We start from the raw sequence: 288,358 nt of genomic DNA, 5'->3' as shown, positions 1-288,358 counted from the left end.
TAAGCACCTTGCTCAAGGTCCCCCAGCATTAAGGAGCCAGTCCAAGAGGTCAACTCCGGGTTCCCTGACCCCAACGTCATCACCAACTGTTTCCATCCTCGCGCAAGCCACCCACTCGCCGCCCCCTACCCTGCCCCGGCCTCCATATCCTCACAGCCACAGTGACTCCTGGGGCTGGGGGGTGGCATTGTCAGGAGAGAAGCCAATGAAATACTGCTTATCAGGGACCTTCCCCAGCCAGAGAGCCTACATGCCCTGAAGCCCCCATCCCCTTGACCCTCCCCCAGGGTCCCTGGCACCAAAGACCAGGCCTGGCCCCTCTGGCCCAGCAGGGAGTCAGGTGAACTGGGGCCACTCCAGGGGCCCTGGGGAGGGCAGGGATTGGACAGCCAGGGGAACACAGGCCCACTTCATCCCCTGCTCAGCCATGTGGCCCCTCCCTGTCCCCCTGGACCCACTGGGGACTTGGGGTTTGCATACATCTGATTAGCATAAATTAGCAGCTGCCAGCAGGAGGGAGGAATGTTGCATTCCAGGGGGGCCCAGTCTTGTTTTTGGAAACTTATGGAGTTCTGCTGAGGGCTCCCCTTGTTCAGAGGCCGCTGGATGGTGGACTGGTGTTTGTGTACCCAGCGGAGGCCCATCCCAGCCCCTGGTGAGCCCACGGCCCACAGGCTCCAAGGATAACACAGACGGGGAGAGCGTGATGCCCAGGAGAGTACACGAGGCCTCAGGGAACAGGGTGTCTGCACACTCCAGACCCTCGCGCAGGGCTCCCAACACACTGAGAGAGACCTCTGTCCAGGGTAGCGGGTCTGCAGGGGGAGTGACCCAATGGCCACCTCCGGTTCGCCCAGCCGGTGAGCAGGCCAGGGCTACACCCACAGAGCCCATTCCACTGCAGGCACCGACCCGGGTCCTTGAGGGTGAAGCTGGTCCTCCCCGAATTTCCAAGAAAAAGGAGGGGGAGCTTCCATCCCAAAAGGCCCACAGTGTGCCAAGCCCACGGCTGGGTGCCTTCTGGGTCGTGAAAGGACCCCGTGGCTGACAGAAAGGCACAAGTAGCCTTTGTCTGCCAAACAGCCCTGCACTCTGCCTCCCATAACTCGGCAACCTTTAGAGTCATTCCTTAGGTAAACTGAGAGCATGAGCCATGGAACGAGACGAGGTTCAAATCCCCGCCGCACCATTTACCAGCTGTGTGCCTCTCTGCCTCAGTGCCTGTCCCTGTAAAATGGGGTCACTGTCATGAGCATTTCGTGAAGTCCAAGATCAAGGCTCCTGCAGGTCCAGTGTCTGCTGAGCACCTGCTTCCCGGTTCATAGGTGGCGGTCTTCTCGAAGGTCCTCGCGTGGCAGAGGACAAGGGAGTTCTCAGCGTTCTGCACTCCCGACCTGACCATCTTCAGAAGGCCCCACCTCCTAACACCATCGCCCTGGGGGTGAGGTTTCAACATATAAATTGGGGGGGAGGGGGCGCAAACATTCCTCCTAGAATGCCTGGGGGCGGAGCTGCTCCAGCGGTGATGGGGCCAAAAGCCACAGCCTAGTCCCAGGGTCCAAGGAGGACTTTTCCTCCTCGTCTCCCCTGTCCCTCCTGGCACGATACGTTGGCCCTCTGTTGGGTGGCTGGGGAAGAAGAGAGAGAGCCTGGGTTTGAGATCCGGAACAGCTCACTTCTCTGAACCCGGTTTCCTCACGTGTAAACCAGGGATCGTAGTCCTTCCTCCACTACGCTGGCATGTAACAGGCTGTCACAACGAGAGCACCCAGCCCCCATTCAGCACTCTGCCAATGTCCATTTTTCCATTCCCCCAGACACAGCACCGATCGCCTCAACCCTCCAGGAAGCCAGAGTGCCTCAGACATGAAGGAACTTTCATGTTCTCAAGGGATGCCTGGGGCAGGGATGGTAACTGCCGTTTTAGAAATGGGGAAACTGAGGCCCGGAATGGTTCAGCAACATACGGCTTGTTAATGGGACCTCTCAAGCTTTGACCCAGTTGCCCCAAGTCCCTGCCTCAGGGTGCTTTACGGTCAGGGCCAAGAGCCCACATGGGAGACGTGAGAGTCAGGCAGGTGGTGTGGGTCTAATGGGAGGTGAGCCCTGAGGGTTCTGCCCAGCTTCCAGAGGTTTCCAAGCTCTGCCCTCCCCACTGCCTCCAAGCCTAGACTCTGGGTCCTGGGTCGAGGGCTCCCCCTGCTGGTCAGGAAGGGAATGTGTCCCCAGCTCATGGAAAGCCCAGGGAAGGCAGCCGTGGAGCTTGACCTCAGACGCTGCATGACTTCCGTGAGGTACCCCACCTCTCCGAGCCCTGGTTTCTCCTCTGCCAGGTAGGGATAAAAACGGTGTAATAAATGAAATAATTCTGCAAAGTGCCTGGCACCACGCCCACATCGGGAGTTCTCAAACCTGAGTGTGCCTGAGAATTACCCAGAACGTTGGTTAAAACCCAGATAGCTGGGAGTTTCCCATTCCGTCGATCCCTGATGGGGACTGAGAATTTGCACTTCTCACAAGTTTTCAGATGATGCTTAGGCTGCCGGTCTGGGGGAAACAGTGTTCCTTTAAAAAAAAATAATAAAAGACTGGGGCGCCTGGGTGGTGCAGGGGTTAAGCTTCTGACTCTTGCTTTCGGCTCAGTTCGTGATCTCAGGGTCCGAGTGTCCAGCTCCGTGCTCAGCGGGGAGTCTGCTTGAATTTCTCTCTCCCTCTGCTCCTCCCTCCGGCTTGAGTGCACTCTCGCTCTCTCTCTGAAATAAAGAAGTAAACCTCTAAAAAAAATAATAAAAGACCGATAGGCACATAAAAAGATGCTCAACAGCATTAATCATTAGAAAACTGCAAATCAAAACGACAAAATAGCACTTCATACCCGGGAGGACGGCTACTGTAGAAAACAAAACAGAAATAATGAGCGTTCGTAAGGATAAGAAGAACGCTCGGCACAGCCGATGGGAATGTGACATGGGGCGGCCGCTGCGGAAAAGGGCTGGCAATTCCCAAAGAGAAATCAAGCCTAGAATTGCCGTGTGTTCCAGCAATTTCCCCTCGGGGCATACACCCAAAAGAACTGAAGGGGGGGTCTCAAACAGACCCCCGCACACCCACGTTCACAGCAGCATCATCCACGATGGCACAGAGGGAGAAGCAGCCCGAGGGTCCATCCGTGGATGAAGGGACAGACAACGTGTGGGTCACACGTACAATGGAATATCGCTCAGCCTTTAAAAGGAAGGGAATTCGGACACCTGCTACGACGTGGATAAACCTTGGGGACATTATGCAAAGTGAAATAAGCCAGGGACAAATGGGCAAGTATGGTAAGATTCTGCTTGATATGAGGCTCGTTGAGTCGGCAAAGTCATAGAGGCAGAAAGTAGCCTGGGGGCTGCCGGGGGCTGGGGGAGGGGGAAACGGGGAGTGAGTGTTTGATGGGCATGGAGTTTGAGTTTGGCATGATGAAAAAGTTCTGGAGACAGATGGTGGGGATGGTCGCACCACAGTGGGAGTGCTTAATGCCACTGAGCTGGGCACTTACAAATGCTCAAAGTGGTAAATGGGATTATGTATATTTTACCATAAATAAAAGCACTTGAGCGAGACCCAAAGGATGGGCATTCATTCCTCCAAAGAAAGGGAGAGCCTCCAAGCAGAGGGAACAGCAAGTCCAGCCTGAGAGTCCAGAGTTCCCAGGGCATCCCAGGGCCGGAGAGGCCAGCAGCGAACTTGATCACTGAGACCCCTGAGTCCCTATCTCCTCTTCCAAAATATGGGCATGATCCACCCACCTCACAGAGACAAGGAACCCCGTCAGCTCCCCGGAAACAAGGCGGGGAAAGCCCAACCAGGACCTTGGTTTCTCTGAAGCAGGGTTACATTTTGCGGCCAAAAGCTTCCCAGGAACTATAGCAAACCCCACTTCCACTCATCCTCCCAAAAGGAAAGAAAGTTGTTTCCCCTACAGCTGGGCCCCCCCAACCCCCGCCCCGCCCCAAGATCTGGAGACTGGGGCCTGGACGAACAGAGTTCTGAGGGGCCACCAGGGGGCGCACTGCACCAGCAAACGCAGCACGTCTCCAGCTCTGGACCGAGGCAGGGAGGATGACTGTCCTGGGGCACCTTCCCCGGCAGGGGGCTCCAAGGTCTGTTGAAAGCTGTCCCTGGGTGGGGGTCACCCTGAGTCATGGACTCACAGCCACAGAGTTGGAAGGGGCTTAGAATGGGGACATTTTTACAGAGGTGATGAGCCTTGCTCACATGGCAGGGCAGGGCAGAACAGGACTGGAACGCCAGCCACTTGCATCCCCCAGCACACACACCTGCTCTTCTCCAGGCCCCTGGGGAGCTCGGTCCAGACAGACCAGGGACAAAATGGAATTGTGGGCAGGATGCTAAAACATTCCTGCCATCCCCAGAACACTGAGTCACAGGGAAACTGAGGCACAGAGAGGCAGAGATTATCTGCATCCCTCCCTAGTAAGTCAGGGCCCCAACATGGGTCCCAGTGAGCCTTCTCTGCTCCTCCAAGGGGCATATTAGGGGACAGTGCTGTGACTGGCCAGGCAGGCCAGGCCACTGTAGTCACTGGCTCCAAGCCCAGCAGAGAGCCATTGATTGGACCTGGGGCGGGGGATGCACTGGGGTCAGTGCACTAGGGGCCCATGGAGGACAGACCATCTGATGGGTCCCTGGGGCCCTCTCTGCAGATAGCAGGACCTGGAAGGGAGATGTCGGGAGTTCCACTGGCCTCTGCAGGGCCTTCCTTCCCTCGGCCAGCTCCTGGTCCCACCTCCCTCCTCAAATGTCTGCTGAAAACAGCCTCCTCCCCGTGGTACAAGAACCTCCAAAGGCCCTCACCCTTCCAGCTCATCCCCATTTTCCTGCCGTGGAACCTGATGCCTGCATGACGTCGGGGAATTGCTCAGAGGAACCCCAGGAACGCCACAGGCCGCCTCCACCCCTCAGCCACCAGGGCCCAGGCACTCGGCACACGCTGTCTCTTATAGTCCTCCAGGCCCCCCTGCCAGGCAGGTGGCTGAAGGCCCCGTCTCACAGAGGAGGAACAGGAGGCCCAGAAAACAAACTGGCCTGACATGGAAGCTCTCCGTGCTTCCCGTCACGGCCCAGACTTCAGATGGCAGAGGCACCCACGTAGTCCCTCCGCGCCCCGGGTCAGAAGTGAGCCTCTGCAGGGCACGCTGAGCGGGTGAAGAGACCTGCGTGGAAAGACCACAGCTGAAGGCCAAGCAGGAACACAGGGTGGCCTCCAATGCCTTTCCCGGCCACCTCTCCATTGCCATCTGAAACTCTAGAGGCTGGAAGGCTCAAGTCTCATTTTCCTGACTACCTGCCAGCCAAGGGTAGCTGGGGGCATCTCCTGGCCCAGATCTAGGTAGGAGTCTGCTAGAAGGGCTTCACTTCCTAAATAAAAAGACAAAGTCTCCCAAATTGAAGACCTTTGGCCTTTCCACTGCCTTTCTGGCTGGAATGCATATTAGAGTGCTGGAGGTATGGCAGCCACTTTGGAACTACAAGGGCAAAAAAAACACAAGTTAGGGACAATAGAGTGGAGAGAGCCTGTTCTCTGACAGTGTTGCTGGGCTGCTGTACCAGCCCTAGATTTCTAATCTGTGAGAATGGTAAACCCCGAGTTCTTTCAACAGTTCTAACCAAGCTTCCTGTTGGTCGCAGCCTGTCCAGGTTGGCATCCCCATCTGATAGAGAGCAGCACTGAGTAGGGGTTAGGAGTGTTCTCTTAAAATCTTAACCTACCGGTTAGCAGCTGTAGGACGTTGGGTAAGTGGTTTTGTGGTCTAAGAACCCTGAGTTCCTCATCTATTAAAGGAGCTCAACAAGTGTACCTACCGCATAGTGGTGCTGGGAGGATTACGTCAGATGCTGAGCGGCTTCAGCCCAGGACAGCACACGCGTACAGGTCAGCTGTCATCAGAAGGGAGAAAAGACCTGAGAAGAAACAAAGACTCGAAAGCCCTCCCCTCAGGAAAGGATGTTTGAAAATGAGGTTTGATTGGGGAAAATTGAACAGCAACTCCTGACAGATCAGCAGCTTCCTGAGCCCCAGACCACTGACTCCCTTCCCTTTTAATTAAGTGCAAAGCTTAGCAGACTCAATCTGCTGGCCCACCAGACAAGGCGGCTGCTTCTCCATCAGGGTGGGCTGAATCCACTGGGGATGTGGGAAGGACCCTCCCACCCCCACCCAACTTCCGCCTACCAAGTCTCTCCTCTACCACCTATCACAGTCAGGCATTCCACTATTAGGGATTCACTCCTTTGGATATAACAGCCTATAGGAGCTTGGTTCAGAATCCAGGGTGGGACTCAGGGCATGGGTCTTTGTACAGTTTCCCAGGTGATTCAGGTTGGTACCCTGATAAGAAGCCATGGTTTTAGGGGATGTTCCAGAGGCCGCTATTGAGGTGTCTTGTCATGTCACCTTCTAAGCTGTGGTGAACAATGGCACCTGGGAGCAGGGAAGGGAAGGCAAGGCACTCACACCTCGCAGCCTCATGCTGCGCCACAGGCCACCGAGCAAACGCATCCCTCACCTCTGGTAGTCAGCACAGCAATGCCAGGAAGTTGTCCCCAAAATGAGACAGAAGCCTCTGAAGACATAAGGGACTTGCCCAAGGTCACACAAGTAACACCAAGGAGCCCCGCACTCCATGGCACAGCCCTAGGTGCCATGCGCGGCTCTGTCTCTCGCTGGCTGTGACTTAGACAATCCCCTCCCCCTCCGGATGGTGAAAAGGTGAAAAGTCACCAGCTCCTCTGATCTCAGGAAGCCAGACCAGCCTGGGGCCAAACCCCAGCCCCCACCCCTCGCACACAGCACGAACCTGGGCCTGTCGTTGAACCCTGCTGTGCCTTCCGTGCTCATCTGTGAAGTGGGGGGATAGTCTGGCCTGCCTAGGGTTGTCGCGGGGATCAGCGATCAGCGAGGGAGCAGCCCCAGGGAAGCACCTAGAGGACGCCTACCTGGGCACAGAGGGAGTGCTCTGACACACCAGTCACCCCCGGGGACGGTGCCCTGGAGGGGTGAGGCCGGAGGAGAAGGGAGGGGTGAGCAATGACAGGGAGGGCAGCCTCCCCAACAGTAAGAACAATATCGATGACATAATAGTAACAAAGGTCCACCAGAGCTCCAGGCTCCCCACTCTTTGGCCCTCTGATGGTCCCACGAAACTGGGAGGGAAGATAAAGCCCAGCTCCCCACTTCCTGGCCTCTCATAGAGACCCTTTGTCTGGCGGCATCAGAGGCCAGTTCCGCCCGTGAGGGCCTGACCAGGCTGCAGGGCCGGCCCGGGACAAAGGGCCCTCACAGGGCTCTGCCCAGGACACGCCCACTGCACCCCAACTTCCGCAGCACTGGGGCGCCGAACCGGGCCCACGCATGCACGCACTCACACAGCCTGGCCAAGATCAGAGGCAGCGGGGACAGAGGCCAGGACCCGCGGGCGGGGGGCCGGGATGAGCGGCAGCAGGAAGGGGCTCAGCAGGCCACGCTCAGAATCAAAGGCGCCTGAAGTTCCCCCTCTGAGAGCCAGAGAGCAATTTTTTAAATAAATAAAGCAATCAAAGTCCTCTAGAAGCTTCCGCCACCCTCCAGACCACACACACACCCCCACGAAGCTCTGCCCATCCCCCCGCCACGGCCTGCCGGTAGAACATTCCTCGGCAACGTCCCATCCACAGCTCCCTCCTTCCACTCAGGCTCTGCTCAAAGGCACAGTTCCTGACCCCTGAACGCTGACTGCTGACTTCTGACCCCAGCCCTTCTCTGGCACTGTTGCCAATCCCTCCAGCCCCTTTCGCTCTGGAGCCTGCTCCACTGTCCCCACCGCTCTCGTCAAGGTCATCAACGACCTGCCTGGTGCTGAGGCCAGAGACCAAGTCCCAGGCTTCAGTTCATGTGACCAGCCCCCGCAGGGAACACGTCTCTCTCCTCTTGACTCCTGGGGCAGACTCTCTCTCCCCAGCCTTCCTTCTGCGTCCTGGCAGCTCCTCCAAAAGTCAGGACTCTGCTCGCTCCACACCCTCGCCCCTTCCCCTAGCAATCCACGCAGCCTCTGGTCTAACCACCCTTCTGCTCAAACTCACGCCTCCGGCCTCAACCTCTCCCCATGGCTCCAATTCCCGTGTCCATCCCCCTCTCCAGCAGGAGTCCAGTGACTGAGTCAAGCCACCAGGCAGCCCTGCCCCCACCTGCTGTCTGCAGACTCCCAGCCCGTGCACAACACCCCTCCGCGGCCCCCCCGCCCCGCTCATCCTCGTCACCCCCACACCCATCTCCTGCCCCCTGCAGGGAGATCCCGCCCCTCCACCCTCAACACAGACCCCAGATCTGACCACTGCTCCCGTTGCCATCACCCTGGAGTTTTGCCGGAGCCTCCCACCCCTCTCCCTGCTCTCTGCCCCCCTCTCGCTCTGGCCTACACCACCCTGCACAGCTGCCCTCCCTCCCCTCTGCTGTTACCCTCTGACCTCTGCCCACCCCCGTCACCCCCTCACTCCAGCACAGGGGGCATCTCACCATTTCGCAAACATACTGAGCTTCCTCCTCGCCCAGGACCTTTGACTTGCTGTTCCCTCCACCTGCATCACCCTTCCAGCAGATCTGCATGACGAACTCCCTCATTTACTTCAGGTGTCAGTGTAAACGTCACCGGATCAAAGTAGCTTCTGGGCCACCGTTTATTAAACACAAAAGCAACCATGTCTCCCAGCCACTCTCCCCCGCCAGGGGAATCTTCTCCATAGCTTTTCTCACCCACTGACATCCTCTGTGTTTGCTGCCCCCCGCCCCCCAGGAACAGGCTCCATGAGAACAGGGACTTCACCCGGTCCATGCCAGCACCTAGAAGACTGCCCATGCAGGGTAAGGGGTCTCCGGAAACATTGGCTGAATCAGCGAATGAGCTGAGCTGAGGGTTGAAGGAGGGTGTGTCTGCCAGCCGGGGGGCCCGAAGAGAGGCCAGGCAGAGGGAACCGTGTGTACCAGATTGAGGTGTGTTCAAGGAGGCAGTGAGCGGAGGTGTGCAGGGTAGAAGGTGAGTGTCTGAGTTTAGGGCTGGGGCGTTAGGCAAGACCCTGGTCATGAAGGGCATTTGTTTATTGAATTGTTCATCTAATATTTATTAAGCCCTACGTGGAGCCTGGCCTTCTGCCCATCTAAGGGGATGGGACTTAATCCCAAGGGTACTTGGGAGTCATTGAGAGACACAGAGCAGGGGCAGCCCATCTCGCTGTTGGTCACAATGTTCCATGAAACCCCAGTATGCCCCTGGACCTTCCCCCCACCCCCGGGGGAGCGCTCTGCCACTGCCATGCCCCAGTGCAGCCCTTGGGGGGTCTGGGGAGAATGTGCCCACCGGGGTTGCACAGCAGATGACTCTTCACACGAGCCAGCCCTGCCACCTGTCACCCTCCCGATGTGTGGGTCGCCACAACTCAGATGGGGAACTTGAACCTCCCAGGCTTGGGGAGAACCTCAAAGAATCCAACTCTTTCATTTCCCAGCTGGAGCAACTGAGACCACCAAAGGAAAAGGATGTATTCAAGGTCACACGGTGTATCAGTCTCAGCTCTTTTGTCTATAAGTAGCAAGCACTCAATTCAGATGGACTTGAAGGAGGAGGAGGGGGAGGAGGAGAGGAAGAGGAGGAAGAAGAAGATGGAGAAGAAGAAAAGGAAGAAGAAGGAGGAGGAGGAAGAGGAGGAGGGGGAGGGGAAGGCGCGGAGGAAGAGAGATTTGGCTCACATAACCAGGATGCTGAAGAGCGAACTTCAGGTACAGTTGGATCCAGGCCTCAGAAAATGGTTGGCTCCACTTCAGACTCCGTGCTGCCCCTTGAACCAATTATTGAGAGGTCTGCTGAACTCTCAATGGCCAAGCCTGGGTATAGTATGCCTACCTCTGAAGTGGGGTCTGGGGGGGGTCTGACGAGTGTCAGCCTGACGTGACACCCCAGGACTGAGAAAGGGGCAGGTGGGGACTGCCAAGGAAAATAGGAGTACAGGTCTGAGGAAAGGGGGAAACAGAAGCAGATGGGGAGCTCAGTGACAGAACCGAGACGAGAACCCCGGGCACCTGACCCCAAGCCCCTCACGCATCCCACGTCCCCGAACCACGTCAGCAGGGTTAACTCGACCTCGGGGTGGGGGACCGATTGGGCCAGGGCGGGGGCCGCAGGAGCTGGCTGCAGGCAGGGGGCCAGTTAGGAGGTCGATAAGGCCAGAGGTAATGAGCCCCTTGACGGAAACCAATCAATCTCCTAACTCCCTAACCCACTTCAGCATTTTGTTGAGGGAAACATCTGTCACTTCCCCAAGATGAATGATACACCAACACCATTATTAATGTATCTTTAAGTGTTGTTTAGAATCTACTTCATTTGAAATCAGAGAACGACATAGATCTTCCCTGACTTGTACAGCCCCTAGAGGTGCTGGCACAACACAGCAGCCACTCCACGGCAGGATGCATGGACACGCCCCCCAGCAGGTGCCCTGTCCCAGGCCCGCAGGTGCATGCCGCCCCAGGGAGGGAAACCCGGGGCTAGGGACGGAAGAGAGATGAACAATGTCCCCTACTGCTGTGGGACTCAGGGCTGTTTTTCCGGAAGGACATTTCACGGGATGTTTTTGTTGCTTAAAGAGGCTCGTATCCTTTGGCCCAGTCATCCCCACTTCTGGGAACACCTCTTGAAGATAACATTGAAGATGTGAAAAAGGCTTCAAGTGCCGAAGATGTTCGTCACGGCATTATTTATAACAGAAGGAAACTGGAAATCACCTAGATGTCCAAGCAGAGGCCAGTGGTGATACCAACTGAGACCGGTTCGCTCAGCGGAACATTTTACGTCCGTCCAAAAATGCCGCCAACAAAGATGATTGATGTAAGATGATATGATTGGAAAAGCAGAAACTCAAAGCAGCTCAAATCACAAGGGGGATCATTTCAAGGGCCAGAGGAATTCCCCACCATTCGGCTGCCAGGAGCACAAGTGGGAGACACCGAACCTGCCAGGTCCCAGGGCAGCATGTGTCCCCCACACGCCCGGGTCTCTCTCCGTCCCTGGCTTCTCTCTGACTTCAGTGCTGGCTCTCTATAGACCGGCTAGGCAGCCCACCCCCAGCGCTTACTTACTATTCCAGCGCACGCAGAGCCGTCTGCAATCTCTCCTCCTGCAGAAAGAAGAAGAGAAGTGGGGGGGGGGGGAGAAGAGAGAAATAAAAAATAAAAGAATTTCTAGAAGGAGTCAGGCTGCATCAGTGGCTCCCCTGGTCCAGTCAGCAGTGCTGGACCAGGAGGACGGCCCACACTCTATCAGGATTCCATTTCGGTTGTTTGGGTGGGACCAGGCGGGGGGACGGGGTCAGAGGATGAATGTGTTATCTACTGCTGCATAGCAGATGACCCTCCACACTGGTGGCTTCAAGCAGCCCTTATGAGCTCCGTCTCTGAGGGTCAGGGATGGAGAAGGGGCTTCGCTGGGTGGTCCTGACTCACGGTGTCTCGTGAGGTTGAAGTCAGGTGTCAGCCTGGGCTCTGTTTTCTGAAGGCCTGATGGGGCTGGAGGACCCACTTGCAAGCTCACCCACGTGGCCATCGGTAGGGGGCTGCGGCTCCTTGTGGCCGCTGGTGGGAGGGGGCAGTCCTCCCCACCCGGGCCTCCGCCGGGCTGCCCACAGCAGGACAGCTGGCCTGCCCCAGAGCAAATGATCTAAGGGAGGTGACCCGGACTGACGCCGCACGGTCTCCCCCACCCCGATCTCAGAAACGATGCTCCAGAAGCTCGTCCATACCTTATTGGTTACCAAGACCAGCCCTGGTACAACGTGAAGGGAGGGCACTGCTCAAGGGTGTGGACACCAGGAGGACCGATCGTGGAGGAACTCATTCTGTAACGATGGGTTCAAAAGTGCATGTGCTGGCTCGTTTTCAATACACAAATCAAGTGAGGTGAACCTCAACCAAAGGAAAGCCTTTTTTTAAAAAAATGACTTGGCTTTGATTACTTCTAGGGGGTCACAGGGGCGCTGACGGAGCCAGAACTGAGAGTGGACACACGTGGGGTACGGGGCTGAGATGCTTGGCGTCCAGTCATCCATGCACAACCGCTAGGTCACAACACGCTGGCAGGTCCAAGATCGCTTTGGGTCCAGACTCACGGGAGACAAGACTGGAGGACCAGAGGCAGGTCCGAATAGGAGCCAGGAAGGACTCTCAGGAGCCAAAGGAGAAACCCTTCATCAGAGGAAGCAGAGAGGCAGGTGGCAAATCAGACTCAAGAGAAGGGGCCTCAGGATAGAGAGAGTCTCGGGTCTGGGGACATCCTGCCAGCTGGTTCTTGGACCTGGTGCAGCCCGGTCACCAACCCCAGGAGGAGGACGCTGAGTGTGAGATGGGGAGCTGCTCTGTAGGTGGGCCCAGGCAGCCCTGCTGGGGGGACCCATCCTCCAGAAGCATCCATCGCCTTATTTGCCAATAAGCAGTGAGCTCCTGCGTGACCTCAAGGACGAGGCAGGCGGGACCTGGTGGGACGGGACCCTTGGGGACAGACCGAAGGCAGCAGTGGAAGTGGTGGTGGATGGGGACAGAGAACAGCGCAGGTGGCCGTCCTCTGATTCAGGAGCACACAGGATTCACCCACGGCCTTGAGAGGACTCACACAGAACGAGGCTTCCTGCAGGGGAAGGTGGAGGTCGGAGCCAGCAAGATGCGGGTATTAATAATAACGCTACCAGGGAGACTTCCACCATTCAAGATGCTTAGAACCACAAGGCTGGAGGGAGCTCAGGAAAATCGAGTTCAAACCCACCTGAGGCTGGAATCCTTCGTTCACACATCTCAACCAGCTCCTCATGGTCCTGAGCACTCCCGGGAATGGTGGGCTCACGACTCCGCCAGGAAGTGCATTCCATCATCGGACCACTCTGACACATGGAGAGTTCTTTCCGAAACTTGAGACAGTCTGTCTTCCGACGGGTGGCTTCCTAGGACCCCCCTACACACGCATCAGGGTGGCTAACGCTGGTCAGACGGGCCAGACCAAGCGCTGGTGAGGACGCAGAGCACCTGGGCCGCTCCCACACCACTGGTGTGGATGGAACGTGGTTCGGCCACCTTGGAACGGTCCACATGACCCAGCCCTTCCATCACTAGGTATTTACCCAGAGAAACGAAAGTATATGTCCACACAAAGACTGGGACCCAGATGTTCCTAAGAGCTTTATTTATAACGGCCAAAAGCTGGGGGGACAAAACCAAACGTCCCTGCAAAGGTGAATGGAAAGACTACTGGCACAGCCATATGCTAGACTAGCACTTAGCAATTCAAAGGGACGTGACTATATGGATGAATCTCGAAAAGACTATGCCAGGAAAGGAAGCCAGACACAGAAGCCTACACAGGGTATGGGTTCATTTATAGAAACTTCTAGAAAAGGCAAAGCGACCTGTAGTGAAGGAAGACAGATCACTGTGTGCCTGAGAATGGGCGTGGAGGGAGGGACGGGTGGCTAAGGGGAACGAGAGGACTTTGAGAAGTGCCGGCGATGTTAGGTATAGTGACCGTGGTGGTGTTCTCACCAGTGTCTACACCTGTCGAAACCAGACTGAAAACTTTAAACATGATCCAGTTGCACACCTTAATTATGGACAGTGTTGGGGGGCCTGGGTGGCTCAGTCAGTTAAGCGTCCGACTCTTGACTTCAGCTCAGGTCAAGATCTCAGGTCATGAGATCGAGCCCCATGTCAGGTTCTGCACTCAGCAGGGGGCCTGCTTGAGATTCTCGGATTCTCTCTCTCCCTCTGCCCCTCCTCACCACATGCTCTCTCTCTCTCTCTCTCAAATAAATAAATAAGTAAATCTTTTTTAAAAAATATGTACAAGGTATTTTAAGTTGTGCTTTAAAAACTAACATGCAAATCCCTTGATTGAGTGATATAACACACTGGGGCCAAGCTGAGGGCCTCCCGGGTCTGTTTTGACAAACCCTGTGTAATTAGCCCAGGAACGAGCCTGAACAACGCTCATGGAGCACCTGCTAAACTCAGCAGATTTCCACCTAGTTAATCTCCGCTTCCGGAAACTGTCTTCCAGGACTCACCAAAGGTCATTCGTCAGAGCCAGGAGTTCAGCCCAGGTCTCCTGATTCACCGGCCTCTTCCCCCCAGCATAAGAAGAAATAGAATCCAGTGCTACGGAGTGCTTTGAGGTTCCCCAAGCTGCTTGACATCTGTAATCTCATTTCCTGGATTAATCCCATTTACCGCAGTCGAGTGTGTAATGGATAAGACGGGACTGGAGAACATAGAGCTTGTTTATTTATGGCAGGACATCTATTCTGATGGCTTGGGGCCCGGGCCAGGCCAATTGTTGAATATCTTGAATAACCCTCCCGGGGTAAGTATTCAGGGCTTTGGAGTCAGACAGACCCGGGCTGGAATCCAGGCACTCCTGCTTACACGTGGAGCCAACCATTTAACCCCTCTGTGCCTCAGTTTCCCTCGCTTGTCAAGAGGGGATTCTAGCAGTAACTGCCTCATAATGCCTCAGGGAAGATTACGTGGGACGGCAGCATCCGGCACAGAGTAAACACCCACAGTGCGGCAGCCACCACTGGCACCATTATTACTAGGAAGCTTTACAATACCCTTATGAAGTAGGGCCTATTATTATCCCCATTTTACAGATAAAGAAACCAAGGCTCAGAGAGGCAAAGTGATTTGCCCGAGATGACATAGCAAGTCCCCTGTATGACTCCAAAGCCCACTGTGGCTCCGGGGCGCCACATCGCCACCTGCTCAGGCAGCGACAGGTGCAGCAAGGACTGTAAGACGGGAAGGAGCGATCAATTCCCCTCAAAGCCTGCTGGTTCCAGCTAGAGCTGAAGGAAGCCGAGGCCTGGCCAGACTGGCACAAGGTGAGGTCAGACAGGAGCCCCCGACTGCACCCTGAGCTCTGCCACTTTGAAAACCAGGACAGCACAGAGAAGAGAGACTGCAAGGAAAGGCAGGCTCTCCAACTCCAGCTCTCCCCGAGGGTGACCAGGCCTGCTCCTTCCTCCAGTGTCCAACCAACAAGGTCCTCAGAGTCTGTGCTCAAAACTGCCGTAGGGTCAATGTGTGACCCTGGGCAGGTCCCCACCAACTTAGAGCCCTACATCTAGCCATTAGCTAAGGGCACGGGACCAGATGACCTACAATCGCCTGTCCAGCTCAGACCGTCCTAGTTTCCAAAGCAACCGCGATGCCTGGGATGCAGGTGGTAACTTAACTCCATGTGGGATGGGGCCTTTGAGAGTCCAAATGGTGGTGTCCCAAGGAGAGCACACTGGAGTGCAGTCCTGGCCCCAGCAAGGGGTCACTGATCGTCCAAAGAGGTCGCGTGGGGAAGGAAAATGACAGCTTTGGAGACAAGAGATCAGGATTCAAATTCATCTCTGCCGTTCACCAGCTCTGTGAGCCTGGCCATTTCCTTGCCCGTCTCTGAGCCTTATCCACAAAATAGGGACGATCACACCAACTTTATGAGGCTATGTGGCACTTAAATAAAATCCTTTCTCTACAGCACTTGTAAAAACTCAAAAACTAACAGCTGTTTTAACTGCTGTTTCCCACCCCCGCCACTGGAGCCAACAGTCATGCAGCTTCCCGGAGGGCCTGAGCCCCCAGATTCCAGGGAAGTTCACCTGGAAGTTCTTCCAAATATCAGGCCATCGTCCCTGCTGCTGCTGCAGCTGCTTGAATTCACAGACCCACTGAGCAGCTAGAACAGGATCAAGAGCAAAATCCAAAGAGAGCTCGAGTCCTGACGTATGTGAGACAGGCTAGAATAGTGGACACCAGGGCAAGTATCAACCTGGAGGGGCACTAGGGAGCCCCCGGGCCTAGGCGATGGTCACTCGGCTGGACATATGTAAAAATCCACTGGGCTCTACACCTAAGATGTGTGCACCTTACTGTCTGTAAATTACACCTCAATAAAAAAAACTTTTAAGAAAACCCTCAGCTTTCCCCCAAAGGTCCAGGAGCACACACGTGCACACCTGTGCACTCCCAGGCAGGGCCTGCCCAGACAGCGGAGCCCACAGATGGGCACCCCCACGATGGACACCACAGCCTGCCATACGGGCGTGTCTCCTTGTGCCCAGCCCCACGTGGAGCCCCGTGCCCCCCTGAGCAGACACACATGCGCATTCGTACGCACAGCCTCTGCAGCAGGAGTTGCTGGAAAAATATGGAAAGTCGTCAGCAGCTCTGCTGACACAGGGACTAGCCAGCTCCCCACCACGGTTTCCAAAAGGGAGGGGACATTCCTCCTTGTGTCTGTGGCTGGGCTGTTGGAGGCAGGAGTCTCATCAAATCAGCAGGTGTCTACACAGCCTGCAGCACCAGGGTGTGGGGGGGTGGTCTGCAGAGAGGAGAAGCCGGGGTCCCGGGAGGAAGAGAAGCCCCCTCCCTGGCTCACCCTGCTTCCAGGCCAAGACTGCCAGACCAGCCTTGGGGTCAGCCAGCAAGTGCGTGAGTCCCCAGGAGGCCAGGGTGGGGGAGTCCTGGTGGGCAGAAGGCTGGACAGAGAGAACGGGGGTCATTGTGGCACGATGGTGCAATGGTTCCACAGGAAGTCTGGGAGCAGGAGAGCTCTCCTTTGTCCCCTGGCTCTGCCGTTTATTAGCTGTGTGACCCTGGACAAGTTACTTAACCTCTCTGGACCTCAGTTGGCCCCTCCCCATTAGATAGAGATAATAATACTACCTAATGGGATAATGTTACATGGTGGGAATGCCAGGGAGAAGTGGGATGGGGGGAGTCAATTGACATCACACGTGCCCCTGGACATAGAAAGTACTCAACAGCGTGAGTCACTTTTATCAAGGGCCCAAGGACAGGAAGGGGCCACTAGATAACAAGGATCCCATGGATTGCAAAGTGACAGCCCACGAGCCCAGATGCAGCCCGCACATGGAGTCTGGCCCACACAGTGTGTTTCTTTTCCCTTTTTAAATTGTTATCGACACCTAAAAATCAAATTTCCTATCAAAAGCCAAACTTTCTGCTTCTCTTGAAGAGTTCAAACATTTGGCAATCCTGGTCGGCTTCCCTACCTGGTGACTCTGGGCCAGAGCCACTTCCAACTGGCTGCCCCGGCCCCGCCCAGCCCCGTGGCAGCAGAGATGGCATTTCGGGGTTGGGGGCACTGGGGGGACAGGGACCCCCCACCCCTGGGGTCACACAGCAAATCAGCAGTAGAGCTGGAAGTAGAGTGCAGGTGGCCAGATTCCTGGTCCTCCCCGAGCACTGATGAGATGCCAGGGAGAGAACCTGGCTGTGTTCCAAAAGTTCCTGCACCTGCGGTCCTTATCTGAGAGCCACGGTCATCATCACGAGGCACAGGACTTACTTCTCTGAGCCTCAGTTCTTTCATCTGTAAAACGGGATACTAATAGTCCCTTTCTCAGGGTGACGGTGAGGACGAAATGAAGTAAGGAAGCAGGGAATCACAGAGCAGCACCCGGCACACATCAGCGCTCCTGGCATGCTCCATGCACACGTGATCTCGTGGCTTCCTTGAAGCAGCTGTGACGTCACTCTACTTAGCCGCACCTGACAGAGGAGCAAACTGAGGCCAGTGGGCTGGTGAGATTCACGTAGCCAGTGAGTGATGGAGCCAGGATTTGGAATTTTTTTTTTTCTTAAGATCTTATTGATTTATTTGAGAGAGAGAGAGCACACAAGTGGGGGGGAGGGGAGAGGGAGAAGCAGACTCCCCACTAAGCAGGGAGCCCAATGTGGAGCTCGATCCCAGGACCCTGAGATCATGACCTGAGCCAAAGGCAGATGTTTAACTGGCTGAGCCACCCAGGCGCCCCCAGGACTTGGAATTCTAGCTCAAGTTCAAGGTAGGACTGTCTGGCTCTCCATGCATCCAGAAGCCTCTGCGGAGTCCGCAGATCATTCCTGAGGGCCTCCTGCACGCTGAGCAACGTGGGAGACACAGGCATTTGGCTCACAACGGACAAGGTGGCCGGCTCAGTCTGAGAGGCAGGAGCGGGACAGCACACAATGAACCAATCACGCAGGCCCTGGCCGCGGTAGGTGCCAGGGAGAAAAAGCAGGACGGCACTGTGGCGTGCCTGGAGGGGGCACAGTGGGAACCTCAGCTGGGGCAGTCAGGCAGGCTCCCCCAGGGAGGTGACCTTAAATGGGAACCGGAAGGCTGGGAAGGACCAGCCACACCAACAACGGAGTGTTTGCAAAGGCTCCCAACTGGACGAAGGCTGGTGATTTCCAGACATGGGAGGAAGGCCAATGAGGCTGCGGCAGAGTAAGGAGAAAGGCAGAGAGGAAGTGAAGTCAGAAAGGTAGGTGGGGGCCCAATGACCAAGCAGCAGAGCACCCAGTTTAAAAATAATAGTGCCCTCCACTCTTGGCCAGGGCGTGCCCCCAGACCCCCACCTGCGATAGCTCCGTGCATCCCCTGCACGCACGGTGACCTACAGCTCGTTGACCCTATTTGTCAGCGGACAACACTGAGGTTCCAAGAGAGGCGGGGACTTGCCTGAGGCCACCCTCCTGGGGAAGATGGGTGCAGGCCTGGAACTCCCATCTGAACCCTACACCAGGCTAGGCCAGCCTGTCACCAGGCACCTTTTATCAGGGGACAGACCACAGACCCTCAGTCTTTGTGTGATCAGAACAGGAAAGGGACCAAAGGGTCACTTTCCAGCCCAGGCAAGCCTCTTCCTGGGGCCATGAGGTTCTAATGGCCCCTGTCCCTGGTAACACCGGGCTTTCAGTCCACGGGCATGGACGTGCACAGCCCACACACACACACGCACACAGCAGCCCAGCCAGGAAGAAGGCCAGGGGAGCATATGAGGACGAAGTCAGAAGGAAACGGTTCTCCATATGTCATGAGCTTCCAGACACCAGGTGGCTGTGGGCAGGTCCCCCCAAGCTCCTCACCTCATTGAGGGGTGCAACCCCTAGCCAGGCCAGAAGCCTGGCAGCATCCTCACCTCTCTTCTCTCCTAGGCTCCCCACTTCTGATCTACTGCCCAGCCCATCCTAGCTGCCACATCCATCCCTATCCCTGACCCTGGCTCTAAGGGCAAGAATCTTTCCTGCTTTTGTGTCCCCTCCCCCCACCCCACCCCCCAACCACCTGATGCTGGAGAACCAAGGGCAAGACAGCGGTGGCAGCTCCTGGGGGATTGGGGTCGGGAAAACCAGTTTAAAAGAAGACCAGAGCTTTAGTATGGTGATGTCACCAGCCCAGGGCACCTGCTGAGGGACACCAACGTCACCCTTTCTCTCTCTCTCTCTCTTTCTCTCTCTCACACACACACACACACACACATATTTCATAACTCTCAGGTTGCAGTGACTCTGCTGTCCCGAAACAAAACAAAAATTCAACGACTGAGTCAGCCAGATGGGTGAGGGGCTGAGACTAGGAACCCCCCCCCCCCGCCGCTCTCCACCGGGGATCGCCCCCCAGTCCCCACCCACACGCCAGAGCTCAGCTCACAGGACCCTCCCTGGGGAGGAGCTCACCTCCCAGCCCCAGGCATTGACAGAGCCCCGCCTCGGATCCAGGGCCCCGAATTACTGCGCTGTGCAAGTTCCCCGCCCCACACAGGGCCTCCTGTCTCATCGGTCAGGCACGGGTGGATGATCTCGGAGGGTCCTCCCAGTTTGGATACTCCACCTTTTATGGACATTTGGTCACCAGCTCCAGCGGCTGGGAGTCTCGGAAGCACAAGGGGCAGTGCCAGGGGACGGCCAGCAGGGGGCGCGCAAGCCTCGTTGACAAGAGGTCTGTTCCCGGAGACGGAGGAGGTGGGGTTTAGGAGGACCCTGGAAGCTGAGAGCTGACTAGTGCCCCCTCCCCACTGAGTTTTCTCAGAGCTCTGTCCTCACTCCTCTGAACAATCGCCTCTCCCAGCTGCCTCAGTGGCTCTGCGGTGCCGGTTCCAGGTCTGGCCCTGAACAGGGACCCACACGTCGGGAGATGGATGGGGACAGAGCCCCTCCAAGCAGCGCACGCCCATCTCCAAAAGCAAATAACATGGCGAGGAAAACCTCTGGGGAGGAAAGCGTTTTAAAAACTAAAGCACTATTGACACTTGAGTAGACACTTGTACCCAGTGTAATGATCTTATTAAACTGACCAAACTCTTTGGGGGCGGGTAACAATGCCCCCATTTTACAGAAGGGGAGACCGAAGTTTCAAGACAGCAAGGACCTCGCCCAAGTCACCCAGCAAATAAATGGAAGAAGGAGAATTTGAACTCAAACCTGTTTACTCTTCATCCTGCTATTACTCAAATGTCACGAGCTCACCCCCCTCCTGACCGTCCAGCAGGGTCCTCTGTGTGGTCCCTAGAAGCAGACAAGCCTCCCTACCCGAGCGGGCCAGCAGCCCTGGTCCTAGTTTTGCACGAATTCTATCCTGACTCTCAACCTGACCCAAATTCTGGAGAACCTAATTCTGACCCCCCCCTTAATAACAGCTAAATTTACAAAGTGCTGACCACGTGCCAAGCACTTCGGATACAACATTTGTGATCCTCACCGAAACCCAACAGGAAGCATGGCATCCCCATCTTACAGAAGAGCGAAGAGATCCAGGAAGGTTCAAGGATCGTCCGAGGACGCACAGCTAAGAGGTAGCAGAGGGTGGGATTCCAGCCCCAGGCTGTCTTGTTTCCACTCCCGAGCTCTCACTTGAAGTTACTTGAAGTCACTTTCTCCCATCCTCCCCATGGCTGCTCCGGACAAGCCTCAGCTCCTCTCTCATCCTGCAGGTGTGATGACCCTGCTTATGCCCCCCGACACCCAGAGTCAAGGCCACGGCCCCAAGCCCTGGCTTCAGTTTGATTTTCTGGGATTCTCTTCCAAGGGTGGGAGCCTTGATGAAGCTGAAATGAGTGCCTTCCCCCCTCCAGAAGCATAGGGGTCCCCAGACCCTTGTCCTAAACACGCTCTAAACACCACCCCCTCTGGGCTTGGGAGGGCCCTTGAAGAGCTCTGTTTTTTCACCTATAAAATGACCTAATAGTATCAGGGGCCCAGAGCAGCTAGGGGCACTCCTGGCACACTCAGGGCTGCATCCATGCCAGCTCCCGTCCCTTGGACCTCCTAAGGCTGATCTGAAGACCTAGCCCTGAGAAACCTCCCATTTATTCATTCCCACATTCAGCAAACCTCTGTGCATGGCTGATCCACACCTGGCTCTGTGCTGGAAAGAAGGAGGCTGCAGAGAGGTTAAGACCCTAACTCTGCAGAGAGACTGGCCGTACCGCTTAAGTGCGTATGACCTTGGGCAAGTCACTTCACCGGGCTGTGTTTCCACTTATCATCTATAAAATGGGGATGTATGTGGCCCCTGCCTCCAGGGCTGTTGGGAGAACTGGAAATCATGCAGGGAAAGTCTTAGCACAGTGCCTGGCACACAGTAAGAGCCTGGTGGTGGCAGCTGTTTGGATATTATTGGGGAGTTTTCAAAGTCTAGTGGGGGGAGGGGACGGCTAATCAACTAATTGTCAAATACGGGATCACTTCTAATCCCGGGCCGGACAAGGTGATGGGGGCACACAGGGAAAGGAGCAACTAGTCCTGCCTGTGGAAGTCAGGGAAGACTGCCCAGAGGAGGTGCCGTTTGAAGGCTAAGTAGTATTTCACTATGAGGATAAAAGAGGAAGGGTATTTCTGGCAGAGAGAACAGCAGTTACAGAGGCTCAGAGGCTCTTGGAGGCACAAGGAGATGGTCACTGAAAAGCTGGTTGTGTCTGGGGAAGTTTGGGGACACGGAGCTGGAAAGGGGGTGGGAGGTGCTGGGAATAGGCTTGTTGGCGTGTCTGGGGAATTGGGACCCTGTCCTGGGACAACAGCGGGCGGGAGAGAGACTGGATCCAACTGCTCTTTGAGAAGAATGATCCAGATGGCAGCAGGGTCTGAGAGGCTGGTGCAGGGGCAGGACAGGAGGCCAAGTGTGAGGGGGCTGCACCTGAGGGGGGACCGAGGGAATGACCGAGGGGAGGGGAGGCCCTAGGGGACGGAGCAGCAGTGCTCACACTCTAAGGCCCCAAAACCCCTTTCGGGAAGTAGGGGCTGAGACAGGGCAAGGGGGTGGGGTGACCCTGACCTCCCTCCGCCAGGACCATAGTTGAGGCTGGGGATGGGGAGGGGGGGCGCCAGCACACTGACTCACTCACTGGCTTATTGGATTTCTGAGAAACTGCTCTCCTCCCCCACAGCCCGGCAGCCAAGGTCCCTCCATTAAAGCTGCACTGTCCGTCAGCCTAGGTGGCAGAGCCCTGGTCCCGAGCAGGGATGGGCCCGCACAGAGCGGAGAGATACACGACCCCGGGCATTGTCAGGGTCAGCCCTGGAAGGGCTGGTGCTCAGAGCTGATCCCGCAGGGAGGCCGGAAGGGAGGTGGTTAGGGGCTTGGATGCTGGAGCCCGCCAGCTTCAAGTCTTAGCTTGGCCTTTCGTGGCTGTGTGACCTGGGGCCACTTCCTTAACCTCTCTGTGCCTCCAATGGGGAACATCATAGGACCTACTTGAGACAGAGGGTTGTCCTGGGGTTCTTAAAACCTGTCATGTGCCGAGCACGCCACAGTCTTGGCGAGGGTTGGCTGAGAGCACCACTGACCCTGTCTCAGACCCCAGCTTTCCAAGGCTCCCCAAGGCAAAATCCACGCTTGGCATCAAGGCCGTTCCCCGTGTGCGCTGTTCCCCTCACCAGCCTGTCCCTGCTCCTACCATTCTGAAGCTCCTACAATGCTTCCTACAACCTATGATGGGTCCCACCTCTGTACCTTTGCCCGAGCTGGCCCTCCTGCCAGGACTCCCTCACCGGGTCCCCTTGTCTCTCATTATCTTTGCTGTTCCTCCCGTGGGCCTCAGTTAAGAAACCCTGACCTCCAGGGGTGCCTGGGGGGCACAGCCGGTTAAGCATCCAACTCTTGGTTTCAGCTCAGGTCGGGGTCTCGGGGTCGTGGAATCGGGATCAGGGCGTGGGGGTCCCGGGATCGGTGGGCTATCGGGCTCCGTGCTCTGTGGGGAGTCTGCTTGGGATTCTCTCTCTCCCACTCCCTCTGCCCCTCTGCACGTGCTCTCTCTCTCTCTCAAATAAATAAATCTTAAAAAAAAAAAAGACATCCTATCCTCTATTTTGGGGTGCCCTTCCTGCCCCTCCATGCCCACCTTCCAGAGTGCTTGCGTTCTCTAACCGCCCTCTCCGAGCACTGGGCTAACACGGGCCATTTATGGTTTCCGCGTACGCCCCCTTACAGGATCACCGACCCCTGAGAGTGGGAATTGTGTCCAAGCTCCAGGGCACAACGCATCTATGGGCATCAGCTGGCAGTGGGCAACTGTGTGAGCAGGTGAGCCCCAGCAAGGCCAGACAGAAGCCACCGGTTAGTAAGCACCTCGGCACCAGGCACCCCAATCGGTCCTCACAACGGCCTGGTGGCGCAGGGATGCCGGCTCGCCCACCTTACAGTCGAGGAAGTCCACGTTCAACACCCAGTGACCATCCAAGGCCACCCCGGCAAGAAGGGGCCGAGCACAGATGAGAATTCGGGTCCCACCTGCCCTCTGCCAAGTTCCTACCCACTGGCCTGCCCTGCCCTGCTGCAGGGGTGACCTTGGGCTCTCCTACACCTCCCCAGACCTTGGGCTCTCCTACACCTCCCCAGACTGCGACACCCCTGCAGCAGGACCAAACCCGCTGACAGGCACTGCGTCCTCGGCTGGGAGAAGCCGCAGAGAACCAGAGAGACCTCACCCCCAGCCCAGGGTGCCCATTTCCTGGCCGCGGGGCAGCTGGACGGCAGGTTGTGGGGTGAGAGAGAGACAAGTCCTGCTCGCCTGGGAGCACTGTGGGGATCACGTATGGCGCGCCCAGCAGCGGACTCCACACTTGGCTCCCCAAGGGGGACCTGATGTTTAAATGAGAATCTGCATAATCATCATCTAGATGGACATCTCCCCCTTTTACAGATGAGAAAGCTGAGGCTCCAAAAGCTGAAAGGCCCTGCCCAGGCTCGCGTGTGCAGTAAATGGCGGAGCAGGGGCTCAAGTTGCTGTTTTCAGCACTGAACCGAGTACCTTCGCCAGATCACTCCCCAAATAGCTCTTACCTTTAAGGTAACCTGAATGCCTCAAGAGGCCACTCCAAGTGACAATGGCCAGCACTCACTGAGCACTCGCTGTGCACATGCTCTGAGCTGTACTTGTACTGACCCTAACGTGGGTGTTATGATTATCCCCGGGGGGAAACTGAGGCACGGGTAGTTCAGGCGCCCTCCCCAAGGTCACCCTGCTCATAAGAGGCTGGGCCGGAATTAGAACCCGGGGGTGGGGGGGTTGACCCCAGACCCAGGTCAGGCGGGGAGTGAGGTCGGGCCCCAAAGCCAACCGGGTTCTGGAGCACGGAAACCGGTAATCCAAGCCTGGGCGCCTCCCTCTTCCCCTCACGCTGGTTGATCCGGGGACTCGGCGGTGGGCGGGGCAGGGGGCGCACCTCCCACCCCCTCCCACCCTGAGGGCCGCCCCCACCCGGGTGAAGCCCTTGCCTGACCGGTTCCTAGGGCTCCCCGAGGAGCGTGATTCATTAGTGCCTCTGGCCGCCTCTGGCCACCACCGGCGCGGGGCCTGGAGCTCTGGCCTCCCCGCTGGCCTCGGGCCTGTCCTGGCTCCTGCGCTCAGGTGTCACCTCCCCGTGACACGTCCCCACCATTCCTCCGGCAGGGGTGGTGCGCAGCGGGCTGCCTTCGCGGCCCGGTGCCCTGACCACCAGCACGGCGTGTGGACGCCCTTCGGTAATGAGATTAATGAAGACGACAGCTCACGTTTGTGCCACACTTTCCCCAGGCGCTGCGAGCAAGCTTCACACGCATTAACTCGTGCAGTCCCCCGCAGCCCCTGCAAGACCCTCAGCTACTATCAGCTCCCCTTGACAGGCGAGGAAACTGAGGCCCAAGGTCATGCACTATTAAATGGCCAGCATCCATTTTCTGGAAATTTCCTGCACATTGAAGGAGAGCAGCTGTCATTTTAAACCTCACCACCCTCACTGAGTAACAAAGAAAGTTAATGAGGGGCGCCTGGGTAGCGCAGTGGCGTGATGCCGGCGTTGCGCGATTGAGTCCCGAATCCGGCTCCTCTGCTGGGAGCCTGCTTCTTCCTCTCCCACTCCCCCTGCTTGTGTTCCCTCTCTCGCTGGCTGTCTCTCTGTCACATAAATAAATAAAATCTTAAAAAAAAAAAAAAAGAAAGAAAAGAAAAAGAAAGTTAATGAGCTATCCTATTACTTGCCTATTAAATCGGGGAGGTGGAGACCACCAGGATATGGCTACCTGATCTTCTCTGATAGAAGTGGGCTTAGAACCTTGAACTTGATACCAAAGCCCCATTCTTGCCACCCTGGGCTGAAGCCTGCGCAGGGAGCCATGGGAGCACAAGCAGAGGTATCAGGAGGGGCCCCCTAGACTAAGTGCTATCTGGACTGGGTCTTGAAGGGTGAGTATGAGTTCGCAAAAGGGAAGGGAGAGAGACAACAGCCAGTGCAAAGGTCAGAATCCCCGAGGACCCGTCCTGACTATCCCTCTGAATTGCTGGGTGACTGTGTCAGTCTGTTCACCTCTCCCAATCTCAGTTTCTTCATCTGCAAAATGGGAATGATAGTCTTGAAGTCGTCAGGACTGAGTGAGATCTTGGAAATGTAAGGGTTTCATCAACTGTCCCCAGAGGGGTGAGAGGATACTCTGAGGGGCTGAGCACCTGCTGGCTCAGTAGGGAATGTCTGGAGGCCTTATCAGCTCCTCCTGGAAATGACTCTTCTCCGCTTATGAAAAAAAAAAAAAGCAGACAGATGAAATCCCTCTTCTATCAATGAGCAAACTGAGGCCCAGCGAGGTTAAAGAACTGACCCGAGGTCACACAGCAGTAACTGGCAGCTTCAGGATCTGAACCGAGATTCACCTGACAACAGAGACCGTTCCTGTCTCTCTGCATCGGCTCCGATGGCTGCCCCACATCCGACGCGGTGACCTTCACCGTAACCTTTGTTCCGACACCCCGAAACCGCGCGGGGAGCTTTACGTTCTTAGAAACAGCGTTTAGCTGAACATCTTCGTGCAGAAACCTTGGCCCCACTTGCCGCTATTTCCCAAGACGGATCCTCAAAGAAGATTATTGGCTCTAGAGGTAGGAACATTATTCTGGCTTTTGATAAATATTTTCAAGTTGCTTTCAAAAGGGTTGTCATTTTGCTGTCCCACTTGCAACATATAAGGCATGTGTTTGCTGGATCCCTACCAGTTTTTTTAAAAATTTTATTTATTTGAGAGAGCTCTAGAGGGAGAGGGAGAGGGAGAGCACTGAGGGAGAGGGAGAGGGAGAAGCCGACTCCCCGCTGAGCAGAGAGCCTGCTGCGGGACTCGATCCCAGGACCCTGAGATCATGACCTGAGCCAAAGGCAGACGCTTAACCGACTGAGCCATCCGGGTGCCCCCCACCAGCTGTTTTTTTTTTTTTTAATTTCCCAAGTGTCCAAGATGAAAAATGGTATCTCCTCGTTGTGTCGGCATTAGGAGTAGTACCAATGAAGTTTTTAAGGGCTGGAAATTAAACAGGATAAATATCGGAAGTCACAGGCCCTTGGGAGGGATTGGAGTCAGGTGGGTAGGCAGGCACCCCGGGCAGAGAATGCTCGTTTCTGGTTAAATGGTGGAGAAAAAGAATGCTTGGCCAGGGCAGGCAGCGGTTTCTGGAGCCCGGGGACAGCCTTTGCTCTTTCTTCTTTCTGGAACATTCTTTCCTGACTCCTCAGCAGCTGACCCCTCATTCTTCGGCTCTCAGCTCCAGCATCAGCTCCTCAGAGAGATGCCCCCCGCCCCCCTCCATTATAGGTGCCCCCCTCCCAGTGTCTGATTTACTTTCTTCACTGCCCTCAGCGTACCCAAAGTGCTTGTTCATTTATTTCCGGGACTGTTCTTGCCTCTGCCTCTAGAATGTGAGCCCCTTGGGAACCGGACTCTTGCTTCTTCATCTGGGGCCTGTATCCCGTGCCTAGAACAATGCTTTTAATGGATTAATTGCTTCCACTTGTGGGTCATCCTACCACCCAGCAGGGCTGTTCCTGTCGGCCTCCCAGTGCACAGATGCCTAGAGGCGAGCTGGCCCCCTTTCTTGCATCCCCTCCACATGCCCCCAACATCACTTACACACGACACTGTGTGCCTGCAGACCTTCCCGAACTCCCTACACACCACGGTGCTCAGCATCCCTCCCACTGCAACTCAGCTCCGCAGGGGTCAGGGCTCCCCTTCCTTAGGACTGCACCTCAAAATTTCACTCCCTATGTTAGAGCAAGTGCACTCTCCTCTCTCACCTCTGGAGACCCTCTAGCATCCCTGCTCCCAGAAGGACCATCCACGCCAGGTCCCTTGTGCAGAGGACAGGAAAGCTGGCAGAAGCGTCCCAATGTCCATTGTCCCCCTCTTCCACTGGGCTCTGCACAGCAAAGGACGTGGTCTAGAATCTTAGCTCTCCGGGATATGGATACCCCACCACAACCCCATGCCCTACCTTAGAACCAGAGTGGGAAGTGGTATAGACTGTTGTGGGTTTTAGTAATTTTTTTCTGTCTGTTCTCAAACCATATGTCTACAAGAGCCCTCACATAATCGTATTTTTCCCTGGAGCCTTCCAGGAGCCTCGTGTGTGTGCTGGAGCTGTCTCTCTGATTTTAAAAGGCAGGGGCCATCTTCCTTCTTGGCAGTTTCCCTGTGGGCAAGGCCCCAGTGACCAGTGGAACACCAGAAGCCGCCACGGAGACCCTGCTGCCAACGCCACTGATATCACCAGCCGGTACCTCTCGGCTGAGCCCGCGTGAGGAGGATAGCCTCCGAGGCCCCAGGGAGAAGGTTCTGTTAGGTTCAGATGAGTTCCCATGCTCACAAGGAGGAAGGACTGCTACCTTGAAGAAACACATTGACCCGAACGAGTGGTTAAAACTGCAAGGCAAAGCAAAGAAGTAATTTCTGTGCTAATGAGTATTGATTACAGAGAGGAAACGGGTTAATTGAGTGAGTGGGTAAGTTGGTTGCTAAGGTGACATCGCACTTGGCAAAATCATCACTGCAGAGAGTGCGACCTGGATCTGGATCAGGGCCAGGGGTGCCGCCGAGTGGTTTCTGTTTGGGGACCAAGCATACGACACATTAAAATACTGGAAAGTACTGCAGAAGGGGAGCTTAAAGTCTTCCCTTTAACCAAGGTGAGTTCCTCCCAACCAAGAAGATAGCTGCAGCTGATGCTAAGAACAGAAGGCTCTCTCCTCGCTGGACCTCGTTCACAAGATGCAGAAAAGAAAATTGGGGCGTCTCTCTCTGGTGAGTGGGCATGTCTGTCAACTTTCCAGTGGAATAGCAGGATGGAGAAAAAAGGCACCATTTTCCTGAGATTTAAAAGAAAAGCCAAGGTTTGGGGCGCCTGGGTGGCTCCACTGATTAAGCGGCTGACTTGGGCTCAGGTTATGATCTCGGGGTCCTGGGATGGAGCCCCTCATTGAGCTCGCCACTGAGCAGGGAGTCTGCTTCTCCTTCTCCCTCTGTTTCCCCCACACACACACTTGTGCTCTCTTGATCTCAAATAAATAAATAAACTCTTCAAAAAAAAAAAAAAGCCAAGGTTTATTTGCAGAGAAGCTGGTAACAGTTGAGTTCAGGAGAGAGGTAAGGTTTATGCCTAAGGTTTATATTTCTTTACTTTTTGCTCAATATTGGATCATGCTACATGCTAAAAATAAGCCATTGGACAGAACAAGGCAAAACTGACACCCCAGTCAGTTTTGAGGCACGTGTCTTATTTACTGACTTTCCTCTTTTTGTCTTATTTTCATATCCTTAGCTTGCTTCCCTGCACCTTGTCCTCAACTGGTTTTACCCTATTATAGACATATATAATTTGGCAAGGCCCCCACATCCTTTTTGGAATGAGATGAGTAAAAATATACAGAACCTGTGATTTCTGTGTCGTAATGATAACATGTACATTTTTAATCGAAAAACCTAAAAGACTGAATCGAGGTTGATAGCCCACCTCTGAGTCATCCCCACCTGGAGAAGGTCCTCCTGGTAACGCTTACATCGTGTTTACCTGGTTACCATGAACAGAACCCCATGGTTAATATCCACAAAGATACGAGAGACCTCGATTTGCAATGATCAAAGGAATAAAACTGTCACAGCCTGTAAAAATGTGAGAAATTTTTTTTTTTGAATGGGTGGCAGCCGGCTGTAGCCTCTGTGGGAAGGTTAACAAAATAATAATAATAATAATAACTAGGAGAGATCTGTGTGAATTGACATGGGGGAGGTGTGATTTCATCAACACCTTGCTGGATTATCACAGGGCAGACCGTGCAGAGCTGAGGACCCCGCAAGACAAGAGGGCAGCCTCCCGTGGGTAAGAGTTCTGAACGCATAGACCAGATTTGAAATAACCTTTATTGTTTTCGTGTTGCACATTGCAATTATGGCCTTGGTGTTTTAAAAATTCCAGATATTTCTCTATGCGCACATACAAACGGATTTTTCCTAACAAAATTGAGTTATACTGTACCTTTTGAAACTTGCTTTTTATTTACAGAATAACGGGTCATGATTCGCCTAGCCGGTGAGTTCCTTTAAGAGCTCCATTTTAAAGGTTGCATAGAAATCCCTGCAATGAATGGAATATCTTTTATTTGCCTATTTTTACACATTTAAGGTAGAGGGCGTTTTGGTTTAGGTTGGAATTTCGGGGGCTTGGGGGCTTTTTGCTCTTACAAACAATACTTCGAAATCATCCTTCAATTAGATCACTGGCACGTCCACGATTATTTCCTTTGAATAAGTTCTAAGAAGGGAAATTTCTTGGTCAATTTGTATGCAAATTGTAAAGCTTTTCATAGGTGTTTCCAAATTGCAGAAAGTTTTTAAAATCCAATTTACATCCAGAAACCACGTTTTTAAAAAGATAATTATTTAAGTATACATAAAGAGAAGTCAGAAAATAATATGAGCAAAGGTATGAAAGTCAAAACCGTGCCTGGTCTTAGCACCCGGATTTCTCTGTTACCATTTCTAGATCTACCACCTCGCTGTCCCGCTCCCTCTATCTTGCTCTCATTCTGTTTGTCTCTCTCTGACTCTCTGTCTCTCCTGCGTACCTGTCTAGCCCTCTGTCTCTGTCTCTTTCCCTCGTTTTCCCTCCCAAATCTCTCCCTCCTGTCTCAGTCTCTCTCTGTGTCTCCCTGTCTCATTCTGTCTCTGCGTGTGTCTCACTCTCAACAGACCTGGGGGCACATCTCGCTCAGACTTGTAGCCCCGGCAGCACTATTAATTCCCCGCGCCTGGGCAGGACCTGGGAGCTGGCAAAGCGTTTTCACATGCTATTATCGCCCCTTTCTAGGTGAGACCCTGAGGCTCAAAGCGCCTGTGTTCCTTGCCCAAGGCCCACAGCTCGGAAGTTCAGCACATCAGGCCATCAGGGCTCCCCGCTGTCCCAGCCACTCTGCCAGACCACACAGGTGCCACCAACAGGCACGCACCTGCCTGTGCTGTTCCCCTCGAGGGCGTGTGGCTGCAGGGTCAGGAAGCTACAGTAACAAATAGCCCCCTGGCTGTCCCCAGGATGTGTAGGGCCCCTGCCCAGGAGGAAGCTAGAAATGACACAGCTGCCTCTTTCAAGGCTCTGCAGTCCTGCCCCTCGCTGTGCACCTCCTCCCTGCCACCCTTCTTCCCTCCGCTCCGTCCTCCCCAGGCCGCCAGGTCACCAAGCCAGGCCTCCCAGTGCCTCTCCAGGAGGCCATCCACCCCCCCTCCTGTCCTGGGGCCTTACTGCACCTTCTTCCCAGCTCTGGCCTCACTCAAGTCCTAATGGCTGGTCCCCCGTGGGTCCCTGGCCCCAGCTCCTGGACTCAGGCGCTGGTGGCACCCACCACCTGCTCTCCCGTGCCTGACACACCATACCCACCATCCGCCCAGGTGTGTCGATTGAATGCACAGGTGTGTTCTGGGCTCTGGCAGCCCTCCTCCCCCTCTCCCCCCTCCCTTCCCTCTACCCTTCCCTCTCCTCCTTTCCCTACTTCTCTTTTCCTCCCTCCCCCTTCCTCACCTCCCTCCGGGGCTTCTGTCCTCCTGCCTCTCCTCTCTCCTCTCCCCACCCCTCTCTGTCTACACTCTCTCCTTCCTTGATCTCATCAAGCCCCAAGGCTTTACACACCTCGTGGTCTACAATCTCAACCCCCACGTACGCGTATCGCAGACCTCTGCCCAGAACTCACAGCTGAGTATCCCAAGCATGGTACATCCCAACACGAGCTCTGGATGTCCTCCCCCCAAAGCCAGTTGACCAGCTCTGGGTCCGCATCGTCCACCCAGTCACCGAGGGCAGGAACTAGGAGGCATCCTTTATCCCTTCCCATTCCTCGTTCCCTACCTACAGTCCGTCAGCACCGTCTGTCCATTTACATCCAAACTCCGTCAAACTCAGCAGCCGCTCCCCATCCGCTGCCAGCACCACAGCCCAGACACCACTGTCTCTACCCTGGACACCTGTGCCGTCCTCCTGGCCTCCTCTCCTGCCCCTCTCCTACCCTCTCGCCACACGGCAGCCACCAGGAGCTGCTCCTTACGAAAATCAGATCCACTCCCAAAGCTCCTGCTTAGAACCTTCCACTGGTTCCCACTGCCCTTAGAATACATCACACTGCACATCCCCACCCACAAGGCTCTGCGGGATCTGGCCCCTGCCTGCCTCTCCCCCTCATCCTAGGCCTCCCTCCCCCTCGCTCACCACTTCCAAGCTCCTCTGAGCCCGTCCAGCCTCAAGGACACCCAGACTCATTCCCACCGCAGGCCTCTGTCCATGCCTTGCCCCTGCCGGGGTCTCTCTTCCTTCTCGTGGCCGGCTTTTCCCACTCGTCAGATCTCTCATCCTTCCACGTCACTTCCTCGGAGAAATCTCCCCAGACCTCTCACCCTCCCTAAAGAACATCCGTCCTTACGCTCTATATCAACATACAGTGGGTAACAATTTGTCTTTATTTCCCCTTCTGTTCCACCCCCCCCAGTAGATGCTCCAGAGAGCAGAAACCAGGTCGCCACATAGCAGGTGCTCAATAAGAATCAACTGACCAGATACTAAGGTGCTAAGGGTGCAGCCTCGGGGTCAGCTGAATCTGCGTCTTCCCTGTGCAGCCGCGGTCAGGGGCGCGTACCTTCCGCTGCTCCGTGTTTTCATCGGGAGTGAGAATCCTGTCTCAGAGTCGTCAGAGGTAAAAGTGCAGTTCTTGGCACTATGAATGCATCAAAAGCACGAGAAATAAGTAAGTGCTTGATAGATGCAGGTGTTCTTCCACACACTCGTTGGATGAATGAGCCGCCCTCTAAAGCATGTGTTCAGAGACGCGGAATCCCAGGCTCAGCAAGAGGGAGTGACTTGCTCAAGGTCACGTGGTTAACGAGTGTGGAGTTAGGGTTCCCTTCCAGGTCTGTCCAATAGCAAGTGTATCGATAGGGTGTTGAGTTTCCAAACCAAGGTGTCCAAGGGGCTTGGTGGCCAGACGGCAGGTTAAATAGACAGAACTCTGAGACCAGCGAGCTCAGGAGACAAACATAACAAAGAGAGTGTGACCTTGCAAGTGGGACGGACCTGGATGCAGGGACAGAACAGGCAGGACATCAAGCAGTGGCCACATAAAGACTTGCCCCTCATTCATCTAAATATAAGGGAATTTGGGGTCTCCGTGTCCTGTATTTAATGTGGGATCCTGGAGCCACCCCACAGACCCTGCGTGCAGGAATTACCAGCTCTCTGACCCTGGGCACTCTCCTGCCTCTGCCAGGTTGGAAGGGTGGGGACTCAGGTAGCAGAGTGGCAGAGTGACCCCCTGGACATCTCCTCAGGATGCTGAGGCCAGGGGACGCAATGCATCAGCAGGTGGGCTGGGGTCCAGGTCCATCTTGGGCAGGCTACGAGTTTCCATGGAGCCCGTCGCCATGGTAACCAAACCTCAGCGGCAGGACTCCAGCAGAGCCAGGAAAGACAAGCTCCTTTCTTGTCCATATCCCAGGAGCCTAACAGGAGGGGGTGGAGGGAAGTGGGGACAATCAGGCTTTCTGAGCCAGGATGGGAGTGGGGGCAGGGAGAAGTGGAGGTTGTCTTCCTGCTCAATGGGCCGGCCATAAACTACCAGAACGTGGCACCGTATTTCACGCCTCCGTGCCTTTGCTCCCACTCTTCTCTCCTATGGATGCCCTCCCCCATCCCCTGTCTCCCTGGAATGCTCCCAGCTGACATCTGTGCCTCACTTTTTACTCGTTGACCCTTCCAGGCTGATTCAGCCCCTCCCTCCCCTGGCCACCCAAATTCCTCCTCTCTCACATGTCCCCAGGATGTCTGGCTTACTCAAGAGCTTGGGGAAGGTAGTGGTGGTAGCACAGGCTCTGGAATCAGAGAGACCCAAGTTCAAATTCTAGCTCTGTCATTAACACTTTAGATGATTCATAGTAAGCCAAGCAACCCTTCTGAGCCTCGGCCTCATCTGCTATTTTCTTGCTGTGTGATCTCGGTAAGTTTCCCAACCTCTCTGAGGCTCAGTGTCTTCATCTGAAAAATGAAGTGATGTCCGTGAGATGTCTGGGACACAGTCAGCATGTATTAATGTCAGTGATTGTTACCTGTAGGAGCACTGCCTTGCTGTCCCCTGGGAAATGAACTTCCAGCCCACCAGGCCTGGATCTTCCCGGGGCTCATCCCCCAAACCTGAGCACCCATCTTCTGCCAGGACTCCTGGCTTGGCATCGTGCACGCCTTTCCGAGCAGGGTCTTTGAGGCAGGAAGCTTTCCGTGCCCAGAGCAGGGACTGGTGCACAGCACAGCATGGACATTTCCAGCATGAAGCCTGACAGCCAGCACTGTGAAGGAGAATAGATGCCCCCTGAACCTGTTGACAGCAGGGCCAGCCTCTGGACTGCATGCACTGCATGTGCGTGCGTGCGTGCGTGTGTATGTGAGAGAGAGAGAGAGAGAGTCTGGCAGCAAACATCCTAACACACGTTCACACACAGAAACACATGTACCCACGTTCTCATAAACTCTTTCACACACACACTGTATCGCACACACTTCCTCTGATGAAGGAAGATGCAAGGACATCCCTGGTCACTCTGGCCAGCATCCCGGAGATGACCCCACACCCCCATTTCTCCCCTGACTGCCCCCTGTGGATCCCAACCAGAGGCTCTCTGCAGTTTACAGAGCAGGTGAGAAGGGACGCAACCACCCTTTCTGGTCTTATCGACCAGTGACTCCGTCTTTGGAAGTTAAAAGGCCAGGTCGGGGGCGCCTGGGTGGCTCAGTCGTTAGGCATCTGCCTTTGGCTCTGCCTTCGGCTCAGATCTAGCCCCGCATCAGGGCTCCCTGCTCAGTGGGAAACCTGCTTCTCCCTCTCCCACTCCCCCTGTTTGTGTTCCCTCTCTCTCTCTCTCTCCCCCCATCAAATAAATAAATAGGGGCACCTGGGTGGCGTAGTCGTTAACCGTCTGCCTTTGGCTCAGGGCGGGATCCCAGTGTTCCGGGATCGAGCCCCACATCAGGCTCCTCCGCTGGAAGCCTGCTTCTTCCTCTCCCACTCCCCCTGCTTGTGTTCTCTCTCGCTGGCTGTCTGTCTCTGTCAAATAAATAAATAAAAATCTTTAAAACAATAAATAAATCTTTTAATAAATAAATAAAGGCCAGGTCGCCAGCCAGACGACTGTCTGCCTGAACACAGGCCTCTACCTTTAGAAACACCCTAACATCTGGGATCATGCAGCAGCAGCACCCCTGCTGAGGAGGGTCCCGCTAGGGACTGTCCCGCTGCCCCCCATCCTGCTGCCACTGCCCTTTGAGCTCCCTGGTCAAGGCTTGGATCTCCGGCCCCAGCCCCTCTGTTCCGTCCTGGGCATCGGAGTTCACAAGATAAGGCCACATCCCCGGCTCCCTGAATGGATAGACGCGGTGCACATACAGAATGGAATATCACTCAGCCATACAAAGGAATGAGATCCTGCCATTTGCAACACGGATGGACCTAGAGGGTGTGATGCGAAGGGAAATAAATCAGACAGAGAAAGACAAACACCGTATGATTTCACTGCTACGTGGGATCTAAAACACAAAACAAGCAAACAAACAGAACAGAAACAGACTCATAGATCAGACAACAAACTGGTGGTTCCCCGGGAAGGGGGTGGCAGGAATGGGCAAAATAGGGGAAGGGGATGAAGAGGTATGAACTTCCAGTTACAAACTAAGTAAGTCACAGAGATGAAGAGCCCAGCAGAGGGAGTGTAGTCACTCACACTGTAACAACGTTGCACGGTAACGGACGGCGACTACACAGACCCATGTATGGAATCGTTGGGTCACTATGTTACACACCTGAAACTAACATAACATTGCATGTCAACTCTACTTCAATAATATTTTTGTAGAAGGTTTTTTTTTTTTTTTTAAGTTGGGTGAGGCCAATGAGGCCCTGGGCCTGGATGTCCTTCCACCTACAGGTCACCCTGAGGAATCGGGCTTAGGCTCCCGTGAGATGGAAAGCCAGGGAAGTGATGGGCCAGGACAGATAGAAGCCAGCCTGGAGGATGGGGCTTTAGACCTACAGCCAGACGCACTTGCCAATACCCGGCCCCGGAAGCAGACAGACTCCGCCTCCTGTCCCTGGTAGCCCCGGGCCACCACAGGCCTCCCCGGACAGGCAGAGCCAGCCACGGAGGCCACCTGGTATCAAAGAGCCAACCAGAACACAGCCCCTCGGCAGGCAGACACAGCGAGGCCCAGAGGGAGCAGAGCTGGGCTCATTCAGGGCCTTTCCCAGACTTGCCCACCAGCTGCCAAAAGTCAGGGAGCGGCGGGGACACACTGGGAGTCACACTGGTGGCCGCCCTTCTGCACCCCTCCTCCCCACCACACAGTATGGTGATAAAAAGGGAGGAAATGAGTCTGGCCCCGGCGTCCAGTGGTGGGGAGCCATCCTGGGCTGGGCATGTGCAGGCTTGAATTATTAATATCAGCACAGCTACGGGCTCCCTTTGACAGGAATAATAACCCCTCAGGTCTAAGAAAAAGTGTACATTCTGTACAGTGCTTTCCATTTTAAGGAAGGGGAAACTGAGGCCCAGGGTGAGGAAGGCTTTGCCTGTGGCCTCAGAGGTAAGTGAGGGCTGAGATTCGAACCCAGATCACCCCACTCCACACCCTCCCCTGCTCTTCCTTGTGTCCTAGCTGGTAACTGAGCAGGGCTAGCATTTCAGCTGAGCCTGCAGCCCTGTCTACATGCGGAAGCTTACAAGATGGAACACCTTTTGCGTTAGAAATAAGGCATGTGGGGCGCCTGGGTGTCTCACTTGGTTAAGCGTCTGACTCTGGATTTCAGCTCAGGTTGTAAATCTCAGGGTTATGAGATCCAGCCCTACATCGGGCTCTATGCTCAGTGCGAAGTCTGCTTGTCCCTTTGCCTCTGCTCCTCCCCTGCTCGTGTTCTCTCAAATAAATAAATAAATAATATTTTTTAAAGATTTTTTTTTATTTACTCACTGAGAGAGAAAGAGACAGACAGAGGGAGTGTGAGCAGGGGGAGGGGGAGAGGCAGGGGAAGAGGGAGAAGCAGACTCCCCGCTGAGCAAAGCGCCCGATGTGGGGCTCGATCCCAGGACGCTGAGATCATGACCGGAGCCGAAGGCAGACGCTTAACCAACTGAGCCACCCAGGTGCCCCTAAATAAGTAAACTCTTAAAAAAACAGAAGGCATGTGCATTTTACTGCAATAAAAAATATAAATAAAACAATGACAATGAATTGTAAATATAAACTAGCACCCTGTTACCTATATTTATCAGTGAGCACGGGTGACTCCTGATGAGGGCAGTGGTGCTCGTGAGCGCTGACCACGTGCTAGGCCCCGGCCGCGTGCTCCAGAGGCAACAGCCCCCTCGCACTCCCACCTTGGAATCTGCAACTCTCAGATATTTCTGGGGATAGTTTGAGGACCAATGATCTCACAGCTCCTGGACGACAGAGGAACAGTTGGGCCCTCAGCAGACAAGAGCCAGGGCTCAAGGTCTCAAAGAAGACCTCAAACTCTTTCCATCCAAGGCCAAAGCTGGGAGGAACCCGATCCTGGGGGTCCTTGGGCAGCCCCTTCGCTAACTATGAGACTCTGGGCAGGTCACACGAGTTCCTGGAGCCTCACGTTCCCCATCTGGAAAACGGAGGTGAAGTTACGGGTAACAGGTTGCTCTGAGGTCTAAATACGAGAACCCACATAGGGCAGCAGGGCATGCATAACGAAGGGCTTGTGTCTCTTAGCGGGCAGGGATGGGTCCCTATTTCTGCCCAGCTGGGAATAGGGTGCAGCTTACCACAGTGGCTTTCAAAACGATTGTACTTTTCTGCCTCTGGATCAGTGGTTCTCAAACTTGAGCTGCCCCTGAATCCCCGGAGGGCTTATTAAAACACAGACCACTGGGCCCACCCCCAGAGTTTCCCATTCTTCAGTGGAGCTGGGGCCAGGCCTGAGAACGTGCATTCTAACAAGTTCCCAGGTGATGCTGATGCTGCTGGTCCGGGGTCCAGGCCTTGAGGACCATTGCTCTCATTCCCAAGCCCCGCTGCTTATTGGCGTCGATCAGAGAAGGCGCTGAGGGCCGCGCTGCACCCCCAGCGGTCCCGTAATGGCTCGAAGGTGTAGCCCCAAGCTGGGAGTCTGAAAAGCGCCCCCAGGGATTCTAATGCAGAGCCAAAATTGAGAACCCCTGCCCTAGAGCACAGGGAGGAGCTCTAAAGGCCTGCCAGTCACCCCAACTGCTGCGAGCGCTCAGCTCGGGGAGGGGGTCAAGAACTGGATTGTTGCTAACAACGACAGCTACCATTCCTGGGCCCGCGCGCACCAGGCACTGCACTGAATACTGTGCACCTAGGAAGTCACGAAATCTCGTAACTACCCCGTGAGGGGCACCATAGTATTACCTACAGTTCACACTGGAGTCTGGGACACCACGTCCCTCGCTGAGGGTCAAACAGAAAGGGATGGAGCCGGATTTGAACCAGGTTGCCCACCTCCACGTTCTTGCCCTTGACCACTGGGCTAAGCAGAATGTATTGTGATGAATTCTTGCCAAATCAAGACTTTGTGGTGTGTGGGGGAAGTAATCCCATTTTGTGTCCGCTCACTTTTTCTTTCTGGATGCCTTTCAGGGGCTTTGGGCCAATGCCATAGGATGCAGATTGGTAAATACTTGCTGATGTCCCTTTTCCAAAGCACATTTGGGGCCCTGTCCTACTCTGAAGGCCCCAAAGGCGTGCGCTCTCTCCCCACCCTTCCCCCCAAGCCCTGCTCCAGCCAAATGAACTACTTTGCAATTTAATTCAATTAAGCCAACATTTATTAAGTGCATACCTTGGGCCAGTCGCCAGGCTACCGCCTGAGGACAAAGAGATGCTGAGACTCTGAGGTCTCAGAAAGGAAGCAACCTGCCCAAGGGCAAGTTTAAAGCAGAGCCAGGGCCCCACTCTTGACTAACGCTCTCATCTCTGAGGAACTGGAAGGGGAGGTGGCAGTGCTGGCACCGCAGCCTTGGAAACCCACAGACCAGTAATGTTGGGCTGCCTGGGGAAAGACGGAACTGGGGGCTGCCAGGAACTGGGGGAGGGGCGGGAAGGCCCAGGCTTAGGGCAAGAGGGGTCTGCTGCTCAGACCAGGCCTTGGCTCAGCCCCTCCCGGCCCCCAGCCAGGCACCTTTCCCACCAAAAGGGGAAATGACTCCAAGCAACTTGGAAGACCATAAATAGGGTCTAACCTCCCCACAGGACCCTGATGTGGGCTTTCATAACCAAATGAGATCAGACATGCAATCCCTGTCCCTTTGTTCATAAGGGTCATTTGTCAATGCGAACCAAGCAAATAACCACCAGTCCTGTTACCCTGTTTGGGGCACATCTTAATCTTTTTTTTAACCATATCCAGAAGCCTTAAAAAGAGAAGTGGCCCAAGTCTCTCTGCACCTCTGAGTGGCTCTGCTGACAGATCAGGGGACAGTAGCCCAACGAGAAAGAGTGATTTACCCAAGGTCACACAGCAAGCCAGTGTCAGGGTCCAGATGCCCCGACCCTTAGCCAGGTCTCCCTAGGGCTCTAAAGGACCTCCTTATCTGACAACCTGCTCTGCAATGTCCCAGTCCGTAAGTGGCCTCACTAGCCAACTTTATGCTGGCCACCCCGGCCCAGACCTTCCCCACAGACAGCCCCACCTGGCTAGACCCCCGGAACCTCAGGCTCTACAGGTCCAACTCTGAATTAGCCACTTTCCCTAGCAATCTGCCCCATCTCCTGGGTTCCCTGCCCCCCCCCATCCTCAGCTGCTCAAGCCAAAAACACAGGTGTTACCCCAGGCACCTCCCTCTCCCTCACCGAACAGCCTTAGTGAACCAGCAAGGCCCATCCCCTCTACCTGTCCTTCCCATCTCTTGAACCCATCCACTTTTCCCATCCCCTCCACCCCACACAGACGCCAGCCTCACCGTTTCACACTTCATCTCTCAGACAACTTCTCCCCGCCCCCTACCCCGAGTTGTGCTGGGACCCAGGGCTGAGCAAGACAGACAGGAGCCCTGCTACCAGTGAAACTTCATGAAACCCCCATCTGACTATGCCTCCCCACTTCAGATTCCCCCATGTGGCTCCCCATCATCCTATCACCCTGGGATGGAGTGCAAACCCCCCATCCAGGTCTTCACATTCCTGGACCCTCTACACCCCCCCCCCCAATAGATCCATTCAGACTGGTCTAACATTCTGCCCCACCTAGGCTGAGCCAAACAAGCTGTTGGCTATTCCCCCAAGCACACCGGCTCAAAGGTCACCTCCTCCATGAAGCTGCCCTGCGAGCACAGTGAGTTTTGCCCTCCTCTGGAGTTCCAACAAAACCCAGGATTTGTGTATCTGCCTCCCTACCTGGGCTGTGACTCCTAGAGCCCAAGGGACTGAGCCAATGCCAACGCAGAGCCTGGCACTTAGAGGAACCAATATATCGTACTAGGGGATGGACCAAGAGGTGGAAGGGTAGAAATCCAACTACCCTTTTCATTCGCTTACTCCAGTGCCTACCCATTTGCTGTGTTCTGGAAGCTCCTCCACTTGTCTAACCTAAACCCCTCTGCTGTAATGCCTTAAGTTTATGCCTGTTCCTTCTCTAAGTCTGTCCTCCACATCCTTCCTTGCCCCAAAGCACAGAACGTCCGGCCTTTCCCTTAATTGGGTGACAATTCAACAAAAACAAATGTCTGGCAAGACACATCAGAGAAAGGCCCAGTCGGCCTCGCCAAGGTCTCAGGACCTGGGCCCGGGTGCCAGAGTCTTCCAGCAAGCTCGGGAAGAAGGTGCCTCGGAGACCGGCGAGGCAGGCCTTGCGGTTTGAAGCAGTGAGTCACCTTCTGGCTCCAACTCAAGGAGCTCTCACTGCGCCCTTGTTTGGAGAAGCACCGGCCAGCAGGGCTGGCGAGAGACACGGACGGGCAGCAGAGATGCCAGAAGACAGGGAGACGAACGCAGAGACAGAGAGACATCCGGGCAGAGACAGAAGGTGGAGAAGGAGGAGTCGCCCGAGCCCCTCAGGGGGACAGACACAGACAGAAGGACCGAGACAGACGGAGACAGCACGGACGCGCGGAGAAAGAGAGATGAGCCAGGCTGACGGCGCGCGGCCGGAGAGCGAGCGCAGGTGGGGCGCGGCGCACGGCAGCGGGGGGATCCGCGCACCCACTCCGCCGCCCGGCCCCCGCGCCGCCCGCGCCCCGCCGCGGCCCGGCCCGCCAATGAGCTGCGAGATCCTGGCATTACCTCACCAGCTCCGGCTGCCATTGGTTGGCCCAGCCGCCGGGGTGGGCTGTTGCTATGACACCGCAGGCTGGTTCCGGGCAGAAAGGAGAGGAGGAGCCTCGGGGGGAGAGGTGCGTCCCATCTCCTTCCTGCGGACGGCGGGGCTCAGGGACGCCCCGCTCAGCCCCAAGCACCCCAACAGTTACAAAGGCGCCCGTTGACCCCCCCTTGCCACAGCCCGCCCCGTCCCGACCCCCTGTCGACCCCGCCCAAGCCCCCCAGCCCCAGGACGAACACCCATCCCCTCATCCTGCAAACAGCAGCGAGCACCACGCACCAGATACAGAGGACTACACCTGCATCCGTCCCTCTCCGAGCCGCTAGTCTGAGCAAGCGCACAGTCCCGCGGAAGACCACACGGCAGTGTGTTAAGAACTGAAAGAGGGCCCGGCACAGGGCCTGTGGAAGCACAGAGGAGGGGTTCTTGTGCGAACCTGCTGGGTCCCGAGGGCTTCCAAGAGAGAGATGCAGAGCAGGGACCCGAAGGAGTTAGCGAACGAGGAAGGGTGGGGAAGGGAATTCCCTGCAGAGGGAACAGCCTGTGCAAAGAGAGGGGGCAAGAGAATGCAAGGTGCACTTGCGGGATTTGGGGGACTCTGGCAGGAAATTAGATGGGGAGTGAAAAGGAGAAGTAGTTGGGGGTAAAGCTGAAAAGAGAAGGAGGAACAAGATTCCCCAGGGCTTGAAAGTCATGCCAAGGGATCTTGGACCATATTTCCAGGCAGCTGGAGCGATTTGAGGGGAGGAGCTAGGATTAGGTTTTCATTTTCAGAAGGTCTTTACTCTTGGTGCTGTGTGGAGGATGGCTGGAAGGGGCTGGGAGACCAGTTATTTCAGGGACTGGTGAGCGATGGGGGGTGGCAACTAAGGCCCCTAGAGCGGAGATGGGAAGAACCAAATTTAGAAGGGGGCGTAAAGATGCTGGAAGAGATGTCACCAGCTCACCTGGGAACCTGTGAGGGCCTCCCTGGCATCCAGACAGCATCATCACTCCCCCTGCCCTACGACATTGACATCTCTGTGCCACTTTTGTGTTGAGAATCCTGCTGCCCTGGAAAGAGGCCTACTCTGTCTGTACACACACAGAGTTATCCGTCTCTGTATTCCCAGCACAGGGCACAGGGCCTCTCCCAAGTCCAGGTCCACAGAACTGCTCGCCCCCCACCCCATGACCGGCCCCTGGCTCCAGCCCACATCCCTCCTTCCCACCCCCCATGTACCTCTCTCCCCACTCTCATAGTCACCTGGCAGCCACTGCCTAGAAGTTGGGGCTGGCCCCTACCCCATCAGGCCCCTCCCTCCTCTCAACCCCCCCCCCCCCCCGCCCAAGCAGGGAGGAAAAGTTGCCTCTCTGTTGGACGGGATGTCGGAAGACGGATGGGGCCTGTTTTCTGGTTAGCGGAGTCATTATAGTACAATCATGGAGTGGTTCCTGAGAATGAAATCGTTTGTGGCCTGGCACACAGTCACTATCCCATCAATCGGCCACAGTGATGACATTAGTATTACAGAGTGTTAGAGGGGCAGGCGAGGCCTGGCCAGGACTCCACGACGACCCGCTCGGCACCGAGCTAGCTTAGCTCGTCACAAAGTGGCCTTTTGACTTCTCATTTGTCACACGTGCTTGTTATACGCTCTCTTGGGGAAAACACAAGATGCAATAGGAGGGCAAGACAAGAATCCTCGGATTTTGTCATCATGCCATAGTAACACCATCCAAACCTCACCTACATCCCTCATATGATGGTTACCAATGTCCTCTCTCAAGGAACAAAGGTGAGACACCCTGGCAGCTCCTTAAATGTCAAGAGAATAGATCCAGATGTTATAATGAAGGAATCTTCAGGAATTCAGAGCTGGGGGTGCCCTCCGAATCCTTTTATTCAACCCTTGGTTTCACAGATGAGGGCACGGAGGGTCTGAGAAGGGAAATGATGCCCAAGTCACAGAACCCGGAGAGTTTTTTAGGTGCCTCAACCTCCAAATTCACCACAATTTTCCAGCGCTGCTCTGCCGTCCAGTTGAACGGTGGCTGAGAACTCATCAGCCCGGGACACACTTGGGGTCTTCACATACGCCACTGCTGTGGACATTCACGACACCCCTGCAAGGTGGGTGTTGTTATTCCCACTGGAAAGGGCCAGAGAGAGAAAGGGACTCACCCCAGACTGCACAGCTTTCCCAGATCGAACACAGGTCTGTCAGATTCCAAAACCCACGCTCTTGGCACGACATTAGGTTGACCCTAGGACCACTCGGTATGGTTTGTCTGGGACTTGGGGGCATCAGGGAGGGTTGCCAGCATAATCACTGAAAGGGAAAAAGGTGGACCCTCGCCTTGACAAAAACAACAGACGTCCTAGAATCTCTCGCACGTTTCTGTTTTACGCACTTACCCTGTTTCGTAAAGCACCCCTCAAAATAATAATATGACTCGAAAAGTTACACTCCAGCCTGAGGGGTCTATTACGGGACCACCTGGGAAGCTGATTTTGAGGCTTGGGCATGTTTTCAGAGTGAGACACCACCCCCCACAGAATAAAACACAGGAGAGTACGTTTTAATGAGAACTTGGCATGAGTCTGTGGGTCTGGAAGTGGTCACGCGTTCAGGGTGTCTGGGGGGAAGGGCCAGGAGGGCGTCTACCAAGCAGTCTTGGGACAAATAGGATTGTGTCACCTTCATGTCTTTGGACGATCCCACAGCGCAGTGCCCTACAGGGTCCTCCCTGCTGGCAGAGGAAGGGCGGTGCCCCTCAGTCTGAAAGAGATGCTCTCCACTCACAAGAAATGGATGGTTCTCCATCTTCCAGAGGTTCTATTTCTAGCTCTAGAAAACACCTTAACTGTGAATCAGGACAAAGAAATGCTGTATCTGGCTCTGGAAGTCTCTCCCTGCCTCTGGAAAGTATTTCGGAAGTATTTATAGCGCCACAACGTTGTTGGCTCCAGGAAAAACTCCAGGGCTCCAGAAGATTTTCAGCTCCTGGTTCTGGAATTCTCCAGCCTGTTTCTGGAAGACCCTTCCTCCCTGATTTTGCACCTCACTGCCTTCGGGGCTCCATCAGATGACCCGATCCCAGCTCTGGGACATCGTCCAACTCTGAAGCCGAAGAAGTCTTCCTGCCTGGCTCTGGAGGGCTGACCGTCCAATGGATCCGGAGACCACAGAGTCTGGCCTGGAAGAATGATTATCTGGAGGTGTCTGTGCCCCTGGACTGGGACAACTCTCCATTTCTTGTCTCGGGATTAGAGCAGGGGGGTAGTGGCTGCCGTGGGGTCTGTTCTGCTCAGCAACCCGGGCTGAGTCTGAGCTCCCAGGGTCAAAGTGTGGAGGCCTCGAGTTGTTCAGATTTCATTGACATGAGCAGCTTGGTGAGGTCTGGGTACGACAAGCAGAACCCTTTGGGGTCGTGCAATGCCTCAGGCCCAGAGTCAGGGAAGAGTCTGTTCTCCCTGTGGCTTTTGAGCCCAGAAAGCCTCCAGGAGCCTGAAGGTGAGGTACCTGGGAACACCTGCAAACAGCAGCTGTGGGGAACACCCTGGTGTTCCCAAGATGGGCAGAAGTCGTCATGGGCCCTTGCTGAGCCTCCACGTGGACAACAGGCCCGGACAAGTGGAACAGGGCGAAAAAGCAGGGACGTGACCGAAGGCCCATGGTGTCGGCACGTGGCCGTTTGAAGGTCCTCCTCCCTGTGCCATACAACCAGGACAGCGCTAGAAGTTTAAAAATAACGTTTCCCAGACGCCCTGAGAGCTGGGTTCTGATGGTGTTCTGACAGTGGATGGTAGCCACGTGAGATTCAGTGGCAGGAAGGTGGTAGAAGCCGCTCTGCTTCTGGAAGAAGCATCAGTGGGAGTGCAAGCCCCTCGCTCCTGATTGATGACAATGACAACTGTCCAGCAGCAGCGATCGTGACTCTACCCCCCTCCCCCATTTACTCCACTGACCCTTCTGACATATTTGTAAGCAGTTCCTGAATTAACCTGGAATGGGTTCTGTTTTCCTGACTGGACACCAAGGGATACACTCGCCAAGGATTTAGGAATGCCTACTATGTGCCAGGTGTCGTTCTGAGAACGAGGAATGTGACACTAAACAAGACCAGCACATTCTAGAGGAGGGAACAAGATGGCAGACATGTCAACGGGAAGGATTAGTTTCATGCACATGCTTTGAAAAGAAATCAATATTGTGATGTGGGGGAGAGTGAGTAAATGGGTGTGGTGAGTGTGGTGGAAGGTGTGGGGTCAGAGGCCACGGGCTGAGCAAGGAAGGTCAGGGGGGCCCCCTGAGGGGACATTGGTATTGGGACCGGAATAAGAAGGAGGAAGTCATGTGAAGGTCTAGAGAGAGTGTTCCAAGCACTTCTGTAAACATGAAGACTGTAAGACAGGAGAGACCATGCCCAGTCAAGGAAGAGGAGGCGGCCAGTGTGGCCAAAGCATGGTACTCGGGGGAAGAGTGGAGGGGTCAAAGAGGGGGGCGGGGCCAAAGCCACCAGGGCGTGTGAAGCCATGGAAAGACTTCAGTACCAAGAGCATCTTATGCAGGAGAAGGAGGAGTCGGATTTACAGCTTGGACAGCTGGACTCCGGCAGGCCCACGGAGGAACTGGAAGAGAGTCGGGCTGTTTGGGAGATTCAGGCTACAGACCACGGAGACTTGAAGCGAGTGAGGGGGCGGAGTAATGTCAACATTTGCTAGATCGTGATGATGGCAAGACTCTGCATCATGACTCCCAGATAAGGAAGAGGCAGAACTGTTATGACACACAGCTCGGAACGAGAAAAGGCTGCCACACAGGGCCACGTGGGGGGTAGGGGGTTGGGGGTGGGGGGGGTGGGGGGCACTGAGCAAAGGTAACGGCAAGCCAGAAGAAGCAGGGTGAGGTCAGGAGGTTTCAAGCCTCCTGTGAACGGAGTATTATGAATGACTCCAAGAGCCCAAGGGAGAAGGGCTGATCCCTAGATGTTTGGCTTGGGGGGGTTGTTGTAACCCAGGGGCGTGGGTCCAATAAGGGAAGAGGTTGGGATGTAATTTTAGCAAAGTGCCTACAAAGGGGAATTGAGCGTTTTTAGCCAGGATCCCAAAACTGGGTCAAGACAGCACTCAAGAAATATCCTATTAGAGGATGACAGCCAAGGGCGGGGGTCTGTTTTAGAAGCAGAGCTGAGGGGGCGTATGGCTGGCTGCCTGCATGTTGGACTGGAGGGATAGAGAGGAATCTTGAATGACCATGGACTTCCAGAAACAGAGGGCTAGGCTTTCAAGACCAGCCGTCCCATCAGAAACAAATAAAGATGCTAGATAAAATTTTAAAAGCTTCTTCTTCAAAGCAATAAAGACCTGACAAGATCGTAAGAAATAACCAGGGCAGATGGGGAAGAAATATAAGAACCCAGAGAGGAAAGTGATCCCGGAAACCACTTTTGTCCTGAGGACACTGGCAGAGAATAATACAGAGCAGACACAAATAAACAATATCGGAAATAAAAGGAAAGAGGGGTCTCACCGAGGACGCTACAGACATCAAAAAGAAGCAAATATGACAAAAATCTCAGGCCCAATAAATTTGAAATTTTAGGTGAAATGGACAAAACCCTAGAAAAATATGGTTTACCAATACTGACTCAAGGGAAAAAAATGTTAGAGCCACTTTGGAAGAAGAGTTTGGCTTTTTCTGGGAAAGTTGAAAATAGATTTACCCTGTGACCAGCAATTATAGTTCTAGCTATATACTTTAAACAAATTCATGCATTCATGCGTCCTAAAAATGCACAAGAATAATTTTAGAAGTATTGTTCATACCAGCTAAAAATTGAAAGCAACCTGGATATCCATCAAGGGTCGAATATGGCGTGTAGATTGCAGAGGAATACTACGCAACCATGAAAATGCTTGCGCTGCAGCGACACGTAACAACAGTGTGTTATAAACACAATGTTGAAGGGAAACAAAGACACCAAACAAGGCATTCAGGGTGAATCCATCAAGAAAAGGTTCAAATATAGACAGAATTTTTAAAAATACATTTTTGGAAATAGATATGTAGATATCAATTATTATATTATATATTATAATATTTAATTTTCTATACATTTTATAATATATATGATAATATGTATTTTATTTTAGAGATTTACAAGAAACTTTTGAATGTTGGCAGTGTTCTTTCTTGGCTTGGATGGTAGTTACATGGATGTTTACTTTATTTGTTAAACCACGCCTTGAGTTTTTATGTACTTTCTGTATGCAATTTTTCTTTCACAACGGAAGAGTAGAGTTCAAAAGAATGGGGCCAGCAACCGGGCCAATAATGGTGCCAACTTCTGATTTGGAGCTAGTTTCGGGAAAGGAGGTAAGGTGAGAAGATAGCCCAGAAATAAGAAATCCATCTTTACCATATAAAGCTTGACACGTCCATCAGACGTTCGAGAGATCTTGAGTAGGCCATCGAGTACAGAGTTTCAGAGGAGAGACACAGATTCTCAATCTCAACTGAGTGGCAGAAGATGTATTTGTAACAGGCACGTCGGACAAAGAACTCACATCCACAATATCTAAAGAACTCTTACAAATGAGGAAGAGAAAGACAGCCTTGTAGAACAAAGGGGCAAGAGACTCGCGCACGCTAGGTTTTAACCTAAGGAATTACACAATGGGGTCATTTAAGGGGAATGAAGAAGTCCCCTCATTGATTTAAGAGACTGGTCATTTCCAGTAAAAACCTAAAAGGCAAAAAATTGAGACATATACTGTTGGTTAAGTTCCAGCCAGAGGCGCCTGGGGGGCTCAGTCCATTGAGCAACCAACACTTGGTTTCGGCTCAGGTCATGATCTCAGGGTCCTGGGATGGAGCCCTATGTCGGGCTGTGTGCTCAGCTCAGAGTCTACTGGGGATTATCTCCCTTTCCCTCGACTCTTCCCCTGCTCATGCTCTCTCTCTCTCTTTCTCTAAAATAAAATCTTAAAAAAAAAAAAGTTCCAGCCAAAAGGCAAGAGTTAAACATTTTATTTTTAAGTAATCTCCAACCCAAAACGGGGCTTACACTCACAACCCTGAGGTCAAGAGTCCCGTGCTCCACAGACTGAGCCAGCCAGACACCCCCCAAAAGGCAAAAGTGTAGACAGTGCTGATGACCTGGGTACAGAATCCTACCTCAAGACACAGGCCAACCCATCAGATATCTGGCAAGTACCCTCATGAGTGGGCTTCTGTTAGTCCTGAACATCTTTGGTGTTCCATGGCCCCGTCTTCAGGACTCAACCAAAGCCACTCCACCCATGTCATGGACCAGAGTCTTCCACCAAGTAAACTGAGTTTTAATGCAAGATAGTAAGGTAGTTCACCTTGATGGGGGGGGGGGGAGTTATAGGTTGACTGATACGTGTTTCTTTTAACATAACAAGACAATAAAGAAATAAATCATAATACTGAAAGTTTTATATAAGTTGTGTTTACATTTGTAGTAAGAAATTTTATAATCGTTGTTTTGTTTTATGTATGTTCTCCTTGTTCTTTATGTTTGAAACAAAATCTAAGCAACTAATTGAATGTCTGATTTGATTCACAGAAGTTATTTAAGTGCTTAGGAATAATTTGTTCATCATATTTGTAAATCTCCCTTGTCAGGTGTTTGAAGTGTTTGAATCAGATAAATTGAATTTGTAATTGTAGTCTGAAATATCGAAAGGAATTTGCTTAATTAAATGTGTAAATGGTGCTAAAAGTTTATGGGAATTTAACCTATCAAGTTTATGAGTTAATTGAATATGAATCAATAAACAAGTAAGTGTGATCTTGCTTTTATATAAAAATTACTACTTTCATAAATAAAATATCAAGACCCATAAATTGGAAGTAAAAGCTAAAGATAGGTTCTAGATCTATCTCTAGCTTTAATAAATTAAATATTGATTGAAATTAAGTAATTGCAATTTTATCCCTTATTAGCTGAATTCTCACATCTGAATGGCTTACTAAAAAAAAATGGTGCCCCAAACATACTAAGCAAATAGAAACATGCGGTAATTAATAAGTGCGTGTTCTTCACTGCCGGAAAAATTCACACCGCACACAGGTACCGGTGGGAGAATGGAGCAGGTGCTGCAGGTGAATCTCGGCTGTTCTCCCATAGGGATCAGGGTTTTTGCTTGATTATTTTCCACACATTTTCCTTGCCTCTGCCAGACACCTGGGGGCACTCCCAGCCCGGATCCAATTCAGATGGACTCTAGCGTTTTCACCGATCCATCTACGAAACCTGTCCATTCACACTGCAGCTCGTGTTCATTGTCCTGCAATGAGCACGTGCTCCACGGCGTGTATGCACACCTCTCCAGGTGTTGTGGGATGTCATCCCGGACACTGAGAAACGATTCCGCTCTCCCTGCTCAAAGGACTGGCTTTGGGGCAGCTTTCTGAGGTCAGGACTCGGCTCCTCCAGTGTGGATATTAGCTGTCATCATCTCTTTTCATCCTTGATTTTTATGGTGTGGAAACGAGGGTCAGAGGAGGAAGGAGGTCTCCCAGGGCACCCCACGAAGGAGCATTGGCCCTGGACAGGCCAGTACTCGTGTCCCCTCACGGCCTGCATTATAGCTGACATTTATTGGAAGGCTGCTACCTCCCAGGTACCGTGAGGGGACCACACGGGCGGGCTGTACTGTTGCCATTCCCCCAGGGAGTAAACTGAGGCACGGCCTGAATAAGTGGCTTGCTAACCTGGTTCTGACCAAGCCCAGGCTCTTATTCATTCCAATACCCAGGTCTGTTTGCTACTATTTATTGAGGGCATACAGGCACGTTACCAAAAAGTGACGGATGTGATGGGAAGAGAAGAGGTGAGCACTCCAGTTGACCAAAGAGGCTCTGAGGTCCTTTACACCACCAGGGTTAACCCAGAGAGCTTGCTTTGAGATTTCTTTTCTCCACGGTAGTAAAACCACTCGATGGACTTTCACTCTGACCTTGAGGGCCCAGAACTGGATCATTTGGGAAGTAGGAATCATTTTCGAGGTGATTTATGTGGCTGAAATGCTGACCAGCTTTGCTCCCCTCTGTCTGGGAGCCACCACCAAGGACAGCACAGGTGGATGGGGTCTCTGCGTGCATGTGGGGACCCTGAAACATCGGGCAGCCCGGACCCCAGCATCCTTTGCTTCTGGATGAGACGCCCTTCACTACTCTGAACTGAGAGAGGGTCCTCCCTCTCAAAATATTTCCTTGCCTCCCTCCCGAAAGTCTGACTATGAATTGGGGGGGGGGGGAACGGTTTCTGGCTCAAGAACACTCTCAATCCCCAGCTCTGGAAAATTCTATACCCAGGAGTGGGAAAACTTCTGTCCATGGCTCTGGAAAACCCCCCACCCTTGGATCTGGAAAACATTCCTTCTTTAAAAAAAAAAAAGATTTATTTATTTATTTGAGAGAGAGAGAGGAGAGGGCATGTGCGTGCAAGGGGGAGGGGCAGAGGGAGAGAGAGAATCTCAAGGAGACCCCCTGCTGAGTGCAGAGCCTGATGCAGGGCTGGATCTCAAGACGCCGAGATCATGACCTCAGCCAAAATCAAGATGGAATGAGCCACCCAGGCACCCTGAAAACACTCCTTCCTTCTTGAGCACAGGAAAATACCTCACTACACACTCTGGAAAACATTTGTCCTGCCCCTAGCCGTCACTGAACTGCCAGCTCTGGAAAACACTCCATCCTAAGCTGTAGGAAACACCCCTTCACAACTATGAAACATACCGCCTGGGGCTCCAGAAAACACAGTTATCTACAATTCTGGAAATTCTTTTCGTCACAAGATCTAGAAAACCCACTGCCTTTGGCTGTGGAGACTTCTCCACCCCTAAATCCGGGGGGCTTTCCACTCTCAGTCTGGAGCTCTCTGAGTGGGGTACTGCTGAGTGTTTAACCATGGGCTCTCGATGGGGGAGGGGAGCTGCTGAGTGGTAGTGTTTGCCAGTTTCCATGGTGGTTGGGACACTCCCACCATGGCCGATTTCCAGCTACCCACGTGACATCACTGAAGGCAGGTTGGGAGGCGATGTGTACGATCATCCCCACGATTGCCAGTGCGAGCTGGCTCCATCTCCCTGCCACGTAAGCCCCCAAGAGCGCAGGAGACTGTAACCCTTGAGTGTTGTGGACCCTGAGTCCCTGGGTGTGGACAACCCTGAGACTCTGAGTGGGGAAGATTCTGGGTCTGTGTAATCACTGCTCGGGTGTGGACGACTCCAAGCCACACTTGTAGCTAACCCCCGTCACTTGATTTAAGGTATCCACTCTAAACCAGTAACTGCAACTCCAAGATTTGAGAAGCCAGGGGCGCCTGGGTGGCTCAGTGGGTTAGGCATCTGCCTTCAGCTCAGGTCATGATCCCAGGGTCCTGGGATGGAGCCCCAAGTCGGGATCCCTGCTCAGCGGGAAGTCTGCTTCTCCCTTTGCCTCTGCCCCTCCCCCCTCACTCATGTTCTCTCCCTCCCTATCTCTCAAATAAATAAATAAAATTAAAAAAAAAAAGAACAGTTGTTATTACAGGGACACGCCCCCTCACCCCTGGTCTGAGTGGACGGGGCCCCAGGAGGTTGAACGTGGGACAATGAGTGTTGGTGGGACATCAAGTAAATGTCGAGGTCCTGAGATGTTACACAGACCAGTAACAGGCTCTGTGCATACCACTGGGAGGCCAAGGGCTGGGAGACCAGTGGGCCTGACCCAAAATGGAAGCATCTGTGTCAAACACCAAATCACATCTCCTAACCTCACAGTCCCTAGAGGGCTGGGGGACCCCCGCCTGGCCTCTCAGAGGAAAGACCTGCACCCTTGGGTCTCGTGAAGATGCCCGCTTCGTGCCAAGCAAAGTACAATTCCATCATACCTGCCCCAGAAGACACCCTACCCGTGAACCAGGAAACCCTCCCTCTAGCTCCGAACGTCTCGCGCCAGCCCTAAAAAATGCTCAGTCTGTGTGGTTCTAGAAAGGTCCTGCCCTGTCTCTGGAAAACGCTTTCTCCTTTACCCCAGGGGGAGCCCCCCATCTACAACCCTGACCCCAGGGCACTCCCCACCCTTGGCTCTGAGGAAGGCCCGAGGAAGGCTTCATTCCTGCCTCCAAAAAACATTTGGTCTCTGGCTTCGGAGGGCTCTTTCTGACAAATGTAGGAAAAAGCACTTTGTAAAACTAAAAAGCTGTGCCTGGCATGTGGCAGATGCTTCACAAACGTGTGCGGAATGAAGGAGTGGTCCTGGGAGATCTTTGCAAACTGCAACGCACAGCACGATCTCCAGATATTATTCTTACTGTGACTAAATAAAACAGTTATCAGAGGTATTATGGGAAACTCCATATTTCTCCCTAACGAGATCTTTTTCTTGTGAGTTCCCACCAGACAGGGAGCATAGGGCCTGGCTCTCAGTGGGCATCAATAAACGTTTGAGAGATGAATGGACGCATGGATGGATAAACGGAGCCTACGTGGATAGATGAATTGCGGAGCGGATGATGAGCTAACGGGAAGATGGATGGAGTGGCTGACACATTTGCCTACTCATCAGCCACCTCCCTCTGCCCCTCCCTTCTTCCTTGCTAAATGAATCCCAATCCCCTTCCAGTCTCTAGCAGCCTAGGAGGAGATCTGAGCCCTGGCGACACATCTTGTTTAGTTGAAGGCAATTGTGGAGCTACCATCCCCCTGCCAGGGAGTTGTTTGGGAACAGCCGTGTGATGCAATTCTAACCCGGGAGACATGAGGGGAAGTCTCCTGGGGATCCCTCCGCAAAGTTTTCCTCATTAGCAGAACACAGAGAGGGGATCTTCTCTCTTCTGAACACTGATGTGTGAGGATGAGATGTTCAGAGATCCTGCCGCCACGAGGACTGAAGATGCGGGATGAAAGCCTGGCATTCTGAGTACCCCTGAGCAAAAATACAGATAGAGCCTGGGTTCTCACTGTTTCTCGTTGAACCACTGAATTAAAAAACGTGTGTGTAGAGGAGGGGAGGCTGGAAGGATGGATAGATGGATGGATGGGTGGATGGATGGATAGATGGATGGATGGACTGGTTGATGAATCAGTAGGTGGTTGGAAAATGTTCAGGGAAATGGGGATAGACGGAAGGGTGGGTAGAGGAGTGGATGGATGGATGGATGGATGGATGGATGGATGGATGGATGGATGGGATGGATGGATAGAGAGATGAGGGATGGATGGATGGATGGATGGATGGATGGATGGATGGATGGATGGATGGGATGGATAGAGAGATGAGGGATGGATGGATGGATGGATGGATGGATGGATGGATGGGAGGATGGGATGGATAGAGAGATGAGGGATGGATGGATGGATGGATGGATGGATGGATGGATGGATGGATGGATGGTTGGGAGGATGGGATGGATAGAGAGATGAGGGATGGATGGATGGATGGATGGATGGATGGATGGATGGATGGGAGGATGGGATGGATAGAGAGATGAGGGATGGATGGATGGATGGATGGATGGATGGATGGATGGATGGATGGATGGGAGGATGGGATGGATAGAGAGATGAGGGATGGATGGATGGATGGATGGATGGATGGATGGATGGATGGATGGATGGTTGGGAGGATGGGATGGATAGAGAGATGAGGGATGGATGGATGGATGGATGGATGGATGGTTGGATGGATGGATGGATGGATGGACATGGAGATGGAGGGTTGGGTGGGTGAATGTATGGATGTATATGTATATTAAAATATACAGTATCATCAATAGTATTCTTGTCTTCCTCTGAGGGCACTCACACTCCAAGGCACTCAAGGTCAGAACTAGCTGAGGAGAACCGAACTTTTCCAACACTTTCCTCCAGGCCCTCATGCCCACTCCCTATTTCATGCACCCTGGGCCTACCTGTGAGGGCAAACACTTGCCTTTAGTCACCTGGGTGGAAGGGCTTGTGCCCAAATGACCCCTCTGGGCTGGGCCCTACCCTGCCAGACAGATGTTTGGTCTGTTAATAAGCTCAGCTGAGTGTGGAAGGCAGCCGGGCACAGTGAACTCAGACAATCCTGGTCCAAATGTTGGCCCTGCTTCTTAACCCACCCAAGCATCAGCCTTCTCATCTACCAAATGGGGCTAAGAGTGCCACCGCAAGGCTGCGCCGAGGAGGGAGCGAGGCAATGGTGTGTGCAAGTGCTCAGCATGGCGGGTAGCCCCTAGCAATTCCTCAACAAATGCCAAGCCCTCCTGAGTTCTTGCCAGCTCGGCCCTGGCCAGGCAGCAGCCAACACGTGGCCACCGAGGAGCCCCAGGTCGGAGGAGCAGCCTGTGGCCCGCCTTCCGTCCTGCCCTGCAACGCTGTCTCGAGGCACTGCTCCTTGGAGCCCGCGCAGGCGTTACAGAAGGACCGCAGGAAACAGAGCAAACTAAGATTGCTTCCTCCTCGCTCGTGCCCCGGGAGCTGGCAGGGTGCGGGCCGCCGGGAGCCTCAGGGGCTCGCAAGTTCAGAGCTGACAATGGACAGCTGGCTGGGCAGGCTGGGGTGGGGCCAGCCTAGGGTCGCCACCTCCCATCTTGCAGCTTCCAGTGTCCACCTGGCCACGGACAGGTCATCCCAGAAGAGCCAAGCTTCTCACTCCCACGCCTGTGCACAGGCTTTCTGTCTGGCTTATCAGTCCCATCCCACCCTGTCCTTCATCCTTTAAGATTCACCCCAAATGTCACACACTCCAGGAAATCCTTCCTGGTCCCCACCCTGGCCAAACCACACACGGGACCCTGAATTTCTGCATTTACTGCGTGTGTCACACTGTCTTGCCAGCTCTGTCTCCCCACGAGACTGAGTGTTTCTTGAAATTAGAGATGATGTCTCATGGACACCGGCACCACTGATGTGTTAAATGGTGTCTGGCATGTAATCAGTTCATTCATTCTTTTATCTCTGAACGTTTATTCCAATGCATCCAAGTGGCACTCTGTCTACTGTGGGCGTGTGACCGTGCGATGATACACCGGTGACTTTGGCTTATCCTTGGTCCTGTGCACTTCTCAAAGCACAAACACACTGATTCGTGGCTCTGAGAATTAGTAGCTGTGTGTCCTTGGGCAAGTCACTGAACCTCACTGAGCCTCGGTTTCCTTCTCTGTCATATCCATTGATTCCACAAACATTTATGGGGAATCTGCTAGAGGTCTGTCTCAGATGCTGGGGGAAGTGATGGACTCGGAGTCCGCGGCAAGCCGGCGGTAGAGCGGGACACTGGACTCACCCTGTTCAGCTACACGGACGGCTTCATTCACAGGGAGGCCCTCCCCAGGTGTTCACGTGGCTGGTGCTCCCTCCGGCAGTGGCTGGGACGGCAGGCAGAGCCTGGACCATCCCCAGCTCCACACGCCTCTCCCGAGACACTTCATAATCACACTTCATTCTGAGTTTGATAAATAAAGGTAATTGTGGGACAATTAGACTCTCTTCTCTTCCAACATCTTAATTGGAGCAAGATGCATGATTCTTTCTTGCACATCATTTTGCCAGACGTGTTTGAGGCTTTTCATCTCGGCCTCCTCGTGCACTGTAGGAAGAGTGATGGCTTGGAATCCACTGCCGTGACATGCTTGGAAGCCAGCAGGCAGCTCCCATGCGGCCCCCAACTAATCACCATGGATGTCTCCTGTCACATGCCGGGAGGGTCCCCAAGTAGATCATGGCCTTGTAATCACCGTCATCAATCACATGGTTCAGGTGCTCTCCGCAGCACCTGTGCAAGTGAGAAGAACATGACTTTGGGAATCTGAAGACCCAAGTTCAAATCTCAGCTCTGTTACCAATTTGCTTTGTGACCTTGGACAAATTGCTTAACCTCTCTGAGCTTCGTTTGCCCCCAGTAGGGATGACCTTCCTTAACACTATCAAATAAGACAACACACGTGGCAACCATTCCTAAAAGACACCTAAGTGCCCCCTACCCCCCCCCACCAGCCTCCATCTACGTAAGAAGCAAAACCTGACCAAAGAGAGGGAAAGACAAACGGAAAGGTGGACAGGCCCTTCTCCTGGGATCGGCAGCTCAAAATCGCACACTATTGTTCAGATGCACAAAGGAAAAGTAAATACAGCTTTCTTACAGCTCTCACAAAGGATCTCATCTCATGCTCATACACCCATCCTGCCAATGGTAGAGGCGGGGTGGGGGGCTCTCAGTTGGCAAATCCATTACCAATTAAATACGAGTCTGTCCTCCTCCGGTTGAATATGGTCTCTCTGGGGTTAACTCAGTTGCCTTGGGGTGAATGCTCAATGTTTCAAGGTTTACCCCGTCCCACTTCTTCTGCCAATACGGCAGCCAGGGGAGGTGGCTGGGAAAATCTGACCGAGCTTCCTGGAAGCAGTGGGGTGAGGTCTCCGTCTGTGTGTTGCCCACCTGGTCCACGCTGGCACCCATTCAAAGTACCTCTTTCTGCTTCTCTTGGCACCGACTGCCATCCACACTGGTGTTGCTGGTGATGGAACTGGTCTGCAGACCTGGGCCTGAGCCATCCTGCATTGGGTGGCCCAGGGAGCTCTCCATTGTCCCTGGTCACGAGGCATGCCTCTCTGATGGTCTCTTGATCCTAGAGGCATGCTGGAATTCTGGACTTCCTGGTGACCCATGCAGGTGGTGGGACCCAGCAATGTCCTAGGTCAAACCCCCCTCCTGCCAAAGTCCTGTTCCCACGCCCCTATCCCACATCCTTCCCTACATTGGACAAGTGGCAAAGCGGACCATCAGCACTGATGTCCCAGGACCCTATGTAGGGTTTCTAGAATCTGTGGTCTCATCCACCCCAGAAGCTGGTGGGCCCCTGGGTGTCTCCTTGGGCCCCAGGCCATGTCCTCACCCTGGTCCCTCCTCACCAGAGCCCCTGCCTTACCCCTCCGGTGGTGGCAGAGAATTTCCCTCTTCCTCTCCTTCATCCTCCCGGCACTCCTCCTGTGATCTCCCAGACAGCCAGGCTGGGCTCTTGATATGCAAAGAGGACTTTGGGGACTTACAAAGCCTTCCCCTCTCTCCACAAAGCCTGGCTTTCAAGACTATTATCCGGCTAAGGACGGCAGGATCCTATTCAGTCAAAAGCGAACATCAATTCTCCCCTTTTGTGCACCTGATCCTTAATCCTATTCCTAAAACCCTGGAAGCTTCGGGCTGAAAAGGAAGAGAGTCACATGAAAGCAGTTAAGAAACACACGGGTACATTGAAAAACGGTATCATTCCTGTTACACCAGATTCCCTGGGTGTCAGAGCGAAAAGAGCCCTGGGAAGAGCTTCCCCCACCCATTCAGAGACCCAGAGAGGGCCAAGGCTGGCTTCAGGCCACCCTGCAAGGCCAGGGCAGGGCAGAGGCTCCTTCCACCAACGGCTCCCTTAGGGAAGGGGTGCCGGGGACTTTCTTGGGCCCCGATGTCGGAGTCCTTTTCAGCTCTCTGAAGCAGGGGCCATGCCTGCCTCGCTCACCAGTGCATCCCCACCCCCAGACCAGGGTCCAGAACACGTTGGCTGGGACTCATCCTCCCACGGCGCACTGTAACCATATCCACGTCCGCTCTTTCGACCCTGTCCGGTCCTGGTGCATCCCGCTACCTGGGCCACACTCTCCCTGCCTGCGCCTGAGCTCGGGGGCTGCTCGCCACCTGCGGCTGGGGGGGGGGCTCCCTCCCAGCCAGCCCCTCCCTCCGTGCAAGGTGCAAGGCGCTGTGGGGCCTCTTTATCCCCACTCCCACTGTCCCCAGCCACCTCCTTACTGAGTCTCAGTTTCCCCACCTTTAAATAGAATCGGATGAGATGGTGGCTTTTAGACATGTTTAGCAATGGAAAAACAGCTGCTCTCTTTTAAGCAAGGAGATGGGGTCCCCCTCCCATACTGCCTGGAAAATTGAGGGTTACGTATGTATGCATATACATAAATACACACACACACAGACACACATACAGAATTGTGCATGTAAATGTGAGATAGATGATAGATGATAGATAGATAGATAGATAGATAGATAGATAGATAGATAGATAATAGATAGATGATAGATAGATAGATAGATAGATAGATAGATAATAGATAGATAGATGATAGATAGATAGATAGATAGATAGATAGATAGATAGATAGATAGATAATAGATAGATGATAGATGATAGATAGATAGATAATAGATAGATAGATGATAGATGATAGATAGATGATAGATAGATAGATAGATAGATAGATAGATAGATAGATAATAGATAGATGATAGATAGATAGATAGATAGATAGATAGATAGATAGATAGATAGATGATAGACAGATAGTAGACACACACATATATATTCAACAGATGCAGGCAGGCCGCGTCTGGAGGCCCCCAGGGGGTCCCGCAGGACCAGCCAAAAAGCTCCTTGGCTTCATACAGGATGGAAACCAAACATGAGCCAGCAGGAGGTGAAAGCAGAGTTTAGTGAAGACACAAAGAGAGCAGATACAGACGGACTGTGTCCAGAAGACTCAGCACGGGAAGGAGGGAGTCTCATCTGTGCTTGGGGTCTGGGGGTTTTGAGTGGCGACCGTGGTCTGATGCACGTGTCCTTGCAGGCATCCAGGAACTGGTCAGAACAAGGACAGCGTCCAGGTGTCCTTCGCAAGTCACTCACTCCCTGAAGCCGGGGGTCTCGGCGTTTGGAGTCCGTGGTCTTGGAGAACGTGTATGTCTCCATACGTTCTGTCTCTGGTGTCGGCAGACCCCAAAGAAGTCATTAACTCCTTGACCTTAACGAGAAGGACGTACAATAAGACGTGTGAAAGGCGGAGGTGCAGGTCCCAGCAAGAGGGCAAGCAGAAAAAGAAGCAAAGGAAAACGGTTTTTTTTTCCCCGGGGTCCCTCCAGCCTCCTTGTCTCACGATGCTTTCGCGGGTCCCCTAAAGCACAGATGCCAACGCTAACTTGGAGAATCACTGAGCTGGCTATTTCTACTCAGAGAATCTAGACACGCACTTAGCTGCAAGGAACAGAGGTATTCTCGTCCTCATCCACCAGGGAGGCCAGAGCCTCAGGATGGCAACATGGCTGCTCACACGCCAGCATCCTGTCTGTGTTCCAGGAGGGAAGAAAGGGACTGGCAAAGAGCTAAAAGCCCATACCAGTTGGGTGACCTCCCTTTAAAGACTCTTCTGGAGGGGGGCCTGGCTGGCTCAGTCAGTGGAGCATATGACGCTGGACCTCCAGGTTGTGAGTTCAAGCCTCACGCTGGGTGTAGAGATTACTTAAAAATAAAATCTTGAAAAAAAAATAAATAAAAATAAAGACTCTTCTGGAAGCCCTGCCCAGTGAATCTGCTTATATTTCAGGGGCCAGAAAGGGTCACACGGCATCCCAATACACCAGGGAGAAGGGGAAAAATAGTTTTGGTTTTTTAAGCTGGGCACACTGCCACGGTGAAGAAAGCCTGGGTCCCCTGAGTAAAGAGGAAGAAGAGGGTGGTGGGCAAGGAACTGGGTCAGCCAGTCCCAGCCTGCCATGAGCACCTGCGAGCTGGGGCACGCCCCTTCCCCACTCCAGGCCTCAGTATCCCCATTTGAAAAACAGAATTGGGCCAGGTGACCTTCTCCAGCTCTGATTGCCTGGGTATAAATCCTGCCTCCACTACCTACTGGCTGTGGGACCTGGGGCAGGACACTGGACAACTCCGGCCCTCAGTTTCTTTGTTTGTAAAATAGGGACAGTTGTGGCGTCTACCTCACAGGGTTGTGAGGCTCGGACGAGCTGTTCTGTGTAAGGTGATGAGTCTGCCAGAAAGCCAGAGACCGATACGCATTATTAACGTGGCCGCCGCTGCTGCTGAGCTTCCAAGAGTTCGACTTCTGCCTACCCGTGGGTGCTGTGTGACCTGGGGCAGGTCCCTTCCCCTCTCTGAGCCTCAGCAGCTCATCTTATGAAATGGGGGGCTGGACGCTGTCTTGGGCCCCAGCGAGTCTGAGAGCTGCCCTTAGAAGCTGGGCTGGGCTGTTGACAGGACAGCAAATCCCTTCCTGGGCTTGGGGGGAGGTGGCCGCAGGGAGGGGGGTTGGGAGAGGAAGGGGTCAGCTGGTTTCCTGTGGCCGGGGCGGTGACCTGGGCAGCCCAAACTTCCTGTTTCCCAGAGGGATTGGAGGACCGCTGTGTCCAAAACTGTCCCTGGGGCAACCTTCCCTGCGTCATCTCGTCAGTCGGCCGTGTGCTTGAGGGAAGCGCCAGCAACAATGGCCCTTTGTGTCCAGCTCGGCTGGCCCCGGCCCTGGGAGTCTCGTGCCCATTTTCCAGATGGGACACTGTGGCACAAGGAGGTAAAGTCACTTGCCCGCAGTCACGAGGCTGGCGAGAATTAAATCAGTAGTTAGGACCTGAGTCTTCTGAAAACACCCAGGGCCCTCGGCTCCGGACTGTCCTTCAGGGCTCCCCCTCCCCCCGCCCCGACACTGAGAAAGCCTGGAGCTGGCCCTTCGGGGGCCCGATGACCTGGGACATGACTCTCAGGAGGAGGCGGCAGGTAGGAAAGTGACCTGAGACAGAGGACAGGGGAGTTCTGCCCCCACCCCTGGCCTGAGCCAAGCTTCCGGAACAGGACAGGAACATGAATCTCACAGTTCTGATGCAGCAGGTGTGGGATGAAGCGTTTGTTCACTCTGACCAGCAGCCCTCCGAGGTCGGTGTTGTTAACCTCAATTCATAGATCAGAACCTGAGCTTTCTAAGGCTTGCTAAGACACTCGCTAAGTGCTGGAGCGGGCCTGGGAACACACACCCAGGTCCAGAACAAGCCCTGTGCACCCGGGAGGAACTGAGAGCAGGGGAGCCGGACAGCTTGGAGGGGAACAAGGGGCAGCATAGCCGGGACATCTGACGGCCGACCTAAAGGCCTGGCAGGCAGGAGGGCATCTCAACGGAGCCAGTGTGGGGTAGCGACAACCCAGAGTGCCAGCCACATGGCCTGCCCTTTCTCCCCACCCTAGACAGGCCCCCAGCCTGGCGGGGGGGGGGGGGTGGCAAATGACTGAGATTATTTTCTTGCTACACTCAGTAAAATGGAGTCAGTGACAAGAAAGAAAGTTACCTTTTATATGACCTAATGTTGTGACTTCATTCCTGATACCCCATCATCAAACCCATTACACAGACGGGCAAACTGAGACTTCGAATAAGTAGAAAAGATATGCCTCCCAGGCAAGGAGCTCACAGCGTCCTCAGGTCAGTCTGAGCAAACCCGGACAGACAGGGGGCACGCTGGGGCTGGATACCCTGACAGTTCCTCGGTTCAAATTCTACCCCTGCCACGTGGTTGCTGGGTGACCTTGAGCAGACTGCTTCTCTGACCTCAATTTCCATGGCTGTCAGACAGAGCTAGTAAGAGCCTCCTTCATTAATCTGGTCCACGTACATTTATCGAGCATCTACTACGTGCCAGGCCGTGTGCTAAGAACCAGGGATGCAGAGTGAACACACCTTTTAGGGGATGTCAGGATCCACGTGATATATGATGGCCCATTCCCCTCCCTTCCCCGCCCCGGGGCGTACCCCCAGCAGCAGCTCGCACAATCACAGACTCTCTCAGGGGGGCTCGAAGACGCTCTGACTGGAGGCTGTGGTGGCTGAGGCGTGGGCTGCCCGAGACAGCTGGGTGAGAAGCCCTCTGCCAGGGCCCCGTGACCTTTGTGTTGTCCAGAACTATTGACCTGCATGGCCACCTGCTGTCCTGCCATCCGAGGTGTGGCCACGGGGCCGGAAATGGAAGTCACGGGTGGGGCTGGCTCTCAGCCACCGCTTGGGCATAAGGAAACATTCCCATCTGGGAGGGGAAGCCCCCGGGATCCATTCCAGCCAGCCTGCCCCGGGCAAGTGCTCCCAGCCTTCCTGCCGGAGGGGAGCCCCATGCAGAGCCAGCCCTGGGCAGGGTTACAGTGTGTGTGTGTGTGTGTGTGTGTGTGTGTGTGTTTAACTGTATGTCTATGTTTGTATCTGAACCGTGTGGGTCTGTGTATATGTATTCATGTGGGTACAAGGACACCAAGCCCCCGAGGGGAGTACGCCCCAGACCATCCCATATGCACAGTAACGCAGGCAGACACACAAAACCCCTACACAGACACACTACGCACCCACAGTCTTATACGCATGTAGGTGCACATATATACACAGACACACCCAGAACCACAGACACAAACGAGTGAACATATCTTCACACGGGGACATACACAAAGATGTGTGCAGACACCCGGGAGCCCGCAGGACCAAAGCCTGGGGGCAGGGTGCTAACACAGAGAAGAGAGAGAAGGGCCTTCAAAAGGCTCATAACTGAGAGGGACACGAACGTGGGGGTCCCTCCCTGGAGCACACGGCGAGCCGGGCAGGGATAGAGAGCATAGGGCCCAGAGGAGAAAAGTACCATCTCTGCAGACTGGGGTGAGGTCAAGGAGGACTTCCCAGAGGAAGTGACAGAGTGTGCTTTAGGAAGAGAAGCCTGGCACCCCTCAGTCCATCCGCTCTCATAGGAATCAGTGTGATGCATTCTCTCCTAACCGTGAAATAGGACGCCAGGAGTCCAGACCACAAGAGGGAACGGGAGGTCCATTTTGGGGTGTGCTTACTGCTGGAGGAGAGGCCCAGAAAGATCACACCTCAGGCATCCGTCAGCCTCTCCCCCCACTAGGCCTTCCCCCCACCCCACCCCTCCTTACCACCTGTCATTGCCCTGCCTCTTTCCAGAAGTCTCCTTTCCCCTCCCTGTCTGGGGCTTCACTGTCCACCCGGAGATCGTGTCCCCAGCCTCCAGGTAACAGAAAAACGCTCTCTTCCTGAGGGGAGTTTCCTCTCCTTTACTCCATGTGTGGGGCACAATCCCAAGCCCCCAACCCCTTGCCCCAGGCTGGACAAGAGACCCAGGCCTGGCCATCGTGGCACCCCCTCCCCCGACCAGTGATTGGCCGCAGATGGGCAGTTGACCCCAGCCCAGCCAACCCATCTCCTTCCCTGGAACAGAGAGAGGCTCTCAGTCTCCTTCCTGCCTCACAGCCTGGAAGGAGGTGCCCCGGAGCTCCCTGGGGCCATGTCTGCCTCCGGTGTGGAGGAAAGCTGTCTGGAATGGAGGAGGAGCCCAACAGGGACAGGCCGAGGGCAGAGAGTGACAGCCCCCACCGCTTTGTTCGAGTCTGATCCAGGTGTGTCCTTCTGGGGGATGACAGCCCACAAGGCCCCTTCTCACGGGCTCTGGCTGGGGCTCTGGGCCGGCAATGAGAGGAGACTGAGGAGCCCAGCCTCCCTTCTCATTCTTTGTCCCACCCGTCCTTGCCCCGTCACCACCTCCCCCCCAGGCCCCTCTGCACCACAGGTGCTGCCCCACCTCCCTCTCCTTCCTTCCCAAATCCATCCCCCCAAGCCTCCTGCCTCCCACCCTCAGCCCCCCATTACCCACCCTCCCCAGAAGGAGCTGTCCTAGGGCTCCCGTGGTAGCTGATAGAAGGCCAGATTTTGCAGGACTGATTCTCCAGGCCTGGGTGAGGAAACTGCCCCCGCCTCCCCGTAATTGGGGCCCATGGCGCAGACCTGCCCCAGGTCAGGCCTGGGTATCTCTGTCCCCTTCTGCTGCTGCCGCTGCTTCTGCTTCTCCTTCTCCTTCTCCTTCTCCTCCTCCTTCTTCTTCTTCTTTTCAAGTAGGCCCTGTGCCCAGCGTGGAGCCCAACTCAGAGCTTAAACGCATGACCCTGAGATCAAGACCTGAGCTGAGATCAAGAGTCAGACGCTTAACTGACTGAGCCTCTGCCCTCTTCTGAGGAATCAACCCCCTCTCTGGTCTTCAGCCGCACCCTCCCTCCCGTCTCTCTCCCTTCCAACCCACCTTGTACTCTGCAGCCAAACCTTCCCAAAATGCAAATCTGGCAATGTCAGTTGTCATCCACAAGAGCTCTGCTCACTGCCTCTGCCCCCGGGGATAACAGCCTTCAGCCTGCCTATCAGCTAGGATATGGGTTTAGCCTCTAAGGCAGAGACACCAAATAGCACTAGTCTAAACATGCGGCGTACAGCGAGTAACACAGAAACCATCCCTGGCTGGTGCTTCTTGGCATCAAGCCCACAGGTTCCTTCCGTCTTGAAGCTGTCATTCCTGGGCTGTTGCCCCAGGATGGGACCATGTTCCCCTTCCAGCCCACGGGACAGGGGAAAAGCTAGAGGAGAGGGCACGCCACTACCCTTTCCGGGAACAAACCTGAAACCACCCATGGCCATCCCTTTGCTCGTATCCTATTGGCCACATTGGTCACCTGCCCCCCAGATGCAAAGGAGGCTGGGAAATGTAGTCTGTCTTCCAAGCAGCCACGTGTCATTATTGTGGGAGGAAGGGAGAGTGGGCCTTAGGGGCAGTCACAGTCTCTGCCACAGTCTGGCATCCAGAGCCCTCCACAGCCAGCCTCGGTCCCAGGAGTCACACCTTTGTGCATACCGGGCACCTGTGCCTACCTCCCCTTTCCTGCCTCCAGCTCTGAGAAGCCTTCCCTGACCACCACCACCCCCGCCTGGATTAAGGGTCTCCATGCCCATTGATCCCATGGTGTTGTGGGTGAGGGTCCACCTCCCACCCCACCCCAGGGCAGGGGTCACATCTGATTCATTTCTGTGTCCCCTGCCCAACGCCAAGCCCGCAACAGGCTGGGCAGCAGGGAACAGGGAATGGAGGAGGGACTGAGGAAGGGAACCTTCTAAATTGGAAATTCTCAGCTGGCACATGACTGCTGACTGATGGTGGGCCTGGGGGGCATGGGCGCGTTGATGCTGCACTCAGCTGATGAGGCAGGGGAGACCTCCCTGGGGACCCCCCATCGTGCCATTCCCCTGCCTGAAACGCTCTCTGCCCCCGTGACTGTCCAGCTCTTGCTCGGCCCTTAGGTCTCGTTTTAAATGTCACTGCCTGAGAGAGGCCCACCCTGACCCCCCGCACCTTGGGAGCCCCCAGCCCAGCTGCGGGGTGCTGGTTTGTCCCCGAGACTGTGCGCTCCGGGAAGTGGGCCTGTCTCTCTCTCTCGTTGTGTCCCCAGGTCCTGGCACAGCACTCGACACGGTAGCCGGCCAGGGCCATCAAATGAGTGAGCCTGACCCCCGGCACTGTGTCTAAAGGGGTTGACGTTTCGGTCCCCAGGAGGGTCGGGATCATGTTTGTGGTGCAAGGGGACAGGTGGCGCCCAGAGCCTGTGCCCAGGGGTGAGCCTGCCTGAGGGGCTGCGGCGATGCGGGACAAGGAGAGAACTGCCCGCAGTGACAGAGCCCTGCGCGGGGTCTGCCACGAGAAGAATAACAAAAGGCTTGGGAGCCACACCTTCATCTTGACTGCCCTGAGGAGAGGGGCCGGCGGGAGGCAGAAGACACCGTGACATGGATGGCAAGTCACTTCGAGGGCTCTGTGCCTCAATTTCCCCACTGCGGGAGGGATAACAATAGCGCCTTTCTCACAGGGTCCGGCGAAGATTAAAGGGTTAATCCATGCGCAGCTCCCCCAGGGCTGCCCATTCCAAGTGTCCACAGAGAGCATAAAGGGGCGTCCCAGGCCCCCTCACGGAGCCTCCGTTTTCTTATCTGTAAAGTGGGGTGCCAGTTCCGAACCTCAGGGGCTCCGAGAGATGCGGTGAGACAGGGATGTAGGGGGCTCGGCACCATGCCTGGCACCAGGGAACCCTCCTCCCCTCACCCCCCAGGACAGGGGCGGGAGGGACGGGGCAGAGATGCCTGCCGCCTCCCCGCTGTAGGCACAACCTGCTGGGGGGCGGGGAGGCCGCCCGGTGAGGGGGAGGCCGCCTGGTGAATAATCTCGTTAATGGTAATCATCACCCTGATGCTCGTTAATATAATAACACTGGGCTCCCAGCCGCCGCCTGGCTCAGAGCTCCTCCGGGCCTCTCATCTCTGCCTGGCAGGGGCTCCGTAAACACTCATTACGCTCCGTCCCTGGGGAGGCCGCCAGGAGAAGCAGCTATTCCGGGCACACCGCTCAGCGCTGGGCCGCAGGCTCTGCTTTTAATAACCATCCTCGCACACGCTCTCGCACACGCACACACGCACCTGCACACACTGTCACACACACCAGGGGCCCACACTCACACTCAGACATGCACACACACAGGGGACACACACCCACACTCAGACATGCACATACACGGGGGGCACACACTCACACTCAGACATGCACACACACGAGGGGACACACACCCACTCAGACATGCACACACTCACAGACATGCACACACACAGGGGGACACACTCACACTCAGACATGCACATACACGGGGGCACACACTCACACTCAGACATGCACAGACACTCAGACATGCACACACACGGGGGGACACACACTCAGACATGCACACACACGGGGGGACACACACTCAGACATGCACACACACGGGGGGCACACACACTCAGACATGCACACACATGGGGGGCCCACACTTAGGCACACACACACACGCTGGGGGCGTACACACTTGCACACACTCAGTGGGGTACACACTCAGGCACGCTCACAGTCACACACCGTTGTGCAGCACTTTCCAATCTCCTCACTGACCACCGATACCTGCTCCCAACGATGGAGCCCTACATTCTAACAATGACAGTAGACACTTGTCACGCGCTGCCTGCCTTCCAAGCATGGGTCCGAGTGATCCACTGGTATTAGCCGTTTTAATCTAAGTACGTGATCCGGCCATGTCCACTTAGCGCTGAGGAAACGGAGGCACCTGGAGGTTGGAGGATTTGGCCAAGTCACGGACCCACCGAGCAGCAGAGCTGGGTCCCGAAGGCAGGGCGCCTGCACGTACTGCCACCTCAGAGGACATTAGCTCACTCCATCCTCATGGCAATTCTAGGTCCTTATTCTCCCCATTGAGCTCATGAGGAAATGGGCTCAGAGAGGTGATGTCATCTGCCTGGGAACACACAGCCAGGACCCATGGGCCGTCTGACTTCAGAGCCTGCCTTGCCCCTCCCTTGAGATGGAGGCAGGGAGAGCAATGCTGTTCCTCTTTTCAAGAGGGAGAAACTGGGATCCAAAGAGATTAGACATCCAGGGACTGACGCGGAGAGCCAGGGCTAGCTCGAAGGCCTGGAATCCTGAGCACCCTCCTCCCTGCCTCCCACCGTGGCCCCGCCAGTGAGCCTCTTACTCAGAGAACTTAATTCGGACCCGGAAGCAGCTGATCTGGCCACAAGCGGAGTCAGCATCATAGAGACTCAACCCACCCGGGATTCCTCCAGGCCACTGCGATTCCATGCCACCAGTCCTAGCCACGTGTCCCTGCGCAAGTCATGTCACGTCACCTCTCTGGGCCAGACAACCGCTGATTGTCTCAGGGGGCATTTTCCACATTCCAGAATGTTCTATGTGCTTCCATGTAAGGTCTCAGCTCTAAAAGGAAGCTATGAGGAGTCTATGGTTTTTGAGATTCTGCTATTCTATAGGATTCTATGATTCCCACAGGGTCTGTTACAAAAGATCCCACATCCTAAAAAGATTCCATTATCCTGAGATGCCCTGTGCTGGAAGGTTTCAGTCATTGGTCTGCAGATCACAGAGTTAAAGGATTTCATGAATTGGTGATTCGTTGAACCTCAAGGGCAAGAGGCAATTTGTCAGCCCTCAGCCAGCCTTGAAGGCCGCCGTGGCCACCCCCTTGCCCTGCCCCCTCCCTCAGCTATGACATCGGAGCCAGCCGAGGCAGCACAGCCTGTCTCTGTGACATGGCCCTGAGTCCAGGGCCGGCGAGGACTGTGGAGGCCGGAGTGCTGGGTGAGTGACTTGCACACAAAGGGCTCCATGGACCCACCCCCACTGCCCTGGCCCAGCCTCACGCACAATGGAAAGATCTTTCGAGGCTGCACCCAGCCTGCACCCCCGCCTGCCCTCAGCCAGAGACACCCAGAAATACAGTTGAGTTCAGTTCCAGATCAGGCCCCCTCCCTGCTCAGAAGAGCCCCAGCAAGGAGGTGGGGAGGAGAGAGAACAGGAAGGCAGGTGCCTCTTTCTTAGCCATTCTGACCTCTTTCCATGTGCTCCTGCCGGTCCCCGCCCGGCGTCTCCCTCTCCCCTCCCTCTGTGAATGCTTCAAGGGTCAGCTCAGGCCTCACCTCCTCCAGGATATCTGCCTGGTTACTCTAACCCTCACTGATTTCCTCTCTCACCCAAGTCGTGCTGCATGCCATTGAGTGCCACTATGTGACCCAGAGATTCCAGAGATGCCTTTCCTCTCCAGGCTCTCCTCCCTACTACCACTAGAGCAATCTCTCTGGACCACAAACGTGACCTTGGTGCTCTCTTTCTATAGGTCTTGGCTCTCCAGCATGGCATTCAAACCCATTCCCCACTCTGGTCCCGTCGTTTCTGTCTTCGTTTCCTGCCTTGGGTCCGTGCACTAAGCCTTGGCCAGATGAAGTGAGGATCCGTCTCCCAGACGACACAGGCACCCAGGTAAGCCCTTCTAAGGCTGGAGCAGCGGGGACCCTGCCTTGATGCCAAGGAACAGGTGTTGAGGTTCCCCTCCTATACCTCATCCTACGTGAGCACAGACACATACACATAGGCGCACACACACACATGCACACATGTATGCATGCACACACGAAGCTGCCACAGGGCTTGGCCCCCTTTGAGTGTGTGTTAGTACCATGGACAGCACTGGTGGAGGGTTGAGGGATAGGCTCTGGGTGCTACCAAAATCCTTCCACATGCACACATGTCCTGGGACAGCACACATTGGTTGAACACTGGCCTCATGCCCCACCCCTGCTAGGCGTTATGGAAAATACCGGAGGGAAAGACATTGACTGTCACTGATCCCCAAGGAACTTACTACAGTCTGGTTGGGGAATTGATTGACCAATTTCCCACCTGCCTCTGGGCAAGCTGCCAAAACCATGTTTACAAAACCTAAATCTGGGGCGCCTGGGTGGCACAGAGGTTAAGCGTCTGCCTTTGGCTCAGGGCGTGATCCCGGCGTTCTGGGATCGAGCCCCACATCAGGCTCCTCCACTATGAGCCTGCTTCTTCCTCTCCCACTCCCCCTGCTTGTGTTCCCTCTCTCACTGGCTGTCTCTGTCTCTGTCAAATAAATAAATAAAATCTTTAAAAAAAAAACCATAAATCTGTCCATGTCACTCCCTAAAAAGTTCCCCAGCAACCCCCCCCCCACTGTTTAGAAGGTAAGACCTCACCACCCCCATGAACCCAACACTCCAGCCTCACTTGCCTTCCACCTGTCCCCAAACATCCTGGGGTGCTTTTCGCATGCTTTCCCCCTCATGTAAGGATTGTTTCCCCTCTCCTTTTCCCAGGGAACTCCTACACAGCCTTCAAAGCGCCAATATTTTCTCCTTCTGGAAGCCCCCAAATTCATTGTTCCCTCCTCTGTACCCCTGGAGGCTTTGCCCATCTCCCTGTCACCAGGCATCATGGAATGCCGACGTACCATGTGCCCCTCGTGTCGCACAGAAGATAGCTGAGTTTTTCCAGACTGATTAGGGAAAGAGTTGTGGTTGCCAGAGCGCAGGGGCTTTCTAAGAACTACAGCTGATCAACCACGGCTCCAGAAGTACTCATATTTGACAACTTCAGATTTACTTGGAAGCCTAAAAATAATGTCGAAGCTGTGCTTTTTACATCACTTTCACTGTAGAAACCTGCCTGCCTTGTCTTTGGGAAGAGAGAGCATTAATTATTATATAGACCATATGCCCAGTAACTGTTAGAATATGGCTAAATAAAACATAGCCTCTAATGGATCTGAGGCAGACGTCAGGCTCAGCCCCGTTCCTTCCACGTCATGATTCCAGGTCTCTCTTCCCCACCTCAGCCTGTGAGTCCCCTGAGGGCCAGGACTGTGCATCTTTTAATTCCATGTCCCTGGTACCCAGCGCAGTGGCCGGACCCAGCGGGCATCTACCAATATTGGATGAACGACTAACAGCTGAGAACGAATCACGTGGGCTCCAGGTCAGATTGCCTACATTCAAATCTTCATTCCACCGTGTATTGGCTCTGTGATTTTCAACGCACTTTAAAGAGGTCTCAGTTTTCTCATCTGTAAAATGGGCATATTAGCAGTATCTACTTCGTGGGGTTATTACCACATCTAAATGGAACACTGTACAAAAGAACAGGCAGACAGCCTGGCCAAGAGTAAATGTCAAATAAAGGTTCATTGGATTTTTTGGGTTAGGTTTGGTTTTATTTAGAGAGAGGTGGGGGAGGGGCAGAGGGAGAGAGAGAATTCCAAGCAGACTCTGCGCTGAGCTCGGAGCCCTACGCGGGGCTCCATCCCATGACCCTGAGATCATGACCTGAGCCGAAACCAGGAGTCAGACGCTCACCAACTGAGCCACCCAGGTGCCCCAGTGTTGTTGTTTTTATCACAACCGTTGTGTTAAATTGTGTGCTTTATAGGTAAGCCCACTGGAGCTCAGAGAAAAGAGCACCGTGACGAGGAGATATCCAAAACGACTTTGTTGGCTAATACCCAACAAGCATTTTCTATGTACCATGTATCAACGTAATTAAACCTCAGGCCCCTTCTGTGAGATGGGCACTGTAACTCTCCCCATTTTATCCCCACAAGGAAACTGAGGCACAAGAGAGTCAATAACTTCATCTCATTGCTTAGCCAGGAAGTAAAGGCGCCAGGATTCAAACCAGGACAGTGTGGCCCCAGGCTGTGTCCTAACTTGCGCCCCCCACAGCTAACCTCGAGAAAGCTGGAGGCTGAATGGGCCCTGACGGACAAGCCATGAGACAGAGACACCTAAGGTGGGAAGAAGGGCCAAGAACTTTTCTGTTCACACCCCTCCCAACAGCCACCCCACCGCTTTCCCTCGAGCTTCCAACCCTTCCTCAGCTCCTTCTCTCCGTCCTCCACTCTTCCACGTCTAAGTATTTCCTCCTGGCCTCCCTTCCCTCTCTTCCTGGGGCTAGTGCCTCACGCTGCCCGGGAGTTCCCAGGGAGGTGTGGCCGGAGCGGGGCTGTGAAGGACTCACAGGAGTTTGCAGGAGAAGCAGGGACGAGGAGTCAAGGTTGACTGGACAGTTTTATGACCTATGCCCCCGGCCTTCTTGGCGTCCATAAGCCTCAGTCTCCCCATCCGCAAGCATGAACGTAATAAGAGTACCTATGCCTTTCAGAGTTTTTGTAAATATTAAACGTATTAGTCTGCCTCGGCTGCCTTAACTAAATCCCACAGACAGGGTTTACTGGCTTAAACAAGAGATTTGTTTTCTCACAGTCCTGGGGCCGGAAGTCTGAGATCAAGAACCGCTTCCTGGTTTGCTGTGTCCTCACGTGGCCTTCCTCTGCACTCACCCAGAGAATGCTCCAACTGTCCCCTGTCTCTTAGAAGGTGAAGACACTGATCCATTGGTTCAGTGTCCCAGGGCTCCACTCTTACGACCTCATCAAGCTTTTATTACTTCCTTAGAAGCCCTGTCTCTAAATCCAGTCACCTTGGGGTTAAGGCTTCAAAATACGGATTTGTGGGGGAGACAATTCAGTCCATAGCATAAAATAAGCTACTACGTGAAAAACGATTCTATTCTAATCAATACGCACATAGTTCGTACCATGGGCCCGGCCCTCTTCTAAACGCCATGTGTATTAAAAAGCACTTAGGGCCTGCCGGCCACACGGGGAGTGCAGTCCACATGTCCTGCGGTTGCCGTTCCTGGCGGACCAGCGCTGTTGCTGTGTGCACCTGTTGTGTGTTAGGCATTGTGGTGGGCACTTGGACCTGCCTGCCCGTTGGATGCCCACAAACCCTTTTAGTGGTCCCACTGTGCCCATTCTACAGAGGAGGAAGCCAAAGTCGGGGGCGGGGGGTAAAGTGGCTTCCCGGGGACAGCCCGGGAGGCACTGGCTGAGGCTGGGGGATGACCCACGTCTGTTCATGCCAAAGCCTGAGCCCTTCCTTGGCAGCCCGCTAGGGCGGTAAGAGTCTCTTTCAGGATTCTCAGCAAGACACCATAAAGGTCTAGACTCGGCCAGAGCCTTGCAAATGGAGGGAAATGACCAGATCCAATGTTCTTCAAAGTGGGAGAATTAATCCCCAGCCAGACCCCCCACCTCCCAGGGACCCACGTGAACAGTGAGCAAGGCCAAGAATTCCCCGGAAAGCCGGGACACACTGCCCGTGTGGGAAGGGCCGTGTCTGCCCCTCTCTCTGGAGGAGGGTAGCCCCCGCCACATCAGCCCTCATAACTCCTCAGGAATTCTTTCACCGGAGCCGCGCAGGGCGACAGCGTTTGCAAAAGGGGAGGGGACGAGGCCCATGAAGGTGCTGGCCACCTGGACGTGGGCCACATACGGCAGGGGTGTGTGGCACTGCGGGAGCCCACAGTCCGGACAGCGGGGAGGGCAGGCCGGGGCCGGGGCTCCGAGTCAGAAGACCCAGCTTTGCACTTGCTGGCCGGGCGACCCCTGGCAAGTCCTCCTGCCCCGGTAATCAATCTTTCTTTTCTTTCTTTCTTCTTTCTTTCTTCTTTCTTTCTTTCTTTCTTTCTTTCTTTCTTTCTTTCTTCTTTCTTTCTTTCTTTCTTTCTTTCTTTCTTTCTTTCTTTCTCCTTTTCTGTTCTTTTCTTTTCTTTTCTTTCTTTTTTTTAACACTTTATTGTGAAGAATTTAAAATTTAAACTTCAAGTAGATAGAATAATGTAAGGAGCCCTCATGTGCCCATGATTCAGTTTCTCCAATGACCAACCCAAATGTCCCATCACTCCCTCTGCTCTGTCACCCATGCCCTCCTCCCCGCACTAGCTGTGAGCCCAACGCGAGCATCCCATCACTTTATGTGCAAATATTTCAGTCTGCAGAAGTCCGCTTTTTCAAAAAACATGGGTGTAGTAACCACCTTCAACCCTCAACATTGACAATGATCCCCGTGTAACAAACATTCATTCAAAGTTCAAATTTCCACCTGCTTCATAATTAGATTGGATTTTTTTTAGAATTTGTTTGAATCAGGATCTGAATCAAGTTCGCACCTTGGTAACAAGCCTTTTAAGCTTCCCTGTACATTCCCTCTTCATCTTGTAAGAATGTGTAAGAATTTGTTATGAAGAAACTAGGGCATTTGTCCTCTAGAAGTGCCCCACAGCGTGGGGCTTTGCTCACAGGGTCACGGTCTCTATCTGTGAAGAGGGGGCAGTGTTTCTCTCCGAGAACGAAAGGAGAGAGTGTCTGTGAATAGGCATCGACAGCCGGCAGGCACCCCACAAATGTGTTGTGTGTTAATATATCTTTTGAATCTTTCCATACCCTGTTGCGTCTGTTTCTCTGATGACATCACTGAGGTTCAGAGAAGCTTAGTAACCTGCCTGGGCTCACACAGCAACTAGGGATAGAGGAAGGAAATGGGAGGGTGAAACTAAAAGAATTTTGACTTTGGGCAGAGACCCAGGCTCGAATCCCACTCCACCCTTCAATAGCTTTCTGGCTTCAGGTTTCTCGAACTCTCTGAGCCTCAATTTCCACCGGCCAGGAGGCCAGACCTGCCTAAGGCTGCAATGAGGTGATGTGAGAAGGGCCCCCATCAGGGTGCCCGGCACAGTGTCTCACCCCGGCGGTCCGGCAATCCGTTCTCTGGCCCCCAGCCCCCCAGCTCCTATGTCAGGCCTGGCCTCCATCCCCCCTGAGTGCGGAGAAGGCTGGAGGGCCCACCTGCAGGCCGGCAGAGACAGGGTGGGCGGCCTGGGAAGCTGAGCACACTCTGTTCTTCGGGCAGCCTGGTCAGGCGGCCGTGACCTCTTGGGCTGTGGGAAACAATCTGCTATTCTTCCTCCTTCCCCCTCTGCTCGCTGCCCTTATCCGAGCCAAGGGGCCCCCCGAGAAAGGCGCCACGTCCCAGAGGCTCCCGTGCACCCACGCGCCCATCTGTGCGGCCCCTGCATCCGATTCCCAGGAGCCTAGCTCGGCCCTCGTGGGCCTGGGGCTGGAGTCCTAGTTCACACCAGAGGTGATAGCGACATTCGGATTTCTGCCCGGGGTCTGCGTCATTGCCTCGGTCAGCAGGCGGCATGCTGGGCCCTGCAATCGTAGTAACAAGAACAGGGACAGGCACGGGAATACTGAGGGCCCGCAGCTACGCAGCCCCTGCCTCCAGCCACGCAGGCTCCAGGCGCCATCCATATGGGGCAAGTACCACTATTGTCCCCATTTCACAGGTGAGGAGACAGGCGCCGGGTGTGAATAACTGGCCCAAGGCCACTCAGCTCGACAGGGGCAGGGCTGGGATTAAAGGCGTGCAGGTAGAAGCTGGAAGGCGCAGAGGGGCCCGAGGTCCCCGCGCCTGCTAGCTGCTCTCGTACTCACAAGTCTCCAATACCCGCCTTATTGCACACTTGCACGTGGGAAAACAGGCTCCGAGAGGCCGCGCAGGGAGCCCCAGGGCGCACAGCCGGGCGGCTGGAATCCGAGAGAGCGTACTCTGCCCACGCGTTGGCCGAGGGGCTGGGGATGCCCGGCCCGGGAATCCAGCTGAGAAGGTGAAGGGGGCCCTACCGGAGGGAGACTAGGCTGTAGAGATTCGTTAGAGGGCGGAATCACCTTCCCAAAGCCTCCTGGACCAGGGGCCGTGTCCAGAGCCTGGCCTTGAACGTTGGCCAGCCAACCCCTCACGTCACAGCAGGCTTCCCACTGGGGCCCAGATCTGATCAAAGCTCCAGGTGGCACAGGGCTGCTCCCTTCACCACCACCCCCGTTTTTAAAAGATTTTATTTATTTGAGAGAGCAAGAGAGAGAGAGAGCACGAGGAGAGGAGGGGCAGAGGGGGAGGGAGCAGACTCCCCCGTGAGCAGGGAGCCCAAGGTGGGACTCGATCGCAGGATCCTGGGATCATGACCCAAGTCAAAGGCAGATGCCCAACTGACTGAGCCCCCTTCACCCCTTTTATAGCTGTGTGGTCCGAGGCTGTCAGGGGAGCCATTGTCCGAGGTCCCACAGCGAGGACCCAGGCCTCGGGGCCCGGACAGAACCATCCAGGGTGAGATGGATGGGGGCGTGGGGGCTGGAGGTGTTGGCTGAGGAGAAAAGACACCCCCACCCATTACTTGAACCCCAGAACCCCCAAGACCCTGGGTGAGTATCACATTCTAAGAGGAATAAATTTCTACAGGAAATATTTGTGGGCTCTGGAGTGGTTTCCCTTGGAGGAGGAGAGTTCATGACCATGACACTCCTACCTCGGGGCCACCCCAGGGCAAGAGGGCAGAACCTGCCGTGCCCCCAGAGAAAGGCAACACTGGGGAGGCGGGTTTGGGCTAAAAACGAAGGACTTCTCCACAGGGAGAGTGACCCGCTGGTCCCCAGGATACACCAAACCACCAGTCACAAGAGGTGCGCGGGCCGGGGCAGGCCCTCGAGGAAGGATTTCTACACCCAGGGGCCCAGGGCTGGGGGCCAGCACAAGGCCCTCCCAGCTCCATGGCCCTGTGAGCCTAGGGCTCAGTCTGTGGTTCCAAGTCAGGGAACTCCTCCTCTCCTGACGTCCTGTTCTGTTCCAGTTCTGTCCAGAATGTTCTTCCTCACATCATCCTTAACCCATTCCGTTTAGGGGATGGTCATTGTTATCCCATTTCACAGGTGAGAAAACTGAGACTCAGAGGACTCACAAGTAGCTTCTCCAGCATCAGAGCTAGCAAATGTCACCTGAGCTTGAAACCAGGCCTACCAACCCCAAAGCCACTGAGCCTTGGTCAATCTGATTCCAATATCCTGTGGTCCCAAGATTGTTTCTTTGTGGCCTGAAACCAGTTCTTCCCCTGGAGGTGGACCACAGGGCCCTCAGTGCCACCACAGACTGCCCCCCCCCCAACCACAGCCCCCACCCGGCCTTACCACTGTCAGCTCTGTGGTTTCCCGAACACTCAACCAACAGCAGTTTTGACCATAATGGTTCCCACGAGGGGCTGCCGGTCAATTTTCCTTGCTTGGTTCTCAATTTCTCCTGAAGGGGAAGGTAGCTCAGGCCCAGGAGGGGGGCCACCGGCTGCCCCTCCCCACGAAGCGTCCATGTTTATCTCACACTCAGGCCACACTGTATCATTTCATCTTAATTTTATTTCCTCTTATAAATGGGCACAGCACGGGAAGTGTTAAAAAAAAAAATACACACACACACACATACAACCAAACAAAAAACAGAAACAAAAAAACCCAAACAGCTCCTTCACAAGGCTGGGACAGGTGAGGACCCACGGTGGGGCAGGCACCTGGGCCTCTTTTCCAGTCTTTTCCCTCCACTTTTCATTAGAGATTTGGCCATGAACTCAGGACAGGTATGGTTAATAAACAGGTTATGGGGGAGAGAGAGGGCAGGGAAGGCCCGGGGGAGGGAAGGACAAACTCCCCCACCCCTACCCCAGGCCGGGTTCTTGGAGGGCTCTGTACAGGAGAAAGGACACACAGGAGGGACACTGTCTTCAGGGGGCTCTCTGGAGCCATGCTGCCTACGAAACTATTTACATGTATTCGCCACACTGGGGCTGGGCGCGCTGAGCTGCCAGGTGGCTGCTGGGGGATGCTGGAACCATCGGCCCTTGGATGGCAACCCCAGGACCCGGTCTTGGCATCTCTGTAAATCTGTACAGTTTGTGGGCTTCTATTTACAGGCAGGAGGCCTGAGGAAGCAAGTCCGGGGTGATGGCCTCCAGGAGAAATTCAGGAGAGCCGAGGAGGTGGTGGCCACTCTTGCCCCGCCCAACAGGCAGAGATCATCTGCTTCCTGTGCTCGGGGTCCCAGCCTGGAGGCCGGGAGGGATGGTTCTGCCGACCCCAGCGGGGAGTCTGCCCTGAGCCCCCCAAGCCACTGCCCGCAGACCTGCCTCACCCAGCCCTGGTCACCACCCAGCCACCTCCAGGGCTCAAGGGGATAAACCTTTCAGGAGAGGTAGCCCCTTCTGGCCTCCTAGGGAGACAGAGCCTGGGTTCTGAAAAGTCACAGCCAGAGGGGGGCCCCAAACTCCACCTCCCGAGGCCCTTGCCGCCCTCCCTGGCAGCCGAGGCCCCAGAGGTTCTCAAACCACATGAGCTCCCTCCCCTTTGGAATTTGCCCTGCTTCCAGGAAATGCCAGGGCCCTCCCCGAGCACACTCGGGTCTGGCCATACACATCTGGGCAGGCCCTGCACGCATCGCACCGTGTGCCCAGGCTGGGTGAAGCCCCGCACCCACATTGCACCTAGGAGAGCACCAGCTCATCCTTTTAACCGACCTCTCCCTTGGCCCGCCCTGGCTGGGCTGGGCTGGCTGGAGTGGAATTGGGCTAGTCCGACTGTTCAGTTTCATGAGGATAAAGCCTGGGCCTTTGTCTCGGGTCCAGGGCTCGATGAATGAGGCCCTCGGCCTCTTCTCTCAAATGCAAAGGACAGAGAGAAGAGGCCAGTGCCAGGAGGCAAAGCCCCAAGCCCCAAGTTAGAAGCCAGCCCTCAGGATGTGAGGAGTCAGGCCTGCCGGGGCCAGGCTAGACCATGAATGCCACTCCAAGCCCATTCCAGCCAGACCAGGCCCAGCTCAGCCACCCTTGCTGGGCCCCACCCCACCATGGGCCCTGGCCCGTGCCAGGGTCTCCCACCCCGGGCCCACCATCCCTGGATTCGTGTCCTCTCTCCTCCATGCTCCCTGGCTTCTCAGCCTCGGCCTGCCCAGGCCTCGTCACCAGAGCTGCTGGCCCCAAGACAGCAGCCCGCCAGGGAGCAGGGTAGAGGGAGGCCGGGACTTTGGTCTCCCCCTCCCCCAGCCCTTCTGCTCTGGGGACAACCGAGGCCATGTCACCTCACCTTCAACAGATCTTGGGCCCAGGGTGCCTCCCCTCACTCCTGCCCCCTTCAAAGGCTGGGTTCCTCACAAGCTTCCAGGCCCTACCCAGGGGGACACTGAGTCTACAAGATAGAGCCCCGGGCTGGAAGTAGGATGCTGGAAAATACAGGGGGTGACGTTCCCTGGAAGCTCGCCCTCACCACCTCAGGCACCCCTCCCCGTCCCCCTGCAGAAGTCTGCTGCCAGGGAGTCTTGAAAAGGGAACAGAAATAAAAGCTGCTTTCCTGACTTTAATCTGGGTCGAAGGTGAGGGGTGGGGGTGTGAGCACCAGCCAAACACAACTCAGACCACATCCCGTGGCTTCGGGAGCCCCCACCAAGCACAGTCTCCCCAAAGGAGATCTGTGGCCCCACATTTAAAATATCTACAGAAGCGGCCCCCTTGCAAGGGTAACAAAGAAGGGGGAGGCGGGCTGAGGTCTGTGGCACCCCCACCCACACCCGCTCTCAGCTCCTGGCCTGGGGCCATGCGTCTGGACAGGCGGCTCCCAGCGACAGGTCCATCCAGCGGCACCCAGGAGAACCATCAGGTGGTTTGGCCAATGAGTGAGTCAGTGTCCACAGGGAGGGCCCCAGGGCGGGACCGAGGTGGGCCTGGCGAGGCCGGTGGGGGGAGAGGGTGCAGGAGGCCCCGGGCGGCAGGGCCCACCCTCACAGGCACTTTGGGGACTTGTGTCCTGGGAGGCAGAGTCAGCCCCTAGCTCAGAGCAGAAGGGGGACACAGGGAGACCAGGAGCCAGGCCACATGCCCCTCCCCGCCCAAGGCTTGTGGTCCTGGGAGACCCAAGCCCCCTCCCCAGCCTGGGGCCGCATTCCAGGAACCAGCCTGCCTTCCTCAGCAAGGCTCCTCGTGAGTTGGGGGCTGGCCCTGGACTAAGTCCCTGGCGAGCGACAGAGGGGAAGGAAGCAGGCCTCACCGGGTGTGCGACGCCCCGGGGGGCTTGTGGCAACGTGCCCTCCGTGCCACGCTTTATTCCGGGAAAGGCAAGGAAGTGCCCACCTCTTCTCCCGTGCGGGCACGGGGCTGTGTGGGGTGAGACTGCATCCGTGTGGATTGTGTCTGACGTGCCGGGGTCGCTGGCAATGCAGTTGGTGTCAGCGTCATGGTGAGGGACTGAGTGTGACGGCAACTCAGGGGACCCAATATGGGCTGACTGTCCCAGCTTGACTCCGCCCTCTCCAGTGAGCCTGAAAGCCGGGGACAACATGCGTGATGCCACAGTGTACATGGAGGGGGGCGAGGGGGGCCGAGAGCGGGGCAGGCCACATCATCACCACCAGGCGATGATGTCTGGTGACGTGCATCGTTGTAAGCACTGGGGGGATGTGAGAGTCAGCGTCTTTGGAAGAATGTGTGTCTGTGACAGGTCTACACCAGCTGGCTGGTCAGGACCGCGTATGCTTCTGTCATCGCGTACTTCCGTGTGTGTGACATGATGCGTGACCACGTGGGAGATGGTGTCTGGGCAGAGGCCCACTCGCCAGAGGGAGGTCCGAGCAGCCCCCCCTCCTTGCCAGTGGCCCCCAGGTGCTCTCAGGAAGTCAGTTCCTTAGGGGCAGACGGGGATGAAGGTGAGGCCTGTGGTACGTGTACACGGGGCAGGGGAGGGGGGGAGCATGATCCCACAACCCCAGAGAGGCCAGGACAGAACAGACTGGCAGCAATAGGTACCCCCTCTCCCGGGCAGAGAGGGGCCCCGGGACAGCGGCGAGAGGCTGCAGCGTCTCAGTGATTTCAAGGGCTGAGCCTGCCCAACGCTTGTCCTGGAAACCAGTCTGGGTGCCTCTCTACCTCCAGGAGACCTCAGCCAGCCCTGGGGGACCAGGGTGGGGCTCAAGCCCATCTCAAGCCCCACCCCTTCTTCCAGCAGCCACTCCGGAGCTTCCTTCCTCTGGTCTGTCTGACCCGAGGTCCTGAAGCCGGCTGATTGTGGGGAGGATGGGGGCGGGGGGAGAGAGAAACAAGAGATGAGCTCGTAAGGGCACAGTCGAGGGCAGATGGCAGCGCCCCCTGTCCTTCAGGCAAGATCTGTGTGAGGCTGACAGTCTGGGCAGACCTCGGGAGGGCGGGCAGAGATGAACTGGGGCCAGGCTCCCTTCCAGGCCCAGTCCCAGGCCAGGGCTGGTGGGGCCGGGCCGGGGGCTAGGCAGAGGAGCGACGCTGAGCTACGGGAGGCACTGTGGCTCCGCTAGGCGTAGAACTCCTCCTGCTTGTCAGGCTTCTGGTACGTGACACTCGCCTGCTTGGGCTCCTCCAGGGTGTAGCTCCCCTCATCCTTCTTCTTCATGCGGTAGATGAGTAATGTGACCAGGAAGGCGGCGAACAGGGCGCCCACCACCCCACCTACAATCACAGCTGTGGAGGAAGAAGGCAGAGGTCAAGGGCTAAAGACAGTGCGGGACGAGCTTAGAGCCTGGGCAGGGGGCTGAGGCTGGGGGTGCAGTGAAGTCAATTCTAAGCCCGCCAGCACTGGCTGCCATTCACGGCCCTCGCTGGGGCCTGGCTCCCTTCCGGGTGCCTGACGCACACTCACAGAATGCCCGCACCCACGCTAAGGGAGGGGCCGTGGTCCTCACTGAGTTTAAGAGGCCATCAGTCGGAAGATGCTCTGATGTTTTATGGACATTATGAGAGCAAAAAAGCACCAACTAAGCTACAACACACCCCAACTATGGAAGGGCCTAGAGCTTACTTAAAAAAAGAAAAAAGGAGTGAACTTATGAGCGGATGTGTAGTGCGAACCAGTTAAGTGCAAAGTGGCCAGCCCCACTCTACAGAGGAGGAAGAGGGGGCCTGGAGAGCTGAGGGACCTGCCTGAGGCCACACTGCCCCATGAGTCCAGAGACTTCAGCCCAGGCAGGTCCTTGGGCTGTCAAGGCTGGGGGCAGGTCAAGCCAGAGGATGGGGTCAGAGATCAGGGTCCAGGGGCTGAGGTCCAGGGAAGCAGGCATCAGGGTCAGACCCTGGGACGGTCAGAGGAGGAACCAGAGGGCGGGTCTGGGGGGTTGAGTTCCCAGCATTCCCTCCCTAGGAAACGAGGCTCCTAGAAACCCACACCCTGACCTCTTCTAGGGTTCCTAGAGGTCAGACTGAGGCCTGACCAGCTGCCTCACTCTGGGCTCCTCCCAGGACCCAAGCCTCACCTACGAGCACTTCCTTCCGCTCCAGGATGCTTTTCTGAGGCAGCTGGGCAGCTGAGCTGCCTGAGTCGATGGCATTGTCCAGGAGGCCGGGGCCTGGGCGCGCGCCCTTGGGCAGCGTCCCAGGTGGAGGTGACGGCTTGGCTGCAGCCGCATCCACGGCCACCACTTCATTGGCTGTGTCTGGCTGTGTGGTCTCCTCCTCCGGCAGCTCGAAGTCCCCGCTGGGCCCCCCACTCACGGGCACCTCTGGCTCATCCCGGATCGTGGTCAGGACGGACTCCGGAGTTGGGGTCTGTGGGGAGGGTGGCATGAGCCCAGGAGCCAGGCCTGCCCCCACTGTTGCCATGGGGCAGCCCACCCCCCTGTCCCCCACACATGACCCCACGTCCCCCGTGGGTCTGACACAGAGCACTGGCTATGTGCCAGGCATGGTGCTAAAACACATTATGGGCATTGCACCCTCACGACATCCCCGGGAAGGAGGTATCATTGCCCCTAACGTACAAAGCTGGAAACAGGCTCAGAGAAGTGGAGTGACTTGCCGAGGACACACAGCTAGGAAGTGGTGGGAGCAGGACTAGAATCCTGATCTCTCTGGGCCCCCGTGGCTGGTGTCTGTGACCACCACACTCTACTGCCCCTCTTCTCCCCTGGCCACGTCCTGTGCCCAGCCCGCCTCTGTCCCCTCTCCCTCTAGCTGCCTTGGTGACCATTCTTGGGAGACTGCTGTCAAATTGCTGTGTGGGGGCTGCTCGAGGTAGCCCGGCCCGCCGTCCATGTACCTGAGGCAGAGGGGAGCCCCTCGGCCTCGGGGTCTGTCCAAGAGCACACATGCAGGGCACGATGCCCCCTGGAGGCGTGTCCAGGGAACCAGCCTGGGGGCCCCCACCGCCTGGAAGCGGGACCAGGGCTCGGATGCCTCCCGGGTGAGCGTGGGGAGCAGGGCCTGGCGTCCTGCTCCCCATACCCTTCCCGCCTGGCCGCCAGCCACACAGGCTGCCCCGGGGGCTCAGAGGAGCTGAGGGCAGGGCCTGCACCCTGCCGGGGCTGGCCCGACCTGACGGCAGCTCCGCCATCTGGCGGCCCTCGTTTCTGTACCCCAATCAGTGCCGCTACCCCCCCTCTGCGCCCAGCTTGCCCAGCAGGGAGCGGGCTACTTTTCCCATTTCCTTGACCCCATGCACCCCCTGCCTCCCTGACATCTTCACCCCCTTCCCTCCAACCCTCCAACCCCCTCACACACAACCACACGCTCACGCACGTGCGTCCTGGCCCCCAGGGCCGACTGCAGGGCTCAAATCCTGCCCCTGCTGTCGCTGGTGAAGAGGCCGTGCCACCCCGAGGGGCGGGTGACGGCTGAGGGATGGCACGGGGCCACGCCAGCAGCAGGTCGCCTGCGTGAGCTGCGGGTTTTCCTCTCCCACGGCCTCCCTCAGTCACCCTCAGACTAACAACGACAGCAACGTGGTGACAATGGCAGGAGGGAAGCTTCTGGTTGGTTACCACTGCCAGGCACTGTTTCAGGCACTGGACAATTCCTACCACGCTACAGTTCACATCCTATCATTTCCTCCTTACAGAGAGGACCGGTGACTTCCTGAGGTCCCGAGGCTCCCAAGGGCAGTGGGAGAACTCCAGGCCGCAGTGCCCGCCTCCTGAGTCTGCGCTCTTCACCAGAACGCCCAGGCCCCCGGCCCCGCCCCCCGCCACCACGCTTCGCCCACTTCCTTCCCCATCCACGCCTTGTCCCAGCATCCTGGTCTCCCTTCCCTCCCCGGCCACCTCGACCTCCATCCTCATCACTCCCAGCCTCGGCCCTCCGGCCTCATGCCTCTCTCACCCTCTCCATCCCCAGAGCCTCCCAGCCCTCACCCTGCCCAGCTGCATCCTCCCTCCCCCAGGCCCTGACTCACCCTCCTCTCCCCACCTGCTTACCTGAGCCACCTCTGTGGGTCCAGGGGCAGTGGTGCCCAGGGGCAAGGTGCTCTTCTCGGGGATGTCAGGCTCCTGGGTGGCAGCTGGCCTGGGAAGGGCCCTTGGTCTGGAGGTAGCGGTGCTGACCATCCCGGGGGTTGGGGCCTCTGTGTCCAAGACAGCCACCGTGGTGGGAGGCGAGGGTGCTGCGGGGGTGGTGGCCCGGGCCGTGGCCGCCGTGGTCAGCGGAAGAGGCAGAAGCCTCTGCACGCCGGTGGTCCTTATGACGGAGGTGGTGGCCGTGGAAGGGGGGGCCGCGGGAAGGCTGGGGGCGGCAGTGGCCACCGTGGCGGGTGCCGTGGCCACAGTCAGGGCCCCCGCAATTGTGGCGGCAGTGGTAGCCGTGGGAGTGGAGATGGTGGTGGCTCTCTGGCTGGGCTCTTCTGGGACTTCTGTCACCACGGGAGGGTTGGTGGCCGGCTCCGGGGTGGGGTGCTCCGAGGGGAGCTCTTCCAACGGGGTGCCCACAGGCTGGATGTCCACGGTGGGCAGCACTGCGGGTGTGGTCGACACTGCCATGGCCACATCCGGGCTGAACCGCATGGCTGTCTCGATGCCCGACTCCTGCTCAAAGTCTGAGGGGGCGGGGAGAGGAGAGAGCTACAGAGCTGCATGATTATGAGGGCCGTGTGGGCCCCAGGTAAGGAACGACCATCAAGATGCCGGGGGCGGGGGGGGGCTCCCAACCCTCACTCTACACAATTTTCCCAGGACAAGATGAGGGAAAGAAGGAAGGCACCGCCTGGCCAAAGGTTACCAGTCGGCTGGTGGCTGTTCCCTAAGTCCTCTCTGCCTGGCCAGAATTTCTTCGGGGGGGGGCACCTCTTCCAGGAAGTCTTCTCTGATTATTCCAGACCACCCAGCCTGGACCCTCTGGCAGGTTGAATCCAGGCAGTGGCAACTAAAGCCCTACAGGGTTTTTAGCCCTTGCTGAAGGCTGGGGGCAAGCAGGGGAGTGGCATTCTGGGAAAAGTCAGCCCTGGGTACCCCCTACCATGAATGTGGTGGTGGGCACATTCAGGGCTCCCCCAGAGGCACAGGCCACAGGCAGACAGCAAGGAGGGGAAGGAGCCCTTCCTACAGGGGACTGCTGGAGTAACCCGGCTGCCTCTGGGCCAGGACACTTGAAGGGGCCCGGGAGGAAATGAGGAGAGAGGGAGAGAGAGAAGGTGCAGCCAGCTCCTGGGGCGCCTGACCAGGCAGAGAGAGGAGGGGTGGAGAGCAGCCAGAGAGGTTCGGGAGGAGAGACATGACCCAGCAGAGATGGATTTTACGAAGATTAACTTGCAAGAGGCTTACAAGGAGTAAGCTAAAGCAGGGAGACTCGAGGCAGGGGACCGTGGGAGGCCAGGGCTGTGGCACACAGACCTCCTGCCATCCCATCGGACCGTCTTGCCCCCTCCCTGGGCCCAATCTCAGCACAGACTCCTTTAAAAAAAAAAAAAAAGTAATCCCTACACCGCATGTGGGGCTCAAACTCACAACCCCCAGATCGAGAGTCGCACCCTCTACTGACTGAGCCAGCCAGGTGCCCCGAGCACACAGCCCTTTTGCTACGTTTTTCGAGCTCCTTCTCTGTTCCAGACCCTGACGTCTTATGCTGAAGCCTTCCAGAGGCTCTGAGAAGAAGGCATACTTATTCCCATCACTCCCAGGCGAGACTGCAGGGCCTCCGAGAGGGAGAGTGGCTGAAGGAGGTACAGCTGTTTGGGGGCAAAGCCGGCATTCAAACTCAGGGCACCTCCCTCCCTTTGCATGGCTCTGCTGGCCTTTCCCAGGGCCAGGCCATGGAACCAGGCTGTCCCAGGCACGGTGGAGGCGTCTGCCCCTTTTCATCGTTCCCCAAACCTGCCCCGGGCCACCGCTGCTTGGATGGGAGGGGGCCACCTGACCCAAGCTGAGTCAGCCAAATGATCTCCTCGAGGATGTGCCATTGCCCCCCAGACATGGTTACTAAGTGCCTGCAAGAGGTCAGGGCAGTACTGTCACCTGGGTCACTGAGGAGCGTCTGTGTTCCCTCAGGGGGTTGGGAAGCCTGCAGGGGAGACGTGAGCACTGCTCGAAGAGACAGAATCATGGGGAGTGGGGAGTCCTGAGCTCTGAGGTCTCGAGGCCCTGCTTCCAGCCCCAGGAGGATGGTCTGCCCCCCTGCCTGAACTCCCCCCCTCCCCCGATCGTGGAAGTGAGCCTGCATGGGCCCCTGGAGGCAGCCAGCACTCAGCACTGCCCAGACACCGGGGAGAGGAGAGGGGAGGTACTTACAGCCCGAGCCCGACCCTGAGTAGAGGTTATCCAGCTCATCGTCGGGGAAGGAGTCATCGTCCCCGGAGCCCTCGAGGTCCACAGGCCTCTCAAAGTTCTCGCTGCGCCAGCGCTGAGCCTGGGGAGGGCAGAGTCGGGCACAGAGCTCAGCACCTGACGCCAGCAGCCTGGACGGGCCCGGAGGGACAACAGACGCGCTCACAGGCCAAGTGACAATGAGGGACGGCACCAGGTGTGGCCAGCCCGTGGGCAAACAGAGCCACGGCGGGCCTGATTACCACCCACCCAGGGGCCAAGGTAGCAGCCCCATCTTCCTACCTGACCGCCACCCCTGGGGACCAGGCCACTCGCCCATGCCCTGATCAGAACTGCTGGGTGGGAGAGCTGGGCTTCGAGCCAGAATGCTGGCTTTGAGCCCGGCTCCAGCTCTTAAGACGTGCGACTGGGGGAGAGTTACTTAGTCTCTCCCTGCCTCAGTTACTCATTACCCATAAGCAAACAATGCCCACCTTCTTGGGGTGCTGTGAGCACGCAGTGGGCTAACGCGGGTGCAGTGCTGAGCACCTGTTGCATACAGGTTAGCGTGACTCTCGGTGTGGCCACTGTCATCAGACCCACCCTCAAAGTGCCTGTCGCACTCCTCAGGAACAGAGGTGGGGCCCCCATTCCGCAGAGGAGGGAACTGAGGCCCACAAAGCCGCCCCGGCTCACCCGACAGCACATGACGCAATGAGAGTTGGCCTCTGCTCAGAACCCGAAGCTTCAGACCTCACAATCCCAAAGGCAGTGCAGTTAGTCCCATCGGACAGACACGGGGTTTGGGGAGCTTTGGGGCTTTGGGGCTTTGGGAGGGAAGTACCTTGGGTAAGAGTGGCTGGGGGGAAGGGAGAGAAGGGAGGGCAGGCTCCGGCCCTGGCCCCGGGCCTTCCCCGAAACAGGAAGTTGGCCCACCTCCCCGCAAAGCATCTTAATGCCTGAGTTAGCTCAGGGCCCGAAGGCCCATTTCCACCTCAACAGGGTTAGAAGGGGTCGGGGGGTGGGGGGGGGCTTCTCGAAGTGTCCAGCTCACCTGGCCTAAGACTCCTCCTGGTGTCAGAACTTGGGGAGGCCTGGAGCTGGGGCCGTCCCTCCCCACTGCAACCCTGCAGTGAGAGCCCCACAAGGGCAAGCAAGGCAGGAGAGCACCCCCCACCCACCCCCAGGGGCAGGCTGGGCCCCAACCCCTGCCACACCTTCGACCCAGGCTCCAGGCTGGACCCAGCCAGTCCCTGGGCCTGGGAGCTTTCCCAAGCAAAGGGAGATGGGTGCCTGGGGCCCAGGTCTGGACAACCAGCACTTGGGGCTGAAACAACAGAACAGAGAGAAAGCATCTCCGGCAGAGGCAAGGGAGAAAGCACAGACTTTGAGGCCACCCTCCAGCGTCCCCTGGGCTCCCTCTGCACCCCTCCACTTGCTGGACTCCAGCCCCGCTGGCCTGGCAGCACTCTATTCCTGGAATGTTCTGCCTGTCATTCACGCCGTTCTCTCTACCCAGAACATTCTTCCTTCCCCGCCCCTCACCCTCCACCTTTTGGCCAACTAACCTCTCTGCCCCTATCACTTCAGTCGAGAAGCCTCCCTCCTCTGATCTTTCAGAGTACCCTGTGCTCAACTCACACCTACCACCCCTGCTTGTCTGTGTCCTCACTCGGTGACTGCCCCCCCACCCCGAACTACACCTTGATGGATGGAGGCAGGACCTCGCCTGGCACACAGTAGGTACTCAGGGAGAATCTGTTAAGGGACCGTTGCGCTGGGAGATGGGACTAATTCCTGGGGCAGGGGCGGAGTAGGGGCAGGCTGGAGCTGCAGCCGGGAAGCCCCGTCACGGGAGGCTCTCAGGGACCTGCCGACAACGCCAGCCTGGAAATGGGTTACTTTTCGTCCTCACCGCATGTCAGAATATTGTGAGCGCGGCTCTGAGGAAGAGTCCAAGCATCCACACCGTCGGCCCGACGTGGGGCACCACAAAAGGCATGTGAGCAGAGGGGGGACGGGGTCAGAGCTGCATGCCGTGCTCAGCCTCTCACACCCCCACCCCCACCTGACCGGGCCCCCTTCTGGGGTTCACACACAGCTAGGGTGAGGCCCCCAAACCTGGCTTCCTGCCTCAGCCCCGACCATCTGCTCCACAGCCCTACCCAGGCCAGCCGGGGCAAGAGGCCAGGGCAGCGAGCCAGGAGATTCCCCCCCCCCCGTCCCTGTTACACACACACACACACACACACACACACACACACACACACACACACACACGCCAAGTAATGAATTAATCAGTATTTACTTGCTACCAGTGAGTCATGGAGTGGAACAATTAGTGTAATTGCTCCCGTGCCTAATTGCTGGGTCTTTCTTGGTTTTAGACATTCTAGGAGCTCAGAGTAGCTCTCATGCAACTCGCCCCAGCCCCCATCTCTGTCCCCACTGCCCGGAAGAGCAAATCCCAGGACACCCAGATGAGGGAGATGGAAGGCTCCCTTCCCTACCAGCCTCTTCATGCTGGGCCAGCCAAGCCAGAGTCCCCTGGAGACGTTCAGCGCAATTCTTAGGCAAGCAGCCAGGAGCCAGAGATGGGCAACTCCTGCCCAGGGCCACACAGCAGGATGGACTGAGCAGGGACCAGTGATCAGACTCCCGCTTGCAGGCAGAACCACCGTCACTGTCTTTCCATCCTTCCAGAATAGCCAGGGAGTAGCTGAGAGACCTCTAGCTGGGAGGAGGGGTTCTAAGAAGTCTGAGGTCCCTGGGGAGCCCCAAACTGGAGTAAATGTGGGGGCTGAAATAGGGAGTCCACATGATTCCTCAGTGACCAATGCCACACAACAGCCTCTCAGATCAGCTCCTGGAAGGGCCTGCACGAGACCAAAGACTCCCCCCAAAGCCACAGACTCTTGAAAGGACATGCCCAGAGACAGAGGGAGAACAGAGACACACCCTGGTGCGCACGCCCTAAAGGCAGCCAGAGAGGCATCTCATGTTGGCGAGTCTTTGGGTACAAACAGGTGCATGCGGGGGGGGGGGCAGGCACTGAGCGGGGGCGCACACTGTGCAGCTCTGAGGCTCAGAGACAAGCACGGAGCCTCCTGTGAACCCATCAGCCTCCACTCAGGTAGCTCTCACCTAGATACTATTCATCCCTAGCTCAGTAGCCATCGACATGACAACCGTTACCATGGCGACCATCTCCTCCATGCTAAGGACCAGGAGCTCCAGCTCCCCACAGAGATGCGGTGGGGGCAGGAGAGGGAAAGATCATGGAAGAACAGAGAGGATGCCAGGGAGGGGGCCGGAGGGCGGAGACGCAGGGCAGAGCGAAGCCAGGGGTCAGAGGGGCACAGGGAGGACCGGGCGGGGGGGGGGCAGTGCAGGGAGGACTCGGTGAGGGAGAGAAAGCAGAGAAGGCGAGAGTGGGAGGCAGAGGAAGAGAACTCTCTCACATCTTAATTTAGCTTCACGCTCAGCAGACAAAGCTGGGGAAGGGGCCACCTCAGTGATTTTCCAAACCTGCATCCACGAGAACATCCTTCCTGAATAATAAACGGCCCCCAGATGAGATGGAAGGAGGGATGGCCAGTCACCCCTGCACTCACCCCGGGAAGCTTACCCCAGGGGGACACCTGTAAGGGTGGCGGACGGGGTATAGGATGCCATCTTGCCCAGCCCTGCCCCCAGAGCCAGCTGAGTGCCAGGCTGACCCCTCCCTGGGCCAGCTGGGGGGGGGCAGGGGCTCAGTGGGGCCCTCCCAGGAACACTGCAGGGGTGCTGGTGGCTGCAGCTCCCAGGGGACCAGGAGGAGCGCGAGGAGAGATGGGGGCAGGGAACTGAGCTGGAGAGGCAGCAGGGAAAGCCTCAGAAGTCACAAAATGCCAGAGGAGGACGGTGACCACAGCCTTCGACCCCCAAACGACCTCTCCATTTGCATAATTCCCTGCATAATTAGCATAATGATCCAAACCAGTCCCTTAAAGGAGCATTGACTCTAAAAGCCCCAGGACCCTGTGGCCTGCCCCTGCCCCTCACCGCACCCCACCTCCAGGGAAACTCACCCCCCCCCCGTTTGATAAACACAGCCACATGGCTAACCACCCCCGCACCGCAGCTAGCAGGCAATGCAGCCCACACCCTCAGGCACACACACCCAGCTGCCTCCCCCCCCCACGCAGCGACACAGACAATCCGGAGCACTGTTCCCGACCCCACCCTGCGCGCCACCTCAGCTCACAGACAACACAGGGCGGCCCCCACCTCACCAGGGGCCCATGCCAACCCATCCCCAGGCCCAAGCATGTTCCCTAAGTCACACATCCCAGCACACACTCCCCAGGGCAGGGACACAGACCTCACGGGCCACCCCCAGCCTTCCTCAGGCCAGCCCCATAGCCCCTACCTGCGGCTCCGGAGCAGCAGGGGAAGGGCTGGCCTCCCCAACCCATGCTCGGCCTCCACCTGCGCCCCCCAGCCCCACTCCCTCCCTACACGGCCTCAGCTCCGAACCCCCCCAACGCCCCCCACCAATGTCCAGGCTCCCGTCCACACACCCGGGGGCACCGCAAACACGCCTTGGGCTCCCAGGTCCCACTCGAGCCATGTGCCCCGAAGTCGACCCACCGCATCGTGGTATACCCCGCTCCCAGAGCCCCACCCACAGGCCCCTAATACCCGCACCCCTCAGTCTCCTCCACACACACATACTCACTCACACACACACACACACACACACACACATAGGCTTTCCTCGAGGGTACAAACAAGCACACACCACACTGGGGTGAGACATGGCCCCCTTCCCAGGGCTGCCACACCCCTGCCATTCTTCCTCGCTGCCCCCTCACTACCACCCCATCTTGACCCACAGCGTCACCCCAAAGAGGAAGCGCAGGCTCCCACGGTGATCAGAGGGCCCCCCTCACCACGACTCACCCCCACCCAAACCCCTTCAGAGTCCTAGAGCGGCTCCGCAGGGGGAGGGACCCAAATCAGGGGGACTTCAGGGATGTCTCCTCATGTCGGCAGGCGCTCACCCGGAGTGCAGGGCGTGCATTCAGGGAGAAGGCCAGGGAGCCCCCTACCCACACCGGGAGAAGCCTGGGGTCGCTCAGGCCCCGCTCCTATCACCTGCCCTCCTCCATCACAAGCCTTCCCGGAGAAACAGGGTAGCACAGACGTTAAGCCAGAAGGGATCAGCTCCTCCCGTACTACTTGGGGGACATCAGGCAAGCCTCTGACTCTCTCCCCTCAGCTTTCTCATCTGTAGAATGGGGGTGCGGAAAATAGTGCGGAGCTCCTACAGTTGCTGTGAGCATCAAACAGTATCATACAGGTAACCGGCTGAGCACGGGACCCGACACGCGGAGCTGAAGAAATCAACACGGCTGCAATTATTGTTAATTACATGCTAATCTTTCTATTATCCTTTCGGAAGATTTTATCTCCCTTAAGCCTTACCATCCTCCTGGTGGAAAATAGAATCAGGATGATTACACCCATGCTACAGACGAGGCTACTAATGCCCAGAGAGGTTAAGAGGCATTGCCAAGGCCACACAGCAGGGGAGAGTGCAGAGAGAAAAAGAGAGGTTGGATGAGCCGGGAGAGAGGGCGGGTCACAGAAACAGACACAGACACACAAATTAGGTCAGCTGGCAGGGGGCCAGGAGCCCAGCACCCCTGTGCACCGCTAATCATACCGCAAAGGCTAAGAATAAAATCAAGTATAATTAATTCTGCCCAAGCTTCCTTCCCTGCGTGAGCCAGACTCAGGCGCCACTCTCTTGGTGACTGGAGGCAATGTGAGCAGGGGTGGGAGCCCAGCTCGAGAGTCACACAGTCTTGAGTTCAAGTTCAGCTTGGCAGACTTGCTGGGTGACTCGGGGCAAGTTACTTAACCTCTCTGAGCCCCTCTTTGGTGAAACACGGACACTAATTACATAGGCGGCGTACGTACGCTACTCATCTGTCGGCCTCACCCCGGCCCGTTTCCCACCTCAGTCCTTACCTCAAGGCTAAATTAGGCCTCAGTGCTCCCTGAGTTTCACTCTTCCATCTTACAGATGTGAAAACTGAGGCTCAGAGAGGGGAAAAACTTGCATCACCCCACAGTTAGCGGGGTGGGTGGTGGGGAATGAGCCTGCCAAGCGGCACTTGGGGAAGGGAAGTGATTTGTCCAAAGACACACAGTGACATAACTGCTCACTTGTGGAAGCGGGGTGGTCTCGGCAGAGCCCTCTGGGTCCCCACAGGCTCCGTCCCCACCAGTCCCTGTCCCCAAAAGGCCCTCAGTCCTGTGAGAACTCAGTGCCCCTCACGCTCACCAGCTCCAACCCGGAGACCCAGAGCGTCACCGCAGGAATGTGGGCCGGGGCCAGGCTCTGGGCAGCGGGACAGCCAAGGGGGTGACACAATGGAGAGCCGGGACTGGGAAGGGGGGACGCCTCAGTCTCCAGCCCCCACCCGTCCACAGCTGCCCTGGCTGGGAACCCAGCCCTCACCACATTCACTTGCTGCTGGAGGGGTGAGGGGCACCTGCTGGGGAAGGGGCCCCAGGACCCCAGTGCCAGAGAGCAGAAGGGCCTGGGGGAGGAGCAGAGCGAGGAGGCGCAGAGAAGGCCCAGGCTGAACCGGACAGTCAGCAAAGCCCAGGGGAACACATCGTCGCCGACACACCCTCCCAGCGCCCTTCTTCTAGACACCCAGCTCCAGTCTCCCGCCAGGGCAGCTCAGAGGGCAGGAAACACCCCTGGGAGCCCATCCCGTCTCAGCCAAGTGCTCTGCCAAGGGCACCCTGGCAGCAGAGCCTTCCCCACCCCACGCCCGAACCCCACTATCAGCTCCTCGCCTTGTCCACTACCCACCCCTGCCCGTGCTCCCACCATCTCCCTGGATGGCACCCCCACCCCCGGCCCTGGGCAGCACTGCCCCCATCCACACCCATCCTGGGCACCCCCTCCAGGGGAGCAAGCCACCCCCAGCTCCGGAGCCCCCGCCTGCTGAGACCAGCCTGCGTCTGCGAGCTACACGAGCCCCCTTCTCCGTACTTCCTCATCCCCAAAACCAACAGTGGGGCTTGGGGCTCTTGGGGCCTTTCTGATTCCGACACCTGGGGGCAGCCAGGCATCCCGTGCTCGGGTCAAAGAGATCCAGGGCAATGTTAGTGATAGGAGAGAAAAAGCGGAAAGAGCCAACGTTCCCAGCAAGACAGCGCTCGTTAAATAGGTTAAGGCCTAACCGCAACGTGGAGTATTATGCAGCTATCAATAACTGGGTTTATCCGGCCGTTAAAAGGCACGAAGGGATAACAGAAGGCCTTCAGTGTTTACTTGTCTCAAAGACTATTTCGGGACCCGGGGAAAGGCACGCATTGCCCGTCAGGAGCCGTAGGGCAGCGCTGCTGAGAGGACGCGACCCACGGCGCCGGCTCTCAGCGCCCGGGTGACCCTGGGCAGGGACCTACCTCTCTCGGCCCGGTTCTCCTGGTAAGCAAAGACAACACCCACCTCGTGGGTCCACAGCAGACTCCCCCACGTTCACCAACAGCTCAGGAAACGCTGCCTATTAATGCTCTTACCGTTGTTAAGTTTAGAAAATAGGTTATTAAATTAGAGAACGTGATCCTGCTTTAATGAACTCCGTACCAAAGTGAATTTCTTAACACTGAATCCTACTAAGCTTTCCAGAGACTCTCTGGGTGGTGGGATGACAGTCTTTCATTTTTTTCCCGGGACCTGTCTGTATTTTCCATGTTTTCTATGATAAACTCAGAGTACTTTATTATTTTTTTTTACGATTTACTTATTTGAGGGGGGTGCGGAGGGAGAGACCCTCAGGCAGACTCCCCGCTGAGCACGGGGCCCCACGCAGGGCGCGATCCCACGACCCTGAGCCGAAACCAACACTCAGACGCTCCACAGGCTGAGCCACCCAGGCGCCCCCAGAGTACTTTTATGATTCGAAATCGCACGTTCTTTCTGCACCCCCATCCCTGCCACTCTCTGGTCTGTGAAACTCCCGGGCCCCTTCGTTCTGCAGAGAGCCCACCGGCTCCGACCCGGAGGAGGCTCATAGGCACACGGAGGGACAGGCAGAACAGAATGGAAGAACACAAAAGCCCGAGAGCTGGCAGGGCCCAGCTCCCTCCCCAGGCATGGAAAGGTCTGGTGGCCTGCTGGCCCAGACACCTCACCGCCCCCCCACCCCCGCCACCGTCTTCTCCTGCCAGCCCAGTTCCTGGCCCTGTCGTTCCCCCCACGCCCATCAGGCCCAGCTGGGGATGCAGGCTGGACGGGTGCAGCTGTCCACCATGGGGCCTCCGCTGAGACCCTGGGAAAAGCAGCCCCCTCCTCAGCCCAGGGCTGGGACGCCCCGTCACCAGTCTGTCAACCCCAGCCACCTGCCTTCAAGCGTCATCCTCTTGGCCATCCTCACACTGTCCCCAGGCTGGTGCCTCAAAGCAGGACCACCCACGGAGGCCCCATTTCCAGACTCAGCGGCCTACTCCCCCAGCTGCCCACCCTCCCCTCTTGTCCCCCCCCCAACTTGCTAACCCCTTCTGGGTGCTGGGGACCGTGGGGCACGCTCAGGCCTGCCCTGTGCTGTCCCTGCCGCGGAGGGGCACTTTCTTCCCCACCTCCACCTTGATCGGCACCTACTCGATCTACAAGCAGGATTTAGGAAAGCACCTACTGTGGCCAGGCTCTATTCTAGGCACTTAGGGTCCCCCAAGTATGTCCTCACGAAGCTCAGTTTGCTCAAAACCCACCGCCTCTGTGAGGCCTCCATGCGCCACCCACCTGACTGGTCCAAATTAGGAAGTCCCTTCTTAGGGACTACCGTCACCGTTTTGTCATTTACCAGGGAAGAGGGGCCCCCAACCGTGCTCCCACTTGAACGGGCCTCCCCTCCTACCAAATCTCACTGAACCCACTTAGCCTCCCTGGGACACAGATACCACTATCCCCATCTACGCTGAGAACCAGGCTGGTAAGCTGCCAGCAGGGGTCTCGAACTCTGGCCTCGGGTCGAAGGACTCAAACCCTGGCCTCCCGGACACCAGATCCCGTGCTCAGCGAATTCCTGAACCCCTGGAACAGCATGCAGAGATCCCAGTTTGTGATGTGACGCTCATTTCACTGGGTGTTTTTCCAGAAGAGGCCTGGGGCCATGCCATCCCTTACCCTGAACAACAGCTAGTTACCGCGGGGGAGCACTCTGTGCCGGGCTCTCTAGGCGCCCCTTGCCTCAGTTCTCTTCACAGACCGCTTCCCAGTAGTTATTCTCCCCACTTCACAGATGCGCATACCAGAGTTCAGAGAGGTGAAGCAACTGGCTCAAAGTCACACAGCAGCGAGGCCAGATTTGAACCCAGAACTAGCCGAACCCCCAAGACCACCCTCTTTGTACTGCAGCGCACACCTCCTCCCAGCCCTCACCAGCCTGCCGCACCAGAAGGTTCCTCAGGGGTGGGACCACACCACCCCCACGCCCCACAGTATCCTGTACAGCCACCAACAGACGGACAGATTGGCTGAACGCTGGGAATGACTAGAAATGAAGGACAAGTCCTCCGCTGACAGATGGCCCAGCTCAGGTGAGCAGCCGTGCCCACCACCCCGTGACTCACCAGCAGTGGCCTCGGGACTGAGTCTCCGGGCCCTGCACACATCCTGCCAGCAGACAAGGCAAGGGCCTGCCCACTCCTGGGGCCCTCCTACCTCTGACGAACAACCCGGCGTGAGGTCAGATGTCCCAGTCGTGGCTTCCAGAGAACGCTGGTCAAGCACCCTCCCCTCACGGGGCCTCAGCGTGCCCTCCTACAAAATGGGGATCATGATTCCCCACACGCTGAGACGCCCGCTGTGATGAGCCGAGCAGGGACTGGGCAGTTCGTAGGGGCTAGGATGTGACACGGTGTCCCTACTTTAAACCCAGCTCCTCAGAGAGGGGCCCCTACCCCCGACCACCAAATCTGCCCAAATGACCTCCCAACACACCCACTCTGTCAACGCCAGGGTTGTCTCCCAGCTCACCAACGCCTGCAAAATGCGTTTATTGACTTTCTCGTCTCATGTCGATCTCCCCCTGCAACAGCTCCTGGGGACGGTGACTGGGTCCACTGGGAGGCCACACCTGTGTTCCCAGGACCCGGAATACCTCCGGGACACAGTCAGGCTCCGTATTTGTTCAATGAACACCGGGAGTGGGATCACCTTCAAGCCCCACGGCACCCACTTCCTGCCCCGCAGTCACCGCATGATCCTGCGTGAGGCCCTGGCCTCTGGTCTCCCCACGTATAAAGCCAGGGGGGTGGACAAAGCTTCTCGCCGGCCCCTCCAAAATCCAACCAGGAGGACTCCAGCTGAGCGGAGAGGAGGGACGAGAAACTGAGACTGATCCCGGTGTATTTTTTTCATAAAATGACTCTGCAAATTATAGGCAAAGTCCTGCAGAAGAGCACGCTCCCAGTGGAGCCTACAATTCCAGCCACTTTACCCGCAGGCCCGGGCTGGGGGCAGGGCAGCGTTTCCTGAGCACCTGCTGCTCGCCAGGCTCCTTACAAGGAGCCGAGTGAAATGACTCTCCTTACTCCGTCGACGGCCAGGATGGCCAGGCGACTTGCTAGAGGTCACGGACGACTCAGGTGGAGAGGCAGGATGGAGCTGGGATGGGGGGGGGGCCTGGTGTTGGGAAGGGGCTGGGGAGGGGGTTGCACAGAGAGGACCCAGGGTCCTGTGTCTGGTTCTCATGCTCACAGGACCAGAAGGAGGGCTAACCCAAGTGGCAGAGGGATCCTCAGCCTGATCTTGGGGGGCCCCCCTGAGCCAGGTGACCCCCAGCCCTCCTCCAGGAAACTGAACAGACTCTAGAATCAGCCCAGGGCAGGCCCAGCCCTTGCAGCTGTCCTGGGAGGCCTTACAGCTCTGACACCCTCCCCAAAACTTCTCAGGCACATGCCAGCATACACCCTGAAGACGCCCAACACCCCCCCCCAGAGTGTCCCCATCTGTGTCTGTGTCCAAGCCCAGCCTCCCGGAGGAACCAGGCTGTGGTCCCCCTCACCAGCCCATTTGCTGGGTTATTTATAACCCAGCAGGAACTCACACGTGGCGGAGATGCAACTCCCCGCCCCCAGCCCTGAGCTATCCCCCTGGCTTCGGAGCAGCTCAGCTTCAAGGCATGGAATGAGCCAGACTTGGGGAGTGAGCCACGGGGGCCCACCAGCACCACCGCCCCCATGCAAAAGTGAGGCACAGAGCAAGGAATCAGACCAAAACACCGAGGGAGGAGCGGGCAGAGCCCCCCAGAGGCCTGCCGAGGGCCCCTGTTGCCTCCAGCCCAAGGTGACACTGTGAGACACTGTGGGCCTGAGCGGGAGAGGAGGGGGCTCCCACTCTCAGCTCCTCAGTCCTGGGAGACAGGCAGGGCCTGGCAGTGGGCGGGGCTCCAAAGCTGGGATCCAGAGTCGGAGGAGAACAGGTGCAGGTGAGAAGACGGGGCAGTGGAGCCTCGAGCGGCGGCCACTGTGGCAGGGGGTCCGGCCGCGCCGCAGCAGGTGAAACGGGGAGCCAGGACCTCTACGAGCCAGGACCTCTACACCCGGGACGCACGTCCAAGGGAAGGGAACACATACGTCCACGTAAGTTTCAAAAAAAAAAAAATAGCCGCCTTATTCATAATGGGCAAAAAGTGGACCCGAGCCAGGCGTCCATCTGCTGACAGATTCATAAAAGATGGCACGTCCACACCACGGAATCTTACACCACGAAGAAAGCAGTGAGGTCCTGGCACCCGCTGCTGTGTAGACGAAGCTTGGAAACCTCACACTGAGTGAAAGAAGTCAGTCGCAGAAGACCGCATGGTGTAGACCGCTGCCCACATGGAATGTGCGAGAGGCGTATCCATGCAGACAGAAAGGAGAAGAGAAGCCTGGGGCTGGGGAACGGGGGAGAGATGGGGAGTGACTGCTAAAAGGTATAGGCTTTCTTTCGGGGGTGAGAAGAATGTATAAAACTGGGGATGCTTCTGTAACTCTGTAAATATAGTAAAACCCACCCAGTTAGACGCTTTAGATGAGTGATCGTATGGGATGTGAGTCAAATCTCAATAAAGCTGTTGTCTGGGGGGATAACGAAAGAATGTAAGTGAGATGGAGGCCCAGAGCGGGTAAGGAACTTGCCCGGGGTCACACAGCAGAGCCCAAACTCAAATACTCAGATGGAAGAGGAGGTAAGCTCTCTCCCTGCTCATCGGAGTACCCCCCAACCAAGCCCCAGGAGCAGCTTCCTCAGCGCCCCCGTCCAGAAGGGCAAACAGACTCCGCAGACCACGAGTGGGAGAGGCCCCACATCACAACTCCCTCCTCTGTGCTCGTCAAAGGCCACTTTGTCAGGTGGGACCCCTGGGAGGTGGCGGGCCTGGCCCAGAGTGACCCCAAGAGAAGGTGAGGCTGGCTACTCTCCACCCCTCTATGCCAGTGCCCCCCCTCCTGCCCTCAAGGGTTCTGTGGTGCCCCTCTGTCCGTGCAGCTGGCCCCGGGCTGCCCTCCGGGAGAGGCGTGAGCATGTGGCCTTGCCAGGAGAGGGGGCCGGAGTGGGGGCAGGTACCCAGTGGTAAAGCCCGTCTGAAGCTGAAGACTCGTCCCGTCCGTCTGTCCCCTGCCCCCTATGGCTGTCTAAAGCAATCTTGAGGACAGACATGTCTCTGGGGCCCACCCCTCACCCCATGCCATGCTTCACTAGGCTCCCAGGCACAGCCCCTGCCCATCTCAGCTGGCAGCCACCAACCCCCTCCCCCGCCCACTCGTTTCCACTCTCTACTCTCTAGGCAGCGGCCCATCTGTGCTGCGGGCTGGGCCTGTGGCTGACAGGTGCTCTGGATCCCCTGTACCCCCCCTACCAAGCTGAACCCAGGTATGAAGCCGGCACCCACTTAGTCCCCTGCTCCTATGCACCACCTCGGCACCTTCCCTGTCCCTGACTCCGGTGCCCCATCTGATCACGATGAGAGGAAGGGGTGACCTCATACAGCCATACCGCGTAGACTGCGGAGCAGGGGCCACGAAGGATCCCAAGGACGGGAAGCCAAAAGCTCCACCAGGACCCCCTAGAGAAAACCACAGTGCTCCGCATCCCCTCCCGTGACATCACCCACCCAGCCTCCAGTGGGTCCAGCACATCCTAGTGTCCAGCCAGCCCACCCTCCGTCCACTGCCCAAAGGCAGAGCCCTCTCCCCTGAGCTCAGACGGAGTCCAGTGCCCACTAGGGATATAAGGACCCTAAGTGCGCCCTGGCCCCCAGGGGCCCTGCAGCCCAAGGATGAGACAGGCCCTCCTCTCCTCACGTGTCACTTGACCACGCCTTCCCTGACCAAAGCTCCTTTGGGTCTCACCTGTCCCCTCACCTGACCCTCTGCAGGCAGGTCAGAGGCTCCAGCCCTGGGCTCCTACCGTCAGAGCCACAGTCACACCAGCCCGGCCCCGCTCCCGCAGGGCGCTCCACAGGGCCAGCCCCGCTCCAGGCCAGAGCAGGGCCCCGGGGAAGGCTGGATGAGGCCCAACGGCCTGGCCCAGGGACTGGCGCAGACAGCACCTGTGGGAGAAGGGCCTGGACTTTAGAAGCGGGGCTCAAAGTTGGGACGGCTCGAAGGGCTATTACTGGGCCCCAGTCCTGTTCCCCAAACCCCAGGACGAGGACAGGGTCACAAGTGTCACCTCCGTGGTGACAGAGGCCTCTCATGACCACTGTCCCTGGGATTACCAGTCCCGGTCACCAGCTCCGGGCACTGCAACGTGCGGCACTCTGGGCTAAGTAGACCCCAGTCCTTGCAACTGCCCTGCAGTGAGGCGCTCAGCACCCAGCTTCACGGAAGGGGTACAGTGAGCGGCCTGAGGTCACCCAGCTGACCAGCAGAGGTCACAGTCGGAGCCCAAGCGGGGCCAGTGCACCCTGTATCCCAGCCACCCATCACACACATCCATCAGCGGGGCGGGAGGGGTGAAGAGGGGACCCAGCCCACGCAATCTCGGGGCACCTCTACGGGCTGTCCCTCCCTCCCACAGGGTGCTGGGGACAGTCACCTCTGAGCCGCGGGGCACAATGGCCCCCCAACCAGGAGCACCCTCGCCACACCTCATGACCTAACGGCATTTCTCAGCACGAATGCTGCTGCTATCTCTTAGCAGCCCTGACCACTCCCCTCCCCCCAGAAATGCCAGCAGCACCCCGTTATTGTGACAGCCACAAATGTCCCCGCGCCTTTCCCAATGCCCAGGCGCTGACACCTTGAATACCCAGCTCAGGCCCCACTTTGTCCTAGAAGCCTCCCCCTCCCACCCTTGTCCCAGTGACCACCCCCATCCCTGCTCAGGACCCCAAATTCAGCATGTCCTGGCTGGGCCTCATCTTACCCCTTGGTTCAGAATGCTCTGGCCAAAAACAGGGTTCCCAGAAATGAGAACCCCCGGGACACCTCATACTGAAGATTCCGATGCAGGGCCCGTATTGAGTAAGGGGTTAAAGGAAGGGACCACCACCCTGGGCCTCCCCGACCCCAGCTGTCACTTTCCTCAGGGACACACAGCCACACCCATCTCCCTCCTCCCCAGGATGTCGGTTCCGTGAAGGACACATGTCCAAATCTCTGAAGGAACCCGAGGTTTGCGTTGGTGGGGTCCCTGGAGGTCAGGCAGAAGACAGAGCTCTGAGTCCCTCTGCTCCCTGCCCCCGCCCTTGCCTTAATCACTGCTAAAGAGGCCAGATGACCAGCTGCCCCTCTGGCCCGGGCTCCCTAGACTCTGGGATTAAGAGCTGGGATTAAGGACGGACACAGTCCTGATAGCTCAGAGCCCCAGCACCGTGCGTGTGTGCACGTGTGTACGTGTGTATGGACAAGCAGGCGTGCAGGTGCACACGTGCAAGCAGGCTTGGGGGTCTTTCCACGCTGCAGGCACAGTCACGTGGGTGCACCTGCCCGTGGGCTTGGGTGGGCTGACATGCCCGTGTGGGTCTGGCTGTGTTTGTGTGAGAGCTACACGTGCTGGGGCGGGGGGCAGGGGTCCCTGCCCGCGTGTGCCTGTGTGCTCACGGATGTACGCGGGTCTTGTCTGCACGTGTGTGCACAGGACGGGGGGTGTGCTCGGGTCTGCACTTCCCCTCACGGACACAGACGGGTCCGCACGCGAGCGTGTTTCTGTGTGTGCATCGACCTCCCTAGGTAGGTCCCAACTCGTCCCACTTCTCTCCCAGGAGCTGCTCCTGTCCACGGCCATCCGAGGTGTTGGGGGCGAGCTCCCCACAGCTGAGAAGGGGAGAGGGAGCAAGCTGGGTTCTCCTGGCTCGCCAGGCCTGAGCCACGCCTGAGCCACTGGAACAGGGGAGTAGGCATGGGGACGCGAGGGCCCCACGCATCCGCACAGACCCACGGCGACACTGTCACACACGTGTATGGGTACACAAACCCCGCCCCTTGCCCAGACCTAAACTGACCCATGGCCTTAGCCCCACAGGGAAAAAGGATCCCCGTGGGCTCAACCACCATCTCACGGGCTGCCCCTGAACACAGAGCCGGAACCCCTTCTTCTGGATCTGAGACTGTCCCCAGCAGTCCTCGCAGCTCCCCCACCTCACATGAGAATAGGACTCAACCAAGCCGGGGCTCAGCTCCCAAGGCCCCCAAGGAGTCACTGCCCTGTGGGAGCCGTTCTGCCTTCACTGCTTGGGGAGGCCGGGGGGACCTTGAACAGGCCAGCGCGGTCTCTGGGCCCCGTGTCCTCATGTGAACAGCAAGGTGGGAGGCTGATTTCCTGTAGGCCTCCGCCCTTGAAACTGCACTTCTGCGGGCGGTGGATGAAGGCATGGGGAGGGGAGGGGAGGGCAGGAATCTGGGTCCAGGAGGGTGAGGAGTAAAGAAGGGTCCCTCTAGTTCTGACCCTAACCACCCCCTCGGCCTGCAAGACCCCTGTCTCCCCCAGGGACTCCTCAGGTCCTGGCCCCGCTGAGTGGCAGCCAGGGAGATGAGAGGCTCCAAGCAGCGAGGGAGGGAGTGGAGCCGGGGCCTCTGGGGAAGCAGAGCAGGAGGACGGAGGGTGGAGGAGGGTGGGAGGCAGAGAGGGAGGAGCGGAGCCGTGGGCAGCCCGAGGAGGATGAGGAGGAGGAAGGGGAAGAGGGTGGGCAGGGGGGCTGCCAGGGAGGGCGGGCGGGCAGGGGGATCTCTGGTAACCAAGCCTGAGCCTCCTGGAGCCCACAGTGTGTCCACCTTCCAGAAAGGTGGAGGCCCAGAGGACCCGGTGTGCCCCCCCTCCCTCCGCTAACCGAGGCAGGAAGGCTACCCTCCGCTGCCGGCCCCCCACGCTCCTCAGCTCCCAGTCTGGGGATCCCAGGAGCAGGGCCTGGGAGAAGGACAAGGTGTGCGGACAGGGGACAGGATGTGTGAAAGCCTGGAAAGGAAACAATGCAGGAAGGTCAGGACTTGGGGAGGGCAAGCAGGTGGGAGGGTGGAATGTCGCGATGATGTCATGGCTAACACGGTATCCATGTGAGAGCTCCGAGGAGGTGAGGGGGGGACCCCGCGGGGAGCCAGGAGCTGGGGCAAAACTCAAGGGAGTTGGGGCTCGGCAGAGAATCCTACCACGTGGTACCACCTAGAAATCTAGAAGGAGAGCAGAGAGAAGGGGCTGAAGAAGGGTTCACGGTGCTTGAGAGCAGGGGGAGGTCGGTAACGGATTCCCAGAGGAGGGGACATCCGTGCTGGGTTTTGGAGGGTGAGTAGGAGTTCCCTGGAGAAGGGAACAGTCCACAGAGAGCGACCAGCACGTGGGCAGACATGAAGATGAGAGAAATGATGTCGTACTCTGCGCCCAGGGGAGCAGCTGGCAGCTGCGGGTGGGAGCAGCGAGGGGCGCACAGGGCGAAGGGCTGAAGCTAGAGAAACCCACTGAAGGCGCTGCCAGGAACCCAGCAGGCATCGCGTCTTGGGGCTGAGGGCAGTGGGGCTTGGGTGACAGATGGCTTCCTGGGAGAGAGGGCTGGGAGCTGGGCCCACCGTCCGGGCAGAAGAGAGACAGGTGAAGAGCAGGAACATGGTACAAGGGACGGGGCCCTGCCTGGGAGTCAGGAGACACAGTTCTTAGTCCCAGCTCAGCGACTGACTTGCTGGGTTTCTCTGGGCCAGCCACGATCTCGCTCTCAGCCTCGTCTCCCCACATGCAAAATAAGGCCGAATGACCAGATCTCCGAAGATCCTTGCTAGAATTAGAAATCACTCCTTTGGCCTCAGTTTCCCCTTCAAGACAATGAACAAGTTGGATAAGAGCGCTTCCAAGGGGCCTTCCAGCTGCAAGCCTCTTCGGCCCTCTGACCTCTCCCCAGCCTAGGACGGCCTCAGCCCATGGCCCAACCTAGCCAGAAAACAGGCAGCAGAGGGCAGAGCCGCGGGGAAGCCATAAACTCATCCTCTCAGGCCCCACACTTCACAGTTCGCAATACATGAGAGAGCACAGGGCAGCACTTGTACACCAGAGAGCATTCTAGACTGCCTGGGTTCAAATCCTAGTAAGTATGCCACTGGGTGACCCTGGACAAGTTCCTTAACCTCTCTGTGCCTCAATTTCCTCTTTTGTGAAATCACGATAAGGGTACCTCCTTCACAAGGCTGTTGTAAGGGTTCAGTGAGCTTTTCCATATAAGACGTTTGCCAGAGAACCCCGCACAGGGCAGGCATTCAAAAGGCGTAATTCAATATTAATACTATCACATCTGTGCTCTTGCTGGCGTCCGATGCCAGCCGCTCGCGGCCGTGGGGCTGCACCCACTTCAAGACCAACATTGCCCACCTGCAGGAGAGACCCCAAATGCCCTGGTTTGGACTCAAAGCCCACCATGGAAGTCCTCGAAGCCAAGGCCCCGTGGGCTTCAACTGTTCAGCCCCAAATCACCCCATGGCACAAGGCCAGGTACCCAGCAGGTGCCCAGTGAATGTATTAAATGCAAGAAACAACACACTCTCATTAGAAACAACACCCCCTCCAGCAATGGCTCCTCTACCCCACAGGCCAATATGTCCCCACCTCCACATATGGCTCTCCTCCCCCAGCTGGGAACTGCTGCTTTTAACCACACCCGACTCCCCCATGACCTTTCCCACCCCTGAGCCTTCATCCACCCTGGTCCTCTGTCATTGTGCTGCCATCCTTCAAGGCCTGGTACAAAGGACACCTCCTCCGTGGAGCCCTCCTTGATACTCCAAAGCCAAGACCAACCTCCCCTTCCCCTGACTCACTACCACCAGCCCCTCACAGTTGCTGGCTCCCTCCCCTAAGTGGGAGCTTCCTGAGGTCAGGGACCAGGTTGAGGCCCCCCCCCACCGGGGTTCCAAGTGCTCGGCACAGGCCAGACACAGAGAGAGCATCAGTAAATAGTGGCTGAAGTGACTGGCAGGTCAGCAGCACAGTAGGGACAAGGACCTAGTTACTGGACTCCTTGCCCAGTGCTCCTCCCCTCTCCAGCAGACCAGACTCACAGCCCAGCCCCCGGGCCGCCTGCATTTGACAGATCACGTCCCAGAGGCTAGGAGAAGTGGTGTTCAGGGTGATGGGTGAGGAAAGAGGCTTGTCCCACCCTGGCCCAAGAGGAACCACAGACAGGCCACGTGAAGGAAACAAACTTCCTCTCCTCCCCACCCCCCTGCCCCCCAGCCCAGCTCTCCCTTCCCAAAGGGGTCACCCCGGGCCAAGCCCTGAACGCATGTCTCTCTGACAGTTCCTCAAATGTGAAGACTGGAATGGTCCCTGGGTCGCCCAGTCCAATCTCCCCACTTCACAGAGGTGGAAAGTAGAGGCTCAAAGGGAGAAAAAGCTGCCCGTGGTCACTTGACAAGCCGGTAGCAGACCCCCCTCTGAAACATAGCGACCTTAGAGAAAGCATCACTAAAATCAGTAAAATCAACTAAACTATCCAGCAGCGGCTTCCTTTTCCCTAGCCGCACCTCCCCCAACACGACCCGTCACCCCAGCCTCGCTGGCCCACCGCCCAGCGAAGACCAAGGCCCTCCCAGTCCGCTCCCCGCTGGGAGCTGGGATTCGAACCCGACTGGGTGGGGGAGGCGGGCCCCCTCCCCGCTCCTCTTCAGGGTCTGCCCCTGCAGCCTCACGCGCCTGCGCGATCGCGACACAGCCACGAGCGACACACGTCTCACCGAACGAGGCTCGCCGTCAAGACTCAGGGCACACACGCGAGGTACACCTGCACACCCACAGCCCCTAGCACTCGGCCCAGCACGCAGCAGGTGCTCGAAAATGGCTGCAGAGCGAACAAATTCAGCAAGCAAAAGACGCCCCCACGCATGAGCACGCACAGCCACACCCCTGCTTGGCCGGCCCCACGCGCCCGAGCGCCCGACACCGCCGCATCTCGGAAGCCCGCACTCGGCTGCCTGCGAGCTGCCTCGGCTTGGGCGCCCTGCTGACCTTCTTGGGCCTCTGGGTCCCATCTGTAAAATGGGGTAAGGACACCCCCCCCCCACAGGGTCATGGTAAGAACTGAGATAAAGCATGGTGAGCGCGGGTAGCGCGCACCCTATAAGTACTGGCCATTATCACGGTCCTATTGTTGTCACCATCTGTGCCTGTCCTCCCGACGCAGGGAGCATCTTTTGCTTTTTTAAAGATTTGATTTCTTTACATAAGCGAGAGACACAGAGAGGGAGAGAGAGAGAAAGCACAGAGGCAGAGGGAGAAGGAGGCTCCCCACTGAGCAGAGATCCCGACGTGGGGCTCGATCCCAGGACCCGGAGATCATGACCTGAGCCAAAGGCAGGTGCTCAACCCACTGAGCCACCCAGGCTTCCCCCCAACACAGGGCACATCTTGAGGGCAGGAGCCAGAATTGAGCTGCAGATGCCCCGACCTCCACCTCCACGGCAGCCTGGCTCCAAGGTGGGGGCAGTCCCCACGTGGTAGGCCGGTGAAGGGCAGCTGGGAACATGGGCGCCTACCCCCAGCCATGGGCCCTGCCGGGAATGGCAGTATGTGGGTTCTGCCAAGCACCCTGACAAGCAAGAGTATCCTTCCCCTGCTCCCAGTAGAACAACCCTGTCTGATCAGCCCCCGAAGCCCCCACACGGCTCCTCCCCAAACCCCAGCCCAAGGACGGGCACCGAGAGCCACCCGCAGGCCCCTGGTGCCCGCAATCCCATTGGCAATCAGTTCGCCGCAATTAGATTTCCCGGATCCCACTGGTGATTGATCCGAAATTATCCTTATTAAAATCTGGGCTGGTGAGCAGGGCTGGGGGGTGCAGGATGGGGGGTGCTGGCTGGCGGTGCCGAGGGTAGAGTGAGCTCTAGGGGAGCTTGGGCTGCCGCGGATCCCAGGGTCAAGCAAGCCCACTGCTCATCCCCGAAACAAGACGAAGACCCTAACTAGTGAGATCACCCACCCCACCCCTCAGACTCCCCTCCTCGTCGTCTCAGAAAACCCTGCCCTGGAAGGGGGTGTGATGACAAGGCCAGCAGTGGGACAGGCAGGACTCCAGAGCAGGCGAAGGGCAACTCAACACGTGGTTCCGCCAGGTCTCGGCTGTGTGAGCCTCGGCAAGCGGCTTCACCTCTCTGAGCCTTCTCAGTGACTGGAATGCCACAGCCTCTGAGAGTGGCCGAAGGCTCAGCGAGCCGGCCTGAGGCCGAATAACAAGCCCCAACCCTTGGGCAAGGCTGCAGGACTCCCACCTGTGCAACGGCAGCTCTTCCCTTTTGGGCCAGCCCCCACCTCCAGGTTCTTTCTACTTGGGTCGGCCGTGATCGTTCCAACTTGGTTCCCACTCTCCAAGCCCCAAAAGCGATTCCTCAGTGAGGCTGAGAGTGGGGCAGGAAAAGAGCAAAACCAAAGCGGGGAAATGGAAGAAATCGGTATTTACAGGAGTGCCCACTCCTCATCAGGCACTTCAGTATGTCACGTTGTCCACGCGCGAGCAACTCTTGTGACAGACGTACTCTTAGCCCCTTTTGAACAAGAGAATGAGGCTCAGAGAGGCTAAGTGAACTTGCCAAGGTCACACAGCTAGAAATTGGCAGAACCAGGATTTCGACCCTGGTCCCGCTGGCCCCGGGGCCCCTGCTCCTGCGACTCCCTCAAGATACACCCTCAAGTGTGGAGACCCCAAAACAGATGGCACCCAGGCCCAGGGAGGGGCTCCGGGGTGGAAAGAAGGCAGCCCTTGGCCAGCCGGCTCACAGAGGAGGTAAAACCCTCTCCCCCTGGTATAAAAGGCCAGCACAGGCCTCCCCCGCCTTCCACCATCGGCAGCCAGGTAGAGAAGAGGCCAGATCATTTGTCAGGGGCCACCCCCACCCCCTGCTGCAGCTGGGCCCTCAGCCATCGCTGCCCAGACTCCCCCCCTGTAATCACAGCTTCCTGTTTGGCGTTGAGACTAGGCCCAGTCGGTGGGGGGAGGGAAGCCGCCACCCCTCTGGCCAGGGCCTGCTCTGGAGGGAGGGGGGGGCCGGAAGTCAAGGCTACCCAGCCTCCTGGAATTTCGGGAGTCTGGGAGCCAAGGCAGGGCCCCCCTTCCCCGCAAGGAGGCCAGTCAACAAATATTTACCAGACGCTGGCCTGAGGTTCCCAGGATGTGGCGGAACGTTAGTGGGGACAGCAAGACAAGCCAGGTGGTCCAAGATCAGCCCGACCCCCCCCCCACAGGGCTGCGGGGCTAGGAGCAAGGGGCTGGGCCCTCAGGACAGCTCCTGGCACCCTGCCCTCCCCCCTCAGACACAAAATCACAGGCTTCCAAGCAGCCGGGCTGGAGCCCAGAGCCACAGCGCCTCTGTCCCTCCCAGATGTGGTGGCGGGCGCCTTGGCAGTCAGGCCGCAGGCCCACCCCCCGCAGCCCACACGCTGGGGCCCAGCAGACTTCTGCCAGTCTCACTGCCCCTCAGCCCACCTCCAAAGGAGGGAACACAAAGCCCCAGCCTGGGCTCCAAAGCTCACAGTTCAGGTTCTCCCTCCCTCCCCCCCTCCCTCCCTCATTCACTCAAACCATTCAATTCTGGGCCAGGCGAGAAGTTGGCCTTGGGGTTCAGCAAAGAACAAAACAGCCACACCGGGGTTCAGAGTCTGTCAGGGAAGCATTCGGGCTGCGTGAGCTCCACCAAGTCCCTCAGGCCACAGGGAACCTTGGGGGCAAGAGGGCCACGACTCAGGGATGGGGCCACAGGGATACAGATTGGGGCTCTGCACTGACAACTCTCCGAGGGTCAGCAGGCCCCTCGTCTATGCAGAGAGTGAGCCCCCACCCTGCAGGCCTCCCATGCATGCCAGGGGGACCGTGCCAGGGGGACCGGCAGGTTTTTAGACCCCCTCCTGTGCCAGGACCAGACCAGAGCCCCGCCCCCCATCCTAAACTGTCCTGGACGCTCTCCCTCAACCCAAGGCCACGACCCTCAAAGTCGCCCATTTTACCGATGACAAAGCCTTGTGAGGCAGGAGAGGCCCAAGGGCCCCAGGGCAAGCCCTGCCCCCAGCTGCAACCTGTGGCTGGCGTCGCCCACCTCCAAGGCCCGGGTGAGAGTAGATGAGAAAAGATGGGGGACACACCCAGCCCAGAGCCCGGCAAAGAGCAAGTCCTTGTGAAAGAGCGGGTATCATGGGCTTCGTGGGGGGGCTGGTAAGGAGACCCCAGGGAGAAGCAACTTGCCCAAGGTCATAGAGCAAGAGGCGGTAAAACCAGGATGCAGCCCAGTTCTCTCAGCCTGGCAGGCCCTGACTCCATCCAGCTCTACTACTTTCCAGCTGTGTGACCATGGGCAAGTCATTGAACCTCTCTGTGCCTCCGTTTCTGTAAAGTGGAAGTTCTAATCATTCCCACCTCCGAAGATTATCATGAGGATTAAATGAGCCAATACATAACAAGTGCTTAGTGGGCGGGGCTTTCAGGGAGCATTAGTTTGCCGTGTCTGACATTAAGCCCTCCCCAGATATGCCCACAGACAGTGGGGGGGGGGGGGGCAAAGAAAGACAGATGGAGACTTTACCCCTCCTATCCCAGCTGCCTCAGCCTGCTTCGGCCCTCAGCAATCCTACTGCAGTCCCTTCTAGAATGACCCATCTCTCTCCCCAAAGAAACAGCCGGGCCTGGGGGGAGGGGGGACCCCAGCTCCAATGGGAGGGTTTGGGGGGACGCCTGTGGCAGGGCCTGGCCTCTGAGGAGCTCTGCCTCCACCTCTTTATCCCCTTCAGGAGAGACCCCCCCTCACCCACCCCACTGGTACCCCAGCATTTTCCAGAGCCCAAGCCCAGAACTGCCCTACCCCAGTGCTGCCCTGGGGCCCCCAGGGACCCCATGTCCCCATCCATGAGGTGGGAGGAGCCATCTGTTTTCAAAAGGCCAAACTGCTTTTTTCTTTTTCTTTTTTTTTTTTTTTTAAGATTTTATTTGTTTATGTAATTGAGAGAGAAAAAAAGAGCACAAGTGGGAGGCAGAAGCAGATGGAGAAGCAGACCCCCACTGAGCGGGGAGCCCGACATGGGGTTCGAGCCCAGGACCCTGAGATCATGACTCGAGCCAAAGGCAGACACATAACTGACCGAGCCATCCAGATGCCCCTACACCGCTTTTTTCTTCAGCAGAGCTCAACCCCACACTAACCCCAACACGAGGGAAGAAGAAACATACTGAATTCGCAGCTCTGCTGCTCCCCAGGGAGTAGAAGGCTCTGGGTCCCAATCCCAACTCTGCCATGAGGACACCATAACCCCCAGTAGCAGTCCTGTAAGTCAAGTATTTGTCCCCAGTTGACAAGTATGCCAGCCTAGGGTCAGGGCAGGCTACAGCGTGCTCTGTGCCACATGGTGACCACTTTGGTTGCAGAGCTCAAAACCTCCTCCTCCAGGAAGCCCTCTCTGACCTCTCGAGGCCCCCTCCTGGAAAGGCCCTACCCCCTGAGAGCTCACTACATGCCAGGCTGTGCTCATTCTACCCAAGGAGCTCACTTTCTCATCACAACATCCCTGTGAGGTTGGCACTGTTACAGTCCCCATTTCACAGATGAGGGAGTTGAAACAGAGAAATCCCTCAAAGTCACACAGCAGGTGTCTATCCCTGGAGCCCCTGCCACCTTGGGGGCTAACAGACAGCAGGCCCCTGTGGTGTCCCTGTGTCAGGGCCTGGCCTCCAACAGCCCCAGGGTCCCCAACTTTTCATTTTTACAGTGAGGACAATCTTGCCCTGACAACTTGGCATTCACAGTCAACCAGGGTAGCTGGAGGACGAGCAGGGAACTCTAGGACAGGGGAAATAGTCAGGGTGGGAAAGGGACAGGAACCGCCAGGCCTGGGGGTGGGGCTTCCACAGAATTCCTTGATTGATTTCCCCTCCCCATGGTCCCAGCCCTACCTTTCCCCCGACCCCTACCACACTCCAGGCCTCGCAATCGCAACCTCAGAGAAGGACAAGAAATCAACATTTGCTGAGGGTTGACTCTGCGCCAGCCACGGTGCTAGGAGCTTTCCACGTCAACCTCTTTCGTTGCCATCATTCTCTCAGTCTCACAGAGATGGAAACCAGGCACAGAGAGGTTAACTAACTTTCCCAAGGTCACACAGCCACAAAGTAGTGAATTCCCGCACTGGAATATTCAAATAAGACTAGATGACCCCTAAAATCCCTTCCGGCCCTGAGCTTCTAGTGAATATGTCTGCAGGCTAAAACTTCCAGAATCCCCACACTCCAAGCCTTTCTGGGTGGTGACGGAGGTGGCCCTGAAAGCAGATGTCCCTCAGAGTCCTCGTCACCTGGTCTCTCAGGAGAGGCGACTCCCCAGAGCAGATGCCAGGAGACACACACACACACACACACACACACACACACACACACCCTTCCAAGCTGGTGGGCAGACCTAGGGGTCATCTTGTCCCTCCCCTGCCCAGAGCCAGCCACCGCCCATCGAGGGATGTCCTTAGAGGACCCCACCGCGGAGGCCAATCCTGAGGCCATCCTAGGTGGGGCTCTTCTGGTCTAACCTCGGTCCCTCCTGCTACAGGCATCACCCTTTCCCGCTGGTGTGGCGCCCCTGGCTGCTGGGCACCACCCTTCACCCTTTTGGCTCCTGGGCCAGAGAAGGTGGGGCTCCTCCTGGAAAGCCAAGGCCCTGGGAAGCTGTGAGGCGAGGATAGGGGCTCCCCCTCTCCCGTCTCATCTGGAGCCCCTCCCGGTCAAGCCCACCATCTTGGCCTCCAGCCCCAGACCCTGCGAGGGGGTGTTGCTTTATCTGCCACTCAGCTTTGGGTCTGAACCTCACCCACTCTAGGGCGCCCTGAGGTTCAGGGACCCCCGTCTCACTGAGGCCCTCCAGAATCATCTTCCACCTCGCGGGCGCTCACTTCCTTCCTTCCAGCACCCCGCGGGGTATGAATTATACCAGCCTTGTTCTGTTAGTGAGGATCTGTAGCACAGCAAAGGGAGGGGCTTGCCCAGGGCCACACAGCTCGAGATTCCTGCCGGGCCTCCAAATGCAAAGCATTTTGTCCTACGCCCCTTTTCGTTCATCTATACATGAAATGTTTACATTGGATGAGCACAGATCTTACCTCATTTCTGAGAAAGGTGTTACCAGTCCCATTTTACAGAAGGGAAAACAGAGGCCCAGAGAGCTGAGACAACATGCCCAAGGTCACAGCATGAGTCAGTGGGGACAGCAGGATTTGAACCCAAGGCTGTGTTACTTCCAAGCTTTTGATTTCGAAAATGGTCTTTCAGAAGTGTGGCTGAGAAAGTGACCCAGGTGCTAGGATGGGCTGGGTCCCAGTCCCAGCCAGAGACCTCTTCTCAACCCCCTTGGGGCAGGACTGGGGATGAGGCCCCCAGCCCACCAGGCAGGTACTTGACTTGGCATTCAACGCTCCCTCTACCCTTCGTTCAGCCCCCAGCTGGGGAAGGCTGATGAGCAGCGTGTCTGTCCAAGAAGCAAGCTCTAAGTCCATGCCTGTCTGTCGTCCTCCCATTTTACAGACGGGCCAACCAAGGCCCACAGAGACACACAGGGACAGGGTGGGCACCTGAGAGACCTAGGTCCTTCTCAGCCTGGGGAATGAGGGACAGGCACAGCTCCTAGAACCAGCCAAGGAGACTGGGCCTAGAAAGCCCCACCTCATCCCCAGTCCGGGCTCCGGACATGCATCCATGGGGAAACTCACTCGGGACCTGGGTCCCTCAAAGTGGGGAGGTGGCCCTTCTTCTCTATACCTCCTCCTGCTCCCCCTAATGGAGCGGGGACTGAGGACCCCACAGCTGTGTGATCGTTCAAAGGGACATTCAAGGGGTCACGGCGCACGTCTATACTCACCTCAACCTGCACGCACTCGGCCCCCCTCAACGGTACGTGCCCCGTGCACGGCTCACCCATGCATCCACACGCACATGCGTGCAGGCACGCACACACGCGCACACACACACATTCCCGTGGTCCAAGCACACACCCACCACCGAGGTCTCTGCCACACGCACGCACACCACCCCCCACAGGCACACACAGCCATGGCCAAGGGCTGCCCGCCCGGCCACTGGTACACACAATAGGTCACCCCCACAGGGTCCCCGTACAGGTGAGGCATGGTGGCACCCAGCCATGTGCTGGACTGGTGCTCAACCCTCATCCTTCACCCCTGCACAGCCCACAGGTCCTAACACCCGGCACGGCACGGAGGGGATCAGACACACAGGGTCACCCTCACTCACCCCCTCGGGTCACCTTCACACAAGTCACCCTCCCCACTCCCCCTCTCCGCCCCCACCCCCGTCCTCCCCTCAGCGACCCGCGGACGAACCAAACGCACACCTCCCCGCCCCAGGGGGAGCCCCCCCAATTCCCTAGAAGTGGCCGCGGTCTGGGCACACCCACGAAGCCAAAGCCACGCTCGCTCAAGACCCACGACACACCCAGCCCGGGCCCGGCGACTCCCCGCCCGCCGTCAGGCCGGCCCCACGCCTCTCGACCGGGGCAGGGCACCCCGCTCCGCCCGCGGCGCCGCTGGGGAGGGGCGCAGGGGCCGCGACCCGCGCTCGGGTTCCCGCCGGGCCGCCCGCCGGGGAGGGGTCCCCAGAGCGAGGGGAAGCGAGCCCCGGAGGCGGCCGGCGGCGAGGAAGGGGGGCCTCCCCCACGAGGTCAGCCCCGGGGGTGGGGGGCGCCGGCTGGGGGCGCGCGGAGGTCGAGGGGGGCGCGCGCACGGGGGCGGGCGGGGGGAGGGGGCCGGGGGCGCGGGGACCGGCGCGCGTCACTCACCCCCGCGGCGCGCCCGGCCAGCAGCAGCAGCAGCAGCGGCGGCAGGAGCAGCCCGCGGGCCCCGGGACCGGCCGCGGCCCCGTTCCCGGCGCCTGCCCCGTGGGCGGCCCCGGCGCGGTGCGGTGGCCCCGGCTTCATGGCGGCGGCGGCGGCGGCGGCGGCGGGCGCCTTTGTTCCCGAGGCGCGGGCGCGGGGCGGCTGCTCGGCGGCGGCGCGGCCCGGAGGCTGGACCGACGCGCTCCCGGCTCGGGGCTCCCGGCTCGGCGGCCCGGCTCCGCCTCGCAGCTCCGCGCCCACAGCAGCCGCGCCCGCAGGAAGCGTGCGCCGCCGCCGCCACCGCCGCCGCCGCCGGGCCGCCCCCAGCGCGGGCGGAGCGGGAGGAGGGGCGGGGAGCGGGGCGGGCCGGAGCGCGCCCCCCGCCCCCCCGCCGCCCCGCCCCCCGCCGGCCCCCCAGCCCCCCGCCCGGGCCCTGCGCCCCCTCCCCGCCCCGGCCCCTTCCCTCCCACCCCTGCCCCGCGCCCCGGCCTCCGCCTGGCCCGCCGCAGTGGCTGCTGTGCGACCCGGGACTCGTGGGCTGCCTCGCTGAGCCTCGACCACGAGGATGGGGATCCCGCAGCACGCTGCGCTCCTCCGAGGGCTGGCGGGAGCGCTGGGAGAAAAGGATCCCGCGTGGGAATGCAGGAGGACGGGCCTGGCTCGTTTGAGGGTCTGAGTAGATGGGTGGCACTCGTGTGATCATTAGCAGCTTCCCCGTGAGGGGACCGTTCCGTGGCTCTTCCAGGACCCGTCACCCCCTCTCCCCAAGCCAGTGGACACAGTCGGCCAGAGGTCACCCATGTCCAGGAGCTTCGGTATCTTGGGACACCTCCGACCAACCCTGGATCCGTGTCCCCTCCACACGTGAGGGTTGTAGGTTTCTGCCCCTGTCACAGGCTCTGCAGAGGAAAAGCTGGGCAGGCCTGCAGTGGTGCCGCTCCCCTCCCCCGGCCCTGCGGCCCCAGCTCTCTGACACTCGCCCTAGAACGGACACCCCTCCCCACCTCCAGCGCAGGTGGTGTGAGAAGTGGTGTGCTGGGGTCTTGCCTGGCCTGTCTCCACTGCCTTTACCCCCATCCGACATTCTATGCACTTTACTTTTCATTCAAGTCCCCACCACGAAGCCCAAGAGCTCCAGGAGGACAGGGTCTGGGTCATCTGGTTCACCTCTGTGTCCCCCACACTAGCACAGGCCCTGGCACATAGCGGGAGCTCAGAATCAATCTGTCAATTCAATGAATGTGTTTCCCATTCACCTGAGCTCACTTGGCCCCAGGGGTGGGGTTGGGGTGGGGGTGGGGGGCAAGGTGACTATGTATTGAGCCCTGACCCCAGGCGGGCGTGGCCCCGCGTGGTTTGTGCCTCCAGTGAGTTGTCTCATTTCACCCTCTCAGCGGCCCCATGAAGTAGGTGCTGTCAGTACCTCCACTACCTACGGGGGAAACTGAGGCCCAGAGAGGGGAGGTCATTTGCTGATGATGGCAGGCTGGAAGTCTGCCCCTCTGTCTGGCACCCCGTCCTGGGCCTGCTATCAGGAAATAGGAACCAAGTTGAGCTGAAACTGGGACAGTTCCCCCAAGGAAAAAGGGAACCGAAACCAGGACAAATGGAGCCAATAGGGAGAGGGCTGGGATTGGGCCCAGAGGAAAACACTGGGGTGCCGGCCATGATTTGGGGTGTCAAGGGGACTGGGACTTGTCCTTCAGGGCCCTGGTGAGGAGGTCCAGAGAACAAATGTCAGCTGGGCATAAGGTTGAGCTGAATTAGAAGACGTTCCCTCAGACGGAGTAAGAGAGCCCAGTCCCCGAAGAGACCAGGCTAGCTGCCCTTTGGCAGAGAGCTCCTGGAGAGCTGGGGAGGAAACTTTCCAACTCTGAGATGCAAAAATCCCTAGGAATTCTCAAGTCCCAGCCTCTGGGACTCATATTCCCGAAGTCTTTTGGAATTCTGGCCCAGGGGAACCTTGGGGACATGGGTCCAGAGGGGCTGACGGGGTCCAGGAGAGGAGGAGGGGGTTCGGCTGAGACAGCACAGCTTCGTGGTGGCTGTGGGTCGGGCAGATCCCAGTTCTGCCAGTTAATGAGATGGGTGACACTGGAGTCTTTACCTTTCCGAGCCTTCGCTTCCCAACGCTAAGATGGAAATAACGATCTCGCAGCGTTCATGCACTCACTCATTCATTCTCCAAATATCAGTTGCATGCCTCTGTGTGTCAGGCACCGTGCCAGGCGCCAGGTCGTGTTACACGAGCTCTGCCCTGCTGTTGTGCTCTGGGCTCAGTAAACGTGGCTGGGATGAGGCTTACAAAGTAAGGCACCTGGTTACAGGGATAGTCACCTCCCAGAAGGGCTGCCACAGGCCAGGGAACAGACCAGTGCTGAGGAGCTTCCAAAGCGCAGAGTTAGGGCCAGCAAGGCTAGGGTGAGGGTGCGAGAAGCCAGTTTGGTGTGAGGAGGGACTCACGAACCCTTGGAGCTGGCCACGGATGGCTACTCGAAGAGGTAGTGGGTACTCTGTCTTGGGACGTATGCAAGGCTCTGAAAACTAGCTAGCAGGAAGGCCATGAGGACATCATGCACAGGTGGGCCGTGAGCATGGCTCATCTTCGGAGGTTCCTGCCAGTTCTGAGACTTCTAGAAGCAGCAGCCCCTCTTCCACGACCTCCCGCGGAGGCGGGGAGAGGGAGGCTCTTTGGGCTAGACGGGCCAGGAGCGCCACCTGCTGCCCCTCAGAGACACTGGCCACCGCGGAAGCGAGTCTGGACCCCACAGGGTCTCACCGTGCTCCTCACCCACCCGCTGGTGGGCTTTTCGGGGTTCACAGATGCTCACCTTCACCGGCCCTCGGGCACACAGGGCACCATACAACCACCTCTCCCGTGCCTACCCGTGCGTTCGAGCTCCATCCCAGCACCTGGGGGTCTCCCTTCACTCACCGTCGTGACCCACACAGGCTCTGACCCACCAGACCCCTCTGGGGAGCCTGGCTGACTTCCTTGGGCAGGGCTGGACGAGCCCCACCTTTGCGCTCCCAACCTCGCTTTACTGGCTCCCCCCAAAGTGGGAGCCCCTTGGTATCCCTGGTGGACAAGAGTTCCAGCAGAGCTGGGTGTAAGCCAGGCGCTGCTCTGAGCGTCACGCATGACATTATCCCCACAGAGGAGTTAAGAGACCTGCCCAAGGTCACACGGCTGGTGCATGAGAGCTGAGATCCTGACCCCAGCTCTCAATCACACTGTAAGGCCAAGTCCAGAGGTAGCTCAGGAAGCTTTGGGTGCATGAAAGAGTGAGCAAGGGATGGGGCGCCTGGGTGGCACAGCGGTTAAGCGCCTGCCTTCGGCTCAGGGCGTGATCCCGGCGTTCTGGGATCGAGCCCCACATCAGGCTCCTCCGCTATGAGCCTGCTTCTTCCTCTCCCACTCCCCCTGCTTGTGTTCCCTCTCTCGCTGGCTGTCTCTATCTCTGTCAAATAAATAAATAAAGTCTTTAAAAAAAAAAAAAAGAGTGAGCAAGGGGATTTCTACTGTCACGTGAACTCAACCGACACATGGACATACTGGGATGAACCTGGACCCAGACAACCCCTGGCAGGTGTGCCTGACTGCCACGCCTCCCCACCGCATCCGGTCAGACCGTCCTCTGCTCTCTGCCTGGCTCCTGGGCTCGAACAAGACAGCAAAGGGGACGTGGGAGCCTCAGCCAACAGCTCTGAGCTCTGCGCCTGAGTCACCATGTTGACACTTGCATCTGCAGGCCTGGCATACAGTAGGTGCTCAGTAATGGAGTCCTGATGCTACCCACCCCCCAGAGGCTCAGCTCCACAGACTGGCTCTTTGTCACCCAGGATTGCCACGTAAGACAAGAACCGGGATCCACAGAGGGCCTCCTGCTCGCCAGGCACCGTTCTGAGCACCTGCCGCCAACGGTCTCCTCGACTTGCCCCCACGGTCCTGTGATGTGGGGACAACAAACACGCTTCCCTCCCGGGGCGGCCACCGTGAGGACCAAAGAGCACACACTCGGGAGCCCTTCCGACAAAGCCTGGCCCCCGGTGAGACGATGCTTCCATTTGCTGTTCACGGTGCCCTCATTTCACACTTGGGGAGACGGGCTCTGAGAAGCTGGTAACAGGCCCCACGTGGCAGAAGCGGGCCTGCTGACAGCTCCTCCCAGTGCCGTCCCCTGTGGGCCCAGGGGTCCTGCCGCTCCAGGCAGAGAAGTCCCCGTGTCCCCCAGGCCGCCCTTCTTCCCCTGCTCGCTGCCCCCCACCTTCCTCACCACAACTTCCAGCCTTGGCTGGATTTAGGATGGAGGCCGGAGCCCGGGCTTGCTTCTGAGGAAGTCCGAGTCATGGCAGTCCTGAGGTGAATGGCCCCAAAGTTCAGGAACTGAAACAGGATTCTAGAAAGTGCCCACACAGAGAGCTTGGGAGACTCACAGTTGGCTGCCCCCACAAGTAAGAGGCCCTTGGGGGGGCCTCAGCTTCTGCAGGAGTCCTCAGGGAGGGGAAGGGGCCAGAGCGAGCAGGGAGGTGGCTTGGTCTCCGTCCACCAGGGCCTTCATCTGGGAGGAGCCCCTGCCCATCCAGGGATCTGGCTGTGTGAGGGACAGGCCCCTGCCATGAGCTGGCCCTGAGCCCCACGTGTGTGCTAGGCAAGTCCTTTCCAGATGAGGGTGGGTGCCAGGATTTGAACTCAGGCCTCTTCTAAGTCTATGAGCTGGGGGGGGTTCACAAACTGTCCGGTCCAGAGGGCTCCCTGGGGGCCCCTCGGGCAGGTGTAGGGGAGAGGGGAGGAGTGAGGCCAATTCTGTTTGAGCTGACTGACCAGGCTGGTCTTGCAGGCAAAGCAACTAGAGGTCCAGAGACCCTGAGCAGAAGCTCCTGTCCGGCCAGGTCTGGCCCAGGTGCCAGGTCACCTGGAGGTGGCGGGGGTCAGGGGGTGCTGCCTGAGGGAAGACGAGGGCTCTGGAACCTCAAGCTGGCTAGGGATAAAGACAGGGGTGGGTCCTAGCTCTGTGGGCCTGAAGCTTACACAGTTTGAGGGGACCACAAATACAAAATTAGGAACAAGGCTTTGGAGGGGGGCCATGCAGGCAAGGGATCCTGAAGCTTCAGCTTCCTTAAGTTGATAACAACTTTGCCTCTAAATTTGCACGAGTGAGCAGGGCACTGCGTAAGGAGGGGTTAACACCACTCTGAGAGTTTGGGTGTCACAGAAGGAATCTAGGAAGGCTTCCCAGTGGTGGTGGCAGCATCTCCACTGATCCACGGCAGGCAGGTCACACTGAGGCTGAGCCTGCCCAGGAGGATGGCCTCCATGGCCTTGAGCTCCAGCTCCAGGTGTGTGGGGATGAGGCCAAGAATATTCTAGAGGCTTGTTCACTGTAACTTAGAACAGGGCGTGGGGGGCCTCGTGTTGCTCTCACCACAGCACCCCCTTCATCTGCCCGTTTTGTAAGTGAGAAAACTGAGGCCCATGAAGAGGAAGTGACTGGCTGGGGGTCAGAGTCAGTCTGTCGCAGCCTGCCCTGGGGGCTTTCTCTCACCCACTCCCTCCTCCTTGACCAGATGCCCTATTTGCAAAAACTCCTGGGGTAAGACCTACCCCACAACCAAGGCGCTCATTCAAGCTCATTCAAGCGCTTCCTTCCATGGGGTGGCCCACTCCTGCCAGGAGGTGGGGGACAGGCCCAGCGGTGGGTCTTCCCCTGCAAGGGGAGGGAGAGGATGGGGCTGCAGGGATGTGGAGGAAAGGGAGGGAGAGAGCGGGAGGGGGAGGAGGGGGAGGTGGGCACTGCCATTCCAGAAGCCGTCCCACTAACACACCCCCGTTCCTGGGAATAAATTGCACATTTGGAATCCTTTTCCTGGAAGAAAAATAAAAGCCTCTCTAAAAATATTTTTTCTTTCTCACCTCATCGTGGGGCTAGAGCAGCCCAGCTGGGTGACAGCCAAAGACGGGGGTGCAGGAGAGTGACCCAGAGCGGGGAGCAGGGCACGAAAAGAAGGCCTGAGGCAGGCAAGGGGACCCCCCCCCCCAGGCCATGGGATCTGAGCAGCCTCACCATCACGGAGAGAGTGGGTGTGTCTTGCGTCTCTGAGTGTTTTGAGGTTCATGGAGACTTGCGTCCAAAGCTCAGCCTCCAGTTCCAGAGCCGCTGCCCTGGGCCAGGGGGGCTCAGACTGGGAGCTGACGGAGCTGGCATCCCAGGGCGGCCATGGGCAGAAACAGCCAACCGCCTTCACGTGGGACAGGTCCCTGCTCACTCCTTCACCACCTGCGTGGCCCTGAGCAGGTCCCTTCCCTGGCCCTGGGCCTCCATCTCCTCACCCATACGTGGATCCGGTCCGGGGGGCAAACTTCATTCCCAGCACCCTGCAGGTGGCCCTGGGACCAGGGCCTGGCAGGGTCAGAAGCAGGGAGGGACTCAGCAGCCCGGGCTCTGAGGGGAGGCCTGGGGACTCTGGAGTCAAATCCCGGGTCAGCCACCCCCCTGCCTGGTGACCTCAGGCCACGCTCCTGCCATGGAAGTTAGAGTGAGGGACTGTCCCGCTCCAGGGTCCGAGGGAGGTGAACAGGGTCACGCAGGGCAGCGCCTGGCTCAGGACCAGACCCACCGTCACCGCTCAACTGGCCGCTGTTTCCCAGCCATTCCCTGCGCGGGGCACTCCAGGCCCGAGCCCTCTGCTGGGACGGGAGACCAAGGCTGAGCCACCTCTGGAACGCGACAGCTGTGGCCTCCTGAGAATCCCTGGTCCAGCCCCACCCCAAAGACCCTCTCCACCCTGGCCTCCGAGAAGCACCGGGAAGTTTCCTGGAGGAACCTGGGGAGGGTGCCAGGGGCAGGAGCAGGGGCAGGAGCCGGCTCTCAGAGGCCAGCACGGACTGGGGGCAGCGTGTGCCTCCTGGGAGAAATGAGAAACAGGCCCCCTGGTTTGCCGGGGACCATCCCGGGCTACCCCAGTTTGGGGGCTGTTATGTATGGCTGCATAACAAATGACCCCGAAACACAGCAGCTTAGAACAGCCACCAGCACGGATGGTCTCACCCAGGTCCGGGGCAGCGGGAGCTCAGGGGCCACTGGGCTGGCTGGGTCTGCCCTGGCCTCTCTCGCCAGCCTGCAGTCTTGGACGGCTCCATGGGGGCTCGAGGCTCTGCCTGCAAGGTGGCAGGTGTGACCGCTGGCAGCAGGAGACCCCGGTCCCTCCCCACAGGGACCTCGCTGTCGTGTCCTAGACAGCTAGCAAGCAATGCTTGAGAGAGAGAGCACGCTGGCGCTGCAATGTCCCGTGTGACCCGGCCTGGAAGCCACAGCCCACCTCTCCACAATGTCCTCTCATGTCGGAGGCCCTGTTCAACTGGGAGGAGAAGGCACTGGGGCGGGGGGATCCCCAGGAGGCAGGGCCCCGGGCTACTGAGCGGCGATAACTCGGTGCTTCTGGCTTCGTGCTTGAAAGCGTCTCCACTGGGAAGCTAAATGGAATAGTCGCTCTAGTGAAGATTCCAAGGGCCCCCACATGGCAGGGAAAATCGGAGGCAATGATCATTAACAGCAACTCCTATTTATGGCTTTCTACGTGCCTGGCCCTGTGCCAAGTGCCCGAAGGGAGGAAGAAGGTTCAGAGGTCACACAAGGCCATGGAGCTGGGATTGTAAAAAAACTTAGAGGTTTTAGCTGTTTGAAAGTCTGGAGCAGAAGCCAGGGGTGTGGCCCCATAAAGGGGCACCCGGGCCTCTGGTCGTATTAACAGAGACATGGGGCTGCCCGCGTCGGCCCCACCCACCTGACCTCATGCCATCCCGGTGGGAGCGGCAGGGCTGGGTTACTGCTCCGGTGACAGCTGGCTCCAAGAAGTCAGTGGTTTCGCAGAGGTAACCCAGGGAGTCCAAGGCAGCGCTGGGGCCCGTGAGCCAGATTTGCATGACCAAACCCTGCCATCCCGAGCCAGAGTGAGGGACTGGCCCTATACCCAGAAGCTGGGGACGGTGGGGAGGAGAGGGGAAGCTCGATCTTAGGACAGATGCTGGACCTCTGGTCTCTGGAGGGGGGACTCCTCTCCTGATCCCCTCAAGCCTGGGGAAACCCATCCCAGCCCTGACCTTGGAGCCCAGAGTCCTTTGGCCTCTAAAATGCTTTCTTTAGGCAGCAGCACCCTCGTGTGGCTGCCGCTGGTAACTACATGAGGTCCCCGGCTTCCTCCCCCAAGATGCTTCCAGGGCCTCTCCCGGGCCTCCCGCTTCTGAAACCCGACTCTGAGCCCTGGAAAAACAGAAGGCAGCTATTCCTGGGGCTAACGGAAGGTGGCAAGAGCAAGACGGCACGGATAGAGCCCTGGACTTGGGGGTCGGGAAACTTCAGATAAAATCCTTAACCTGGTTATTGCCTCATTCGCTGCATGGCTGGGATCTCAGACTCCTCATCTGTATAATGGGCTGATAACGTCTACCCACCCTTACCCCACAAGGCTTTCACGAGGATCAAGGAATCACAAATATGAATGCGCTCTGTACACTGTAAAGCCCTGCAACCAGGGAAAAGAGCATTATATAAACGGTGCTGGAGCAAGGACTGGAAGAGAAAACGAAGAGCACACCTATCCGGCAGGTGGTGGCCAGGATACCACATCCTGAAGCAGGACTGGTGGGCGGCCGATGCGAAGGTGAACAGGGGCCCAGGATGGAAACGCAATCCTGCAGGGGGAGGGGTCTGCTCTGCTCCCCACCCCCACCCCCCACTCCCCACTGTGATGCACCGAGGGAACTACCCTCAGCCCCACCGGTCAGATCCCAAAAGACAGCCTCAGATCCCGGACCTGTTACCCAGATGTGGGGCACAGATGTGGGGCAACCCCATTCCTCATGAGACCAGTTCATCGCGAGTGACTTTATACATGACAGACAAGGGTTGTTGGCTTCACCCAAACCCGTGCGCAGACGCCGGATGAGTGAAGCCGAAGGTCAGACACGATCGACAGCAGCCACTCGTTACACGGATGAGCCGGTGCGGTGCGGAGCCGCGTGATGTCACGTCATCCTCACAACCTACCTTCTCCTACTGTGGCGGGGAGGGGGTATCACATGGCCAACCGAGTACTTTGCTTGCTGCCACTAAGACACCGCCAAGACAAAACATTGCCTGAAATGCTAAGAGTAAAAGGGAGAGAAGGAAACACGGAGTGCGAACGTCAGCGGTCCGGGTGGAAAGGAAGAAAACCAACATGGGAGCAAACGCCCGGTCCGCACCGGGCCCTGGACCCACGTCCGCCGCGAGCTCCGGCTCACACAGCTGCAGCGGTTCCTCCAATCTCAGCGAAGAGGGACAGGGGGGGCTCCAACAGGTCATGCTGCTCGCCTAAGGTCACAACGATGGTGGGTGGGCAAATGGGAGAGAGAAACCCAAGCCTCCTGCTCGGCTGGCTTTGCACACGGCCTCCGCGAGGATCCGGTGAACCCGGCCACTCCACAGCCCTGACTTTCCAAGGCACGAAGTGAGACCACTACCCATGTACGTATTAGCACCTTCAGTGTCCAGGGAGGAATGTGGTTAAAGATGGAAGTAACACCCCCAGGCACAGTGAGTGGAGGGACCCGTATTTGAACCTGGTCCGATTCCAGAGCCGTGACACTGAGTCGCACAGGCAGTGACAGATGGCAATTTCCCTCTAGCGTGTGGTCTCCGGTGGACCCATGAGGACTATCAGTGAGGGAAGCCTGGGGAAGGACCCGATTTCAGCTACTGATGCACAATGAGGTCCTGGACTTGAAACCTGGCTTAGCGCTCAGCTTCCTTTCCCTCCCTTTATTCCCAGGACCACAGAGCCTGTGAGTGACAGTCCCTTACCTTCAGGAGGGCATCAGGCAAAGTTCCTTCTGTGACCGGCCTGGGGCTCCACGTGCAGACGTGAGGTGTGCGGGCTCCCACCTGGCCTCCCAGCGGGCCCCACTGGCTGAGCCCATCCTGTAGCTGCCAACACCGACCAGTCTCCGTGGGGCAAAGGTGGTGGCAGGCCCACGTCCGTGCGCTAGAGCCTCCTGTACTGAACACCAGAGGGACCCCCCGTCTGAGGGTGATGAGCAGATGAGCGCACTGGGCTCCCGGGCCAGCCTGGGCCAGGCTCCGTGTGCGAACGTGGCTGGGCGGGAGGGGGCAGCAGCAGCCCGAACTGAGGACGGGGAAGGGGGCCTCGGGAAAGGAGGCTGAGACAGATGCCTTCGCGGCCGCCCACCTCGGGAAATGAGATGCCCCGCATACCAGAGCGGGAGACATCTGTAATTGATGGAGCTGAATCGAGACCCCAGGCTCACTATGCCACAAAGGCCAGAAAGAGCAAATGACGAGCATCGAACTGGGTCCCGCCGCAGGACGCCGGCTTTTTGAGGATGCTCCCTGGGACTGATGGGCAGACCCCGGGTCCAGGGGGGCAGATACTCCGATTTTTCAACAGAAGTTGGAAATCTGGACCAAGAGTCTTGCTTTTGAAAGCACTATGCAGGCTAAAGCCAACATCTTTGGGTCAAAATGGACTCCAGAGCTATCAGGCCGCCATCCCAGCCATATTCCAATCCCACCCCCACCCTCCTGCAAACAGAAACCGAACAAGCAGGAAAAAAGGCACAAAGCAGGAGAGGGCTGTCCTGGGGCACTAATGTTAAGGGGGAGAGGAGGAGTTAACACAGAAGCATAAACTCAGATTCCAAAGTTCTGTATTTTTCAAAATAAAGATCACACATTGTTTAGAGACAATCTACACAAGAGTTACAAAAAATAGTTGCCCAGGCATAAGCATACACAGGTTTGTTAATTATACACATATGGTTACAAGTGTGCTTGCAAAAAAGTTCATTGGAAATATACACAAGGCTCTGGAAATGTACACCGTGTAGTGTTACAATTCTATATTCAAACAAGGAAAATTGACAGTATGTTACATTCACTTACAAGTAGACAAAATGCAAAATACAGTTCATCTTCTGTACAAAAGGGAGGGCGATTCACACTTTACAAGGTGAGAGGGGCTCTGATTGTAAGGAAAGCTAGGGCGGGGCTGGACTTTGCACGTCCTTATGACTGTCACAAAATAAGCAAAACATTACTTTTTTAGGATAAAAAAAAACACTAGTGTGAACAGAATCATCTTGAATAACATTTAGAAAGGATCTTGCTACTGTGGGACTAGGTGACAAATAAAACCAAGCTATTTTTTTTCCTTTTTAAACATTTAACTAGGCTGTATAAAGAACATTTATTCCTTCAAAAGAAAAAAAAATTTACTTCTGGTTGAAATTACAATTTACAATATACAACACTATATGCTACGACCATAAAAGGTGTGAATATACACTGAGTGCACAGGGCTGGCTAATTCTCTTTTCTTACCAAAAACCGTGTTTATGTTGATTCAAACTTCTCCACATTTACATTACAGGTATACAAATGTACAATTGTACAGTCCAAAGTATGTTCGACTACTCGGGTACATTATAGATACAGATTAGACGTCAAAACAAGAAAATACTACAAATTTGTATATATGCAAAGTCTACACCAAGTATACACTATGTATTTATAGAAGCAAGACCAAAAGCAGAGTTGGATTTTTTTTTTTCTCATGCTAAATAATCAGGTTTTTGCCTTTCAATGTTAACAGAAAAAAATCCAGTAGGCAGTCAACAAATACACCCGCCCGGCCTTGAAAAGACATCCTAGGAGCTCACATCTCCTCCTCACAAAACAGGCTACACATCTTCTTCAGCATAATAAGTCTCCAAAAAAGGCAATTTTTCGAAGTTTCATAAACTTAATGTCATAAACTGAAGCTTTAGCAACTCTAAAACAATTTTCATTATATATATATATATATGTATATATATATATGTTTTATAAACAGTGTTAAATGCCAGTTTTGGGGTCATTTAACAAAATTCAAATTTCTCAGGTTTTTTTGTTTTTGTTTTTGTTTTTTAATAAAATGAGGAGGTGGGGAAGAGCTATTTGCAAAACTTGCCAGCAAGGCAAAATGGGTTAAAAACCTTTTTTTCTTTTTTTTAAAACTTTTTTTGTTAAACCAACCACCCTGAAAGTTTCCACACGTGTAATATAGATACAACATTGAACAAAATATGTGGCCTCCCATGTACATTGGTTACCTATGTACAAGTATCCTATACACCAGTAAAACAACAGGGCAATTAGTCAATTAAAAAAAATAATTAGTACATGTTATGCGTAATAAAATTAAACAAATTTACAAAGGCTTTTCCACTTGTGGATTTGATTCCTTTTTTTGGAGGAGCGGGTAATCCTGGAGCAACCATTTACCCATTTCAGCTTCTCTACTAGAACATTTCTGGTTGCTGGTTGGACTCGCCAGTGGGCCAGTGAGGTCAGTGGGAATGAGGGGACAGGGTGACTGCCTCAGATGATACCATTAGGCGGGCCGCAGATGGGCCCCAAGTCAACGCCGTTCTTCATGTAGTACTTCTCCAGCTTGGCCAGGATGTGCTTGCCGTAGGTGTACTTGCGCAGAGTGGCGATGTGGGGCCGGATCTGGGGAGAAGCACAGCGTGGGTTACTCCGGCTGCAGGCCGACCCCCGGCTCCCGCCGCGCTCCCAGGCCCGAAGCGCGCACGCAAGGCAACACCTTCCCCGCTTCGGTCAAAGCCCCACCGCTCGACAGCCACAGGGACCGAGCTGAGCGCGGGAGGAGGGAGGAGCTCCTATGCCGGGCAGGGGCACGAGAGCTCGGGAGGCGGCTGGCCACAGACCACTTCCAGGTCAGGACGCGGAACACGCGCGACCTGCCTGACCACCACACCGCATGGCACGGCAGCCTCCGAGGCGTGCTTTCAGCCTTGCTAGCCCCACTCGAGGCACCTCGGCTCCCCTCAGCGGTGGGGGAGTGGGGGTCTTTCTTGGCACCGTGAACCCTGAGCACACCACGTGACCCCGTCCTCCAGTTCACAGAGGATCCCAGAAAACTACTAACAACAATAGAAAGGACTAGTGTGGGCCAGGTACTGTTCACTGAAGCCCCGTACGGCAGGTGTGATCACCCCCATTCTGCCAACGAGCCCCGAAGGCATGCTGGCTACACGGGGCCGGGTCCTGCAGCAGTCACACTTTCACCCACTGCGCCCATCTGGTCCTCGCCCTCTCGCACCCAGGTTCGGCTCGTCTTCTTCTGTTCTCCAGTCCCTGGGTGGGTCCCCATCGAGCATCCCAGACACGAGAGGCGCTTCCTTGCTGGAGCCACCCTTCCTCTGGCGGAAGCTCATGGAGCTTTCTACCTGCCGAGGCTGGGACACGGACCACGCTGCCTTTACCGTCACCGGCTTAGCCGCCAAAGGTTCCACCAACGGTGAAGGACCTTACCAGCCTGCAACCCCCCCCCAACGCACAGCTGCACACTCGCGCACACTGCACACCCACACCAGGGCACACGGACGCTCTCCACGTGGAGAGCTCCATGCAGGCCGCTACTTTTGTCTGGCTGGCCAGGTCCGCAAAGCAAGGAAGTCTCGAGTAGCTCTAGAAACCATTGCTGCACCACAGGACACGGACCCACAGCAGCTACTCTGTTCTCACCTACAAGCCCGTGTGGGGAACCGCGAATAGCCCTGGGTCCAATTCTGAGCTGTGTGGCCCAGAGCACTCGCCTCAACAGCTCTGTGAAAAGAACGTGCGATAATGCCACACTTTCACGTTGGCGGTAGTGAGGACGACAGACATGGCTGGTGTGTTTTTTTTTTTTTCTTTTTTAGATTTTTTTTTTTTTTTTTTTTTTATTCGACAGAGATAGAGACAGCCAGCGAGAGAGGGAACACAAGCAGGGGGAGTGGGAGAGGAAGAAGCAGGCTCCCAGCGGAGGAGCCTGATGTGGGGCTCGATCCCAGAACGCTGGGATCACGCCCTGAGCCGAAGGCAGCCGCTTAACCGCTGTGCCACCCAGGCGCCCCTGGTGTTTCTGACATTAGAACGTGAGGTTCAGGACCCCCCTGGCTCTTTGGCGGCTCTCCATTTAGAAACATTAATGATACATTCAATTCTTTCACCTCTCCGTCCCTGGGACTGGCTGATTGCCAAGTCCAGCCACTGAACTTTGACCCTTCCCCTTTCCCAGACAAGAAACGAACGACCCTCGCGCACACGCATGAGCACTGTTGTTCAACGCCATTTTCCCTTGATTTGGTGGGAGGCGGAAAGGAATCAGCCTGCCCCACTGTCGCCCCTTGCTGAAAAGGACACTGCCTAGCAGTGAAAGCTGGAAAACTCTGTTTTCTGGCTCCGTGGGACTCTTCCTCCTCTTTCAACTCCCTCCATCAGCCAGCTGCCAAGCCCCGTTCTGTCCACTCGTCTTCAATCCCAAAGCCACCATCACCTCCTGGCTTTAAAGCCGCCCATCCAGCCTCCTCCCTGCCTCCTCTCCGGCTGCCTGTCCTCCTCAAAGTTCCTCATCAGCCAGGACAAACATGTGAAACGTAAATGTGACCTGGCACCACAGGCCTGCCCTACTGAACACGCTTCACTTCTTCAAATACAGTCTTGTCTCCTGCTCCTAAGCCTTCATGCACCACGTTCCCTCTGCCTGGAATGGTTCAGAGCTTTATTCAAATGTCACTCTCTTGGGGGGCCTTCTCTGTACCCCCACAACAGAACAGAGCCTGACACTATCTCGCACGGCCTTCCCCTGCATTTGCCCAGCACCACTACTGCCCTATCCACAGACACCGGAGCCCTGCTGAAAGGAGGGCTTGCTCTGAGAACGCACACATCAGTCAAGTGAAGGAGTGAATGAACGGACAGGCTCAGAACTTCTATGACTCCGACACGGCCTCTGCCTTCCCCAGCGTCCTGACGCACGGATCCGCGAGCCTCACGCGGGAAGGACTCCGGACTCCCCCGCCTTCCACGGCCCCTGCCCACACCACGGCGGCGTTTCACCGTGTCGTGCTGCGTGCTGAACTGGAGGCGGCGGGGCCTCGTCTGGCTCAGAACTTGAGTCCGTAACAGAGTCTCATTACCGAACTTCGTTCTCAGCGAGGGCAAGTGGCTCATCATCGCCAGACCGTGGCCAGCACCTCCCCTGAGAAGGGCAGAGTGAGTCCAGAGCCCAAAGGCCGCGGCTTCGGGTCAGCACAGCTGGGGCTCGCGGCACCGCCCGGCGCACACAGCTGCACCGGCTCTGCCACTGTTCCAGAAGCCACGGGCAGCTTCAGAGGCGTTCGGTGTCAGCCCCACGCACAGCACCCGACAGTTCAGATTTCTGTCCCCTCTCTCCTCAGGCCTCCTCAGCCTGGACTCCCCCTCCCGCAAGGCCTCCCGTGAAGCCTCGAGCACGTGAGCGCGTTTTCCGTGGCTCTTCCCCACACGGTGCTCTGCGGGCAGGGACCAGTCTTCGTCATGTCCGTGCCGGCGCCTGGCACTCTCTCAGTGGAAGGTGGTGGGATGCATGAGAGCAAAGAGTGAGAAAAGGAAGTAAGGCAAGCAGGCTGATTTGCTGGACTGAGAAGTGGTGTCCTAGGAGCCGAGGAGTAGAAGCATGCCCTGAGCACCCCAGAGGGAAACCCCTCACCAAGATGGGAGTTTAAGACTCTTTCACACCAGCGAGCTACTGAAACACGAAGACGATGGCCACTCTAGATAAAAGGAAACAGCACAGCACGAGACCTAGTCCAGTGGCAAACTCCACAGAAAGAAGCCAGCTGTGTACCCTCATTTGTATTTCAGAAATGTCAAGAGCCTCAGGCCTTGCACACTTCCTGAGTGGGATCTGCCCTACTGGCCTACCTTATGCATGACGATCTTCCGCTGGGCCGGCTCTGCCACGTCGATCATCTTCTGGACCACGTAGTTGGCATACTGGTCCTTCATCATGGTGTATAAGGCACTGTGGGGACCGTCATTCATGGTGCATACCTCATCGATAAGCACAGCACGCTCCGTACGGGAGGCATGAGTGACACACTTCTCCACAACATTGCTGTAACGAGACAAATCCAGGGACAACTCTTAGAACAAAGACCTTCTTAGGCTGTGTTTGTCTGGCCTCTGCCCTGACTCACAGTCAGCAGCAAAAGAGAGCCTGACATTTTTGGAAGATCAATTCGCCAACTGTCCGGCCCTATGAGTCTCCCCCTTTGCCATCTGTGGCTGCCAATGTGAACCGTGGCTGAGACCAGGTCTCGGGGGAATAGCAGGCCCAACCTTCTCAAAGGTGAGGGTAACAAGCCCAGGTTAAGTGACGGGACTCACACAGGAGGCTCACATGACACCTTAACAGCTGCACTTGGTAATGATGATAATTCCAGCACACCACCAAAATCCACGAGTCCTCTCATTTCTGAGCGCAGAGGTCAGGAGCAAGCCTTCCTGACGTCTCTATCTCTAGTGCCAACCAGAGCGTGGCGCAGGGGAGGGGAGCCCTGCACACTTAGTCAAGGAGGGTGTGAGCAGGAACCATAGCACTCATCCAACAGCCTCATGCTGCCTCTTCAGAGTCTAAGAACAAGAATCACCCTACAGGTCTGCCGGCATTTCTAAATACTGCACACATACGTCGTTTTGGGAAAGGAAAACAGGAATGTGGCTACGCTGAATCCAGGGGGGCCAAAGGCAGCGAGTCAATTACACGTGGCTGTGCTAATGGGTATTTATTACCATCTCCGAGTGATTAAAAACCAACACTACTCTGCATCTGTGGCTCTGTGGGTACGAGGAAGTTGTGTGACGTCAAAGAACAACACCTGTTATTTGTATTTCTACCACTGGAGCCAACACCTGGCAAGAGGACATCTGGTGGGTCGGCGTGCAGCGGGAGGCTCTGCAGAAGTTCACGCTGCTCCGGGTCACAGAACTCACAGAGAAAAGGAACCTGAAGAGTCCAGACGCTACGTAGCTAAGGCAGGAAGCTCTTCCGTGACAGGCCTGAAAGATGGCCATTTAGCGTCTGCTGGGAATTTCTCATAGTCTGGAAGTAATTACTTTCTAGGGCAACCTACCACATGGGCGAATGGCTCTGTGAAACTCTCTTCTTTACATACTAAAGCAAAACATGCTCACCCCTAATATTTCACCCATTTGTCTTAATTTTGCCTTCAGGGCCTGAAAAAGGACACGTATGCCTACTTCAGGAGTCCCTTAAGGCGGGGACCCTGTCTTACTCCTTCCAGAGGCCAGTCCTCTGGATACCTGAAAAGTCCAGTAACTATCACCGGAAGAACTCCCTACTTCACAAGTTCTGACGCGGTAAGAGGATGCTGTTCCGTGGCGCCCTCAGTGTTAGCTCACTGTGCACACTGAGCTTTTATCTGGAAAACAAAATTCTCGGGCGTCTGGGTGGCTTGGTAGAGCGTTCAGCTCTTGGCTTCAGCTCAGGTTGTGATCTTGGGGTCGTGGGACTGGGCCCTGCACTCGGCTCGGAAGCTGCTTGGGACTCTCCCTCCCCCTGCTTCTCCCCATCCCTGCGCACGCTCTCTAATAAATAAATAAGATCTTTTTAAAAAAAAAAAGAACGAATGAACTGCCATCCTACTAGTCATTTATTCAACCTTTCTTAAAATACACAGTGTCTGGGGCACCTGGGTGGTTCAGTTGTTAGGCGTCTGCTTTCGGCTCAGGTCATGATCCCAGGGTCCTGGGATCGAGCCCCACGTGGGGCTCTTTGCTCAGCGGGGAGCCTGCTTCTCCCTCTCCCACTACCCGTTTGTGTTCCCTCTCTTGCTGTCTGTGTGTGTCAAATAAATAAATAAAATCTTAAAAAAAAATACACAGTGTCTGTCAAGTGTGCTGAACTATCAGTCAAGTCTGATGAAGCCAAGAGCCTCTCCCCCTTTGACACAGCACTGCAGAGAAACTTCTCTCCCCACCTTCCCTCTACAGCACTATGCAACTACCGTACGGTACTATGCTAGTGTGAGCTCGAAGTGCGGCACTGCGGAAGTGCATCTCCTAATAGCCACAGGTTTCTCCCCTAGCAGAGAAGGGACTTAAGATACTGCTGATCCTGTTCAGAAAGCACAAAGCCTGTCATGATCTCCGAATGTTCAGGCGAAGAATTCATCATGTTTCAGGACTGCTTGGCTGGACTGTACTTTCACCCACTCCAGGCCTGCTTCCCCTACAAAAACTGGTCAGGATTAAAACAGGACTTCCTACTAAACTGTATGGGGGACAGGACACTCATTCTTCTGGGTACAGGACTCAATCCTCAACACTGACCTGTCTTCCAAGAAAGCAAGCAGGTAAATCAGCTACCACCATGGGGTCCCACTCGGCCAAAGACTTCCACCTTAATACATGATCGAGAGTGTTGCAGTCTTTAAAGTTTATTCTAGGCATTCTGAAACTACAGTTCCCAGCCCATTTGTGGGTGGTGAGATCAACTTAGTGATTTGTGACCAGCTTTTTCTTTAAAAAAAAAAAAAAAAAGAAAAGAAACAGAACAGTAAGAATCAGAATTAATCACGGACAACACGGTTTCAATTACATGTGTATGCCTGTGCCCGTGCATGCAAAGTCAATGAAACTTTTTATTTTGGGTCATCATCAAAACTGTAAGAAAGTCACTAATCTATTTTATTTCTATTGGTCCAAGTGCATCAGCTTCTTCTTGTGTTATCTCTAATCTACTGTTAAAACCAAACAGTGAATTCTATTTCAGAGGACTTTTTTTTTTTCTTTTATTTATTTGACAGAGAGAAAGACAGCCAGCGAGAGAGGGAACAGAGGCAGGGGGAGTGGGAGAGGAAGAAGCAGGCTCCCAGTGGAGGAGCCTGATGTGGGGCTCGATCCCAGGACTTCGGGATCACGCCCTGAGCCGAAGGCAGACGCTTAACGACTGAGCCACCCAGGTGCCCCCAGAGGACTTATTTTTCTATTCTGGAATTTCCATTTTGTTCTTTTTATAATAAAGCTGCCTTTTTTTAAAAAGAGTTTTTCTTTTTTCTTTTTTTTTTTTAATTTATTTATTTATTTATTTGTTTGTTTGTTTGACGGAGACAGAGACAGCCAGCGAGAGAGGGAACACAACTGAGCCACCCAGGCGCCCCTCTTTTTATAATAAAGCTTCTAATTCTCTACTAACATCTTCTCATTCGTTACGATTGTATCTTCCTTTACATCTTGGACTACAATTAAAATAGGTGCTTTAGGGGCGCCTGGGTGGCACAGCGGTTAAGCGTCTGCCTTCGGCTCAGGGCGTGATCCCGGCGTTGTGGGATCGAGCCCCACATCAGGCTCCTCCGCTATGAGCCTGCTTCTTCCTCTCCCACTCCCCCCTGCTTGTGTTCCCTCTCTCACTGGCTGTCTCTATCTCTGTCGAATAAATAAATAAAATCTTAAAAAAAAAAATCAGTGCTTTAAAAACATTCTCTGCTAACTGTAATATCAGGGTGGTCTGGAACTAGCTGGAGTTTTTTCTTTCTTTTTCTGTTTTGTTTTGTTTTTTTTTTTTTTCTTGACTATAGGCCATATCACATTTTCCTGCTTTCTAGACATAATGATACACAGTAGAAACTGAGTTCTGTTACACTCCCCCAAGGATATTACTTCCCCCACTCCTTTACTTAGTGCAGGTAACCTGGCTGAACTCAAGCTGCAAACTTCTCCCATGCAAGAGGAGTCTCAGTTCGGTTCTTTCACCCTTAGCCGGGCTGCCTCAAGTTCGTCCCATGCAAATGTGGTTCAGGAGTCGAGCAGCTATCTGGGAAGTTTAACCGTGGACCTCCCCCTCCCTGGTTCTCGTCCTTTCCAGGATTTCTGCCCTGTCACTTTGTCACTCTCATTGACATGGTTGTTCCTAACTCTGCCTTCTGGGAACACTGGAGATTTTTTTATCCCAACTTTAGAAGCCCAGCATGGGGCAGAATGGGAACTGCCTATAAGTTAAAAGCCAATTAAAACTGGGAAATTTCCTGATTATAGTCAACAATACTGTATTATAAAAAGTCATTAAGAGACTAGATCTTAACTGTGTTCTCAACACAAAAAAGAAATAGTAATTATATGACATGATAAAGGTGTTAGCTAACGCCACTGTGGTAATCATACTGCAATATATAAACTTATCAAACCAACATATTACACACATCAAACTTACATAATGTTATTTGTCAATTATACCTCGATACAACTCAATACAAAAAGAAAACTCAAACGGGGAGGGGGAGATTTCCCCAGTGCAATTACCTCCTTCCAAGTATCAACAAGCCTCCCCTCCCCCAACCCCTTCTGGTATCTACCTGCTCTTGGTCACTCTCTTAACAGCTTAATGCCTTCAGCAAGGTTTTCTGGCATTTTATCCACAATTTACAGCTGTTATCTGTGGGAGGATTAGGCCCAAAGTAGCTACTCAGTCATTACTAGACAAGTCTATTGTAATATTAATTTATACTTATACCTAAGAGTGAGATATTAAATACACCCCCCCAAAAAAAAAAAAAAAAAAAAAAAAAGCAAACCGAGGACAGTGACCCAAGGAAAAATTCTGAGATTCTGCCCCTACTTCCCTGGTCCTGCCAAATGTCAATAAAATAAAATAAAATAAAATAAAATAAAATAAAATAAAATAAAATAAAAGACAATACAAGGTCATAGAGACCCTGAGATGGTCAAGCGACTAAGACACTGGATCTATGAGTGTTTTTATATCTTTTCTCTCTTTTCCATGCTGCAATGTTATAAAATTTCAAGGCTGCCAAATCATACCTGCTTTGCAATCTATCCTAAAAACCAAAGAAAAATACTCCCCAAACACAAATTACCTATATTGTGCTGCAGGGTACACACACTCCACTTACAAAGACCATCCTGCTAATCCCTTGGAAAGGCCATCAATTTCTTCTCCAACCACTGCTAACCAAACCCACCTAAACATCGTTCGCAATCTGGCGATAACGAGTGCCCTCTCTCCTTGACCTGGCGTAATACGAAGACTGGGAAAGAGACACTAAAAACACCGTATACGGAGATATGGTACACAGCCTCTTAATTTTGGCACCAGAGAAGAAACTGAGTAAAGAACATTTCACAATTCCAAACAAGTAAGTTAATAAAATGTCCAGTTCACCAAAGTATAAGATTTAAGTTCTTCAGGAACATAATCCCCAGGCGTCAAAGTGGAGTGAGGAGGCACTAAGGGACCTGCATTATTTTATACTTTATAGTAGAACCATTTGACTTTTAAGCTATGTATACTTTGAGAAAAATAAATATTTTAAAAAAGAAGAGAATGAAAACTCATTCTTTCTCTCTAGACTTGAAATATTATTTTATCGTCTTTTCTGGAAAATGGAGTCCATGTGATTCAAAGCACGCACCTTGCAAATTTGTGCTGACTCAATACAAGTACGTTGCCTCGGATTTCTGCTACAATTTTACTTTTATCCTCAGGACGACCATGCTCCAATACATGCTGGATTACGTAATTTCCATACTGATCCTGTTTGAGAAACAACAGAAATAAAATTTATGTAAAAATGAGTTCTGTGGATTACCTAAATCCTTACATCTAATCAACACCTCCCCACCTTCCAATGGCACCACGACGGCTTACCTGAATGCTAATGAACTTACGAAAAAATGGACAGGGAGTGACAATTTTTCCCTATCATTACAAAAGAGGAACATATTACCAAATGATAGAATATTTCTCTCTGTATTTATGCCCAAAGGTCCTTTTTGGTTTCTTCCCTCATAAGCTACGAGACACAAAAGAGTTGGCCTCTTCTCATTTAAAATCAAAACAAAACAAAGAAAAAAAGGAAGGCAGGCATAGCTGGGAATAAAGAGCTATTTTTCTCTCAAACAGAAGTTTATCTCTAAGAAAAATGGGAAATAAAGTTTATGTCCAACAAAACAGACAATACCTAATTACATAACATCACAAGCATACAACAGATACATTCACTCATCTCAAGTTAAAGGTATTGGAGAGAACAAATGTGTATAACGAGGCAAAAATATTTACTTGTAAGATGGCCAAAATGAAGAATGCACAAATAATACTTCTAAAATCAAGTGCAAAGGCCAGATGTGTTTGCTTCTGCATGGTAGGATCATGGATGATTTCTTTTGTTGCTGCTTTCTGCACTTCTAATTTTTTTCTACAATGAGGATTTAATACATTTATAACCTCCCACCTCCCACCCAAACAAACAAACTCCATCAAAAATGCTGCTTCAGTACAACAATACTACGTAGAAACTGTTCTACTGGTTACTGTGATTTGGGAGAAATTTTTTAGGGGCAGAAGCAAAAGAAAGTGTCAAAGCTAAAAAGAAGTCACCTAATCCATGGAGTTCATTTGAAATGATGACGTTGAGACCCAGAGAGATTAAATGGCCTGCCTAAGGGGACACGACTAGCCAGTCCACGACAGAAGGCTGGCAGGCAACGCCCTTCAGTCCAAGGCCAGGCCTCCCTTCATCGCCCGCATTCAAAAAGCACAAACCAGGATGGTATAAACGAGAACTTGCCCCAAAGCTTCAATGGGCATTTAAAACACACTGACATTAACTCCTCTGAACAGATACCTGGGCTGAGAAAACACACAAGCTCTGGGCCTGCACGAGCCCACAGGTGTTTGCAGTTACTCTACTGGCAACTCCACTACCTGTACAAGTTGCTCTGTGTGCTGGTGAAGCTCCTCTAAGATAGGGAGTGTCTGGTCAGGGAGACAGTGCTCCAGGATCCTCTGAATCACTCGGCAGCCATAAGGATGCGTGGACAAAGCAAATACCTAGGGCAGACAACACAAACAACAAAGCCAAAAATGACAGTTGCCACTTTCAATGCCTCGGTGTCATTCATATACATTATTCCACTAATCTTCCCAAAGACTCAGAGAGAGAGTGATGATTATTCTCAGCATAGGGAAGAGAACTCTGAAGTTCCTAGAAGTTTCTATAGTGTGCTTGCAGTCATATAGATAGTAACTGACAAAGCCAGAATATTATGTCCTAGTCTGACTCAACGCCCAAATTATAAATGGCACATTTGAGTTTTCCCTACAAATAACAAGGTGTGTATGTATGCATGTGTGTAAACTCGTTTCAAAACTATCCTAGGAATTTAGAGACGTACATAAATTCAGAGCTGAAAGAGTCTTTTCCAAGAAGCCTAGAATGGACAGAGAATTAGTAGAGGTCATAAAAAACCACACTTACTTAAGAGTCCACGTTGAAGAAAAGGGTTAAAAACAAAACAAGGAAAGGATGGGATCAAATCCTAAATGCTTTCACCTAACCACACCGCAATCTTCTAAATTTAATTAGGGTGTTTCCCAGCCATACGCAAGAAAAGCTTCCTCTTTTGTTGGGTCTGGAGAAGATAAGCACACGGGCTTCAGCTCTGGACCACAAATCTCGATTCTGGCCTTCCTAGTACAAAGTTAGCGAGAATGACATGGAGTAACTTGCCCCTCAAGTCTGTTCTTAAGAATCATCACAGGGGGCACCTGGGTGGCTCATTCGGCTGAGCGTCTGACTCTCGGTTTCAGCTCAGGTCACGATCTCACGGGCCTGCTTGAAGAGTCTCTCCCTCTGCCCCTTCCCTGTGCGCTTACTCGCTCTCTCTCTCAAATAAATAAATCTTAAAAAAAAATAATCATCACAGGAATAATAACAACAACAGCTCGCACTAGATACTGACCAAGTGTCGGCGCTCAATGTTTTCTACGTGGTTTTTAAAGTGCAGCTGCACGTGTACGACGGTGCACTTCCACAGTGTAAAGTACGGTTCTGCTCGCTTTTATAAAAATGCTAAAAACTCACAGTCTGTAATGAATTAACTTATTTCACTCAACGTTATGTTCAAGTATTTACTTATACTGTGGAGCTTCTGCTGGGCAAGTACCTGAGTTTGTTACTTTAGTTTCTGTCTAACCCTCTGCTGACAGACATCTGGATTCGTTAGTCTTTCCTAGGAGACTAAGGCTGCTTTCAACATGTCGAAATATGTCTTCTAGTATCCGCGTGTAGGTGTTCCACCAGGTACACACCCAGGCGAGGAATGCTGGGTCACAGGAGATACAAATGTTGAACTTTGAAAGACGATGCAAAATGATTTTCCAAACGGCTATGCTAATGTCTATTCTCCCCGACAGTGATCGGATCCCACAGTCTTGCCAGGACACAGAGGCCAACCAGTGGGGGGAACAGTGGTCTATCCACTGTGCCCTTGTTCTGCATCTTCCTGAATACCGATGGAATTACTCTGTCCTATGTCTACTGGCAATTTGTGTTTCTTTTGTCTGTTAAGGCTTGTGGTCATTTTTGCACAAATCTGTACTGTACTCTTTGATTACAGGAGTTCTTCCTATATTTGCTATTAATTCTTTGGCAATTTCGCCTTGAAAATATGCTCTCCCTGTTGGCAGCTTAACCCTTTTACTTTCCTTGTTGTCTATTTTGATAAACATAAGATCTTAATTTTAGAGTAAAAAATCCACTCTCTTTTCATTAACTCAGAAAACTCAAACAACGCCCTAGGTTAATGCCTGCCGTCTCCTTACCGCTACCGTAACTGAGCAAACCCCAAAGCCTAAACAACTCTAAAATCCCATTTCAGTCTAGGCTTAGCAGTACACACGACTGCACCTGAAAATCTACTTGCTGTTTACCATTTTTTCCTTTTAAAAGCAATAACAAAAAACGATTTCACAGACCCAAAAAGAAGGTGTATGTTTTACTCTCTTTTTTCCACGCAGCTTAGGAGGGTGTGAGGACGATATTTTAGGAAAGAGAAATTAATGGTAATAGCCAATTAAGGGGCAATTCCGGAAAAATGGTATAAGAAAATGTCAGCTCTGCTTGGAAGCTGGTGCTAAGAGCATAGAGGCTCTTACGACATACAGATAAATAGGAGAAACTAGAAGCTATCTCTGGCGGTGTGGCCATGTGGGAACACCCCACAAATGCTACCCTGTTCTCCACTCACAGGGCAAACACCCAAAAATTTGCTTTCTTTGTTTCTTTCTTAAGTCACTTACCTGCCCCTTAAACGCATCGATGATAAACTGCAAAGACTGGGGCTGCACACATTCGATGCATTTCTGAACCACGTGATTACCATTCTGGTCTTTCACACACTTCAGGACGTGGCCGTCTAGCTCCCGAACCATCTCGTTCTATTAGAAGACAAGGAAAGAAAGCACCACCAGAATCACAGCAAGCCAAACACCTAGACAACGAACAGTCTCTTACCCAACACAAAGCACTAGGCGGGGCATCTATGGTAATGAAGTGGGACCACACAGCTGTGGCACCGTGACAACAGCACAGCAGCACCAAATGAGGACTGCAGTGTCTCCATGGATTAGCAACTTTCCTGTAACAGTAGTAACCCGTCTTTTAAAACAAGTTCCCTGACTTGCAAAAGACCTCAGAGACTTTTTAAAAATGCAGACATGCGGGGCGCCTGGGTGGCACAGCGGTTAAGCGTCTGCCTTCAGCTCAGGGCGTGATCCCAGCGTTCTGGGATCGAGCCCCACGTCAGGCTCCTCCGCTATGAGCCTGCTTCTTCCTCTCCCACTCCCCCTGCTTGTGTTCCCTCTCTCGCTGCCTGTCTCTCTCTCTGTCAAATAACTAAATAAAATCTTAAAAAAAAAAGTACAAACTTTAAAAAAAAAAAAATGCAGACATCCATAGAAAGGAACCTGTATGACGTACACTATACTAAAGAATTTCGGGTATAATTTATCATGTTCTTAAAGTGACAACCCCGTAGGGTACACGTCATTAATAATGAGAAGATTCAATCTACAGCTCACTGTAGGCTAGGCATATCTGTAAGTGGTTAACATGTTATGACTCAGTGAATCCTCCTAACAATCTGATGCACTGGACACTATTATAGATGAGGAAACCAAGGCACGGACACATTATTTGACTTGCTAAAATCACAGACCTACACTGCCAAGATTCAAACCCAAGCAATCTGGACCCTGTGTGGTAAAACAATGTGGGTCAGTAAAGCACCTGCACATATCTTCCACCCACATACATAAGGGAGGTGACCGAGAGAGGGTTAAGTGACCAACGTGATCAAGACTGTAAGTAGCGACTGACCCAGATTTTTAACCCAGGTCTGGAACTCCAAAGCGACCTTTCTGCCAGGCCAGTGGCAGCAAGGACAGCAGGGAACAGTACTCTCAGGGAATACAGAAGACCAGATGTGGAGTTAGGCAAGTGCGTGAGGCATGTGTGTGTATGAGACATTCAGGGAATACAGGAGAAGACCAGACACTGGCATTGTGGGAGTGTGACACTGAGCATGTGAGTGTGTGCATGCAGGGAATAAGTGGAGATGACAAAGGTATAGGAAAGAGATGGTAAGATCTTCACTGGATCCCTTTCTTGAAGCTGAATACCCGTACCATGCCTGGGCTCTGGCACCTGCTGCCCAATCTCCTTGCCACATCCAATCTCTGTCTATTCGCTCCCCATGCCAAATATGTATTTATGGTGGAAACTACAAGCCACTCCACAATGGTGATGCTTCTGAGAACCATGTCTTAAATCTCTGAGATGTGGAATATGTCAAAGCAACTAAGAGATTATTCCATTAAAGAAATTCAAGATTACAATGCCAGGGACTAAACAAGCCGAAGGCAACAGACTCAGGAAAGTTTCCTAAAGTAATTAATCAAATGTCAGGAAAAACATTTATTCTGGAAATATTATGGGAACGGTAAGTGGAGAATGATAATATATATAAAAACTGGAACACTTTTAATCAAAATAAAGGGGAGGTGGCTTCCTTGCATATGTTCTGGAGCCCAAAGAGGTAAAAACTCCCCTGGAGAGAAATTAATTTCACCTAAAATACTAAACTTCCGTCTAGAAAACAGTAAACTATCCATAACAGGAAGAATCATACCAGGCCCAGGACAAGGTAGGCAAAGAAACCAGATCAGAAAAAAATACACAGAAATATAGTAGAGAAAAGCACAACTCGAGGGGAAAAAGAAAGAAGTGAAAAACTACTACAGCGTAGCCATCCGATCAGAAAAGAGAAAACAGTAAGATCTGGAAAGATGGAGACTAAATCAACAATTGGTCACAGTCACAAGAGACAGCAAACACTGAGAAACTCTAACACTCCTCCTGCTTTCTCTGAGCAAGTGAGCATTATAGTCAAAAAAAGAGTAAGGAACTTCCATGTTCAAAAGAAACAAGAAAATTTAAGAGGAAGAATTCAGCCATGAAGTTTTCATCCATGAAAATTGCAGGGAAACAGACTGATAATGATCCGAACATTAGGGGGAACAGAGGAGCAGCTCTGCCCCTGCCCCTCACTCCTCACACACAACACCACGCTGCAGCTCCAGGGCTGAGCGCTGGCCCAACTCCCCGGGCTCCTACACCTGCCTTCCCCAGCGTCCTGACGCGCGGATCCACGAGCCTCACGCGGGAAGGACTCCGGACTCCCCCGCCTTCCACGGCCCCTGCCCACACCACGGCGGCGTTTCACCGTGTCGTGCTGCGTGCTGAACTGGAGGCGGCGGGGCCTCGTCTGGCTCAGAACTTGAGTCCGTAACAGAGTCTCATTACCGAACTTCGTTCTCAGCGAGGGCAAGTGGCTCATCATCGCCAGACCGTGGCCAGCACCTCCCCTGAGAAGGGCAGAGTGAGTCCAGAGCCCAAAGGCCGCGGCTTCGGGTCAGCACAGCTGGGGCTCGCGGCACCGCCCGGCGCACACAGCTGCACCGGCTCTGCCACTGTTCCAGAAGCCACGGGCGGCTTCAGGGGCGTTCGGTGTCAGCCCCACGCACAGCACCCGACAGTTCAGATTTCTGTCCCCTCTCTCCTCAGGCCTCCTCAGCCTGGACTCCCCCTCCCGCAAGGCCTCCCGTGAAGCCTCGAGCACGTGAGCGCACTTTCCGCGGCTCTTCCCCACACGGTGCTCTGCGGGCAGGGACCAGTCTTCGTCATGTCCGTGCCGGCGCCTGGCACTCTCTCAGTGGAAGGTGGTGGGATGCATGAATAAAGAAGTGAAGGAAAACTGCACGTGGGCTAGATCATCTAAGTTTGATTTGTTGGAGTGGTCAGTTCTAGCATTTTAACCTGCTTTAATTCTTGTCCAACAAAACACCGACCTGTAAAATGGCACCTACTAGACTGGTCAATGAGTGTTTGAAACCAATGGCTTTAACATAAGACACTTGATCTACTGTAAATTCACACAATTGCACAGTCCATGCTTGCCATGCACAGAAAGGCAGCCACAAGCACCAAACCCCCCCCAAAATAAAACAACAACAACAACAAAAAAAACTGTACAAGAAAACCAAAGACTGACAGATTTACAGCGTTCACTACATGTACCATGGAGAAACATCGAACACCAAGAGAAAAGTTAAAGGGGAAACTTACAATTACCTGCTGGTCTGAGGGAATAAATTCAAGAGCTTTCTGGATAACGCGGCAGCCATACATCTGCAGGGCCAGTGACAGGACGTGGCCTCGAATCCGTTCCGCCAAAGCCAGCTTCTGTTCAAGGCTGCCAAACTACACAGAATGTGTGGGTGAACAGCATTACTTAGATGGAAGGAAAGAAACCGGAGAAAGCAAAGCATCCATTACTCTGTATCAACCACTGGCATAACCTCTTTCAGCCCTGTCACCCTGTGATTAACTAACTAAACCTGTTTGATCAAAAACCCTTTGTTTTTTCAAGCCAAGAATTCTCAGCCTCTGATTACGAGGAACCCATTTTAATGTTGAAAAACTTCTCACGTATCTAACAGCAGCAGTTTCACTACTATCTGCTAAACAAACATGTAATTCCTAAAGCTGCCATTAATTCATTAATACTATGAATCTACATTCCTATTAACTGTAAGAATATCTACATTTATTCTGAAAATAGTAATACATGTGGGAGACACTGTTTACTGGAACCTTACTTAGTGTACGGGAAAGATTCAAGGACTTCCTGGAGCAAATCTATAGCACTCAGGTGTCTAAGGTCTGTGGGTTAGAAAGTTCCTCTTTCATCCACATGAAATTTAACATATGGACATTCTGTTTTGAATTAGGGTTCTACATCACTCTAACAATTCAAATTTTCTCTTTATATAGGGCAACAGAGCCTGGGGACAAGTTAGTAGAATAATATAGAGGTAAGGCCGCACAAATGTTCAAACTCTTCCTAGAAGGATTGTCCATCCCTGCCTCTTTATTTTCATTTGAATGACATCATCATGAGACTGGAGGAGATTTTATATTTAATCAGCTTCCCAAACCCACTCAGTTTCCACACAAGGGAACTATGGCCCAGGGATGCTGTGTGAGCCACGGACGTTCTCTAGCTTGCCCCCAAATCATACAGCTATAGTCAGCCATTGCTGCCTGCACAAGAACTCTAGAGCTGGAGAGCTCTACATTCTTCTATCTGGGACAAGATGGTGGTGGAAAGACATTCTAAAATCAAAAACATACATCATTTTATGTTGGTTTCTTACTTTTAATTGGGGATTTTAAATTTTAAGTGAAATTTAAGGGTTAAGAGGCACAGGATCAAAAGCCACTGGTATTACTTCAGCGATTCAATAGATGCATCTCAGAAACAAGAATCAACAGTTTTTCAGATCTTTCTCTGAATTTTTAAAAATGGACCGCATCCGGGCGCCTGGGTGGCTCAGTTGATTAAGTGACTGCCTTCAGCTCAGCTCATGATCCTGGAGTCCCAGGATCGAGTCTGTGTCAGGCTCCCTGCTAAAAATGGACTCTATCTAGTACAGCACCCCCAGTTTTTGCTTATTCCCCAAACTGATTCTGATAGTTTTCCCTCGAGTACTGGATCAATTTAAAAAGCACAAACATTCAAATTAAAGATACAATCGATTAACTCTAACCTTCGCAAGGGTACATGGACTGTTTGCTACCAAATATTACAACAACTTTACAGGACCACAAAAAGGTTACTCTTTGTTACAAGAACTAAAGTAATAGCAATGATTTTTATTGCTGTTAATACAAACCACAAAGATGACAGATGTGTTTACAAAATATTAAAATTCCTTTAAAAGTCACTGCATTTTCACTTTGCTCAGAATTTAATCACAAACTCTCAGTAAATAGAAATGTTACAAATATGTTGGTTTCTTAGTGTATCACTAAAGAGTTAAGAGTCAAAGAAGTTCAGTCTTTGTGAGAAAAGGCAGGAATACAAAAGTTGTGAGCCATTTTTTTTTTTTAAATCTTCACACAAAGTAAGATGTATAAAATTGACAAATTTCTTCTGTGTGGAGCAGGTAATGTGCAGTTCCAGCATTTTCCCCTGTACCAGGTTCTTCATCTCAATGTCTCATTCCTGTCTGGAGTTAGGACTTGGAATTGCTGACCCCAGCACACCAGGGTTACAACAGCATACAAAAACTCCCTGCCTTTCCGACATTTTCATTTAGTAGGGGCAACAGACATTAATCCAACAATCTCATTAATCCTTTCCAAAAGCAATGGTAACAAGGTGAACGTTATTCATAATAACAGAAGTAAAAGAGGAAACCAAGGCTGAAGGATCGCCTAAAAAGCAGCATTTAACAATCCTCATGACTGTAGTTTATGATGAAAAACACTACAGTTGACATTCAAAGATAACTCTCTAGGAATCCTAAAAATCCATTTTTTTAGAACACTTTATCATGATCCTGCTAAAATTATCCGACAAGGATTATTTCCTCTAAAAATGACATGTTTAGTGAATCTATCATAACAATCGGAAATAATGTGCTGGATCCTAAATGGGGACAGCGGTTCTCCAAACACATTCTTAAAATAGACTGGCACATCTGCTTGGGTATTTAAACGATATACTGCCGCTAATAACTTGGAGAAACAATTAAAAGCTCTTCAAAAAGACCACACACACTTCATTTTGAGGACTGGAATGAGACTGCCATTCTAAAAACAGCTAATGAAAATCAAAATGCTCTGGAGATTCTCTAACGTCAAAGAATAGAAAGAACAAAGGCTTACTTCAAAGAACTTCTGAATGACGTAATTTCCAAATACATCCACCATTAGCTGGTAAGCGGCCTGGAGGATTTCATTGAAGACAAGCTGGCGTTCAGCTGGTGTGGCCCGTTCTAGTTTCAGCTGAATGAATCTGAAGTACAAAGTAAAAACGGCAATCCTAGCATCTCAGGAAGACTTGGAAATCAATAAGGATTAGTTCAATTTATATAACGTATCCGCGCCTATGTATGTGGGCACACACACACAATACTGTTATTTAAACAAACTACTTGAGCTCACTTCATTGGAATCTCTGAAAAGGAAAAAAAAATTATAGTGTGAAGTACCCCTAACTTCACTGCGCTTTTAAAAGTATATTTAGGGGCGCCTGGGTGGCTCAGTCGTTAAGCATCTGCCTTCGGCCCACGGCGTGATCCCAGGGTCCTGGGATTGAGCCCCGCATTGGGCTGCCTGCTCCACTGAGAGCCGCTTCTTCCTCACCCACTCCCCCTGCTTGTGTTCCCTCTCTCGCTGGCTGTCTCTATCTCTGTCAAATAAGTAAATAAAATCTTAAAAAAAAAAAAAAGTATACTTAAATTTTAGTACATTTCATTACATACACACAAAACCCTATTTTGGGGATGAGGGGGAGACAAGCAGGGGGGCAGGGAAAGGGGGGTAAAGGTGGGCATTAACTCAGGGAGAACTCTACCTGACTTTCTCTTTAGAAACCAGCCCTACATCAATAAACTCAGTGCTTATAGCCCGTAGCATCTTCTTTAACTCATGTGAATATGAAGCAGTACTCATTCATGATGTGGAAGAGTTGTGACTGACGCCTGCAGTGTCTTCCGAAGTAGCACTGTTTGCAGTTTTCACTTCAGGTAAGTATATAAGAAAAAAACCTGTTGTCTCTCAATCTGGTCTATAGGATCCAAATAAGAGAAATCCTTGCCCCACAGCAAGATGGCAGAACTCAAAGAGGAGACGGGTTCTTTAGAAGCTGTTTCAGTGTGCACAGACAGCAAGAAAGAGAAATGGAGACAAATAGGAAAGGATAGGTGATGTCACCATAATTAGGCTTTTTTCCCCAGGACCAGGGTGGTCCCTTTCTGCAAAGGCCACTGGAACAGCCAAATGGGGAGGGATAAGCCAAAGCAGATTCTGTGTTTTACAGAAGCTTCTTCTCTCTCACCTCTATGTAGACTCTCATTTCTACAGAGTGAAAAGACACAGAAAAGTGGTGGAGCTATCTTATTCCTGAGCAAGCAGACATCCAAACTTACATGTGAATAATGTCTCTTTAAGAGCAAGACTCTTGGGGCACCTGGGTGGCTCAGTCCTTTGAGAGTCTGCCTTCAGCTCAGGTCATGATCTCAGGGTACTGGGATCATGCTCCATGTTGGGCTTCCTGCTCAGCAGGGAGTCTGCTTCCCCTTCTACCCCTCCACCCCCCCACTTGTGCTCTCTCTCAAATAAATAAAATCTTTAAAAAAAAAAAAAAGAGCAAGACTCTTAATAGTGATTAAAGTAGCAAAAGTGTGCATATATCTATGTGTTATTGTTTCTCTTCCTTAAATTACAGACACCCTGTGAGGCTCCCCAAAACTAGGAATACCACAATACGATAAAAAGGTTTGTTGAAGCATGTGATCCAGAATACTAATTGGCTCTTTTCAATCACCTCTGTATCTGGGGGCCTGGGTGGCACAGCGATTAAGCGTCTGCCTTCGGCTCAGGGCATGATCCCGGCGTTATGGGATCGAGCCCCACGTCAGGCTCCTCCGCTATGAGCCTGCTTCTTCCTCTCCCACTCCCCCTGCTTGTGTTCCCTCTCTCGCTGGCTGTCTCTATCTCTGTCAAATAAATAAATAAAAATCTTTAAAAAAAAAAAATCACCTCTGTATCTGATGACCCTCATATCCCGACATCCCCCTGAAATAAATAATGGGAAGCATACTAAAAGGCAAACTTTGTTTCAATTACTTTATGGCTATTTACTTAGTGTATACCTTATCTGAGGCATGGAATTTAAGGCATTAAGATTTCAGTTACCTTAAGTGCCAAAGCCAAGTCCTCACCTGGACCCATGCTGGTCTTGGGAAAACTCCATTATATGCCCAGCGATCTCCCGCAGTTGTAAATTAGGGTACCGGTTATTTCGGAAATCCTCCAGAAGCCTGCTCCTGCCAGAGGGCATGACATCAGACATTCCGTATCGCAACCGGGAGGAAGAAAACAGGGTGCTGCTGGGGCTGAAGAGGCTGGAGGCACTGCTCGCGCTGCGGTACTTGGCTTCAGCGCCTGGCGCGGCAGAGATGTATCTCCCGCTCCCATTGGTGAGGCCTCCTGTTGGTTACAGAACAGGACAACTCAAGACTCATTCTTAAGGAATGCTGTTCAAAAGAGGGAAAAAGCATCCCACACATGAAAGCCTGCATCATTTCGGATTTTGTTTCAGTGCTATTGCTTTTGTGTTAAGATTCGATTCTATTAGTGCCACAGTTTTTATAAGGCCAACTCACCAAGATGGAAAGACACTTCTGCACAAAGACCGAGAGGGGAAATGCTTGGACCCACCAAGAGGGGACTGCTAGCAATAACGGGAGCAATAGTTAGCGCAGCCCTCAGTGAGGAAAATGCCGGGGAAAGTGCCTGCCCTGTGACCCAGCACCTGAGCACCAGGGATCCAAAAACACACAATGTACAGACCTCAAGTCGTTTTCTGCTCTGAGCTCTGGGGAGATTCCTGCCATGAGCAGAAGAATCCCATTCCCATCAGAAACTCTTCCTTAAAAGAGGAAGAGAGAGAGAGAGAGAAAAAAAAAAGAGTACCCAGATTGGTCTGTTTTATATAAAAAGCTTCTGAAAAAGGTCTGAAGGAATGATTCTGCCACTAAACAGAAATCTGAAAATCACTAAGGCACCCTAGGCCGAGGAGGAGACACAAGGAGTAGGAAAAAAAAGGACATATGCTTTGCAATGGAAGGTTCTTAAGTTCTGCATCCGGAATGGGCAGCTCTTAACACCTTCTTTTGGGACAGAGCCTGAAATGATTGCAGTAGCAACAACTTTCATGCCACAGATACTGATGACTGACCTGATGACCAGGGAATAACAATTGTGAATCTCTAGACAGATAAAATAGAGGTAAGACCAAAAACGTTATCAAAATGTAAAGCAGAGTAAAAAATTATTATGAGAATATATTTTCAATATTCTTACTTTTTTACAATGGTGGGGTTTTTTTTAAACTTTACACTATAAAAAAAGATATGTTAAAAAAAAACAACCCTTTCTGTGTGTTATTTTACCCCACTCCTTTTAAACAAAAAGGCAAAGTAGGTAAGAAACACCATAATAAACCACAAAGAGCACAGATGAATAACAACTCAGAATCTATGAGAAAAGTCACCCAGCATGAACCGTCCGTTAACTTCTTCATGAGATGTAATGAATGTCTGCTCTGGAGTTTAACGGCAGCTACAAAAGATACCCAGCTTGGATTTCTCCACAGAATTCTAGGGCCCAGCTTCAAAGGTCTGGATCTCAATGAAAGTGATGGAACCAAAAGGAAAAGGCTCAATGTTAAAATCTGTGAAGCATTTACTGAGCATTTGTCCTATGCCAGGTGCTATGCTAGAAGTATTCCATATACACTTTTACTGAATTCTCACCAGTATTTTGGAAAAGAAGTTTATTAAATTACCATTTATGTAACAGATAATTAAGGCCCAAAGAGGTAAAATGTTCCCCCAAAGATACAAAACCCAAGATGATCGTGGCCAGATTGTGTGACACAACTCGACTCCAGAGTTAAGTGCCTTTGCAACCTAATGAGACTCATTTTCAGACTCAGTTATATCAAGAAAGAGAGGAGGTTTTTAAGAATAGAGAACAGTGAGTAGCCATACAGCTGCTCTTTATTAAACATTTCAGAAACCATTCTTTCTTCCCTGCCCTGAGAAAGAGGAGAAATGGCCAAAGAGGTGAAAATCAGGTCCCGCAGAGTGGGAACAGCAAGGAACGTGGTTAAGAAGAACGAATGGCACAAACATACAAAGTTTTGAAAATAAAGATATTTTAGGAACCTGGTCACTAATAAAGGCACTTAGGGAAAAGTAACAAATCAACAGAGAAACAGAACCAAACTCCTAAAAAGCCACCCTAATATGATGACAAACATAAGGGACCTGAACTGTAATTGACAAATTGCTACTAACTCAGAGTGGACAGCCCTGAGAGTCAAAGCCCCCACAATACTGTGAGATTTACCTCCGAGACTGCAACCAGGTTCCACGATAAATGTAAGAGAAGAATTTTCTCTGGCTTAAGTAAGGTGAAGGAAAAAGAAACCATTCTGAAATAGGCCAGAGCTCTCTGTTCTCCACCAAGCCTGCCCTCTGGAGAAACTAGTTAACCAGAGCGTAACCTGCTGGGTTATCGTCAGAGACCGAATGAGCCAGGGAAGGAAAATACACAACTCTAACCTATTCAACCCATCCCGTCCCACCAAAAGGGGGAGGAAACAAGTGAAAAGCACGTGTGAAGCTGGAGGTCCGGAAGCACAGGCTCCCTTAAAGACTGAGCCCCAATGATGGGACTACAGAGCGCTGCCCCTCCCCGCACACCTCGCCATCACGTCACCGGAAGCCTACTTACGGCAGTTCTTTTCCCCGGCACATCACCGCCGGCTCTCGCGAAACAATGACAAGGCATACCAACCGTCAAACAACACAGTGTGAAGAGAAAGAGCAAGCATCGGGGATACACACGACAGGGATACTCAAGTCATCAGACCAGGAACTGAACACAACTACGGTGAATACGCTACAGGCTCCGGCGGAGAAAGCAGACGGCATCCAAGAACAGGTGGGCAAGGTTAGCAGAGAAGAAAATCCTAAGAACTGAAAAGAAATGCTAGCGATAAAAAACTCTGTGACCAAAATGAAGCATTCTTTGATGCGCTTAGTAAACAGGACCCACATGAGGGAAGAATCTCCAGGCTAGAGGATCTATCAACAGAATCCCCAAAAACCAAAAAGGAAAGAGAAAAAAGACTCAGAAAAACAGAATCGAATACCCATGGGGGTAAAACCCTGCCTCTTCCCCTTTAAAGAAAAAATTGCCAAGGCCCCCAACATCTGACTCTATTTAATACAGGCAGAGGCAAAACCGCTCACCAAAATGTTTACAGTAAGCTCTCCCCAATCTACTCTCTAATACTAATACCACAGCCAGGTAGCCCTAAATTAGATAAGCCCAAAATGAGTTGCAATCAGTGCATACCACTGAGTCCAAAATACGTTAATTTTCACATAGTTAATTTTACACATGACAAGTCACTTTCAGAGAATCAGGTGAGCAATCACAAAATACTGCATTTACCTTTTAGAATGGAGAAGTATGAAAGGCAAACACATGACTAGTAAATAAGCCAAAATTAGTACAAGTTATTGAAGGATAAATTAGAAACATCTCTTGCTGTTCATGCAGGGACAGAGAAAACCATTTTGTGTTTTAACTTTGCTTTTCTTAAAGGACTAAGGACGTGTAAGAATAGCAAGAATTAATTTTAAGAAGACAGGTATTCTATCATATAAAACTAAGTGCTTACATTTTTTTTTGCCTTGGACAGATTATGAACTTTCAAGCTCATTTTTACTGTATTTCAACACTGTGGGAATTAACAGGCACAGTACTCCTCTTCCAGGGCACATGATAAGGCTGGGGGTTGTCAACCACGCACATTATAATATATTACATCTGCTACTTCTTGATGCTTAGAGTTTAAAAATGGCACAATCTGGAGATTATGGAGAAAACTGTAAGCATGAAGCAGCATTTCAGGAAATGGGGAGGAGATGGGTGCAGAATGGAGACATCTACGGGGAGGCAAGACACAAGACTATGTAGGTAAGAATCAGACCTTTAGGAGACTCATCTCCACATCCCTTACTTTTTCTTGCTGAGGTACAGATGGAACGTATTAGAGATGAGTATTTCAGGTACAGGTGAGAGCCTAAAGGCTTCACCTCACCCACATATAAGCCACAAACGAGGACTGTAAGTCTAGTTGTTAATAAAGATATTATCAATAGTAATATTAATAATAACAAAAGCAATACTTTTAAATTGAGAAGTATAACACACACTTAAGACAAACTATTTCAACATCTGACTTGCTCGGGGTCATAAAAAACTTGCTTGTATTACTAAACACATATATGCACATATGTACGTTTATGTATGGGAGAGATGGAAGGGAGAGATTGAGAAAATGGGCGGGAGATTTTATTTCTTAAGACATTTCCTACCTATGCCAACAAATGTGACAACTTATATAGAACAAATTCCTAGAAAGTCACAAATTACTAAAACTGACTCAAGAAGAAATGGAAAACCTGACCCCATAAAATGTAAATAGAAATTGAGCTAGTAATTAAAAATCTTCCCACAAGTAAACACCCAGGCCAGGATAGTTTCACTGTTGAATTTTATCAAATGTTTAAAGAAATACTACCAATACTCCACAAACTCTTCCAGAAAACAGAGGGGGGTGGTACATTTCCCAACCTATGTTATAAGGTCAATGTCACCATGATAATAAGTCAAAGAAAGGAAAATGACAGAATCCTTCATGAATATAGATGCAAAACTGTTCAACAAAAATATTAACCGACTCCAATAGGACCAAGTAGAATTTATCCCTGGAACACAAGAATGGATTAATAACCAAAAAATAATTAACGTAACATACCACAGACACAGAATAAAAGATAAAAACCACACAATCATCAAAAAAACACAGGAAAAAGCACTGAACAAAATCCAAACCCCATTCATGGCAAAACTCTTAAATTTAGAAAAGAAGTAAGCCTCATAAAGGGCATCTATGAAAAACCTATAATCATCATACTTAAAAGAGTAATACTTTATCCTCGAGATCTGGAACAAGGCAAGGATGTGTGCTCTTGTCTATTGTATTTAACACTGTGCTGGAGTCTCTAGACAATTAGACAAGAAAATGAAATAAAGGACAACCAGACCGAAAAACCCTTTATTCATAAGTGACATGATCCTATATATAGAATATCCTAAGGAATCTACCCAAATTTATTGGGACTAATAAGTAAGTATGGCGAATTTGCAGAATATAAGATCAATACACAAAAATCAACTGTATTTTTATAAGCAAGCAAAACAATCCAAAACCAAACCAAGGCTACAATTCCATTCATAACAGCATAAGAAAAAGAAGATAGGTAGGAACAAATTTAACAAAAGGCATGTAGGACCTGTACACCAAAAATTTCAAAACTTTGCTGGGGAAAATGGTGCACTTCCACCTCAGGCAATAACACAAAATTAACTCAAAATGGATGATAAATTTAAACAGTAAGAGATTTTTAGAAAAACACATGAGAAAAACCTTTAAGAGCCTGACTTGGGCAAAGATTTCTATACCAGAAAGCATGATACACTGGACCTTATCAAAATTAAAAACTATTGCACACTTCAAAAGATAATATTTAAAAAATTAAAAGACAGGACACCTGTGTAGCTCAATCAATTAAGTGTCTGCCTTCAGCTCAGGTCATGATCCCAGGGTCCTGGGATTATCTCACATCAGGCCCCTTGCTCAGAGGGGAGCCTGCTTCTCCCTCTGCCTGCCACTCCCCCTGCTTGTGCTCACGCACACTCTCTCTGACAAATAAATAAATAAAAATAAGAAAGAGAGAGAGAGAGAGAGAGAGAGGGAGGGAGGGAGGGAGGGAGGGAGGGAGGGAGGGAGGAAGGAAGGAAGGAAGGAAGGAAGGAAGGAAGGAAAAAGCGAAAAACCAGAGGAAAAAACATGCAAAAGCAGGTATCTAATGAACGAGTTGTAGCCAGGAATATAAGGAGAACTCCTGCAACTCAATAAGAAGACGACAAACCACCGAAATTTTACAATGGGCAAAAAATATGAGCAGACATTTCACCAAAGATAATGAATAGTTAATAAGCACATGAAAACGATGTTCAACATCCTTAGTCATGAGGGAAATGGAAATTAAAACCACAATGACATACCATTTCAAGCCCACTAGAATAGCTATATTAAATAAGACAAGAACAATGTTGGTAAAGATGCAGAGAAGTTAGAGCCCTCACTGCTGATGGGAATGTAAAATGGTGCACCAACTTGGAAAACACTTTGGCATTTTCTCAATAAGTTTAACATAAAACTGAAACACAATTCAGCAATTCTACTACTACAGAAATAAAAACATATGCCCAAAGAAAGATGCATGCAAATGTTCACAGTAGCATGATTTCTAATAGCCAAAACCTATAACCAACAAAAATCCTTCAACTGTGAATGATCAGACAAAATGCGGTATATATCCATAAAGAAGACAACAATTCAGCAATAAAATGAAACAAACTACCGACACATATAAGATCATATAAGAAATGTCAGCTCATATTGACATTCATAGTAAACCAACTAAATCTTACAAACTTTTTGGAGGGGGGTGCAGTCCAAGAGCCAGGTGGTAAATATTCTAGGCTTGCAGGTCAGATGGTCTCTATAGTAAGTATTCACAGTTCTTCTGTGAACTAATGGCCGCTGTCAGCAGTGCAGCACTATTAGCAGCAGAAACTCTATCAGGTGTGGCCTAATATGTATTTGGCAAACAAATGTTAAGTTTCCTGCACCAAAAATGTCTTCAGGACCTCTGTATGGACACAGTTAGAAACCAATTCCCATGCCTCTATTTTCTCTAGGTTAAGAACCCTTCTGTCAAGGAAACAGACTGAGTAAAGGCAAAGTTCTACTGGTCAAGACACAAAGCTCCCAAGGAATGACATGTGTGACTTACACAGGACACGTGGGAATGGCAGTCCCATGCAAACACATGCAACTCAATTGCTTCAATGAGGTCAATTGTTTTTAAAAGGGAAGATATGTTAAAAAGAAAACCAGGCAGACAGCAAGAGTCATTAAAATGAGAAATAAGTTGCAACAACAGTTATTTCCTCCTTCACAGGGGAAACATGAATTAAGAAGGAAGTATACTTCATGACATTGCTGATACACTGGAAAGAGGAAAGGCACCGTGTGTGCAAGTATTGATTCCAGCTCCATTTCAAACACCAAGAGCCACAGCATCTAGTCCAGGGGTTGACCAACTACAGCCCACAGGACAATCTGGCCTGCCACTGATTTGGAAATAAAGTTTGACTACATGATAGCTACACATTCATTTCCATTTTGTCTGTGGCCGCTTTTGTACATCACAGAAGAACTGAATACTTACTACAGAGACCATCTGACCTGCAAGCCTAGAATATTTACCACCTGGCTCTTGGACTGGCCCCCCCCCCCAAAAAAAAAAGTTTGTAAGATTTCATTGGTTTACTATGAATGTCAATATGAGCTGACATAGTTCAAATGTTTAAATCAAGAATTAAAAGGTAAGACTTCCGGATTTGATAATGCACTGGTTTAAAAGATAACCCTGGGCATATCACGTGACAGGACATACACTGATGGTGTGGGCTTTGGAGCCCCATTTGACGCTAAATCTCCAGATAATGAGAAGACCTCGGCAAGATATTTCAGGCAACTTCCTCACTTCTGTACCATGGGCAAAATACCTACACCTGTCAGAGTTATATGGACAGCACCCAAAACCATTAACAGTAGCAGATAATAACTACTCCGTAAGTGTTAGCTCCCTTCCATCTACACACGAAACTGGGACTTTCATTTACCCCTTACAATGTGCATTAACCCTCAGTCCTTAAAGCCAAGCATTCTGTCCCTAGGAAACACTGCTGTGTAATGTAACCCACTGCCCTATCTGTCCAACATGGATTTACCAATCTGGAATGGCCCAACAACTTCTCTAAAGTAACGTCCATATATAACCTGAGACGATGAGTTCCACAAGCACAGCTCTGACCATGTGAGATTTCAGGATATACACACACTCACCCAAATGTGTATGTACATACATAGGTACATAGTTTTGCCTTAAAAACCACCTCTCCAACTCAGAGATAGCACTCTTAGTCCTAGAATAGTATCTCTACTATCCTATCCCCTTCAGGACTTCTTTGATTTTTATAAATCACTTCCCCAGTCTTTGTCTTTCCAAAGCATACTATTTGTGTTCAGTCAGTCCTCATCTCGGAGCCCATAAAGCCGCTTCTAATCTTGCCGGTTAGAAATTGAAGAGTCCATGTGAACCATGAGCTCTGGAAGATAATGACGTGTCAATGTACGTTCACCAACTGTAAAAGGCACCGCTCTGGTGGGGTGCTGCTACTGGAAGAACCTGCGCGTGTGTGGGAAGAGGGCACGGGAGTAATCTCTGTCCTTTCCCCTCAACTTTGCTATGAAGCTAAAACTGCTCTAAGAAAAATAAACAGAGAATTAAAAATAAAAACCAAACACAATCCTCTGGGGAAAGTGGCCATACATGATGACTCTTCCTAGGACACTGCTGGTTTAGGTCTGTCATCACAGAGTTCACTGTTAACAGCACCCCCATCTATTCTCATATGCGTCTGCGCTGCACCATAAATTGCACAGTTACTCTACTTCAATGCTCAACTTTTCCCACCTAAGAAATAAATCAGGACTTGAAAATGCAAACTCGGTAAGTAACTGAGGGAAGGAAGTATGCACCACCCAAAGTATTAATGTAAGTTTCTTCTCATTCTTACAGACTGCTGTTTACAATCCTCTTTTCCTTCCTCATTTTAGGATCTAGATGGTAACATTTTTAAATCCCTATACACAGTAACAACCTAAACATACAGTTGAGAAATACACATCTACACTCATTAGCATACTAGGTAGTTTATACCAAAAAAAAATTTAAGAATTTGGCAATTTTTTAAAATAAAACATTTTATGTGGAAAAGTAAGATATTAAGCGTGTATGGGGGCAGGGGAGGGAGTCTGAAAAATAAGGCAAAATATTAACTGTGATATTTTGGTGGTGACACTAGGTGAACACATTCTTTGTCTATGTCTGTGTTTTCCAGCTTTCCTGAAAATGAATCTGTACGGGGTTTATAATGAAAGACTCCCACGTGTAGCCAAAGACGAGATGTTCAGACTGCAGCTGAAGTGCATATACAGGGGGTGCACCCAAACTTGAATAAATCCAAACTGCTGTGCTCTCGAGGTACAGCCTAAGTAACATGAGGCACTTAAGGAAGGCACAGAACACCCAGGACACTCCTGGGATAAAGGGATTGTCCTTTGCTTACGCAAAGTACTTGTAATGTCATCAGTGGCAAGAGATTTCTAGAGTTCAAGGTGGTGTTAGAGTAATGGTTCTTACCCAGGTTTAAGCTTGAAGAGGATCCATGTGAAGAGAGGGAAGGAGGTGGTGTCTGTGAATGTCCTGGTCCCTGACTAGGGAGAGGCATGCCCACGGGTCCAGGAGAGGAGGAAAAGCTAAGGCCGTTATAAAAACTGTGTCCAATGGGGGTCAAGCTGCTCGATGTCCTCTTATAAAGGTCACTGCTGCCAGTCAGGGAGTCACGGCGGGAGCCACTGCCAGTGTTGGAGTTTGCAACTAAAATGGAATTAAAACAATGCAGATAAGAAAAGGCCTGTTCTTTGAAGAACAAGCCCAGTGACCTGTCCCTAACACTTTGATCCAGACTCCTTACCACCGCGATTTGTCAGCAGAGACAGCCTAACTGCGCATGCGGCAGTTCTAGGGGCAGGTAAAGTAATAAAGAGGACATGGCTCAGGTTAACATGAAGCTTTTGTTCAAACCATCACACGAATGCTAAATTTACCTTCCTTTGGTGTCACGTATTATGGGGTGGGGATGGGGTAAAAAGCTCGGACGGCCACATAAGCTATGGAAAGGTGAAAGAAAATGGGCTAGAAAGAATGCCTTTCATCAACCCAAAGGTTCTAGTAGAAAAACGGAGTACAGAAAAAAGATTTGTAAATGGGGTATTTCCCCACTACACAAGACTTACATGTGAAAGCTTGTTTTCTCAATGGGTTCAATCAAGAGTTATTGCTAGCCCCCAATTCCAATTTAAGATTCTCTCTCTCAAACACGCCCTTCTGTTCTGAGATCACATTGTTTTACAAACACTGCAATTATCCCACTGTTTTCCTTACTACTTTCCTGCTTTATCCTCCCATCAAAACATTAAAAATATCTCAGTCTAATGTCCTTCTTCCCACTTTTCCATAATATCCACCTTAATTCTTCTCAAAAGACTGGAGCAAACTCCCGACTCTGTAAGGCCTGCAGATTGTGGGGTACACTACCCTGTGGTCTTTGGTCAGTCCTTCTTCTCCCTCAGTTTTTAACATCCACATTTCTACACTTCCCTCCAAGTTCTTTCCAATGCCTGCAAAAAACCTCCCCTGGTTTTCTGATCCCTGAAACAAATCGACTATAAGAGTATAAATAAGTAGCAATATGAGCATAAACCTGAAATCAGCCCCAACTGTAAAACTTGATTTTAACAGTCCGTCATCTCAAAGATATGTGGGACGGCCGGATTCCCACGGGGCTCGGTCCAGATCTGCCTGGGGTATCTGTCCAGGGTTCCATGCATCGTCAGTGTTCCATAAAGATTGCAAAAATAACAAAAATTCAGTTTTAACAGCACTTAAGTCGGATTTCTACCTGCTGTTCCAAACCCTCCGAGGGCTGATCCCAGGGTGGCGCCGAGAGAACTGCTACTTCCGAATCCCAAGGATGTGTTGGCAGGCTGGGCAGAGCCCTGGGAGAAGAGGGAGCTGCTCTGTGAATTGCTGCTCAGAGAGTTGTTGCCATAGAAAGAGCTGGACGCCAGGCTGTTACTGGGCTGCTGCTGGGGCTGGGGCTGGGGCTGCTGGGTTCCTAAAGGGCGAAATGGTCCATTTGTTGTTCCAGCAAGACCACCGGCTGCTCCATTTGCTGAAGCTGCGGCCGCCGCAACAGCTACGAAGAAGAAAGCAAAGCATTGGGCTGGGAAAGGCGCTGGCCGCGTCCCCCAGCCTCGGCGCTAGCCTTCCAGAAATGCTGTCACGCGCTCCTAGCTTCGCAAAGCAGACACGAGCCTTGTAAAGAACTACACGAATCTGCCTTTGAGCCTTCCATCTGAGGCTTCTATTTTCTACTTCTGCTTCCAATTTGGTCAAAATACCATGGAAGCCAAATTCACTACAGTGGTAGCTTTAAAGAGTCTACAGTTTAAAATAGGTAGATGTCAAATGTAGCCATTTTAAATATGACTACTTCCTAAAATCTCAAGTTCCACAAATATCACTGTTGAGAACTTTTCCAGAACCACTGTCAGCAAGCCCCTCGAATTCCTGAACATGCTCTCTTCTAGATGTTCCCACTATTGTTCCTAAGTCATACTCTTAATATACATACACCCATATATAAAGCTTACAATAAAAACCTATTGCACCCCCCCATCAAAATATATTGCTCTGCCACTTCTCACTACTCCTTCCATCCCACCCCCTCTGGAAAAAAAAAAAAAAACATCAAAAAACAAAAAACAAAAAAAACAACAAAAAAAGTATTATCTTAAAATAATGTCATGGATTTCTGTGAAATTAGCCTTGGACTTCTGCCAACGGTGCCATTTTGTGTGAGTAATCCAACTTCCTATGTTCACGGTGGAGCAGGTCCTTGCTGCTAACCAGCTGGTACATGGCTGTCAACAGAATCTATCGAGGTCACTTGCTGCTTCTGATTTTCTCTTTGAAATATTACAGGGCAGAATTGCTATATTGAGAACTGTCAAATAAAGTACATTTCAACATATTGTAAGAACATCATCCGTCGCCCCTTTTGGACTGCTGACAGGAGTTCACGGAGACGGAAGCTCACCTGCTTGTGCAGCCGAGGAACTGATGATGACTGGGGCGGGAGCTACGAGCCGAACAGGAGCTCCAAGACCATTCCTCGCTCCTGCATTCACCACAAGGGCACCAGTTTGGTCATAGTAAGCAGCAGGAGCCAAGACTGGGTAACCTGGGAATATTAAGCCACATACAAGTATATATGAAACTAACAGTGTTTCCTGGGTAGTTGCTTATTGTCAACAGTCATAGACTCTCAGCTGTGGGGACAGACAGACGTAGATTTGTCTCCTGGCTTCACCACCTAGATAGCTGTATGACCCTGCATCTCTGAGCATCCATTTCTTCAATGAGGATAATAATAATAACTGCCCCATAAAGTTCCTGCGACAATTAAAGGACGAATGTGACTGACCTAGCATGGTATGTGGAGCAAGAGGGGATAGCATTATTTACCATCTGCTAAGTGTTAGAAAAGGAACTCAGGGGACACCTGGGGGGCTCAGTCGGTTAAGCATCTGCCTTCAGCTCAGGTCATGACCCCAGGGTCCTGGGATGGAGCCCCACATCGGGCTCCTTGCTCAGTGGGGAGCCTGCTTCTCCCTCTGCCTCTGCCTGCCGCTCCCCCTGCTGATGTGGTCTTGCTCTAACAAATAAATAAAATCTTAAAAAAAATAAATAAATAAAAGAAAGGGAATTCGGCAGGATAGGGAACACGCGTGCTCTTCAAAGTGCTAACCAAGGTTATCACCAGAAATCAAACACTGACAATTTTTTATGTTTTCTTGACTACAGAAGTAACAGAGGGTACAAATGATTACAGCAATCATAGTACTTTCACACCTCGTAACAGTGTAAGCATAAATATCCTGCAAGTTAGCAGGTAAAACCTAGACACACTTCAAATAATAGGATCTTTCGTCACCATATGAGATGGAATCTCCAAATCCTATTGAACAACAGGAGAAATTACAGGTGACGTCCCAAAAAAACCTGAATGCTTAATAAGTAATATAGTAAATGATACATGTTAAAGTTACTCAGTGAATGCGTAAATAGACCTATTAATTGGGCTATACTCCACGATCGGTAAGAACGCATATATTTATGCTGAGGTCTTACAAGGACCTCTTTCAAAGGAAGAAGCACAAATTACTTCCAACCCACACAAAGAATAAGACCAGGTGACAGTGAGCCAAGAATAACATATATTCAAGATACATGATCAATCACAGGTAGGCAGCTACAAAGCACCTCTGCCACTGGCTCGGGAGAAACCCTAGAAATGTAAGGGATCACCCCATCAAGGAACACTAGGAACTTCCCAATAATACTGTTCAGAGACATCAGCATGAAGGCTAACACCCTGGAGTGATGCTAAAGTAGCCTGGCCCACTCCTTCTACCATCCCTAATCCTAAGGGAGAAAACAGATCATCACAAAGGAATAGAGCATACTCCAAGCAATGTGTGGGGAGATATATATAAGATGGAGACTGGCTCAGAACAATTAGGTGCTCTCATCAGCGAACTATGTTCTAAGTGAGGGCAAGTGTATGTCATCCTTGCCAGTCCCCAAATAATGACAAGCCGACCCAAGCTTCTAGCACTGCCTGTTCTCCTCTCAATCTCCCCCAACAAGCAGACTGTTTTTTCCTCCAAGTATTAGCGAACACCAATGCAGCCTCACCTGGCATGCCTGCAGCCAGTCCTTGTCCAAAAGCAAGGGCAGAATTCACTGCTGCAGCTGCCACTAGCGGATCTGTTTGCTGTCCTTGCTGGTTCTGATTTGGGGTCAAAGGACGCTGGCTGGCTCCTCCACGGAGAACCTGGGAGACAGAAATAAGTCAACTATTTTCTTCTCACTGAAAATACCTAAGACCCACCATGTGCTTAAGTTGGGCCAACTTTTAAAAACTGACAGTTGTAAACTATTTTTCCTATAATGTTTTATATGGCATTGCTGTTAGGATAAAAATTCAATTAGCAACATCTCATTTAGTAAAATCTCATTCTACCATTCTTAAACATTATTACACCTTTATAAGCAGCCAAATGCATAAAAAAATGATGATTCATTAATCAAATACGTAATGACTACCATCCGGCAGGTACTAGAAATAAAGCAATGAATAAGACAGACAGAGCCCCTGCCCTCTTGAAGCTTTTATTCTACTGAATGAGACAGACAATAAATGGCAACTCTGTAAAATATAAGTGGGTGGAGGAGTCTGATGGAGTGGGGAGGGGAGTTTAGATAGGATGAACAGGGGTAATTTACCCACACAGTTAGATTAAAATACCTGTGTCTAAAGGGGGAAAAAAAAACACCAAAAGTATATTTTCTGTATGGTTATAAGAGCACCTTCTGTACCCTACAACACTATTGCCATTCAACAAGACCCAAATGGCTTGAAAGGAGATCACCAGATTTGATTTAGGAGGCCTCTGACCTGTTTCTATTTCTCCTCTCATAAATTCCACAACAGACCGCAATCTAAACGGAGAGGAGTGTTAAGAACACTGCCTTTTCAGTACAGAATACCAGTTCTGGGGCGCCTGGGTGGCACAGCGGTTAAGCGTCTGCCTTCGGCTCAGGGCGTGATCCCGGCGTTATGGGATCGAGCCCCACGTCAGGCTCCTCCGCTATGAGCCTGCTTCTTCCTCTCCCACTCCCCCTGCTTGTGTTCCCTCTCTCGCTGGCTGTCTCTATCTCTGTCGAATAAATAAATAAAATCTTTAAAAAAAAAAAAAATACCAGTTCTGTCACTGTGCTGAAGGATCCACTTTTTCTGAATGAAACACAGGTATCAAAATGGTGGTCATCATTCTTACTCTGAATGCTCTGAAGAATCTACTCCCCAAGATCTATACACTCCAGCAAGTAAAAACACAAAACCCACAGACCAAGGCTAAAATTTTAAAATGTGTTTTGCATGTTTTCAAAGGCAAAGAAAGTTTTTATCACATCACTTTCACTATCACTCTGCTCTTTATAAAAGTTAAGACATATAATCAGGAACCTGGGTACAGATTATTCTTGCTACCATTTGGTAAAAAATGTAATAGAGAAACATCACTAACAATCGACTATTTATTAAATGAGCATAAGGGAAACAACACCATCCATACTGGCAAGACGAGTCGTGTGGACACTTAGCTGACTCCAAGTCTCTTATTTCTTTATCTGTAAAAGTAGTGAGAGTAACGGCTGATCTTGCAGATCTGTTGGGAGTATGAGAATTAATGTCTACACGGCATAATATCTCGTACCCAGGAGACAATCAATAACCAATAGCTAATTACTATCAAAATATTTATTTGCCTGTGACCTAAGAATCTAACGGACTTTACAAGAGAAGCAGTGTTTCAATCCACATAGGAGAGTCAAGGGAGGCTGCCCAGGTGAGTGTTTGCACCAAGACTTAGAAGATGCCTAACCAATGACCCAGAAGAGCGCTCACTCTAGGAAAAGTAAACAGTATGAATAGAGATATGGCAAATACTAACAGTTCAAGAACGCATAAAACTTCAGTGAAAGCATCATTTCTATAGGGCATTGTGAACCAGGTTTATGTATGGTTAGGAGTTGTGTAAAGGGTTGGGGGACAGGGGAAGGGACAAGGTGCCTGAAGAAAGAGGCAGTCCAGACTACTGGGCCAAGTTTTAATGAGAAGAGCAGGTTTCTTTTTTGTCCACTGTCTAGAAATCTGTGTGGGACCCTGATGATTAATCAAAGTTCTTAAGTCAGCTGCCAGTATTCATGTATTTTAATTTCATCAACAGCTATCAAGTCTGGATTTTTTGGAAACAAATATGTAAAATTTTACAAGTAACAGTTTAACATCGAATAAAATCAACAAAAATGACTGAATATCTCTGTTTATAAAACACTATTCTCGGAGTCTGCTTACTATTTACCTTCATGGTGCAAAAGCTGTTAAATTCAAATTTCTTTTCAAAGGTACTGATTTAAATACAGCTTTTGAGACCTAACAATACTTAATACGCAAGTAGATGCTCAGTGGGGATATTTTAATTAATAATCATTCATCCTTCTATAGTTTACCATGCTCAGTAGAGTTATCATCTATAGTCTCCTCCAATCTAGAAAGTTCAGAAGCCATTCTCTCTCAAAATGCCACATCTAACACCAAATCACCACCAGGTATGACAATGTGTGCTTGGCTTCAACCCAACACCCAAGGAGTTTTTCTTTAGCAAACATTTTGAAACAGAAAAGAACAAAATTTTTGTCAGATGTCAAAGGAACCTTCACAAAGAAGAAGGAATCAGAAGTAAGATGGAGTGGCTGGAATGTCACTACTGTGCTCAAAGTTCCAGCAATTAGGTGTGGAACAGTTACCATGCGTAGAACATAACAAATGTTCTGTTTTCTGATAAAATGACAAGTCCAAAAAGGTCAAAAGCAAACTCGAAAAAGGGCCTCTCACTTCAATGACGACGACAAAGGAGTTCACCAAGAAAATCATATTTTCCTAAAACAACTGAAACCAGAAACTGACAAAAACAACACGGGACCTAAAATGTGGTTGCTTATTAAAAAAGAATGCCAGTAACTTTTTCTAAGTGGGGTAATAGTGGATGACGGAAAACCCTGAAACGCAAATGATTACAATGCCCACTTTATAGCTAAGGATATAGTCTCTCTATATTCAGAGGTTCTCTATATATTCTCTCTATTCATGCAACCCACCCCTAGGTGTAAAACCAGTTGGTAGTAGAACAAAGACCAAATCTCTGGTTTTCTGTAACTCCAAACATCACAATATGGTCAGAAAATAACACAAGTTGTGAAAGTATAGATTTGTGTTCAAATCTTAATAACTTCATATCTGTGTGACCCTGGACACACAAATTCCATTTCCTCAATCTTACGAAGGGAAGTCATCTAATCTATTTATCAGAATTAGAAAATATAAAAGAAATTATAGGTAGAGCACTTAGCTTTAAACAAAAAACTTCCAAGAACAAGTATTTACTACTATTTTTCTTGTGCACTCTAGTAGAACTAATTTTAAAAACACAGCAATTACTTCTGTCTACCAAATCCACAATTTATTTGGCAGCCATTTAAATAAACACAAAGATCAACACAAAACTAAACACTGACTATCCACAAAGAGTAAGCTATTAAATATATTCACAGGGATGACCCAGTATGTCCATAAATTATCTGCTAAATTCCCTTACATACCTGGAACAAGAGCTGTATCTACTGCAAAGAAAATCGTGCATTAGCTAGCTTCCAAAAATTTATCTAACTATAAAATTACTGACCCAGGATAAACTGGCTGGAATTTCAAGACCTGTGTTTTTTTCTATAATTTTGCAGAATCTAAAAAATTAAACATACACTCTCTTAGTGGGACTAGTAAAAACCAAAGCGTTCTCGTTTGCATCCTGTCACATGTACACAGATGAGCATGGTGCTTTGCCTCAAAAGACAGCTTTAATTTGACAATGTGTATCAAAGCCTAAATTTTATTTGCTCAAAAAAACCTCCATTTCTAAGATTTTATTCTGTGGAAATAATCATACATTTATGCAAAGGCTATATCAGTCAGTCTTACTTATAACATCAAAATATTGATATTTAATTCAGCAATATTTTGATGTTATACCAATAATAGTAAACTGGTGAAAATAAAGTATGGAATACTCTGAGAGATTTAAAGATAGCTAGTAAATATTTCTAAAAAGCACTAAATTAACATGGAAAACCATAAAAACTGTAGAAACTCAAAACCATGTGGACAGCATAACCCCGATTTTATCAGAAATTGAATAACAGGGGCGCCTGAGTGGCACAGCGGTTAAGCGTCTGCCTTCGGCTCAGGGCGTGATCCCGGCGTTACGGGATCGAGCCCCACATCAGGCTCCTCCGCTAGGAGCCTGCTTCTTCCTCTCCCACTCCCCCTGCTTGTGTTCCCTCTCTCGCTGGCTGTCTCTATCTCTGTTGAATAAATAAATAAATAAAATCTTAAAAAAAAATTGAATAATAAAGCTAGAATTACAAATACCACCCATTTTGTTTTATCCTCACATGAGGATTTTTTTCCTTTGAGTTTTCCAATTTACAATTTTCAGCAATAAAGGCGTTTTTCTAGTAAGCAGGAGAAAATGGCCTGTTCAAAATAAAAGGGCATACTTAGCTTTGCTGTTCATTGTTCTTTCCCAACAAATTAAAAAGCTCTTATTACTCTAAGTTAAAACAGACGTGATAAGTTTAAAGACTTCTATCCAGTTTAGCTGATGTTCTCAATAAGCAGTCTGGAGAACGAGCCTCCCTGTCCGTGGCGAGCTGCCTGCAGGAGAGCCAGAGGTGATCTAAGAACAGTGTTTGGGAGGCAGCGACAGCATCCCAGCATCCCGTAGTTACGGCAGAAAAGCAGCTCTTACTAGCTGTATGAGTACTCGTCTGCAACTTGCTAATCATGTCCCCTTAAGTGGATGAGCCTCTACGCGCTTTTCTCCTACACGATCTCATGATCTTACCTAGTTATGCAGACCAAGAACCTGATCAAAAAAGGCACTGGGTAAGCCCTGTTAGGTCTCAGCCTGAACTCAGGTAACACACACGAGAGGGAACCCGCCGATCCACGGCATTTCTCTACCAGGAGCAGTATTACCTTTTAATGATACACGGTTAACTAAAATTCACACTGAAGAGGGGGTAAATTCTGTTTACATTTACCTGCTGCTGCCCTTGCTGAGCCTGTGGGGTAGTCTGCTGATTTGCAGAATTAGTTGCTGCCGCGGCGGCAGCTGCTTGCTGCTGGAAAAGACTGGCAGGGTAGACTCCCCAGGGAGTGACTCCATAATACTGGTGAGGGACCACAGCCGGGCCTAAAGATAGCAAGAGAAAGGTAAGGCAAGTTTAGACTAGTCAGAATCTTCTCAGGGTTTCCGAACACTACATCAGACTCAGCAGAGTCTACAGTAAAATAGTAAGGATACACTGATTCGTTCTAGCTGATCGTGAACTCTGTTTTTTGAAAAATAAAACATATTTTTAAGAAAGTCTTCTGAAGTCAGTAAGTTACTCCGGGCCTAGATGAAGAAACCAGTGAAGGACAAAACATTCAAGATATCACAAAAGGGAGAATAACAGATTGAAGTTGGACGGGATGGGTTTAAGAACAGACAGAAGAATTGGCCTTGGTCAGGAAGAAGGCAAAAGGCCTGTGCTTCCCCTGAGAAAGGACACGGGACGGACAGAGTTTGTTGTCTGAGGGAAATAAATGGAGAGTCTGTGTGCATCAAGTGAAGGAAGAGAATAAAAGATTAAGCTGTGCGCTGCTCTCAGTGGAAGTATGGCACCTGAGGTGACTGACAGGGACTGGCGCCCTGGTGCTTCATTAACTCCTGAAGCAGGAAAATCCATCAGTCTTCGAGGACATAACCCAGACGTTCCACTGAGCCTCCACTGCTCAATTTCTAAGAGGCTTGGTTCGCCTATTTCTGTGTGGGAAGTCATTCCACACAACTGCATTCAGACAGTGATATATGAAATTTTGAATTTAAGTCAATGTTGAAAACAAACAAAAACAAAACCTTACAGACCTGTCGAGTATCCTAAACAAAACCAAGCGCTCTGCTCAGTCTCAGTGATCTGTTCACCTTTGGCAACAAGCGCTCGCTACAGTCTCTGCCGTCCACAGTAGGCAACACAGAGGTAACACAGCCGTGCAGACAGCAGCCTGGGTGTGGCAGAGATCCACACCACAGAATTCTCTGAAGATGGCAGCCAAGAAACACCAAGGCTGCATTTTGCCAACCAAGACAAGGGCTCAAAGCCAGCTCCTCATATCTGCTAAAACATATCCCCCAAAGAGAAGTTTCCTAAAACACAGAGTTTAAAATATGTGCAACTTGACTGTATAATAATACTGCTTCCAGATAGAGCTCCAAAGAGCTATTTCGAATGTGTCTACTCTGACATGGTAGGTAATCCTACAGAAACACAGATTTCAGGGCGCCTGGGTGGCTCTGTCAGTTAAGCGTTTGCCTCTGACTCAGGTCATGATCCCAGAGTCCTGGGATCGAATCCCACATCGGGGTCCTTGATCAGTGGGGAGCCTGCTTCTTCCTCTGCCTGCTGCTCCTCCCCCTGCTTATGTGTGCATGTGCTCTCTCTAATAAATAAATAAAATATTTTTTAAAAAAAGAAACATAGATTTCATTAAGTTAAAATTAATCGGAACATGTGTTTTGTTTCCCAGTTTTAAGCTTCTAAGATACAAATAAGTCAAATTACATCACTGTCCAATACTGCGCTGACATTTCTGATTTGGTATTTTCTGTACCTGTGGGCCTATTAGCCAAGATCAAGCAGCTCTGTTTATAAGGCTACCCACTGTGAAATACTACATCTGGATGCAAAATAAACATGCTGCTTAGAGAACCTAGGTTACAGCAGGAGCCACTTTTCTTAATAAGTCAAGGGGTAAAAACCTTTTAACTCCTCAGAACCTGAAGAGTCTAAAACCATACCTTCAAGTTAAAGCGTAGGGAGCCCCCAAACCCACCTGACCAGTGTTTACAAAGTGGGGTGGTCTTGGGCATTTACGAAGAGAAAACAACACAATGGAGATTTAACCTATGCCCTTGTTTCCTCACCTGCAAATGTGTATGATAAGGGCGAGGGTGTTGCCACATCCATGGGGAAAGGCTGGACTGCAACCTGCAATGACAGTCTCAAGCCTCTGCCACATGTCAACAACAAACCTTCAACTGTGCAGACTGCTGTTATCATAAACGCTTATATAATCCTCTTCAATTTTCTCAACTGGCATTTCTACTACTCTTCCTGGTCACATGGCCTCTGACTGCGGTTAGCAAAATACCCCCTGGGGTACATCATCAATTGAGCTTGGCTCATCAGGATGCCTGCTCCAATTCCTGTGTGATGGACACCCCACAAGCATATGCAGCTTCACAGTTCGGGTGGTTAACATTTCTGGTTCTGTGTGAAAGCACTGAAGTCTTTTTCAGTCTGGTTCAGCTGATGGGTAGGTACAAAGAGCAAGTCTCTCATCAACAAACTAGGATTTCAGTGAAGACAAGTGTGTTGTCCCTAAGACAGTTCTTTGTTTTAAATAACATATAGTAAGACAGCAGAGAAAAGATAATTCAAGATAGTGCAGGCGTTGTCGACGATAGTGAGGTGCATGCATGGTCTCTGAGTTAGACATGGTTCAAACTCCAACTCTGTAATACTTAAATAGTGTGACCTCGAAAAAGACAGCTCTCTGAGCCCCAAATTCCTTATCTCTAAAGTCATCACCCAGAGTGCTTGGATGGCTCTGTTGGTTAAGCATCTGACTCTTGGTTTCAGCTCGGGCTATGATCTCAGGGTCATGGTGGGATCGAGCCATCATCGGACTCCATGCTCAGCTTGGAGTATTTGCTTGAGATTCTCTCTCCCCGCCCCCACCACTACCCCCACTTACATAGTGCACTCTTGCTCTCTCTCTGAAATTAAATAAATAAATAAAATCTAAAAAAAAAAAAATCATCACCCAACTCATATGAAAGAAAAGCACTCAGTACAATGCTTGGCAAATAGTTAATAAGGGCTGAATAAATATTAAAGATGGTTAGCAAAGATCATTCTGCTAGGAAGAGCTTTCTATTTCCCTCAAAGGCAAGGGAGATACAGGAACTACACTACATACACTCTCATCACAACATATGCCAAAATGTTAACAATGCTAAAGAAAATAAGAAATTCTATGCTGCATCTGAGTTCACAATGGTCATCACATGCTATATAATAGTTAAGTAAACTCTTACAATAATAATATTTAATTATAATTAACATGACTTGGAGGGATCTGTTCCCAGAGAATTTTTACTTTGGAAGACACTGACTTTGCCCTAACACTGAATTCACTCTACCATACATTTGTGAGCCCATTATGGTGCCAGCAACTGTGCTCTAAAGTGAAGTAACAGGCCTGCTTTTGAAAGAGTTCAATGTCAAGGGGAAACAAAACCACTCATGTATACATCCACAAGCAAATAAATACAAAGTAAAAGTAAGTAACAGAGAAAGAATATGGGAGTCAGCAAAGGAAGGGTTTCTAGGTGGTGACAATGCCAGCTAAGGAGATCCCCAGGCAAAGAATGGGAAGAGTTTATTACAGAGGACCAAGGAGACCACAGTGTCCAAAGACACAGAGGCCTAAGCCAGTGTGGTGCCTGCCTCAAGCTAAAATCAGTTTAGCACTGCTAAAATGTATGGTGTGAGCCAGTGACAGCCAGTCTGGAGGGGGAGACAGTGGTATACCTGTAGAGACATCTATATACAAGTCAGAGAGAGATCAGAGTGGGTCCCAATCCTCACTAATCCTCAGTATGCCATGGCAGCTCCTTAAAAATAGTGATCCAGGGAACAGCAGACCCCCACCCAATTAGGATGGAATAATCAGCCATGTTTGATAACTGCGGTGTACTATGTCTGGGTGGATAAGACAGAAATCGGTGACAGGCTTCCTCTCCAAGGAAACACCAAATAGCAGATGACGCCGGCGCTGCGGGTTTATTAAAGATAATACAGCATGAGGAGAAAAAGAAAAAAAAGAAAGAAAAGAAAAGAAACTGGTGATGGGTTTAAAGCAGAAAGGTGAAAAGGTAAGATCCATGTTTAAAACAGTTTTCGAGAACACTGGAGGGGAGGGGTAAGGAAATTAGGAATACGTTAAGTGAAAACAGCTGCCAAAGCCTAGGGAAAGAGTGTAAGGACCTGGACTGTGGCAGACTACAGGTAGTAGGAAGACCTAGGAAAGGGGATTAATTCCCAAACTACCTACGAGTAACTTGGTGGTTCCGTGGATCACAAATACTCATACAGGAGGCCGCTCATGAATCTGCCTTTGGATGTGCTAGAGTCTGAGGTTACAGCTAAGGAGAGCTATCCAGCTGACAGGGGAAGACACTGGAAACCAGGAGAAAAATCTCCACCGGAGACTTGGACTCGGGACAGAGTACAAAGAATGCATGCCAGCCACCACGACTTTTTAGCAGGGGATAAAGTCCCGCATGCAGAAGAACACCTCACCTAGAGTCGCCGCTGCAGCCAGTCCAGCTGTGTAGGGGTCCGTCCCTGGGGGAGCAGCGCTGATGATGTATGGATTGGGGACAAACGCAGCGGGCGCTAAACCTGCTGAAAACACACCTGTCAGTAAAAACAAACCCAACTAGAACTGCAGCCCTACCAAATACCTACACAATTTGGCTACTCACTCCAGGCTGCAGGTGAGGAAAAAAAAGAAAAGACAAGACAGGATAGGTTGAGAGGAAAGAGGACTTTAAATAAGATAAAATAATCCCTAAAGATCAGGGTGACATTTATCTATTATCTTTCTTTTTGTCTCTTTTTTCTATTTTTTGTTTTTTGTTTATCTTTGCTAACAATTTAAACCATTAGGCAGTTTTAAATTCAGCACAATTTCTCAAGGACTATTAAAATTATAGCAGGCTAAAATAAAGCAATTTAAAAGACTCTGTAATGGGATGGAAGGAAGAATTTATCTCCATTTAAAACAATTTCCAGTTTTTCTCAAAGAAAACATATAGGTAATTATAAAGACTAGCATCTCCAATTATAAATTAAACCAGACCCAGGCAAAAGCCATTATGCCTAGCCTTACTACATTTAGGCTAGAAGCAAGCCTTCTCTTCCACATCATACCACAAACTATGATTAGCGATCTCCTTTCTATTCAACCGTATCGTTTTGACACACATTAAAAAAAAAAAATCTACACGTACTTGTTTACACACACAGCACTTTGTTTCAAAGAGACCTTAAAAAGGTCCGGGGGTAGGGGAGTGGAGCGGAAGGTCTAGGCAATAAGACAAAATATGTACACCAAAACATTACCACGTGCTATAGGAAAAGGGCAACACTACTTTAAAAACCAGTAATTAAATGAGAATACTTTTTCAGATCTTCAATACATGCTGCTTGGAAAATGGATTTACACGTCCTACCTGCTACTTAGTAAGATGAAAAGTTGATATATTCACAGTCGAGGCAACCCTAACAAGAGCAAAACTATTCTTATGTCATCGATTTCATCCAATCTCACCAACAGAGTTGATGCTAGTCACTACTGTAATTAGATACTTTAAATCCTAAAACAGCAGAGGCACACCAATACCTGGACACTAAGAAATCTTATGAACTGAAGTCTAGAAGGTTGCCAAAAATAAACAATGTGGCAAAAGACAGCTGGACAAGAGGAAGAGGCCATCTCCTCTGAGGGATCTGTCTGGACTTGATTCTAGTCACTCTACACTGCCGGGTGTCGCGGCAGGCGGCGCTCTGCGGATGGTGGCCACGCCGACACCCGAGGACTTACCGATGTGAGGCTGGTGAGCCGCCGCCAGCGCGTACTGCTGCTGCTGGGCCGCTGTCAACTGCTGGACAGCGAGCGCATTCGGTCTTTGGAACAACTGAAGCAAGAAAAAGACGGGATGCGGTTAGAGAAACCGTCTCCTGAAATCATTTTAAAACCTCTCTGAATAGAAATTTCTACAAACCCTTATTCAGGAATGACATTTTTAAACAAAAACATTCTCATGCTCTCCTCCATTCCCATTTCAATGGTATCGTAGAACTTCACAGTAAGGTTCTCCCGCTCCTTTCCCTCAAGTTGGTGCACCCGGTTCCCATGTGCCGCCTACTACCTCCCAGGCAAGTAGTCTGATGTCCCCTCAACCACATACGATCGTACAAATGCCCTAACAGCTGTCAACAGGTCTGAGGGTCCTGCCTGATCCAAGGCGCACTCAAAATTAAATCTACTACACAATGACTTACACCACATTGCCCCTAATGCTGTTATCTCTCTTCAGCTCTTTCGAGAACCCCACAAACACTTTGAATGAATCCTCACATTTTGGAAAGGAAGATGAAAAGTGTTCATTTCATCCTCTGGCTGCCTCCTCCCAGGGAAATGAAATTGGATAGACAGCTGACAACTTTTGGGAGCCCTCCAGTTTCCTAGGATACCTATTCTTTATGTATACGAAATCAAACAAAAGAAATACAGCTGCTACCAAAAAAACCTGGAATATGAGCTCAGACCTTGTACACTTCCTAGCTCACAAGAACAGGATAGGAAAGCAAAGGCCCTGACACTAAGAATATGCCGAAATTCCATCTTAATACAAGGTCAATCATTCACCCATTCATCCTACAAATATTATGAAACCAATAGTATCTGCTAGGCACTGTGCAAGGGACTAGGGAGGCAACACTGAGTAAGATGGTGACACACTTTAGCATGAATAGCACTGATGCAAAGAAAGGGGGTTCTCGATTGCCTTCACGTGCCACCTTCCAGACAGTCATACTGAAAATGTCTTCATTTGCTAAGGTCAAACAGAGTGCTTACTGAAGGCACATCCCTAGAAAGGGCCTTCAACCTCCCTACCTGCTCTTTCCACAGTTTTCAATAGCTCAGTTGACATCACTGGAGTATATATAACAGACACCAAGGATCTTACATAATAGATCTCCTCTTAAAGAGACCCAACTGTTTTAGACATTAAGAGATAATGTCATCCCACCAACTCAGCTTAATTATCGTCAGAGCTGGACTTGTAATGTTATCTTAGGTGGTAGAGAGACTATACAAGTAGGCGGATTTTAAATAAAAAGAAAGCAAAAGGTAAATATTGTGAACATACTAATCAACGTCACCTGTTACTTCTCTTTGTAAATATTCATCTCTCTAAAAACCAGAGTAAAATTAGCCTTTGCCTTTATAAGTATGAGAGGAAATCAAAAGTAACCATGTACAGATTTCAAAAATACTTTTAGAGGTTTATTTTCAAAGACTAAAGAAAAAAGAAACTTCATTATGATGCTGGTAAAAAGACAAGCACTCCTTTATGGGCAATGATTAAATATCAAGTCTTCAAAAGCAATACTGGGATTTACAGACAAACCTGTCAAAACAACTGTTTGCTCCAGGAAGGGAGCCAATCAGTACTATTGAGTAACTGTGATCTTGTGATTTTTCAAAGTTGCTTTTCACGTGTCTGTCTTACCTAAAGGACAGTGTCCCACAGTATTCCTACCATCAGGAAGCAGCTCACCCAAGAGGGGCAGCCATGAGGGAGAAAACGTTACAGTAAAATACTGGAAAGCTGTTTCTAAGTTTTTTTCCAACGTTGTAAAAATACCTCACAGTTTCACTAGATATCTAATGTGTCTTCAGTGGGTCTCCGCAATTTTCCTAGCCTCAAACCTTTTGAAATATTTAACATCTCAGACACTGCTCATGCTAGCCTCTTCCCTCCTCACTTCTTTGCCCTGCTGCAAACAAAATAATTCATGCAACAATTTCTTGAGCACCTATCAGCGAGGTGCTCTGATATGGAGCCAGGGAAATAAAGACGGTGTGTTCAGAATAGAACTCTTGAAGTGATCTTATTAAAATACCAAAAACAGTACTCACTGCCACGCCTTCCAACTTATCGCCACTTCAAAGGTCTTTAACATGGCATGTAACTCCTTACATGTACGTGTACTACACCCATCAAGATCCTGTGTGTAAATACCAACCATTCTGCACAACATTAGTTTGCGGTTCTCAGCACCACTTCACCACACTCTGAGAAGTAGAAACTATTAACTAAAAACATGCAGGTCCTGTAACAGCTCCCACATATTCTGTGTTTGAGAGCTGATTGATATCACAGTGATTATGGTGAATAGAGAAGGAATTGTTTTCTCGAGTGCATTTTGCAGTAAACAATTAACAAAAGTAAATTATCATCTACAGCAAGCAGATTTGATTATAGCATAGATTACAGCAATTCTTGCACATTCTCTTTATGTAAATGGTCCAATATTAACTGGAAATACAGGGTATTCAAAACAAAATTGGGTAATTGGCAAGTAATGGATTCCAAAGGATCCTGAAAACCTCATACAAATGCCATCTGCTGGGCAAAGCACTGAGCTCTGTTAACATTTTCATCATTTTCAGAAAGCAAGCCAATGGCAACTGAGAAACACAATACTGTGAGATTTGGCGAGAACACTTGTTTTAAGGGTGGTATAATGATAAATGTGCCACTACTGATTACAATGTACTTGGGTAGAATTCTTAAGTTTTTCAAGAGACTGGTGCAAGGGAAAATATATCAACTATTTCAAGCTCATCAAGGTTCCTAATAAGAAACACTGAAGGCATACTCTGGGAACTACACAAGCAAAGTGATTTGACTCCCTTCTCTGTCACTGCATGACTTTACAAAAGATAGCCTGCAGGGTTTTTATTCCAGAAAGGGGCAGTCAAAAACACCCAGCATTAGCCACTAAGTGACAAAAGATAGCTACTAGTGTTATTATGTTGTTATCAATAATGCTTGTTGGCATAAAAACAGTTGCTGAGTTTTCAGAATTCAGAGTAATACCTAAATATGGAGCTGATGTATGTGAAAGACTATCTCCCTCCCCCACCAAAATAAAATGTCCCACCAGCCCTGGCTTCTGACCAATTTGAGGCTATATACACAGTGCGCAGGGGATAAGAGCACAACTCTGGGGCCAGAAAGCCTGGATTCACATCTCAGCTCCAATGCAGACTACGTGACACGGGGCAAAGATAACCTCTCTGTGACTCACTCTCCTCCTCTCTCTCGAATAGGGACAATAAAGACATGTCTAACACATAAGGTTGCTGGAAGTATTAAAATTAACACACATAAAATTAACACATGTAAAACACACACTAGGAACAGTCCTTTACGTGTGTTCTTTCTGATGAATGGGGGGAGTACCCCCATACAGACATGGCCCTTCTGTGAGTCACCTCTTACACCTCCCCCAACAAGGCAGCTCAGGATGAGGAAAGCAGAGGTCAAAACTCCTTGGAGTGAATGTTAATGTTAAAAATCCCAATGAGTTCATGAGCACCAACTGCTGTCAACAGGTCACAAAGATAACAGGGAAGGAAGAAAAACCTTTTTTGTTTTGTCATGGAAGAATATGCTTTACCATATACTCCATACAGAGAAAACCACGAATGCAACTGAATTTGCAGGTGAGACCACCCCACATATCAAAAGGCTCTGTGTTTCTAGTACTAGGTCCAAAGGACAAAGCCTGCAGCTAGACACCAGAACACAAATGTTCCCATAGCTTGTAGTATCTGACTCTCCTTCAGTAACTCTCTTTATGTTCGTGAGGTCTTAGTTTTCGTATCTGTGAAAATGCAGTACCTGCCCTGCCCCATGGGGATGTTTTAAGGATTCACGGAGAAAGACCTTCAAAACACTGACGATATTAATACATCAATGGTGAGACTATGATCTTTTAAGGAAAAAAGTTTATCATGGCAGCCAGTCTTTAGGACATGAAATACTGTGAAAGTCTGCTACTGTCTGAAGCTTCCAGATCAAAGCCCATTTTCAACCAGGTTATGTGAACAACTGCAATGACCAACAATGATTTCTGGATAAACAGGTACATATGAACTGTGCTGCTGAATTTTTAAAAAAGAAAACTTCTTCACATTTCCTTAGCAGATGGAACAGTCTGTTTCCAAAATAATCTCTGAACAAGGTAGGGGAAAAAATGTCCTTCTATCGAGGAAATAAGTACCTTTTGAGGAAAATCATAAAATTTCAGCAAAGTCAAAGAACAATAAAGGTAAGCTTCAACTGACCCAACTGCTAGCTAAAACCAGCATTTTAACAGTGACTTACATGACACTGATAAAATAATCTTCCTCTCACTTGGCAATTGAAAGGAAAGTTGAGAATATTAAAGACCTATGTTAAAACTACACAAACTTGGCTTCAGAAGTATGACATCTAACCACTACCACACTTTTAAAAGCATTGTGTGCTACTTCCTCTCCCATCTGCCTAGGGCTGTGAGGAAATGAATCTGTACTTCAATTATGATTTTTCAGGGTATTGTTTCTTTACTAAAATTCATGCTTAACAGGTCAGAGTTTTAGTACATCGGTATGTAATTTTGTACAACGTGCTACATTAGGCTATTTTTAGAGTAACTGAATTCTAAATAAAGAGCATCAACAATTAATCTGATTAATCTATAATTATGTAATCCTGGCTTTGATTTCTGCTACATATAATTGTAATATACTGAAACCCAGCAAAGACTTTATAAAATACATTTAGGGAAATATAGAGATCACTCGTGTACCATAACACAAAATGGTACAGACACATTCTTATGAACTGTTCACTGTTTATAATGCTCACTGTTCACTGTCCGGATTTAAGGAGAAGACAACGAAGGGAAAGTGAGGGAAAGAAGAACACTCCAGAGATACCAATGAACATTTCAAAGCACCCTAAATTAGGGGTACGTAAGCCCCAGATCTTCGTACTTGGGATAGGTAAAATTATCCTTGTTTTCATGAAATTTAGCATTTCCTTCAATAATGACTGTAGGCAACAAACCACATTAACATTAGCTATACACTTGTGACTTAATCACCAATAGAAGTCATATATGGGGCGCCTGGGCAGCTCAGTGAGTTAAGCGCCCAACTCCTGATTTCGGTTCAAGTCCTGATCTCAGAGTTGTGAGACCAGCCCTGTGTCTGGCTGAGGCACTGGTGTGGAGCCTGCTTAAGATTCTCTCTCTCCCTCTCCCTCTGCTCCTCCTAGCCCCTCTCAAAAAAAAAAAAAAAAAAAAAAAGAGAAAAAGTCACATACATTTTCCTGTTCCTTTACGACTTTTAGACATCCCAAAGCCATGTTTATCCTCATCAGGGTCACTAGAGGTAGGCCTACTTCCACTGCATGCATATACACATCCAGTCTGTTAAATATTTCTGTAACTATTTCTATATAACCGGTTCTTTTGTAAACCTACTTATACTACACACCATTCACACAATTCAGCCCACAGATCTCATCAAACTGCTAAGGGGTTCATGGCACAAAAAAAGGAATCATTGCTTTAAATACATCTTAGGTTAAGTTTATGATAAACAGTGACTAGACAAGTAACTTAACTATCCAAAACCCAGAGTATCCCTAAGTACCATTAAGTTTGTAATGAACTAAATGAAAATTACCTTTCCTGTATTTGCAGGGTGCTTTATACTATGTATCTCAATAGAAGTTGATACTAACAGTTTTATGAAACCAAATCAAAATCCTGATTAAAAGGAAATAGGATACAAGAAGGAATTATTTGTCAATTTCCAAACCAGATCCCATCATAAAATCACAAATGAAGTTACCTCATTAACTATAGCAAGTAACTCAAAACTTAAAAAAAAAAAAAAAAGATAGCCTTTAAGAAAGCCAATATAAAAAGGCAGAAATGCGTAGAAAAACACATAATACACTAGATCTGTGGTTCAATCCTCAAAACCATTAATAATGTCCGGGACTCAGGCCTGGCTCTGAAGCCTCTGGGACCTGGACTCAATAGCCCAAAGCACCAAGCAGCATTTCCCTCTAAGTGTGCCTTCTGCTGTCAGCCTATGACCACACCATGCTCATTTCTATCTCCACAACTCTATTCTCTTAACTGCAGCAATATACACTGTACCTGTCTTTCAAGGAAGGTCTACAGAACCTTGGTCCCCATCGAGCCCTCCCCCTGGTCTGACAGCATTCCTGACCAACCAATTCAGCACTTAATTCCTCAACTGTCCCATACAGCTCCACAAATGATGGCCTTATATGAGCACCAGCTCTGCTCACTACCAGCAGAACCAGCTTCCTGGAAGGACACAATCATCAATAAATAATTAATATGGGTAAGTAATGCCTACAGTTGCTACTGAACTAACAGCACTGAAAACTAAACCATGGTAATTAAGGCATTCCTTCTTAGAACTGTCTTGTCATTGTCTGTCAATCAGGCAGCATGGCAAAGTTGCTAAGACCCACAACCCTGCCTGTACGACCTCACAGGTCGCTGTTTCCCAACCTCACCCGCCACCTAGGATGACTACTACGTTATCTACTGAACGTGCACCTGTTAAGTTCTCATGGTAAGCCTTTAAGTTTTATGATTTCCTCCAGTGGAATTTTCAGTCTTTTCCTGATAGAAAGAAGTCCTACAAGGCACAGCTCAGGATCTACCTCTTCCAAAAGTCATTCCTTCCCCTGAATAGAGTATGCTCTCCCTTGTCTAAGGTTCTAGGACACGGGGATGTCCTAGATTTATCTTCGAGTACTTTCTTGCACTATTTAAATGACTAAATGAGTCACAATACCTCAATGGAGAGCGATGGGTGGGGGGAACCCTTTTCATTCATGAAAGATATGCTCAGCTACAGGTGAGAACAAAAAATGCAAACAGAAAGTTATAATCCACAGCCCACAAATCTGTGATCTCCCTCAAGTTACCAACAAAATTGGATTTCAAAAGAACTATGTACTTTTTTTGATCAAATGGTAACAGAGGGCTGTCACCCTAAAAAGGAGGTAATTTCCTGGATATTGTTACAAACATGTTACAAACATGAGCACAAGCTTAGCGGGCTAGATCTAAAGGACTCGCTCAGAATGTAAGCTAGGCCTCAAAAAGTGGCCTCCAGACCTCTTAGAAGGCTAGTTCCAAATTTCAGTTTGGGAAAGTATATTTAATAATGGGGGATATTCTGAGGTACCATAATAGGAATATTGTACAAGTTTCCTGAAAGCTTGGTCTGCTAGAGCAAATGCAGAAGACACAGAAGAACAAGACCCAGGGCTTACCCTCAAGGAGCTTACAATCTAGCAAGGACTATTAAACAAGAAATTACAACACAAGGCAGAACATGGTGACTTCTTTTCTTAAGGGAAGCACAAAGCACTACGAGTTCACAGGAGAGAGACAATACAACTCAATGATATGGAGATCAAGAAAGCTAACAAGCACTGGATCTTCAAGAATGACAATCAATTAAAATAGTAAAAAGGGAAAGGGGAATAAAACATAACAGAGAGCAAAAGAGTAAGGAATATTGGAGGGATAAAACGTAAGATCAAACACCAAATTCCAATAGAAAAAGTATCCTACTCTCTTAATAGATACTCCTGCCTCTATGCAGGAGATGTCGGGAGGTTAAGGGTCTTGAAAATACTTAGGAGTCTTGGTCCAATAATTCCCGGGCATGCTATCAGAGAGCCCACTACACAACCATGTAAAACAATCTACTCAGAAAAGCAAGAATTATAGGCCCACAGGATAAAACAACAATGATCACATCACGTGACTGTGGTCTACCTATGTAACAATGTCCCTATGTTACCACAACCAAGATATGCATGGGAAGCCAAAAACCAACAATAGTTTAACTTTCAAAATAATAACATTCAGCTTCAAAAATTACTGAAATGGGATACGTGGTGAAGGCATCCCAGGCTTCATAAATCTGAGTGGGTGTTGTCTTTGGTGTAATCATGTTAACTGCTTGTTAAGAACATAACTGTTCAAGTTCTAATAATTACCCAGCCTCCCCAAAACACTGGTGAAATTAGTTTGAAACGAGAGATAAATACATCAAAAGAGAATCCCAACTCTGATTACGAAGTAAAGAGCAATTCAATGAAAGAGCATCAGATTTTTCTCCACAAGAGGTTGAAGACAAACACTTCTTAACTAACAAGCAAAGGGTTAGACTGGATTAGATGAGGAATGGGAAGCTAAGCACCAGAAACAGCCACAGTTCTAGGGGCTGCTATAGAAGTTCAGACCCCAGCAGACAAAGTAAAAGAAAGAATTCAGATAGAACTTCTTGATATAACCAGGTTAAAGAATCCCGATTAGAAGTAGCCTACACTCAGGGAGCCTGGGTGGCTCAGTTGGTTGAGCGTCTGACTCTTGATCTCAGCTCCAGTCTTGATCTTACGGTTGTGAGTTCAAGCCCCACGTTGGGCTCCACAATGAGCGTGGAGCCTACTTAAAAAAAAAAAAAGAAGAAGAAGAAGAAAGAAGAAGGAAGAAGAAGAAATAGCCTACACTCACAAACCTCAATTTAGACAGAGAATTACCACACTTCTATCCTAAGGTGAGCAAGCCGAAGTCTACGTAGTAACCGTGTCCCCTACATCTACTGACGTGGCACAAAGTTGAAGTCTAATCTACCTTCAGCACCTGAGGTAATTTCTGGCTTCGATCAAAACTGCTGTTTTGAGGATTCACTGTGAAAGGGGGCAAAACAGTGAAAGAAGAGAAAAAGCACAAAAAATCATTCCTTCGGAGAGATGGCACATCTATTGGGAAGCACAGGGAGAGAAGTGGACACTTACAGTTTTCTCTGTAGAAAAAGAGTTTGTTAATTAAACGTAATAATATGACCAGAGCACACATATCATAACATCCCTTAAAGGGATTTCCTTTTGTAAACTTTATTAACATTACTGTTATTAATATTAATTCTTATTAATATTAAATGGTTAGCTTCATCACCAAAATTCATTAAATATCAGCTATTTATGACAACAAGGGGACAGACCATAAGCCAATTTCCCCCATAGACGCAGAATTTCTAACCATCAAAATGAGATTTTAACCTTTCAAGCCTAGAGGTTTGTATTTATGTTCCAGTCCAAAATTAATATCAGAAATTCATGGCCCATCAAAGTGCTTCCAGCCACAAGAGAGAGCTTGTGGTACCTGACAAGCCAGAGAAGCTACCTGCCCCCTTTTATAATTCAGACAGCTGGTTTTTTACTTAAAAAAAAAATTAAACAGAAGGATCGGAAAACCCCAGAGTTAGTTATACCATGCCTTTAAAACCAGAAGGCACACATATAATGTCTCCCAAGGATTTATGAAGAAAAGAAAGAGCCACGTAGTTTCACTGTAGATTTTTACGCTGAGTGATCTGTGTTTTTCCCCTAATTGTATTTTAACTCTTTTGAAAGGGGGCAGGTATGTTTGTTATGTAGAGTTGCTCACTGAATTAAAAGACATGACTAGTAAGACGACCTCACACTGGACTCCTGCCAGCAGTAGGTAACAGAGTTTACTATTTCAAAAACAAAACCAACCGACAGCATCACAATCTTATTAATCCTCAGAGAGATCAATTCGGCATCCAAGAGGATTGTGTCACAAGAGGTAACACGACCTCACCCACTCCCCAGGCCCTGGGGGGACAGAGGAGCCAAAAGAGGTACAGGTTGAGCAGAGTGATCTCTTGCCCACAATCTCAGCATGGGAATCAGCCTCTAGAGGGGAAGATACAGAGGCTCTGTACGCCCACATCACTGTCGGGTTAAGAAGGGCTGGCTACAGCCTAAAATAATGCCACCCTCCTCCCATCCCCCCATTCTTAGTCACTTGAATCATGTGCTGGCTGGAGGAGAGTAGAGAGAGTGACAGAGAGACACACACAGTACCTGTTGTTGAGAATTGTAGTCAAAAAGTCCCACAGTTGCTGCTGCTGAGTCCACAGGTACCTGCGTGCCTGAATAATCAAACTGAAGAGGCTCCATGCCCACATGTTCCATGGGGTCCAAGGGGACACTCTGGGACTCCATGTTGGAGAAATCCTCCACAGGCTTGGCACCATTGGTGCTGGTCAGCTGGGCTAAGCCCTCAGAACCATTCTGGTTTGGACCCAGAAGATCCACTTCATTAGCAGAGTTCTGGCAATTACCAGGGGTACGGCTAAACAGAGAAAGTAAAGGGCATTAAACCTTATTTTGAGCGGGGAGGGACACTACAGCAACCCAAGTTTAATGACGACGTCCTTGAACATAGTTTATCATCAACAGTACTTAAAACTATTTCTACAAAACAACCAGAGACACTTTACGGTGCTTACATGTTATATCCTATGAACCAACTCTTCTATTGCTTGCCTTCCCACCACAACCCACCCTGTAAATTCACATTAACTAGTATTAATTTACAATCCCTTTAACCAAAGGGCCCAGATTTGAGGAACAAGGAATGAAGTGGAAAAAACACTGCCCATGGCAACCATGAAAACAAGATCCCAAAATGCAGGTAGAAAACTACGCCCCCCCCCCCAAGCCTACTCTTTAAACAGAGAGCCAATGGAAAAAGCAGTTTCTAGGGGGAAATTCCATATATGAGAATGATTCTGTTTAAAAAAAAAAAATTGTATAGGTGAAAAAAATTTTAAGTATTATCTTGGTACTACTTGGTCAGTGCTAAACCGGTCTCCCATCTTCCCCGTCTAAGAAACCAGAAGCAAACCATTACAAAACAGTACAAAATAAATTATCTAGAACATGCCCCTGCTGAGGAGACAACTCTAAGAATTAAAAGTAGTGTGAGGGTATCATTTATCATTCAAACCAGGTTACCCCTAAGAGCAAAAAAGGGACACTATTAATAAATATCCTAGGACATGGCAGAAACGAGTACTGTCTCGGGTGACCCAGGATATAGGATCAGCCTGTGTAAAAGGACTGCAGGACAGTGTAATTCCAAATCAGACTAACAGAGAGCACTGTTACATTCCAGTAAGGGGAGTGTAGCCTGTGACTACATTCTGTGCCCTTCAGTCCTAAAAGAAACCCTACAGCAGGTACAAATTAAGGCTACTGCCGTATTCCCTCTCACACGCATGCCCTACCACCACCACCCAGCCAGAAGTCAAATACTACCAAACCTTGCTACAGGCCGCCTGAGGTTCAGGATGGAAAGACTACCCACTTCATCTAAAAGATGTTAGGTAAGTGGTTATTACTCTGTGCCTCAAATTTCCTCCAAAGACTATAATTCTTTATACTCACAAGATTAACAAAGTAAATTAGGAATACTAAACAACTGAATGTTGCTCTGCATATGATGATCCAAAATGAATTTTATTTTTGGCTTTGGTAAGTATCAGGATCAGAGACAGATGTGTGTGTGTGTGTGTGTGTGTGTGTGTGTGTGTGTGTGTGTAGACACACATATATTAGCTTTAGACTAACATTAAAATTATTCAACATTAAATTCTCTATCTGTATATCACTGACAAAGGACTTTTACAATTTTAAAAGTCTATACCCTCACTAAAGGTTACCTACATAAATGAAGAATATTGCCAAGTGTAGAAGACAAATACACAACATCATCTGAATAGTGTTTATATTAAATTATAGGTTAAAACCTGCAAATCAATCATGACCAGAGATGGAATGAGAGGCGTCCATGGAAGGGAGACGACTAAGAACAAGTTATGTAAGCTGCATCTCTGGTTCTTCCAACTGAGGAAAATGATACTGACCCACCTACCTCCCAGGGAGTTTAGGAGTCTCGAATAAAATAACGTGTAAGTTCTCAACTGTTTCTCTCCACACTAATGTGCCAGAGAGAGGGGACATGCTTCCACTAGTGACCATGGTTACTCCCAAGCTAGTGATCTGGGAGAAATTTAGGGAAAGTCCCAAGGCATGCATCCCAGGTGATTCTGATATTCGAGAATCACTGAAATGATATTTATAGAATCATTCCGCAAATACCAGAGACCTATGCAAATGCAAAATCTATTGTTTTGGCAAAGCACCAGGCATTGACAGCTCTTAGATGGTCCACCTTACCAGTAAATATACAGTCTTTGTGGTATGGCCTGCACTGGACCCAATTCTTAAAAAGGACAGATAGGGAAGGGGAAAAAACCTAAAATCCAAATAAAACTAAATCAAAACAAAAACCCATAGCCCCCATTCGAAAGTCAGAAGTGTAAAACATACAAACCTAAAATCTTTGACGTCTGCGTCAATCCCATTCTGCACTGGCAAACCATTGGTCTTGTCCATCACATCACCCTCCTCCTTCAAATCTCCTAGCTTATCTCCATCAAACGCACCCTTGTTCTTCTTGTCACCTTTGTCGTTTTCATCACTGTCTGCATCCCTTGGGCCCTGTTTAAAAAATAGCTTCAGCTTCACTAATCATCATCAACTAACAATAGCGGGCAACCACTGTGGACACGAGACTACACTAGATGCTAATTAAAACAGGGTAGTGTCCGTGCCCTTTCAAGACATTACAGTCTAATTAACAGACAACACAGAGGCAGGAACACTGCAGAAAGTCTTGCCAAATGGGGGAGACAGACATACAATTATGTTACAGAGTTTAGGACAGTCTTACCATACCCAATGTCCCACCATCCCATTTTTTCCTTTCTACCCGAAGCCCAGCCACAACTTTAAGTCTCTTGGTCCCACTTCTCTACTTCCAAATCTAACTCTATACAATAGCACAACTCCTAGTCAGCCCCAGGTATGGCAGCTAACAGTATAGCTGGAAAGTGGTAAGCCTACAAAAAGAATTTCCTACTTCGCCATTGCCTATGTAAACTCCCTTACTCCTGAGTACTGAGCTAAGTGCAGTCTGACATCATTCCAATTCAATTATCCTCCACTTTACCCTGGGACACATGCCTGCCAATTTGTACCACCCACCACCACCCCAGCTCCACTCTCCGTCTCAGGGCTTACTGCATCAATAATTCACAGATCATCCTTCACTTTAGTTTTTTTTTTTCAAATCCTTCAAAACATGTTAAATCTAACTGTGAAGTTCTTTCAAGAGTACTCTAAATGCTTATCTGTTGTCTTTCACTCTCTGCCTGTCCCATACCAGATTATTTGGAGACAACAGGGAAGCCCCTTCAGCTGGATCATTGATGCAGCAGACTTTATCTCTGAAGTGTTTCAAACTACGAAGACTGAAGGACTAGACCTAAAGAACTGTTTTGGTGCCAAGCACACCGATGCCTTCTCTTCTAAGGAAATGAAGTCTGTCCCATCTTACCAACATCCTAAATTAAGACACTGACATATAAAGCAAAATGTGCCTTGATTTCCAAAAGGAAAAGAAGATTTGGTAGAGTGACCTGACACGGTTCACAGAGCTTTGCAGAATCCTACCAAATGGTAAGTAACCTTTGCTTTTATAAAACTGGAGAGAGGCAACCTTGCTTGTCCTCACCACTGACTTCTGGCCCAAATTAAAGCTCCTGGCAAAAGGCAAGAACCAATGAGAGAAACAGATGAGCGCTACTTCACAGCATTTCCAGTCACCACAACCAAGTTTCACTGGGGCGGGGGAGGATCAATAATGGAGGCTGGAGCAGCAGACTCTCGGTTGTGAAGAGGCAGGCCTGTGAATGCAAAATAACCAGAACTGGGCAGTTCCTGGAGATCTCTGGCCCAGAAAGGGTAACTCATGAATCCAGACGTTCTTAGAGCTTTCACCTGCCAGTTCAGAGCCCATTTTACTTTCAAAATCATTCTCTGTCCAAGACACAGAAAAAGACTTCATGGCTAATGTGAACCAAGGAACGTGTACAAGAAAGAACAAAGAAAGGATACACAACTTCATTTCATGTGGCATCAAGACGGTAAAGTACAGTTTTGGCAGCCACTGAGATGTGACTTTCACAGTAGAATCTTCAAAGTGTAAGACTATTATTGGTTCAAGAGGAGTGAATGACAGCCAATTAAAGCACCAGTGAGATCCTAAAGCAGAGATGGGAATATGATAGGATTCTAAAAACAGAGAGATCTTTCAAAACATCCAGAAACAATAGCTCCTTCCTACTGCAAAGGTAAAACTGACAAAACCATGTATTCATTTTCATATCCCCAGCACTGAATACAGCGCTTGGCAGAAGTTCAAAAACTATGACAAAATAAACTGAAATAACCAAAAAAATCCTGCAAGACTGAACCACTAAAATTAGAAGGATCCCCCCATTGTCCTTGTCATAAGAGTCCAGGAGGTAGTGACGCGGTCTAGATAACAAACAACTCTGCCTGCATTGGCCACTATTAATGTCAGTAACAAAAGTATTAATTAGAAGGATCATCCTACTAACACACTAAGTAATTCCTCCATAAATCTACAGATCAAGCCACTGGCTCAGAAGGAACAGTCCAGCTCCAATTTCTCATCAGCAGTTCCAAAGGTCTACAGGCAAAAATAGGAAAGAAGTGGGATAAAGAAGCAGTAGGAAGTGTCACCAACAAGCAAGAAAGCTGGTGATGGGAAATTCACTCATCAAATCAACAAACACTCAGCAGTATCTCTCCTCAGTGACCCTTTAGAAGGGCTTGCTGAGAAGCTGCTGGGCCTGTCTCTAAGATGACTGCTCTGAAAACTTCAGTCCCTGATACTTAACTTTCTTAATTATACTGCCAGGGGCTAGATTTTCAAAGGAATCCCTAGGATGGGCTGTTTTTCATCAATATTGTACAGTTTATTCATATAAAATATTGCTACCTGGTTTTCTGCTCTGAGTAGGCTATAAATTCCTCAGAATAGTAGTTTCCTTCTATTTGAAGGGGTCCCAAGGGAGGCTTCCATTCCCTGATCTGGGTGTATTGTAGAAACGCATGCAGATGAACATTTATGACTTAAACACTTTTCAGCACACAGGTCATATTTCAGTAAAAAGATTACTTAAGAGAAAAAAGTTCGGCAAATCAATAATAGCCCTAAATAAAAATGGTTGACAAGTCTGATTTTTAAGTGATACCAAGAGCACAGTGGGAAGACTTTTTGTCAAAAGTCTGCTAGTAAAAGAGAATACAGGGTTCAGGATCATAAAAAGGGTCTCTTAGAAATGTGAACACCCTAGAGAGAGAAGAACAGGGGTAGAAATGGGCTGGCACATTTTATGGGATTTTTACAACTCTTTTTTAATATTTAAGATAAGGGTTAGGTATTCACAGCTATATGGTCTTGAAGAAAGAACTAATCCAGCTTGCACAGAACCTACATTCCATCTCAAAAGCTGACACGTACTGGCAGAGGACTTTGGACAGGTCACGAAATCCAAGTCTGAATCTCTCATCTATAGCACAGGGGTAATTTTGTTTACAACAGAGTAGTTATGAAATGATGCATATGCAAAGGATTTGTGAAATAGAAATCATTTCATACAAAAGTAATATGACAATTAGTAAAAACTAGGCACTGGGATGGTATTTCTTCTGTAACATTATCCATGATATCAAGATTAAAACTCTTAAATGGCCCAATTAAGTGGTTTAACTCTAGCAGAAGTATACAGTCAATCTGGCCCTCCCAGGGACACTCATTTTCACAGTGCAGTGGCTGTATGGTTAGTGTGAGCACCACAATCTTTTCAAAATTTACAAGTGTCTGGGCTCGCACCCAGAGATTCTGATTTAATTGGTCTGCAGAAGCTCCCACAAGTGTTATAAAAAGCTTCTCCTCCTGCAACTCTAATAAGCACTCACAAATGAGAACCACTGTAATTAAGTCCAACATAAGCATCATAAAGGCAGGGTTTTTGTTGGGCTTTTTTGTCACACATTCCCTAGTACATAATAGTACTGAAAAAGTCTATTAGCTAAATAAAAGAAAAAACAAAGAAGGATTAATAGCATCTTTTTATTGTGGGTTTCCTTTAAATGAATGTTAACCCAAACCTGTAGTACTCACATGTAAGCTTCAATGAGTGCTCAAAACGCACGTAGCCAAGACCAACCAAAATCTCAAGAGTGGGGCCAAGAACGGTTCTGAGAGATCCCCTGTCTACACAGAGGCGCAAGACTATGTTCCACTGCGAGATACCAAAGAACTGAGAGAAGAGCAGACAGAGAGAAGAACCTTACATTGTGGAGATTAGAGTCCATCTATTTACGGATCAGCTTCCTCAAAAGCCTCACATAACAGGAGGAATATTTCAGAGTATCTATTAATTCTGAATGAGTCAGAGAAATGAGAATTTAATTTCTCCTCTTACTGCAGTGATCTTACCCACAAAGCTCCACAGAGCAAGTCATATTCTATGAGATTAGTTATTTTCCTCCCTTCTTTCCAAAAAGGAATATTTTGCATATTTGAAATTAGAACAAAGTTTGAATCCAGGCCCTACCATTTCCCTTCTAAGCCTCATTTTTCACAGCTATAAACTCATAGGGACAACAGTATCTACCTTGTTTCAAGGATTCAATAAGGCAATTCATAAAAGTGCAATTCTTTTTAAAAAACATTCTTAAAAGTACTTTATTCCATTTTCACATTTTTTCCCCACTGCCTTTTTCAGACACATCCACCCTTTACTCTCCCAAAGCCTCAAAATGGTTAGATAGCTTATGTCTCTCCCCCAGGGAAAAAAAAACTTACAGCTCTGATCATCAGACCCTTTGTACCACTGATTGTCATGAGATGTGTGCAGAAATGAGCCACCACCAACTACTACATTTCATCAAATCATCAATTTATAAAACATACCACCATTTTATGTACTACTAAAAAGGAAATGTTGGCAATTAAACTATGATATACTACCCTTTGAAAGATGCATCCCAATGTCGAAATGAACAAAGTGGGGAGGTGTACACCTTAGAAACAGTGGAACACAGAATATGCCAGGCACTGTGCACGTGATCCCCTAATTCCTGGTGTACAGAAAGGGAAGAAGAGTGTTCCCCTCTGCTGTGGTGACCACCAAATCGGGGGGGGGGGGGGACAAAAAACGTATCTTGACCATGCAGAATGGTATTTATTATTACAGAGATGAAAACAAAATAAGTTTTCTAAAAGTTGGTTGGTCTTTTAACTTTTTATCTAGTCAGTAGTTAAAAGTTTGACACTGCAAAGTAGAGCATGTAGAATTCTTGTTCGAGGGAAGCTCAGATCCGAAGGGACTTTATTTACCCTGTGATCCATGGCCCCATGCTAACTTAATCTTCCAAGAAAATTAAGTATTTTTCAAATTTCAGTGTGGCATGCAAATCACCCGAGGGTCTTGGCAATATGCAGGTTTTGATTCAATAGATCTGGGGTGGAGTCTGAGATTCTGAACTGATAATAAATAATAAGCTCCCAGGCAGTGATAATGCTATTGACCCTTGGACTTTGTGAAGCAAGATTTTGTAAGGTTTACAAAGCATTTTCATATACGGGGCACCTGGGTGGCTCAGTCATTTGAGCATCTGCCTTTGGCTCAGGTCACGATCTCAGGGTCCTGGGGTAGAGCCCCACATTGGGCTCCCTGCTCAGCGGCGAGTCTGCTTCTCCCTCTCCCTCTGTGATCCCTCTCGCTCTCATTCTCCTTCAAATAAATACATAAAAATCTTGGGGGGAAAAAAAGGCATTATCATATATATTACACATCCATATGAATTAGACTTTGTGGGTTTTTAATTGCTCCGTTTCACAGATGAGAAAATTAAGGTTCAGCTGAAATTCAAACCCCTGGCTTCTAAATGTATTACACTGCACACGGTTTTTAAACAAAATCAATTAAGTAGCACTGGTTACCTGAAACAAATGCAGTGAAGACTAGAAAAACCAGTTATCAAGTTTTGTGGCCCAAATGAATTGCCAGGAGGGTGCGTGCCTCCTCCAGGTCAGAAGGCAGTCAGTCTCTACATATAGTAGAAAGGCCTGCCAAAGATATATTTTCCTAAAAATCTTTCCTCTGCAAGGTTAAGGTGATCTTCACCTAAAACTGAACTTTAAGCGGTCTTCTCATTTCCCGAGGCACCATAAACCAGAAAGGTAGAAATTATGATCCACTCTTCTGACTGGCTAGACTTCAATCGATTTGAAGATCGGCTGGTATTCCAAAAGATGAACACCAGGGTCGTCCTTCGATGGTATATTTCAGTCAGTGGCCTCATAATACAGCAGTCACATGTGGTTTTGTGACCACTCTGAGCCATGCTTCGCTGAGGCGGGGAGGGGGAGGCTGTCTTATTCCAGGAATAAATAAAATAAAGGCTACGAAAAGAAAATTTTAAAGACATGACCAACTCTGACTTAACTGGTATTCTGAGTTTTCCTATTATTCTGAAAACTGCTACCCTGAAGTTTTTGATTCATATGTAGAAAAGTACCAAAATTTTACAGTGGGTGCTAAGAACAAAATACTGCTCTAGGATTCTTATTGTCAGCTTGAAAATAATCTCATCACAGAAGCCAAAAGTACTCAACTGAGTCCATTTGTACAACCAAAATGAACTTAAGAAAGCTCAGGAAAGCTAGACAAAGAGTTAAGTACCTTCATTCAAGCTTTAATGAAGAAACAACCTTACTGAAACTGGAAAATAGCTGTAGAATGAGATTACTTTAGTTCTAAACAACCTCTAACTGAAAAGTTATTAGTCAGAGTCTAGATTATCTGTTGTCAGTATCCGAGAACGGCCCCTTAAGTGCTTGCTTTGAGATCTATATGTTCATTACACCATCAGAGATGATGTTTTCAGCTCTTGGAATTAAAATGGAGCCTTTCTGTGGTTTACTAGAGGTACAGCCACCCGAAGTAAAAAGATCTGAGCACTCTGACCCACAAAACACCAGTTGCTACTCTTAGAACAATTATCTACAAAGCAGCAGATATTCTCTCTTCCCTGGCCTCTGAACTCAACACTTTCAATGACAGACTAGATTTTTTTTTTTTAAAGGGGGTTCACCTTTTCCAAGAAGATGCATGCATACCACGACAACCAACAAATGATTCAGGTTTCCATGACCAGAGCTTTGGTCAAATGTTATCCTAACCAACAAGCAGAGCAAAGCCAGGCCATAAAGCTGATAACAGTAGTTCACTGATCCTCAGGCCTCCAACCACCAAAAGACTGGATATGCAATGTGGTAGTCTGATGTCACTGACCAGTCCTCCTGGGTCGCCCTTTAGATGCAACTCAAGTCAAAATACACAAAATTTCATTATCCACAATCTGCCTTCTGAGAAGAAGTTGGAACACAGATTTGGAGAAGTTGCATTTACCTTCATGCAAACCTCTTCTGCTCAGTAAATTATCTGATTATGAGAGTTCAATTGTCTGACCTCTTAATTTTCCGAGATCGTAAACTCCTCTGGTGACAATACTGTAAAAGATCTAAAAATTACCAGTCTCCTAGGACAACTAAAGATGAAAGCCACCTTTAGAAAACCAAATACAAGACAATGAATGCAAAGATAATGCTCTGTCATAGATTAACTGCCGAAGGTATTGCTTAAAAGAGAGAAACAGGCAAAAATAGTAATAATTCAGTCCCAGTGTTTTATCTTTCTCCTAATTCCAATTATTTTTCTGCCTGCTTAGAAACTTTACGGTAACTCAGGCATGTGCCTCCTGGCTAATACCCAAGGATCAGAAACTGGTCACATGCATAACAGAGAATTCATGGCAAGGGTCATACAGGTTCCAGCTCACCAAACGACAACTTACCTACACATAATACCGACTTTTCTCCCATAGTAAATAACTAGAAGTTACATACAGAAATTAGCAGGCAGCACTTCCTCTGAGAAATCTGCACTCATGAGATGAGGAAAGTGTGAGAACAGAAAAAGAGGTGAACCGGGGATATGGTGAAAGAAGAGGAGTAACACCATCCCTCCCGTGGGACAACAAGGAAATGATCATTTTACCCAGATCCATTCCTCAAATCCAAAGGGTAGATCTTACTGTTCCCAAGCAGTCTTTTGGGAAGGTTCAAATAAAGAAGGCTTTTCCTACCTGATCACAAGCCACTAAACCTAACCTATGTCTTTGCAGCGTCAAAAGACCCAGAAGCAATGAGGTCAGCTTTGGAATGATTAGTATTCAAGACTCAAGACTTTAAAAAAGCCCCAGTTCAGTCCCTCAATCCTCCTAAGGGTCATTATAAAAATAAAAGATCCTCTTCTGGCTAAATTCCTCACACCAAATTTCTAGGTGTGAAGCTGGGAGAAATCCAAAACACCCTCTTAGGGAAGTTAATCTTTTCTGGTTTTCCTGTGCAATTAAAAGCTCCGCCACATGGCAAGTGTCGATGGCAGCCAAAGTATCACCTTTGGCATGCCTAGAAGAAAGCAAACTCCACGTGGATTCTGGTTACGTTAAACGTCACCTGTTCTCCTCATGCCAACCAAGCAAACGTTCATCTAACGTCCACTAACATATGAAGGAATTGTACTTGACACTTGAGTAAGCTGCACTAAGAACGAACTCCTGCTACTCTAAAGAAGTTTCGGGTGGAATGAGGAAAACAGAAACAAGCCTCTGACACCTAGCAACAGATACAGGACGATAAAAATACTGACAACAAATGATCTACGGTAACATAAGATAGTTATGGAGGCAAATGATTACTACGATTTGGGGGAAAGAAGGCCTTTTATATAACTGCCAACAAAAAGGATTAGCTGAAAAAGACTTCACAGAGAAAGGACTTTGAAAAGGTACAAAGCAAGCTGAGTCAGGAGGAAAGGAGGGAAGACAGATTCAGGCTGCCTCTCGTGACCTTGCTGGCTACCACACGGAATACAAAACCAGGCACAGAACACAAAATGAGGAAGACTCAAATGGAAATGCATCGTAAGACTTCACATCTAGAGAGCTTATGACAAGAAAAAAGCAGTTTTGAGAAAGAAAGGCTATCAAAGATGCTTGAGGAAGACTGTTTAAGACTCACAAGGGAAGAGGCTGTGGGCAGACAAGCTGCTTTGGCAACAACTGAGCATCAGAGAGGTCAAATGGTGAGGAATAAAAAAAATTGCAGATCTGGAATTAACAGAACTTTGAATTTCCTAAGAGGCAAGGTGTAAGAGGCAAAGCTGTTCAAAGAGGGCCAAAGACCATTCCATAATTACACAAAGTGAAACAAGAATGACCCTACATACCCAATCCATTTTAAGGATTACTGGGAACTGGCAAATCACTGCTCTCAGATCTATTCCCTACTGACACCCCAACTTCAGCTTTCTTATTTTAATTCCTTCTCTTTTTACTTTTGTTTTAAACTAAAAATGTCTTCTGATAGACCAATGAACTGAGAGCTAGATTTCAGTTCTACCTCACATTATTATCAATATATCCCCCCCAAAACATCATGTCTTTGTTTTTTAAAAGTTATTTGCATCTCCTACTGTGTTTGCTGGCATCTAACTGCAATAAAAGTGTTTTAAAATACACTATAATTAGTGCTGTGAATATCTAAGGAAACTAAACAGGCATGTTTTGCTTTAGGGGGGTAAAAAAAGAGAGATATAGGAACAAGTTCCTCAAGCCAACTTACAAATCCTCCTTTTCTTAGACAGGAATCGCCCGGGGATGAGCTCAACACATACTCCACCATGCTAACGCCTAGTCCCCCACTCTCCGACCGTGGGGACAGTACAGAATTGACCTCACTGTTCACATGGAAACTCTGACCAGGTCTTCTCTGCACCATGATTGGCTGGGAAACTGAATGATCTACAAAAAAGATACACAAGCATGATACAGTGCAGCCAGAGGCTCAAACAAATTATGAGTGATGTCTCATGGATAAACCAATGACTGGGAATCAGGAAGCCTGCCATGGTCAGGTGAGCCAAAACCTCCTATTGTGTTTTTCCCTGAGTATAAAATTCTACATAAACTAAGGAAAACGGAACACACTCCTCATATATCCAGACAGCAGAGCAATACAGCAGTTCACATAACTGGTTTATCTAGCTATAGTGGATAAACTGTTTACCCCTTTCAAGTAGCAGAATTTCTTTTTAATATATTTTATTGGTAATATTACTAAAACAAAATGTGATTTTACGGCCCTTTTTAAAACCAACAACATAATTTGATATTTTCTGATGACTCACTGTCATCTGAGGTTCCATTTTTACACTGCGCTGTAACACAGCACATCAGCTTCTGGGTTTTCGGTCTCCTTCCTCCCTAGCCTCTGTTCTTTCTTTCTGCTGTCAGTGTGTGCCCCTACAGGTTCTCCCCACCCCTCTTCAGGGGTAGTCTGTCAGAAGAGCATCCGGGCCCAGTGACTTGATTTGGCCCCAACCACATTTACAAATAGATCATCCCATACACAGTACACAGGGGAGCAAGGGGAGGAAAAAGAAACATGAACTTCAAATGGCAGGCATGGATTTTCTAATTCCAAGTATGCTGACAGCAGTACAGAACAAGAAGTTATAGCTGAAATTATGGTCATTTCAAATAAGACCACTCCCCTGTGGCTAACACTTCAATAAAATATTGAAGATTTGACTTTGTGTTAATTATGTTTTAATAAATTACATCATATAAGCTCCTTCATGGCAATTATACTACAGGACAGGACATTGCTTGACATGCTTATGTCACTGATGTGAAATTCATGACTTGCCGATTGCTGAGGAAAGGAGCTCTAAGACAGGCATAAATCACAGTACAGATGCTAGATCTAGATTACCTGATGTTCCCCAGGCACTGTCTCGCCATTGATCACCCAGGAATATTCCTTTTGGTCCATCTTTGCTGGATTCATCTGTTTCCCAAAACTTTTTACCTGGCAAGAGCTGCTGCAAATTAAAAATAATAGACGCTTTTAAAGAATTCATAAAGGATGAAAGTACAGCAGTCAACACTTTCTTTTAGACAAGGGTACTGCAGATGCTCACGTGCCCTGAAGGTCTTTAATCACGGTGTTCTGACTACACGGACTGTGGTCAGAGCACTACTGTATATTTGGTAAAAGTCACAGAGAGGCCTAAGGCAAGGAGGGGCCACAGATCAACCCACCACAATAGAGGCTCAGCTTAAATATCTAGAATCATTCACTTAATCTATGCCAAGATTTTTAAGGGGGTTGGGGGGAAAGGGAGTAATATTAGACCCATTAGCTAAACGCTTGCTAAGAAGACTCCTTTTGAAAAGGAAAGTACCTACAACTACTAAAACACTACTTCTGCCTTCATGTGTACAAACTAGCCATACAAAGTTACTCAAGCTGGGGCAAGAACTCAGACCCCAGCTATGGAATGCTAGAGGCAAAACTCACCTCCTTCAAACACAGAGATTGTGTTCACCAAAAACACGTTCATTACCAGAGGGAAAAAACAAACAGAAAACTTCCTAACCACAACATTAACCTATTCCAAGATTTTGGAAAGACAGAAGAGCTATTTCCCCATTACTGGAAGGGAATAAAATCTCCTAACCTCAATTTATTTTAACAAAACTTAGTAATACCATTAAAGTGACTTCACAAAACATTCCATGCTTCATAGAAATGTACACACCACTGGCCCTAAACCAATACGAGAACCTTAAACGAGCTATGACCAAAGAAATGCAAAGTACCCTTCAAGTAAAACCCAGTACAGTGTGCACAAAAGACCAAAGCATTAGTGACCAGGGTTACAAAATGAAATTGCACTAGACTTCCATCATTCTTCATTCCAGTCATCAGCTTTACTCACCAAAATGTCCCCCTTATTGCTTCTAAGTATGTTTTCATTTTGGCTACTACTAGTCAGACAAGAAATTCAGAACTTTGAAACCATACTTAGTAACTACTTTTGAGCATAAGAGAAGGCACCGGGAGAGCTGAATTTCTCAGAGGAATGGAATAAAAAACCAGACAACAAAGCATTTTCTCTCCTCCTTGACAATAAAGGTTTACCTTTCCAATTTATACCCCAATGATAAGGGGGGAATAACTCAACTATGCCCTCACTAAAATCAAATCTTGGCTTTCCAAATCTGAATTGTGGGTTTCTAAGCATAATTTCAATCTAGCTCTATCAATCTATCTGGTAGGCCTGGGTTACAACCTGCTCAAAGCAGTGTCCCACACACTTTTCTCTTCAGCCCCTAATTTGTTATTTTCTAACCCAGTAAGATCATGACGAAAGACACATTTTGATCCGACATTTAGTAAACACAGGTTTACTTGAAGATGAGCAGTTATAAGCAGTCAATTCCCAGTGTGCCTCTTGGATTCATTCTCTGAGGAAAACAAGGACAGAGCTGATCTGTCCACTTGAGGGGCTGAGGGCCAGGGATAGGGAGAAAGGTGGGAGCGAAGGAGAGCTAAGCAGTGGGGTCAGAAAGTGAAAGCCTAGACAACTTTGATGTGTCCTAGGACAAACTGCTGAACTGCCCTGAGCCTCATTCTCTCTGTAATGATGAAGGAAATAATTTTCAGTTTGTGATGATTAGAGATATTGTTAATGAGTGCCTAGCACGATGCCCACCACATGGTAGGTTCTCAATAAATGTATTCAGTGGCATCACACCAAGGCAAAATAGCTGTAAATCACAGAAGGGACACTGAAAATTAATGTGAATTACTCAAGCACCATTAAAGGATTCTTGTTTTTAAACTTCTTTTTCTTCTTTTAGTCTCAAAAATGCCCTCTCGCAAGGTTACGAATATTTCCCTATTGGTTGTATCTTTTCTAACTAAAATTATGGGTTTTCTCCCATATTTTATAGGAAGTGTGAATTAACAGGACAAGCTTCTCCTTTGTGTATAAGAAAGAATGTCGGCAGAAGAGACATCTCACTTGTTGGTGAATTTTCATATAATAATGGATGTTCTCCATATAATAATGGAAAGAGAGCAAAGGAGATCAAAGTATATTTAATATGGCGCTCATCCCTCTCTACACAAATCTGAAATCTTTACTGGAAGCTCGAGGAAAAACTTCTTCAAGTACCGGCCTCCATATGCAAATACAGTCTGTCTATAATTACAGTCTGTCTATAATTTGTCAAACTGCTTACTGACTGAAAGCAGCAGCCCTTGAACTCCAGGCTTCAAAAATGATTTCTAGAATCCTGTCATCTTTCACTGTAGTTTGCCAGGCTGTCATAACATGCAAAGCCAGCCAGGTGAATATGTAAGCAAGTCTGGTTCTGGGCCAAATTCTCTCAAAAGGAAACAACAGCACAACAAACATGTAGAAACGTGCTAAAAAGTGAAGATTCTACTTCAGAGTAGTAACTGATGCAACAACGCTCAAAGGAATACACACCAAAAACGCCAAGAACCTAGTCAGATACTAAAAGGCAGCCCTATCTCCCACTACTAACCATCAATATAACTGGAAATCCTACACAGAGGCTACGAGCAGCCCCGAAGTACTGGAACTCCACGTGCTTTGGCAAAGTAGTAATGAGGCAGTCAGTTAACCATTATCAATGAAAACAGCTTGGACTGAAGGGGCAAGTGTGTAAGAGATAAAGAAAAAGGAGATGGGAGGAAGGTATGAGCATGCCAATTCTGAGAAGGAGAAATGTGGAACCTATGGGGTTGCAAGAGTGCTCTGTGAATGGGAAGAAAACTTAAATACTGACCCGAGGGACATAGGCAACGACAGAAGCAAACTTAGCAAAGCTCTTCCGACTCTCTGGATCTTTCCCAGAACCTAGCATTTCTCACCTTCCTGTAAAACATACCCATCTCCACCCCTCACTTGTGTGGTAAGCAGCAGCATCAGAAAGGACTCCTGCCTCCTGATCCTCATGCCCTTATGTAATCCCCTTCCCTTTACTGTGAGCTGGACCTCATGACTTGCTCCTAAGGAGTAACACATGGCAGGAGTGATGGCATGTCATTTTCAAGACTACCTTACAAAAAACTGACTACCTGTCTTGTTTCTTTCTCTTGCCCTCTTACTCGCATCTCTCCTGCCTCTTGCCTGCTCACTTTGATGAAGCTCACTGCTATGTTGTGACCTGCCCTACAGAGAGACTCACATGGCAAAAAACCAAGAGAGGTCATGGGACATCAATTCATTAGGAACTGAGGCCCTCCGTCCAACAACCTGCGAGGAACTTAATCCTGACATCAACCTTGTGAGCGAGTTGGGAAGCAGACCCTTCCTCAGTTGAACTCTGAGATGACTGCAGGCCCAGATGGAATCCTGAGTGCAGCATGTGAGGGACCCTGAAACAAAGGATCTTTTGAAGCCAGGACTGGGTTTCCAACCTACAGAAACTCTGAGGTGTAAACATAACAACTCTGTTGTTTTAAGCCACTGAATTTTGAGGTGATCTGCTCGGTAGCAACAGAAACTAATACAGCTGTGACTATATTTGAATAGGACTGTTTTGATAGTCTACACACTTGTTGACAAGTTTGTTTTTAAGAAGCATGTCTCGTTCCACTTCAAATATCTAAAATCCAAGTGCTTTTGAATTTGGAAAAAAATTACATGCTTTCTATTTCATGTTCTCCCCTACTTTGTCTTATAGCCCTTCTGTATTAAAAAATGTATAAACTTCTGCAAAATTAGATCAGCTTGGACACATTAAGCTTACCAAGAACTAGTAGCAATCACACGGTCAACTAAAATTAAGACATTAACTGCTCAAATCTGATCAGAGTAAAAGAAGCTATAATCTACTGAATTATAAAATAAAACCAAGTGATGACGAGTATCCAACTGTCACTTCAAATTCAACAGCAACCCTCTGGAAGTAAAGGTAACATCTCTACAGTACTGGTCAAAACACACCGGTTCAGCATTGGGAGCTGCCAAACGTTCACTCAAGCCACACCTAATCCAATCACCAAAAATTTAAATCCAACTATTGTATGAAAAGACGGTTCTTGCTTACCCCATCAAGAACTTAGAAATAAAAATCATTCTTTGACAGGACAAAAAAGAACAGTTCACAGCAGAGGTTTACAAAATTTAAAGAAAGATTAGGCAATAAGAGGATGGAAAGATTTGATCATTTCAAAGGAAGATAAACGGAATTAGGAATGGGTCCAACAAAAGCTAAAGAGACCCAGGGAGTCAGATGTAGGTAGTATGACCCAGTTGGCATATTTAAGGAAAGGGCACATGATGCCCAAACAAGTCTATCCTTATAAAAGCAATTAATGCATCAAGCCAGATAGCAGCTTGATTACACTAGCCACTAAAAACATCCCAGTAACTTCCCTGGCTCAGACTCTGCTTAGCAAGCAAACTTCTTATGAGAACTTGGCTTCCTCCTGTAGCCAAGCATACTGATCACGGAACACAATTACTCTGTCCACTTGAGAGTTATTATTTCTCCTTATAAATTAGTAAACTGCATTTTGGTTTTCATACAGAAGTCTCTTGTGGTTCTCGTTAGTGTAGGTCAATCCGATAATCTAACTACCTGTGAATTAGTGATGGAAATCCTTTTCAAGACGTATAAACTGAGAACCAGGACTTGGGAAGTCCCAGCATTCCTCCCCAGCCATACAACAGACCTTGTACTCTTTTCTGTCTTGTCCCATTAAATGGGATTCCTAGTTGCCCCAAACCCCCAATAGTGTCAGTTCTCAAATTCTTGGGGGAAAAAACCACACACTGTTTATCCCAGCTTGAACCACAGGTTTATAAAAGAAAAAGACTTATAGAAAGTAATCAGTAAGCTTATTCATGAGGCTTCTGGAGAACGAGAGAGAAATCAAGCACTAGTTTACAAGCAATGTCAGCCACTTGGAAAACCTCTAAATTTTGTTTGGAAACACCTTTTCTCTTTTATCATCTAACAAAAGAGACAATACCCAAAGCCGCACTTGCACAGTCAATTACAACATTATCTCCCACTAAGCGCCCTTTAAATAGACGTGGAGACAATAAAGGGCTTCTTATTTTAAGAAATAATATAGTAGTAAAACACATGCCAGTGCTCTGAAATCATTTTTTAAAAAACCAACCTGGTTTTAAATCCCAACTCAGAATTTAACCCCTCTCGGCCTCAGTTTTCTCACCTATAAAATGAACTATAGTGAACATTAAATGAGATCTGCGTAAAAAAGCAGTACAATGCTGAGCTCTGAGCAACCACTCAAAAAAACAGCTGCTACTATGATTTAAGAACACTACTAAATGGCTAGTCAATGAAATGCTCCTAGGTACTCAGCGAGCAGATGTGAGCACAGCATCGCCCAGCCCACTTCAGTGTAAATCCCATAAAATTAAGAGCCCTAACAAAAGAGCCACGATTACAGCTCTGCAGAAACAAAGAGGCAAGATGATTATTAAGGAATGTTGTCTGACCACACTGTCACTAATATTTGCACAAGAAAGTATCAGGGAGGTTTCCTGATGGTCTCAACACTAAATGCACACTCCCAACAAGTACTCTGTACCCAAGAGGAGTAAAATACCTGGTAAACACTTACACGCTCAACACAAGCTGCACAGAGCTGTCTCTCAGAGCAGAAATTAGGCTTCTTAAGGAGTACTACTCACAAGGATGCATGCTACAGCCCTGCAGGCATGATCAGGTTTGATCATGTTACCTGGCAATGCAAACTTCCAACAAAAGCTTAGTTTCATCACTGGAATGTAACCAATGCAGGAGTCAAATACCTGGTATTTTAACCAGGTGGTAAGATACAGCCCCCCTCCCAAATTTTTTAATCTCTTAGTACATACATATTCTCATTACATTCTCATTGCATTAAAAGAATTGACATCAACTCAAAGAAAGGACTGCTCAGAACTGACTGAAATGAAGTATAGTTGGTAACCACTGACAGTCACATGTTCTAGGCAGAGTTCTGATGTGTGACAATTGTATAATTTTCAGAAATCCCTTCTCAGAAGCTTAATGCCCTAGAGACTGACCTAGCCCCACCCCCCCATGCCATAAAGGGTTGTTGTGATATCAAGTGAGACAGTACATAAAGTGCTTTCACAAATATATGAACTACACTCCTAAGTCACTTAAAAAGCTTTAACAAGAAACAGTTTAAATATAAAAGTATACATCAATATACTTTGCAAGACTTTTTTTTAAAAAGGTACCTCCATTCACTGTTAGGACAATTCTTTGGGAAAGGGTTTAGAAAATAAATACATCGAGAGTCACATTCGTTCCAGAGAATTTATCTCAACAACAGCAAAATGACAATTCAAAAGTAAAAAAGAACCCCTACTTTCAAAGTCTAAGAGCAAAAATGTTGGGAGCAAGCTAAGTGTTCACCAAGGCAGTAGTGCTACAACAATGGAAGCTCACCCAAAACAGCCATAATGACCTTATGTAATGTTTACAAAAAAACACTAACTTTTAAAAGTAAAATACAAAATTGCACGTGTAAAGACTACTACTCCTTCTGCACCCTTCCCTTTTGGATCAAGACCGTAAAGAAAAATAAAAACTGAAATAGGTGCTTATTGGTGTGGTGGGATTTATGAACTTGTTACAAATATACTTTTATGATTTAGAACTGATTTTCTAATAAATAAAAATTGAGATTATAGTGGTATGGAATTCACAACAAATAAGGCATTTTCTCTTAAGCAGACACACTTCACTTAAACCTAATTTCACAGGAACAATTTTAAGGAGAGAGCTCACCATATGTTTCAAATATTTCTCCGCAAGCAGATAATAACATCTAATCCACTCTGAAAACTGTAGCTTACATAAGGAATGTTGAATGTGTTCAATGGTTTAATCACAAGCCAGTTATTTTTTTAATTAAAATAAGTATAGGGGCGCATGGGTGGCTCAGTTGGTTAAGCGTCTGCCTTCGGCTCAGGGATGGAGCCCCGTACCAGGCTTCCGGCTCAGCAGGGAAAGTCTGTTTCTCCCTCTCTCTCTGCTCCTCCGCACCACCCCGCCCAACCGCTCCTGCTCTCTCTCTAATAAAGAAAATCTAAAAAAAATAAATAAATAAGTATAAAGGTGGTATTTTAATTTTCATTTTCTCTTTTAGTTTAAGAAATAAGATCTTCTCAATTCACACTTCCTGTTTATATCTCTATTAATTGGGGAACAGCCCCACATTCTTTTTAGTCAGTTAGGCAATACTTATATGTAAAGATTATTTTTAAATGTTAAAACACTTTTGCTCTGCTTCACTACATTCAAACCACACACACACACACACACACACACACACACAAACACAAACTGTCTAAGAATCAATATTTGGTATAATTTTTTCACATTTTTCTACCAGGCAGATACAGAACCTGGCACCTAGTAGCTGTTCATCTAGGTGTCAAGATGCTCTCTACTGAAAACAAATTTCCACATTAATGGTCTCTTAAGTAAATACCTCTTTTGGTTAAAATTTAATGTACTCCTTTTAAAAAAAAGAAGTTTCATATTTTGCATAATTATAATTACGTGGTATATAAAATTAACAGGTTTTTTGAAAAATATTTTCCAGCTATTAAGCACTTTTCACAAGCACGGTCAATAGTTACATTTAATGTCCTTTAGAAACACTCCCACCACTAAGGATGAAATGATACAAATCACTAAGGCCTGGCCAACATGAGGTAAAATTTGACCTTCTCTCTCACATCTGGAAAACCACTATTGCTTTTCTGGCCACTGAAAAATTTCAAGAGTTTCAGCATCTGAAATACTGATGTCAAAAAGTAAAGAATTACTTAAACAGACCCTGAAATGCACAGCCTGTAGTAGCCACTACTAGAAATTAGAAATAAAAGTAGTAAAAGACACTCTTCACCCAAAGAGAAAACTAAAAAGAAAAGCCTATCAGGAATCAAAGTGATATGGCTCGCAGGAATTCATTTTAAGAGAAGCACACTAAAAGTGTGCTTCAGACTGCTAACCTTCACCACCTACTTCAGATGAAGAAAGGAACCCTACCCTGGCGGCAGGACTGGTCAGGCCTGCCATACAGGAGGGGAAAGTTCAGAGTGAGAAGACGGTGGGAAGGACTCTCCATGAAGAGGAAGGAAGGAAGGGAAGGAAGGGAAGGGAAGGGAAGGGAAGGGAAGAAGAAAGAAAAGAAAAAAAGAAAAGAGAAGAGAAGAAAAGAAAAGAAAGAAAAGAAAAGAGAAGAAAAAGAAAGAAAAGCAAGTGGAGCAGGTGCCCACCAAGAAGAAAGGCGTCTGGCCAGTGGCACAGGGAAGCAGTAAGGAGAGGGAGAAAAGGCAATTAGTCCAGTGACCAGTGAGGCTTCGTGGATCATCAAAGCGTTGGGCTCTTAATCCAACAGGCAGCAACAGGAAGCAACATCATAAAAATTAAGTTCAGAAAATTAATCTGACATTCCTCCAAAAAAAATGGGGTGAGGGCAAGTGAAATGGATGCTGAGAAGCTAAGCAAAGAGGTCATTGCAGTAACTAGGCATGAAACGGTAAGAGAGGGGACCTGTGGAAATGGGGCAAGGAAGGGACAAACGGCTGCTTAGACGCCTCTCTCAGCTTTCAAAGTATTTAAAAAAAAAAAAAAAGTGGGGCACCTGGGTGACTCAGTCAGTTAAGCGTCTGCGTTCTGCTCAAGGTCATGATCCTGGGGTCCTGGGATGGAGTCCACATGGTGGGCTCCCTGCTCAGTGGGGAGTCTGCTTCTCCCTCTCCCTCTGCCCCTCCCCCCACAACTCATGTTTCTCTCTTGCATGCTCTGCTCACTCTCTCTCTCAAATAAATAAATAAAAAGAAAAGAAAAGAAAAGAAAAGAAAAGAAAAGAAAAGAAAAGAAAAAACTATGTCATTTCAAAAATGAGGATCCGTAGCCCATTATGATGTTCAAGAACGAAGTCGGTAAGTATGCGTGAGCAAGCCTATCACTGCGATTCTTTGAACCAGGAGTCTATTCTGTAGTCAACTGAGTGTAAAGTCTAGATGAAAACAGGACCCACGTATATACAGATATGGTGTTCCGAGTTTAAGTTCACAAGTTCAATGGGTAAAGTTTTAAGGATGCCCTGAAGATCCATGGTGGGCTGCTGGGAAACAGTATGAGCAAAAAGACCAATCAAGCAGACGTAAGAAGAATTTGGTAAATCTAAAATTTTAGGACAACCACAGGTTAGACAGAATTGCAGTCAGTTCAGCTGATGACTGCTAAGCTCCACAGTGCACTCTCTTCAAAGGAGCACAGCAGTTCTTGACCACACAGAGAACACAATCACTGTGAACGACTTCATCTGGGAACTGAAACACACACAAGATACTGGTCACACATAAAAAAATTCAGAGATATCGACCTCACCTCAATCAACACATTCTTTTGATAAATTACCCTGGGGCAAGCTCCAAACCAAGCTGCACACCCTTCACCGATCCACTGAAAGTAAAATTCTTTATACCTTCCCCCTTCAAATTATTGGGACAGGGCCAAACGAGGCTTCTTTTCTCTGCTATCTTGTACAACTTGATAGACTGACAGTAAACTATGTTCAGAAAACGAAGAAATGCCAGGGTGAACTAGACTTTTCTACAGGATAAAGAAACAGATGTAAGGGAACAGAGGACGATGTTACGTTGGATACCTACAGGTTACTTATAAATAAGGTCGTTTGTTTCCATACATGTATAAACTACATGGTTTGACCTATAACATAACCACATTCATGTTATACTAGGTCTAGACTTAATAATTAAATAAGTGATTCCTGCAATAGTACCTAAGAGCCCAATGTGCAAAAGATAAGCCTCCAGATCACTTAGGAAACCTGTGAAGTTCATGAATAAAACCACGAAAACATCTGGATTTGCTTCATGACCTAACCACTTCGTATCAGCAAAGCAAGAAACAGCTCAACTAAGAGAGGAGAAAGAGTCCTTTGCCTCAAGATGGGAGCAAATACTTAAACCCACCCACACACCCAGTCAGCCTCAGGGCATTTTTAATTATTAAATTGACAAGACAAAGATCTCAGTGTACCAGATACAGATAAGTTCCCTTTTTCATGCACTCCAGGAGATGAAAATTTCTTAGATATGGCTACTATGTATACCAGGAAGACTGATACAAAAAATAAACTACTTCCTCTACATGCTTTCCTATAATGAGAATCACAGACTGCATTAACCAGAGACAACGCATTAACTGGTTAATTCTGGCTCCTCATCAGCAAAATAATAGTAAAGAAGACAGAATTACACACAATACTGTTTAATACACACTTGAACAGGAAATAGAACAACAAAAGTAATTCCGCTTTTCTAAACACTATTATGTCTGGTTGCATATATATAATGAGGGTATTTCCATGTCCCAGCAGATGGACCAGAGAAAGTGTCTCACTCATCTAGTTACAACTATATTAAACAAAAGATCCTTTATAATGAATCCCATATATCGGATTCAACTTGGATGGTACAGCACTGATGATTTACTATTCATCTGATGTACTAGTCTTTGCAAAAGTAATAATAAAATAGTTTGAAAATGTAAAAATATGCAGAGAAGGGTGAATGAATAGAGGCTTTTCAGTTTTGTCAGTTCCTCATCCTCCCCTTCACAACCTCACATCCCTCAGGATGTAAAGTAATCTGAATAAAGAATACAGGCAGTAAATATTTACTAAATTGAACTAAGGTCCCTTGAAGGGAGGGCAATATCAACTTCTGGAGTAAAAGAGAAAATAAAGAAGAATCCATGCTTCGAAAAAAGTATTTGTGTAAGATTCATTCAACACAATATATTAGGCAGCCATTGTTTACAAAAGTTATGTTATTGGCTGAAGCCCCTGCCCTCCATAAACTTATGTGCAAGGAAATAGAAAACATTTACACAAATCACTTACACATAAAATAAACCAGGGCCATAAGAACAACACAAATAACTTGCTACTTGAATTCCTCTCCATAGCTTCTGGTTGGTTAGAGGAAGAAAGGTTTTACAGAAGAGTAGCTGATCACTGAAGTTAGATTTTAAATAATGGATAGCCTGTGGACATGCAGAAATAAATAAGAGAAAAACCCAAGATTTGGAGTGACAAAGATGTGAGTTCAACCAGCTGGTTCATGATTATGTTAACCTCTCTAAACCCTTTTTGCCTGGTCTATAAAAGGGCATCATAACACTGCAGGACTGTGAAGACTGTAATGTATATGAAGTGGTTAGCACAGCACCTGGAAAATCATATATGCTCAATATACTGCAGCTATTATTCCTGAGCCTAACAAAACAGAACTTGGGAGTCAAATCCACATCTTGACACTCATGACCTTAGGACTCATTTTCCTCATGTAAAAACCATGGTACAAATATCTCCCAAAAACCTGTTGGGACACTCACACAGTCAATGAAATCAATGCCAAAGCATCTTGAAAAGTGTTAATGCATTTTGTAGTTATTTAGCTGGCTTACTCTCAAATAAAGCATAGTGATGCGGATGAAAAGAATGAACACATTTTAGCCAAAGGAGGATAAAAGGGGAGAAATTTAAAGAAGAGAGACTAAGTATGTGGATAAGCTACATTCTGCTGCAAAGGAGCATGTTTTCCTGCATTCAAACACTGCAAGACAGCTCAACATATACTCCCAATACAGGACAGAAGGCAGATATTGGAATGAGTGGGGTTCCCAACGGGTCTCAAAGTGACAGGACATAACTGAGAACCAGGTTCCAAATGTCAGATGCATCCACATTCTCAAGGTTAGAAGACACTTTCTTCTATCTTGTTCTTCCAATGCCCAATCCCAAAACTATTATGGATCCCAGGGACTTCAAACAATATTCTCTAACACATAGTCACTAATCTAATACAGGAAAGTTATGAACTAAGATCTCATTCCTCCAGATCACTTGGTCTGGCTATGTTTTCTCTGAAGTAAACACTTCAATAGCAAGATACCAAAAATGCCCAACAACCAGATGGTATTAATACAAGGTTCAATAAAGTAGGCAGATTTATCATTCCTATCCATACTCAAAGTTACATTTTGGAGAAAAAAGGATTCATTACACTGCTGATCAGGTGTTTTTACATTAAAATATCAAAGGCTTTATTAATTTTCTTCCCTTCTGCAAGAAAGGGTGCATGATTTTGCTGGCAGACGATGTATCTCCTTTCCAAAATTCAATCTACTTTGGAGTCAACTGAGTTACTCTTATGGGACTCAAGTAGCAAGAAGCTGCCAGCGTAAGGTAGCCCTTCTTGGGCTGTAAATCCTAAAAGTACTTTTAGCCAGCCAAAAAGCCTCCAATTCTATGAGCCATTCTGTCTGCCATGATGGAAAGATATGGAAAAGAACTTAAAAGACTTGGTATCCACATCGGGTTTCCACTTGCCCTGATTTCAGAATTAGCACCCAAGAGCCCTTAGGGATAGATACTAGGGATAGATACTTAGACAGCTACACACTGGTGCATGAGTCACTTAGAAAACCCAGTGAAAAGTTACTGAACCTCTGCATCACAAGGGGGAAGTCACTCTAAAAAGACATCTTTTAGATGCCCTCTGGCATATCTTAGAAAAAGCAGAACTATTCCTCTTTTCTATCCTTTTAAAGATAGAGAAATAAGGATAAACTCCAAAATCTTAAGACTTGAAAGAGTCCTGGGAAACTAGTGCAACATCTTTGTCTTACAGATGGAAAAAAGCAAAGTCCAAAGATGAACGTCTGAGCCAAGGCTGGACTGGCTTCAGAGTTCTGGTCCAGAGAGATCTCTATCTGCCAAGTTATAACTTTCTTTGAGTGAGGAGCTCTCCAACTCTCCAAATCACTACCAAATTCCTCCCTCTACTAGCCATTCTGCTATTTTACACTTACAGAGAGAATCCCTATGTAATGTCTAATGAGAATCTGTAGCTGTATTTTAAATATATCTCACCTTATTCTACTTCCAGGGAACGTGATAGGTTTCATTATGTCTCCACATACAAGAGCACTTGCCAGATCTCCTTCCTCAGGTTTACACACTTGGCTATTGTAAGTTTTTCTATCGCTTCAGTTTTCTAAAACAAAGATGAAGGGCCACGTATCTAAATACATTCCATTTATTCCTGAAATAATCACTACTATCTTAACGTCCCTGAAAGTGGTCGAATTTCCTACATGTAAAACATTAAGGAATCTTAAACAGAAAAAGTCTTCAGTTTTTAAAAATCAGAAAACCAATTATGCAGCAGAAGGTGCCTTTTCTGCCAACAGCTCTCCTCTTGGCAAATCCATCCTTTTTTAGGACACAGAAAGTAGTAACGTTGCTGCCCTCCCACAGGTGGAGCAAATAAGTCCTACAAGATCCTAACCAAACCAACGCAGAAACCAAGTCCAGTAACCCAAGGTTAGTGAGCCTTCCTCAGTACTACAAAGATACACTCTTAAATATTCAACTAACAGACTCATCTTTTCACGTGTCAATTTAAAAAGCTGCTCCAAGATGTGCCTTTAAATTTTCACACTACAACTTTAAGCTGAATGAAAGTGGTCAGCAAGGAGAATAGCTAAAATATTTGAAAATAATTTCTGGCCCTACTCCAAAGACATTTTACTATCTCCTTTTTTATGTTAACTTTCAAGAATAAGAGGTAAGTAAAGCACTTGCATTGTGAGTCCTTCAGCTAAGAACAACTATACTTCAGAAACCAGCAAGGTTTAAGGAGATCATTTTAAGTAGCCACTTCTTAGCAAGATTTCAACTAAGAAATACTCTAAATTTTGCAAAGTGACACCAAGAGGCTAGTATTGGCTTTGATGAAAAAAATGTTAACAAGAGCCACGCAGCACTAATTTTAACAAAGATCAATTACTCTGAATGGAGTCAACTCTCTTTCAATTTCAAAGGTCCACACATTCTTGATGTAGCTATTGTTTACCGTAATGAGGACTCACACAAGCACAAGCACACATACACACCCACACCAGTACACATGTAAGTGTAGCAAAAATACACTGCACCTGGCTGAAAAGTCAATGCAATTTACTTCAAATTTTAGTGTTTACATGGATAAAGACTATATTCATACACACCCCCTCTCCCAGATATGTTTCACTGCTTAAACGGAAGGAAACTTAATGAAGTTAAACTAATTAGAAGCTGTGCTTTATATTATAAAAGCTTATTAATTCTTCATTTCTCTTTTGCAGTTCTCCCTTGTAATGCTGGAAAAAAAAAAATTCTCCCATCTTGCACCCCTACATACCCTAACTAAACCAAAAAAATGTTTCCCAAGTCTTAGACTCTTCCATTTAAGTATCACAAACTAGTCTGGCCGATACTGATCACTCCCTTCTCTAAATTCGAACCATACATAGGAAATACTGTACATTCTTTCTGTTGTCATACATATTCACTGCCTCCTTGACTAGGTACAGAGTTCCTTGAGCATAGAAACCTCACTCTACGCTTAGTTTGTCTCCTTTGTGCCTAAACAGGTTATGCTTTAAAAAAATAGGGGCACCAATGGGGCACCTGGGTGGCTCAGTCAGTTAAGCATCTGACTCTTGATTTCAGTTCAGGTCATGAACTCGGGTCCTGAGATCAAGCCCTGCCTCAGGTTCCATGCTCAGCTCAAGTCTGTTTGTCCCTCTCCCTCTGCTCCTCCCCCAGCTTGCAAGCCTGCATGCGCACTGCCTCTCAAATAAATAAATAAAATCTTTTAAAAAATAAAATAAAATTTAAAAAGTAGGGGCGCCTGGCTGGCTCAGTCAGTAAAGGTTGTGACTCTAGATCTTGGGGGTCATGAGTTCCAGCCCCACACTGGGGGTAGAGTTTGCTTTAAAAAAAAAATAAAATAACTTCAGGGGCGCCTGGGTGGCTCAGATCGTTAAACATCTGCCTTCACCTCAGGTCATGATCTCCAGGTCCTAGGATTGAGCCCTCCATCAGGCTCCCAGCTCAGCGGGGAGTCTGCTTCTCCCTCTCCCTCTGCCTCTGCCTCCCCTTGCTTGTGCTCTCTCTCTAATAAATAAATAAAATCTTTAAAAAAATAAAATTTAAAAAAATTTTAAAATTTAAAAAATGACTTCAGTGTCTATATTTTTGGGAGGGACGCATATTAGGCATCTTTTTAAATCCTCCCTCAAAATATCAATTTTTATGCAGCTTACCAAGATGAGATTTTTACCATCAATTATTTTACAAGTATTGGCTTCATTTACTCTAAGGAAACATGCTTTGGAGAGGAAGCCAGGTCAGAATCCCAAGCTCCATCATATGTACTCTTGGGCAAATTAATTCATATATCTCAGCCTTTCTTTATCTGGTCCATCCTGATAGAGTTATTGATGAGACAATGCATGCAGACTCCTTAGCACCTGTGGAATACATTGTCAGCAAATGGTAGTTATTGTTACTCTTATGAATAAATAATGAGGAATGAAGAAGGAAGAGTAACACTGCATTACTGCTAGAATATACTTCGGTTATCTACATATGCTTACATCCAGGTCTGAGGAATTATATAGATACCAAAAAAAAAAAAAAATAATAACATTTCTAACAAAAGTAAGAGTGAGATTTGGAAACCTTAAGGGAAAAAGGCATTTTTAGAAGGAAAAAATGACTTAAAAAATATTACTGTCATCATTTAAATAAAATCAACTTTCTATTCAATTCTGTTTACTATTCTTCAATTAGACTTAAGCCTTTAGAGATTATAAAGTATTGTGTACAAAACAGCAAAAGTCATTACTTTATTTTGTATAATTAATTTTTAAGGGGCGCCTGGGTAGCGCAGTCGTTAAGCGTCTGCCTTCGGCTCAAGGAGTGATCCCAGCCTTCAGGGATCAAGTCCCACATCGGGCTCTCCGCTGGGAGCCTGCTTCTTCCTCTCCCACTCCCCCTGCTGTGTTCCCTCTCTCGCTGGCTGTCTCTCTGTCACAAAATAAATAAAATCTTTAAAAAAAATTAATTTTTAAAACCTGGGATTAGATTTTTGGTACAGTGGACCAGGCTAAAATCACAAGATAAAACATGGTTTCACCTCTATACTCAGAATCTGATTCATCTGTTAACTTTCTGTTCAAATTTTGCTTCAAAAGCTAATTGAAAAAAAAATCTCATCCCCAATAACCATATACGGTTTATTAGGCAGGTACAGGAGACATAAAGCCACCTACTTATCTTCTCTTAAAGCTCTAGCGTAAAAACAAGAACAGGCCCAAAACCCATAAACCCAAGATGACAGGACACTGGGACTCTGACCACAAGATGACTCAGAAAAGTTGGAAACAAAATCTTACAACACAGGAAGCAGGACTCTCAAAACCAAAAATGCCTAACTACAAAGGCAGTCAATGAATATTTACTACAAACCAGGAGAAGAATTATCTTAATTTTGAATCCTCAGAACCTAGCACAGTGCCTGGATCAAAGAGTATTTGCTAAATCAAAGAACAAATGTATTTAATGATTGGTAAAAAAGAGAATCCAGAATACAGCTATTCTCCCTCCTTTAAAACATTAAAATATATGTGGGAGGTATTAAATATTGGATATGCAAAAAATAAAACAGAAGAAAAAAACCTACAGTTAATCTCCAGAACAAGAGAACCACAAGCATATGCCCCCAGCTTGAGAACCTGTAACACCTCTGCTAATTCAAACTGTATGTTCTAGCTTATCATCGATACATTCTTATCGTCAACAACTAGAATCACCACAAGTCAGCTGTACTTTATACTCCCATTTCTTTTAGAATCATGGCACTCTTCCCTATCCATGGTTGGGTGATAATAAATTTTATTCTTGCAAATTTTAAACATTATAAACAAACCAAAATTCTTGTTCTGTAATTCTACACAGGTAAGGGAGGACTGACTGAGGCCTCTACCTCTGGAATTATTTCACCAGAAATCTAACAACTTCCTCTTCATAATGGAGCTCTAAACAACCTCCTCAGAAAATGGCACGACTCTAAAAATAGGTTATCAACATGTTCTGATTAGCGGCCAATCTAAGACTCCCCTCCACTGTAAAAAGAACCTAGCAACTGGATGATGAGGCAAAAAATAAAAAATAAAAATAAAAAATAAAAGGACATCTGATGCATATAAAATTATTCTGTAAAATTTTAAAGCCTCAATTTACAACTGACTGGTTAATATAATCGTCAATAATTTGTGCTCATGTTTTGGTTGCTTTTGTTTTGTTTTTAAGACATTAGGGTAAGGTTAACATGCTTCCTATAATGAGATCACTTTGGCAAAATTCTGCAATATCCCACCCCTATCATGAGGACGGCAACAAGGAAAAGCAAGCACGTACTTCTGGAGACTAGATTCAGACACATTTGATGAAAGACAGCTCCAAACTTCCCGTAAAAACAGTCCCACTTTTCTGACACACCAGTTCACTTACCTCTCCCATCGCTCTTCCCTCCAGAGCAAGTGCTTGAAAATCATGATTCAGTTCATCCATAGAACGTACCTATCATTCAAAATAGAGAAGGGAAAAACCTCAAGTTAGCATCTTGAACTTCACATACACACTAAACACAACTGAAAGGCTTTTCTATGTTTACTTTCAGATACTGACAAAGACAGTAACAATAATCAAGTGACTGACATTAAATATTCACTTACCTTTAATCATCAGGGTTCAGAGCCAATGACCCCTGTTTTCTCCCCTCCCGTTCCCCTTTTTTTTCAAAACATGAAAAACACATAATCCAGAAAAAGAAAAAGCATATTCTATCACAAAAGAATTGTTAACTATTTTTCATACATTTTACTTTAATAAGACCAATATGCTGAAGGGCAATGACATACGATTAGTGACCTGAACATGGCTACAGACTCAGGCCACAGTGCTTGCCCCCAACTGCAAACAGCAAGGAGAAACCAGGCGACTCATCTGATCCGACCCCGTTTTCTTTGATAAACCTCAAGGAAAGGTGCTACAAACTATATAATGGAGTGCCCCAACATTTCTCCATGTTGAAAATCTCTGGGGGTTCCTGGGATCTCAACTCAAGGCGGAAAAAAAACAGCACATATCACAAGAATCCCTTCAAACTCCACCCATCATTAAATGTACTACCCACATCATAACAATCTTTCCAGACTTCAATTAACTCATCTCTAAGGTTGTTTCTACAAGGTAAGGTTAGATCAAGGATGAAGTGTGAAACAGTTCAGAGTTCACTCAATAGTTCAATCATAATTCAAAAACCTTGTGTTGTCCAATATTCTATTAGCCCTCTCAGTTACCAGAGGCAAGCCATCCCTGCTGCCTGAGGCTAGAGGACAGTCGCTTGTTTATTCAAGAGGAAGTCTCCTCTGCCTATCGGAAAAAGACGGCAGCCCAGTGCCTGAAGGGGGAATCTCCCAAACCCCCTCATCTGACCATTGCTACCTCCTATAATAGGTATACAACTGCCGGCAGTGGGTACACACAAAGGAGGTGAGGCTAAGGCCAGCCAGGGAGAGGGATGTGTGCGGAGAGCACGACCTGGAATACGAGTAGGAGAACCAATTCAAGGATTTTATTAACAGCTTCCTGTTTATCACCCAATAATCCTAATTTGACTAAACTGACACCACATAAAAATACAGTTGCATTGCTGTTTTAAATTGTATATTTTCAAAATCCAGAGCTGTTACATGCCACGAAACGACATACTGTTGTCACTAAGACAACTCAGCTTTGGGATGCCTGCTAAAAATGCAAATTGCTAAAATTCAAAATGAAGCTAAAATTCAGCCCAGTGAGAACAGAGAGACATAGAGACAAAGCTTTTTACTGTGATAAAACCGTTTCAAAGGGCCTTGAAACAGAAGCTATGAACACATTACAAGGTGTTTCCATTATTTAGGTAAACACACTGAATGAGCTCCTAAACTATAGGTAGTAACGGTAAGGGGAGGCAGGGAAGGGGATAAGGACAGGATATTAGCTGGAAAACTACAAATGTCAGATGAAATTATTTTGAACCTTCAGGCCAGAGTTAACATTTACAAAGTACGTAAATCAAATGCATAAAAACTCTTTATCTAGCTCTTTCTGTGGAATCTAATCATATGTTTAAGTAGAGCTAGGCATTTCTTGAAAATCCAAAAATCTACAGAGTTTTAACCAAAAATGTTGGAAATTCTATTTATATTTCCCAAGGAAAAAGTAGGAGTAGTAAGGGAAGGTACCGAACATGCAGTATGCATATTTAGGTCATCATCACAAACAGTTGTCAAAGCGATCGATCGTTCCCATTTAAAAGATGAGAGGGGCGCCTGGAGTCGGTTAAGCCTCTGTACTCTTGGTTTCAGCTCAGGTCAGGATCTAGATCAGCCCTACATGAAGCTCCATGCTCAGAGGGACTATGCTCAAGATTTTCTCTCTCTCCCCCTCTCCTTCTGTCCCTCCCCTCACTGTCTCTCTCCCTCTAAAAATAAGTAAAATCTTTAAAAAAAAAAAAAAAAAGATGAGAAAACTAAGCCTCTGAGAAATGCCCTTCCCAACTATTGTTAAGAGGAAAGAGCACTAGGGGCGCCTGAGTGGCACAGCGGTTAAGCGTCTGCCTTCGGCTCAGGGCGTGATCCCGGCGTTCTGGGATCGAGCCCCACATCAGGCTCCTCCGCTATGAGCCTGCTTCTTCCTCTCCCACTCCCCCTGCTTGTGTTCCCTCTCTCGCTGGCTGTCTCTATCTCTGTCGAATGAATAAATAAAATCTTTAAAAAAAAAAAAAAAAAAGAGGAAAGAGCACTTAAATGGCACTGCCAGAATCTAACTCCAGGTCTTCCAATTCATAAAGCAATGTCCTTCCTCTGTCACCAAGGCTGCCTCCAAGGCAGCCACAGGAAGTTTCCACCCACAGATAAAAGTGCCTTCCCTTTCTGCCTGGGTTTTGAGGAGTATGCTCTCTTGGTCTTTTTGCCTTTGCTTTCCCAGGTCTCTCTCCTCCCCCCACCTTCAAAGTCTGCCCATCCTGCCCTTGGAACAATTTCCATTTTCTATATGATCTTCCCATCTATCTCTCTCTCCACCCCTCTCTCTCCTTATTATCTAATATCCTAGCTTGCTCAGGTCTTCTCTCTCCCTCTCTTCTACTCTCTTTTCTCCTCCTCCAGTCCTCCCTCTCTCCAGGGGTCCCCTCTGCCTCCCCCACAGGATGAACACTCCTCCTCTTCCTTCTGTGTATTCCCTCCTAACTCCTGTAGACGCTGGTGAGAAGAAGCCTCACCCTCCAAAGTTGCTGTGCTAGTCCATTATAAACCATTTGCCCACAGGTGAATAGACCAGATAAACCAAATCATTCTCACAAAAGTGTTTTTAACTAGTCAGGAACTTACTGTTTATAATAGGAGCTATACCTGGTATGGTCATCGACACCAGACAAACTCTCCATACAAATTCTTCCTCAGAAACAAAACTAATGACCAGAGGAAGATGCTCAAGGAGTTCAGAGAAATCAAAGAACAGAAATATTTTAGGCAGGTAACAAAGAAGCCCTTTCTATGATAAAGGAGAAAAGGTGGCTATAAATTATAATCAGAGTAAATGCGCCCATCACAACAGAACAATCTTCTCCACTTCCCGTGCTCTACCTCCCCTTTCTCTAGTATTTAATTTGAGTGCCAGGTTCATGTTGATTTCTAGCACTACTAATTCCTTTTCCACTTTTGCTAAATGTCTGTAAGACGCCCTTCTTTCCACTAACTGATCTTCCCTATCTCCTCTGGTTTCACCAATTTATTTCCTACTTTTCCTCTTTTGGCTATTTGCCAGTAACATGTAACTTTCTCAAAATCCTCCAAAACTTTCTCTACCGCTGCCCCGCCCCACAGAGGCTTCTCCTGCTCACTCTACTAAAGAGGCAAAGCAAGATAAGCACTTTACTGCCTGACCTACCTTTATATTCCTACCTTCGTCACACCATAGATACCATCCATATACATACCCTATGCTTCTGAGTTTTCCTTCCACTCCCCAGATCCCAGAACTTTCTTCTGTAAGCCTCAACAGCTGCCTCCTCCTCTCAGGGACCCTGTCCTAACCAGAGCTATAATGTAGCAAATTCAGCTGCATGTTTTACCACACAGGAAGTTATAAGATCAAAAGAGAGAAACCCAGAACTATATATATATCACACTCGGAAAAATAAAAATTAAGCCAAAGTAGCACCGTATAAATCTTTATTTAAAAAAAAAATCATTGTAAATTACCTGCCCTTTCTGATGAAGGAGCAGAAGACTAGCTGAAAACAAAGCATAAGCCTACACCCGCAACTTCCCCCACCTCCCCACTCCTAGGTGGCACTGTGTGACATTCTTCTAGGAATCTCCCGACTGTTTTAAAGTTAATACTTTGCTAGAGGGGAAAACAACCTTAACTTGACAATGGCAAGGCCTCCGGTATCTTGTAGGTATCATTTTTTGTTAATATTTTATTTATTTATTGAGAGAGAGAGAGCACGAGTACAGGCAGGGGGAGTGGCAGAGCAAGAGGGAGAACCAGGCTCCCCACCGCACAGAGCAAGGTGGCCCAAAGTACATATCTTGTAGGTCGGTTCTCTTTAGCATATGAAAGTACTTTTGAAACCTCCCTTTTTCTTACTTCCCCCAACTCCCGAGTATATAACCACCACTCATCAAACTCTCCGTGCACAGCTCTTTCTGCCCACTCATCTTGTCCGTTGTGCTTTAATAAACCACTATTTTCCACCAAAGATGTCTCAAGAATTCCTTCCTGGTTGTCGGCTCCAGACCTCACCCCACCGAACCTCACCTATATTCCAAAACCACATCATATGGCGCCCGAACGTGGGGCTCTGAGTCTTCACATCTGGACTCAGCTTCGGTGCAAACTTGGTAAGTACTTTCTTTTCCTTTACTCTCATTTCAGGAGGCAAATTTGCTTGCTAGAGGGGAAAACCACCTTAACTTGACAAAGGCAAGGCCTCTGGTATCTTGTAGGTCGGCCCTCTTCATCATAAAGTTCTTTTGAAACCTCCCCTTTCCTTACTTCCCCCAACTCCCAAGTATATAATCAGCCACTCTTCAAGCCCCTATTGCAGCCGTTCTTTCTGCCCACGGGTCCTGTGCCCCTTCTTTAATAAACCACCATTTTGTACCAAGGACGTCTCAAGAGTTCTTGGTCATCGGCTCCTCTTGGTAGTTGGCTCCAGACCTCGCCCCACCGAATTTCACCTATATTCCAAAACTGCATCAAGAAGAGCACCCCCTGGACTTAACACCACCCACTCCAGATTTTCCCACCAGTGTCTCAGGTAAAAACTGAAAATGGGGTGGACCGAGGTGGATTTTTTATTTAATTTTAATTTAAGTTTGTTGGTTTAATTAAGGTAGACATGTCTTTAAAGTTATCAGCATTAAATATAAAACTTTAATTCTATGAAGGTTTGCTGAAGGTCAAACTTGTTGCAATTTGTTAGCAAAAAGATGACTTAAAATGATGGTTAATCTTGTCTGAGTCAAAGTTTTCATGCGTAACTGTTAAGATAGCTTTTGGTAACCTAAAACTTTAAAGTTTTGCTTGGATGATAAATGGGATTGAATTCGTTGGAAATCTAGGTCTTTTCCAAATAGGATAAAAGCATTAATTAATGTAGGGTTGTGCTTTTGACTTCTTATTGAAAGAAGCTAAGAATATTTGGGTCTGTTGGTAAACATGCTTTGTGCTTAACTGATTTCACAAATTTGCCCTCTTAAAGTTTTGGTGTAACAGTTCATAATTCGTTACTATTAGTTTTCACTGGAGACTTAGATTCTAGGCATGTTGCAAAATTCTGCTAAATGTAATGAAGACTGGTGGGAAGGGAAACAACTCTGTATGTAGAAAAGTAGGAGAGGAGATACGTAAGATACAAGGAACAGGAAGGCATTTTTGTTGAAGGTAAAAGAAGGTAATTTTGTCCTAAATAAGATGGTTGTTTGGAAAGAAACGGCTTGGGACAGAATCTGAACACAAAGCAAAGTTGTAGAAGATTTGTGATGGGAAATCTTTGGAAAGGAATTTTAGGTGTGGTCAGAACAGACTTAAGATTAAAATAAAGGGATTTTAAAAGTACAGTTAGGTGTGGTCAGAACAGACTAAGATTTAAAAAAAGGGATTTTAAAAGTACAGTGGTACAAGATTGAAATTCTCTCCGTTCAAAGTTTTCTTGAATCGTTGGTCTGCTCGTAATAAGAAAATGTAAAAACGAAGGTTTTTTTTCTCTTTTCTCTTAAAACCAGTTTCTATGTCTTGCCTTTATGAGGTCTTTGACGATCCCTGATCCTATTTAGGCATGTGCTTTATTTTTTTTTTTAAGATTTATTTATTTATTTATTAGACAGAGAGAGACAGCCAGCGAGAGCGGGAACACAAGCAGGGGGAGTGGGAGAGGAAGAAGCAGGCTCCTACTGGAGGAGCCTGATGTGGGGTTCGATCGAAACGCCAGGATCGAAAAGCCAGGATCACGCCCTGAGCCTAAGGCAGACACTTAACGACTGCGCCACCCAGGCGCCCCTAGGCATGTGCTTTAAAACATTCTAAGGTTTTAACAAACTTCCCCAAGATTTAAATCATGAACAGTCTAATTAGGCTTGTTTGTTCGGTATGTTACCTTCTGTTAGAAGATCATCATCACTCAATATTTATATTACTGAAGTGTTAAACATGTCACAGAAATAAGTGGATTTCCTTGCCAGTTATATTGTAACCTCCCCTCAGATTTTTAACCATGTCCATTTCTGAGTTTTTGTCATTTATAGTTACTGTTCTTACTCTCTTGTAAAATGTTTCATCTTCAAGGAGATTCATATAAAGGACTTTTAGGGACAAATACAGGTATTCAATATCTTTAAAATCCTAAAACTGAAATGATTAAGAATTTCCAGAATGAACTAAAACTGCATTTAAACAAGAATTAGTAACACATGACTAAATGAACTAAAAGATTATAGTTTTTGTGACTCTTGTTTAAAACACTGCTGGTTCTCTAATGTTTACTCTTCCAGATAAAAGAAACTTTCTCTTAAGATAACTATAACTTAACAAAGTGAGATAAAAGTATTCATTTGTAAACAAACTGAAGCATTTAACATCTATCTAAACCCTCTGAAATTCAAAAGGTTCTGTAAGTATTTTCTTCCATGGCAATGAATAGTCATTTGCGTAACTTACAATAAGAATCTATTTTCCTTGTAACAGGGATGCACTTGGAAATGTTGGTTATTTTAGTAAGGCTTTGACTGGAATGTTGTATTTGAGAGAGACATGCACAGACTCTGGTCATATGACCAAACAGCTGTAAGGAACTAATAAGGTTGACTTGATGAAACCTGGAGCCATTAAGCCTCTTGGAAATGCTGGCCAGATACCTTGCTTACAGAGTTCCCAACAGCCTCACCAGGTGAGTAAAGACTGTCACTTCCTGGCAGGTGCAGGAACCTCAGGATATATTGGGGACGTCATGAAGAGGAATCTGCCCACATCTGCAAGTATTATAGGCACGTCTGATGGCAAGTACTTGGCTTGGCTTCTGGCCTGGAGAGGCTACTGAAATGAAAGTTCAACCTAGAGATTACAAAAGTTCCAGCAAAGCAGATTCTAAAAGATGTGTATGGGGGTGCTGGGTGGCTCAGTCATTAAGCGTCTGCCTTCGCACCAGGGCGTGATTCTGGCATTCTGGGATCAAGCCCTGCATCAGGCTCCTCCACTGGGAACCTGTTTCTTCCTCTCCCACTCCCTCTGCCTGTGTTCCCTCTCTTGCTGGCTGTCTCTCTCTGTCAAATAAATAAAATCTTTAAAAATAAATAAACAAAAATAAAAGATGTGTGTGATCAATCGTTCTTGCTGAGCTTATGTAAACAGTCAGGCCAAGTCTGGTTTACAAGTCTGTTAAGTGTCTTGCAAACATTAGTCTTGATTTGGCTATCTCTGAAAATGAGGGCTATTTTAGAGAGAAAGATGATGTTTCAATAACCCACCTTTGTGGAGGTTAAGTCCTAGTTTTGAATGTCCTTAAATGCTGTTTGCTAAGCTAGACAACTTGAGGTATAGCTTTTCTATTTCCACACAACAGCTCATGTATAGGCAATCTTTGCTGCTGCTTATGCGGGGATAACAGGACCCCGTGGGCATATCATAATTTAGGATTAATTCCCCAATGATTATATAACTTAACACCTTAACCAATTCTGTGTGGCTGGAATGATGGAAATTTTCCTTAAAAGCCAGAGCATACGCCACTGCATAGGGTTAATTAACTACGGACTACGGAGATACTGGATGACCTCACTTTCTTTGACTGGATTGGATGATGTACTTGAGGATGCTCTTATCTCTTGACAAGTTTTCTCCTACCTGCCAGTAATTCCTTGTAATTAGGATATGATTAAGGCTGGACCTCAAACAAAAAGGGCTTCTTCATGGTTTTGTCCCTCATAGCCTTATTTATCCTACAAGCCACCTCTAGTGAGGTACAACTGCAAACAAAGGCTTTAGCTAAGCACACAACAGCCCTCCCAGTAAAAGGAGCCTCAAAGCTCACTAGGGGACTGTCCCTGACTGTAATGACTTCAGGCTTGAGACCAAAAGCCACCAATAGATTATGCGAAGCCAAGTGACCAGGCAGTGCTTACAGAGGAGGCCTGAAATATATTTAAAACCTGTCAGACTTTAAACCCATGTACCCTTATGCCTGGACCTGACCATTGTACTTCTATAGAGCATAACTGTTCAGGTTATTGATCCTGCTGATTCTAGTCATCCAGATTTAAGATGCCCTTACTAAAACTGCAGACAGCTGGTTTCCTGATGGCAGAAGTTTCATGAAAAAAGGAATAAGAAAATCTGGGTATGCTATAGTGCTCAACTTGTGGTTGGCAACTGCCAAAGTCTTATTCATACTGACTCCAAATAGGCTTCCCTAGTCCTATGGACCCAAAGGCTACGTGACTCTAAATTGTGGCCACGGCTTCCCCTAGGCTGCATAGACTGCTGTACTCTGGGTTTTGCCTGGATGCACAGAGGCATTATTAAAACCATTACTCGGGGCGCCTGGGTAGCGCAGTCGTTAAGCATCTGCCTTCAGCTCAGGGCGTGATCCCAGCGTTTCCGGATCGAGTCCCACATCGGGCTCCTCCACTGGGAGCCTGCTTCTTCCTCTCCCACCCCCCCTGCTGTGTTCCCTCTCTCGCTGGCTGTCTCTCTGTCACATAATAAAATCTTTTAAAAAATTAATTAATTAATTAAATAAAACCATTACCAACCCAGCTAACCTTCCAAATTCAAAATAATAGTGGACATGTTCTGTGTTACATTGGTATGACCACTAGCATCTATTTTGTTGCCTCTCCGAGACGAGGATGTTCGGCACAGGGAAGCTCTGATATGTACATGGTCAAAGCCCTAAATGACACTGAAGATAGCATTCCTAATGCATGAAGCAGATTTACAAAATAGAGTGGCATTAACCGGTTTTCAACTGTTTTAACTGTTGCACAAGGTAGGACCTAAAGTATCATAAAAACAATGCTGTGTATACACTCGGATTACCACAAATATTTCTGGGTTTCTAACCTCAGATTGGTGCTTTAAATGATCTCTTTCCATCACTACTGATAATGGTTAAGTTCCTGGCTTAGTTGACCACCATCTTCCTCTATTAAGGGTCACTTTATTGGACTTGTCATTCTTAGAGACATACTAATCTTAATGTGTTGCCTTTTTCAGCAGCTCTCCACTTGGTGCTGAGACTCCATCCCTAGAATGACTTCAACAAGATGATCCTTGCCAGCCAGAGAGATACCTCCCCTTTTGTAACTCCCCTAATATGTTCGATTGACCCACAGGTAGGGACATCTCTATGTGCCCCTATTCAGCAGGAGGACGTTACAGAAGATGAGACAAAAAACTTAGATTTAAGGGTGAAAATTGTTCAGGGAGGAAATGAGGGCCAGAAGGCTAGCTAAAGACAACGCGTAAGCCTACATCTTGTGTGACATTCTCCTAGCCATCCCTGAACAGTCAATACCTTGCTAGAAGAGAAAACATCTTGAAGATCGGCCCTCTTTAGCATATGAAAGTTCTTTTGAAACTTCCTTTTTCTTTACTTCCCCCAGCTCCCGAGCATATAACCACCGCTCATTAAGATCCCCGTGCAGCAGCTGCCCGCCTGCCTGCAGGTCCTGTTTTAATAAACCATTTTGCACCAAAAGATGTCTCAAGAATTCTTTCTTGGTTGTCGGCTCCAGACCTCACGCCACTGAACCTCACCTATATTCCAAAACCACATCATTTTCCATCACCCAGAGAACCCCTCCGTATCATAACACAACGTCCCACACAATGAATGACAATCATTTCCTCCTCTTAACTTGAAATAACATCAACTAGTTTACAAGTTTGCTGTACTGGTTAGTACTGGTTAAATGGGATGGTTAAATGAGACAAAACGGCCGATACTGGGGCACCTGGTGGCTCAGTCGTTAAGCGTCTGCCTTCGGCTCAGGGCGTGATCCCAGCGTTCTGGGATCGAGCCCCACATCGGGCTCCTCCGCTGGGAGCCTGCTTCTTCCTCTCCCACTCCCCCTGCTGTGTGCCCTCTCTCGCTGGCTGTCTCTCTGTCAAATAAATAAATAATCTTTAAAAAAAAAAAAAAAGTCCGATACTTAGCAGGCGCTTAATCAATTCTATCCACCTCACACACACTCTGTTTTCAGTGAAATGTCGTCTCCACCCATTCACCCTGTCTTTCCCCACCCCTGGTGGGGGGTTGGTTGTCTCTCCAACAGTGCATTAGAAGTACCTAGATGTGGGACGTCTGGGTGGACCCAGTGGGTTAAGAATCCAACTCTGATTTTGGCTCAGGAGACTGAGCCTCCCACCCCCAATTTAGCATTTCAAAGCACATCCATTTCTCAATTTCCAACTAAATCAATTCAGAGCAACTTCCATTCTCATCCCTTCAGAAACTGGGGGGGGTGGGGGGGATCACTGGCAAAATCTCAGTAAAGTTACCTTCTACAATTCATTCCTGAACTGCCCCTGCCATTATTGGTCTCCTGATTCTCCTACCTCACCATTTAGGTGTTTGTCTCTTTGCCAGCCAACACTGCAGTCATGGGGGGTAAAAAAGAGACTCAGGCACAAATGTAAGAAGTTCATGATCCAAATATTACGAATTATAATTTACCAGTTTTTCAAGCAGCTATTATTGAACAAAAACAGCGGAATGAAGCAGATACCAGTAGACCATGCAGTCCAGAATAAAAGACCGAAAAAAACAAGTTGTTGGGTTCTTGGCACTTTGGTAGCATTCCTGTCCCTTAACTGTTCAGTGTCCCTTTAAAATGAATGTCCCTTTACTTGAACCACTTTGACCGGTTCTCCATTGCTTATACAGAAGACCCAAACTCAGACACAAGGGTATCACTGAGTTGATATTTATTGAATCACACTGGAAGTTTATATTTTAATAAACAGTAACTGAGAGCTATATAGTGCACTCAGAATAAATCAATACTTTCTGAACATTCTCTGTAATGGACATGTTTCAAGATACCTGTCTAGAAAGTATAAGTTCATGATTTCCATCACCTCTGGTCACCAACAACTACAGCAAAAAGTATTCCCCTAAATGGCCAAATCACTAGTACCTGGTGAGAAATGATAAACTGACCTACACAGTGTCCTCTGTAAGCATTTGGACCAGATAGCTATGGAGAGAGAGAATGAAGTTCTCTAAATATCTGGCAGTTGTGGCTGTCATTTTCATTCAAGTATAACCGGGTGAATAAGCATAAAACATAAACAGTCAACACAGAGAAAGAATGTGTTGAAAAAAAGCAGAAACAGACTATGGAACCCCTATAGAAACAGCCACCCAGTCAGCACCAAGAAGGTCCACATTTACATTTCCTGCTTAGGAAGTCAGAGAGAATCCCTGCTGTTCTTTCATTTAATGCCCTGAATTTCTGCTGACTAGAACAGATTTCTATGAGACTAAAACTGCCATTACTCAAATATCTGTTAACTACTGAATCTTAAGTTGTCAGGACTGAATCTTCAATTGTCAGATTTTCTCCTCCACAACTACCTTTGTTCTCCTGGAGGATTTTTTGCATAGGCAAGCCTAGATCACGATGGCTCTGTTTCACTAACACAGATCCACAACAATGGAAGCAGAAGAGCTGGTGCCAAGCACCAATACCAGAAGGAAATACCTGTGAGAAAAACCCAAGCAAAAGCCAGAGAAACTTCAGGGGCACCTGGCTGGCTCAGTCAGTAGAGCATGCGACTCTAGATCTTGGGGTTATTTGAGCTCCACGCTGGGTGTAGAGATTACTTAAAAAAAAAAAGAAAAAAAGAGAAAAAAAAAAATCTTGGGCGGGGCGCCTGGGTGGCACAGCGGTTAAGCGTCTGCCTTCGGCTCAGGGCGTGATCCCAGCATGATGGGATCGAGCCCCACATCAGGCTCCTCCGCTAGGAGCCTGCTTCTTCCTCTCCCACTCCCCCTGCTTGTGTTCCCTCTCTCGCTGGCTGTCTCTATCTCTGTCGAATAAATAAATAAAATCTTTAAAAAAAAAAAAAATCTTGGGCGCCTGGGTGGCTCAGTGGGTTAAGTGTCTGCCTTCGCCTCAGGTCATGATCCCAAGGTCCTGGGATTGGTTCCCACGCCAGGCTCCCTGCTCAGCAGGGAGCCCACTTCTTTCTCTGCCTGCTCTGCCTGCTGCTCGCCCTGCTTGTACTCTAACAAAATTTTTTTAAAAAATAAAATCATGGGGCGCCTGGGTGGCACAGCGGTTAAGCATCTGCCTTCAGCTCAGGGCGTGATCCCAGCGTTCTGGGATCGAGCCCCACATCAGGCTCCTCGGCTCCTCGGCTATGAGCCTGCTTCTTCCTCTCCCACTCCCCCTGCTTGTGTTCCCTCCCTCGCTGGCTGTCTCTATCTTTGTCGAATAAATAAATAAAATCTTTATAAATAAATAAATAAATAAATAAATAAATAAATAAATAAATAAATAAATAAAATCTTAAGAGAAACCCTGACAGAGTATGTTAAAAGAATATGAGAATTAACCTAATTTGAATTTAACCATTAAGAGAAAGGGGCACCTGGGTGGCTTTGGGTTGAGTGTCTGCCTTCAGCTCAGGTCATGATCTCAGGGTCCTGGGATGGAGCTCCCTACTCAGCAGGGGATCTATTTCTCCCTCTCCCTCTGCCACTCCCCCTGCTTGTGCCCTTGCCCCCCTCCCCCCCATTCGATCTTTAAAAACAAAATCATTAGAAGTCTGTTCTACAACATCTTCTACAACCCTACTACCTGCATTATAAACAATTAACTAATATTTACTGAGACTTACTTTATGTTAGACCGGTCCTATAAATTCTTTATATGCTTTATGGTGTCTTTAACAATCATAATTTGAAAATGCAGGTACTCAGGGTGCCTGGGTGGCTCTGTTAAGTGTCAGACTCTTTTGTTTTGGTTCAAGTCATGTCCTCAGGGTCCTGAGATCAAGACTTGCATCAGGCTCCAAGTTGGGTGTGGAGCCTGCTCGAGATTCTCTCTCCCCTCTTCCCCCAACCCTTCTCAAGGAAGGAAGGAAATGCAGGTACACTTAGGCAGGTACCCACTTCATAAAAAAAATAAAAAAATAAAAAATAAGATTATGTTCCTCAAATAAATGATCATTCTTCTTGACTACTGGGGGAGGGAGAACCTACTCTTTTGGCCTAAGTGGATGCAAACCCTACTGCATGACCTTATTCATGAATGTTTCCATCCTTAGTTTTCGCTGTCAATAACAACACTAAATACCAGCATTTGCTGAGTTTCAAGGCATTGTGCTGCAAAATAGACCTATTCTTCCATTTTATATATGAGGAAAGCTAGGTTCAGTGAAGTAACTTGTGCAAAGTCATACAATGGATCAAGATCAGAAGTGGAATCCAAATTCTGGTCTTTACAACTTCTCTGTTCTCGTCAAAGGCAAGCACAAAAGCACATGTGGGTTAAACAGTTGTGCCAGCAACTGATTACTATTAATGATACTGTCTTCAATGATACACAAGGGGGAAATTAAGTCACCACAACAGCCTGGGTCAGAATGAACTTCCACGTCTTTACTATCTATCATAAAGATTGCTGCTGTCATTAGCAATTAAAATAAAAACATTAGAGTTACAGATGACCTAATGTGCCTGTGGCATTCTGCTAAAATGATTAACAGACCCACGTAATAAACTACTATAAGTTACCAAAACTGTTTTGCTACCAGACTATCAGAATATATACACCTCATGTAAATGTCAGCACTTCCTAGACATAAGAGAAAACAATTTAGAAAGTAAAATTTAGAACATGTATTTTCAAAATCATTTAATGATACTAGTGACCTTTAAACACCAAAACCTCAAAACTGCTGGTTCTGCCAGTCTTTTTCTTCTTTATTTCACCGATCATGTTCAAGCTGAAATCAATAATGAGGACTAGGCCATTTTAACTACAAAAGGAACCACTAAAATTGTTACAGAAGAACCTAATTAAAAGTGTAAAACTTAAGATAATGATCAGGGGTGCCTAGCTGGCTCAGTCAGCACACTCTTGATCTCAGGGTTGTGAGTTCGAGCTCCACACTAGGTGCAGAGATTACTTAAAAATATAAAATCTTGAGATGCCTGGATGGCTCCGTTAAGGGTCTGCCTTCGGCTCAGGTCATGGTCTCAGGGTCCTGGGATGGAGCCCTACAGTGGGCTCCCTCTACTCAGTGTGGAGTTGGCTTCTCCCTCTCCCTCTGCCCCCTCATGCAGCAGGCTCTTTCTAGCACTAAAAATCTTTAAAAAAAAAAAAAAAAAAACACTTAAAAAGATAATCAGCCTTATCTCTATCTGTCTATAAGCTACAGCCAGATATCTAAATGGCATATTCCTGACCATCAAAAGAACAAATTTCAAAAACATAAAAGAGACTCCCATACCACTATATAGATTACATCAAAAAATGTTTATTTGCAAATGGGGAACCAGAAAGTGTTCATTATCAGTAAAAGACTTCATCCTAAAATCAATCTCAAGAGAGGACATGTGGAAAAAATAAAAATCATATGGAAAAAAATAAAAAAAGATAAATGAAGAATACTCATCCAAAAATTCTTAGATCAGGTTGTGGCAAATCTGTTAAGTATCAGGATCTTTTCAAAAAATGAAAATTTAGGCACCTGGGTGGCTCAGTCATTAAGAGTCTGCCTTTGGCTTGGGTCGGGATCCCAGCATCCTGGGATCCAGCCCCACGTCAGGCTCCCTGCTCCACAGGGAGCCTGCTTCTCTCCAGCTCCCTGTGCTTGTGTGTGTTCTCGCGCTCTCTCTCTCTCTGTCAAGTATTTAACATCACTGGAATCAGGAACAATCCTACCGGCAGAATATTAGACTCTATGTAAAAATGTGAAAGTAACAATCCACAAAAAAGGCACACAACTGGCTTTTCCAAAGTTTTGCTAGTATCAAATGTTCTGAGGTTCACTTTGTCATTCCTGGTGCTAACAGACATGTAAGAGTAGGCATAAAAGGTTTAGAAGAATTTCTACCATTAAGAGTTGTCAAAGAAAAAAATTATGGGCCTACGCAGTTACTGATAAGAATTTCCTATAAATTACAAAACTGATAAGATGTACAACTTATCACCAGTGAAAACTACCAATTTTGGAAAATAAGTTCAAAGGAGAAAACTATCTGCTACAGGGTATGCCTACAGTATCAGTCTCCAGGTAGGAGGAGTACTTAAAAGCCTATCTAGTTAATCTGCCGAAGTTCAAAGACCGCGGTGCACAAGTCTTATTACTGCTCTTAACTACTGAAGTAACAACCACTAAGTAAAACTGCACTCTTTTCAATAATGCCATTGTAGCTCACCTCATCTCCCCAAAAGTAACTCCCACAGTATTAAAAACATGACATGCATTACACACAATTATTTGTAATGTGAGAAATTACCCTCAGTCTTAGGAGTGATAAAAATAGCAGAAAGAGGACTTTAGTGCCAGCTTCTTTAAAATGGTTTTTATCCTGCTTAATACTTTGTCAGGCTTTTTAGAGCTTTTCAAGAAAGAAATCTGACAATATGCATTAAGTTTTATAAATGGTCATGCCCTCTGATGCAGTAATTCCACTTCTAGGAATTTAGCTAAGGCAAATAATCAGAAATACGATCGAAGATTTGTTAACAAAAGATCTTCAACCAGGCATTGTAATGGCAATAGTGGTGAAAGTTTATGGGGTGCCTGGGTGGCTCAGTAGGTAGAGCAACCAACTCTTGGTTTAGGCTTGAGTCATGACCTCAGGGTCGTGAGACAGAGCCCCACATTGAGCTCCCTGCTCAAGGGTAGTTTCCTTGAGATTCTCCCTCTCCCTCTGCTCCTCTCCCACACACATGATGCGCACTCTCTCTCTCAAATAAATCTTAAAAAAAAAAGTGGTAAAAATGGTAAAAGTTTAAATATACCAGGAATCATTAAATACAGCATATATTCATTTACAGAATTTAGCACAGCTATTTAAGACATTTTTAAAATTGCTAAACAGAAGAAAATGTTTGTGTAAAGACTACAAATCTGCGTATATAAAAAGATACGTATATATTTCCATATAGAAACATAAATAAGACTAAAAGATAATATACTCAAATGTTAATTTAAAATTTCTTTGGTAGTTTCTACATTTTGCATAATGCCTATGAAAAAAATCAGAAAGAATCTTCTAAAAATGCATCTGACAATATTTATCATGTCTAAAACATGAATACCTTTCAAACCAACAACCCTCTTCTAAAAAACATCTTAAATAACTAAAATAAGGGATAAGGTCGATAAGCCAAAGTGCTCATTGTGCAGTTACTTTTATAAGAAAAAACAAATACTCTCAACAAAAAGTAGGGGTAGAAAGCCAGCCACCAGTAAATAAAAAGGTTCATTACGGTATATCCAGAAGCAGTTTCCACAGAGACAGCACTGTGAAAAAGAACAGAAACAGGAGGGCCTTTTATAACTGTTGTAACAGCTAGTACTTACTATGTACTAGCAATATATATTATTTAATTCTCAAACTATGAAATATTTATTTATTCATTTATTTATTTATTTGACAGAGAAAGAGAGCACAAGCTGGCAGAGAGGCAGGCAGAAGAAGAGGAAGCAGCAGGCTCCCCACTGAGCAGAGAGCCTGACATGGGACTCTATTCCAAGACCCTGGAATCATGACCTGAGCCAAAGGCAGACGCTTAACCAACTGAGCCAACCAAGTGCCCCATCTATGAAACAATTATTAATTCTCCTCCATTCCCCACTTTTTTAATGGAGGAGGAAACTGAGGCAGAGAAAAGTAAAAAACTTGCCCAAAGTTACCCAGGCAGACTGACTCCAGAGTCTGACTCTTAACCAGTGTCCTAGACTGAGGGATCAAAATGCATCTGGGGTACTCCCAATTATTTCAGCAACTAAGACAAAAGGACCCATCCATATCCAACAAAGCTGCACTAGATGAAAGTCTGCTAAAAACTCAAAAGAGGAGAAGGAGCTGTGCACATTACTCTGCCACCCAACTGCGTATCTGAAGATGTAACAGCCGCCCACACAGCCCATCTGTGGCCAGAACTCTAGGATTCTTTCTTTTCTGTTCAAGGATGATCAAAAGGAAGTAAGTCACCATGAGACTACAGGGAGTAAACTACTTAACGAGGAAAAAGAAATCACATCCTGAAGAAATAGATTTCTGAAAATGATTTATCTACTGGAAGAGTGAATGAATTGACAAAAATTCATAGCAAAATTAAAATCCACAAGGAAGTAGTAAGCCAAATAAATAATAATGTAAACAAATCTGAAGGAAAAGGTCAAAGATTAAAAGATAAATGAAAAAATGGAAACCCAAATGTCCATCAACTGATGAATGTATAAAAATTATGTCACATAAAGAAATATCATTTGCCCATAAAAAGGAACGAAGCACATAAACATGCATGAACCCTAAAAACACTAGGTAAGTGAAGGAAGCCAGACACAAAAGCCACATATTATATGATATATATATATTATATGATATATATATTATTATTATATGATATATATCATATATATTATATGATCCCATTTATATGAAACATCCATAATAAATAAATCAACAGAAAACAAGAGTAGATTAGTGTTTGCCAAGGACTTGGGAAAGGAGAAAATAGGCAATGACTACTAATGAGTACAAAGTTTCTTCTGGGAGTGCTAAAAATGTCCTATAGTTATATAGCTGATAGTTGCATAACACTGTGAATGTACTAAAAACCACCAAATTATAAGGACGAATTTTAAGGTATGTGAAAAACATTTCAATAAAGCTGTTATTTAAAAAATAGGAGTTGGCAAACTTTTTCTGTACCAGGTCAAATAATAGAGACTTTGTGGGCTACACAGGGTCTTTGTCACATATTCTTTGTTTTTATTTTCAACTACTTAAAAACGTAAAAACCATTCTTAGCTCAAAGGCCATACATACACAGGCAGCAAGCCAGATCTAGCACAGACGCCACAGGTTTGCCAAATCTGGTTTTAAAATAAATCTTTAAGGGGCATCTGGGTGGCTCAGTCCATTAAGCATCCAACTTTTGGTTTCGGCTCAGGTCATGATCTCAGGGTCCTAAGATCAAGCCCCTCATGGGTGCCACGGCTCAACAGGGGGTCTGCTTGAGATTCTCTCCCTCTGCCCCTCCCCCAACTCATGCTTGCTCACTCTCTTAATCTTTAAAAAAAAAAAAGATTTATTTTAGAATTTTTCCAAGTGGGCACCAGGGTGGCTCTATCAGTTAAGCGTCTGCCTTCGGCTCATGTCATGATCCCAGGGTCCTGGGATCAAGTCCTAATTTGGGCTCCCTGGTCAGCAGGGAGTCTGCTTCTCCCTCTGCCCACCCCCATGCTCGTTCTCTCTCACAAAAACAAAATCTCCTAAAAAGAATTTTTCCAAGTGAACGTGCTAAGTTAATGTTGATCCATAACACTAAAGATCTCTTCTCAAACTTATAAATGGAGTTCTGCAAATATTATTAGGATAAAGAGAATATGGGAAATTCATCAAACAGAATTTAATGTTTTTATTAATAAATTAAGATCATATGAAAGTAAAACAGTAAAATCACATTAAAAAATATAACTGCTCACATGAAAAGATGAACATCATTACCGATCAGGGAAATACAGATTCAAACCACAATGAGATACCATTATGTATCTATCAGAATGCCTGCGATAAAAAGAGTACCACCACCAAACGCTGGTAAGGGGACAGAAAAACTGCACTGTTCAAACGCTGCTGGTAAGAATGCAAAATGGTACAGCCGCTCTGGAAAACAATTTAGCAGTTTCTAAAAAACTGCACATGCAACTATCACATGACCCAGCATGTATACACCTGGACCTTTTTATCCCAGAGAAATGAAAACTTATGTTCAGAGAAACAGCTGAACATGAATGTTCACAGCAGCTTTATCTATAGCAACTAAAAACCAGAATCTGCCCAGATGTCCTTCAACAGTTTAAACGAACAGTGGTACATCCATACCATGGCACCGTACGCAGCAATCAGAAGTTCGAATGTGCAACAACTTGGTCTCAAGGACCTTCTGCAGAGCAAAAAAAGGCCAGTCCCCAAAGCCCATATACAAGACGACTCCATTCATATAACAGTTTTGCAATGACAAAACTGCAGAACTGGAGAGTTAGCAGTTGAGGGGAGCTCCCGACCCCTACCTCACAAAGGGAAGGTGGGTGTGGTTATAAAAAGAGCTACTCAAAGGTCTCTGTGGTTTTGGAACTATTTGGTATTTTGACTACAGTGGTAAATATACGAACCTACACAGGTGATAAAATTATACTGAACTTAATACACATACATACACACACACACACACACAAATGAGTTCAGAACTGGAAATAGCTAAGACTGGATGGATTTTTATCAATGTCATTATCTTAGCTGTGATGATTTATCTGTATTATTTCTTACAATAGTATACGAATCAACAATTAACTAAATCTTATTTTTAAAAGACAACTGTGAGGGCACCTGGGTGGCTCAGTTAGTTAAGCATCTCCCTTTGGCTCAGGTCATAATCCCAGGGTCCTAGGATCGAGCCCCACATAGAGTTCCCTGCTCACTAGAGAGACTGCTTCTCCCTCTCCCTCTGCCGCTCCCCCTCTTTGTGTGCTCTCTCAAATGAATAAAATCTTTAAAAAAGAAAAGTAAAAATAAAAAAAGACAAGTGCTATAAAGAAATAATGAAGACAAAACTTGTAGTCCCAAAAAAAATATATAGTTCCTGAGCAAAAAAACTAAAATAACCGAATACATAACCAAAGGAACGTTCTCAAGCTACAAAACTATGCAGATCAAAAGGTCTCACTCATACAGCACATAAAAATCACATCCTGAACAAACTGTCCTAATGTTGGAGTATTCCTTAAGTATCCCAGCAGGGTGAAAAAAATAGTCTATCTTTGGTTCTCTAAAATACTATGTGCCAAAGACAATAAAATAAAATATACTATCTATAGCCCAAAGATTTTATGTCCTGACACAATTGTCTTTCATGCATAAAGGCTACAGAAACACAGTACGGGGCGCCTGGGTGGCTCAGTCAGTTAAGCATCTGCCTTCTGCTCAGGTAATGATCCCAGGGTCCTCGGATGGAGCCCCCACGTGGGGTTCCCTGCTCTGTAGGGAGCCTGTTTCTCCCTCTTCCTGCCACTCCCCCTGCTTGAGCTCTGTCAAATAAATAAAATCCTAAAAAAAAAAAAAAAAAAAAAGGCAGCTACCAAGCCTATCAAATAGTTCATTCTGGACTTTATGATCCTAAAGAGTACATAATACATAAATCCAAAACTGTATCTGTGGAAGAATGTATTTTAATAGAGTTCCTACCTCCTCTGAATTAAAAAAAAAAAAAAAGATGTGCTTTTCAAAATAATCTTTAAGCACTGGCATGTTATCAATTTATGTGGTTTAATTCTTTATGGAATTCCACCTGAGGGAGAGAAAGATAATTCCACCTGATATGATGCAAAGAATAAACCTTAATTTGCTCCTTTTTCGAGCAGTTACTATCTTTAGTTCATTACCCTACAGTTTGTATTACTGTGAGGTCATGATGCATCAAGTTTTCCCTCCTGGGGTTGAGAGGAACTTAAGGTATAGCAAATTTATTAGGTTTTAAACTTAAAGACTATGGGTGCCATGAGTGCCACAGAATAATGTTTGAAATTGGATTTAAAAAATGAAAACACATAGGGTTTTTTCCTCCCATTAAAACTACTGTCTTTGAGGTAATTTTGAATTCTAAAAACAATAAACCCTCACTGCAAACATTCTGGAAAACACAGAAAATTACAAAATGGTTTAAAGGCTACTGAGGAAAACACAGAAAATCACAAAATGGTTTCAAGGCTATTGAGAAAATTAAAGTGGACAGAGCTGCAATTTAAATAATGTTCATGGAAGGTCTCGATGAGAAGGTAAGCGAAGGACTTGAAGGAGGTGAAGGAGCAACTTTTATAGGCATCTGTGGAGGACCATTCATCCTTCCGGGATGGGGCATACCTGTGATTCTAGAAATAACAAGAATTGTTTTACTGTCATTCCAAATGCCATTAAAATACAGTAATTAAAGTCTAGGCCTAGGCAGAAAGCAGATCAACAGCTACTGCTGGGGGAATTAAAACAGGCCCACAAAACTTCTGGAGAAGATGGGAATTATCATTATGATTAGAGTGACCATTTCGCACAGTTCAATACTCCGATATGTCAGTACTCATGTTACACATTTAAAATGTGTGCATTTTATGTCAATTATACCTCAATAAAGATAATTTAAAAAAAAATTCTAGCCATAGAGTAAGAATAAACGTATCAATATAACAAATGAGTCAAAAGAGATCCACATATATATGGAGACCTAATTAATTATAAAGGAGGTCTTTAAAATCAATAAATGGTGCTAGGATCACTAGTTACCGATGTGAGAAAAGTAAAATTACAACACTACTTCCTGCCTATACAATACACAGAAATAAACTCCAGATGAATTACAGATTAAAACATAAAAAGAGAACTACAAAAATATTACAAGAAACACAGGAGACTGGGTGAGGGAGGACCTAAGTATATAAAGAAGTCAAAAGCAAAAGACTAACACTTTTGATTACATATATTTTAAAACGCCGCACTGCAAAAGACACAATAAAGTTAAAAGACATATAAAAGCAGTCTTATAAATCTAGGAAAATAATTTTTATACCAACAGAAAAAAGCAGTACTTATACAGTGCTGGTGGAACTTTAAATTGGTGGAACAGCGTGAAAATATGTATCAAAATTTTAAATGCATTCTTTTGTTTGATCTGTCAATTTTACCTCTGTAAATGTATTCTAAAGAAATGATTGCAGAATACAAAAATAAAACTACCATATTGTTTACTACAGCATTGTTTAGAATGTCAAAAGCCAAAAAAAAAAGTTCAGTGACCTGGGATAAGTCAGTCAAAATAAAATACTGTAGTTCCATGCACCATGGCCCTTAAAGAAGATACAAAGATATTTATTACTAACCTGAAAAGATAGCCACAATGTATTAAGGGCAAAAAGACTATCATACAGTGTGTTCACACATACGTGCAGGTGCAATACATTTACAATGTTTCCATTTGGCTTAAAACTACAACACATTACTGAACCTGTGTTTATATACGCACAGGAAACATCTAGAAGGAAATGACCTGTGCTGTTAAGTATTTAACTCTGATAAAGTTATTGAAAAGTTTTAGATCATAAAATTTCCATGTAGACAAAATAGATCAGTGGTTGCTTAGCGCTAAGGGGATGGGGAAGTAGACAATGACTGGTATTGGGTACATAAGTTTCTTTTTGGCATAATCAAAGTGTTCTAAAATTTGATTGTGGTGACAGTTGCACAACTCTAAATATATTAAAAACCACTGAATAGTACCTTTTAAATGGGTGAACTATATGGTATGTGAATTATACCTCAAAACTTTTTTAAAATTCCACTTTAGAACAAAATTCATAACCATAACACAGAATAAAAATTGTGCATCTAAAAATTCACAGCTTGGCGGCACCTGGCTGGCTCAGTCAGTACAGCATGCAACTCTTGATCTCGGGGGTCATGATTTCGAACCCCATATTGGGTGTAGAGATCACTTAAAAAATATTTAAACAAATAAGATAAAAATAAAATTCAGTTTGTACCTTACACCTTGCCCCAATAGAAAGCTCAAACCCAAACAGCACTTCTTAAAAAGCTTCAAGTAGGAAAAGTGAGTCACTAGTCTTAAAAGCAGTTAACCACTGACAATATACGGTTAAATTACAACCTTAATCCTACGTTCATAGATATTATCTTCTTAAACTATACTGGCACATACTATTCACTTCAGAGAACAGGAATGAACCCTGTAAATGTATTAAGTTGAAAAAGTATAGCACTGTTTTCCAATTATGTGTTATAACTGTGAACAGACACAAAGTTTCAAAGTTTTACAAATTAAGGAGAGTAAACCTTGCTCCTCTAGCCCCTTATGGTTTCAAGAAATCTCAAGGGGAAAAAAAAAAGGCAAAGCAAAAACATAAAAGCAGAGCTGGTAGGGGCGCCTGGGTGGCACAGCGGTTAAGCGTCTGCCTTCGGCTCGGGGCGTGATCCCAGCGTTATGGGATCCAGCCCCACGTCAGGCTCCTCCGCTATGAGCCTGCTTCTTCCTCTCCCACTCCCCCTGCTTGTGTTCCCTCTCTCGCTGGCTGTCTCTGTCTCTGTCGAATAAATAAATAAAATCTTTAAAAAAAATAAATAAATAAAAATAAAAATAAAAGCAGAGCTGGTAAGAATGAATGTAAAAGTTCTTTAATGCAATCCTTCAATAAATGCTAACTGGCTCCTTACCTTCAGGCCCAAAAGCCTCTCAGTATTCAAGATCCCACATTCTGTTACACCTTACACCTTATCAATTCAAAATGACATCTTAATATCCTTCAAATAAAATACTCCACTCAATAAAGCTCTTCAATATGCCCTGATAACGTAATTTATTCATTCATCATTTATGAGGTATATACTATTTGCCAGGTGCTGGAGATACAAGGCCAAAAGATTCTTCAAGAGGAACCATCACCGTAGTTCTGAACCAAAGTGCACAGGAGATCACCAGGGAGTGCTTTTTAAAAAATGCATGAACTGCATCTCATCACTGGAGATTTTGATTCAGGAGGTCTGGACTTAAGCCCAAGAATGTGTTTACTGAAACAGCTTCCTAGCACCCAATGGTAAAAGAAAAAGTAAATACTCAACTCCAATACAGGGAGCTGCATGCTTCAATTAGTATCAAATACGACAACAGCACCAAAAGGACACCCAAACTTTAAAAAAAAGGGGGGGGGAGCCCCTGGGTGGCACAGTCGCTTAAGTATCCGGACTCTTGGTCTTGGCTCAGGTCATGATCTCAGGGTCCTGAGATCAAGCCCCATGTCAGGCTCTGCGCTCAGGTGAGCCTGAGCTCTCTCAGGCTTAAAAAGTTTCTCTCTCGGGGCGCCTGGGTGGCACAGCGGTTAAGCATCTGCCTTCGGCTCAGGGCGTGATCCTGGCGTTATGGGATCCAGCCCCACATCAGGCTCCTCCTCTAGGAGCCTGCTTCTTCCTCTCCCACTCCCCCTGCTTGTGTTCCCTCTCTCGCTGGCTGCCTCTATCTCTGTCGAATAAATAAATAAAATCTTTAAAAAAAAAAAGTTTCTCTCTCTCCCTCTGCCCCTCTCCACGCTCGCTCGCTTTCTCTAAAATAAATAAATCTTAAAAAAAAAAAAAAAAAAAGGAAGGAAGGAACAAGGAGAAGGTTTCCCAGAGATGAAGATACTTTAGTTGAAACTTGAAAGATGAGAAAGTGGCTAGGTGGATGAGAAGGAAAGGGAGTTTCAAACAGAGAAAAGTATGTAAATGAAAATTGCTCAACCATGCTGACGAATTACACACACTATAAAATCAGCATCTGTTCTGAAAATTACAAATACTTCAGTATAGATGAGGTGGTACCAGTAAAGACTGATAAGCTGGTTCAAAACATGAAGGGCCTAATTTATGCTACGCTGAGAAGCTTGGAAATTATTCTAAAAGCAACCAAAAAGCAAAAAAAACAAAAACAAAAAACAAAATTTAGACAAGGATGAGACATAAGAAGATTTGTGTCTTCAGAAATATCAATTTGGCGGCAACACAGAAAATAGTCGGGGGTAGGGGGTTGGTCACAGAAAACCAATCATAAGACTACTGTAAATGTCCTGGCAAGAAATATGAGCCTACCAAATAAAGCAATATGAATATAACCTGGGAACTGTTGGAGACTGGATGCAGGAAGCTAAGACTCCTAGGTTGCCCTTAATGGGGATGGCATCCACAGAAATAGGATGTAGGGAATGATGGACACTAACGAGTTCAGTTTTGAACAGCACTGTAGCACTCCCTGAGCAACTATTATGCATCCATACTGGGCTCCTATAATTAGACATACAAACTAAACTCTTACTGCTGTCCCTAAACTTTAATATATGCACAGCAGTTAGGGCTTAAAATGTGTGATGTGTATGTGTATGGGGCGCCTGGGTGGCACAGCAGTTAGGCGTCTGCCTTCGGCTCAGGGCGTGATCCCGGCGTTATGGGATCGAGCCCCACATCAGGTTCTTCTGCTATGAGCCTGCTTCTTCCTCTCCCACTCCCCCTGCTTGTGTTCCCTCTCTCGCTGGCTGTCTCTATCTCTGTCGAATAAATAAATAAAATCTTTTAAAAAAAAAAATGTGTGATGTGTAAAAAGAGGCCTGTGTATGTTTTAGGGAAAAGTTGACTACTCCACGATGAAGAATGGTAGGTCTCCAGACTGGTCTGGTGGCAAGAGCATGAGGTAATCACCTTCAACATGTATCATCTGAGACCATAAAACATGGTGTCTCATTTTTCTGACCTTGCATTTCCTCATTCATAAAATGGAAATGATAAAAACCAACAGTAACTAGGGATCCAAATCATATGCAGAACAAATGAGAATGGCTCCAACACACCGCTTATGGAGATCACCTGTCATTATTACTTCTAGATACAGAAAGGCAGTACTCAATACTAAAATAAAATCACCTCTAGATCTCACTGGATACACTCAACCTATCCTAGCAACCTCTGCTCAAAATACTAACATTCTTTTTATTAAAACAGAGATAATTAAAGGAGATCACTGCATTGGGAAAAAAGTTAAATAATTTCCAAGATCTTTTCCAATGCCAAAATTCCACGGCAAATGTATAAGCCAACTCACTTCCGTTCAATACAGTAAACCAAGCTCTTTATTTTTTTTTTGTATGCTTTTTCTTTTTTTTTTTTTAACAATTTTATTTATTTTTAAGTAAGCTCTACGACCAATATGGGGCTCAAACTCAAGACCCAGAAACCAATCAAGCATCACATGCTCTACCAAATGAGCCAGGCAGGTGCCCCAATAAGCTCTTAATAGAAGGTGTAAGGTTGGGGTGCCTGAGTGGCTCAGCTGGTTAAGTATCTACCTTTGGCTCAGGTCACGATCAGAAGAAGTCTTGCTTCTACCCCTCTCCCTCTGCCCCTCCCCCTGCTTAATGCGTGCACTCTCTCTCTCTCTTTCAAATAAAATTTCAGGGTTTGAAATTTGGAAAATACATAACATATAAGACAAATTACCCATAATCTCCCCACTCACCCAAATAAAAGCAGGATTTTGTCATATTTCCTCCCAGTCCTTCTCCCATGTACATCACTCTTAATACATAGAGCTTAAAGCCCATTTTCTAGACAATAAACAAAGGAACTGTATTTAATAGAAAATTAGTCTCATCTGATTTGTGTCACCCAAACACACCACAGCCCCATCTCAGCACTCATTTCAATGTAGACGCTCAGTGAAATTCTCACCTGGAAGAAATTTTCTTTATAATGCCTTCCTCACTTCATGAAACTAGGTTTCTTCATAGAAAGAACAATATATTAATTTCATTGGTTTGAATTTTACTAGGCTTCTGACCCCTGTAAGTAGTATCTCCTTAATTTGGCCAATTGGGGGAAAAAAACAATTTAAATCAATAAATTCTTAGCAAATTAAAGAACATTTTTTAATTAACAGCAGGTATGGTGCTTTTAAATACATACAATAACTAGAATTAGGTTAATGAACTGTTCCCTTGTTAAAATCCTTAGGGAACTTCCTTTAACAGAGAAAAATTATTTGTCATTAGTGGATCAACTGACTGTATATTCATGACATCTAAAGAGTAGAGTTCCCTGAAAACACCTGTTCTCTGTAATTTAAGCATTCCTCTTCCCAGGGTTGTAAACAAGTTTGTTTATGCTGTTAACCTGAAAACACTTACTTCACAGAGAAGCTACCATTAGTTCCAGTAAAACTTGTTGCTTAGAAAAATTCCAAATCGATGGTGTAAAGCTGTAAATAAACTGACCCTCCCAACCTTATTTCTAAAAAGCCCTGGCCCATATATGACAAAAACTCTCAACAAAATGGGTATAGAAGAAATACACCTCAATGTGATAAAGGCCATATATGACAAACCCACAGCTAACATCATACTCAAGGGTGAAAACCGGAAAGCTTTTCCTCTATGATCAGGAACAAGACAAGGACTCCCATTCTTGCCACTTTATTCAACATAGAACTGGAAATCCTAGCCACAGCAGATAAGAAAAAAAAATAAAAGGCATCCAAACTGGTAAGGAAGAAATAAACACTATTTGCAGATGACATGATACTATTACATAAAAGACCCTAAACATTCCACCAGGGTACCTGGGTGCCTCAATTGGCTAAGCATCTGCCTTCGGCTCAGGTCCTCATCTCCAGGTCCTGGGACAGAGCCCCACAACGGGCTCCCTGATCAGTGGGGAGCCTGCTTCTCCCTCTCCCTTTGCCCCTCCCCGCCCCCCGCTTGTGCACACACACTCTCACTCTCTCTCAAATGAATAAATAAAATCTTAAGAAAAAGAATGAAATCCTTCCATCTGTGACAACATGGATGGACCTAGAGGATAATGTTAAATGAAATCATACAGAAAAAGACAAATACAGTATGATTTCACTTATATACGGAACCTAAAAAACAAAACAACTGAACAAACAAAACAAAGCAGATTCATAAATACAGAGAACTCGTAGTTGCAGGGGTGGGGGGGCCCTCAGGGGAATGGGCAAAAAGGTAATGGGGATTAAGAAGTACAAACCTCCAGCTGCAAGTAAGTCATGGGGATGTAAAGTACAGTGTAGAGAATACAGTGAATAACAGTGTGTAAGTTTACATGATAACAAATGGTAACCAGACTTATCGTGGTGATCATTTCATAATGTATGTGTCAACTCACTGTGTTGTACATCTGAAACTAAAATATGTCAGCTATACTTCAATAAAAAATTAAAATTTAAAAAATAAAAAATACACAGAGTGCCTGGCCGGCTCAGTCGGTAAAGCATGAAACTCTTGACTCTTGATCTCAGGGTCATCAATTCGAGCCCCACACTGGGCCTAGAGCTTACATTAAAAAAAAAAAAAATTAAGCCTACAGAAAAGTGCCACCAAACATCTGTGATTCAGATCCTGGGTTTCAACCAATTATTAAAAAGGTAAAATCATCTTAAAAATAAGTAAATAAGTAAAAATAAAATAAATAAAAAATACAAAGCAGTGCCGCCAGTGAAGTAATTTCCATTGTGTTTATATCTATAGAGACTTATGTACCTTTAAAAATCCTTAGGTATCTGAAAGAAATGAAAGCATATCTCCAGACAAAAACTTCTATGTGAACGTTCATAGCAGTATTGTTCATAACAGTCAAAAAGTAGAAACAACCCAAAGGCCCATCAATCGATAAATGGATAAATAAAATGCGGTATATACCTATAATGGGTTATTACTCAGCAATAAAAAGAAATGAGGTACTGATACATGCTATAACACAGAAAGACCTTTAAAACACGATGCTAAATGAAACAAGCCAGTCACAAAGGACTATGTATGATAGGACTCCATTTATATGAAGCGTCCAGAATAGACCAATCCACACAGAGTAGACTACTGGTTGCTGAGGACTAGAAAGTGAATGCTACTGGGGCACGTGGGTGGCTCAGCTGGTTAAGCGTCAGACTCTTAATTTCAGCTCAGGTCATGATCTTAGGGTCGTGAGATCGAGTCCCACGTCCAGCTCCATGCTGAGCACAGAGTCAGTCAGCTTGGGAACGTCCCCCTCTGCTCCTCTCCTTGCTCGTATTCTCTCTCGTGTGCACCCAACTCTCTCTCAAAAAATGAATAAAACCTTTTTAAGGGGCGCCTGGGTGGCACAGTGGTTAAGCGTCTGCCTTCAGCTCAGGGCGTGATCCGGGCGTTCTGGAATCAAGCCCCACATCGGGCTCCTCTACTATGAGCCTGCTTCTTCCTCTCCCACTCCCCCTGCTTGTGTTCTCTCTCTCGCTGGCTGTCTCTCTCTCTGTCAAATAAATAAATAAAATCTTTAAAAAAAAAAAAAAACCTTTTTAAAAAAAGTGAATGCTACTGGGTATATTTTTTGCAGGGTGATGAAAATATTCTAAAACTGTGATGATGGCTGGACAACTCTTTGAATATACTAAGAAACCACTGAACTCTACACTTTAAATGGATGATTATATACCAATAAAGCAATTATTTAAAAAAATCTTTAGGGCTCTTGATTTCCACAAATCTAAGAATTTTCCTGATAAGATTCATAAAAACACTAAGAAGGGCACTTCAACCATAAAAGAGCACTTACTAAAGGAAATAAATAGACAAATCTACCTCTGCTGAATCTTCTGAAACCATGAATAAGTCACTTTGAAATCAACAGTTCTCCAACAATATTATATGAAAAAAAACATAGAAGAGCATTCCTCTGAAAAAGGTCCAGTAACTCTTCAATTGCAGGTTTTATCACCAATGCCATGTACACCCTTCAGGCCCAAGTTCTTTAGTCAAATTTCCAAATATTAAACTCCCCAGCCTAATGCCAATCACTGACCATCACTCCTTACTACAATGGCAGGCAGGGTGCAAACCACCAGAGCAGTCCAATGAGCAGAAGCCACTCTCATTACGTCTCCTTACTATATCCAGAAAATGAAGAAACTGAAGGTAAAAAACAGAGCAAAGAGGACCAGAAATCCCTCAACAAAAAAATAAATAATTATTTTACCCTATCTTCAGCACTAACCACTCTCCCAGGAGTGTGTTAATTTGTCAGTCCTATGTTTCTCTATGAATGTTAAGCCATTTTTCAAGGGTAGACAGATTCTACGGCAGTGCCCGAACTTCCCCCACACACACACACAATACAAAAGCATAACTCTGTAATCAGGCTCAGCCTGAAGAAAGTATTCAGCAACACTGTGCCTGAGAGAAAACAGACACATGCACAAAAGACGTGTCGTTCTTCTCCAAGTAGAGAAGTGTGCTGAGAAACAGTATCATCACATTACTTTACTTACAAAGCACTTGAATCAAACACATCCATAACTGAAATCTAAAACACACCTCTTCCTAAATAACTGATGTTTTTCTCTAAGAGTCTCATAACAAAAAATAAAAAATTAAAAAAAAGAATCTGATAATTCATCACATTTCTCTCTTCTTTGGCCACAGGGACTCCAAGAGCAAATTCTATAACCCATCCCTCTGGTACATATTTATAAATTCTAAATTTACTCCCTCCATTTTTCTGACATTCCCTTATTGTCCCATTGTTATATCTCATTACCACCTGTCCTATAATTTTTCCCCCCTAATTCCACACCAAACACCTTCTGAAACAAAGACGTATCATAAATGCAAGTTGCCATTTAGGGAGCACATACGATCAAGTAAAACACAGTATTAGAGAAGAGCATCTGACTGAACGCTATTTTTTTTTTAATACTGGAACCTACTCTTAAAAATGAAAAACAGTTCTATAAGTTATAGTCAAAGAAAGCCTGCTGATGATCCTTTGACCAAGTACGTAACATCAAGTCTTTGTGAACTCCAAATATAATGAAAAAGGCTCCAGGAGTACGGGTGTAAAGCAAAATACGAAAGCACAGACTACTCAACTTTTAAGTATTATGTTAACCAAATGGCAATGGCCCAAATGCTGAAACATCTAAGCAATCTACCCAGGAAGGTAAGAGGCTCATAGTCTAACACAATCATTCAAGCAGGGACAATAGAAAAGAATCTCCAGGGAATGACAAGATTTTCAGTACGGGGAATACCTGGGCTCCCTCCTAGTGTAACACAGTATTTAATAATTACAAATGTAAGGATTAACTCACAGTCATTGGAGAGTAAGGACAGCCATATCAAAGGTGGGTGTCAGGATACCACTAAAAGATGACACCACCAAGTGAAAGAAAATGGGAGTACAAAGAGACAAAAAGAAGGTTCATCCACTGACTTTTGCCTGGCTATCTAGAGCATCTCCCACTGGCTGTCAACCCTGTGGTGGATACTAATCTATCCTAGAGCCAATAAACTACTAGCAGAAATGAAAAAGATCTGAGAAGTTGTCCTCTAATTTCCTTTCACCAAAGCAGAGCTACCTACCTCTGCCCCTTAAAAATCAGTAGAGGCCACAGAGTTCAACTGGTCGATCCTTAAAATTTTTCCCTATTTCATCAACCACTTTATCTCATATCAGTTCACAGAAAAAACAGATTTCACAATAAGAGAATAAAACAATCACAACAAGTCAAAGACTTGACCTTGGGTTTTGCATGATGAAACCTTTAACACTATTCAAAATAAAAGTTCTCAGGTTATAAAAATGACTGTTAAAATAAATACACAAATTTTTTGTAGGCAAGATTTTTAAACGATACTATTTACTTAGATAGGAAGATGTGTTTTCTAGTATTTTATAATATCCTGATCCATATCCACTGTCTTATTTACTATGGGTAAGTTTTACAGGCCAAAAAAACAAAAATTCATGAGACTGCTTTCCCTCACTCTCCTCCAAAGACTTCAAATTGGCCCAAAAATGAGGCTTTAAAGTTTCTAACTATAACAAACACAATAATTTTAAGTATTAAAAGAAGTGACACTGGGGCACCTGGGTGGCTCAGTCGGTTAAGCATCTGCCGTTGGCTCAGGTCATGATCTCAGGGTTCTGGAATCGAATCCCACATTGGGCTCCCTGCTTGGCGGGGAGTCTACCTCTCCCTTTCCATCTGCCTCTCCCCCAGCTCATGCTCTTTCTCACTCACTCTCAATCTCTCTTTCAAATGAATAAAAAAATAAATCTCAAAAAATATATATATATTTTAAAAATAAAAAACAAAAATAACTTAAACAGTTTAATTTTTAAACTTAAATTATTTGATTTTAAATAAATTTTAAAATATTTAAAATTATTTTAAATTGTAAATAAAGCTAGCAAGATTTTTAAAGTAGTGCCTATCACCTCAACACATGTTCTCACGCTGTTTTTATTTAAAGAGCCTCATGATGATTATCTGTTAAGGTTTATACTTCGAAAATACAACTTAAATACTTTTAAAAGGCATATATATGTACACACACACACACACACACACACACACACACACATATTTAGGCACAGCTTAAAGAGCTCATTATTAAAAGAGGGGAAAACTCAAGACACTAACAAAATTTCTACATCAGGCAGGGAAATCCTAACTTCAAAGGGTGAAAAAAAAAAGTGTTTTTAAGTGTAAAAAAACTGTTCATAAACAAGAGTAATAATGAGAGAAATGACTATAAAAAGCCTGTCATATTCTTACTTCACCTGTTCATTGCTAAAAGCATTTGGCCAATTTGATCTTAAATTTTGTTCCATTATGCCAAAAGGCCTTCCAAAGAGGAAAAAAAGAAAAAAAAGCTAAGGAAGTAGGCCCACCAAACAGGAATTACTAGCCCAAGGGTTATGGCAGAAGGTGCTGGCAAGTAGATCACTTTATATTGAGTCACTCTGTCTTCATACAGATATGTTTCCCACAGTTACTACAAAATACACATCTAAAAAAAAAAAATCTGGAAAAAAATGGACTTTTGCATTACTGCCTTTGTGGAAAAAAGGCACTCTTGCAATTCTAGGAGAAAAGTCAACATTATTTGTATTCTTCTCGGTATTGTCAAGTTTATCATCTCTAAAATTCAAGCAAAATATGGCAACTAATTCTCTGACCTCAGAATGTGCTACTTTGTTGCAATCGCTTTGTTTGCTTTGATTTAGTTTTTAAGGCTGGGGGGGGGGGGGGGCAGCAGAAACAGAGAGCATGGGAACTGGAATCACAGAGACCTGATTTCAAAACCAGGTTTACCTGGTAACTAAGCTTCACCTGCTCATCTCTCAAAAACGGTATTACCTCCCCCATGGCATTGTTCTGAGACTTAATATAGGAAATATAGCCCATGTGCCTAAAATATAAATGTTTCTATCCCCATCAGTGGTTCCCATCTGACAGATCAAACACCTTTTTACTCCTCCAGTCAGTAACAATGGCTGATAGGGCAGTGATTCTTCACTTAAAGATAAGCCCCTCCACTCTTCAATTACACTACACTCACCTCTGCCTCACCTGTTGCCATGTGCTTCCCCGCAGGACAGCTGAGCTCTAGGATCTACCACTGTACCCCAGTACAAATCTGAAGAGCTTACGGTCTTCCCTCATTCAGTCAACACAAAAATTACAGACATCACCTGACAAAGGGGCATGAAAAACACAACAGTCTCTGCCCTGGAATAGTTCAGACCAAGAGATGCGATCAACACCAAAACCAGTCAATTATAACACACCATAAGGACTGCAGAAGAGGTAATCCGTGTGTGGCCCACACCTGCAATATAGCAACTACCCTTAGTTTCTCTAATGCTGTTCATTATATCACAGGTCTGGCCCAACAGAACTGTGTTGTGATGAGTGCCAATTCCAAGTTGGTTCACTGGTTTAGGCCCCTGGGTATGGAACAGGTTTTACCATTTAACAGTGACTCCAGTTTGCTAACTGGCCCAGATAAAAATGCTCAACAAGTCAGATGTGGTTCCTTATGATAAGGCGCAGCAGAAGACACAGCCCAGACTAAGCCTTCAATAAACACTTACTGACTTGCACAGCACAACCGGATTTTAGAGCTCTACCAAAAACTGACCCAGAGTTTGATTTTCCCACCTTGCACAGGACAGGCGAGCACCCTGATTCTTCTTTAAGCTTTCCCCAACAGCCTATCATTAGAAAAGCCAACACGAGATCTATAATAGAGATTTCTCAAACCAATGTTTATGATTTCTAAACAATGTTTAGCCAAATAAGGCAAAGATTACAGACCTTCCACATTTGCTCCTCCACAGATACCATCCAAACCAAACACCTTCTACTTTGGTCTCCCTCTACATGTACAGCTGCCTACATCTCAAACCCAACATATACCTTACCAAATTTAATTATCTTGTCCCCAAACCAGATACCCTCTCTATTCCTTTTCCTCTATCACTTCATTTTCCCAGGGACCTAAGATTTCTAATTCAGTCACCAAGCTCTGTATTTCTCAGTCCCATAACTTCTTTTTCATTGCTCACACCAAGCCTTACCCACTCCAATCTCTCACTACCAACTCAATTTTCTCAAACACCACTGGATAAAAGCCATACATACACATTCAAAAACCCTGTGGCCTACTGAATTAATAAATTTTAGCCCTGGCATTCAAGGCCCTTCTCTTTATGACAATATTCTTTTTCTCCAATTTTATTTTAAACCCAAAGGATTAGGGACTCATGTGTTTAACAGATTTGCTCTGAAGCTCTATTATAGGCCAAATTCTAGGGAATGGGATATTGAGGTGAATAAAATCTGATTCCCACCCCCAAGACTCCAGGCAAACAGGAAAGAAATACAGTGCCTTAAAGATAAAAAGTGCCCTGGGACAACTATGTGGCTCTGTCAGTTAAACATGGGACTCCTGATTTCAGCTCAGGTCATGATTTCAGGGTTGTGGGATCAAGCCCTGTGTTGGGCTCCATTATCAGCAGAGAGACTGCTTGAGATTCTTTCTCTCCCTCTCCCTTTGCCCCTCCCCCCAACTTGTTCTCTAAATAAGTAAATACATAGGGGCGCCTGGGTGAGTCAGTCGTTAAGTGTCTGCCTTTGGCTCAGGTCCCGGGGTCCTGGGATCCAGCCCCACATCAGGCTCCCTGCTTGGTGGGAAACCTGCTTCTCCCTCTCCCCCTGCTTGTGATCCCTCTCTCGCTCTCTCTCTCTCAAATAAATAAAATCTTTTAAAAAATTTTTTTAATTATTTAAAAAAATAATAAACAAATACGTAAAATCTTTAAACAAACAAACAAAAAAGACAATGTGCCCTAAGTGCATAAAAAGCCCCCTAGGGGCACCTGGATGGTACAGTCAGTTGAGTGTCCAACTCTTGGTTTCAACTAAGGTCAGGATCTCGGGGTCGTGAGATCAAGCCCTACATCAGGCTCTGCACTCAGCATGGAATCTGCTTAGGATTCTCTCCCCGCTTCCTATACCCACCCCCGCCCCGCCTCACTCACTCTCTCCAAAATAAATAAATAAATCTTAAAAAAAATAAAAAGGCCCCTACGTCTAACTTCTTAGCGTCCATCACCTACATATACATAGTAGGTTCTTATGAAGCAGCACTAATGCTGAGGATTGTTCCAATAAACCAAAGATATATAATCAATGTGCTCAATAAATCTCGTGAATAAGAAGTAAATTCCACCTCTTCGTTTCTACTATGGTAAAGAACCATGGCACACACACTGCCTTTTTTGGAAGGGTCAGGGAAAGCACAACTGAGAATTCAAATTTGCAAATGTGCTCGTACCTGATTTATTTCTGAAGCAGAACAGAAGCACCAGAGAGACCCAGTGAAAGATGTCCGTTCTTTTTGCTAGCTAGTACTCAGACACTGACGATAGAAAATGAACCCTCTGCAAATTCAACCTATAACCTATGTCAAAGAATAGCCTGATTAAAACATCCTAATCCTTTCATCACTACGAGGAAGTTAGGAAACATAGATCAGGCAAAACTCTCTTCTCGGTAAAATATGCTGTGATTCCAGCTGTGGTTTTAGATTAGTAAAAGCATGTTAAAGTCAATCAAATGAAACAAGTGCTTAGAACAAGAGGACAAAGATGGTTGAAACCTAAAAGCCACAACCACTCCTCTGACACAAAACATCAAATATACCAGTTCCATTTCAAATAAATTTCACTTGAGCAGCTAATTTGTTATCAACTTCCTAGTACCTTCAACTCTAACATCTTAAAAACAAAAGACACACACACCCAACAGGAAACGCTCTGAAAATATGGATGCAGCCTGTAAAAAGCCCAAACAGTTCTTAACAGAATATATGTCAAAGGGAAAAAAGTATTCTTGGTTTAAAGAGTATATATATAAAGGGCTCCTGGGTGGCTCAGTCTGTTAAGTGTCTGCCTTCAGCTGTCATGATTCCTAGGCAGGGAGCCTACTTCTCCCTCTCCTTCTTCCCACTGCTCACGCTCTCTCTTGCTCTCTCTCCCTCTCTCTAAAATAAAATAAAATAAAATAAAATAAAATAAAATAAAATAAAATAAAATAAAATAAGGATATGTGAAAAAGTAGCACATGCACATTAAAACAATCTTGTCTTTTCTTAAATGAATTGGTGGTTTACTATTTAGCACCAGAATGATAAATGACCCAGTAACAATATTACAACATTTATCCTTTAAAACAAATGACTCTTTAAGTTTGGACCAAATGAAATTAGCAATTTAGGCGTTTAAAGACATTCACTGAAAGCACATATCCTAATTGAACAGAGATTATAAAAGAGTTTCAAAGCTGAAATAGTGAACTTTTTTTTACCTGATGTTCTGCATGAATGTTATCCCCAGTAGGCCATCGATGTTTGCTATTATTATAGCCGCCTCCACCACTGCCTCCTCCCCCAAGCTGCTCACCATGCTGCCTCTGAAAGAAGTAGTCCACCATAGCGTCGTCTTGGGAACGGCCTGCAACTCCTATGGATCCTGGGACAGGGCTGGAGTGTGTCCCAGCTGCAAGAGCCTGATTTGCAGCTGGTTGTGGCTGCGCTTGCGACCCTGTTCCAGATGTCAAAACAACAGGCATGTTGGGATTAGCTGGTTCTTGAGGGTGATGTTTCAGGTGGGGGCTGAAAGAGTCCTGCCAAAGCACTGCTTTTCTCTTCAAGACACATGCAACGCTCATTCCACCAGCACCTAAGGACGAAGAGGTTACAAATGTTTAAAATTTGCATTTTTTTAAAACATAACTTGATATATACCAAGACAAAAATATGAGCCCCTTATCTTTTGCAATACCAAACCTACAACCAATTTCTACCAAGCAGCTAAATGTTTTATAATATATACACAATCTTCCAAACTGAAACATCTATTTTTAAGTTGCTGAATATGTGCAGGTATGGAAATAAATGTAGCTGGTTGGTGGCAGGCAATATGACAAGGTACTGAGATCAGAATTCAATACAGCAACTTCAGGAAAGCTTATATTGTTACCAAACCTAACAATATAGAATTGGACTTCAATCAATGGCTCCTCTACCCAACTTACTTACACCTTAAGCCAATTTTGCAGATACTTCTTAAATGAACAAGAGCTCTATAAAATATCACTTTACAAGTAGAGCAGACATAAGCCAATAAACCAAACAAAAATCCAAACTCCACATATAATTACCAATAACTCGAAACTGTCTAAAACTTGAAAAGATCCTTTAAAATGTCCAACATATTCACAGGATGCTCCTTTTTTTTTAAGATTTTATGTATTTATTTATTTGACAGAGAGAGACAGCGAGAGGGAACACAAGCAAGGGGAGTGTTAGAGGGAGAAGCAGGCTTCTCGCCGAGCAGGACCCTAGGATCACGACCCAAGCTGAAGGCAGACGCTTAAAGGCTGAGCCACCCAGGTGCCCCCACAGGATGCTCCTTGAAGAAACAGTTAAGGCCCCCTGACCAAGAACAGCAACAGAATGTTTTTAGCCTGAACCTTTTTAGCGGCTGTTGGGGGGGTGGGTCAAAATTTTTACCAATAATTCACAACTGTAATCACATCATTACTTCATTATAAACAGGATGAGACCAACCAAATTCAAACACTTTACTGGTGTAGAAAGCCTCAATGTAAAAAAACAGACACCTCAATACAATTGTGTGGCAAATACACTGCAGACAATGTCTTATCAGCCCTACTTTACAAATAAAAATGCTAAGGTTATGTGACGTGCCAAAGGCCATTTGGCTTGTGAGGTGCAGGAGGGATTCAAACCTAAATCAGTTCTGGGGGCGCCTGGCTGGCTCACACTATGGAGCAACTCTTGGTCTCGGGGTTTCGGCCTGGAGCTCCAAGGTGGATGTGAAGATTACTTAAAAAATAAAATCTTAAAAATTAACAAACAAACAAATAAATAAATCTGTCTTGAACCCATACTTAGTTCTTCTATCAACCTCTTGCTACTTCCCAGTAAATCAACACAAACTATTTCTCTCACTTGCAGCCACTACTCTTCTCTGGAACAAAGAATCTCCAAAATGTTACTATGAAATATTACTATTTAAATTTTGTAACATCAAAAGCTACATTTATACATAATATAGAACATTTGACAGCCTGTGGGTGCTTTAAAAATTGCTACAAAGTAATTAATCAGTTACCTATTAGACTACACCTGTCTATACTCACTGGAGCCTAGTTTCAAGGCTATCAATTTAATAGTCCACTGCTACAAATGCCTTCTCTCTCTACGAAGCCCTACTGTAACATTTCAAAAACAGATTCCCAAGATTTATGAGGAATCTATTAAGTTATTTCTTTATAGAATTAAGCCTCCTGATAAAGAACTGTTTCTCACAATTCATGTTTTGAAGCCAAAAAAAGACACAATGGAATCTGTAATTTATTCAAAGCCTAATTTGGAAATGCCTAGTTTCAGTTAACAATTCCAATCCATCAGAATCTTACTAGGGTAGTGGGTAGTCTAGCTTTCTAGACTAGTTTCTGCGTTCATGCATAGGATCATTCATGCTTAAGTACCAAATCCAAAAAGTCATAGCTGCGTTTACCATAGGTCTTTGCAAAGTGCCAAGCAGCCTACTACCCTCCCGCTTGATTTTCAAAAGAATTAATTGCCCTTTTTTATGGAGGTATAACTGACACATAACATTGTATTAGTTTTCATGAGTGCAACATAATGACTGGGTATTTGTATACACTTGAAATGACCACAATTCTAGTTACCATCCATCACCATACAAAGTCATTGCCCTCTTATTACCAATAGCAGCCAGTTCCATTTTCTTCCACAAGGGAATATCAATGTAACAGTCTGTTCTAGAGCAAGCCAGGAGTCCCAAAACCTAAGCTTTACAACTAAACTAGTAACCTCTCTGAGCCTGCTTCCCCATCTAGAAAATAGAAGAAATGCTTTCTCTAGGACTCACAAGTTTTTTTTAATCAAAATAAAATGATATAAAACTTTTTGGTAACTTTCAAATCACCATGCTGAGACCCCAGGCATTCAGTTACCACCAGTTAAGGCGATGAAGCTCCAGTCCCTAAGAGGATTCCTAAAATAGTAAACGCAATCTTTACTGAAATAAAAGATTGGCCACAATACTTATCTAACAACGAATTTCCATATGAAAAAGGTTTACCTCTGAAACTCACAGAACACCACTACAGTCTAACTAGGGGTTGGGAAGGGGGGGAGGAGTTCCCATAAAAAGTTCAAACAAAACAATTGGCTTTTGTAAAGCTATCTGTATGCCCTAAGACTTCCTGCTTTACCTAATGAGGCAAGGCAGTTTCTCAAACAAGAGAAAACCTGGCAGAAGGGACAGTTTGAAAGTGAGCAAATACCTAAGCAATTAACATGTGTCTTGGGTAGTTGTGTAATATCTTGGCAACTACAGCACAAAAATTAAGAAATCAGTCACTTAAATATCAGAAAACATTTAAATTCCTGATGCTTTTTAGAGAACTCTCAAAGCCCACTAAAAAGTTATGAGTAGCATTTGAAATGTGACGTTTTTACAAACAGCACATTATAAAAATATTTTAAGCAACTAGAAATTAGTGCTGATTCTAGTTACTCTTCTAAAGTTTTCAAACTGTTTACCTCAAAGTTTTTTTTGGACTATCACTAATAGATTTTATCTTAAGCAAAGGAACACGGTTTAATCTCTCCACCACTCACCTTTCTTTTAACTAAAATGCTTAGTTTAAAAGGTGTTTATTTCTTTGCCACACTGAAAAGAAAATCTGTGGTCATAAATTTACTTTAAAACAGTTCATCTCAAACCCAAACTAAACTTCAAACCCAACTTCAAAAAGCTGTGGCCTTGGACAAAATGAATTCAATTGTGGCTAAGGCGAAATACTAATTCAAAGTTCAAAATCCAGCGAGTATTTCCCAAAGATCCAGATAAACAATCAACAGCCCCAAAGAGTGTTTTATAAAGTTAAAATTAGCAATGAGTCAAAATGTTTATTTTGTTTATGAAAAATGCTTTGGGAGCCACATTATCTTGGCTTGCTTTGGTGAGTTTTTGTCTGCTTCTTAAAACAAAAAGCTAAAGCTACAAGCCTATTGTTTCAGAAGTAAGTGACTTTAAAACAGAACCCCAAAATACCCTCCATAAACTCTCATTCTTAATCCCAGGAAGAGTGGGAAGTGAACGGATTGGGTATCGACAACTATAAACAGTGTTTTCTCAATTAGACAATGAAGAGTAACAATTCAAGTTATGAGGAGGATAAAACCTTCCCCGTCTCCCGTGTGTGTGTGTGTGTGTGTGTGTGTGTGTGTGTGTGTGTACGCGCGCGTCGGGGTGTATGGGGGGGGCTCTCGAGGGGGGAAAAAGTTACAGGAGCTTATTTCTCACTTGACGTGGGAGTGGTACTGACAAGTATACCAAACGATGTCTGTTTACCAAGAACGTCTGCGAGGACTAAAACTCTCTGATACTGCGTATCTGTTTTCCTAGTACCGAGGGGTGAGCCCCTCTTTGAGTTAAGACAGACACTCACCAACACAGGGAGGCTCGAAGAGGAAGAACCCACCAAAAACCCAAGCTCTCACGGAAACAAAAGGCCACAAGCACCCAGGAGACTAAAAAGCGATCTGAAACTTCCTGATCGCCACTTCTCCACATTTAAGGCTCGCAAAGTTCCCCCACGGTGGGTCTCGCCTGCAGACATGGGCCAAGGCTGCTTCTAAAGCGATTTATTGTTCCTCCTGCTTCGGCGCTGCCACGGAAGCTCAAGAAGTCGAAGAAATCCAGGGTGGCCCAGAATTACACTTCATGGCCACACAGAAGACTCGCGGCTTCGCAAACCCATCAAAAAAGCAACCCGAATGGCAACATCAATCTTCGGGGGCTCCAACGGGGCCGAGCACAAATGTACAGGCACGTCTATGCCCTGGGCCCGGGCCTAAACCCCCGGCATTTTCCTCGCTTCGACCCCGCTCCCCACCCCCTCCCTCCTTTGATAACAATAGGGGCCTTGCTGCTGACTCCAAAACATGTACGAGGAACAGCGAGTGAGAAGCCTCAGCCAGGGCCCCGGGCGGCTTTTCCAAAGCCCTTCTCACCCCCACAACCGCTCTAAAACACCAATACAAAGGGACAATCTGCTCGCTGGGGGTCCGGAGCAGCGTTTGGGGCCGGCGGGGTGCGGATACTCACGGGCGGAGCGGTAGGATGAAGATGGATTTCAGCCCCCCGATCTTCTCTCTCCGGCGCTCTCGCTCCCCCTTACCTTTCACTCCGACAACATGGCGGCCCACTGGGGACGGGGCTGGCGCGGTGCATCCTGGGATAGGCTCTGGCCCCGGCTCCGGCGGTGGCAGCGGCATGTGCGGAGAAGGCAGGCGGCTCTGGAACAGGTTGCCTGGTTGCCATGCCAACCCAGGGCCTGTGTGAACTTGGGAAACTCGCAGGCAACACAACCGCTGCGCGCGCGAGTGCCCGCCCGCTAGGCGAGCGCGCGCCGCGGCGGGCAGAAGGCGGGGTCCAGCGCCGGCAGAGGAGCGCCCGCGGTGCTCGCGGCGCCGGGCCACGCGCGGCCCGGAGCAGGGCCGGGAGCAGGGCCCGGGGGCCGGACCGGGGCGCCCCGCGGGCTCCGCGAGGGACGGTAGACGCGGCACCGCCCGCCCCCACACGCTCCCAGCTTCACCGCCAGATTGCACCAGTCGGCCGGTTTAAGGGACTCTTGCCTCCTCGCTCGGCTCTGGCTGGACAGGTGCTGGCTTCTGACCTCTTTGCTGCAGCTTTCTGGCTCTGGGGCCTTATTTCATCTTCCTGCCTCCATCGCCCCATTTAGAGAATGAAGAGGAAAATGAGAGCGGCTACTTAACAGAATTGCCATGAGGATTAAGTGAAATGATGTGGTTTATGATTCCTTTTAAAGATGTCCAGCGCTTGATACTGGGACTTGTAAACGGGACTACTGCATAATTTTCAGGGTTCCGTGCAACATGAAGGTGCGGGACCCCTTGCTCAAAATTGCTAAAGAATTTCAAGACTGCGGTAGCAGAACAGTAAGCCAAAACCAAAGACAGAAAGCCGACCCTGTTGGTTAAACACTCAACCAGTGTGCGCCATTGTCATACTGTGCATTTTCAAAGAGGAATAGAAATTTGGCCATATGATGAAAGTGACTTTTCAAATTAGTAGTATTTGGTAAGATATTGCTATTCTATCTCCAACTAAGCCCAAGATGGATTGAAAACTTAGGCAAACACCAATACTACAAAAGACCGGAAGGGGATATGGGGGGAAATTTTATAATTGGAGGAGGGAAACCGTTTATAGCGAATGAAAATCAATTAGTTATTTTTAAAATTGAAAGATATTTAAACAACTGTCAGGAAGAGATATCACCAACAAGGTAGAACAAATGAGGAAATAAGCTTTAAAATACTGCAGTATGCATGGTAGACAGATGGTTAATCTTCATGATAAATACAGAACATCTCTAATCAATTAAAAAAAAGAGTAATTCAAAAAACAGACATAAAATCACTAGTGGCCAATAAACACATAAAGATAACTAGTCTGGGGCTGAGGCATAGAGAAGTAGGGGAATGGAGAGGGACAGCTAGTGAGTATGGGTTTCTTTCCCAGTTGTTAAAAAAGTTTTAAAGTTAGATTGTAATGATGATTGCACAACTCTGAGAATCCTGTGTACTAAAAACCACTGAACTATGTACTTTCAATGGGCAAAGTCTATGGTATGTGAAATGTATCTCAATGAAGCTGTAAAAAATGGGAAAATAATAAAAGAAACAACTTCAAAATATAATATTTTCATCTATTAATACACTGGCAAAAAATTAAAATTATTAACACCCTGTTGTGGCAAGTTCCGTGAGAAAACCAGCACTCATGTTGTTTGAGTTATTTGAGTATATATTACTTTTAGTTTTTAAAAAGAATGTTATTTTTAAAAGTAAAACAGTGAGATTTTCATTTCTGAAAAAATAAGGCAAGACTGGAAAGTTAGAGGTCCTGAGCTCTGCCACTTCCTGGCTGTGTGGCCTTGGGCAGATCTCTTCAGCCCCCTCGTCTACAAAATAGGATGTCGATACTCTTCTCACAGGGCGGTTACAACAGCTTAATGAACTGACACATACAAAGTGCCTGACACAGAATTAACACTCAATAAATGCAGCTGTTTTATTGTAGTTGTGGCCTTGTACTCATTTCTGAATCCCCAGAGACCAACATAGTGCAGGGCATATGGTCATTGCTCACTAAATATTTGTTAAATGAATGAATTCAACAGCCATTTGGAGGTTCAACTCTCAAATTCAACAACCCTAAAAGTAATATGTTGTGTTCAGGGATCCAGCTCTTAAGCCCGACAAGAAATTACTTAACCTCTCTAAGTCTCCATTTTCTCCCATGAAACATGAGGTTAATATTACAGCACTAAATGAAATAAAGCAGATAAAACATTTAGTCCCATGGGGCCAAGACACTGTGTGCTGAGTAGCCATAATAGAAAAGCATGTTAGAGGAAGAAACATAGCAGACATGACAAAATTACAAAGTTTCCAGAATCTTACCAGGTTCTGTGCTCCATGATTTCATTCTAAGGTCACGACTAACTCCCTAGTTTTAAGCTTTAGCTTTTATTACTCAGCCGTAAAGATTCAAATATCCGTGTGGCCACCGCCATGTGGTCATGCCACACTCAGGCCCCTGTCCAGTCAAATGTTGCAACTGCAACAGAATACCAGCTACCCATCCCTGATTTCCCTTAATTCCTCTCAAAGGACCTGAGGCCCCTGTCCAGCCCCAAAACAACCCTAGCAGAGCATCACCTTCCCACAAATTCATGAGACAATGCTTACCTGTGTGCCATGTACTATGCTAAGAATTTTATATTCATTATTTCATTTAAAACTCCTCAAATACCTATGACATGGACAACATAATTATTCCCATTTTAAAAATGAGAAAACTGAAGCTCCAGGAGGTTAAGGAACCAGATTACCATTTATCCAAACTTGTTAACTAAGGCTATTTGCTGAGAGTTGTCTGGTCAGCAGGATGTCGAAATCACCCCCCAAACTTAGGGCTCCCCACAATTCTTCTGGTTAAACCCATATATAATAGATAATATAACCAATCTCTGAAAGTTTTCAAAAATCAAGTCTAGGAGCACCTGGGTGGCTCAGTTGGTTAAGCATCTGCCTTCAGCTCAGGTCCTGATCTCCAGGTCCTGGGATGGAGCCCGGCATCGGGCTCCCTGCTCAGCAGGGAGTCTGCTTCTCCCTCTCCCTCTGCCTCTCCCCCTGCTAGTGCTGTCTCTCTCAAATGAATAAATAAAATCTTAAAAAAAAAAAACAAAAACAAATCTAATCAAGCTGGCCTTGGATGAAGATTAGGGTGGATTTGAGAACGGTACTTTGGTCTAATCCGTAGAAACCTAATCCATTCCATTGTAACCTAATCAGAGAAAGAGATCTCAAGACAGAAACGTTCAGTGAAGGCCATTCAAGAAAGCCTTGGTTCAAGGATTTCAAACAGTTGCCTTTTCCTTCCGTGCGGTAGTGGTTCTCAATGTATGGGCTGAGGCTCACTGGTGAGTCAGTCAACCTGGCCGTGCTGACCGCTGAGAGCAAATTCCAGAATGCACAGAAGCTTTTCAATACCACAGGCCTTCATTCTCTCTTACAGCCAACTGCTACGGGCTAGAAAAGGTTGCTATAATACCGTATTTGTAAACTGAATATAAAGCATTCTCAAGCAGAGTTGGGATACTCCCCATTTTCTGGAAACATGATTTGTTAGCAGTATAGGTTTGAGTTGCTTTTTTAAACAGTGTTACACTTGTGTTTTTGTATATTTGTGGAATCTCCCTTAGGTGGCACTTCCTCTCATTGTTTGGGGCTTGGGTAATGGTTACAATGTTAACATTTCCACTGTCATTTTGTTTCTTAGCAAATCTTTGTTATTACAGCACTTTTTCCATAAGAAGGTAAGATGGAGGGTTGGTTTGGGCTTCCAGTGTCAGTGACTAGGTAATTCTGACCACCTCTCCCACTGAGGAAAACTAGTAAAACTGGAAAAATCAAAAAATCTCTTCTTGAAATCATTGGAAAGTTAACAAGTTAGTGAAGAATTACTGAGCCAGGATCTGGGAAGAGAGAAATTAAGGAATGGAAGCCCCCATTTAGGACTGCTATTCCAGGTGGGGCATTCCCTGAGAGGTAGCTAGGAGACTGAGGGGTGCTTTTAGCAGCCTTGGGAGTTAGAGGGGCAGAGACTGCAGTCCAGAAGCCACTGAGAGAGAAAGCACCAAGTAAATAACTCTCACTTTGGATCGGGATTCCAACGGACTCCACTTTAAAGATTTATTTACTATTTGAGGAGAGAGAGAGCACACACGTGTTGGGGGGGAAGGGAGAGAGAGAATCTCAAGCAGACTCCCCGCTAAGCATGGAGCCCCACCCAGGGCTTGATCCCTCACCCCTGAGATACTGACTTGAGCTGAAATCAAGAGCCAGCTACTCAAACCACCGAGCCACCGAGGCAACCCGGTGTTTGTTTTTGTTTTTGTCTTTTATTTATTTATTTATTTATTTATTTATTTGAGGGAAAGGGAGAGAGCACAAGCAGGGGGAGCAACAGAGGGAGAGGGAGAAGCAGGCTCCCCATGAGCAGGGAGACTGATGCAGGGCTCCCTCCCAGGACCCCTTCCCAGGACCCCAGGATCATGACCTGAGCCGAAGGCAGACACTTTTTTTTTTTTAAGATTTTATTTATTTATTTATTTGACAGAGGGAGACAGCCAGCAAGAGAGGGAACACAAGCAGGGTGAGTGGGAGAGGAAGAAGCAGGCTCCCAGCAGAGGAGCCCGATGCGGGGCTTGATCCCAGGACTCTGGGATCACGCCCTGAACCGAAGGCAGACGCTTAACGACTGAGCCACCTAGCGCCCCATTCCCCATTTTTGTTTTTTAAGATTTATTTATTTACCAACAGACTCCACTTTATTTTTTTTTTTCAAGATTTTATTTATTCATTTGAGAGAGAGAGAGCGTGAGCCGGGAGGAGGAGCAGAGGGAGAAGCAGACCCCCTGCTGAGTTGACACAGGGCTCGATCCCAAGACCCTGAGATCACGACCTGAGCTGAAGGCAGACGCTTAACCAACCGAGCCACCCAGGCGCCCCTCACTTTTCTTTTAAATTAGGGTGCCTGGGTGTCTCGGTCGGTTAAGCGTCTGACTCTTGGTTTTGGATCAAGTCGTGATCTCAGTCAGGATCGTGAGATCAAGCCTCAAGTCGGGCTCCATGCTCAGCGAGCACAGAGTCTGCTTGGGACTCTCTCTTCCTCACCACCCCCCACCTCTAAAATAAATAAATAAATCTTTAGAAAATAATCAAAGCAAAAGTGAATAGAATAGACAAGCTCTCACAGAAATCAAAACTCACCTTCAAACCATCTCAAATTCTGAAATTATATTAAGGTGATCCCAGAGTGCCGAGGCCTCCAGGTACCTGGCAGAAAGCACAGTGAATTTTCTCTGGTTAAAAGAGATGACCATCCTAGGCCTCAGGTGGTTTCTATGAACAATTATGCATGTATAATATTCAATCCACAAACAAAAATAGCCACACATACTGGAAGACAAGACAACGTGAACAAAATCCGGCAGCAATAAAAGACAATTGAAAAGGACCCAGGGGCGCCTGGGTGGCTCAGATGGTCGAGCATCTGCCTTCAGCTCAGGTCATGGTCTCCAGGTCCTGCGATCGTGCTCCGCGTGGGGCTCCCGGCTCAGAAGGGAGTCTGCTTCTCCCTCTCCCTCTGCTTCTCCCCCTGCTCATGCTCTCTCTCTCTGTATCTCTCTGTCTCAAGATGAATGGGTAAAATCTTGTAAAAAAGAAAAGAAAAGGACCCCATAGAACCCCAGATATTGTAGTCATCAAATTATTTAATATGTTAGAGAAGATAAATAGATTGGTCATTTTAGCAGAAAAGTAGAAAATATACAAACATCCAAGTGGAAATTCTGTAACTAAAAAATATAATAGAGAAATTAATAACCCAACAGCACATTACACACTGCCGAAGAAAGAAGTAGTCGATTTAGAGGTTGGAAGCAACATCCAGAATGAAACAGAAAGAGGCAAAAAGATAGGAAAGAGACAAAGGATAAGAGTTACAGCCTCTGCCCCTCTCCCCACTTGTGCACTCTCCCTCTCTCTCTCAAATAAATAAATAAAACCTTTAATTAAAAAAAAAGAGTTACAGAGGTAAGAATGAGACATTCTCGTGTACAAGTAATTGCAAAAGCAGAGGACAGGAAGCAAAGAGTGGCCAGAAGAAATATCTAACGTGAAAAGACAAATTTATGAAACTTATGAAAAAATAAAGGCATAGATTCAAGAAACACTATGAATTGAAAACAAGAAACCTGAGGAAAATTAAGGCTGGTGAGGAGGTAAGAACTGAGGGGGTGGTGACCGTCCTTTCACCCATCTTCAAGAGACATGGGATCAAATCATGACATTGCCAAAGCCTCAGTGAAAACAAAATTGAAGAAAAAATCAACATGCAAGAAATGGAGGAAGTATAGTCTTGGCAAAGGAAAGGATGGAAGGAAGAGGAAAGAAAAAAGACAGTAAAAAGGAAAAGAGAATTACAAAGTTGGGTTTTTTTAAGATTTTCTTTTTTTAAGCAATCTTTACACCAACGTGGGGCTCAAACTCACAACCCCGAGATCAAGGGTTGCACACTGCCCGGTGCCTGGGTGGCTCAGTTGGTTAAGCATCTGCCTTCGGCCCAGGTCACCATCCTGGAGTCCCGCAATCAAGTTCCACCTCGGGCTCACTGCTCAACAGGGAGTCTGCTTCTCTCTCTGACCTTCCCGGGTCTTGTGCTTTCTCTCCCTCTCTCTCTCTCTCAAATAAATAAAATCTTAAAAAAAAAAAAAAAAAGTTGCACTCTGCACTGACTGAGCTAACCAAGTGCCCCAGAATTACAAAGCTTTTTAACCCCAAAACTAAAATTTTAGACAATATGACCACAAATAATTCCACAGAGGAATCCAATGGCACATGAAAAAGATAAAACAGGACAGACTTGTTAGGGAAAGATAAGGTATGGCGGTATCTTAGAAATTGATAGAAACTAAATAAACAGGAGTAGGGGTTTTAGGATACAGGCAATTACCAAAAAATAAAAATAGCATTTACAACTTTTTCTTTAAGATTTTATTTATGTATTTGACAGAGAGAGACAGCCAGTGAGAGAGGACACAAGCAGGGGGAGTGGGAGAGGAAGAAGCAGGCTCCCAGCAGAGGAGCCTGATGTGGGGCTCGATCCCAGGACTCTGGGATCACACCCTGAGCTGAAGGCAGACGCTTAACCACTGCGCCACCCAGGCGCCCCAGCATTTACAACTTTTAAACCAACAGAAGAAAACTTCATCCTGAAAAGTTGCGGGGGAGGGGGGGGACAAAAGAAAAGAAAAAGGACACCTGGCTGGCTCAGTTTGTTCAGCACATAACTCTTGATGTCAGGGTAGTGAATTGGAGCCCCACATTGGATGTAGAGACTACTTAAAAAAAAAAAAAAGTAATTCCAATAAATATAAAAAGGTTAACTTGCCAATAAAAGACAAGAACTCTATGATATGGTTGAAATTATAAGAGACACCCCTAAATATAAATACCAGCTAAATATGAACCTAAATGGTAAAGAAATATGTTATGTATTGGTAAAAACATCAATAGATCATGAATTATAAATATCACAGACCTTTGTTAATCAACATCTCAGCCTCCAAGTACAGTAGTGTAACTGACAGAACAATAGGAAGAAATAGATAAATTAACCATTAAAATGAAAGATTTTAACATAACTTCTTTCAAAATACAAACAAAAAATAAGTAAAAATGTAAAAAAAAAAATCTGGACGACACGATTAATAAGCTCACCCTACTGGTTATATGTAAAATTCTACTCCCAGCCAACAGAAAATCATAGACATTTTAAGCATTCATAATACATGTTCAAAAGTAGGACGTGCATAATACTATAGAGGAAGTTTCAACAAATTCCAAAAAAATCAATATCATAGAGACCACGTTCTCTAGTTGTAAAATGTGAAATAGACAAAGTTATTTTTTAAATTGTTGAAAACTGCGCATCCTGTATACTTGGAAACTAAACGACATTATTTAAGTAACCATCACACTCCCAATGTGTAAAGGAAATCGCTTAGAAATGAATCATAAGGAAAACACTACACTTCAAAATTTGTGGAACTGAGCAAAAAAACAGTATTTGGAGGAAGTATGTAATTTTAAATACACTTTATTTACAATATATTTTTTGCAGACAGAATTGTTCCAAACAAACAGGCCAACCACGCCAATTCGAGAAGTTAGAAAAAGTTACAGGACAAACCCAAAGGGACAAGAAACCAGAGCCATGTGGATTCTGTGAGAGAAAACGAAGGGTTTACTCACACAAAACTGCAAAAGAATTGTTGGCTCTTACACTCTGTGGACAGGTCCATGGGCAATTGTATGATCTTACAGGACTTCTTTTTTTTTTTTTTTTTAAGATTTTATTTATTTATTTGACAGAGACAGCCAGCAAGAGAGGGAACACAGCAGGGGAGTGGGAGAGGAAGAAGCAGGCTCCCAGCGGAGGAGCCTGATGTGGGGCTTGATCCCTGAACGCCAGGAGCACGCCCTGAGCCGAAGGCAGACGCTTAACGACTGCGCTACCCAGGCACCCCGATCTTACAGGACTTCTTAAAAAATGATGGAAAATCACCAGACAAAACCGTCTCCTCATGGGCAAATATTTGGGTAAATACGATTAGTCAGTGAACACAAGCAGAGAGTCTGCTTGTGACACTGAAGGTATATTGTCTGGAATGCGTTATGACACTGTGAGGAAATAATGAAAACTGAAAAATTACCCAAGTACTTGACTTTTTATTTTTTTTAAAGACGTATTTACTAATTTGAAAGAGAGAGAGAGGGAGAGAAAGCACAAATGGGAAGGGCAGAGGGAGACGGACAGAGAATCCCAAGCAGACTCTGTGCCCAGCGTGGACCTCTCCCCAGGCCGGATCCCACCACCCCAAGACCACAGCCCAAGCGGCAACCAAGAGTCAGATGCTCAACCGACTGAGCCACCCAGGTGCCCCAGGACTAGACTATTTATTTATTTATTTATTTATTTATTTATTTATTTATTTATTTATTGTGTGTGTTTAAAGATTTTATTTATTTATTCGTCAGAGAGAGAGCACAGCAGGCAGAGGGAGAAGCAGGCTCCCTGCCGAACAGGGAGCCTGATGCAGGACTGGATCCCAGGACCCTGGGATCATGACCTGAGCCGAAGGCAGATGTTTAAGTGACTGAGCGACCCAGGTGTCCCGGTACTTGACTTTTTAAATGAATGTAATAACATATGGGAATACCATGTTTAGAAATGCTTTGAGCAGGGGGCACATGACCGGCTGAGTTGGTAAAGCGTTCAGCTCCTAATCTCAGAGTCCTGAGTTCAAGCCCCATGCTGGATGTAGAGATTACTTTAAAAAATAAATAAAATTCAAGGGCGCCTGGGTGGCTCAGTCAGTTAAGCATCTGTCTTCAGCTCAGGTCATGATCCCAGGGTCCTGGGATTGAGCCCTGCATCTGGTCCCTTGCTCAGCAGGAAGCCTGTTTCTCCATCTCTCTCTGCCAGCTGCTCCCCATGCATGTTCTCTCTCTGTCAAATAGATACATGATAGGTAGATAGATAGATCGATAGATAAAATGTAAAAATAAGTGCTTTGGGCATCTATTTGGTAATACATAGACTTTTATGATCTGTTCAGATGATAAAAAAGAAAGTGGATTACTTCGTGTGATCACACATTTTTTTTAAGTAATCCCTACACCCAATGCGGGACTAGAACTCACAGCCCTGAGATCAAGAGTTGCATGTTCTAACGACTGAGCCAGCCAGGTGCAACTGATCACACATCTGATGACACATCTCTGAAACATTTAACCTTGTCAACACTCTCACACTGCTTTCTTGTGGTCATCAATTTAGAAGGATACAACTGATGTCACCATCAACATGCAGCTACCATTCTCTAAGTATCTGATTACTGTTCATTGCAGTCATGGCAGGAATAAATTTGCTACCATGGAAGCAGATGAAACTTTCAAATCTTTAATTTGACCCAGCACCCAGCATAATTTTACCTGGCACATCCCTGACTACATCCTATAGATAGTTCCTGGGAAAACCTCACTCTGTGTACCAAACTACATCTGGAGTGTGTGTGTATGGGTCACTTTATTTATTTATTTATTTGTAAAGATTTTATTTATTTGTCAGAGATAGAGAGCACAAGCAGGGGGAGCAACAGGGGGAGCAGGCAGAGGGAGAAGCAGGTTCCCTGCCAAGCAAAGAGTCCGATATGGGGCTCGATCCCAGGACCCCAGGATCATGACCCCAGCCGATGGCAGACACTTAACTTATTGAGCCACCCAGATGCCCCATGTGTCACTTTTTAAGGAATAAAATAATCTACATGTATTGTACCAAGATTGAACATGTCTGAGAGTTAAAAATTCATCATGGACCAAAACTTTCCATAATTATGATAAATGCTTAGCCAGATTTGGAGCTAAAATTCATTACATTGGGTGATCAATACATTGGGTGATATCCCAGGGTCCTGGGATTGAGCCCTGCAACAGGGAGCCTGCTTCTCCCTCTCCCACTCCCCCTGCTTGTGCACTCTCTCTCTCTCTGTCAAGCGAATGAATGAAAGATTTTAAAAAATAATAAATAAAATAAAATTCAATACATCAGTCTGAGATAAATCAATCCACTGTCCATTTGTCTGATGTATTTGAGTTAACCCTTTACTTCTGGATTGTTTGAAAAGAAAAGGTAAATAACTCCATTTTTTTGCATTTATTTATAAATTTTAGTTGTATTATGAAACTGGCAAGATTAAAGAGAAGTTCGAAAATATATTTAAGAGAAACACAATCTAACTTCCACTTCTATTTTATTTTATTGGAATGTATGAGTAACTTATGTGGAGAGCAAAAAGATTCCTCTTGCAGCTATGTTGTCAAAACATTTAAAGAGAGTTCCCTGTTTAGGATGAAATGATGTAATGTCTGGGATCTGATTCAAAATAATCTGGAGTGGGGGAGATAGACGAGAGTATAAATGAAACAAGATGGTACAGGAACTGATAACTGTTGAAATCGAACGAGTATATGAGAGTTTTATTATAACATAGGAAGAATAAAAGACAAAGGACAGACAAGATTTTAAAAAATCTTTGCTGTAGAAAATTTCAAATATATATAATAAGTTTAAAACTAAAATGTAGTCTTCACCATTCTTGGTCTATTCTTACATATACATTCAGAATCAGCTTGTCAATCCACACTTGTTTTGAGTAAAAATTCATTGAATTTGTAGATCAACCTGCAGAGAATTGTCTTTTTCTGCCATTAAGTCTTCCTACTGTTAATATGGAGTACCTCTCACTTGTTTAGGTTTTTGTTATCTTTTAGTACAGTTTTATAATTTTCTACGTACAGATCTTACACGTCGTTGTTAGGTTTACTTCTGAGCTACGTCATAGTCTTGTTGCTATTTTAATGCTTCTTTGTATAATTACATGATATGATTGTATAGAATTGCAATCAGCTTTTTTTTTTAAGATTTTATTTATTTATTCGAAAGAGATAGAGACAGCCAGCGAGAGAGGGAACACAAGCAGGGGGAGTGGGAGAGGAAGAAGCAGGCTCATAGCGGAGGAGCCTGATGTGGGGCTCGATCCCATAACGCCGGGATCATGCCCTGAGCCGAAGGCAGACGCTTAACCGCTGTGCCACCCAGGCGCCCCTGCAATCAGCTTTTTTAATCAGCTACCTTACTATACTCTTTAAATACTGTAATAACTTATCTATAGATTATTCTGTGTTTTTTTAATGAAAATAACCTTATTGGGGCACCTGGGTGGCTTAGTCAGTTGAGCATCTGCCTTTGGCTCAGGTCATGATCTCAGGGTCCTGGGATCAAGGCCCACATTGGGCTCTCTGCTCAGTGGGGAGTCTGCTTCTCCCTCACCCTCTGTGCTCTCTCTCCTTCTCTCACACTCTCTCTCAAATAAATAAATAAAATCTTTTAAAAAACTCTTTTTTCTGTTGTGATATCCCTTTTTAATTTGTAATATTACTTGTGTTTTCTTGTTCTCATTAAATCTTAACAGAGATGTGTCTATTCTGTTGGCTTTAAAAATTTTTTTTTCTTCTTCTTTTCCAGCTGGAACCATGGAGGGTACAGAAGAGGAGAAAAAGAAGATTCTTGCTGTGCCAGAAACCCTTAACAAAGAGGGAAGGAATTTCATCAAGCTGAAAATCAAGTCTCTGAGGAGGAAGTTTGACCAAAAGATGCTTTGAAAGACAAAGAGGAAGTTTCTCTCTACCAGGTACACCCTACTAGAAAATATAATTTAAAGATTTGATTTGATTTGATTTTTTTGAGAGTGAGAGCGAGTGCATGCGGGTCCGTGTGTGCGCACACAAGAGGGCGGGGAGGGGCAGAGGGAGAGGAAGAGAGAGAATCCACGTCTAGCGTGGAGCCTGATGCGGGGCTCAATCTCACCACCCTGAGATCATGACCTGAGCCAAAATCAAGAATCCAACGCTTAAGCAACTGAGCCACCCAGACGCCCCTAATTTAAAAAAATAAGAAACATCACAACGGCAACAAAAACCTTAATGTGGGGGGCGCCTGGGTGGCTCAGTCGTTGGGCGTCTGCCTTCAGCTCAGGGCGTGATTCCAGAGTCCTGGGATCGAGCCCCACATCGGGCTCTTCCGCTGGGAGCCTGCTTCTTCCTCTCCCACTCCCCCTGCTTGTGTTCCCTCTCTCGCTGGCTGTCTCTCTGTCAAATAAATAAATAAAATCTTTAAAAAAAAAAAAAAACCTTAATGTGGGACACCTGGGTGGCTCAGTCGGTTAAGTGTCTGCCTTTGGCTCAGGTCACGATCCCAGGGTCCTGGGATGGAGCCCCGCATCAGGCTCCCTGCTCAGCGGGGAGCCTGCTTCTCCCTCTCTATCTGCTGCTCCCCATGCTTTTGCCCTCTCTGTCAAATAAATAAATAAATAAATAAATAAAATCTTTAAAAACAAAAAACAAAACAAAACAAAAAAACCTTCATGCATTTAAGAACTTAGAAAGAATATCTGCAGAGAAAACTTTTTTTTTAAACTTTAAGACCATAGCGATGAACACTGATCATGATCTGAGTAAATGAAGACACCCATCTTAGATGAAATAACTCAAAATTAGATAGATGTCAATCTCCCCAATATTCTATAAATTAATTGCAATCTCAATAATTCTAGATTTAAGGTTCACCTTGAACATGCTAAGTAAAGAAGGGGGACCAGGTCTACTAGATATTCAGACATACTACAAAACCATTGGAATAAAATATACTGGAACATTGCTCAAGAACACATTTTTGTTCATGAACAAACAGACCAATGGAATAAAATAGGAAACTTGAAGACAAACCCATGTAGATATGAATACTTAATGTACAAGAAAGTTAGCACCTCAATCAATGTGGAAGGCCTAGTTCATTTAGCAAGTGCAATTGGGAAAATTTGGCTCACAATAAACATGATGACTACTTATCACTACATACAAAGATAGACTCCAGATGAAATAAAGACCTGACCATGAAAAGCAAAAGTCTCAAGTGAATAGAAAAGCATATTTGTGACCTAGGAGTGCGTAAGTATTCTTTAAGTAAAACTTAAATCTGGGGGCTCCTGGCTGGCTCAGATGGTAGAACATGTGACTCTTGATCTGAGGGTTGTGAGTTCAAGCCCCATGTTGGGTATTGAGATTACTTAAAAATAAAATCTTTTTAAAAAATTAAAAAAAAAAAACACCTCGCTTAAATCTGAAGCACAAACCATTTTGACCACGTTAAAATTAAGGATTTCTGGGGCGCCTGGGTGGCTCCGTCAGTTGAGCATTCCACTCTTAATCCAGGTCATGGTCTCAGCGTCCTTAGTTCGATCCCCACGTCAGGCTCCACAGTCGGTGGAGAGTCTGCCTGAGATTCTCTCGCTCCTTCTCCCTTTGCCCCTCCCCCATCTTTCTAAAATAAATAAATAAGTCTTTAAAATTAAGGATTTCTATTCAAAGCATGACACAATGGACAAAGTTACAAGAAAGAAGGCAGAGTGGAAGAAGATACGTGCAACCATTAAAACCAACAATGACTAAAAAACAAGGAATTCTTGCAAATCAATATTGGCAAAGCATATATGAGCAGATAATTTGCAGAAAAGGAAAAGCAAAAGGCTAACAAGCATAGGAAGAGACACTCAGGCTTATGAGTCATCGGAAAAATGCAAATTACAACCATGGTGACATACTACTTGATACTATTAGGGTAGCAAAAATAAAAAGCTAGCTAATCTGAATGTTGTTAAGGAGAGAGACAGACATATAAGACCCTTCAGGCCCTGCAGCCATTTAGGGAATCAACATATCTGAACTTGATCAGAGCACCTCCTATGACGTAGCAGTTCATCTCCTAACTTCCATGCCAAAGAAACGTTTGTACGGGTCCTACCAGGAACTTGTATAAGGATGTCCATCAGGGCCTTGTGCATGGCGGCAGAGACATGGCGGTAGTCACTGGGGCCTTGCAAGAATGAAATGGGGAGGGTGCACTGAGCAAAGTGTTATGCTTCAGTACACAGCACCATGAACAGAGCTTTAAAACATTGTTACAGGGGCGCCTGGGCGGCACAGCGGTTAAGCGTCTGCCTTCGGCTCAGGGCGTGATCCCGGCGTTACGGGATCGAGCCCCACATCAGGCTCTTCCGCTATGAGCCTGCTTCTTCCTCTCCCACTCCCCTGCTTGTGTTCCCTCTCTCTCTGGCTATCTCTCTGTCGAATAAATAAATAAAATCTTTAAAAAAAAAAAATAACAATAAAACATTGTTACAGAAGAACCTGGCCTGCTCAGTCACTAGAGCCTGTGACTCTCGATTTCGAGGTCAGGAGTTTGAGCCCCATGTTGGCGGCACAGTTAAAAAAAAAAAGAAAGAGAGAGAAAGAAAGAAAGAAAGAAAGAAAGAAAGAAAGAAAGAAAGAAAGAAAAGAAAGAGAAAATATATGTAGTTACAGAAAAGAAAAAAATGTAAGAATGTTTTAAAGATTTTATTTATTTATTTATTTATTTGTCAGAGAGAGAATGAGAATAAGCAGGGGGAGCAGCAGGGAGAAGGAGAAGCAGACTCCCCGCTGAGCAAGGAGCCTGATGCAGGACTCGATCCCAGGACCCTGGGATCATGACCTGAGCTAAAGGTAGATGCTTAACTGATTGAGCCACCCAGGTGTTCCGGAAAGAAAAATTTTTAAGAAACACAGTCTCGTTTTCATAAATTAAATTCAAACCCACAAAAATACTAGTATTAAAATGTAATTTATAATTTTACTTCATTCTAATTCTAAGTATATACATTACGTGATTGTCCTTGAGGGGAGAGGAGAGTTAAGGGAATGGAAATGGGGAAAGAGAGATGTATTCAGGCAGCAATGAAGGGATTGTATCATGAAGGGTTCAGAATGAAAGCAAAGAGGTGAGAAGTGTGATGGAAGATTCTGGATGGGGAAAGCTCTGCGGTCAACTATATATTTGGATCCCTTTGAGGTAGGGAAGATGAAAGAATTCCGTTTTATCTTATTTTATTTAATTACTTTTTTAAAAGATTTATTTATTTCTTTGAGAGAGAGCGCACGCACATGCTCGCAGGGTAGGGGGGCAGAGGGAGAGGGAAAGAATCTCAAGCAGACTCCCCGCTGGGTGCAGAGCCTGAGAAGGCGACTGGATCGGACGCTTACCCAACTGAACCACCCAGGTGGCCCCATCATATTTTATTTATTTTTTTTTTTTAAGTAATCTCTATGCCTAACATGGGGATCGAACTCACAACCACAAGATCAGAGTCTCATGCTCTGCCTACCGAGCCAGGCAGGCGCCCTGGGGCCCCATTTTAGAAAGGCTCCATCTCTGATGTTTTTCTGCTAAACCCCATTTACTCATGTTCCATATTTGCCTCTGAGTACGCCAAAGAAACTATGTCCCCATTCCAAGCAGGAGACAAGAAAGTTAATCATTCTCTGAGTTTTGTCCTCGGCCCCAAACGCCTGATAAAATCTAAGAGGAGCCAGATCCCAAACCTGTTCCAGAGCTTTGACTTCAAACAAACCTCGGCTGACGCTGACATCAATACCCCCCACCTCCGATGATTTCTAAAATAACACCTAGTTTTCACCTGACGTTCTCCTTTGATTGGACCCTACCCAGGAGTCCTGAAGGGACACGTATCCTAGACCCCTTTCCTATATAAACCCCTAACCCGAAACAACAAAGAGACCCACTCTGCTTTCCTTTCCGAGTTTCCCAGACACTCCATCTGCCATTCTCTACTCGTCACACTATTCAATAAATTCTGCTTTCACTTTCTCCAGCTCCCATTTGATTTTTTTTTTAAGATTTTATTTATTTATTTGACAGAGATAGCCAGGGAGAGAGGGAACACAAGCAGGGGGAGTGGGAGACGGAGAAGCAGGCTTCCCGCCAAGCAGGGAGCCCGATGCGGGGCTTGATCCCAAGATCCCGGGATCACGACCCAAGCTGAAGGCAGACGCTTAACAACTGAGCCACCCAGGTGCCCCTCCCATTTGATTTCTACCCCGCACAATGGCAAGGACCCCATGTCCAGCAACTTCAAAGTTTTCCAGATAAGCAGGTGAAAAATTTGACTCTATCTGTGCCTTTGGGTAGGATGACCTATGCCAGTGTGCTGGGGAAAAGTCTCTACCCCCAAGATGTCCCAAAAAATAACCCCTTCTTTCATTCCGGGTTGAGATGATAAATGTCATGGTTACCATACCTTTGGGAATATCAGTGAATAAACAAAGATCTTTGCCCTCCGGGAGTTTACATTCTAGTCTGGAGAAAAAGACAAGAAACAATAAACATAATAAGTAAATTATGTAGTACATTCGACAGGGAAAGAAAGAGGAAAAATGCTAAAGAAAAAGGAAAAACAAAACAGAGAGGAAGGTAAAGGGACTCACACCACCCCAACTCCCCCCTCCCTCAAAATGTAGCCTTAACCAGTCAGTCAGGAATTCTCCACTGAGTGCCAGTGAATCTGTCACAGAGCCGTCTTCAGTCCCCAAAAGAAGATGAGGTCATCTGCATGATGAGACCCCCTGCCCTTCCCTCAAAGAGAAAGTGATCTTGCCTGGAATAATACTTTCTTGTCTTAATATAAGTTGTAGGCCCAACATTCTTTTGCTTATAACTTTCTTGCCCCACCTTCCTTTCTAGAAACACCTTCCATTTTGAGGGCTCCTGGCTGGCTCAGTTGGGAGAGCATGTGGCTCTTGAGCTCAGGGTCCTGAGTTCGCTTGATCTCAGGGTTGTGAGTTCAAGCCCCACGCTGGGCATGGAGCCAACTTTAAAAAACAAACAAAATTTCTATTTTGTCCCCCTCCTCCCTGAAGCGCCCCACTACTTGCTAGATAGGATGCTACCCAATTCATGAATCGTTTAGTAAAGTCAATGATATCTTCAAATTAAAAAAAGAGATAAGAGGATTCACACGTGTTCCAGGTGGGGGAGGCAGCAAGGAAGGCAGCTTTGCAAGAGGGCTGTCAGGGTGGGTGGGCCTCACAGAGAAGGTGACGTCTGAACAAACACTTGAGGGAAGTAAGGGGGTTGGCCAAGCTGACATCTGGGGAAAGAGCAGCCCAGGCAACCGGGACAGCTCTTGCAAAGGCACTGGGGTAGGAGCCACAAGAGCAAGGGAGGGAGACGCAAGAGTCAAAGAGGACGTGAGACCGAAGGGGCTGGGCTGACTGTGGGCCTCAGAGGCATTGGGAAGACGGAGAGGAGGGGCCATTGCAGGATACTGAGCAGGGCCTCCACATGGCATGACTCATGCTTCTAAAAAAAATCACTCTGGCTGTTGTGTCAGGAATGACTGAGAGGGGCAAGGGTGGAGGCCCAGACCTCCTTGGAGGCTACTTATAATAGATATGAACAAGGGATGATGGTGCTCACACGAAGTGGCCTCAGTGGAGGTGGCAGAAGGGGGACTCTGGATATTTTTCAAGGTAGAATTAATAGAGTTTCTTAAAGGGAAGAAAGAAGAAGATAAAAGAAAAAGCAGGACCTAACTCAGGATCCCACCAAGGGAGCGGTGGGATGCATGGTGACGAGACGGTTCTAGAATATCTGGGTTTGGGTAAGAAGGATTAAGGGGGTCCCTTGTCTGTAGAGAATTTGAAAATCGTAATAAAATAGACTAGACGTTGTTCTGCTGTCTGTTATCATCAGGCACCACCAACCTTATTTTATTTTTATTTTTTTAAAGATTTTATTTTAAGTCATCCCTACACCCAACATGGGGCTCGAACTCACGACCCCGAGATCAAGAGTCGCATGTCTCACCGCTTGAGCCGGCCCCCATGCACCACTAAGTTCAAGCACTGTCCGAACAGTTATAAAATACTCTCTCCCCACTGTGGCAGGTCTGTCCCACCCCCACCCCCAACCTTGGCATGTCGCTTCGATGACTTGAGAATTGGAGGCCTGAGCACTAGACAGTGGTCCTCAATTTCGGTGGGGAAGGTTATGGAACAAGGAAGTGGGTGGGGGAGAGATTAGGAGTTCAGTTTTGAACATTTTACATTTGCGATAGCTATTCAACATTCAAGCGGATTCGAGCAGTATTGTTGTCTAGACAGATAAGGAAGTCTGGAGTTCAGGAAAGGGGTCTGGGCTAGAAATACACATTTGGAAGTTGCTGGCAAACAACTCGTATTCAAACCATGAGACTGGATGAGACAGGGGCGGGGGAAGGTGGGGGCAGTGAAAGTAGGTGGAGAAAGAGAAGGAGATCAAACCTGGGGCCCTGGGGCACTGCGGTCTGGAAGAAGGACAGGATGTCACTGAGGGACAGAGGAGGAATGGAGGTGAGTGATGTCCTGGAACCAAGAAAAGAAAAGTGTATGAAGGAGGAGTGAGCAGACAGACAAACTAGAGAAAGAAGGAGAATTGACCGCTGAACTTAATGAAGCGGAGGTGACTGGTGACCTTGGCCAGAGCAGTGTCAGTGGAATGCTGGAGGCAAAAACCAGATTGGAGAAGAAGGGTTAATGGAGAACATGAGAGGTCAGAGATAGTGGGTAGGTCAACTCCCGGGGAGACTAACTTCAAAGAAGCTTTGACTGGTTGGGAGGTAAAGAGGAGTTTCTTCTAAGATGGGAGAAAGAGCAGAATGTTTGTAAGCTGGTGGGAATGAGCCAGCAGAGAGCTACGATGTGGGGTTGGTGATGTGGGGGATAGAGGAAGATGGCTGCCATTGAGTCTGGTGGCTCAGAAGAGAGATCGGCATCCGACAGGAACAAAGAAAGTTCATCTACTGTGGCCAGTGGGAAAGCATATGTGTGGGTGCAGATTCTGAAATGTCCATTGTTTACCAGACCTTTCTTTGTAAAAGATTTTAAGTGGTCGCTACAGCCAAGGTAGGGCCCAAACCCACAACCCTGAGGTCAAGAGTCACGTACTCTACTGACTGAGCCAGCCAGGAGCCCCAATCCTGGATTCTCTTTTCTTCATCAGTCTTTCCTTGAGTGATTCTATCCATGCAGCTACAATTTATATACTAAATATGCTCAGATGTAAGGGTTTAGTACAGACTTCTCTCAGAGCCACCCACTGTTTATAGACTCTCCCACACGGAGAGCCCACAGATATTGAAAATCCGGTTTGTCTGGACTTTCACCCACCATCTTGCTCTTTCTCTCCAAACCTACTATTTATCCCTACATCTGTAAGTGACATCACTATTCACCTAGTTGCTCCCCAAAATTATACTAGACTTCTCTCTGTTTCATCCAATCAGCCCAGAAACCTCAGGTCGCTGCACCTCCTTTTCCCCACATTCTTTCCTCCAATCCACGACTGAAAGTGTAGCAAGGATTAAATGAGATAATCCATGTAAAGTATTGAGAACAAGGCCTGAAACATAGTAAGTCTGTTTGGGTTCATCTTCAAACCTCCAGGGTCTAGCATGAGGCTTGATCTGCTTATTGAATAAATGAATGATCGAGAAGATGGTATAGGGAAAAAGACTAGAGAAGCAATCAAAGGGAACATGGCTGTGGTCTTGAGGAAGGCAGGACGAAGAACCAGTCGGAAAGCTTTGAGAGGGAATATGTGAGCCAAGATGGCGCTGCATCTCAGAAAGCCGTGCAGGAGTAAGTTTGAGTAAGGACTAAGTCGCTGATAGGGGCCAGTTCTTCAGGTCAGAGAAATAAGAGAGAGGCCATATTGTAGGATAATTGGGGGTAACCTTCATGGGGAGTGAGTCATTTCAGGCACTATCTGTAGCCCTCCTCTTATCTCTCCTTCCACCCTCTCCTGACAGTTGTGGTCATGGGGTTAGGATAAAATAATGCCCCTCATCTGAGATTAGTGTCCCTTCCCACGGCATTAATCACCATTCTCATCTTATCACTTCCATAGCAGAGCCTCTGGGTATTGTTGTTAAGGTTGTACACTGCACAACACCACCATATCTAAGGGAGTGTCACTGGAGTGGTAGATAGCTTTGCTATTTAGAATTTTAAAGAATATTTCATTATAAGGGTGCTTGGCTGGCTCAGTCGGTAAAGCATGTGACTCTTGATCTCAGGGTTGTAAGTTTGAGCCCCATGTTGGGTGTAGAGATTACTTGAAATCTTTTTTTTTAAAGATTTTATTTATTTATTTGAGAGAGAGAGAGAGAGTGAGAGAGCACAAGTAGAGGGAACAGCAGAAGGAGAGGGAGAGGGAGGAACAGGTTCCCCACTGAGCAGGGAGCCTGACACAGGGCTTGATCCCGGGACCCCGGGATCATGACCTGAGCCAAAGTCAGACACTTAACCGACTGAGCCACCCAGGCACCCCAAAATTACTTAAAATCTTTTTTTTTTTAAAGATTTTATTTATTTATTTGACAGAGATAGAGACAGCCAGCGAGAGAGGGAACACAAGCAGGGGGAGCGGGAGAGGAAGAAGCAGGCTCATAGCTGAAGAGCCTGATGTGGGGCTCGATCCCGTAACGCCAGGATCACGCCCTGAGCCGAAGGCAGACGCTTAACTGCTGTGCCACCCAGGCGCCCCCCAAAATTACTTAAAATCTTAAAAAAAAAAAAAACTCTCATTATAATTTTGCTGACTCCAAGGATTAGTAATTTGTATCATTAATGCAACAATATTCAAGCATATACCAAATGTCTTTTTCTAACAAAGTCACCATATAGCATTCTATTTTGACAATAAGAAAAGTCTTGTTGTGAAAAAAAAAAAAAAACCTCGCTGCTCTAATATCATTTAATATAAACAAGAGGTGATTGACTACTCTGCACAGTTGAAAATCCATGGGGCGCCTGGGTGGCTCAGTTCGTTAGCATTTGCCTTCGGTTCAGATCGTGATGCCAGGGTCCTGGGATCGAGTCCCACATCGGGCTCCCTGCTCTGCAGGCTGCCTCTTCCCTCTGCTCATGCTCACTCTCTCTCTCTCTCAAATAAATAAATAAAATCTAAAAAAAAGAAAGAAAGAAAATCCACATATAACTTTTGACTCCCCAAAAACACAACTACTAATATCCGACTGTTGACCAGAAGCCTTACTGATAACAGAAACAGTATTATATGTTGTATGTATCATATTCTGTTTTTGGTTTTTTTTAAAGATTTTATTTATTTATTTGACAGAGAGAGAGACACAGTAAGAGAAGGAACACAAGCAGGGGGAGTGGGAAAAGGAGAAGCAGGCTCCCAGCAGAGCAGGGAGCACAATGCAAGACTCGATCCCAGGACCCTGGGATCATGACCCAAGCCGAACGCAGACGCTTAACAACTGAGCCACCCAGGTGCCCCTACACTGTTTTCTTACAGTAAGCTAGAGGAAAGAAAAAAATGAAAATGTTATTTTTTTTTAAGATTTTATTTTTAAGTAATCTCTACATCCAACATGGGGCTTGAACTCATGACCCTTAGATCAAGAGTCACGTGCCCTACCGACTGAGCCAGCCAGGCACCCTAGTACTGTACTATATTTATCAAAAATAATCTGTATGTTAGCAGACCCATAAAGTTCAAACCCGTGTTATTCAGGGCCAACTGTATTTTATCTTATAGTTCATACCATTTGCTTCTATGTATCTATACCATGAGGTTATTATTGAGTTTCCAATTAAATTTACTAGAATTTTTATTGTGACACACTTATGTAATAACTAGTATGAATCTACCATTAAAAATCTACAGGGTAGGGGTGCCTGGGTGGCTCAGTCGGTTACAGCCTCTGACTCTTGGTTTCTGCTCAGGTCAAGGTCTCCCAGTTATGGGATAGAGCCAGGTGTGGGACTCTGGTCAGTGTGGAGTCTGCTTGTCCTTCTCCCTCTGCACGTCCCCCCACCCCTGCCGGCTCACGCAAATGCACAAATGTGCACGCACACGTGCTCTCCCTCTCTCAAATAAATAACACCTTTAAAAAAATAAAAATAAAAATCTACAAAGTAAGAATTACACAAATATAACTTAAAAACCATTATATAATAACCTGCTAATTATAGTCCCTCAAATGTTTATTTGTTGTTATAGAAATTTCATTACTACAAATATTAAATATTGTTAAAGTTTATTAACATGTAACATTGATAATATTTCAAAGTACCATGAATAATAAAATACTAAGTCATGAAATTATTTCTCCCCAGCTATTAGAAATAACACTTTTTAAAACATCATGAGATCCAGTAAAAGAAATTGGAAAGCTATTCAAGAAATTGTATTTAGCTACAATATATTGTGTGTCGAGGATGAGACAAGCCCCGGCGGCGCTGTAAAGGCTGGAGAAAACACCTGAACATGTGGAATCCCAATGCTGGGCAGCCAGGGCCAAATCCATACCCGCCTTAAGCTGGGTACCCCGGAGGTTCCCATCCTGTCCATCCACCGCCTGTCCTCCTGGCCCCTCCCCAACTCCCCCAGCAACTCCCCAGAGGGATCCAGCTTTTCCCCCAGGCGTGCCCCCTCATCCTATGCCTCAACCAGGGTATCCAGGAGGCCAATCCCTAGGTCCCCACCCACCACCTGCTCCTGGCATGCCTCCTGTAAATCCACGGCACCCGGCATGGTAGGACCAGGAATGGTGATGGACAAGAAGATGTGGGAAAAAACGAAGAAAGCTCATAAAAAGATACACAAAGATAAATAAATAAAAGCTTTAAAACAAAACCCAAAACGGGGTGCTTGGGTGGCTCAGGCTGTTAAGCATCTGCCTTTGGCTCAGGTCATGAACTTGGGGTCCTGGGATTGAGCCCCGCGTTGGGCTCCCTGCTTGGTGGGGAATCTGCTTGTCCCTCTCCCTCTGCCCCTCCCCTCGTGCTCTCCCTCTCAAGTTAAAAAAAAAAAAAAGATGCACAAACACCACACGTAGGGCAAGCACTCCTCCTCCTCCTCCTCTTCCAGCCGGGACTCTAGAATACAGGGTGGGGACCCTGCCCTCAAGCCTCTCTGGTTCTGCTCGCCATCTGAGCTTCGCCGCCCAATCTGAGCCTCACTCTGCTATTCAGCCCTAACCGGCTGGGGAGAACAGGAGCAGAACTGCCATGAGCTAACAAACACCGGCTTCTCCCGGCTTGGGTAGAACTTCTAGCTGATGAGTTTACCGGGAGAACTATTTTTTGAGGACGGTGAGATAAATGCCAAAGATGAGTTTAAGATCTGTAAGATGTGATTTTTAAAAAAAACTTTCTTTTGTAATACTTGTGGTTGGGAGGTGTTGTAGAACTTTAATTATGGACAAAGAGAAACTGTACCTTTTTTTGTAACGGTGGCTGGCACACTTTGGTGATTTAGTGGCAAATGCATTTCCCAGCAGCCTTTGTTGATTGTATTAGTTGGAAGGCTGCTGGGAGGTGGAGTCCATTTGCTTGATGTGCTCTGCCTGCCATTCTGGTACCTAATCACTCCTTAGCTCAGTAGGCTGGCTCAGGTCTTTCTTCTTCTCCAACTCTCAGTCCAAATAAAGCTGTTTTTCCTGGAAAAAAATTAAACAAATAAAATATATTGTGTGTCAACTGTACTTAAAAAAAAATTTTTTTTTAAGTAATCTCTCCACCCAACGTGGGGCTGAAACTTATCATCCCAAGATCAAGAATCTCGTGTTCTGGGGCGCCTGGGTAGCGCAGTCGTTAAGCGTCTGCCTTCGATTCAGGGTGTGATCCCGGCGTTCCGTGATCGAGTCCCACATCGGGCTCCTCCGCTGGGAGTCTGCTTCTTCCTCTCCCACTCCCCCTGCTGTGCTCCCTCTCTCGCTGGCTGTCTCTCTGTCACATAAATAAATAAAATCTTAAAAAAAAAAAAAAGAATCTCGTGTTCTATCAACTGAGCCAGCCAGGCGCACCATAAAAATTTTTTTTTAAATATTTTATTTATTTATTCGACAGAGATAGAGACAGCCAGTGAGAGAGGGAACACAAGCAGGGGGAGTGGGAGAGGAAGAAGCAGGCTCATAGCGGAGGAGCCTGATGTGGGGCTCGATCCCATCACGCCGGGATCACGCCCTGAGCCGAAGGCAGATGCTTAACCGCTGTGCCACCCAGGCGCCCCCATAAAAAAATTTTTAATAAAAAAAAATATATATGGATACATAAATAGATAGATAGATAGATAGATAGATAGATAGATAGATAGATAGATAGATAATGTGCTTACAATGATCTAGGCACTCTCTTACACATTTGGGTTCCAGTGGCCAAACTTAATGACTCCTCTAGATGACTGGATTTCTGGAAAAATTAGAAAGATTGCTAGAAGAGAAGGAAACAGTTCAGAGGTTCCAGTTTTAACAAAACGTACCACTAACCCAACTTACAGGTTGTGAGTTTACCTTGGACTTCAACACCCTGTAACAGATGATATTCGAGAAACGCTGTAAGAGAGGACAAAACCAAACCAAACCAAACCAAACCAAACCCTCAAAGAATCCAGTAAGCAAAATGCACTTTCTGCCTGTCAGGCACCTGACCACATAACTTCTCATATTAAATGGGCAACTCTGGTTGGAATGATCTATCTCAAGTAAGAAACGTTAAATGCCCAGATAACGTCACAGGTAGAAAGTTTTGGGAACTTACTACGCGTAGTTGTGGGGCACCTGGATGGCTCAGACAGTGAAACATGGGACTCTTGATCTTGGGGTTGTAAGTTCGCCCCCCACTTTGGGTGTAGAGATTACTTAAAAATAAAATTTGGGAAAAAAAACCTTCACAGTTCTTCTAGAAAAAAAAATCACTAAATCTTGGTTACTTTATTCTACTCCAGAGGATTCTATATTTTGCCTACATTGTAAAATCTTCAAGGATGGAAAAAATCAAATCAACATGAGAAAGGGAATGAAAGCAAAGACTGGCAGCATTGACTGCATATTCCTAATAAACATGAAGCGAAATGCACACCAACCAAATTGAAATTGGATGCCAAAAATATATGATATCCATGTGAAAATGAGAAAAAAAAATTGGGTGCTGTTTTTGAGCATATGACACTTATGATTCACTTTTTGGTGAGGGAATATCTAAGCTCGGCCAAGAAAGTTAATGAGTGTGATAATGAGAAATGTTCTTTATTTGGCAGGAATCACAGCAAAATTTGATACAATTATGTCAGAACATTTATGCAAAATATAAACATTGACACAAAATAATATTACACATTGTTTAGGGAATAAAAGACAAAACCAAATAATTAAAATGAGAGATGCAGTGAACAAGAGCACGTTGAATAAAGAAATGTTAGACATTACTCAATTATTTTAAGTACAACTCCAGGAACAAGCTATACAGAATACATAACAATTATTTTAGATTCGTTGATTTCCAAAATGCAAATATATCTATGTGTGAACATCTTGGGGGATTTTGTTTAGCAGATGACTCGACTAGGGAAAGATTTTAAATTCTCAGTAGGCAATTTATAAAAACTGAATTGAGAGGAAGACAAAAATAACCCAAAGGGCCAGGAATATGACAAGGCAACAAAAATGCATGGAAAATCATGATGGATTATAATAAAAGAGCCTTGAAAAATAATTCTAGGGAAATCTATTTTATTTTGTCTTGTGTATTCTTCAAACCTGATAGTGAATGATGTGTTAAAAAATTCCTTTGACGTCACTGAATTTTTAAAGAGTGTCTAGGAACTGCACAGCAAAATTTCAGTTTTGATGAAATGTTGGAGTGCTTTGAACAAGAATTTTTTTTTTTTAAGATTTTATTTATTTATTCGACAGAGATAGAGACAGCCAGCGAGAGAGGGAACACAAGCAGGGGGAGTGGGAGAGGAAGAAGCAGGCTCATGGCGGAAGAGCCTGATATGGGGCTCGATCCCATAACGCCAGGATCACGCCCTGAGCCGAAGGCAGACGCTTAACCGCTGTACCACCCAGGCGCCCCGCAAGAATTTTCTTTTTTTAAAAGATTTTATTGGTTTATTTATTTATTTGAGAGAGAGAGAGAGTATGCACGTGTACAAGATGTGGGGGAGGTCAGAGGGGGGAGGGGGAGGGGGAGGGAGAGAGAAAGAATCTCAGACTCCCTGCTGAGCACCAAACCGGGTGCTGGGCTTGATCTTATAACCCTGAGGTCATGACCTGAGCCAAAATCAAGAGTTGGCTGCCTAACTGACTGAGCCACCCAGGCGCCCCTTGAACAGGTATTTTCCAACAGAAAATTTTCCAATGTTGAATGTCAATGTTGAATCCACAACGAGAAAGTCAAGTGGATGCCACTGTGTCACTAAAAACGTAAAAAGCAAGATACCTTTTAGGAATGGTTAATTATGTTAATAAAGAGATAGATTCTAGAATACCAAGTACACTCTAGCAAATTTCAACTTTTAAATGTATTAGCTGATATGAAATGGCGTCAGGGTGAAATCTTATAAGTCGATCAATGATACAAGAGCCAAAATTTAACACACACACTGCCCTTGAAAGCATTAAAAGAATTAAGATGCTCTCTAGGAGTTTCTTTCTGCTTGCTAGATGGGATGCTGCCCAATTCATGAATCACTTAATAAAGCCAATTAGATCTTCAAAAGAAAATAAAAAGATGTTCTTTGTTTTAAAAAGAAAGCAAAAAAAAAAAAAAAACAACCCCGCAAGAAGCAAGATTTATGGAAAACAGGTTACTGATGCCAAATGACAGAATTTCGATCTTGGTTGCCCTTACTCACATAGACAGTGCCAAGAAAACGGAGGAAGACTCATTTAACTGTGATTTCCAAGATCCAAAACTATTTCAAACTTATTTCATTTTCTTTTGCTATATGGGACACACTAGTAACATCCTGAAAAGAGAAATTTGTGATTCTGAAAGAACATCACGGCCTTTTAAAAGTATTCGAATCTAGACAACATATGCAGCTGAAAGGACTATGATAAATATGGACCATTGCCACTCTGTAAAAGTTTACAATTGAAATCAACCACATACATAGAAGGAAGTTATTTTTATTTTTTAAGATTTTATTTTTTTTAAGTAATCTCTGCACCCAATGTGGGGCTCAAACTCACAACCCCAAGATCAAGAGTCGTAGGCTCTGGGGTGCCTGGGTGGCTCGGTCGTTAAGCATCTGCCTTTGGCTCAGGGAGTGATCCTGGGGTCCTGGGATCGAGCCCCGCATCGGGCTCCCTCCTCTGCTGGGAGCCTGCTTCTTCCTCTCCCACTCCCCCTGCTTGTGTTCCCTCTCTCGCTGGCTGTCTCTCTCTCTGTCAAATAAATAAATAAATAAATAAAATCTTTAAAAAAAAAAAAAAAGAGTCATGGGCTCCACCAGCTGAGCTAGCCAAGTGCCCCAAGAAGGAAGTGATTTTGATGGGATCTTAATGTATTAAGAACCAAAAATCTTGTTCTTCTCTAAAATCTAGTATGATTACTGTTGAAAAACTGCAATATATTTGCAACAATGATACGTTTCTCTTATTGTATACTAACATTTGATTTGCATAATTCATACAGAATGATTTAATATTTGTCATAATGGTTATTATTGAGAAATAATTAACTAAATCATACAATGTCTTACTGGAGAATGGTGTTACCTACCTTCCTTCCTTCCTTTCTTCCTTCCTTCCTTCCTTCCTTCCTTTCTTTCTCTCTCTCTCTTTCTTTCAAAGATTTTTATTTACTTATTTGTCAGAGAGAGAGCACAAGCAGGGGGGCAGCAGGCCGAGGGAGAAGCAGGCTCCCTGCTGAGCAAGGAGCCTGATGTGGGGCTCCATCCCAGGACCCTGGGATCACGACCTGAGCTGAAGCAGACGCTTAACCGACTGAGCCACCCAGGCGTCCCTGGGGCTACTTTTCTAATTCTCCACACAGAAATCAGCAAAGTACAGCTTGAGGGCCAAATTCTCCCCCTGTTCCCTATTTTTATACGATCCCCCTAAGCTAAGAATGGTTTTAATGTTTTTAAATGGTTGAAAAAAAATCCAAAGAAGAATACTATTTCTTGACACATAAAGATGATATGAAATTCACATTTCAGTGTCCCTAAATAAGGTTTTGTTGGAATACAGTCACGTCCATTTGTTGAAGTATCGTCTGTGGCTGCTTTCGTGCTCCGACAGCAGAGCCGAGTAGTTTCGACAGACACCATATGACCTACAAAGCCTAAAATATATACCATCTGGCCCTTTACAGAAAATTATTGCCAACCCCTCCTCTAAAAATCACCCTATGGGCTTAGGGCAACCCCATAGAAACTTGAATCCAAGCAAAGGTTCCTCTGGATCTCTCAAACACCTAGCTGCCACCCGAACATCTCACTCTGATGGCCCGAAGACATCTTGAATTCAGCATGGCCCCTTCTGGCATCCTCATTAACCCAGTTGCTCAACCAGAGATTTGGAATTATTCTTGATTTCCCTCCACTTGAACTTCCTTGCTCTTCTATCCTATTAATCATCTCTTGTATCTTCTAAATTCATCCCTTCTCCATGCACCTCCTGCCACCACCGTGGCTGAAGTCATGGGCATTTCCTGAAGGATGGCTGGACCGGTGTCCTTGGTGGGGCTCCTGCTCCCCCCTTCGGCCCTCTCACCCATCCTCCACCAGGTACCCAGAATGGTCCTCCTAGAATACAAATCTAACCTCATCAGCCCCTCCAGGGTGGGGAACTAATGTGTCCATTCATGATCTCCTCCTGTCATGGCGCCATCTTTCCTCAGGCCTCTTTCTGTGTGGGGATGAGGAGATTGACAATCCTGGCATCTTGGCCCAAGGACCACCCCTCACTGGGTGTGTGTCCCATGCTGGGCCAGTCATGCTCTCCTTCCTGGGAATTTTCATCTTGAGTGAAGATGTCTAGATGCTGAATTCATCGACATGGGAGGCAGCTTTATGGGGTAGGGGTTTGGGTGTGGGCTCTAGCGCCATACTGCTTAGATCTGAGTTGCAGCTCCACTGCTCGCTCAGCTGTGACTTTGGGCATGTCCCATAACCCCCCTCACCTGTGCAACAGGGGTCAGAACGACAGGACATACTTATTGAGGCCTTACCGCTTGAGGATTAATTAGGTTCATACACGTGAAGGACGGAAAGCAAGGCTTGGCTTTGCTCTCAAAGTGGGAACCTGAGAAAAGGATCTATCCTTACTACCTAGAGAGTTAGCGCCCAAATTCCTGCGGTTGGGACATCCTTTTTCACTCCCCTCAGCTTGGCCCTTAGCTCTTCCATTCTCTTTAAGAGATCCCTTTGTTGGATCAGGGCACCTGGGCGGCTCAGTCAGTTAAGCATCTGACTCTTGATCTCAGCTCAGGCCCTGATCTCAGGGTCTTGAGTTCAAGCCCTGCGGCATGGAGCCTACCTAAAAATAATAATAATTAAAAAAAAAAAAAAGGTTCCTTTGTCTTTTTTTTTTTTTTTAAGGTTTTATCTATTTAGTTGATAGAGAGAGAGACAGCCAGCGAGAGAGGGAACACAAGCAGGGGGAGTGGGAGAGGGAGAAGCAGGCTCCCAGCAGAGCAGGGAGCCCGATGTGGGGCTCCATCCCAGGACCCTGGGATCACTCCCTGAGCCGAAGGCAGATGCTTAACGACTGAGCCACCCAGATGCCCCTTCCTTTGTCTTTCTTAACATAGTTCCAGTATAATTTTGTCCCTTTTAACCAAAGAACTCTAGCCAACATATCCTGAGGCTTCCTCTGGCCCTGGGGACACAGGGCAGAAACTTTGTCCTAAGGGTCACCTCCTGTCACTACCCTCTGAGCACCTCCCCCTTCCATCTCCTGGTGTGTCCTGGAATTTGCCAAGCTCTCCTTTTGACCCCCAGGGCTCAGCTCCCTGCTTTTTATTCAGGAGTGTCCTCTAACTTCCCGTTTACCAGCCTTCCCCCATCCTTCTGGAATCCACCTTTTTAAGTCCTCCTCATTCTGGTAAATAAAAACAGGTCATACCTACCCATTCCTGATAGGCCTCTGGAAAAGGGCAAGGCCCTGCACCCCCTCCACTCCCACCTGGTTTGGGGTCACTGTATAAGACTCGTGATAACCCCAAGACCAGATTTCTTGACCAGATTTCCTCCTGCTTTACTTTCCATAGTCTACATTAAGAAAAAAGTTTTGTTTTGCATTTTCCAAATAAAAATGCTGTTATAATATATAATATTCTTTTTAAAATGGTCCACACACATTTTAGGTTCTGTTACAGGCCCTTCCCTCTCTCCTTTCCTCCCCTCCAACCCCCTCTATCCCCCTCCATCCCTGGGGTGCCCCTTGGTCACCTTCGTTGTCTCTTACTTTCCCCCTGCCCCCAGCAGGCCGAGAGCTCTAGGAAGGCCAGGAAGGCCACTTCTCACCTCAGAGGCCTCACAGCCTGGCTGGGTGGGGGTCAGTTAATGTTTAATGAGTGAGTGAATGCATATCTTTTAAAGGAAGATGGAGGAAAGAGTCTATGCTCTACCGTCTGGGAGCCCTTTTGCTGAGTCAAGGGGGGCCCAGATGGAATCTCTGGTCAACTTACCGTTTCCCAAACCCATTCCCACAACGGCGAAGGCACAAATTGACCAGGGTTCCTGCCCAGTCCTCAGCTCCGGCCACCCACTTCCCAGAGCCAGGCCGCTGACTCTGCCCTCTCCATGCTGGAGGTGGGCAGGGAGTGAGGGGGTGCAGTGACAGGTGGCTGTGATCTCCCCAGCCCGGGGCAAATAAACACCGCAGGTGTCCTGTAACCCAAAGAGAAGAAACCAACTGTTAGCAAAAGGGTTGGCTTGCTCTCGGTGTCGGGAGTAGCTGTGTTTTCATTTTGTGTTTTCCATTTTGTGCTGTCGAGAACATGTATTACCCTTCAAAGCAAAAGCAAACCCAGAATAAATATTGCTTTCTAAGTTGCCTTTTTGTGTATGTGTTTTGATTTTGTGGTTTATTTTTCTTTATTTTCAGTTGAGTAGAAGCCAGACTCCTTGCCACAAGGCACACGCAGCCTCAGCACACATACAAACCCCAGGAATTAAATTATTATACAAAATTGTAAGCAGGAAGAAGGGGGTGGGGGAGGAGTCCAGGTCCTGGAGAGGTCAGAGTGTGGACAGGCTTTTGGGTAAGAAGAGACCCATTCACTGGGCGTTAGGCTCCGACCCCCGCCCCCCCCCCCACCCCGCCAGGTTCTAGCCCTTCCACACACATACCTAGTAGGGGGAGGTAGGGAGCGCTCAGGGGATGGGGGTGTGGGGCCTGCATGTGTAGGGGCGGCCCAGAGGAAGCCTTGGATTTTGCCACATTCCCGCTGTGACCTCACTTTTCTTAAAAAGAAATGATTTCACATCTGCCCTTTTTCCGTAAACATCTAGAAACTGTCGATGCAAAACAATTAAACTAGTTTTGAAAGATGATTTTCTCTTCTTTTTTTTTAAGCTTTTATTTATTTATTTCACAGAGAGAGAGCACAAGCAGGGGGAGTAGCAGGCAGAGGGAGAAGCAGGCTCCCCGCTGAGCAAGGAGCCCGATAGATGTGGGGCTCCATCCAGGGCCCCGGGATCATGACCTGAGCCGAAGGCAGACGCTTAACCGACTGAGCCGCCCAGGCGCCCCTGAAAGATGATGTTCAAAGCCACTTTTGCACGGTGCTCTCTCTCACTTATCTGAGCCTGCGGCCAACCATGCGGGGTCACTGGGGATGGGGTGGGGGGCCAGCCAGGGCCTGACCTGTGAGGGTCCTGCCAGGCTTCCCTCCACAGGCTGTGGTGTTGGCGGGAAGGAGCAGCAAGAGAGTCCCTCAGGCCAACAAGGAAACGATCCCCCCCTCCCACACACAAAACCCACGATTCCAGACCCTCCCGGGGACTCGTACAAGTTCACTTTACAACCGGCACAAAAATTCTGAGGGTTTTGGAGTGCGGAGGACTGGCTTCTGGTTTCCCTAAGGCTGCCTCCTGCTTCGTTAAGGAAACCACTGCTGTGGCCCACAGCTGAGGAAACACAGGAAGGGGCAAGAAGGGAACTTCTCCCAACTCCACCTCCCCATTCTGCCTCAGAGTCCAAGTGAAAGGTTGGCTCCCAAAATAGGGCCGCGTGGAAGGGCCCAGCAGGCGCTGAGCGCTCAGGCCCTGGAGCCAGGCCAAGGGATGTGGGCACGAGTCCCCGCCGGCTTACCTCAGTTTCCCTACCTGTGGAATTATGCCAGGCACTGCTCTCGAAGTCAGATACGGATCAACTCACTTCATCCTGACCACAGCCCTGTGAGGGGAGCGCTAGCATTCTCCTCATTTTACTGAGACACGTAAGGGTAAGAACGCAGCTAAGGCCCCACAGCTAGCGGGTGGCACGGGGAGCCTGGAACGCAAGCAGTGTGACACCGCTGAGCTCTACTGACCCCACACGGGAGGCACCTTCACCAGCACCTGCCTCAGAGACTCCATGGTGGGGGTCAAGGAGAGAGGGAATGTGAAGTGCTTCCCACTGGGCCTGCTCTGAAGAACTCCCCAGTAAATGCCAGCCCACTGCCAAGAATCCCCCAGTAAACGCCAGCCCACTGCCAGGAACCCCCCAGTAAACTCCAGTCTACCTCCAGGAACCCCCCAATAAACTCCAGTCTACTGCCAGGAACCCCCCAGTAAATGCCACCCCACCACCAGGAACCCCCCAAGTAAACGCCAGCCCACCGCCAGGAACCCCCCAGTAAAAGCCAGCCCACCGCCAGGAACCTCCCAGTAAAAGCCAGCCCATCGCCAGGAACCCCCAGTAAGCTACAGTCTACTGTCAGAAACCCCCCAGTAAAAGCCAGCCCATCGCCAGGAACCCCCAGTAAACTCCAGTCTACTGCCAGGAACCCCCCTAGTAAATGCCAGCCCACCACCAGGAGCCCCCCAAGTAAACACCAGCCCACAGCCAGGAACTCCCAGTAAATGCCAGCCCATCGCCAGGAACTCCCCAGTAAACTCCAGTCTACTGCCAGAAACCCTCCAGTAAACACCAGCCCACCGCCAGGAACCCCCCAGTAAACGCCAGCCCATCGCCAGGAACCCCCCAGTAAATGCCAGCCCACCGCCAGGAACCCCCCAGTAAATGCCAGGCCACCGCCAGGAACCCCCCAGTAAATGCCAGCCCACCGCCAGGAACCCCCCAGTAAATGCCAGCCTACCGCCAGGAACCCCCCCAGTAAATGCCAGCCCACCGTCAGGAACCCCCCAGTAAATGCCAGCCTACCGCCAGGAACCCCCAGTAAATGCCAGCCCACTGCCAGGAACCCCCCAGTAAACTCCAGTCTACCACCAGGAACCCCCCAGTAAATGCCAGCCCACCGCCAGGAACCCCCCAAGTAAACACCAGCCCACCGCCAGGAACCCCCAGTAAACGCCAGTCTACTGCCAGAAACCCCCCAGTAAACACCAGCCCACCACCATCCATCACCGTTGCGCGGCCTTGTGAAGCAGCCCCATCCTTGGCCCTGGCTGCACAAACAGAGTCTTTCTGTGCTTAAAACAAAAACAAAGCAAAACAAAACAAAACAAAACAAAAACAAAGATACTGAATCTAAAAGAAGGAGAAGGAAGGGACTCCTGGCTGGCCCAGGAGGAAGAAGAGCACACGACTCTTGATCTCAGGGCCATGAGTTCAAGCCCCACATTGGGTGTAGAGATTACTTAAAAATAAACATCTTAAAAAATAATAATAATAAAAGAGGAGTAAGAAGAGAAGGAGGAGAACTAGTAAAGAAGGAGGGAAAGAAGAGGACAAAAACCAAAAAACAAAAATCCAGACTCTGGTATGCAGGCAGGCTGCTGATTTTTTCTCTTTCGTGCTTTTGTTCTAAAATAATATTTATGCCTCATTAACTTTCTTTATTCTTCAGTTATAATTCTAATATGTGCTCATGATAAACATTTCAAAACCAAAAAGTCACAGCCATTATGGAAAACAGTATGGAGATTCCTCAAAAAATTAAAAATAGCACTACGATTATGATCCAGCAATCCCACCTCTGGGTATACATCCAAAGGAAATTAAAACAGGATTTCGAAGAGATATCCACACTCATTGCATAGTATCCCATGGTGAAAAATTGTTTTCGTGCATCTTCCTTATTGAGGAACATTTATTTTCTTTGTCATCTTTTCACCATTTCATATAATGCTTCAATGAATATTTTTTTCCTGAAGATCTTAAGTAATCTTTATTTTAATTTTAAGGGCTCAATTTTAAGCCCCAACATGGGGCTTGAACTCACGACCCTGAGATCAAGAGTCACACGCTCTACTGACTGAGCTCCTTCAATAAATATTTTTATAGGAATATCTTTGTCCCCTCGTGAAAGGATTTTTCTTTTTTTTCTTTTTTCTTTTAATTTTAGTTAAAATACAGTGCAATATGGGATTTCTGGAGTGAAAGTATTTTCAACAAGAGATTCTCTGGAATATGGGGCACCTGGGAGGCCTATTCGGTTCAGCGTCTGCCTTCAGCTCAGGTCATGATCCCAGGATCCTGGGATTGAGTCCTACATCGGGCTCCCTCCGCAGTGGGAAGCCTGCTTCTCCCTCTGCCTCTGCCTCTCCCCCTGCTTGTGTTCTCTCTCTTGCTCTCTCAAATAAATAAAATATAAAATAAAATAAAATAAAATAAAATAAAATAAAATAAAATAAAATAAGATTCCCTGGAATAGAATTTCCACACCTAGAGAAACACGACTGTAAAATTCATGCCTCCATTGAGTGAGTGAAATATTTATCAAAGGTCTATTGCACATGCCTATACGCTTCCAGGTGCTGGGACCGCAGCAGAGGATGGTCGATGAGGTCCTCGGACCCCTCTTGTATCTTAAGTTCTTGGGGGGTGAGGGAGAGGGAGAGGGCGAGAGCAAATCACTAAAGTGTTAATACATGGAGTCAAACTCCTCTCCGGAGTACTTGTCCAATTTCAAAACCGTTATTAAACAGGGTACACAGGGGCGCCTGGCTGGCTCAGTTGGTGGAACATGTGACTCTTGATCATAGGGTTATGAGTTTGAGTCCCACCTTGAGGGTAGAGTTTACATTAAAAAAAAAAAAGGTACGCAAATACACACAGACACGCCCCTACCAACACGGGCTGTCGTTAACCTTCGTGAAGTTCGTCCATCTGATAGGTAAGAAAGATTGTATTCCTTTGCTGGATTTTTCACAAATAGTAGGAATTTTAAACAGCTTTTTATGTTCCTCAGCCACTGCTTTTGTGAACTGTCTCTATTCTTTGTCTTTCTGTTGCTTACTTCTAGGTGCTCTGTGCTTATACTATGCATGTGTTATATTTGTTAGAAATATTTACCCCCAATCTGTCATTTGTCTTTTACTTAGTTTTGGACTCTCGCAGTACTTATGTTTAGATTTTTTCCCCCCATCAAATGAATCCGTCTTTACATCATGATTTCTGGTTCTGTGTTTAGGAAGGATCACCTTTCTCAACCGTCCATTGTAAACTCATTCACATATTTTCTTCCTGAACTCTGATGGCTGTAGGTGTATCATTTCAATCTGCAAGGGAGCTGGACCCCATCTGGATGAAAGCTCAGCCTCTCTCCAAGAGCCGTCCCTCCCCAGCCACGAGCGACCTGGTGGGTCCTTAAATCTTACGGCCCTGTCTTCCCTGCTACAGAGGATGACATGTACTCAGCCATCCTCAAACAAAGAACTCTTTTCCTTATAATCCTGCAAAAAAATCATTGCTGCTGTGGGAAAGTACCTTCCCAGTCTGCCCTCTGGCAAAACTCTCCTAAGCCATAAAACCTACCCTTTGTTCTGTGTGCCCGCCTCCCCCAGTGTCTCCGTCACCCCTAACTGGCAATTAGAGGCTCACGCTCCCCGCCTGGCCTTGTCACCTACACACAGCACTCCGTTCCCACCACAGCAGATGCCTCCCACCCTCACCCAGTATGAATCATACTGGGAACTTCTTCAGGGTTCAAATCCCACATACAAGTTCTTATAGCCAGGACCTTGCAGACCATAGACGCTCCCTAAATGTTTGTTGAATAAATACACAGCAAGTGAATTGAGTCCTTACTGTAGGTACTTAGCCTGGGTATATATAGATTTTTTCTACTTACAAAATAATACATGATTATTATAAAATATTTACAATTACAGAAGTCTATGAAACAGGTCTCCCATAATCCTGCCCCTTAGTGATAACCACGGAGAGCCATTTGACATACAAATCTTAATTTGGGGGCGCCTGCCTGGCTCAGTTGGTGGGACATGTGACTCCTGACCTGGGGGTTGTGAGTTCAAGCCCCATGTTGGGTGTAGAGCTTAAAAATAAAATCTTGAGGGGCACCTGGGTGGCTCAGTCGTTAAG

General features: G+C 48.2%; 2 protein-coding genes, 3 non-coding genes and 1 pseudogene across 20 annotated transcripts; 1 reads left to right on the top strand and 5 right to left on the bottom strand.

The window, feature by feature from the left end:
• Nucleotides 1-76,130: 76,130 nt before the first annotated feature.
• On the bottom strand, nucleotides 76,131-112,919 carry SDC3 (syndecan 3). The gene is made up of 5 exons (XM_087858249.1): nucleotides 112,584-112,919; nucleotides 85,287-85,404; nucleotides 82,986-83,599; nucleotides 81,051-81,342; nucleotides 76,131-80,262 (listed from the first exon to the last, which is right to left on the bottom strand). Exons 1-5 carry the CDS (start codon nucleotides 112,719-112,721, stop codon nucleotides 80,096-80,098), a joined length of 1,329 nt encoding a protein of 442 aa, XP_087714375.1. The 5' UTR covers nucleotides 112,722-112,919; the 3' UTR covers nucleotides 76,131-80,095.
• A 10,388-nt stretch (nucleotides 112,920-123,307) lies between these two features.
• PUM1 (pumilio RNA binding family member 1) lies at nucleotides 123,308-251,741 on the bottom strand. 16 transcript variants are annotated; one of them, XM_087858290.1, is made up of 22 exons: nucleotides 251,630-251,741; nucleotides 246,692-247,065; nucleotides 210,105-210,173; nucleotides 192,555-192,663; nucleotides 191,403-191,581; nucleotides 182,106-182,272; nucleotides 179,789-180,059; nucleotides 169,807-169,900; nucleotides 168,501-168,617; nucleotides 164,133-164,284; nucleotides 159,105-159,243; nucleotides 157,444-157,587; nucleotides 156,244-156,540; nucleotides 154,923-155,159; nucleotides 145,659-145,926; nucleotides 143,599-143,728; nucleotides 140,992-141,126; nucleotides 137,607-137,744; nucleotides 135,231-135,356; nucleotides 133,936-134,057; nucleotides 128,408-128,600; nucleotides 123,308-125,167 (listed from the first exon to the last, which is right to left on the bottom strand). In XM_087858290.1, exons 1-22 carry the CDS (start codon nucleotides 251,724-251,726, stop codon nucleotides 125,036-125,038), a joined length of 3,690 nt encoding a protein of 1,229 aa, XP_087714416.1. In that variant the 5' UTR covers nucleotides 251,727-251,741; the 3' UTR covers nucleotides 123,308-125,035. The 16 variants fall into 16 exon arrangements, with proteins under 16 accessions (XP_087714416.1, XP_045638414.1, XP_045638416.1 ...); XM_045782458.2 differs by having other exon boundaries at nucleotides 251,557-251,657; XM_045782460.2 differs by having other exon boundaries at nucleotides 140,998-141,126; nucleotides 251,557-251,657.
• Nucleotides 127,603-127,685, bottom strand: LOC123782491 (small nucleolar RNA SNORD103/SNORD85). Its single transcript, XR_006776985.1, has one exon. It is a non-coding gene; the product is annotated as a small nucleolar RNA SNORD103/SNORD85 (small nucleolar RNA).
• On the bottom strand, nucleotides 140,131-140,213 carry LOC123782490 (small nucleolar RNA SNORD103/SNORD85). Its single transcript, XR_006776984.1, has one exon. It is a non-coding gene; the product is annotated as a small nucleolar RNA SNORD103/SNORD85 (small nucleolar RNA).
• LOC123782489 (small nucleolar RNA SNORD103/SNORD85) lies at nucleotides 158,910-158,987 on the bottom strand. Its single transcript, XR_006776983.1, has one exon. It is a non-coding gene; the product is annotated as a small nucleolar RNA SNORD103/SNORD85 (small nucleolar RNA).
• Nucleotides 251,742-274,398: 22,657 nt separating the features above from the next.
• Nucleotides 274,399-275,086, top strand: LOC148107214 (proline-rich protein 13 pseudogene; annotated as a pseudogene).
• The last annotated feature ends 13,272 nt before the right edge of the window (nucleotides 275,087-288,358 follow it).

Source organism: Ursus americanus, chromosome 33, assembly GCF_024610735.1.
Source record: "Ursus americanus isolate L20-20 chromosome 33, mUrsAme1.1.p, whole genome shotgun sequence".
NCBI lineage: Eukaryota > Metazoa > Chordata > Mammalia > Carnivora > Ursidae > Ursus > Ursus americanus.
This window is presented reverse-complemented; position numbering and strand designations above follow the sequence as displayed.

Bases quoted from the DNA above. Each gene is read 5' to 3' on its own strand.
- SDC3 (XM_087858249.1), bottom strand. From the start codon at position 112,721: ATGAAGCCGGGGCCACCGCACCGCGCCGGGGCCGCCCACGGGGCAGGC. The intron at 85,405-112,583 runs GTGAGTGACGCG...TGCCCTCCCCAG, and splicing joins TGGCCGGGCGCGCCGCGGGG to GCTCAGCGCTGGCGCAGCGA. The intron at 80,263-81,050 runs GTGAGGCTTGGG...CTTCCTCCACAG, and splicing joins GCGGAAGGAAGTGCTCGTAG to CTGTGATTGTAGGTGGGGTG.
- PUM1 (XM_087858290.1), bottom strand. From the start codon at position 251,726: ATGCCGCTGCCACCGCCGGAGCCGGGGCCAGAGCCTATCCCAGGATGC. The intron at 210,174-246,691 runs GTAAAAAAAAGT...TTTGAATGATAG, and splicing joins ACATTCATGCAGAACATCAG to GTACGTTCTATGGATGAACT. The intron at 155,160-156,243 runs GTAGAAATCCGA...ATTCCATTTTAG, and splicing joins CGGAGGGTTTGGAACAGCAG to TTGCAAACTCCAACACTGGC.